General features: G+C 42.9%; 2 protein-coding genes and 1 long non-coding RNA gene across 5 annotated transcripts in view; 2 read left to right on the top strand and 1 right to left on the bottom strand.

Moving 5' to 3' along the window:
• The window catches only part of caln1 (calneuron 1), a 346,229-nt gene extending 300,658 nt beyond the window's left edge, over positions 1-45,571 (top strand). For both annotated transcript variants that reach the window (XM_034168559.1, XM_034168558.1), the window contains exons 5-6: positions 2,258-2,414; positions 44,651-45,571. In XM_034168559.1, the coding sequence (XP_034024450.1) occupies positions 2,258-2,414; positions 44,651-44,778 (285 nt within the window). In that variant the 3' untranslated portion in view covers positions 44,779-45,571. The remainder of the gene's footprint in view (positions 1-2,257; positions 2,415-44,650) is intronic.
• A 30,478-nt stretch (positions 45,572-76,049) lies between these two features.
• galnt17 (polypeptide N-acetylgalactosaminyltransferase 17) lies at positions 76,050-269,512 on the top strand. Of its 2 annotated transcripts, XM_034168557.1 has the most exons (11): positions 76,050-76,889; positions 117,932-118,115; positions 136,616-136,782; positions 193,106-193,280; positions 204,461-204,658; positions 233,737-233,854; positions 235,888-236,073; positions 236,642-236,779; positions 239,283-239,378; positions 261,135-261,296; positions 269,312-269,512. In XM_034168557.1, the coding sequence occupies exons 1-11, from the start codon at positions 76,655-76,657 to the stop codon at positions 269,444-269,446; spliced, it is 1,794 nt and encodes a 597-aa protein (XP_034024448.1). In that variant the 5' UTR covers positions 76,050-76,654; the 3' UTR covers positions 269,447-269,512. The 2 variants fall into 2 exon arrangements, with proteins under 2 accessions (XP_034024448.1, XP_034024447.1); XM_034168556.1 differs by lacking the exons at positions 76,050-76,889; positions 117,932-118,115; positions 136,616-136,782; positions 193,106-193,280; positions 204,461-204,658 and adding an exon at positions 230,974-231,136.
• On the bottom strand, positions 120,619-138,841 carry LOC117508738. The gene is made up of 4 exons (XR_004560182.1): positions 138,830-138,841; positions 130,492-130,495; positions 124,500-124,506; positions 120,619-120,745 (listed from the first exon to the last, which is right to left on the bottom strand). It is a non-coding gene; the product is annotated as an uncharacterized LOC117508738 (long non-coding RNA).
• Positions 269,513-288,358: the final 18,846 nt, after the last annotated feature.

The raw sequence follows: 288,358 nt of genomic DNA, 5'->3' as shown, positions 1-288,358 counted from the left end.
ATGGTTTAAAGAAATGTATCTGAGCAATTGTGAAGAGTGGAAAACAGCATGCAGTAAAGATGAACTGATTATTTGTGATGAACTTTGATGCACCAGATCAAATAAAAAAAAAAGCTTTGTTTAGGCAATGAAATATCCTGTATGTGTCTGACACTGGCTGGATGGACAGTAGAAGCTGGATGCATTATGAAACATTAGAAACAGTTGCCTGTCTTCACATGATCATCAGGTGGCAGTCAACCAACCACATTCACACAAGCATCAGCACAATTTAAGAAAATTTACACATTGTGGTGAGGATTTTGAGACACCATCAAACAGCAGTGTGTAAATTATTATCCCAGAAGGCAGTTTACAAACTGGCATAAACATTTTACCTGGTGGTTCAGGTTTAATCCAAAGTGCATTTACATAACATATTAAATGTTAAAATAACCCAGAAAATTAGCATTTTTGGTCAAGATTTGGGCAGCACGATGGTTTAGTGGTTAGCACTGTTGCCCCACAGCAAGAAGGTCATGAAATCGATTCCCGCCTGTGGCCTTTCTGTGTAAAGTTTGCATGTTCTCCCTTTGTTTGCGTGGGTTCCCCCCAGGTGCTCCGGCTTCCTCCCACATCCAAAGACAGGCAGGTTATTTGAACTGGAAACTAAATTGTCCATAGGTGTGCGGGCGGGTGTGAGTGTTTGTTTGTCTATATGTGGCCCTGTGTCCTGTCCCGGGTGTACCCCGTCTCACGCTCTATGACTGCTGGGAGAGGCTCCAGCCCCCCATGACTCTTAATTGGAGTAAGCGGTTGAAGATGAGTGAGTGAGTGGTCAAGGTTTTATTGACAGAATGTCATCGTTTTCTTCAGCCATATAGTGTGGTGGAGCAGAATAGCTCAGAGAATAAAACCAGATGAGTTCTGCATCATCGGTGCTCTGGTTTGATATTCCCCCACTGGTTTTGAATGATAATCCTTCTTTGTCCTTTGGCCTCCACATTAGAAATATTACTAGGACTGCTTTCTTCCACCTGCGAAATATTGCGAAGATTCGTCCCATCCTGTCTATGGCTGATGCTGAGACCCTGATCCATGCATTTATCTCTTCTAGATTGGACTACTGCAATGTTCTATTTTCTGGTTTACCGCCGTCTAGCATTAGGGCTCTCCAATTGGTTCAAAATGCTGCACCCAAACTTTTGATACGAAGCAGAAAGTACAACCACATTACACCCGTTTTGGCATCCCTTCACTGGCTTCCTGTCCCAGTGAGATCATTTTAAGGTTCTGCTACTAACCTATAAAATTATTCATGGACTGGCACCTCCCTACCTAGCTGATCTAATTAAACCTTACGTACCGGCCCGGGCTTTATGTTCTCAGAGTGCAGGACTACCTTGTGTCCCTAAGGTGAATAAGAAGTCTGCGGGTCACAGAGCTTTCTCTTATCGTGCCCCTGTTCTGTGGAATGATCTCCCTGCGTCAATAAAACAGTCAGATTCTGTAGAGACGTTGTGGAGATTTTCAAGTCCAGACTTAAGATGCACTTATTTTCCCTTTCATATGGCTAGCATACTGGTACAGTTTTGTTTTATGGTTTTTACACTTTTAATTCATTTATTAGTAATTGGAGCGGGCTGCGGCCTCAACTTTACCTAAATTCTGGGTCTTTTAGTTAAGTTTAGGGCTAGTGGCCGGCGATCACCTTAGTATTTCTCTGTTTTCCTTGTTGTTTAATGCTGGCAAATTATACAGTATTTTTTGTCTTTCTGATGCCTGATTCTGTTTTTTCTCTCTGTTTAAGGTGCAGCTCCATCCAGAGATGGGAGTTGTATTCATGATGGCGATCCTTCTGTCCTGTGCGCCAGTAGCATTTCTTGTATATTCGTCCGTGAATTGTTCTGTGAATTGTTCTGTAATTTATGTCTGTAGCATGGCCCAAGCAGAGGGTCACCCCTTTGAGTCTGGTCTGCTTGAGGTTTCTTCCTCAGAGGGAGTTTTTCCTTACCACTGTTGCTCTGGGGGTTGGTAAGGTTAGATCTTACCTGTGTGAAGCGCTTTGAGGCAACTCTATTGTGATTTGGCGCAATATAATTGAAAATAAATTGAAATTGTTTCATTATGTGTGGAAAGCCTACAGTTAGCACAGCAACTGGACATGCACTACAGCACCTGCGTTGCTAGTAATGACAGCGGTACTGAAGAAATACATATTGTTTATTTATATTAGAGCAAATTTTACCATCTTGAAATTTCACTCTCCTTCCTGCAGTTTGACATGCAGAGGATCACCCTGGAGGAACTGAAACACATCCTGTTTTATGCCTTCCGTGAACATCTCACCATGAAGGACATTGAGAACATCATCATCAATGAGGAAGAGAGCCTGAAGGAAAATTCTGGGAACTGTCAGACTGAGTTTGAAGGAGGTGAGCCAACTTTATGCATAAGCAACACTTAGGCTTGTGTGTGTGTGTGTGTGTGTGTGTGTGTGTGTGTGTGTGTGTGTGTGTGTGTGTGTGTGTGTGTGTGTGTGTGTGTGTGTGTGTGTGTGTGTGTGTGTGTGTGTGTGTGTGTGTGTGTGTGTGTGTGTGTAGGGAGGGGAATGAATGCTGTCATGAAGAATTTGAGCTTCCTCATCAAGACCCACAGTCAGCAGAATCACAGCACACCTGCTGATTTATTGATTCAGAGCTTTTTTGTGTCAGGGCATCAGCTGGTCGCCTCTTGACAAGAGGCACGGATGAAATATGCAGAAGTAGTCATCCAAGATTCATGGGTATGGAGCAGCAAATAGTGTTTAGGACTCTGTCACTCTCACTTCAGTGTCCAGAAAAATAGCCAAAATCAGAACATCATTTATGACGTGTGTGTGTGTGTGTGTGTGTGTGTGTGTGTGTGTGTGTGTGTGTGTGTGTGGTGTGTGTGTGTGTGTGTGTGTGTGTGTGTGTGTGTGTGTGTGTGTGTGTGTGTGTGTGTGTGTGTGTGTGTGTGTGTGTGTTGTATATAAACACACAGTACGGTGCAGAGGTTTTAGGTACATTTAATGCATTATACAAGCATTAAAAAGTCAAGCCAATCTTACACCATTGTATGATGGCATCACAAAAAGTAAATGAATCTATTGATTTAGGATACCATCACAATAATAATAATAATAAATTTCATTTATAGGCGCCTTTCAAAAAACTCAAGGACACCGTTACAATGCAGAATTAAGCAGATATAAAAGCATAACAATAAACAGATTAGAATTAAAAACTTAAAAGGACATTTACCAGTTAAAATAAATTAAATAACAATTTAAAGCTCTAAATCCCATGGCGGTCAAGTGGGCAGGAGGAATGGTGAGGCTGAAAGAAGATGGTGTGTGTGTGTGTGTGTGTGTGTGTGTGTGTGTGTGTGTGTGTGTGTGTGTGGTGTGTGTGTGTGTGTGTGTGTGTGTGTGTGTGTGTGTGTGTGTGTGTGTGTGTGTGTGTGTGTGTGTGTGTGTGTGAAGAAGTTCGATGAGGTACGGTGAGGTTGTGGAGGGCCTTGAAGGTTAGAAGGATGATTTTATAGTCAATGCGGTGAGTAATTGCAAGCCAGTTAAATTGTTGAAGAACTGGGGTGATGTCGTGAATAAATGGTGTTCCTGGAATTATCTGAGCTGCTGCATTCTGAACCAGTTGGAGTTTATGAAGAAGCTTTTGGGGGAGACCAAAGAGGAGAGAGTTGCAATAGTCCAGGCGGGAGGTGACCAAAGAGTGAGCCAGAATGGCAGTGCTGACAGAAGTGAGTGACGGACATAGACGATTAATGTTTCCGAGATGGAAATATGCAGACTGGGCGACGTTACTGATGTGGGTTTAAAATGACAAAGTACTGTCGAGGACGACACCCAGACTCTTAATGTGAGGAGATGGAGGAGTTGTCAGTAGTAATAGTAAAGTTGCTAGCTTTTGTGAGAGTGGATTTTGAGCCAATGAGGAGAACCTCAGTTTTGTCACTATTGAGTTTGAGAGAGTTAGAGGAAAACCAGGATTTGATTCTTTGCAAGCATTCACAGAGGAATGTGGGAGGGAGGGTGGAGGTGGGTTTGGTGGAAAGGTAGCGCTGGGAGTCGTCTGCATAGCAATGAAATTGAATATCATGTTTCTGAAATATATTACTGAGGGGGAGAAGATAGATAATGAAAAGGGTGGGACCAAGGACAGAGCCTTGGGGAACACCAGAGGAGAGGGGAGATGGCGGTGATGTGAATGTTTTTAACTGAATATACTGAGTGCGGCCAGAGACATAAGACAAAAACCACTCTAAAGGAGTGCATGATAAACCAATAGCTGCCAGTCTATGAAGGTGGATGGAATGAGAAATGGTGTTAAGAGCTGCACTCAGGTCGAGGAGGATGAGGATGGATAGGAGTCCGGTGTCTGCTGCCATCAGGAGGTCATTGATTATTTTAACTAGAGCCGTTTCTGTGCTGTGGTGGGGACACAGACCAGACTGGAACTGTTCATATAGATTATTATTGGAGAGATGTAGGTGGACTTGAGATGCAACCGTTTTTTCCAAGATTTTTTTAAATGAATGGCAAGTTTGAAATAGGATGAAGGTTGCTGAAATTATTCGTATCTGAGCCAGGTTTTTTGAGAATGGGAATGAGTACAGCAGATTTGAAAGGTGATGGAACAAGATCAGTGGTGAGGGAGGAGTGGATGATGACAGTAATCAGAGGCAACGGAGGGGAGACAGGCTTTGATTGGGGGGGGGGTTGGGGGGGATCTAATTGACAAGTGGATGATTTAGATTTCCTGATAAGTTCACATGTATCAGCAGAGGAAGGAAGGTGGAAACTTGAAAGTGTCTAAGGGGTGAGGACTGAGAAGATAGGATGGGGTGAGCTGTAGGGGGGGCTCGAAGTTAGTTGCTGGTGGATATCATCCATTTTTGTATTGAAAAAGTTCATAAGTGTGTTACAGTGATCAGCGGAGTAGAAGTGCAAGGGAAATGAGTCTGGTGTGCAGTTATTAATTAAAGACAACAAAGTCCGAGGGTTGCCATCATCAGCGCTAATGAGACCTGCATAATACTGTGATTTGGCTGTATTGATTGAGTCCTTATAATGAAGAATGTGGTGATGGTACGTTTCTTTGTGAATAGTTAGACCCGTTTTATTGTAGAGTCTTTCCAGTTGTCAACCTTTAGCTTTGAGGAGGTGACGCTAAGGTGTAAACCATGGTGCAGAGTGGGTGAATAAAACAGTCCGGGTTTTTAAGGGAGCAAGTGAGTCCAGCAGAGTGTGGAGACTGTTATTGTAGTAAACACCAGTTCATCTATAGTAGAGGGAATGCTGGTATTGAGAAGCATTTTGATGCCTAAAGTGAGAGTTCCAAAATCAATGTTTTTGATGTTACAGAATGAGATGGTACGTGAGGGCTTGGTTTTGAAAATAGTTAGATTTAAATTAAAAGATACAAGCATATGATCAGAAATGAGGAGGTCAGTAGAGAAGCAGTTGAAAGGGGAGACACCAGAGCAGCACACCAGGTCAAGGATGTGACCTTTTGAATGAGTAAGGAAATGTATAAATTGCTTAAACCCAAAGCTGTCAAGGCATGATGTGAAATCCATAACAAGTAGATGATTCAGATTGTCCATGTGGATATTGAAATCACTGAGCACAATGAGAGTGTGTGTAGAGGTGGGTGTGAAGGGAAGAGAATTCATTGTTGAAATCCTTATTGTTTTTGGGTGGACGATACACAGTGGCTACTATGATCGGTGTTGGACCAGTTATTTGTAGAGACACTGATTCAACTGATGAGTATTTTGGGATGGAGAAAGGCGAGACCTTCCACGTCTCACAGTAGATTATAGCAAAGAAGCACCACATTTTTGTGACAGGAGCATGAATTCCTTTCATGATGCTATTACGAACTGCAGAGTAATTCAGTGTGTGTGTGTGGGGGGGGGGGGTGGTTTGTGGGGGTTAGGGTTAAGGGAAGGGAGAGGGGTAGGGTTAGAAATAGTAAAATTAAAAAAATGCATCACGAAAATGCAATTCATTTCATGATGGGAGCATGAAAAAATAAGCGCAAGACCGGAATAAATTAAATGTGTGATGGATTTCAAATGTGACGATAACCGACAACTGACAATATGACAATTATTGTAAATTCACAGGGAACTGGAGCAGACTCGATGTGATAAGGCAGTGGTAAAATCAAACACTTTATTTTAATGGTAGTTGATTAGTATTGATTGCAAGGTGACGGAGACCAGGAGGCAAAGACACAGGAGGATGTGGTGCAGGTGAGGTGAGCCAGGCGGGCCAGAGCAGCTGGTGACGGTTGCAGACTGCACAAGAACAAATTAGGTTCTTCCTTCACACAAAACAGAGTCCAGGGCGATGTATCAGTTCTGATAAATTGTAATCCAAGGCTAACATTGCTACTCTAAATGTGGAACAATCTGGCTGCGTCCTCTTGTTAGCTAACGCTTATATAGGACGCTGCTGATAAGATACAGATGTGCTGCAGCCACTGGTGTAAACTTTGATCAGCTCCACTGGCGGGAAGACATAGGAGGTAGGAGAGAAAACCAGGCACAGATGAGACCAAGCCTCCAGGCCACAATACGACTCCCCCTCAAAGAGAGACCCCAGACGATCTACCAGGCTTATCAGGATAATCACGGTAGAAGTCCTGCAGCAGGGATGGGTCCAAGATGAGGGAGTGGGACACCCAGGAGCACTCCTCAGGCTCATAATCCTCCCAGTCCACCAGATACTGTTGACCCCGACCCCGGCGATGAACACCCAACAAAGGCTCCATAGTAAAGGCTGGATAGCGGGAAGAGGGGGGGACTGCCGGATGGCACAATGGACTGTTCCAGACCGGATGCAGGTGGGTGACATGGAAACAGAATGGATGCTGAGGGAATGCAGCAGGTGCAAGTGGACCACCACAGGACTGATAATGCAGTCCACCACAAACCATCCCAGGAACCGCCAGGCCAGTTTGCGTGCCTCTACCTGTAGAGGGTTGTCGGCCGAGGACAACCACAACCTCCCCAGGATGATAGTGTGGGACTGCCAGCATTCTCTGGCAGTAGGGAGCTTGGAGACAAAATGGGCAGCGATGGAAAATCAGTGAGCGATGGTGAGGATGAAGGTGTGTCCAATGGATGGTGGAAGACAGGTGACAAAGTCCAAATAGGTATGCGACCAGGGGTGGCTTGGGAGCGGAAGAAGATGGAGGAGAGCAGAGAGTGTATGCCAGGGTGACAGGTGAGTTTTGAGGAGTGACAGAATTGTAGGATGTGAGAGATGACCAGGGGTAGAACAAATCATGACCAGGTGGGCCCCGACCTAGGTCAAGATGTTGCCTCTGTGCATCTCAGTTGAGTTGTTCAGTGTCCCAGGTGAGGTTCCCAATGATGACAGAGGAGGGGGAAAGTGTTTTCAGGAGTTTCTGAGTCCGTGTCTGAGGTGAAATGTTGCGATACTGCACCTGGTTTTGTATTCTTGGATCCAATTCTGTAAGTGATTGAGAAATTAAATCATCCAAAAAAAAAAAACCCAACAACGCCCACCTTGCTTGATGAGCATCGAGTCTCTTTGCATTATGAATGTAGGCAGAACAGTCTAGACAATAATTGGTATTGTGGACCCCTCCAGCCAGTGTCTCCATTCCGGCAGTGTCTCTTTGATGGCTAGCAGTTCCTGGTTACCTACTTCATAGGCATCATAGGTTACCTCAGCCATGAACAGACGGCAAGAGTAAATTGCACAGGATGTAAGTTATTATCGTGCCCTTTTTGTAAAGGTACAGCCCCGAACTCGCTATCGGAGGCATCAACCTCCACCGTGAACTGATGGCTGGGGTCCAGCTGAATGACAATGGGCACGGATGTAAAAAGGTGTTTAAGACTGATGCCTGATTAGCAGTGGGTGACCCGCTGAACGATTTCTTGGATGAGGTGTGGGCTGTAAGTGGCAAAGCAACCTGACTGTAATTGTGAATGAATTAGCAGTAAAAGTTCATGAAACCTAAAAACCGTTGGAGTTTTTGAGTGTAGTGGTAGTCAACCATTATCTGTCCTTGTTATTATGAAGCCTAGGAATGAGACGGAGGGTAAATGGAAAGTGCATTTTTCAGCTTTAACAAATAACCTGTTTTCCCACAGCCACTGGAGGACCTGATGGACTTGTGTTTGGTGTTCCTTGAGACTTTTACAAAACATGAGAATATCATCTAAATAAATGACCACAACCCCATCAAGGAAGTCGAACAGTACATCATTCAACAGTGCATTTAACATGGCAGGAGCGTTAGACAGACCAAAGCCAGATATTAAAAATGCCACAAGGGAGTCTTAAAGGCAGTCTTCCATTCGTCACCCTACTTCATGTGGACCAAATGATCAGCATTGCGGAGGTCGAGTTTGGTGAAAATAGATGCACCGTGCAGGGGTTCGAAAGCAGAGCTGAGTGGTGGTATAGGGTATTTGTTTTTGATTGTTATTTAGGCACCTGTAATCTACACAGAGGCAGAGGATACCGTCCTTCTTACAGACAAAAGCTCATTGACACGCACGCCATCCTGCACACGGTATTAAAAGAAAACATTCCTTATTGAAATCCTTACAGATAAATATGTTCTCTTTATTAAAATGAGACATTTCAAAAATAAACCTACATTATAATGCTTGGATTTCAGGAGAAACTAAATTTTGTCAGTTTAGCAAAGTTTGGTGACCCTATAGCAGGGGTGGCCAAGTTCGGTCCTCGAGAGCCACATTCCTGACACTTAGTTGTCTCCTTGCTCCAACACACCTGAATCCAATGAAAGGCTCATTAAAAGTCTGCTAAAGAGTCTTTCATTGAATTCAGGTGTGTTGGAGCAGGGAGACAACTAAGAGTGTCAGGAATGTGGCTCTCGAGGACCGAACTTGGCCACCCCTGCCCTATAGCTTTAATATTGGTTTTTATGACAGCTGGTAGCTTTCATAGAGTACACTCATCATGGGCATGAATGTCATTATAATATGGGCCTTTTAATGGTGTCTTTGAGCTGTTCTTTTGCCATAGTGGACTGACTGTACAGCATAGATCATTAAAGACCAAGAACTGGGTGCACAAGTTTGAATTTATTTTAAATCTTCTCTAATCCACACTGTAAAAATTATGCATGCAGGCTCGAATATATACATAAATTCACTTAAATCTTGTAATAAGTGATAATGAAGGGTCTGCAATATCCTTTAATGTGACAAGGTTAAGATCTATTAACTCCTTGTTAGTGATGATGATTCACTACAACTGCTAGTTTCTGTTTGCCAGCATAAAGAAGATGTGTTTGACAAGCACTTATTGGACTGACCAATACTCAGAACAATGGGAAAGTCCAAGGGATGCAGTGAAGAACTGCAGAATCCAAGATCATCAGTTCAAACAATTGTACATAAGTACAGGTTATTTGTCACCACTTTGCCATGGTTTGGAAGAAGACCCAAGCTGTCACCCTAAGGTGAGAGTAAATTGGTTGGGATGTTCAGGAACAAGACTCAGGCCTGAAATGAACTGTAAACTTCTGGAACACCAGCATCACAGTCTACAGTGAAGCAAGTTTTACATCGCCATGGCCTGAGAGGGTGCTAACCAAGAAAGAAGCCCCTGCTCTAAAATCAACACCTTCAAACTTGACTGAAATTTACACCTGCCTACATGGACAAGCCAAATGCCTTCTGAGGAAAAGTATTATGCTCAGATGATACAAAGATTGACCTATTGGGACAAAATGAGGCTTTCATGGTTTTCAAACTGTAGAACACTGTGCTAGCTATCAAGCATGATGGTGGTAGCATCATTCTGTGGGGTTGTTTTGCTGCCAGGGGTGCTGGTGTGTTGCACAAAGTGGATGAAATAATGATGAATCAGAGCTATGTCCAAATTCTTCAAAGCAAATTCAACTCAACAGTTACACCCCGTCACACAGCCGGAATCACGCAGAGTGCCGTCGGAGTTATGAATTGGCGCACACCCAAACGGTGTCGGATTTCAGTTCCAAAACCTTCTGACAGCCATCTGCGGAAGTCGACACAGTTGGTCAAAATTGGCCGGCGGCCTCGAGTGTGACACACATGTTCATAATTCTCTGGGCACCATCAAGATGGGACACCTATCCGACGGCGATCCATATGTAATCTGACAACCATCTGACCGAAATTTACATATTCCGATGGCCGCATAAACAGGATCTGAAACGATCTGATTGGGTTGATTGACCTCTGAGGTTGATCGATCACAGCAAAGCCTGCCACATTTGTCCACCTCCACTGGACCCCAGCCAGGGAGGGCAAAGGAAATATTGTTATGTCATAACATGTATGTGGCAATGTGTCCGCATCAGAGGCTCAGTGCAGCGCTCGGCAATGAAGCTGAACAGGATGTCATTGCTGCAACACGCGTGTTATTATGCATAAACTTCCTAAGTCTGTAGCAGGTATGATGTGGAAATGTTTGCCCAGCACATGACGACATAAATAAACATGTAACTCACCTCCAATACCTCACGTTCCACACGCAGTGCAGACAGCTGGTCAAGGGCCTTTCACCCGCTGTGCTGCGTGCTTGCAACATCGATCAGCTGACAAAAGCAAAATCCACCTCGTATAATTAAATCCCATGTGCCAGCACAGTTCAACAGCAGTTAGGAGTCCAGCCGGACAAATAAAATCTAGCAATGCAAGTATATACTGATCAAACACCTAAAGGGATTTTTCACCAGACTGTACAACAGCAGGTGATCACTGACAGCTGTCGGTGCACTCAGGTGAACATCAGCTCCAGTACTCGCGTGTGATGCGGAGTTGCTGGTACAGCGTTTATGGACACATATACATGCAGCGAACATTTCTGAGCGAACATTTCAGCCACACACTCACACACTGCTTTGATCACCTGTTCTACATGCGTACACACATGCACTCCATCACACTGATGAAAGCTCAGTTTAGCGCTTGGAATGTGAGGACAAGTGCAGATTTCATTGCGTGAGTGAGTGAGTGGGTGAGTGACGGCTCCAATGTCAGTGCCATCTAACAGCAGTCTGTGTCATCTGACTGTTCTCTAAAATATGTTTGGGCTGCATCCTGCAGGTGTGCACGAGGCAATCCAGATGTGTTCAGACCACGGCTGGCCATGCCTCTTTTTTTGGAGACTGCATCGGATAATGGCAATATTTTCAGGAGATAGTGGACTTTCTGTCGAATGTGCCAGAATCATGGGAGAACTTGACCACGGAGCTGTGGTCGGACATTATTCTTGGGCTGGCAATCATGCGTGATCCGTGCATGAGGACTTAGTGGACCTGCACATTGTTCTCTGGATGGCGATCATGTACGATCCATGTGTGAGGACTTATCGTGGACCTGCACATTGTTCTCTGACTGGCAGTTTTGCACGCGATCTGTGCAAGGGACTCTTTGATGGTGTGGACTTTACATATTTAATCTAGGAAGTTATTCTACAAGTGGGTGAGTGCCCTGTTCATATTTTTTCTGCTTTTGTATTTTGTTTTCCTCAGTGGGGCTGGTAGGCTTTATTTTACTTTGAGAGAGTCTGTCGGATTTTGGATCTTGATGTGTGCAGAGCAGCATGCTGCTTTACTGTGCATGCAGACCTCTCCGCTGTTTTTCAGACTTTCTGGTCACACAGATGTATTTTTTTGATTTTACACAGTTATACTGATGCCAACACTTATAAGCAGTGTTGCTAAAGTTACTTTATTAGTTACTTTTTTAGTCACTTTCTACAGTTACTTTATACAATCACTTCATTAGCAGCTTTATGCAATTACTTTATTAGCAGCTGCCAACAACTTGCAACGCATAAGTAATGCAAATAATAAGGTAACTCATAATCTGACTTGGTTACTCTTAAGATTGAGTAATCATCAAAGTAGCTAAACAGCAAAGTACCTAATAGTTCCTTTTTTTGAGTACTCAGTCTTGAAAATAATTAAGTTAGATTGCTAGTTTCTTTATTAGTTGCATTCAGCAGCTGCTGACAAGTTGTCCACAGCTGATTTTGAAGTAACTGTAAAAACTAAATAATAAAGTAACTTTTCAAAGTTACTGTGGCAACGCTGCTTATAAGCATGCAACACTTATAAGCCTGCACAAACCCGAGCGTCTAGCAGAAACTGTTTTAAACAGGCTGCGTTTATGACTAATGGCCATGCGCACACATTAAGTCTTCTAACAGCTGCTCCTTTTACCATGACTGCATCAAAATTAGCAGTTATCACTTAAACTGAGTCATCATAACATGATATCGCACTTGTGTAAAATTTGAAATTAATCTGTGGCTCCGTTCTTAATGTTAGTAGCTGCATTCCATTCTGGAACATCTCTAAAAGCTAAGTCACTACTGTCAGATACACACAAGTACTCAAGAGTACTTTGTTTTTTGCGGTCTCTATAGCGGTTTGTTGCAAATGCTGCATACCTTAATCCCGCTGGTCACTAACAGTCAAAATCTAACGTGATTTCGGTGCAACATGTCCTTTCAAATAAGAAGCAGTTGAAACTTTCATGTTTATATGTAATGTGTCTAGAACATAAAATATTTACACTTTCTGATATATATATATATATATATATATATATATAAAGTGACTCATACGCCGCAATATATGGTACTACTTGAATAGTACAGTCTTCAATCCTAAACATTTGGGTTACCAAAAAAAAAAAAAAAATTAGATCTATTTTCTTACATTACCGATGAATATAAATTAGCAGCGAGCAAAGCCACAAAATACTTCTTCCTCTCTACTGCCTCCATAAAAATCTTATGCATGCAGCACAATATATTAATAAATCCATTATAACATTTTATTTTATTTTTTCTTTGATTCCTGAGAAAGTCCTATATATATATACATATATATATATATATATATATAAAATATTATTTATTATAATAAATAAATAGTCCAAATTATTGTAATTAATAAGGAATGTGCAGTTTTCTTCCTATATATAAATCAAACCAGAGTATAGGTTGCAGGACATCCCAAGCTAGTAAAAAAAGTGACTCATACTCCATAATATATGGTAGTACTTTAGTTTTCAATTCAATCAAGAACATTTGAGTTACAAAACAACAACAAAAAACAAACATCAGTTTTCTTACCTTACAAATGAATATGAATTTTCAGCTAGCAAAGCCACAAATACTTCCAATTTCCTCTTCTCTACTGCCTCCATAAAAATGTTATATGTGCAGCAGAATATATTAATAAATCTCTTATTACATACTTTTGCGTTTGTTCCCTCTGGATGTTTCGGCTGCCTCCCACATCCAAAGACATGCAGGTTATGTTGATTTGAAGCTTTGAATTGACCGTAGTGCATGTGGGTGTGAATGTGTTTGTCTGTTTGTATGTGGACCTGTGATAAACTGGCCTATCCAGGGTGTACCCTACCTCACACCCTATTACTGCTGGGATAGGCTTCAGCCCCCCGTGACCCTTAACTGAAGTAAGCTGGAATAGAAAATGAATGAACCTCATTCATGTTTGTGCTGGAAGACTTCTGCAGTTTTTCTTTGCATATAGTTATTGCTGGAGTATGTGTTCTACTTGGAGCTTCTGCTTTGTCGGTGTCAGTCAAATCCTTGTGGGTACGTATGTGTACAAACCTGATGGGCTCTGCTATACAGGAAAATGTGATGAGCCCGGCAGCACACATGGCCTATGGAAACTCCGACAAGCTATTTTATCAAAACTCCTTCAGGCTCCTTCAAAGCAAGTCACTTGTGTAAGAAAAGTAATTAGCACCAACACCAAAAACTAATATATACATACATATACACACACACACACACGCAGACTCCGGAAAATATCGTGCATTTTTAATTCCCTTTGTGCGAGAGAGGGAGAGAGATATGGTTGCCCGTGCTGGACTTGTAGCTAACAATAATTGCCTCCCAAAGGAAGTAAAGGTCACAACAAGTGAGGCACAGAAACACATAAAGCCAAAGAGTAACCGTAATCAACACCTGACGTCGTGAGGAAAGAATTGAAGGAAAAGTAGACAAAAAGGAATACATATACGAGGTCTGTTAGAAAAGTAATGGACCTTTTTATTTTATGCAAAAAATATATGGATTTGATTCATATGTTTTTACGTCAGCCAAGCTTGAACCTTCGTGCGCATGCGTGAGTTTTTTTCACACCTGTCGGTTGCATCATTCGCCTGTGGGCAGGCTTTGAGTGAGCACTGGTCCACCCTTCTCATCGTTTTTTCATTGCAAGGAAATGGCGGAATGATTTGGGCTTTGCTCCATCTGAATTTTTTCAGAAACTGTTACAGACAGGCAGCTGGAAACCATTCGGAAAATTCATTTGGCTTTCGGTGAAAATTTGTTTGGGCTTCACAGAGATTAAGGAGTGTTACTACCGCTTTAAGGACGGCCCACAATGGCCCGCGCCGCGCTCCGAGCCGCGATCGATGGGCAGAAACGACCATTTCATTTCTAAACGGATGGCTGTATGGCTCCGGGACCATCATGTGCAATTTCTCTGGTTATCACAAGAGCTGGACATCAACCATTTTCCGGCAGATTTCACTTTTAACAAGAGATTTTGTCATGGAAAGCCGCGCAGAGGCTTCTCGCATCACAACGGATTCGCTGATGGAGCGAGACAAAGAACACCTCCATTTTGGAGTGTCAGAGGACAAGTTGGGACACTCCAAAACGGAGGTGTTCTCAGCCATCTGTTTAGAAATGAAATGGTCGTTTCTGCCTGTCGATCGCGGCTCGGATCGCGGCTCGGAGCGCGGCTCGGAGCGCGGCGCGCCGTGCGCCACTGTAGGCCGTCCTTAAAGCGGTAGTAACACTCCTTAATCTCTATGAAGCCCAAAAAATTTTCACCGAAAGCCAAATGAATTTTCCGAATGGTTTCCAGCTGCCTGTCTCAAACAGTTTCTGAAAAAATTCTGATGGAGCAAAGCCCAAATCGTTCCGCCATTTCCTCGCAATGAAAAAATGACGAGAGGGGTTGACCAATGTTCACTCAAAGCCTGCCCACCGGCGAGTGACGCAACTGACAGGTGTGAAAAAACTCACGCATGCGCATGAAGGTTCAAGCTTGGCTGACGTAAAAACATATGAATCAAATCCATATATTTTTTGCATAAAATAAAAAGGTCCGTTACTTTTCTAACAGACCTCGTATTCAGAGTCAGGATCAAATTCATGACCAAGTAAGTTAGCACATACAAAGAATTTGATCTGGTGATACTGCATTAAAACAAACAATAAAAACATTTCTATAGGTTGTAAAATAGTACAGGAATAGGCGCAGGGTGGCCTGCTATAAATTCCTAATGTTACCCTCCCTGTAGAGCTCTATCTATGTTCGCAGACAAGATGGCAGCCCCTTCCCCAGTAGGGTGGAGGCTGTCCAGTATCAGCAAGCCACGGCGGCCCCAGAACGAAGGCCAGTTATCAATAAAGCTAAAGCCTTGTTGTCTACAAAATTGCACCAGCCACCTATTTAACGATGTCAGCCTGCTAAAAGCCTCATCAGTACCCCGGGAGGGGAGGGGACAAGAGACTGTTAATCAATGCCGACACATCTTTCTGGCAAGGTCACAAGTCCTCTCTATGTCCGTTTTTGTGACCTCTGAGTGCTTCATCCTGACATCATTGGTGCCGACGTGAATAACTATGTGACTATATCTCGTGTCATGTTCCTTAGTCTGTCTTCCCTTCTGTAGCATCAGCACCCTAAGATGGGATGCAGTGTCGGGAGCTCTGGTTCCAGGAATACATTTAACATCAGCCAGCATCTGTAACCTGACTTTGCGGGTGATAGAATCCCCTATCACTAAAGGCCTGGAGACAGGAGTGGAAGTCACTTGTGGGCTCAGAGAATTCACATCAGGCAATTCCAAGGGGGAGAACTGATTCACAGTTCGCAGTGACGATGGTAATCGGGGTACCACAACCGGGCACAAAGCCCTACAGGGCTTCCTCCGCCTAGCCACAGTCCGAAAGCCGTCCTCCACAGCTGTCATTTCTAGGCTAATGCTAATGGGCTCGTGAGCCGGCCCAACACTAACCTCATCTGGAGTGCCCGTAACATCTAACTCCACTGAGCTAAGAAGTTGCTCTAACTTACGGACACGGCTCTCTGAGTGCCACCCTATCTTCCAACATCTCACAGGATTTACGGAGGGTGTAAAATAGGTAAGTAGTGTACTTTGTGCACTAAGAAATTCAAGAGTATAGCCAAGCAAGCACGAGCTAACCAATAATGGATAAGCTAACCACTCCTAAGGCTCACACAGGATTCACACAGAGGTAAATAAATGAATTAAAATTTACAGCACTTACACTGAAAATTTTGCAGAAGTATTAGACTTGTAAGAACAGTAAAAAAGAAGCTTCCTACAAGTAAACCACTCCTAAGATTAACACAAGAGTAAAGCACTAAGCTAAAATTCACAACAGTTACACTAAAAAACTAACAGAAGTATTAAAAAAACGGGGGGGGGGGGTGTCGAACTAGTTAACGGAAGCTAACCGCTAGCGAACATGCTAGCCACTCCTAAAATTTACACAGGAGTAAAATAATGACCTAAAATTCACAGCCGTTACACTGAAAAACTAAGAAAACAGGTTTTTAAAAAAAGAAACAGCTATAAAAGTAATGGTGGGGGGAGGGGGGAGTCAACCTAACTAGTGACTGCTAACTGCTAGCAAATGCTAACCGCTAGTGATTGCTATCCGCTAGTGATTCACAACAGGACTGTAGTTAAATAAGGTTCAGAGTAGATACACTTAACAACCAGAAGAGTGCTAAACAGAAATAAAAGAAACTTACGAGGGCTGTCCGTAAAGTATAGGTCCTTTTTATTTTTTTCAAAAAGTATATGGATTTCATTCATATGTTTTTATGTCAGACATGCTTGAACCCTCGTGCGCATGCGTGAGTTTTTCCACGCCTGTCGGTGACGTCATTTGCCTGTGAGCACTCCTTGTGGGAGGAGTCGTCCAGCCCCTCGTCGGAATTCCTTTGTCTGAGAAGTTGCTGAGAGACTGGCGCTTTGTTTGATCAAAATTTTTTCTAAACCTGTGAGACACATCGAAGTGGACATGGTTCGAAAAATTAAGCTGGTTTTCAGTGAAAATTTTAACAGCTGATGAGAGATTTTGAGGTGATTCTGTCGCTTTAAGGACTTTTCACGGTGCGAGACGTCGCGCAGTGCTCTCAGGCGGCGTCATCAGCCTGTTTCAAGCTTAAAACCTCCACATTTCAGGCTCTATTGATCCAGGACGTCGTGAGAGAACAGAGACGTTTCAGAAGAAGTCGGTTTCAGCATTTTATCCGGATATTCCACTGTTAAAGGAGATTTTTTTTAATGAAAGACGTGCGGACGGGTCCGCGCGTCGGGACGCAGCCGACGCGGCACGGTGGCACAGGAAAAACACCTCCGTGTTGATAACCATTTGTTAAAATCCAGTTGGCTTTTGATGGCTTTCAGTGGAGTGAGTATATGAGAAATTGTTTATCAGCTGGAGATGTTCCAACTTGTCCTTAAGGCTTCCAGCAGAGGTGTTTTTCCTGTGGCGGAGCGTCGCGGCGGCTGCGAGCTGACGCTGCAATCCGCCCCGCACGTCTTTCATTAAAAAAATCTCCTTTAACAGTGGAATATCCGGATAAATGCTGAAACCGACTTCTTCTGAAACTTCTCTGTTCTCTCACGACGTCCTGGATCAACAGAGCCTGAAATGTGGAGGACCTATACTTTACGGACAGCCCTCGTATACAACCATTTAAAGTTCAGAAGAGCGTCACAACAGCAAACTAAAGACAATAACTAAAGAGTCCGGGTTAGTCCGCTCCACATACAGTATCTGTTCGGCGAGCGTGCGTTGTGCCTCCTGCACATTGGCCTGCGGTAGAATGTAAACACCACCCAGAATTAATGAGGTGAACTCATGGGGTGGGTAAAATGGTTTCCCAGTTAATGAAAAAAGCTGACAGATCAGGAGAGCAATGCTGTTGGATCACTGTCACATCGTTACACCAGCCACTACTGATGTAAAACCATATTCCAGCAACCTTCATTTTGACTTTGAATAATAAAGTCAAAGCTGTGCAAAAGCAACACACTACAGCAAATTATCCTTACAATAAATGTAAACACAACAATAAGCAGCAAATACAGCAAAAAACCAAACAAACAATAGCTCTGTCACTCCCAGACACACACTGGCATTTGCAAACTAAGCACAAAGTACAAGTGAGTTACAGCAGCACAGTATGAGTTTAACTGGATTGCACCCCAATGGCCAACTGCCAACATAGTCAAGATGTGGCCCAATTGTGAAAATGCACGCTAACAAACCACCCTGCACATCTGAATGAATATTATTGGATGCTGTAAATCTTTTGACATCCTTTCAAATGGGAAGTTTTTCAACTGTACAAACCCCATTAACAGGTGGTTTGAGTGATGAGCTTTTTGGCACTATTCAAAGTCACGTAAAAAAAAAAAAATCTGAGAAATTGCCCAGTCGAGTCTGTGGTTGCAGTCAAAACGTCCTTGTCTGCATTTTCACGCACCAATTTAATGCTGCTAATATTAATGAATAATTAAAAAGATTAAATAAGGATTATGCAAAGTAACCAATAATCTGCAGGTTTACTGGACAAAATTTCTCTTTGTGTACTTTTTCTGGTTCAAATCCCACCCCTGCCACATTTCTCCATGTAATGTGGAGTTGCGTCAGGAAGGGCATCCAGCGTAAAACCTGTGCCAAATCAACATGCAGATCCACCTTGGATTTGCTGTGGTGACCCCGAGTGCAAACAAGGGAGCAGCCGAAGGGTGCTTTTTCTGGTGATATGCTTCAAGAGTAACATGATATGATCAAGTTGTGTGACTTTATGATTTTGTCAGTTGAGTGATTTCACAGCTGATATTTTTCATAAATGTTAGTACACACAATAATAAATTTTCTCAGTAATCTACAAGGGGCAATTGAGAGGTTTTGAGCCTGATCCAGAAAAAAATAGGGTTTGGTTCTCAATCTTTTGCGTTCTGGGAAACTAACCTTTCTCAAGAATGTGTGAAGTTTTGACTCACTGGGTGCAATGTAGAGAAATGTAGTTTTCTCAGAATTCCAAAGAACGAGAACCAAGCCCTACTTTTTCTGTGTCAGCCTGAAAACTTCTCAGTCACCCCTCATGGCTCTGTGTGTATTCATTGACCGTAAGCATGGATATTGGTAGGGACAAACCCTCCATGACATCACCCATAGGTTTTTCAGAAAAACCTGCATTGAAGCTCAAATGGGGTAGTTCCCAATGTCGCCATCTTGGCAGTGCCTAAATCCACCTAACTCCCAGCCAACGCTTCAATGTGTCAAGAGGTTAAACATGGGCAAGACTGGTGGAACCTGGGTGGGACAAATTAAGCTCAAATATGCCTCCATCTCAGTTACAAACTAAAGCTAAGTTGGTTCAGATGTTTTATTCCCACATATTTTTGTGGAGTGGGGAGTTATTTTTAATCCCTGTACACAAAAACAGTGTGTGCAGGGATTAAAAATTATGACCGTCATGTTGCCTCACTAACCATGGACTAACAGTGGAGATATTGGCACCAAGGTCTTGATACCTGCCAAGTAGTGCTAACGGTGCTAACATAGAAACAAATTCCCTAGCATAGACTTCTTAGATGAACCAATTGTGATAAACACTTTATTTTAGATACATTCTTGGAGATTTTAATGTGGGTTTCTATGAGTGACTCACATTTGAGTCCACCCTCATGTGACCATTTACTGCAAAATTTGGCACTTCCATGTTTTCTCCATTTTTCAGTACCAGAGGTCACCACTTGACTAGACTGCTGCTGTTGGCCATCCTGAAAATTTATGGGATCCCAGTAAGTTCATGAACATAATAGCATAATAATACATAATAGCTGGGCTATACACAGGTACTGTGAGTGCTGTGCAAAGTGGGAGCACTTCCAGTGAATTGTCGTGTTCATCAGAGATATGTTGTAGTGAAGGAAGGTTTACTGATTTTGGCTTTGGGAATAATACTGTAATCTTTATGGAGTATTTACAACATTTGAGAAGCTGAGTGTCTGGATTTGTAATTATCCTTGATCAACACAAACATCCAGGCTTTCAGTGACTTCCTGGACTCTTCAACATTATAGTGTTGAACTTGTTAAGAAGTTCATTTGTTTTGACAGTGATATTCCTATCTCTGTGCCCTTGACCTTTCCTATGAAATGACACATGGAAAAGCCTGGAGTCATGAGGTGGTGTGGTGAGGTTGATACCTTTACTGGAGGGTGAAGGTGGAAGTCTTTAGGGTCCTGGTGCTTAATACTCTATGGTTGTGAGGTTTCGATGCTAAACAGTGAACTTAAGTTGTGACTGGATGTCTGTAGTACTAGGTCTCTTCAGAGGAACCTTGAGTAATGCTGGAATAACTTTATGTCAGTTATATTTACTTAGGGAGACAGATGAGATGAGACATAATACATCTTCTGTAAAGGAACATCAGCTATGACATTTTGTGCCTCAGTGCTGAGGATCCCAACAACTACAAAAGTCCAAGGAGACATCGACATACAGTCAGATCCATAAATAGCTGGACAATGGCAATATTTGTAATTTTACCTCTGAACAAGAGCACTACAGATGCAATGTTTGCTCTAAGAGTGCTGATGGAGAAGTATAAAGAAAGCCAGAACGGGTTGCGTTGTGTATTTGTGGATTTAGAGAAAGCTTCTGACAGGGTGCCAAGAGAAGAGTTGCAGTATTGTATGAGAGAGTCTGGAGTAACAGAGAAGTATGTGAGGGTGGTGCAGGATATGTACAAGGAGAGTGTGACAGCAGTGAGACGTGAGATTGAAATGGTTTGGACATGTGCAGAGGAGAAACCTAGGGTATATAGGGAGAAGGATGCTGAGGATGGAGCCACCAGGCAGGAGGAGCAGAGGGAGGCCAAAGTGGAGGTTTATGGATGTGTGATGGAGGACATGCAGGTGGTTGGTGTAACAGAAGACGATGCAGAGAACAAGGTGAGATGGAAACAACTGATCTGCTGTGGTGACCCCTAATGGGAGCAGCCAAAAGAAGAAGACAACACCACAATGGAACAATCAAGCTGTGCTTGTAGTCTAGACTTTCAGCTATAATTCAAGGAGTTTAACAAATCTTTTGCATGAACTATTTTTGAATTGCAGCCATTTTTATACATATTCCCTCCAATTTCATAGGCCTTAAGTACAATTAAATACATTGAGATCGTTCTCCATACCACTGCCTTCAGTCACCTTGTTGTAACAACAGCTTTCCACTAGGAGAAGATGTCATCAGGTGGCATCCAACTTATGGGACATTTTGAGCCTGAACCACAAGTTCTTCAGTTGGTGGGTTGACAGTGGTCCCAAGTCACTGCCTAGCTTCTCCTGGCTTCAACTTCAACTCCTCCAGCTTTTTCCACAGTCAGAAAGAGGTTCTCACTGCTGTCTTCCCCCAACCTATGAGCCACAGACTTACACCTCCTCCCTACTATTTCCAGAAATACGTAATTGGACTCAATAAATATGAATATTATTTTTAATACAAATCATCACATTTAAGGCATTTTCCTTTAAACAGCCAGAAGATAGAAACATAAACATTTCCAAGTCAATAAATTTGATTTGGACTTTGTTTACAGCAGTGATTATGTTATGGTTAACGCCATAAAAAGGAGGAATTGAATGCAAGATGCAAGGCAGACGATGCAAGACGTAAAGTGCAAAAAAGGGTAGGTGTTTACTAATCCAAAACGCAAATGTAGCAGTGATACAAAAAAAAGGCTCAGAGGCCAATGTCAAAGTACCTCAACAACACTGCAAACCTCTTGGTGGGAACAAAAGGTGTGAATAACAAACAACTGTCAAAACATGACAGTGAGGAAGTAAATCGTCCACTGTGAAAATCCACAACAGTTCAGTGAAAACAGTCTATGTGCACAATGGCAGCATTGCCACAGTCAAAAAGGGCAGTGATACAACTCCAATTCCAATGAAGTTGGGACGTTCTGTAAAATGTAAATAAAAACAGAATACAATGATTTGCAAATCCTCTTCAACCTATATTCAATTGACTACACCACAAAGACAAAATATTTAATGTTCAAACTGATAAACTTTATTGTTTTTGTGCAAATATTTGCTCATTTTGAAATGGATGCCTGCAACATGTTTCAAAAAAGCTGGGCCAGTGGTATGTTTACCACTGTGTTACATCACCTTTCCTTCTAACAACACTCAATAAGTGTTTACGAACTGAGGACACTAATTATTGAAGCTTTGTAGGTGGAATTCTTTCCCATTCTTGCTTGATGTTACGACTTCAGTTGTTCAATAGTCCGGGGTCTCCGTTGTTGTATTTTGCACTTCATAATGCGCCACACATTTTCAAAGAGCGACAGCTCTGGACTTCAGGCAGGTCAGTCTAGTACCGCACTCTTTTACTATGAAGCCACGCTGTTGTAACACGTGCAGAATGTGGCTTGGCATTGTCTTGCTGAAATAAGCAGGGACGTCCCTGAAAAAGACGTTGCTTGGACAGCAGAATGTGTTGCTCCAAAACCTGGATGTACCTTTCAGTATTGATGGTGCCATCATAGATGTCTAAGTTGTCCATGCCATGGGCACTAATGCACCCCCATACATCACAGATGCTGGCTTTGTGCTGGTAACAATCTGGATGGTCTTTTTCCTCTTTTGTCCAGAGGACACGACGTCCATGATTTCCAAAAACAATTTGAAATGTGCACTCATCAGACCACAGCACAGTCTGTCCATTTCAAATGAGCTCGGGCCCAGAGACGGCGGTGGCGTTTCTGGATGTTGTTGACGTATGGCTTTCACTTTGCATGGTAGAGTTTTAACTTGTAGCTGTAGCGACGAACTGTGTTAACTGACAGTGATTTTCTGAAGTGTTCCTGAGCCCACGCGGTAAGATCCTTTACACAATTATGTCGGTTTTTAATGCAGTGCCGCCTGAGGGATCAAAGGTTACGGGCATTCAATGTTGGTTTTCGGCCTTGCCACTTACGTGTAGAAAGTTCTCCAGATTCTCTGAATCTTCTGATTATATAATGGACTGTAGATGATGGAATCCCTAAATTCCTTGCAATTGAACATTGAGAAACATTGTTCTTAAACTGTTGGACTATTTTTTTCACGCAGTTATTCACAAAATAGTGATCCTTGCCCCATTTGTGCTTGTGAACGGCTGAGCTTTTTGGGGATGCTCCTTTTATACCCAATCATGGCACTCACCTGTTTCCAATTAGCCTGTTCACCTGTGGAATGTTCCAAGCAGGTGTTCTTTGAGCATTCATCAACTTTCCCTGTCTTTTGTTGCCCCGTCCCAGCTATTTTGAAATGTGTTGCAGGAATCAATTTCAGAATGAGCAGATATTTGCACAAAAACAAAAAAATCCGTCAGCTTAAACATTAAATTAAATATCGTGTCTTGTATTCAATTAAATATAGGTTGAAGAGGATTTGCAAATCATTGTATTCTCTTTTTATTTACATTTCACACAATGTCTCAACTTCATTGGAATTGGGGTTGTAATACTCTCTGCTAAAGACAAAAAATCCAGGTAAGTGGAAACTTAGTACATATGAAAAATAAGAACAAAAACAACTGTCCAAAGGGTCAGCGGGAGGACACTCTTCAAAAGACAAAAACAGCTGTGGAAATTCAGTCTATCAATCAATCAATTTTATTTATATAGCGTCAAATCACAACAAACAGTTGCCCCAAGGCGCTTTATATTGTAAGGAAAGGCCTTACAATAATTACGTAAAAACCCCAACGGTCAAAACGACCCCCTGTAAGCAAGCACTTGGCGACAGTGGGAAGGAAAAACTCCCTTTTAACAGGAAGAAACCTCCAGCAGAACCAGGCTCAGGGAGGGGCAGTCTTCTGCTGGGACTGGTTGGGGCTGAGGGAGAGAACCAGGAAAAAGACATGCTGTGGAGGGGAGCAGAGATCAATCACTAATGATTAAATGCAGAGTGGTGCATACAGAGCAAAAAGAGAAAGAAACACTCAGTGCATCATGGGAAACCCCCAGCGGTCTAAGTCTATAGCAGCATAACTAAGGGATGGTTCAGGGTCACCTGATCCAGCCCTAACTATAAGCTTCAGCAAAAAGGAAAGTTTTAAGCCTAATCTTAAAAGTAGAGAGGGTGTCTGTCTCCCTGATCTGAATTGGGAGCTGGTTCCACAGGAGAGGAGCCTGAAAGCTGAAGGCTCTGCCTCCCATTCTACTCTTACAAACCCTAGGAACTACAAGTAAGCCTGCAGTCTGAGAGCGAAGCGCTCTATTGGGGTGATATGGTACTATGAGGTCCCTAAGATAAGATGGGACCTGATTATTCAAAACCTTATAAGTAAGAAGAAGAATTTTAAATTATATTCTAGAATTAACAGGAAGCCAATGAAGAGAGGCCAATATGGGTGAGATATGCTCTCTCCTTCTAGTCCCTGTCAGTACTCTAGCTGCAGCATTTTGAATTAACTGAAGGCTTTTCAGGGAACTTTTAGGACAACCTGATAATAATGAATACAATAGTCCAGCCTAGAGGAAATAAATGCATGAATTAGTTTTTCAGCATCACTCTGAGACAAGACCTTTCTAATTTTAGAGATATTGCGTAAATGCAAAAAAGCAGTCCTACATATTTGTTTAATATGCGCTTTGAATGACATATCCTGATCAAAAATGACTCCAAGATTTCTCACAGTATTACTAGAGGTCAGGGTAATGCCATCCAGAGTAAGGATCTGGTTAGACACCATGTTTCTAAGATTTGTGGGGCCAAGTACAATAACTTCAGTTTTATGAGTTTAAAAGCAGGAAGTTAGAGGTCATCCATGTCTTTATGTCTGTAAGACAATCCTGCAGTCTGTGACAACAGTAACAAAAGGCAACTGTAAAAGGTGCTTGAGAGTCAGAGTCAGACTCATGCTGGACACAGGAAAGGCTGGTAAGAAACGTGACAGAAAGCACAACGTTACGCCACGTAATCGTCCTGCAACTAGCAAACGCAAAGGTGTGGCTTATAAAGTGGGAAACAAATTACACACAGGTGGAGATAACGACCAGAACAGAAGGAGCACGTGTGTTATGGTTTGATTGCAGAGTTCAATTGCAAACCAAAATGCAGGCAGCATGAACACAAAGATCGTATCAACCACAGTGGATTTATTGTGACATAGTTCCAAAAAAAAGTGCAAAGGTATTTAACAGTTCAAGTGACAAAGTTCCAAATGGTGCACAGGTATTCAACAGTCCCAAAAAGCTGGCAAACACCGCTCGGCTGATAACCGAGTGCGGATCAACCAAGAGCAACAAGTGAAAGATTAACCAAAAGACAACCAACATCACGGATGAACATACAAGAAAATCAGAATTGGGGGGAACATGGCAAGTCCCACGCACGGGTGGCAGGACTCCATGGCAACCGTAAGCAGTGGTAGAAAAGGAGATGGCAGGGTAGAAGTCTCACCACTTTCTCGAACACATGCAGAGACAAAGGAAGGAGGGGGCTCCCAGAGGAGCAGCACAACACACACATTTACTCATACATCCACTACACTGACAGACGGGACTCGTGCTCATCCCTACACCCATGCCTGAGCACGCACAGAGGAGGGGGAATACATGGAGGGACAGCAGACTCATGCACACTTGCACCCCACGTGAGACAGGCACCAGCAAACACACGCACGCTCACACACATCCACATTCCCTCACACGCTCACCCACAGACAACGAGAGAAAAAACATCAGAAAGAAGCCCCAAAAACAACCCACAGGTCTGAACCACAACAAGACCCCTCCTCCAAGAGCTGGCCCCTGACAGCTCAACCCCCCCCCCCCCAAAAGAAAAAAAAAAAAACAACTAACAGGAGGCAAACACAAAGACAACGGATGCAGGACAAAAACAGGGACACAAAATAAGACCAAAAACCTCAAACAGAAAAAAATGACCACGGGTGGAAGGCAGGCGGCAGCCAGGTGGTAACACCCCAAACCAGGTCGCACTAGCCCAGACACCCGGATTGACAGAAGACCTTCAATAAACAGACCCCTCTCGGGGGGTAGCTGGAGTCCCCCCATCGAGTAGGCCTACACACAGCATTGGACCTTGGCCGTGGATGCACTGCCGGTTGGCCCACAGTCTGGCCTGAGAGGGCCTTGTGCACCGACTCCTGAGGGGTCTCTTCGGCTGCTGGTGGCCAGTCGGGTGGCACCATGTTTGGCCCCACAGAGTCCTCTTCACAATCAGATGGCACCATGGGATCCACTTCGGCCTTTGATGACTTACCACTCTGCCCCACTGAGTCCTCTTCGCTACCTGGTGACACCATGGGATCCATTTGAGCCTCTGGCGACTTACCAGTTGGCCCCACTGAGTCCTGTTTGATGCCAAACAGCAATATGGGATCTGCTTCGGCCTTGGATGGCTTACCGATGGGACCCACAGAGTTCTCTTTGCTACCGGGTGGCACCATGGGATCCATTTGGGCCTTGGACGGCTTGCCAGTCGGCCCCATTGAGTCCGCATTGATGCTGGAGAGTACCATGGGATCCGCTTCATCCTTGGGGGAGCGCCACATGGTGCTCTAGGTTCATCTTCGGCCGTGGGAATGGCTTTGTACATGGACAGAGCGCCACACAGTGATCTGGGTTTCTCTTCAGCTGTGGGGGACCCCGGCTCATCACTGGAACTGCAAAACACAACACAGCCATTAATCATCCCCACCCCGCCCAAGAGCTAAGAGGCACCCCCTCTCAAAAGTCAGGGGCTGGGTCCAAGACAGGAATGGAAGGGACTGTGGCCATTGCAGCCCCCGGCTGAAGCTTCCTTCCTACGGCCTTAATGCCTTTTTTCTTCTCCTTTTTTTCTCCCCATCCTCACACAAAGGCTGCTTACAAGCAAATGACGCAATCGACAGATGTGAAAAAATTCACACATATGCACGAAGGTTCAAGGTTGGCTCATGCAAGCACACGTGATTCAAATCCATCAGGTTTTTGCAAAAAATAAAAAGGTCGGATACTTTTATAACAGACCTCCTTTTTCAACCTTTTTTCTTGTAAGTTGACTGAGAACAATTGTGGATTGCATTGGATTACTATTTACGGTTCCTGTTGGACTGTATTAATAAATATTAATATCTTGGGGGCCTTAATCAAGGCCTTAATTAAGGCCCCCAAGATATTTTATTAATTCATAAACAAGAGAAAAGGGACTTGCACTTTGGTGTGTGTCACTCGTACTTTGCGGTCCAGAGGTTCCACACAGTCCAACAGGAACCGTAAATAGTAATCCAATGAAATCCACAATTGTTCTCAGTCAACTTGCAAAAACAGTCAGATAGTTCAAAAACAATCCAATACAAAATTGTTCATTGTAACAGAAAACTCTTTTGTGTAAACACCAAACACTAAATGTTTAGAAGATATTTACATGTTTCTGACTCATGCAGTCTATTTGTTGACATTGTAGAATGTTACGGGGCCATGAAAATGGAAATGCTGCACTGAAGATGATGTTGCATTCTGAATGTTGAAGTTGAATTCCTGTAGAATCAGTTCTTGAGACGATGTCAAGATTGAAACCAGTTTGTTATCCTGATTCCCTAATGCGACAGCCTGTACAGGCTCAGCAGGCTGAGTTGTAGGCCTACTTTCAGTATTAGCGCTAGATGCACTAGTATTAGACGGTATTGGCAAATTTTCTTGCATCATTTTGCAAACAATCTTACTGCTCATTTCCTTCTTCCAGTCAATTCTTGTAGAAGCATAGTGCTTTAGTGAAGATTCTGATCTATGACCAGTAACAGACATGATATCGGGGTTTGCGAAACCAGCACGATCTAGCATGGTGACTGTTGTGGCCCTCAGACTGTGTTTGTGTAGTTCTTTGCGCAACCAGCTGCCTTCGCGATTTCTTTCATTTTGTTTCCAAGAGTGTTCGTACCTAATGGAGAGTTGCAGTACCATGAACGCTCTGCTGGGGCTGTAGGTTTAGCACACTGCCATAAACAGTCCAGTGCAGGCTTTAACCCGGCTTTGTATGCCAGGAATGATGAGACAGGGCACTTGGATGGACCTGGAATCTCATACATGTAGCCAGTACATTCTTCATCCTAGTTTTCTCTTCAGGACTTGATAAGCATGCCTCTGTGCATAATGTAACGACGATTCTGCTCCTCTGTTTGCATTACAAAGTCATCTGCTTTCATATCCCGCAGAGTTTCACATCCTGTGTTTGTGAAACATATAACATCCATGAAGACCTTGTTTTGCAAACCCAATGGTGTTGTGATATCAAGCACATCAGAAGCAAAAATCTTGGCCATATCTTCCTTACTGATTGCACTTTTGTGCGTAACATATCCCTTTCCTGCCTGCTACAATTTACACATCATTGCTTTTTATGCCTCATGACTACGATGAAACTCATCAGCTTTAAGATCAACATCTCTCACGGTCTTAAAATGACAATATAGTCTGTACGTGATGCAGTGCATTGACTTTGTCGTGTAGAGACTGCCATCTCTACACGGAAGATTCAGACGGCTTTCGGTGGCTTTTCAGTCGTGTGACTATCCAAGAAATTGTGGACGAGGTGGGCATGTCACAACATGTCCTGTGAGACTTCAACACGAAGGCGCTTTTGCTGCTCCATCAGCTTCGTGCCGATGAATTTCGCTGCAACTCTTTTCATGGCAAAATCTTCTGTCACAGTGGAATGTGCCGAAAAAGTGCTGATGTTCACCTCTTCCGCAATTTCTCGGATAGTCACACGACGGTCCCACGTCACCACAGCGTTCACTTTGGAAATGATCTGGTCATTTCAGCATGTTGATGGCCGCCCGGAGCGCGGCGTGCTCTCCACCGTTGTGCGGCTGTCTTTAAACCGGTTGTACCGCTCCATAATCTGTGTGATGCCCATAGGATCGTCATCGAAAACCGTCTGAATAATCCGAATGGTTTCCACCTGGCTGTCGCCCAGTTTCTGGCAAAATTTGATGCAGTCACGCTGCTCCAGTCGTTCCGCCATTTCCTTGCAAAGAAAAAACGATGAGAGACTCCACCCATCCTCACACAAAGGCTGCTTACAAGCAAATGACGCAATCGACAGGCGTGAAAAAATTCACGCATGCGCACGAAGGTTCAAGGTTGGCTCATGCAAGCACACGTGATTCAAATCCATCAGGTTTTTACAAAAAATAAAAAGGTCGGATTCTTTTATAACAGACCTCGTAGAGTCAATTACACTCTATCATAGAGTGAATTAGCTCTACAGTTGTTGCAGACTGAACGGTCCACCCCGTAAACATTGATCCGCCCTGCCTCCACTGTGCATGTGTCATGCTGGGGCCCAGCTGCCGTGTGACACAGAGTCTCTCTACCCAAACTGATCAAATGGATTAATAGGATTAACCATCACATGACAAGGTAAAACCTCTTAAATGATTCTAAAGTCAGTTTTAAGCAGAAACAAGGCTTTAAACGGTGGCACATTGAAATGTCCGACATGCATGAACACATCAGCTAACAGCTTGTGCAGCTGCGCCGCTCTGATTGCGTCCTCCATCTGTTATTATGGAATAATGCCGAATTTATGCAGACAAGATTGTTGTACAAAAGCTTCAGATATCTGTCGCTGAGATAGATGAAGACTGGAGTGCACTTTGAAGCAGGAACGATATATGGAATATGCATGCCTTTGTAACACCAGAAGGAAACCAGTGTAAACATGGGGAGACCATGCAAACTCCACATAGACATGACCAGGTTGGAAGAGAATCTTGGATCTTAGAGCAGTTCACCATGCTGCCCTCAGTTGGTCTAGTGTGCTCAGTCATTTGTTGTGTCACAATGGGAATCACCCCCAGTGTAATTCATCATGATAGTCTCGGTCTTACGACTTCAGCATACTGATGTATGAGGTAACAACAACCACATGATTTCCCTTTGGCTTTTCCTCAAACTGGAGTCAATATGTTTGGAGATGAAAAACCAATACGTACAGTCATCATCCACTGATTACTCACTGTTGAGTTTTCACAGTAGCATAAAGTATAGTGTCACATCCCACATGGACAAACAGCTGACCGGGGTGTTTCACATCCCGCCAGTATGCAGTTGCAGTTATGATAATGTTGCTCATCAATGTAATTTGTGTTTTACAACTACTACAAAGTCAGATGAGGTGAAGACCACAATTGTTAGAACAAAACATAAATCCAGATTTTAGGTATTTTGTCTCAGCCTCTTTATTTGGAAGGAAAAACTGAATCTATTTACTCAGTGCATAGAAAAACTGTGGCAGCGGCAGAAGCTAGCTGGCTTGGTCATAATTTTATATTTCATACTGTTTTACCTTTGAAATAAGTAGGTTAAATGTAACCTAATCCTCTGGTGTCCGAGGGCATTTTTTGGACAGTTCACTCGCCTGGCATAAATGTTTTGTTATTGCTGTTAACAGCTCTCCCTCAATCCCACAATCAATTTTTATGTCTTTTTTTTTTCAGGACAACCTGTGCTTTCAGAATATGTTTTTGTTGTGTTTTATAAGTGTAATAAAGGTTTACAATCAACAATAGGCAAGGAAAAAATAAAGCGAAAAATTATTTTCCACACACATTTATTCAAAACACACAGCAAACTATAATAAACAACTGTTTTGACACTTTATAAAGATAATTTGAGGCCTTGTGTGAAGGACTGTACAACAAAAAGGTTCAAACAATAAACACAAATGCACATTTTGAACAACATATACAAAATGGTCTATGGGTTTTGTTGTCCATTGATATGGTAAACAGTGCTTTCGCAGAGAAAGCAACAGAGTTATCCAGTAACATTCACATGCAAACTAGTGGAGCAATCCTGATAGTTACACACTCTTTGTTTGAGCACATGAGATTGTCATCAGAGGCTTTCCGTCTGCTCCTGCTTTCATTGATCGCTGTGGGTAATGGCGCAGGGCGCATTGGAATAGTATGTACTCATTGGAGCACCCAGGGGGCTATTCAAACGGGCCAACTAGTAACACATCACTCCTAAAAACAATCTTTGTTGTGTCATGTGAGGTGAATCTGCCCTACGATTGGATTTTGGAAAACCATGTATCAGTGAACCAATTCCGATTGGACACTCACATTGCGCACGTCATCACACAGCTTCTATGGGGAGTACAAAGATGGCCGATGGCTGCCTCAAAAGTCTGCGGAGTTAACTTTTCAGCAAAAAAAAAAGTAGGTTTCTATCTCATATCATTAAAAAGTTATTCATAATTTAGTAAAGCGTGGTCTTAGCCATCGTATACGACGGCGTCGGCCCCAGAGGGTTAAACTCAAGTAATAAATGCAAAGGGTTAATGCATGTATGTGTGCTTGTGAAGTTTATAATCTTCGATATTTAAGTTGTCACATTGAAACGGTTGTTGTTGCGTGCTTGACTGTGTCCAGAATGTCTCTGAAACATTGCAGCAGGTCTTTTCACTTTGACCTTGCATCTACTCTGGAGGCTGCTGCATATCCGTAAAATGCCTGTTATCACAAAACGGGGCCATGGCACACGAGGAACCTCCTGGGGCAGTGAAGTGCGTTTTCCTCATACTTGCCAATATGTGATTGTTGCTGATCTCTCATCTTCATTTACAGAAGAATTATAGTGGAAAAATGTTCATTAGGAGCCTCAAAGGGGAAAAAAACCATGGCAGTTGGTTGATGGCATCGAACTGCTGACCGGCTTCACCAAAGGAAGCTTTGAAGCTGATTGACTGGCTGTCAAAGTTTAATGATTTGACGTTATAAAATTTGTCAGGCTGCCTGTTTTCATACCTAAAAATGTTTTGGAAACAATATCCATAAGAAAAACATTTTTCAACAAATGCAGGGTGCCGCCCAGTTTCTGTTGTATCAGGCAGGAGAATTTTCATCAGTCACATGAGTTTATGGAAACTCATGTGACTGATGAGGGCCCCCATGTTAGTGGGTGAGCATTGATGGTACGACTCAGGGTCCCACTGCACTGCAAGTTGTATTAGAAGATTATAAACCTGTCTTTGGGCTGACTTGCGGAAAAGTTCCAGTAACTGCAGTTTTTTTAAATGTGCAATAAGTCTGTTTCAGATGATCAGCACAGACCCTATTTCCTCATAAAAGGTTTTATTTTACTCAGTGTGTTGCTTTGTAAAGTTGTAGCATTATACGAAGCCTCGAGGCAAAGAATTTGCATCAAACATTTTTTTGTAATCAAATTACTTGAGTTATTCCATTAATTGTTTCAGCCCTGTTCATGATATATAAAAAGTAAAAAGTTAGTCCCTTTGGCTGCTCCCTTGTTTTTCACTTGGGGTTGCCACAGCAAATCCAAGGTGGATTTGCATGTTGAAATAGCACGTTTTACACCGGATGCCCTACTTGATGCAACTCCACATAACATGGAGAATGGGCGGGGGTCGAGTTTGAACTGAGAACCTTCTGCATTGGAAAAAAGCACACTGACCACTTGGCCACCACCCCTACAAATGATATATGGTGTACCACACTGTTTAATTTCGGAGAGCAGGCATAGTGGTCGACGGGTTAACGCACTTGTTTACAGAGCAGAAGGTTTCCAGGTCAAGACCACCCCTGCCTAATATCTATGGAATCTTCAGCTGTATCAGGAAGGGCATCTGGCGTAAAACCCATGCTAAATCAGCATCCAGATCTTCTGTGATGACCCCACTTGCTGAAACAACTGGCACTTTGTGAAGGAGATTTTCATTTTTACATCAGAACAAGCAGAGGTACCCATCTTTGACTGGGTGAAGAATAAATACTGTAAACCTTCACATTTGTAGGCTTGAACCATCATTAGATTAGATTAGAAAGAACTTTATTGATCTCTTTGGGAAGACTCCCTCAGGGAAATTTAGGTTCCAGCAGCATTGTATAGCAGCACACAGGGTAAGAAGCACACAGAATATAAAAAAAATGAAAGTAAAATAGAAAAACAGTTTGCAAATATAAATACAAACACACAATATAAATACCAGACATACTGATCAATACTGGTTTACTGGCTACTACTGTTCCTCTCCTTCCCATCCCCTGTTTTCCTGTTACTCCCCCTCCCCCTGAGTGAGGAGTTGTACAGTCTGATGACCTGAAGGTCACATCGTACACATCGTTTCTTGATGGAGGCATGCACTCTGTTAGTCCACTAGTAGATTGGATGGCCCTGAGAAGGGAACCCTTGACTCCATACTCCTGCAGCACCTCCCACAGCATCTCCCGGGGTACACGATCATAGATTGAATGGGCATACTCCCAGGCCCCCTCCAAGATCCTTGTGAGAGTGAAGAGCTGGTCGGTTGTTCCACAGTCAGGACAGAATCTGCATTGTTCCTCTTCAATCAGATTTTAAACTATCAGCCGAACCCTCTTTTCCAGCACCCTGGAGTAGACTTTACCAGGGAGGCTGAGTAATGTGATGCCCTGTAATTGGCACACACTCTCTGGTCCCCCTTTTTAAATATGGGGACCACCACCCCAGTTTGCCACTCCTTGGGCACTGTCCCAAACCCCAATGCAATGTTGAAGAGACATATCATCCAAGACTATCCCTCCACACCCAGAGCCTTCAACATTTCTGGACGAATCTCATCATCTCTCGGGGCTTTGCCACTGCGGAGTTGTTTGACTACCTCAGTGACTTCCACCATGGAATTTGATGATGATCCCCCATCAGCTTCTACCTCTGCCCCTACTATAGAGGGCACTCCGGTCTGATGCAGAACTTCCTCAAAGTGTTCCGTTCAGCTTCCTATTACCTCCTCAGTTGAGGTCAACGGAGTCCCATCCTTACTGTAGACAGCTTGGATAGTTCCCTGTTTTCCTCTCCTGAGGTGCCTCACGGCCTATCAGAAACACCTTGGTGCCAGCCAAAAGTCCTTCTCCAAGGTTACCCCGAACTCCTTCTACACCTGCTCCTTTGCTTCCTTCACAGCAGAGGCTGCTGCCCTTCAGGCCTGTCTGTACCTTACAGCTGACTCAGGAGTCCTGTGAGATATATAGCATATCCCGGAAGGACTCCTTCAGTCAGACGGCTTCCCTGACCACCGCTGTCCACCACAGTGTTCAAGGGTTGCCATCCTTTGAGGCACCCAAGACCTTCAGGCCACACCTCCCAACTGCAGCTTCACCAATGGAAGCTTTGAATATTGCCCATTCTGGTTCAGGGCCCACAACCTCTCCAGGGATGCTAGAAAAGCTCGGCCGGAGGTGTGAGTTGAAGATCAGACAGTAGGCTCCTCCAGATGTTCCCAGTTCACCTGCACTATCTGTTTGGGCTTACCAGGTCTGTCCAAAGTCCTCCCCCACCCTCTAAGCCAACTCACCACCAGATGGTGATCAGTTGACAGCTCTGCCCCTCTCTTCACCCAAGTGTCCAGAACATGTGGCCTCAGATCAGATGATACAATCACAAAATCAATCATCGACCTTCGGCCTAGGGTGCTCTGGTTCCATGCACACTTATGGGCATCTTTATATTTGAACATGGTGTTCATTATGGACAGTCCATGACCAGCACAGAAGTCCAACATGACCACTCAGATTTAGATCAGGGAGGCCGTTCCTCCCAATCACACCTCCCCAGTTGTCTCTGTCATTGTCCACGTGTGCAGTGAAGTCCCCCAGCAGAATAATGGAGTCCCCCACTGCAGCCACATACAGGACTCCATTCAGGAACTTCAAGAAGACCAAATACTCTGAAATGCTGTTTGTTAAATATGCACAAACAGTCAGAGTTCCACCACCCGAAGGTGCAGGGAGGCGACCCTCTCATCTACTGGGTAAACTCCAATGTAGCGGCACTCCAGGGACTCGCAAGTATCCCCACACCTGCCCCTGCTCTTCATATCCTGGGCAACTCCAGAGAAGAGCAAGGTCCAACCCCTATCAAGGAGAGTTAATTTGTAAAATGATCTTCCTGAAACTCAAACTGTCCAAGGACAGCGGGTGTTGTTGCATGTTGCAGACAGTGTAACACCTGCAGATTGGGGCTGTGATTTTGTGCAATATTAACATAATCGGATTGAATAAGAAATGGAAACATTTGTGTCATATTTTCATGTGGATGAGGAAAACTGCTCAGCCACTCTCTGGACTGTGAGGCAGGAAAAACTATAAACCTTCTGTTCCTCTTATTTCAGATTATTACTCAGTTTCACTCTGGTCAGCTTGTTGGTTTGGATAAATCAAAAATGAATATATTTTTATGATGGCTGGTGAAAAGGATTTCTCTGAAGTGAAATGGAAACCCTTAAAATTTTGGCCGGAACATGACAAAGATTAGGAGCCAAGTAATTTGAAAGTTATGGCATGCTGTGTCTTGATGGAGGGATACGCGCGTCGGGTCCACGCATCGGGACGCAGCCGGCGAGGTGCGGCGGCACAGGAAAAACACCTCCGTGTTGATAACCATTTGTAAAATCCAGGCGGCTTTTGATGGCTTTCAGTGGAGTGAGTATATGAGAAATTGTTTAACAGCTGGACATGTTCCAACTTGTCCTTAAGGCTTCCAACAGAGGTGTTTTTCCTGTGGCGGAGCGTCGCGGCGGCTGCGAGCCGACGCTGCAATCCGCCCGCACGTCTTTCATTAAAAAAATCTCCTGTAACAGTGGAATATCCGGATAAAATGCTGAAACCGACTTCTTCTGAAACTTCTCTGTTCTCTCACGACGTCCTGGATCAATAGAGCCTGAAATGTGGAGGTTTTCAGCTTGAAACAGGCTGACGACGGCGCCTGGGAGTGCTGCACGACGTCTCACTCCGTGGGAAGTCCTTAAATCGACAGTATCACCTCAAAATCTCTCATCAGCCGTTAAAATTTTCACTGAAAACCAGCTTAATTTTTCGAACCGTGTCCACTTCGATGTGCCTCACAGGTTTAGAAAAAATTTTGATCAAACAAAGCGCCAGTCTCTCAGCAACTTCTCAGACAAAGGAATTCCGACGAGGGGCTGGACGACTCCTCCCACAAGGAGTGCTCACAGGCGAATGACGTCACCGACAGGCGTGGAAAAACTCACGCGTGCGCACGAGGGTTCAAGCATGTCTGACGTAAAAACATATGAATGAAATCCATATAGTTTTTGAAAAAAATAAAAAGGACCTATACTTTATTGACAGACCTTGTATAGTGGAATGGGGCTGTGCAGGCATGCAAGTGTACAGTACTTCGTAGTTTTTGCCATGCCCTACTTTATCTGGGTCGGGCTCAAAAGTGTGTGTGTGTGTGTGTGTGTGTGTGTGTGTGTGTGTGTGTGTGTGTGTGTGTGTGTGTGTGTGTGTGTGTGTGTGTGTGTGTGTGTGTGTGTGTGTGTGTGTGTGTGTGTGTGTGTGTGTGTGTGTGTGTGTGTGTGTGATTCCATCATATCAGTCTTTTCAAAAATGGTAATTGTTTCCAAACAGCGTTTGTGTGAAAGAATACTTTGATACTGTGTAGTGACGGGTGTGCCTGGATGCGCCTGTGTCACCTAAATCTAAAGCTGGCACAGTAAGTGTACACATAAAAAATTTTAGCTGCTGTCATGTTAATGTGCAAAGTGCTGTGCACCGCTCAGAACCTCATTATTATCAATGGCTCACCCTGCACAAAAACTGCTGTGCTGAGTTTGGCCTGCTTGCTGAGAACTGCATGCAGCTTGCAGGGAACATGGACATCTGAAGAGGAAGCAAACAGACTGATATCATGGATTTTTAGGGCAAGTACAGCTTGAAAATGATTTAATCTAAACATCAAATTATCTGAAGTTCTGAATGTTTAGTTATTAGACCGAGAAGGAGCAGTTTTGTTGTGCTTCATTTGAGCATTTCTGAAGTTAGACTTTTCATTTTAGGTATTTTAGACAGTGAAAGAAAAGTTGTGTACATTTCAGATTCACTCAGTCAAGGTTGATGGAATACGAAGTCAGTAAGAACAAAGAGATCTGATGTTTGAAATTCACACTGTGAGACAAAACGGCAAAGAAAGAAAGATTTAAAAAAAGACCCATTACTGCATTTGATTCATTTGGTGAAGCATTATTCAACAGAGCTCTGCATCAATTCTGCCAATATCAGCATCTACCCTTGTATTTTATTTTGGATAACTAAAGAACTTCCCATCTTCTGTCAACCCCCAATTTGCAGCTGTTGAGCTCAAATATGGTGCATTATGAAATTCATATTAGTGATTGAAAACAGGCCAAATTATAATGTGGATAACCACATTAGATTCTCTGTAGACAAAAACAAGCAACTAATGCAATTTCTGGCTACCCACATTTTCTTGCTGCCAAGAGGTTTTATCCATTGATGAATGCGGATCAGCTCGGAATACTGTTTTATAGGAGATATTATAATAAAAGTAAAAATGGTTTTGTTATTTTTGATCATTTGTTTGCTTTTTGTCAAGGCCCCATAAAGTCCCACAGGTGCACCTTAATTATTATTTCTGTGACACTTCTGACTTTTCCACCCACTAAATATGTACAGTTCAAAGTTTTTCTTATGTCACTCTATTTTAGTTTAAAACAAAGAATGTGAGCTCAAAATGTGTAATGTCATTTTGTAATTTGTGGATAAACTTGTTAAAAAAGTAAACTGGCACTCTGCAGTTAAACAGTCAGTTTTTGTTGCTCTCCATGTTTCCTCCTTAAGATAAAACATTCATAATTTTCCAGTTAGCCGCTTACTGAAAACAGTGGATCATCCAGGCTGTCACGCACAGTCAACCCGTGAAGTCAGTTTTCTCCATGTTCACTTCTACAGCCCCAGTTCCAATGAAGTTGGGACGTTGTGTAAAATGTAAATAAAAACAGAATACAATGATTTGCAAATCCTCTTCAACATATATTCAACTGAATACACCACAAAGACAAGATATTTAATGTTCAAACTGATAAACTTTGTTTTTGTGCAAATATTTGCTCATTTTGAAATGGATGCCTGCAACATGTTTCAAAAAAGCTGGGACAGTGGTATGTTTACGACTATGTTACATCACCTTTCCTTCTAACAACACTCAATAAGCGTTTGGGAACTGAGGACACTAATTGTTGAATCTTTGTAGGTGGAATTCTTTCCCATTCTTTCTTGATGTACGACTTCAGTTGTTCAACAGTCCGGGGTCTCTGTTGTCATATTTTGCGCTTCATAATGCGCCACACATTTTCAATGGGCGACAGGTCTGGACTGCAGGCAGGCCAGTCTAGTACCCGCACTTTTTTACTACGAAGCCACGCTGTTGTAACACATGCAGAATGTGGCTTGGCATTGTCTTGCTGAAATAAGCAGAGATGTCCCTGAAAAAGACGTTGCTTGGATGGCAGCATGTGTTGCTCCAAAATCTGGATGTACCTTTCAGCATTGATGGTGCCATCACAGATGTGGAAGTTGCTCATGCCATGGGCACGAACACACCCCCATACCATCACAGATGCTGGCTTTTAAACTTAGCACTGGTAACAGTCTGGATGGTCTTTTTCCTCTTTTGTCCAGAGAACACAATGTCTGTGATTTCCAAAAACAATTTGAAATGTGGACTTATCAGACCACAGCAAACTTTGCATCTGTCCATTTCAAATGAGCTCAGGCCCAGAGAAGGCGGCAGTGTTTCTGGATGTTGTTGATGTATGGCTTTCACTTTGCATGATCGAGTTTTAACTTGCACTTGTATTTGTAGTGACGAACTGTGTTAACTGACAATGGTTTTTTGAAGTATTCCTGAGCCCACGTGGTAAGATCCTTTACACAATGATGTCGGTTTTTAATGCAGTGCTGCCTGAGGGATCGACGGTCATGGGCATTCAGTGTTGGTTTTCAGCCTTGCCGCTTACATGTAGAAAGTTCTCCAAATTCTCTGAATCTTCTGATTAAATTATGGACTGTAGATGATGGAATCACTAAATTCCTTACAACTGAATGTTGAGAAACATTGCTCTTAAACTGTTAAACTATTTTTTCATGCAGTTGTTCACAAAGTAGTGATCCTTGCCTCATCTTTACTTGTGAATGGCTGAGCCTTTTGGGGATGCTCCTTTTATACCCAGTCATGACACTCACAATTAGTGTTCTCAGTTCCCAAATGCTTATTGAGTGTTGTTAGAAGGAAAGGTGATGTAACACAGTGGTAAACATGTCCCAGCTTTTTTGAAAGGTGTTGCAGGCATCCATTTCAAAATGAACAAATATTATCTATCTATCTTTGAACATTAAATATCTTGTCTTTGTGGTGTATTCCATTGAATATAGGTTGAAGAGGATTTGCAAATCATTGTATTCTGTTTTTGAATTTTACACAACGTCCAACTTCACTGGAATTGGGGTTGTAGTAGGTCCAGAAACACTATATAAAAGACAATGGCTGAAATTAAAATCACTACAATTTTCACTCATGGTACCAACATGAGACTAATCTCAGTCTCATGGTAAGAGCAACATAGCGCTTAAGTAAACTGACTAAACCAATTGAACTACAAAAACACAAATCAGTGACACTAACAACACTGTTAAACTAACATGAACCACAATAACAACATTAACAACATTAACATAAACATTATAAGGACTCCTTCACACATAGTGCAAATTTGGTTGAATTGTGCCTTAAGTGTGCATGATGTAGGAATCGTATGCAAACTGTGTCATTTAGTAGCTGCTTCCAATGCCTCGTACACCTGTTGCTACAACTATTTGTGCACACTAGCAGCTGAAAGACAGTGTGTGCTCGGCCAAATTCCAGGTGGCACGCATGAACATCTATCACCGCTTGCATGGTACTTAGAAAATGTGTGGCCATTCGCACTCTTGGCACAACAACAGTTTGCAGACAATCACTGTCGTACTCAGTCAAATTTGTCTAAGTGCCCCACGAGTGTGGCTTTGGTGTGTGCACTGAACCAACAGGAGGTGTGGCTATGACAGAAATGGCCGTGGAGATCTGTCGATCTGGACAGTACTGTGTTTGGACGGACATGGACTAACAACTGACCACTGTGACGTGCATGTGTCTGTTTGCTGTCATCAAGTGGACAAAAATAAAACATACATCACTGTGTCAACGGGCTGCAGCAAGTGAGCATGCGCGCACATGGACAGGCTGCCCCCAGGTTGAAATGGACCGTCAGATCATAACAAGCAGCAGGCGATCGGACTGTTACATCACCCACGTGAGCTCTGTTCCACATGACGCTGTGTCCACAAGACACGCATGTCGGCAGGACATGCGCCAGCAGATGTGGACATGAATGAGACGAGCGAACTGCTTCTCATTCATGTGATTTGATGACGAATACATCAGTGACCATATGTCATCTACAGAGGAACAGACGGATCATATTTGTATTGCCCGCTTGATGAGAGGCATTTAATACAATGCAATGTTTTTATATGGTGCATTGTTTTGTTTTGTTTTTAAATACGTACATGTGCTTCCTGATATGAGGCAGTGTTCAGCACCTTTTACAGGACGGTGATGGTAGCTCACTTGGTAAAGATTCTGGTTGCAATCAGAGCTTTTGGAATGTGTGGCTTTGAATCCCGTGGGTGACATGTATTTTGACATGTCTAACCACATCGCGCGACTGCTGGGGAAAATCTGCTGTGTTTCCACGTGCATGGAACCGTCGCATGTTTTTTTTTTTTCACACCAGCTGCACGATGTGTAACCACATCGTGCAGCTGGTGGCACTGTGTTCACACGTACACGAACTGTCGCAACAGAAACGTGCACGGCTGCCCATCGGCGCAATGTTTCGTGGTGCACACATACCAGCTGCTCCACAGGTTTTAAATAACTAAAGATCTTAAAAACTGAACCCTGTTTCCTCTGGTGTCTCATTTGCTGTCTGTGTTACAAAGTTTTTAGGTAGTTTTTCCTAACACAAACAAACACATTCACACCGCATGCACTCCTACAGACGATTTAAAGTTTCCACTTCACCTAACCTGCATGTCTTTGAATGTGGGAGGAAGCCGGAGCACCCAGAGGGAACCCACGCAAGCACGAGGAGAACACGCAAATTCCACACAGAAAGGCCACAGGTGGGAATCGATCCCATGGCCTTCTTGCTGTGAGGCAACAGTGATAATCACTAACCCACGTAACCACTTGCCCATAAGGAAGAAAGTGTTTCAGAAATATATTAACTCAGATAAATAAGCAGTTGTTTTGATTGTTAAGCAGAATTTACATTCTAAAATTAAAGTTTTTTTATATATATATATATATATATATATATATATATATATATATATAAATTTAGGTGCAAAAGAAAAACATGGCTGGGGGGATGTGAGCAGCGAACAGTGTCCCTGAGAGAGCAAACACTCAAATAACACAGTCAAAAGTTCATACAACCCTACAGAAATTATTTTTTTAAAATAAGTCAAGTTAGCAGACACTTCTTCCTTCCGCTTCTGTCTCTCTCAAATAGGGCTGTCTAATTTTAGACCTATGGGCTACGTTTGTCCAGCACTCTGTTTTTTGGCTCACCATGGCAATTGACAGGTTTTCTGCAAATGAATTGTAAAACAAATTAACCGGGTGTGTATTTATGTTGAAATTTTTATGGTTTTGATTTAGAATGTCAGTTTTTTTTTTCTATGAAAAATAATACATTTAAATGTAATGTAATTGTACATAAGTAACACAAATTAACATTTACTTTTAACCCATGGCACTCCATGCAAACTATTTATGGCCCTTCAGTGCAAAGAATTTGGGCACCTTTGTGTGTTTTTGAAATTACATGGAAATGAGCTTGTTTGTCAGTGTCTTTAGTTTCCCAATCCTACAACCCCTAGCAAAAATTATGGAATCACCGGCCTAGGAGGATGTTCATTCAGTTGTTTAATTTTGTAGAAAATAAAAAAGCAGATCACAGACATGACACAAAACTAAAGTAATTTCAAATGGCAACTTTCTGGCTTTAAGAAACACTATAAGAAACCAGGAAAAAAAAATTGTGGCAGTCAGTAACGGTTACTTTTTTAGACCAAGCAGAGGGAAAAAAATATGGAATCATTCAATTCTGAGGAAAAAAATTATGGAATCATGAAAAACAAAAGAATGCTCCAACACGTCACTAGTATTTTGTTGCACCACCTCTGGCTTTTATAACAGCTTGCAGTCTCTGAGGCATGGACTTAATGAGTGACAAACAGTAGTCTTCATCAATCTGGCTCCAACTTTCTCTGATTGCTGTTGCCAGATCATCTTTGCAGGTTGGAGCCTTGTCATGGACCATTTTCTTCAACTTCCACCAAAGATTTTCAATTGGATTAAGGTCCGGACTATTTGCAGGCCATGACATTGACCTTATGTGTCTTTTTGCAAGGAATGTTTTCACAGTTTTTGCTCTATGGCAAGATGCATTATCATCTTGAGAAATGATTTCATCATCCCCAAACATCCTTTCAATTGATGGGATAAGAAAAGTGTCCAAAATATCAATGTAAACTTGTGCATTTATTGATGATGTAATGACAGCCATCTCCCCAGTGCCTTTACCTGACATGCAGCCCCATATCATCAATGGCTGTGGAAATTTACATGTTCTCTTCAGGCAGTCATCTTTATAAATCTCATTGGAACGGCACCAAACAAAAGTTCCAGCATCATCACCTTGCCCAATGCAGATTTGAGATTCATCACTGAATATGACTTTCATCCAGTCATCCACAGTCCACGATTGCTTTTCCTTAGCCCATTGTAACCTTGTTTTTTTCTGTTTAGGTGCTAATTATGGCTTTCGTTTAGCTTTTCTGTATGTAAATCCCATTTCCTTTAGGCGGTTTCTTACAGTTCGGTCACAGACGTTGACTCCAGTTTCCTCCCATTCGTTCCTCATTTGTTTTGTTGTGCATTTTCGATTTTTGAGACATGTTGCTTTAAGTTTTCTGTCTTGACGCTTTGATGTCTTCCTTGGTCTACCAGTATGTTTGCCTTTAACAACCTTCCCATGTTGTTTGTATTTGGTCCAGAGTTTAGACACAGCTGACTGTGAACAACCAACATCTTTTGCAACATTGTGTGATGATTTACCCTCTTTTAAGAGTTTGATAATCCTCTCCTTTGTTTCAATTGACATCTCTTGTGTTGGAGCCATGATTCATGTCAGTCCACTTGGTGCAACAGCTATCCAAGGTGTGATCACTCCTTTTTAGATGCAGACTAACAAGCAGATCTGATTTGATGCAGGTGTTAGTTTTGGGGATGAAAATTTACAGGGTGATTCCATAATTTATTCCTCAGAATTGAGTGAGTCCATATTTTTTTCCCTCTGCTTGGTCTAAAAAAGTAACCGTTACTGACTGCCACAATTTGTTTTCTTGATTTCTTATAGTGTTTCTTAAAGCCAGAAAGTTGCCATTTGAAATGACTTTAGTTTTGTGTCATGTCTGTGATCTGCTTTTTTTTCTACAAAATTAAACAACTGAATGAACATCCTCCGAGGCCGGTGATTACATAATTATTGCCAGGGGTTGTAGGTCTGGAGGCCACCAAGGCCAACACTGCTTGCACAGAATGAAGAATAAATTTTTGACGTGTCTGTACTGGTGGGGTAATGTGGTGGTGTTTCTGGGGAGCAGCAAATCCTAACGTCATCTTGGGCACTAATGACTTACAATTCCCTTTATGACACAAGTGCACCAACACTTGGCGTATTGCTATTTCGATGGCAATCTCAGAAGTGCGGTGCTTTCCACTGATTAAAGTACTATTTTCTGTACAAAACATCTGATTGGAAGGAAGCATTTCAGCACTTTGTTCCTACAACACCACCTCCATCTCCTGCTGTTCAGCCTCCTCCATCATCTCCATATCCAGTCAGACACAAGTGCTGTTTCACTGATCCTGGGTCATAATGGTTCAGTGTCGATGATGTCATTGGGAACAGTTTCACTGGATGTTTGACACTGAGACATTTTGGGGATTCACTGAAAGCCAACATCCAGAGGCAAACATTTTATGAAAACAAAACCTCCTTTCTTTTTCTGGTTGGACTCCAGAATAATCCATTGAAAAACTCAAAGTGCTCTGAGAACACATACCTCTGCCAAGACTTAAGTGCATATTTTATCAAACAGGTTCCATAAAGAGAAATCTGAGGAGGAAGAAAAATATTGGATTTTCATGTCTGTTGGATGAGTGTAAGATAGTTTTCTAGAAACATACAACTCTGTTTTTTCATGTTTTGTGTAAGAAAATAATATTTCTGATGGAGTGAACACAACAAAATGATTAAACCTTTATGGTTTATAATAAAATAAATCCTTGATCCACCTTTAAACTGGATTGACTCCAAAAATTAATGGTTTCCTTCTCCACTCTTCCACCAACTTTCAATAAAATCGGTTCAGTCCTCTTTGCCTAATCCTACTAGACAAGCAGCACTAAAAACATTCCCACCTTGGTGGAGGTATGAAATGGAGTGATGTCATCTTTGAGATTGGAACTGTTGGTAACTTTTTATTTCCTTCACATTCCTTTTTCAGTTCACCCTTCGAAGAAGAACCGGCAGACGTGTGTGAGGAAGAGCCTCATCTGCGCCTTTGCTATGGCCTTCATCATCAGCGTCATGCTCATCGCAGCCAATCAGATGCTGCGGAATGGCATGGAGTAGCCGCGCCCACTGCGAGCGGGAACAAACCAGCCTTCATGTGCATGCCAGTGGGTGAAATCAGAGCTGACGTGGAATACCCCAAAACAAGCCTCCCCTCAACAAAATGTCTTTCAAAATGATCCCAGTGATGGTGAGTGAGTGACGTTGTGACACCAAACATCCAGTACAGTTGTGAAGCCAGCATGAGGAGTCGTGCAGGGCTCCTCCCTCTTTTCTCTGACAGGGACTTTCAAGGGCTGACATTACGCATAATATTCTGTTGTCTCCGTTTCCCCCCAATGCAATAAAAAAGAGCAGTGCAGGAGCTCAGTGCTGCTCACTCTCCAGCAGGCGAGACGTGGTGAGGTTGCAGATCTGTCAACCACCGGTACTCCGTTATAATGCCGTCTGGAAATGGGAGGAACAGTTGCTGTCTTATTAGGTTTCCTGGAACTACGATGGCTGGGCTCCCTAACACTTGAGCAGAAGGCCCAGATGCGTCAGCGCTTTGAGTCCGTGTGGGGCCACCATACTTTTAACTGCTGCAGCGTCTGTGGGCCGGTACGATGTGTTCACAGTCCTCCAACTCAGCCTGATGGAACAAACAGGCTCCGACACTGAGGTCGAATTTGGATCAAGTCAAGGACACTGATCTCTGTGTGGTGAAATGAAATACGTCTCACTGTGTTATTTATCATAGATCTGTGGTGTGATTTAACGTCATTTGTAGACTCACTTTCCTCAATCTGCTTCATCTTGAATCCATCCCGTGCATTCAGCTGTGGGTTTTGTTTTTTTGCGTGGCAGGAAAAAACACAAAAAGAGCAATAGAAAAGCGTAAGAGAGGGTCAACTCAGGAAAACCTGAAATACCACTCTCATGGTTTAAAACAAAAGGCACGGTCATTCCGCTGCTTCAGACGCATTTCTCAGCAAACATGATGCCAAATCTACACAAAGTACTTTAAATTATTCAACACATGCACTCTTAAGTTAAACATAGTTATATATTATTAATATTTGGCCAGACATTCCCAAAATAGAACAAGAATGTCTCCTTTAACTGCTGCGGTGTTTGACACTGGATCATTTTGCAGTCAAACAACTTCCAACTGTGAAAATGGTTCTTGCAGAAGTTGCTTGACTTCAACACTATTTTACAACTACAATATTTGTGGTGAAATCAGTAACCCTGTGTTCTTGAAGTTGCATTCTTTTACTCGTTTTCATTTTCGAAGTAAGGAAACTTAAACCAAACTCAATTACAATAAACTTGCAAGCCTCCTATTTGGATCGCAACCACCTCGCGAACAGATTACAACTCAGGATGATGAAGTTCGAGTGATGTGGCCTGGACACATACAGCCACATGCGTGACTGCATGATCAGGCCAGGTTTGGCATAAACAGGATTAAATTTAGCAAAGACTACTGGAGTTTTTTTCAGCACATTCACTGAATCAGAGCCATGCACATCATGTATATTGTGGTGTGTTACGCTCCAATGGAGTGGGCACCAAAACACCTGAATGAATGATCGTCATCATGATCCTTAACTGGAGTAAGCGCCTTTAGAAAAATGATAGATGGATGGATTAATCACATCACAATCATTCCATCAGCCTTTGCGAGTATATCCATAATTTGGAAACTTAAATTTTAACAAAACAAATCTTCAGGATTCCACTCTGTGTGCAGCCTGTCATTAAAATACTTTTCCCCCTTTAAAGCATGGGTGCAGAGTTTGCTATATCTGAAACACCACAGATCCATTTTTCAGTTGAGGTGTGCATATACATGTTGCATGCATGCAGAAACCGATTACTGGTCACGTGTGGCGCTATGAAGTTACGAGGTGTATTAACCCCCAAAACGTGAATCAACTGCAAATTGTGAATTATCCGCAAACTGTGAATTGCAAAATGTGAATACTGAAAAAAATATCTCCTGAAACGTGAATGCAAGTCTCGCAAAACATTTGTCACAAAGTGTGAATTTCTTCACAATTCGGTGTATGTGCTTGGCTGAGGGGCCAATGGTGTGAAGCTACCAACTGTGGGATTATGACTGCACCACGGGGCTGCACATCATGTCTTGCCTCGTGCGCACGCAACCTTGACACTTACACAAATTTGATGCCCGCAGTGCTGTGCAATTCATCGTGCCAGTGTTCAACTTTCCCACTTGACGCCACATTATATACAACAATCATTTCGCAGCCAATGACGCATTTGCTCTGAGAACTTGGCTGATGAAACCATTCTCTCATCGCTCCCAGAATCACAGAGAAATTATCTACAGCTGCAGCTTCTCTTGTGCGTGTCATGCAGTGGAGAGCACATTTGAAAGTGTCTTAAAGGTAATTATTTATAATACATATTGAAATGGTTTGGTAAAACAGTTGCATTTTCATTCCTTCTTCTAAGTTAGATAATGTATCTGTAAAATTATGTTTATTATAGATGTAACACCTCATCACTGCGTGCAGTGACAATGCGTGTCACTGCACGCAGTGCATCTGAACTTGAAATTGAGATTATGAAGAGATGGTACATCTGTAATAAACATAACTTTCCAGGTACATTATCTAACTCATAAGAATGACTGAAAATGCACCTGTTTTACCAGTCCATTACACTAAATATTATAAATAATTACCTTTGAGACAAGATTACAAATGCGTTCTCCACCATATGATGGGCACAAGACAACTTGTAGCTGCAGATAATTTCTCTGGGATTCTGGGAGGGATGAGAGAATGGTTTTATCAGCTAAGTTCTGAGAGCAAATGCAACACTGGCTACAAAATGATTATTTTATATAGCTTGGCATCAAGCAGGATAAAGTGCGGTGTCCAGCGGGAAGCATTAGCATGACAAATTGCGCGGCAGTGCAAGGCATCTTTCATGTTTCCTGTTAGTATGTGAACAATCCAACGCTTGGTGAATTCTGCTTCATGATGACTGGAAGAGTAGACATCGAAGGATCAAAAAGTGACATTGCTATGAACACTTGGCTGCCACAAGCCAGTTATCCCTGTGGTAACTTTTCCGACACCTCCTGCTTAAAACCAAAATAGTCAGAAGGATAGTGAGGCTTCCGCTTTCACAGTCCGTATTCATACTGAAAATCAAGCTCAAGTGAGCTTTTGCCCTTCTGCTTCACGGGAGGTTTCTGTCCTCACTGAGCTCGCCTTAAGGGACGCCTGCGTAAACCGAAATCCGTAAGCTACTTAAAGTGAAGGTAAATAATCATGAATGATATTTACATTTTGCGACTTACGTTTTGATTTTCATGAATTTTCATTAATGGTTTGTGGATAATTCAAGATTTGCGTGAATTTTCATTAATGGCTTGTGGATATTCATGTTTTGCAGCAGATTCACATTTTGGAGTCAACAATGTGCATTTGAGATCACCTTCTGCTGACTTGATGGTCTGAAGTGAACTGTCTGTGTCAGCAGGGGTGGGGTATGAAAAAACAGATCTGACATCAGACAGCCTATGCTTCCTGTGGACCAGAACCAGAGCTGGATTAATGCATAAGTGTGCCCAGCATGAGTTCTATGGGGCCCAAAGTGATACGAAGCCCCACCCTATTGATCACACAATTGTCACGATATGTGAAGGAACTACAAGGTTCATACCCACAACAAGTAGGTCATACAGTAGACTGGTGTTCACATTCATGTCTGTCCAACTAAGTGTTTGAGCTGAATGAAATTTAAAAGATTTCAATCTGACTTCAAAGAGAATGTCTTTGTAAAGTTTGGTGGCATTTCATTAAAGATCTGGAGAGAGATGAATTTTAGCATTATTTTTCATACAGTACTTTGAAAAATATAGGGTGATAAACTGCAAACAAGACCATAGGTACTAGTACATCAAAGGTTGTCATAAATTTCAGCTCCATAGCAAGAATGGGTAATTGTTGGTCAATTTTTAAACTTGTGTGGAGATGATTTTTAAGAGTTTCCTTTGTGTAATAAGTGTAATAAGCCTACTAAAATGTAGGCTTAAACTCAGATATTACCCATAATTATACACACTGAATTTTGTGTAAATCTGGGGACAAATCTTTATATACAGTACTGTGCAAATGTTTCAGGCACATTTAAAGCACCATAAAAGCATTACAAATTATGAAAACCAGAAATGACATTTATAAATAAATTAAATGTGTAATGAATTTCAACTTTAATGATAATAGATATGAAAATTGCTTCTATTTACATGTGATTTTCGATATTTAAGTTGGACCAGATATAAGTCACAGGACCTCAAAAACGACTTGAAGAAAAATGTAAGAGTGGTTATGTTTTGCAATCATTTAATGCATGATCATTTGCAACTGTGTTTGTGTGCTATTCTGCTGGCCAGTACACTGACAAAGAAATTATTATTATTATTATTTTGGAATTTAAACACCTGGCTCACATTTTCACTTTTGTTGGAATTGATTTTGTGTTGACATGCCATAAAAGAAAGTTAGGAGCATCAAACCCTACTTTTATTGTAACGCTGGGATACCTAAAACTTTTGCACAGTACTATATATACAGTGAGGAAAATAAGTATTTGAACACCCTGTGATTTTGCAATTTCTCCCACTTAGAAATCATGGAGGGGTCTGAAATGTTCATCTTAGGTGCATGTCCACTGTGAGAGATATAATCTAAAAAAAAAAAAAAATCTGGAAATCACAATGTATGATTTTTTTTTTTTTTTTTTTTTTTTTTTTATAATTTATTTGTATGTTACTGCTGCAAATAAGTATTTGAACACCTACCAACCAGCAAGATTTCTGGCTCACACAGACCTGTTAATTTTTCTTTAAGAAGCCCTCTTATTCTGCACTCTTTACCTGTATTAATTGCACCTGTTTGAACTTGTTACCTGTATAAAAGACACCTTTTCACACGCTCAATCAATCACACTCCAACCTGTCCACCATAGCCAAGACCACAGAGCTGTCTAAGGACACCAGGGACAAAACTGTAGACCTGCACAAGGCTGGGATGGACTACAGGACAACAGGCAAGCAGCTTGGTAGAAGACAACTGTTATGATTGTTTATTAGAAAGTGGAAGACACACAAGATGACTGTCAATCTCCCTCGGTCTGGGATTCCATGCAAGATCTCACTTTGTGGGGTAAGGATGATTCTGAGAAAGCTCAGAACTACACAGGAGGACCTGGTCAAATACCTGAAGAGAGCTGGGACCACAGTCACAAAGATTACATTAGTAACACATGATGCTGTAGTGGTTTAAAATCCTGCAGGGCAGCAAGGTCCCTCTGCTCAAGCCAGCACATGTCCAGACCCGTTTGGACCAAACGTCCTGCTGCAGTATGTGTAAACCTGGTGGAAAAACTACAGGAAACGTTTGACCTCTGTAATTGCAAACAAAAGCTACTGTACCAAATATTAACATGGATTTTCACAGGTGTTCAAATACGTATTTGCAGCAGTAACATGCAAAAAAAAATTATAAAAAAAAATAAATCATACGAGGTCTATTAGAAAAGTATCCGACCTTATTATTTTTTTCAAAAACTGTATGGATTTGAATCACGTGTGATTACATCAGACATGCTTGAACCCTCGTGGGCATGCGAGAATTTTTTCACGCCTGTCGGTTACGTCAATCGCCTGTGGGCAGTCTTTGAGTGAGGAGTGGCCCACCCTGTCGTCGTTTTTTCATTGTTTAGGAATGGCTCAGAGACTGCTGTTTTGTTTGATAACATTTTTTTCCAAAAACTGTAAGGCACAACTGAGTGGACACCATTCGATAAATTCAGCTGGTTTTCGGTAAAAATTTTAACGGCTGATAAATTTTGGTCTGGTAGTGTCGCCGTAAGGACGGCCCACGGTGCCTGACGGCGATCTGCGCTTTGAGGTGGCAGCGTCTCGCCGTTTCAAGTTGAAAACTTCCACATTTCAGGCTCTGTTGACCCAGTAAGTCGTCAGAGAACTTTCAGAAGAAGTCGGCATGAGGAGTTTATTCGGACATTCCATTGTTAACGGACATTTTGTAATGAAAGAACGTGCGGGCAGAGTCGCATGTCGGGCTGGACCCGACCGCGGGGGGTCGCGACAGGAAAAACACCTCCGTTGGAAACCTTAACGGGCAAGTTGGAACATGCCCAAGCTGTTAAACAATTTCTCAGTTACTCACTTGTTGAAAGCCATCAAAAGCCACCTGAATTTTACAAATGGTTTTCAACACGGAGGTGTTTTTCCTGTAGCGGTGCACACAGATTCACCGAGTCGTCACGGAAACAACTGCGAATTTGCGTGCACGTCTTTCATTAAAAAATGTCCTTAAACAGTGGAATGTCGGCATAAAGTCCTCATGCCGGCCTCTTCTGAATCTTCTCTGTTCTCTCACGACGTCCTGGGTGAATTAAGCCTTAAATTAGGATGTTTTCAGGTCAAAACAGGCCGACGACGGCGCCTGGAAACGCTGCACGATGTCCCGCTCCGTGGGAAGTCCTTACACCGACAAACACCCCATAATCTCTCATCAGCCGTTAAACTTTTCACCGAAAACCAGCTTAATTTTTCGAATAGTGTCCACTTGGATATTCCTCACAGGTCCAGAAAAAATGTTGATAAAGCAGTCTCGAGCAGCGTGTGAAACAAAGGAATTCAGCCGAGAGGGCGGGACCACATCTCACTCAAGGTCTGCCCACAGGGAAATGACGTCACCGACACGTGTGAAAAAACTCACGCATGCGCACGAGGGTTCAAGCATGATTGGTGTAATCGCATGTCATTCAAATCCATATAGTTAAAAAAATAAAAATAAAAGTGTCGGTTTATTGTCTAATAGACCTCATATATTGTGATTTCCGGATTTTTTTTTTTTTTTTTTTTTAGATTATGTCTCTCACAGTGGACATGCACCTAAGATGAAAATTTCAGACCCGTCCATGATTTCTAAGTGGGAGAACTTGCAAAATCACAGGGTGTTCAAATACTTATTTTCCTCACTGGACATATATATACAAGTATATACATTACATTCAAAACCTTTCTTTCCATTGAAGCTGGTAGTTTAGGTCACTGCTTTGTCTTTAACTTTATGCAGTGCATCTGGAAAGTATTCACTTTTTCCACGTTTTCTTATGTTACAGCCTCATTCTAGAATGGATTAAATTCATTGTTTTCCTCAAAATTCTACACACTGTAACCTATAATCACAATGTGAAAAAGTTTATATTTTGAGATTATTGTGAATTTATTATTAAAAAAAAAAAAAAGAAATCATGTATACATAAATATTCACAGCCTTTGCCATCCTCAGGTGCATCCTGTTGTGGATGCACCTGAGGATGGCAAATCTGCACCTGAGGATGCATCCTCAGGTGCAGATGTTTCTACAGCTAAGAGTCCACCTTGGGTAAATTCAGTTGATTGGACATGATTTGGAAAGGCACACACCTGTCTACATATAACGTCCCACAGTTAACAGCGCATGTCAGGGCATGTCTCAAGCCATAAATCTGGGGAAGGGTACAGAAACATTTCTCCTCCTATGAAGGTCCCAGATAGCACAGTAGCCTCCATCATCCATAAATGGAAGACGTTTGGATCCACCAGGACTCTTCCTAGAGCTGGCTGCCCATCTAAACTGAGAAATCGGGGAAGTAGGGCCTTAATCAAGGAGGTGACCAAGAACCCGATGATCACTCTGCCAGAGCTCCAGCACTCCTCTGTGGAGAGAGGAAAACCTTCCAGAAGGACAACCATCTGTGCAGCAATCCACCAATCAGTCCTGCATGGTAGAGTGGCCAGACGGAAGCCACTCCTTCATAACAGGCACATGGCAGCCCACCTCAGACCATGAGAAACAAAATTCTCTGGTCTGATGAGACAACGATCAAACTCTTTGGCCTGAATGCCAGGTGTCATGTTTGGAGGAAACCAAGCACCATCCCTACAGTGAAGCATGGTGGTGGCATCCTCGTATTGTAGGGATGCCTTTCAGCAGCAGGAACTGGGAGACTAGTCAGGATTGAGGGAAAGCTGAATGCAGCAATGTACAGAGATATCCTGAATGAAAACCTGCTCAGATCTCATCTATCAGGCTGTAACATAACAAAATGTGGAAAAAGTGAAGCGCTGTGAATACTTTCCAGATGCACTGTAATCAATTTAGATATGTAATTTAAAAACTATTAATTTTGTACCACACATATGACCCTAATAAATTATTGGTTTATGATCTCTTTTGAAACAAAATGCTCTTTTTCGTAAAAGGCGTCACAATAGTATGCACTGTGCTTACGTACGAGTTGCGACAGTCACTTCTTTTTCACAGTGTTTTTAAGGAATAAATAGTGAAAGTCCAACAAGGAAAAGGTAATGTGTAATTTTGTGTAACTTATTATGGCACTAAACATGTTGTAGCTGCTTGTAGGGGTCTCGACCTCACATTAAAAACCCCTGTTGCACAAAAAAACTAACTAAATAAAATAACTGTCTTGTGACCCCTGAAAACAATCTCATATATAGCAAATTTTCAGGTAAAAAAAAAAAAACACATTTTATTGTTGTTTTATGGGACTAATGTTGATTAGCGTTGTGTCTCATCTTAATGTTCAGCCCAGGCATTATGTGTAAACATAAAAATTGATCGCTGTTTATGTCCACTACCAACTTACTAACAAATACAAAATGCTTCTAACACATATTAAAGGACGAGTTTGCTTCTTTGTAGCCTTGGTCAGTGTAAAACTTTTGGGAGGATTTGTACCTTCTGGTACACCTGCCATCTAAAGGGGGTCACTGAGTAGTTAAGGAACTGGGCTACCAAGACCTGAGTTCAAATTCTGTTCGTGTCTTTGGACAAGACTCTTATTCAGCACTTTTTCAGTCCACCCAGCTGCAAATGGGCACCAACCTTGGCTTGAAAAGTAACTGGAGTCAGACTGGTGTCCTGTCTAGGGAGAGTCAGAGACCCTCATCCATTGTACTCTACGGAATGTGAAGATCACAGCAGGCAGCAGCGGACCTATAGGACTTACTTTATCTTGTTTTGCTACAGCTGCCCATTTCGCATTCATGGATTCATATACTAAATACATTTTTCAAAAAAGGACTTCAACCTTCAAAAGTTTGTAAAATATTCAGAAGCGAGACAGAAATTGTGCAGTTTTTTGTCATTAATTATATTTCATTTGTACAGCCAGCATTAAAAACACATCTAAAAGCGTGAACCAGACTGGAAATAACAAATAGGTTCCTTGCAACACGACGGCATCCCGCTGATTTTATTTCTTAAGTGGCACACAGCAGCCACAGAGAATATTGTCCTGCTGTCTGACGCTGCTTCCTGCTTCACAGGGCTTCGTAACCTTACATAGTTCACAGTTCCACATGATCGTTCACAGGACCCTTAATTTATTTACTTTCTAAAACTCTGACAGCTGCCATGTTGATCTCTGAATCCATAAAGTTCCTCTTTTCTGTCTCCTATTCTGGACAGACCCATGCTGTCTCACATACATGGTTTTGTTACTTATGCTAATCCACGATCCTCATGGACACACTTATGAGTGTTTCCTGAGTGTGGCATAGTCCATCAGACAAAATACGTCAAATATGTGCGAGACAGGTTCATGAAAACATTCTTGCACACACTGAAAAAAGAACCAACTTAATAATTTGTTTTAATTGGTAACACCTGAATGAATTAAATTCTTTGAAATTAAGTTAGTAACTCCAACTTGCTAAATTGATTTCAAAGAACTCAATTAATTCAGGTGTTACCACTTAAATTATTAAGTTGGTTTGTCTTTTTTCACAGCATGGCCATTTGTTTTCATATGACCAAGGTTTAAAAAGTGAACTTGTCCTTTAAAAGTGAAAAAAGATGGATTCTTCCTGTCATGTTTTACATCTTAACACATAGAACAGGAAACTGGACTCAGAACAAGCATTTTGCTTTCAAAGAGACTCTGTCTCTCTCTGGTTTCATTCAGTTATTAAGGGCCCCTTTACACATAGTATGAAGAAATACAAATCAGGGTGAATCACGGCGAAACAGCTCGTATGAGCGAACCACGAAAACATTGAGCCAATGTCGGGAGGGGCACGAGGTCAGGCAGGCGTGAACGATCCTGCTACGTGCATGAAACTGTCAAAGCGGGAACACAGTGCGAGCAGCTGGAGCATGTGTAACCACATCGCGCAGCTGCTGTGGAATAAAAAATACATGCCACCCATGGGATTCGAACCTGCAATTTACAAAAGCTCTGATTGCCAGCCAGAAACTTTAACACTGCACGACCATCGTTGTCCCATAAAAGGTGCTGAAAAATGGCTGAAATCAACAAGGAGACAGACGTATTTAAAAAAAATAAAACCACACACTATATAAAAACATTGCAATTTATTGAATCCCTCTTAGGCAACAATACAAGAATAAACTGTCTGTTCCTCTGTAGATGACCTATGATCACAGACGTACAGTCATGAAATGACATGAATGATGCAGTGTGCTTTTATCATGTCCACATCTACTGGCCTGGCGTGTCCAGCCAGCCCCACACACGTGTCCTGTAGATGACGCACCGCAGGACAGACACCTCGTCATGTGAAACAAAGCTCACGTGGGTGATGTGACAATCAGATCGCCTGCTGCGTATTATGATCTGATGGTAGCTACGGCTACAGCCCGTCGCAACAGCGATATGTTTTTATGTATGTCCATGTGAGGAGAGCAAGTAGACATGTGCGTCACAGTGGACAGTTGTTGGATCATGTCCGTCCAAACACAGTATGTGTTCCCTAGCTGGGACGTCCAGAACCAGAGATCTCCACAGCTGCTCCTGGGGGCAGACACACCCCCTGTCATTTCAGCACACACACCATTGTGTCACTCAGTTTCCACAACATACGTGTGATTCACACACACAGCACATGTGTTCCGGGAGGAGCCGACACGTGTACTTGGCAGCTCCACACTTGTGGGGCACTTAGACAAATTTCACATCCAGCTTGACAGTGATCGTCTGCTCACTATTTTTATGCTGACAGTGTAAATGGCCACACATTTTCTAAGTGCCAAGCGAGCGGTGTTAGATGGTCGTGTGTGTCACCTGGAATTTGGCCGACTCCTGCCGCGAGAGGGATCGAATGGGCTCTCACAGGGCACATTCTGTCTTTCAACTGCTGGTGTGCACAAATACGAGGTCTATCAGAAAAGTATCCTACCTTTTTATTTTTTTTAAAAAACTATATGGATTTGAATGACATGCGATTACACCAATCATGCTTGAACCCTCATGCGCATGCATGAGTTTTTTCACGCGTGTCGGTGACGTCATTTCCCTGTGGGCAGGCCTTGAGTGAGATGTGGTCCCGCCCTCTCGACATGCGACTCTGCCCGCACGTTCTTTCATTACAAAATGTCCGTTAATGGAATGTCCGAATAAACTCCTCATGCCGACTTCTTCTGAAAGTTCTCTGTTCTCTGGCGACTTCCTGGGTCAACAGAGCCTGAAATGTGGAACTTTTCAACTTGAAACGGCGAGACGCTGCCGCCTCGAAGCGCAGATCGCCGTCAGGCACCGTGGGCCGTCCTTACGGCGACACTACCAGACCAAAATCTCTCATCAGCCGTTAAAATTTTTACCGAAAACCAGCTGAATTTATCGAATGGTGTCCACTCAGTTGTGCCTTACAGTTTTGAAAAAATTTTATCAAACAAAGCAGCAGTCTCTGAGCCATTCCTAAACAATGAAAAAATCGACGAGAGGGTGGGCCACTCCTCACTCAAAGACTGCCCACAGGCGATTGACGTAACCGACAGGCGTGAAAAAACTCTTGCATGCCCACGAGGGGTCAAGCATGTCTGATGTAATCACATGTGATTCAAATCAAATCCATATAGTTTTTGAAAAAATAATAAGGTCGGATACTTTTCTAATAGACCTCGTAGTTGTAGCAACAGGTGTACGGGGCGTTAGAGGCAGCTATGATTTCACACGTGTTGCATATGATTCCTGCTTCATGCGCAGTTCAGCCACATTCGTACTCTGTGTGAAGGGGCCCTAAGCAACAACAACCTGTTGTGCTGACTGATCATTGCATCTGCTTCTGTTTTTGTTTTCTGTTTGCACTCTGTGTTGTGCGTCTGCGAGAAAGGTGAGTGGCCCAGAGAGACATCATTCCAACACCGAATGACAACACAACACAACTATGTTCCGTCACACCGTCTTTTGTAATATGTGCATTTATTTATGAGTTTGTGCCTCAGAAGATGCAGCGCACAGAGGAGGGGCGCTGGCAAGATCACATCATTTCACAGAATCGGTCCACAGCCTATGTGATCACACAAATTCTACGTGACACAAAAACAAATGTGAATGTCAGATCTGTTTGTCTTCTGTAAATGTAGCCGGCTCCGTCCAGCGATCTAACGAGATCAAGTGACATGAAATCACGAGAAAATGACCTTTTTTTAAAGCCATGTAACTGTTTTTCCTCCTTATAGATATTGATGGTAGTTCTAGCTGCTGTTCCAGATCACAGGTGGACAAACCTCGACGACTTTCCACTTTAAAGCACAACAAACTGAGCGTTCCAGCTGACGTTGCTGCTGAACTCCTGCGCTGCTTCTCCTCCCAGCGTGTAAACCCGCCTGTGGGTGACAAAATCTCATGTTGTCAAGTGCATGCAATCAAGTGTTTGTTTTGTGTAAATAACCTACGTCTGACATGTCTGTCCAGTGTCTGTGTCTGTGCATGTGTGTTGGTGCACTGAGGTGCAGGGAAGGAAACGCACCGCAGCAGACGGGGAAGGCTCGTTCTGCATCCAAAGCCATCCAACCCTGCAAAGGTCAACCAGACCATAACTTGCTTTTTTTTTTCTCAAACACACAGGTGCAAATGATTAAAGGGTATTTGTTGTTGTTGTTGTTTAGGGGGAAGGGGAACAGAATTCTGACTGTCACGTCTGACTGTGGTGTTCTGTTCTTTCCAAAAGAAGCATGAAGGAAAATTGGTTTGTGTCATATTGCCCTCTAGAGGTGATCTGATGTTGGTCTTGCTGTTCTTTCTGTCTTTTTTGTTTTTCACACTGTCTGGCAGATGTTAAAAGATGTGGGTGTTTCTGTGGATTTTAACACAGTGCATTTAGAGCAACAGGTGTCTTTCCTGTTGCAGAACTTCTTTTGAACCTCTTAAAGGTTTCTTTCACGGGTTATTTCATTATGATTCATTTGGAGACTGCAAAGAGCATGTTGTGTAAAAATGTTGGTCACCCTGGTTATGATTTACAGCTCGGCCCATATGAACACTGTGGCAGTGGCTCTGTTTTATGAGATCAAATTTTTTATTTATTTTGTCTAAATTAAAATTTCTAAAATTCTACTCTTTAAGGTCACAGTCGAAACAAATCTCTCCAACATGATATAAATCAAATAAAAATATCAAAGCCAAAATAATGGAAGACATAAGCATTGGCTCTGTTTAATTTAACACACCTACATCATCACTTTTACAGCCACTTATCTATAGAAACGTGAGCGTTTCCAAGTTATTGAATGTAAGCTGGATTTCATTTAAATCTATGTTTAAGAAATGCAACCTATATGGTCATTCTAACTTGAAGTAGGGAGTTCTCAAAAACTGAGTGGAGGAGACTGGTGAGGGAAGCCATCAAGACCCCCGTGACAGCTCTAATGAATTAGGATTCTGTGCCTGGAGAGACGATGCACGGTGCAGTGTCTGTCCTTTTCAATACCAGTTCCGCACTTTTATGGTAGAGTGGAACACAAGGATTTTGATACAAGAAAACAGATCAACTCTAGGCTCGAGTCTCTCATATGCCATCTGATAAACTGTAGCTGAAATTTCACAATTTCTTTATTTGAGATTTCTTCTCTATGCCACTCAAGCATTATTTTTAATATATAGCGTGAATTCTTTATATAGTTTTTCTCATTTGATGTCATAAAAAATTAAAATGTGTCAAAGCCCAGTAGCTGTCAGACTGTTGATTATTAGTGAATCTGAACGATAACTAGAAGCTTAATTGCACATCACAGCAAATTCAAAATAGTGAACAGCAAATAGTGAACATGAGCTTGTAGTGCATACTGTCAACTTTAATTTTAAAGGGCTTTTAGTAATGTTGAAGGTGGTTGTGATCCATCTCGTGGTAAAGAATGATATTGCAGCCTGTCCAAGTGCCTGTTTTTTAATTAGTTAATTCATTATTAATAACAATAATACTGACTACACTGTAAAATTGAAAATGGTTAAACATGTTGTTTCAACTCAAAACTCCACTGAATATTGGAGGTGATCCAGATCCGGATTGGCAGATGTCAGAAATCTCAGATTGCTCTCGATTGTCTGTTTGCAGCATTACATCAAAACTACTGCACAGATTTTGACGAGATTTTCACCACAGATGCATATTAGGCCATGGAAGACTCCATCAAATTTGAGAGGTGATCCACATCCAGATCCGGATTCTGGATCAAGTTTCACTTTGAAGGATTACATCAAAACGACTGCACAGCAGATAGATATTAGGCCAGTTTTCTCCAAACTATTCCAGAAAGGGCCGAGAGGGTGCAGGTTTTCTTTGCAGCCACTGACTCCAGCAGGTGATTTCACTGATGAACTCATCCCACCTGCTCCAAGTGATGTTAATCAGTGAAATCACCTGCTGGAGTCAGTGGCTGCAAAGAAAACCTGCACCCTCTCGGCCCTTTCTGGAATAGTTTGGAGACCACTGTATTAGGCCATGGAAGACTCCATTAAATTTTGGAAGTGATCCGGATCTGGATTTTGGATCAAGATTTCACTTTATATAGGCTTTGAAGGATTACATCAAAACTACTGCACAGATTCTCACCAAATTTGCACCACAGATAGATATTAGGCCATAGAAGAATCCATTGGATTTTAGAGGTGAGGTCTGACCTCTGTAATTCAGACAAAGGTTTTTATACCAAATATTAAGGTCTGTTTTTCTATTGTATCAAATACTTATTTCATGCAATAAAATGCTATTTAATTATCTAAAAATCATACAATGTGATTTTTCTGAATTTTTTTTTTTTTTTAGATTCTGTATCTCACAGTTGAAGTGTACCTACAAAAAAACTTACAGACCTCTCCATTTTTTGTAGGTGGATCAAACACATGGATGATTCTTAGACTACGGGCACTAATTATGTCCTTTGATCATATTGTATGAAAAACAGAAAAAAGGGGAAATTTCACACTTTTATAGTTATCTTTACAATGAAAGTGTGTTAAGAAATTTGTTCTAGTAGTCTATGATGACTTATTCACCTTTTTTCAGCATCATTATATGCAAATATTGCTGTTTTGTGCTTGTCCCACACCCAGACTTTTGATCTTCAATGATAAAAATGAATGGTAAAGAAACGTTTTTTCTAATGTTTTAAAATATCTCTGAATAAAATATCAGTAAAATAATCAAAACATAATTGGGGTATTCAATGTCATACAACTGTTGTGATTTTTTTAAACGAAATGTTGTTGTCCCACACTATTGCTGTAATTTCCACCACAACACTGTAATGTCCCTTTAAACAGTTTGTATGAAAGATTGTTTGGGTAGTTTCTATGGAGATAAACAGTGACATCAGAGCACATGTATATAGCGCCAAATCACAACAAACAGTTGCCCCAAGGCGCTTTATATTATAAGGCAATGGTGTGGTGGAAATTACATTTACAAGGCCAATAGTGCCCGTAGTTAAAGAATCACCCCCATATTTGCTTCACTGCATGTAAACATAGGCCACAGGCTATTAGATGGATTGCGATATGAAACCTTACCACGAGATGTCAATGAAACCACTGCCTACATTATTCAATGCCCCATTTAAAGGAAATTGTATCCAAAATCAAACAGTGCTGAAATAGTGTGTGTGTGTGTGTGTGTGTGTGTGTGTGTGTGTGTGTGTGTGTGTGTGTGTGTGTGTGTGTGTGTGTGTGTGTGTGTGTGTGTGTGTGTGTGTGTGTGTGTGTGTGTGTGTGTGTGTGAGAGAGAGAGCGGCACACACTCGGTTGTACATGACCTTTGCACTATGCTGTGCACTGCTTTACTGCCTCCAGCTTCAGTGTAAAATATCCTTTATTATATAACGGCTAAATGGATCCTTGTCATTTGATTGGTGCTTTGTATGTCACATGACATGGATTATTCATCCCATTTGTGTTGCATTGCATTTAGAGTGTGATTTGGTTCCATTTAGAGTCCAAATTTGGTTCCATACATTTGGTACCATTGCACTCTGCATGCGCATGTATACAAACACGGATACATTTGTGTGTGTACACACACTCAACAAGCACGCGTGTACACACAACGTGCGCACGCGCACACACTCGCAGAACAAATCCACTGCAGTGTAAGCCGGCTGGAGGCTGTTAGCAGGAGGTTAGAATGAAAAGCTGGACTAATTTCTCTGGGGGGTTTTTCCGCTGCACTGAGGAAATCCACAGTCCTTTTTTTGGTGTGAGCACGCACACGCGGGACAACGAAACAAGCGACAACGATTTAATTGAGCTAACTGATGGTGCTAGATCCTCAGTCCAGCCAAAAATCGCGTCAGCTTTTCATCTGAACAGCTCTTCATGCACCCAGATGGCTTATAGCTGAGTGGATTTGTTTTGTGTGCATGCACACGCACGTCATTGTATGTGTGTGCGTGTGTGTTACAAGAAGTCTTTTTTTTGGAAGTACGAAGTCAAAGACTACACGTCACAATTTGGACTCTTATTTAAAGTTTGTGTTGGACTTTAACAGCAGTGGAACACCAAAATGTAAGTCCCTTTTCTGTTTATAAATTAATAAAATATCAAATGACAAGGATCTATTTTAGCTGTTACATAAAACAAATAATTGTTTTTACATTCCTTCAATGGTATGAATATTTAATTTGGTGAAAGCTGGAATGTTCCAGCTTTCACCTCATGAAATATTCGTACCATTGAACTCATAAACATTCTCATTATTTGTATGCCGTTCAGTTAATAATTAATAGGGATGTAGACAAGATGGTGCTAAAATATTTGTCTGGAGCAGGCCTTCCTCATAAACTAAGCAACAGTACACAAAGAAGATGAAAGAGGCAAACAACCAAGATACTGTGACAACTCTGATGGACTTACAAGCTGCATTTGCTGTGACTGGAGAAACTGTGCACTGAAGAACTTTCGTCCTTTGATTCACCAGTCATATATGGGGAAAAGAGGTGGAGCGTGGGTGAGACCATATGACTTGACCAGGTCAAATGAAACCCAAACATGGACAAGCTCAGTGAACAGGCTGTTCCCTCTGTAACTGTGAATGAACTCAATCTAACATCGTCAACCTACCAATAACTGCTACAAATGCTAATACCATTAGCATCTTACTGGCAAGCTCAGCTAACTGGCTAGCCTCACTTTGGGTATTTATTATATTATGGGGAGCTGAGTCATGCTTATCATAATCATTTTTTATTTGGTGTTGGCATTACAATTTATCACCTCATTTCCTTATTAATTGTGGATTCATGACTTAATATCAGGAAGCTAATGATAGCTGCCACACAAATGATAATACGTTTGCATATCAAATTACATCACACGTCACATGAATACAGCACACACACGTCATCAGAGAAGATCCTTCGGAGAATTATCCACACAATACGCCATGTTATTATATGGCTGTGTCGCTACGTGCGCTCTGATTGGCTGATTTCGGGTCTGATATTTTCACATATCAGACCGTTACTGTGACAGTTGTTCCGGGTCACGTATCAGATTCATTACTAACCAGAAAGCGAAAAAAACATGATTAGAAAAACCAAGTCGGACATGAACATACTGTTGGGAAAGTCTAAGACACGGACCCACAACAGGGGGCGTAAATGAACGGACAATAGAGATGCCAATGAATACAATTTAATATTGCAAATGTGCACTACAGGTCAAATACTGCTTTAGTCTGGCAATCAAAAGTTCCACAAGAAGGTGACGTGTGGGCAGGCCCGAGGATAGGAGACGCCTTATCCAGAGAAGAGCCGGGACCCACAAGGTTCCACCGCCAACGGAGACCTGCAACACACCGGAGCCGCCAAATCCCGAGTCCCCAGGTGGCCTCTGCTCCCAGCTGTCAGATCTGGTACTGCTGGCAGGAAAAACAAACAGGTTACGGTGGGTGTGTGTACACCCAACAACAGTCAGCAAAAATCACAGTTCCTTCCTGAGGGAAAAAATCCACCACTCCCAGAAAACAGGAACACTGAGAACGTGCAGTACCAACAGTATACTTAGCGATAAGGAAAGTGAGGAGTGGAAACGCCAACTCCTTCCAACTTCCACAAACCCAGCTCCAAGCTGCGAGTATACCAAAGGTTACGACTGCAAAAATCAGTAGCAATAATTGTGCGAATGGCACAAAGCGGCTGAGTAGGTTACCTGTGTGGTAAGCTGATAACTCGGCAGAGTAGTGGTGTCTCTTCCAGGCTTTTATGGAGAATGATGATGATGGCTGATTTCTGACAGCTGTCAGCTCCGGGCTCCTGTGAGGCGACTACGCCCTCTGGTGCCTGAAACCCGATGACAGGCAGAGCGCCATCTGGTGGTGATCCAGCAGTACCTCCTCTTCGGGCGGCCCACACAACAGGACCCCCCCCTCAACGGGCACCTCCTGGTGCCCGACCAGGCTTGTCGGGATGTCGCTGGTAGAACTCCGCCAGCAGGGCTGGATCCAGGATGAAGCTCCTCTTCACCCAGGAGCATTCTTCGGGTCCATAACCCTCCCAGTCCACCAGATATTGGAGACCCCAACCCCTCCCGCGAACATCCAGGAGCCTGTGGACTGTCCACGCGGCGTGGTGGACCAGGAGGTCTGCAGTCTCCTGGGCCGTCGGGAGCTTCGGGAGGGCCACGAAGTGGGCCGCCTTGGAGAACCGGTCCACTATCGTCAAGATGGTCGTCATACCCTGGGACGCAGGGAGACCCGTGACGAAGTCCAGGCCTATATGGGACCAGAGGCACCGGCAACGGCTGGAGGAGTCCTTTTTCCTGCTGGTGAACAGCCTTGTCCCTGGCGCAGATGGTGCAGGCCCGGACATACTCCCGGACATCGATTTGCAGTGACGCCCACCAGAAACACTGCCGGACCACTGCCACAGTCCTTCGCACCCCTGGATGGCAGGAGAGCTTGGAACCGTGACAGAAGTCCAGGACCGCAGCTCTTGCCTCTGGTGGGACGTACAGTCTGTTAGTTGGTCCATCGCCGAGGTCCGGGTGTCGCGTCAGGGCCTCCCTGACGATGTCTTCCACGTCCCACGTGAAGGTGGCGACGATAGTGGACTCCGGGATGATGGTGTCAGGTGGATCCGACAGCTCTGTTCTGACCTCCTCTTCATGCACCTGGGACAGTGCGTCAGACCGTTGGTTTTTGGTCCCGGGGCGGTATGTAATCCGGAAGTCAAAACGACCAAAGAACAGTGACCAACGGGCTTGCCTGTGGTTCAGACACTTAGCGGTCCGGATGTATTCCAGGTTCCGATGGTCAGTGAAAACCGTGAATGGTACCACAGCTCCCTCCAACAAGTGTCTCCACTCCTCCAGGGCCTCTTTCACCGCCAGGAGCTCCCGATTGCCGACGTCATAGTTCCGTTCTGCTGGGGTTAACCTGCGGGAAAAATAGGCACACGGGTGGAGGACCTTGTCGGACTCCACGCTCTGGGACAGCACGGCTCCTATCCCTGAGTCAGAGGCGTCCACTTCAACAACAAACTGGCGGTTAGGATCGGGCTGCACCAGAACTGGCGCAGTCGAGAACCAGCGTTTCAACTCCCTAAACGCGGCTTCGCACCGATCCGACCAGGTGAAGGGGACTTTTGGGGAGGTCAAGGCTGTCAGGGGACCAACCACCTGACTGTAACCCTTGATGAACCTCCTGTAGAAATTTGCGAAGCCGAGGAACTGTTGCAGCTTCCTACGGCTTGTCGGTTGGGGCCAATCTCTCACCGCCGCTACCTTGGCCGGATCAGGGGCAACGGAGTTGGAGGAGATGATGAACCCCAGGAAGGACAAAGTAGTACGGTGGAACTCGCACTTCTCGCCCTTCACAAACAGCCGGTTCTCCAACAACCGCTGCAGGACCTGATGTACATGCTTCACATGGGTCTCAGGATCCGGGGAGAAGATGAGGATATCGTCCAGGTATACGAAGATGAACCAATGCAGGAAGTCCCGCAAGACGTCATTTACCAAAGCTTGGAAGGTCACGGGGGCGTTAGTGAGGCCGAATGGCATGACCAGGTAATCAAAGTGACCTAACCGGGTGTTGAATGCCGTCTTCCATTCGTCTCCCTTCCGGATCCGAACCAGGTGATATGCATTTCTAAGATCCAACTTGGTGAACATTTTGGCTCCATGCAGGGGCATGAACACTGAATCCAACAGAGGCAACGGGTATCGATTGCGAACCGTAATCTCGTTCAGCCCTCTGTAATCAATGCATGGACGGAGTCCGCCGTCCTTCTTGCCCACAAAAAAGAAACCAGCACCTAACGGGGAGGAAGATTTCCGGATTAACCCGGCAGCTAAAGAGTCCCAGATGTAGGTCTCCATTGATTCGCGCTCAGGACGTGAGAGGTTGTACAGTCTGCTGGACGGAAACTCAGCGCCCGGAATCAAATCAATGGCACAATCATACGGTCGGTGTGGGGGAAGCGTGAGTGCCAGATCTTTGCTGAAAACGTCAGCAAGATCATGGTACTCAGCCGGCACCGCCGTAAGATTGGGGGGAACACGGACCTCCTCTTTAGCAATCGCACCGGGTGGGACCGAGGATCTTAAACACTCCCCGTGGCAGGTTTCGCTTCATTGAGCCACAACCCCAGTCGGCCAATAGAGCTGGGGATTGTGCTTACTAATCCATGGATAACCCAAAATGATTCTGGAGGTAGGTGTTACAAAAAACACAATCTCCTCCATGTGATTCCCAGACACAACCAGTGTTAAGGGCTGTGTCTGGTGTGTGATTAATGGAAGAAGGGTGCCATCTAGTGCCCGTGCCTTCAATGGTGAAGGAAGGGCCACTAGAGGGAGCCCTACCTCCTTAGCCCATCTACTATCCAGCAGATTCCCCTCTGACCCCGTGTCAATTAGTGCTGGGGCATGAAGGGTTAAATCCCCACAGAGGATCTTGACTGGGACTCGTGTGGATTTTCATGCGTTTCCCGCATGTGTGTTATGGCCCACCCTTAGCCCAGTCTCTAAGGGCGAGCGTTGGTGTTTAACCACTTGGGGCAATTCTTCTGCAAATGCTCACTCGAGCCGCAGATAAAACACTCTCCGCGGGCCAGCCTCCTTTGTCGGTTGGCTGATCTTATTTTCGCCCTGCTCGTGTCCATAGCTTCGTCAGCAGGGGGAGCTGTCGTCACGCGGAGCGCTTTGGAGTGTGGGGAAGGTGGCGCTGTTTCGGACCTGGAAAGGAGAGGGACGGCTCGTACCCGGCCACGCCCTTCGTCTCGCTCCCGTCGTCGTTCCTCTAATCGGTTGTCTAACCGTATAACGAGGTCGATAAGCCCGTCTAAATCCTGCGGCTCATCCTTAGCCACCAGGTGCTCCTTAAGGACCGGCGACAGTCCGTTTACAAAGGCGGCGCGGAGCGCTACCGTATTCCAGCTGGCTCTCGCTGCCACAATGCGGAAGTCGACTGCATACTCAGCGGTTCTCCGTCGCCCCTGTCGAATCGACAGCAGCAAGTTGGAAGCAGTTTCGCCTCGGTTCAGGTGATCGAACACCTGTCTGAACTCCCTCACAAACCCAGTGTATGTCGTTAGGAGCCGCGAATTCTGTTCCCAAAGCGCCGTAGCCCAGGTGCGTGCCTCACCTCGAAGCAAATTAACGACATAAGCCACCCGGCTGGAGTCTGACGCGTACATAACGGGACATTGTGCAAAGACGAGCGAGCACTGCATTAAGAAGTCCGCACACGTCTCGACACAACCTCCATACAGTTCCGGGGGGCTAATGTATGCTTCAGGGGATGGGGGGGGTTCGTTGAACGACCACTGGAGGTTCTCTGTTCAGCAACAGGTCCGCAGGAGGAGGAGCTGCAGCCGCGCCCTGTGCGCGTGCTTCCACCTGAATGGTGAGAGCCTCCATCCTATGATTGAGCTGTATATTCTGCTCGGTCACCAAATCCAGCCGAGCAGTGAGGGTGGTCAGTATTCGCTGCAACTCACCCATCATGTCTCCTGCTGGAGCCTGTGCACCTTGCATCTCCATTGATTGTTCAACGGATGGTATGTGCCCCTCAGAATCCATGACGTGTGGCCAAGTTATCCTGTTGGGAAAGTGTAAGACATGGACCCACAACAGGGGGAGTAAATGAACGGACAATAGAGATGCCATTGAATACAATTTAATATTGCAAATGTGCACTACAGGTCAAATACTGCTTTAGTCTGTCAGTCAAAAGTTCCACAAGAAGGTGACGTGTGGGCAGGCCTGAGGATAGGAGACACCTTATCCAGACAAGAGCCGGGACCCACAAGGTTCCACCGCCAACGGAGACCTGTAACACACCGGAGCTGCCAAATCCCGAGTCCCCAGGTGGCCTCTGCTCCCAGCTGTCAGATCTGGTACTGCTGGCAGGAAAAACAAACAGGTTACGGTGGGTGTGTGTACACCCAGCAACAGTCAGCAAAAATCACAGTTCCTTCCTGAGGGAAAAAATCCACCACTCCCAGAAAACAGGAACACTGAGAACGTGCAGTACCAACAGTATACTTAGCGATAAGGAAAGTGAGGAGTGGAAACGCCAACTCCTTCCAACTTCCACAAACCCAGCTCCAAGCTGCGAGTATACCAAAGGTTACGACTGCAAAAATCAGTAGCAATAATTGTGCAAATGGCACAAAGCAGCTGAGTAGGTTACCTGTGTGGTAAGCTGATAACTCGGCAGAGTAGTGGTGTCTCTTCCAGGCTTTTATGGAGAATGATGATGATGGCTGATTTCTGACAGCTGTCAGTTCTGGGCTCCCGGGGCTCCTGTGAGGCGACTACGCCTTCTGGTGCCTGAAACCTGACGACAGGCAGGGCGCCCTCTGGTGGTGAGCCAGCAGTACCTCCTCTTCGGGCGGCCCACACAACACATACTCCATAAATATCTAACAAGCATTGGAAAAACATATAGATTGAAAGCTTACGAGCTAACAACCAGACTATCTGTTAGCAAGTTCTTCATGGGGGTGAAGCGAGCAGGTCGGACTATGAGCCCAAAAGCCTCAGCAGCTTTAATATTCAGGTGATACTGCAAGTTTGTGTGTGTATATATATATATAATAAACAAATTATTAACCTCACTTGCTCGGTTAATAATCCTTTACTATTGAAGATATTTATCATTAAACACTCCAAAAAAAGACCGTCCTTCACAGTCGCTGCAGCCAGCAGCCTGAGCCTCTGGCCAAGTGTCATGTTAACACATGAAAAAAAAAACGAAAAATAAAAACGTGTGCTGTCACTCAAAGTGGCCACACCCTTCATGTTTTGGGATAACTGGGCAGCAGCACTTTCAAAGACGATGATAATAACCGTTGTTTTACCACCAATAAATGACCAAATCGCCAATGGCCAGTATATACAGTATTTTTCAAACAGGTAATTCTCTTAATAATATAATATGTTCACTGCATTTATTTATTTATTTATTTATTTGTCATTTGTATTATTTGTATTATGTCCAATGGGTGTTTCTGCTCATCTGTTTTAATTCAGGTACTTAAGTTGACCTGTGACTTGTGAAGCAACAGGCAAAAGTTGTTGTACGCACGAAAGTCATTCCAATTAGCTTTGTGTTAGGTTTTTAAGGACAACCTGTGTAGATTTACCTCAAATGTAGTGCAATGCTTGGAACTTAGAGAGGAAGGTTTGCAACCAACAGCGATGGCAAATGAGGCCTCATGAATCATTTGCTTGTTTTTCTCAGACCACTACATGGCAGCCCATTGCCAAAAAGGTTTCAAAGCACAATGCACTCCAGTTGGCTTTGAATAAGTTTTTGAAAAGAGACTGCCATCTAGCAGACTCAGAAAACACTGCAAATGCTTCATGAAGCTTCATGGCCATCAATAGTGTCCAAAGGAACCCCACTTTGAGTCACATTCAGACAAATAACTAAGGTCACTTGGGAAAGGTCATTAATCACCAATTTGCTCCTGGTGTGCAGTTGAGTGCCTTTGTGGCATCACTGTGTGAGTTTGCGTAAATGTGAGACATGGAAAGTACTACAGAAATACAGTCCATTTATTCTATAACATTTGACTTGGCAGTGAAACAACACACCAGCTGAATGTCAAATTAATTTGGGTCTTTTAAAAATGGGGATGTGGTCTAATTGATTTTAATATTATTGAGGTTGACAGACTGCACTACAGCTTCACAATCAGTATGTGCTTTCAGCTTTAATTTTCTACAATTCACAGCTGAAATATCTTTGTCAGTGTTCAAACAGATGGAACGAGCTGTTTGAGTACATGAATGTGTTTTTAGTTTATCACAATTTTAAACACAGGTGGGAAATGTTCCTCTAGACTTTCAGCTATTCACTACTGATGAATAAAAGTTAACTGCAAAAATGCTGCAGCTTTAATTTTATTGGTCGCAGTTGCAGGTTCGTACAATTTCACTGTCATCAATCGCTCTTGTTGCATGTCGCTATCACTGTTGAAGAGTTTTAATTTGAAGGTAGATTGCAGTGTTTCAATAGCAAAGTGGCTGGAACTTAAATGTTTCTTTTTTAATAACCTTGAACATAGCTATTAATATAATATAGCAATTAGACAAGCACATACTATGCATATTTGCATGTGCAGCATTCAAACATATAGGCTAGAAAACATTCAATTGTATACGATTTACTAGAGGCATAATATTATGAATCTGTATATACTGAAATATGTTCAAATGTCAAAGATTGATGCAATAAAATGTAATTTTTTTTAAAGCTGCTTTATTGTTTTCAATTGCTTGTGTCATCTGTCAAACTGGAGAAGTGTTTCATGAAGCAATTCACTTGCAACCAATTTTTGCACAAATTGCTTTCCACTGTAGGATAATTCTGCTGTTTGAGGTTTAGGGCTCAAAGGTCACGGGCATTCTTTAAGAGGTCCTCCTATTCTGCACTCTTTACCTGTATTAATTGCACCTGTTTGATCTTGTTACCTAAAAGACACCTGTCCACACAGTCAATCAATCACACTCCCACCTATCAACCATGGCCAAGACCAAAGAGCTGTCTATGGACACCAGGGACAAAACTGTAGACCTGCACAAGGCTGAGATGTACTACAGGACAATAGGCAAGCATCTTGGTGAGAAGGCAACAACTCTTTGTGTAATTATTAGAAAATGGAAGAAACACAAGGTCCCCCTGCTCATGACAGCACATGTCCAGGCCCGTTTGAAGTTCGTCTGGATGATCCAGAGGAGGCACAGGACTCTTACCCTAGTCCCTTAAACAAGGGTTTAAATATCATGATGGCTACGTATAAGAGGGGGTGGTCACTACCTGGCAAACCAAGGTGATGGACTCATAGCCTAGTCCCTTAAAGGAGGGTAGATCTCTGTAGATCTCTTATTTCCAACTTGTCCTGTGATTATGATGTTACATCCCCAAACCCTACCTTGGTAGGAAGGGATGTGATTGATGCTATACAGGACACTAAAGCTAGTAAATGTGGTAATAATAGATGTAAAACTTGCAAATACATAGTAGAAGAGAATAACTTCAGTAGTAACACCACATTTAGACAGTACAAGGTTTGCTCACATGAAACAGAAATGACATGCAACACAAAAAATATAATTTACTTGATTAGCTGCAAAAAATGTGGTATCCAATACGTAGGAGAAACTAGCCAAACCCTTAGGAGTAGAATGAACAACCATAGACAGAGGCTTAATAAAATGTGTGATTTATTTTTATACCAACACCTTTGCTCATGTGGTCATAGTGTAGATGACATAGATGTAATGCCTATAGAGGAAGTATTTTTGGAAGAGGGTGAATGCCTTAGCTTAGTTTCAAAATGATTAAAAGGGAGGAATATTGGTACAATCAACTAGCCACAATTTATCCATATGGGCTTAATGACAATATCAAAAAACGAGGTAATGTTTCTAAAAAAGATATTGAAAATATTGTTACATGGAAATACTTTAACGAAAAACAACGTAAGTTCAAAACGATCAGGTAAGCGTAATAGACAACATGCAACTACAAAGCCAGATTTAGAACTTAGATTAAAAGAACTAGTTAACAATCACAATAGACCTGGGTTAGTACATGAACTTATCACATTCATTTTTTTGGTTTTACAACGAAAACTTGGCATCCTAATAGCTTTAGCAAATACTATACGTCTATAACAAAAATGACCTATTTATATTCCTCTTGTCATAAATGATTTAGCTAGCTTTAGGTTAGGTTTGCAAAAAAAAAAAAAAAAACAGAAAAAGCTACAATAACCAAAGATAGCAATAAATCTTTCTGGAAAATTCATTTTCACAACAAAGGCATTGAAATGATCAAGCTATCACAGATTCTACATAGCAAACCAATTTAAAAAACTATACCAAATTTCATCAGTGATAACCTCGCCCCCGTTATTAGCTATTCATAACTAAATCTATAGCAGGTAAAGTTTTTAATTTCAAACAAAACATAAAAAAATTTAGATTTTGAAGTAGGTACTACAAACCTTAGCTGCGACTGCCGCTTGTCTAATTTCAAATACGAGCCTACAGGACATGTAATAACCGTAATCTTGGAATAATTGAGAACCGAAAGCTTAGAAAATTGCTTAGTAAAGCACCTTCATTTAGAAAACAAAATAATATTAACTGGGACACTAACCTCATAATGGTTAAAAAAGCCGTTATGGATTACAAAAAACATTGGGCTAAAAAAGAAAAAGTAGACACTAGAACATTGGATGAATGGGAAGGTAGAGAATAAGAAACAGTTCAAATTAAGATAGATAAACTTAGGAAAAAAAGAAAAATCGATACAAAAAACATGTACTGTCAGACAAGGTTTGCCTAGAATACCTAAATAACTTTCAAAGACGTTTTGTTTTAGTACCAGTAGATAAAGCCAGCAACAATATCCTAATAGTTTGCAAAAAATATTACCTAGATGTAGTTTTAAAGGAACTTACCACTAGTGAAGGGACTAGCCCACAAAGATATATATATATTATAACAGTCACATAGAAGATATTGTAACAAAACACCAAGAATGTATGACTAAATATAACATTAAAATTATTACCGTTATGAAACAATTACCATCCTTCTACTGGCTTCTAAAAATGCACAAAAATCCGATAGGTACAGTGAGGAAAATAAGTATTTGAACACCCTACGATTTTGCAAGTTCTCCCACTTAGAACTCATGGAGGGGTCTGAAATTTTCATCTTAGGTGCATGTCCACTGTGAGAGACACAATCTAAAATAAAAAATCAGGAAATCACAATGTATGATTTTTTTAATTTATTTGTATGTTACTGCTGCAAATAAGTATTTCAACACCTGTGAAAATCCATGTTAATATTTGGTTCAGTAGCCTTTGTTTGCAATTACAGAGGTCAAACGTTTCCTGTACTTTTTCCACCAGGTTTGCACACACTGCAGCAGGGATTTTGGTCCACTCCTCCATACAGATCTTCTCTAGATCTTTCAGGTATGCAGTTTCAGATTCCTCCAAAGATTTTCTATTGAGTTCAGGTCTGGAGACTGGCCAATGCTTCTTTGCATTGCGAGATTTTGGCAAACAACCTCCTTCCCTCAGTAAGAGCATTGAAGATGGGTCATGGCTGGGTCTTCCAGCATGACAATGACCCCAAACATGCAGCCAAGGCAACTAAGGAGGGGCTCCGTAAGAAGCATTTCAAGGTCCTGGAGTGGCCTGGCCAGTCTCCAGAGCTGAACTCAATAGAAAATCTTTGAAGGGAGCTGAAACTCCAAACCTGAAAGATTTGGAGAAGATCTGTATGGAGGAGTGGACCAAAATCCCTGGTGCAGTGTGTGAAAACTTGGTCAAGAACTACAGGAAACGTCTGACCTTTGTAATGGCAGACAAATGTTTCTGTACCAATTGTTAAGCTCTGTTTTTCTAGGGGGTCAAATACTTATTTCATGCAATAAAATACAAATTAATTGTTTAAAAATCATACAATGTGATTTTCTGGATTTTTTTTTTTTTTTTTAAGATTCTTTCTCTCACAGTTGAAGTGTACCTACAATAAAAATTACAGACCTCTCCATTCTTTGTAGGTGGGAAAACCTGCAAAATTGACAGGGGATCAAATACTTATTTCCCCCATTGTAGTATCAGTGAACTAGTCAAGAAAGCTTTTAGAATTAGAGGCTCTAAATGTGCGCTAAACTTGAAACAGTCCGTTTTCCGAATTGAGGCAATGTGAGTGTGTGGTAGCCACTGCAACTGGAGTCGCGCTGCTGCTAGCTTGGGGGGAACGGGGACCAGCCGCAGCTAAAACCGCAGAGCCCCCGGAGGGGAAAGGGGTGGCGTGAGCGATGGCCGGGATGAGGTGTGTGATGGGGAGCAGGATGCAACCACCCTTGCCGGAGTCCCAAGCAAAATACACACAGCAGGGACAGAATACGACATGTTGGACGGAGAATGTGCTCCCAACAAATGACAATGGACCAACACCATCCAGACGAACACAGCTGATATAATGTTTTGTTTTTATACCTTAGCCGTGACTGTACCTTTACAAAACTGATATGTTAAACAAGATTAGGGATCCATTTTGTGTGGAACTATTGTCCCTCCGTTAACAAAGATGGCCAAAGAAAAGTAGTTCGGCAAAACCTGGATCCGGTACAACGGATACGAAGGTTCTGGATCCACTTGTAAACCTGAGGATCCACATCTGGCCTAGGTACAGTAGTGTTCAGAATAATAGTAGTGCTATGTGACTAAAAAGATTAATCCAGGTTTTGAGTATATTTCTTATTGTTACATGGGAAACACGATACCAGTAGATTCAGTAGATTCTCACAAATCTAGCAAGACCAAGCATTCATGATATGCACACTCTTAAGGCTATATGAAATTGGGCTATTAGTAAAAAAAAAAAAGTAGAAAAGGGGGTGTTCACAATAATAGTAGTGTGGCATTCATTCAGTGAGTTTGTCAATTTTGTGGAACAAACAGGTGTGAATCAGGTGTCTCCTATGTAAGGATGAAGCCAGCACCTGTTAAACATGCTTTTCTCTTTGAAAGTCTGGGGAAAATGGGACGTTCAAGAACGTTCAGAAGAACAGCATAGTTTGATTAAAAAGTTGATTGGAGATGGGAAAACCTATACGCAGGTGCAAAAAATTATAGGCTGTTCATCTACAATGATCTCTAATGCTTTAAAATGGACAAAAAGAAACAGAGATGCATGGAAGAAAATAGAAAACAACCATCAAAATGGATAGAAGAATAACCAGAATGGCAAAGGCTCACCCATTGATCAGCTCCAGGATGATCAAAGACAGTCTGGAGTTACCTGTAAGTGCTGTGACAGAAGATGCCTGTGTGAAGCTAATTTATTTGCAAGAATCCCCCACAAAGTCCCTCTGTTAAATAAGACATGTGCAGAAGAGGTTACAATTTGCCAAAGAACACATCAACTGGCCTAAAGAGAAATGGAGGAATATTTTGTGGACTGATGAGAATAAAATTGTTCTTTTTGGGTCCAAGGGCCACAGACAGTTTGTGAGACGACCCCCAAACTCTGAATTCAAGCCACAGTTCACAGTGAAGACAGTGAAGCATGGTGGTGCAAGCATCATGATATGGGCATGTTTCTCCTACTATGGTGTTGGGCCTATATATCGCATACCAGGTATCATGGATCAGTTTGGATATGTCAAAATACTTGAAGAGGTCATGTTGCCTTATGCTGAAGAGGACATGCCCTTGAAATGGGTGTTTCAACAAGACAATGACCCCAAGCACACTAGTAAACGAGCAAAATCTTGGTTCAAAACCAACAAAATGAATGCCTCGCAGATGTGAAGAAATCATGAAAAACTGTGGTTATACAAATAAATACTAGTTTAGTGATTCACGGGATTGCTAAAAAAGCAGTTTGAACATAATAGTTTTGAGTTTGTAGCATCAACAGCAGATGCTACTATTATTGTGAACACCCCCTTTTCTACTTTTTTTTTTACTAATAGCCCAATTTCATAGCCTTAAGAGTGTGCATATCATGAATGCTTGGTCTTGTTGGATTTGTGAGAATCTACTTAATCTACTGGTACCTTGTTTCCCATGTAACAATAAGAAATATACTCAAAACCTGAATTAATCTTTTTAGTCACATAGCACTACTATTATTCTGAACACTACTGTACAATCTACACCACACGATGTGTGAGAGAGAAGCAGTGGCGGCTCCAGAGGATTTTTTCTGCAGGTGCTGTGGGGGAGCTTGGTATTTTTATGAGGGTGCTATGGGCTCGTGTGTCACCACAGCTCTCTACACCTGTCACATTCACAGGCATGCATACACATAGCACATTCTTATCTGCGACAGTCATTAATGATATACAGAATGACCAAAATCACAAACAAAGCTATGCTACTGTTCAGTACAAATATACACAGACCTCCACTTGTAGTCTATAGCCTCAGGAGAAAAAATGCCAACAGCAAGCAGAGAGAAAATCTTTCACCTACCATTGATGTCTTCATAACAGCACAATGTGTCTGTTGTGGTGGTTAAGAGCAAAAGCATTGCCATTTCCTGCATTTTGGAGCATATTTCACCACAAAATAGAAAAAAAAGTACTTTATAACCTGTTTGTATCCATTTAAACTTGTACCATCTTGAATGTGATGCTATGACAAGTAAAAAAAATTAAAAGGTCTGTGGCTAAAAAAGTGAACACCCTTGCTCCATCATGATCTGGTACACATGTATACAGCTGAGCCACTTGTTTCTGAATAGAGGGTTCAGAAAGCGCATTCAGTGTTTTTATTTTTTGTCCATGAATGGGGGGAGGGGTATCAAAATGTTCTATTTTGGTTTCATCTGACCACATGATATTCTCCCAGTCCTCTTCTGGATCATCCATATGCTCTCTGGCAACTTCAGACGGGCCTGGACACATACTGGCTTAAGCAGGGGGACACACCTGGCACTGCAGGATTTGAGTTTCTCTCTGCATAGTGTGTAGTGGGGGGGGGGGGCGTGCTGGTCCTGCGCGCGGCTCCGCGGAGGGATGCTGCATCCGCACCCGCATCTCACCGCGGTTCTTCGGTGACGGACGGATGGAGGACGATGTGCGAACACGCGGTGTGGGAGCACAGACGTGGCGTGCGCCTTCGCGAGCCTTCCCGTGCGTCCGTTAGGATTTCGTGTGCGCGCGTCACCGCCGACTTCTTCCAGACACGAAGGGATGGAAAAGGGGGAAGATCGTGTGATGACTGTTTATCTATAGGCGTGTTTTCGACACCAGCACATAACAGCATGCTGCCGCCTTTGTGCTCCATGTGCGTTATTTTAACACCAGATTACAGGTCAGTGGTGATCCGGATTAAAACCGAACCTTCACTGTTTTTCTCACGAGGATTCCACCAAAATAAAGAACCCTACTTGGTAAGAGGAGAAATAGTTTTTGGATTTTTTTTTTTTTTTTAATATCTGCTCAAACTTCTTGTGATTCTCTGCCAAAACCTCATTCATCCAACCTGCTAAATTTCCCCGCAGCTGTCAATCCTCAGTCTGTGACGCGCACACACACACGTCCCCGAGAGCGCGCCGGCGTCCCTGAGCCCCCACATCAGACTTTTTCATGGCTGTGGTCTCCAGACGATGGAAGATTTTACTGGTGTTCAACATATTTGCGTTTGGGGGATTCATCACTTTCTGGGCCAAGTGTAACAGTCGCAGCGTCCAAAGCATCGGTCCGGTGGTTCCGGTTGACTGGAAGAGGCCCCGGGCCAACGGGACGCACCCCGGCGCCGGCCAGGAGGAGGTGCTGAAGAGGCTGACCGTGCTGGAGGACGTGGTGTACAGACAGTTAAGCGGTAAGGAGCAATGCAACAGCTAAAGTAAAAAAGAAACAGTGTCAAGAAGTGAAACAGTCTGAGGTCTGCATGTACAGTTTGGTGCTTATAGAATCAGTTAATATCAGTAATATTGTCGGCCAAGATCACCAAACTTTAGAGGTGATTGGTCAAAGGTCAAGGTCATCAAAAATATAGCCACACTCAGCAGGGTTAAAGACATGCGCACTTGTCTAGGCAAGACCTCCCAACAGCAAGCACACACACACACACAAAGACTATTATAGAAATGATGAATGTTTATGAGTTCAATGGTACGAATATTTCATGAGGTGAAAGATGGAATGTTCCATTCAACGAGGCAAATGGTACATTCCATCTTTCACCAAATTAAATAGTCATTCCATTGAAAGAATGTAAAAACATTCATTATTTGTTTTATATAACTGCTAAAGTAGATCCTCGTCATTTGATATTTTATTCATTTATAAACAACGGAAAAGGGACAACAGAAAAGGAACTGATCTAAACTTAAATAAAAAATGTACTGAGAAAATACAATATTGTAAGCGTTTGGAATCTGAAGAAGCTATCACTGCCTTAAAACATGATTTACTTTTACAGAATTGGAATCCCATTTATGCAAAACAGGATGCTAACTTGGCATATTCAGAATTTGAAAACATATTTCTCTATATACAACAAAAATTGTCCAGTTATACAGTATAGTAATAAGAATAAATATAAAGCTCATCCATGGATAACTAAAGGTCTTCAAAAGGCTTGCAAGAAAAAAAAAATGCTATACAGAGAATTCATAAAAACTAAATCAAGAGAGGCAGAGATTAAATATAAGGTCTATAAAAATAAATGAACAACTATCATGTGGAATTGTAAAAAAATCATACTTTGGAAAAATGCTAAATGACAATAAAAACAACATAAAGGAAACATGGAAAATATTGAATATTATAACAAATAAATCCAAATCAAATAACTATCCAACATGTATTACGTATATGAACAAAGATGAATATGATATGAGTCAAGTAGAGGATAGTTTCATTAAGTTCTTTGCTAATGTTGGGCCAGATCTGGCAGCTGAAATTCCACACAGCCCATGGGAAAATCAGCAATTAATTGACAGAAATCTACACGCAATGTTTCTTGGTCCAGTAGATGAAAGGGAAATTATTAAGGTAATTAGTACATGTAAAGCAAAAAGTCATTGGATCATAATGAGGTACATATGTCCTTAGTAAAGCAAATAATTACTGAAATTGCAAAACCATTTGCATATATTTTTAATAAACCATTTCAAACTGGAATTGTTCTAAACAGTATGAAAGTGGCCAAAGTGATACCTTTACTTAAATCTGACAGCAAACACCTTTTTACAAATTACAGGCCTGTGTCTCTATTGTCACAATTTTCTAAGATATTGGAAAAGTTTTACAATAGCAGAGTGGATAAATTTATAGAACGACATAACTTGCTGGATGAAAGTCAATATGGTTTTAGAGCAGGTAGGTCCACTGCACTGGCATTGCTCGATTCAGTTGAAGAGATCAGTAGTCATGTAGACCAAAGGGAAATAGTAGTGGGTTTATTTATTGACCTGAGAAAGGCTTTTGATACAGTTGATCACAACATATTTCAAAAGATGGAACTGTACGGGATCAGAGGAGTAGCTTTGAACTGGATTAATAATTACTTACAAAACCGGAACAGTTTGTTAAACTTGGGGATTGCTGCTCTTCATATCTGGACATCATTCATGGGCTTCCTCAGGGTTCTGTTTTGGGACCAAAATTATTTATTTTGTACATTAATGACTTATGTAAGCTCGGATCTGTTTAAGGCAGTTCTGTTTGCAGATGATACAACCCTGTTTTGTTCAGGAGAAAATCTGCAGAAATTATTGTCCGATTTACATACTGGAATGATAAAGTTGACGTCTCGCACCGTGGGAAGTCCTTAAAGCTACAGTATCACCTCAAAATCTCTCATCAGCCGTTAAAATTTTCACCGAAAACCAGCTTAATTTTTCGAACTGTGTCCACTTCGATGTGTCTAACAGGTTTAGAAAAAATTTTGATCAAACAAAGCGCCAGTCTCTCAGCAACTTCTCAGACAAAGGAATTCCGACGAGGGGCTGGACGACTCCTCCCACAAGGAGTGCTCACAGGCGAATGACGTCACCGACAGGCGTGGAAAAACTCACGCATGCGCACGAGGGTTCAAGCATGTCTGACGTAAAAACATATGAATGAAATCCATATAGTTTTTGAAAAAAATAAAAAGGACCTATACTTTATTGACAGACCTCGTATATAGCTGTTATATATATATATATATATATATATATATATACGAGGTCTCTTAGATAATAAACCGACCCTTTTATTTTTTTTTAACTATATGGATTTGAATGACATGCGATTACACCAATCATGCTTGAACCCTCGTGCGCATGCGTGAGTTTTTTCACGCGTGTCGGTGACGTCATTTCCCTGTGGGCAGGCCTTGAGTGAGATGTGGTCCCGCCCTCTCGGCTGAATTCCTTTGTTTCACACGCTGCTCGAGACGGCGCGCGTTGCTTTATCAAAATTTTTTCTGGACCTGTGAGGAATATCCGAGTGGACACTATTCGAGAAATTAAGCTGGTTTTCTGTGAAAAGTTTAACGGCTGATGAGAGATTATGGGGTGTTTCTGTCGGTGTAAGGACTTCCCACGGAGCGGGACGTCCTGCAGCGCTTCCAGGCGCTGTCGTCGGCCTGTTTCGAGCTTAAAACATCCTAATTTAAGGCTTAATTCACCCAGGACATCGTGAGAGAACAGAGAAGATTCAGAAGAGGCCGGCATGAGGAATTTATGCGGACATTCCACTGTTTAAGGACATTTTTTTAATGAAAGACGTACGCGCAAATTCGCCGAGTCGTTTCCGTGACGACTCGGCAAATCTGTGTGCGCCGCGACAGGAAAAACACCTCTGTGTTGAAAACCATTTGTAGAATTCAGGCGGCTTTTAATGGCTTTCAACAAGTGAGTAACTGAGAAATTGTTTAACAGCTTGGGCATGTTCCAACTTGCCCGTTAAGATTTCCAACGGAGGTGTTTTTCCTGCCGCGACCCCCCGCGGTCGGGTCCAGCCCGACATGCGACTCTGCCCGCACGTTCTTTCATTACAAAATGACCGTTAACAATGGAATGTCCGAATAAACTCCTCATGCCGACTTCTTCTGAAAGTTCTCTGTTCTCTGACGACTTACTGCGTCAACAGAGCCTGAAATGTGGAAGTTTTCAACTTGAAACGGCGAGACGCTGCTGCCTCGAAGCGCAGATCGCCGTCAGGCGCCGTGGACCGTCCTTAAAGCGACACTACCAGACCAAAATCTCTCATCAGCCGTTAAAATTTTTACCGAAAACCAGCTGAATTTATTGAATGGTGTCCACTCAGTTGTGCCGTACAGTTTTGAAAAAATTTTTATCAAACAAAGCAACAGTCTCTGAGCCATTCCTAAACAATGAAAAAAATCGACGAGCGGGTGGACGACTCCTCACTCAAAGACTGCCCACAGGCGAATGACGTAACCGACAGGCGTGAAAAAACTCTCGCATGCCCACGAGGGTTCAAGCATGTCTGATGTAATCACACGTGATTCAAATCCATATGGTTTTTGAAAAAAATAATAAGGTCGGATACTTTTCTAATAGACCTCGTATATATGATTCTGTGAAGAGGAATTTCAGTTTATTGATTATTTTAAGATGCCTGTGTTTTGCTGTTCTGCTCACTTTGTTTTGTTGTGATAAGTAAAAGTTGCTGATGTAAAAGAGGTAGGTGTATATAAGCTTTGCTTCTACCTACACCCTTTCGGTTGCACGGGTTGACTGGCTGAGAAATCAGTTTTATTTATTTTGTTTTATTTTGTGCAAAGTTCTTTTCCTTGAAGTGAATAAACTTGAAACTTGAACTTACATTTTGGTGTGTACCATTGGTGCTTTGATGTCAACAGTCCAACACAAACTTTAAATAGGAGGCTAAAACTGTTCTCAGTCAACTTGGAAAAACAGAAAATTCTAAAATAATTTTGACAATGTAATCTGTGATGTCATGTCCTGATTTTGTTTTGTGTTCTTCCACACACACACAAAAAACTTTTTGTGCTTCCTCAGTCCAGTGAAAAATTGCCTCAGAAATATGTCCAGGTTTTCATCCTAACTTCATCCTCTTCATCCTAACAGCTCTTCATGCCTCTAGACGGTTTATGGTGTAGTGGATATGTGTTTGTTTATTTTGGGTGTGTCTTAGAAGAATTAGCACTGTCAATTAACTTGTTCAAATCATTGACCGTCAGCAAAACAAACTCCTCCATGTTTAGGTAAAGACTGCCCCCACTAATGTGTGTGTGGGCAGGGTTCGCAGCGTGCAATGGTACAAATCGTATGGAACCAAATTTGCCTCGCTAAATGCAACGCAACACAAATGGGACGAATAATCCATGCAACGTGACATACAAAGCACCAATCAAATGACAGCCGTTATGTATAACATTTATTCATGACTTTACATTTAAAGAAAGTGCGCTGTTTGAATCTCAGCACTAACCCATGTCTTTTTGCCATTTTGCCCACTATAAATTTTATAGTTTCTCATTATAGTCTTCTGGATGTACATGTCCTTCAGGTCTGCAAGTATAATTTGATATGAATGATTTATTGTGGGTAAAATTGCAAAAGGATGTTTGGGTTTAGTACTGTGGTTCAAATGGAGCAATTTCTTTAAAATTAAACTCATTAAAAAGTGTTATAGCCTGTGTGTGTGTGTGTGTGTGTGCGTGCCATTTATATGTAAATCTGACATACCAGGGCCCGGTTTCATAAAGCAATCTCATCTTGTTTAGTCAAATAAACTCACTTAGTTGACTACTATTTTGACATTAGTTGTTGTACAAAGTGTGTAGTCACCTCTGTGCTTGCTCTAGGGCAGGGGTGGCCAAGTTCGGTCCTCGAGAGCCACCTTCCTGACACTCTTAGTTGTCTCCCTGCTCAAACACACCTGAATCCAATGAAAGACTCGTTAGCAGACTTTTAATGAGCCTTTCTGACGGATAATGTTGGGTGACTAACCGTGGGCGACTAAATAAATTTAAAAGACTAAAAGTTTAGACTGCTTTAAGAAACTCGGTCCTAGTATTCAAATAAAAAAATTTAGCTGCTTAGTTAGCTGTTGTGATGTTAACTTGCAAAGAGATATGTGCTGCTATGAAACCCATTATTTTCAGTGGGAAGCCTGTCCAGAAGTTGGTGTTATGCCAAGTTCTGCCTGCCTCCTGGGAAATTTATGCACCTCGCGGGAATACTGTTAACCCCCAAAACATGAAGCAGCTGCAAATCGTGAATTATCCGCAAATCATTAATTGCAAATATCTCCCAAAATGTGAACGCAGGTCTCACAAAATGTGAATATCATTCATAATATATATATATATATATATATATACACACACACACACACACACACACAAAACCCCAATTCCAATGAAGTTGGGACGTTGTGTAAAGTGTAAATAAAAACAGAATACAATGATTTTTAAATCCTCTTCAACCTATGTTCAGTTGAACACATCACCAAGACAAGATATTTAATGTTCAAATTGATAAACTTTGTTTTTGTGCAAATATTTGTTCATTTTGAAATGGATGCCTGCAACATGTTTCTAAAAAGCTGGGACAGTGGTATGTTTACCACTGTGTTACATCATCTTTCCTTCTAACAACACTCAATAAGCATTTGGAAACTGAGGACACTAATTGTTGAAGCTTTGTAGGTGGAATTCTTTCCCATTCTTGCTTGATATACGACTTCAGTTGTTCAAAAGTCCAGGGTCTCCGTTGTTGTATTTTGCGTTCATAATGCACCACACATTTCGATGGGTAACAGGTCTGGACTGCAGGCAGGCCAGTCTAGTATCCACACTCTTTTACTATGAAGCCACGCTGTTGTAACACATTCAGAATGTGGCTTGGCATTGTCTTGCTGAAATAAGCAGGGACGTCCCTGAAAAAGACGTTGCTTGGATGGCAACATGTGTTGTTCCAAAACCTGGATGTACCTTTCAGCATTGATGGTGCCATCACAGATTTGTAAGTTGGCCATGTCATGGGCACTAACGCACCCCCATACCATCACAGATGCTGGCTTTTGAAGTTTGCGCTGGTAACAATCTGGATGGTCTTTTTCCTCTTTTGTCCAGAGGACACGACATCCATGATTTCCAAAAACAATTTGAAATGTGGACTCATCAGACCACAGTACACTTTTCCGCTTTGTATCTGTCCATTTCAAATGAGCTCGGGCCCAGAGAAGGTGGTGACGTTTCTGGATGTTGATGTTTGGCTTTGGCTTTGCATGGTAGAGTTTTAACTTGCACTTGTAGATGTAGTGGCGAACTGTGTTAACTGACAAAGGTTTTCTGAAGTGTTCCTGAGCCCACGCGCGAAGATGCTTTACACAATGATGTCAGTTTTTAATGCAGTGCCGCCTGAGGGATCAAAGGTCAAGGGCATTCAATGTTGGTTTTCAGCCTGGCTGCTTACGTGTAGAAAGTTCTCCAGATTCTCTGAATCTTCTGAATATATTATGGACTGTAGATGATGGAATCCCTAAATTCCTTGCAATTGAACATTGAGAAACATTGTTCTTAAACTGTTAACTGTTTTTTCATGGGGTTGTTCACAAAGTGCTGATACTCACCCCATCTTTGCTTGTGAACGGCTGAGCCTTTTGGGGATGCTCCTTTTATACCCAATCATGACACTCACCTGTTTCCAGTTAGGTGTTCTTTGAGCATTCATCAACTTTCCCAGTCTTTTGTTGCCCCGTCCCAACTTTTTGAAATGTGTTGCAGGCATCCATTTTAAAAAGAGCAAATATTTGCACAAAAACAATGAAGTTTATCAGTTTGAACATTAAATATCTTGTCTTTGTGGTGTGTTCAACTGAACATAGGTTTAAGAGGATTTGCAAATCATTGTATTCTGTTTACATTTTACGCAACGTCCCAACTTCATTGGAATTGGGGTTTTATATTATTTTCAGTTTAAGTAGTTTACACATTTCAGTTTACACATCAGTTACTGCAGGAAATCTTGATCACAAACCCTATCACTGCAAAAATAATTTTCTTTGGGGGGGGTCACTCAAGCCGGTGAGGTGAGCCCCGACCAGCTCTCGCTTCTGGTGTGACGCGCATGGCCGCGCCGGGCGTGTCCCACTCCCTGGACATTAGGAGGTGTAAGTTTGACTGGGATGGTCCACCTGTCAAACGGTAATGTAGGTGTCAAACTCAGGGAGGACAGAAACCTCCCCTGGAGACTCAAGTTAGAAAGATGTCCACAAATTCGAAGTTCACGTCTCAACAATCTTAAGAGAAACGTAGAAAAACAAACACTAGTTTCTATCCTCAGGAATGTAGACTATGAGCTACAACTTTATTTTTATCCATATGAGTTGTCCTCTAAGCTGGGAAAATAATATTGATCTGAACAAGCAGGCGGCTGTGAAACGGAAGCATAGGGACCGTCTACAAAGTGCAAAAATAAGACACCAGAAAAATATTCATTAAATTCAGATGTGGTTTCAACAGATTCACTGAACACATCAGTGGGGTCCTGCTGGTTATATTACAGCACTCAGTTTGGAAAAATGTAATTTTGGAAAAACTGTGAAGAATTTTGAATTGTTTAAATCTTCAGTAGTATCAATGTTATACAGTGTAGTGACACAAAATTTACACATCAGTGGTCTCCTTCTGGTTACTATTGCACTCAGTTTGGAAAAATGTGAAAAAATTGAATTGTAGTGATTTTTATCGGGAGGTCTGGGCGGCTTTGCATGAGCTGCTGCCCCCGCGACCCGACTCCAGATAAAGCGTAATAAAATGGATGGATGGATGGATAAGTCATACGAGGTCTGTTAGAAAAGTATCCGACCTTTTTATTTTTTTTTCAAAAACCATATGGATTTGAATCACATATGATTGCATCAGCCAAGCTTGAACCTTAGTGCGCATGCGTGAGTTTGTTCACGCCTGTTGGTTGCATCATTCCTCTGTGAGCAGGCTTTGTGTGAGCAGTGGTCCACCCCTCTCGTCGGATTTTTATTGCGAATAAATGTCTGAACGATTTGGAGCTTTGCTGCATCAATTTTTCCAGAAACTCTGAGAGACCTCTAGGTGGACACCATTCGGAAAATTCAGATGGCTTTCAGGGACAATTTTATGAGGATTACACAGATTAAGGAGTGCTCCAGCCGGTTTAAAGACCGCCCACAGCTGCTGAGAGCGCGCCGCGCTCCGAGCGCCGATCGACAGGCTGAATCAACCAGATCATTTCCAACGTGAAGGCTTTGTTGATCCGGGACGTCGTCTGACTTACACAAAAATGGCAGGAGACGTGGACATCAGTACTTTTTCGGCACATTCCTGGACATGCCAGAACATGTCCTGTGAGGCTTCATCATGGCGTTGCTTTGCGCCATGCGGCACCGCTGCGACGCGCGGAATTCCTCCGCTCCTCTTTCCATGACAAAAACTCCTGTAACAGTGGAATGTGCCATTCATTTCCAAACTGGACGCTGTGTTTTATCCAGGATGTCGTCTGACTAGCACAGGAATTGCAGAAGACGTGGACATCAGCACTTTTTCGGCACATTGAGACAGACGTGCGGAGGAATTCCGCGCATCGCAGCGGTGCCGTATGGCGCAAGGATACACCGTGATGAAGCCTCACAGGACATGTTCTGGCATGTCCAAGCTCATCCACAATTTCTCGGATAGTCACACGACTGAAAAGCCACCGAAAGCCGTCTGAAAGCCATCTCAAAGCCGTCCTGTGAGACCAATACGGAGGTGGTTTTGTGCCGTGCCATGAACGGCTCCGTGGCACGTCCCTCCGCTTTTCTTTCCATGAAAAAAACTCCTGTAACAGTGGAATGTGCTGAAAAAGTGCTGATGTTCACGTCTCCTGCCATTTTTGTGTAAGTCAGACGACGTCCCGGATCAACAAAGCCTTCACGTTGGAAATGATCTGGTTGATTCAGCCTGTCGATCGGCGCTCGGAGCGCAGCGCGCTCTCAGCAGCTGTGGGCGGTCTTTAAACCAGCTGGAGCACTCCTTAATCAAATCAAATCAAATCAATTTTATTTACATACCGCCAAATCACAACAAACAGTTGCCCCAAGGCGCTTTATATTGTAAGGCAAAAGCCATACAAACCCCAATGGTCAAAACGACCCCCTGTGAGCAAGCACTTGGCGACAGTGGGAAGGAAAAACTCCCTTTTAACAGGAAGAAACCTCCAGCAGAACCAGGCTGAGGGAGGGGCACTCTTCTGCTGGGACTGGTTGGGGCTGAGGGAGAGAACCAGGAAAAAGACATGCTGTGGAGGGGAGCAGAGATCAATCACTAATGATTAAATGCAGTGGTGCATACAGAGCAAAAAGAGAAAGAAACACTCAGTGCATCATGGGAAACCCCCAGCAGTCTAAGTCTATAGCAGCATAACTAAGGGATGGTTCAGGGTCACCTGATCCAGCCCTAACTATAAGCTTTAGAAAAAAGGAAAGTATTAAGCCTAATCTTAAAAGTAGAGAGGGTGTCTGTCTCCCTGATCCGAATTGGGAGCTGGTTCCACAGGAGAGGAGCCTGAAAGCTGAAGGCTCTGCCTCCCATTCTACTCTTACAAACCCTAGGAACTACAAGTAAGCCTGCAGTCTGAGAGCGAAGCGCTCTATTGGGGTGATATGGTACTATGAGGTCCCTAAGATAAGATTAGACCTGATTATTCAAAACCTTATAAGTAAGAAGAAGAATTTTAAATTCTATTCTAGAATTAACAGAAAGCCAATGAAGAGAGGCCAATATGGGTGAGATATGCTCTCCCCTTCTAGTCCCTGTCAGTACTCTAGCTGCAGCATTTTGAATTAACTGAAGGCTTTTCAGGGAACTTTTAGGACAACCTGATAATAATGAATTACAATAGTCCAGCCTAGAGGAAATAAATGCATGAATTAGTTTTTCAGCATCACTCTGAGACAAGATCTTTCTAATTTTAGAGATATTGCGCAAATGTAAAAAAGCAGTCCTACATATTTGTTTAATATGCACATTGAATGACATATCCTGATCAAAAATAACTCCAAGATTTCTCACAGTATTACTAGAGGTCAGGGTAATGCCATCCAGAGTAAGGATCTGGTTAGACACCATGTTTCTAAGATTTGTGGGGCCAAGTACAATAACTTCAGTTTTATGAGTTTAAAAGCAGGAAATTAGAGGTCATCCATGTCTTTATGTCTGTAAGACAATCCTGCAGTTTAGCTAATTGGTGTGTGTCCTCTGGCTTCATGGATAGATAAAACTGGGTATCATCTGCGTAACAATGAAAATTTAAGCAATGCATGCCTTGGGGCAACTGTTTGTTGTGATTTGGCGCTATATAAATAAAATTCATTTGATTTGATTTAATAATACTGCCTAAGGGAAGCATGTATAAAGTGAATAAAATTGGTCCTAGCACAGAACCTTGTGGAACTCCATAATTAACCTTAGTCTGTGAAGAAGATTCCCCATTTACATGAACAAATTGTAATCTATTAGATAAATATGATTCAAACCACCGCAGCGCAGTGCCTTTAATACCTATGGCATGCTCTAATCTCTGTAATAAAATTTTATGGTCAACAGTATCAAAAGCAGCACTGAGGTCCAACAGAACAAGCACAGAGATGAGTCCACTGTCTGAAGCTATAAGAAGATCATTTGTAACATTCAGTAATGCTGTTTCTGTACTATGATGAATTCTGAAACCTGACTGAAACTCTTCAAATAGACCATTCCTCTGCAGATGATCAGTTAGCTGTTTTACAACTACCCTTTCAAGAATTTTTGAGAGAAAAGGAAGGTTGGAGATTAATCTGTGTAATCTCCATAAAATTGTTCCTGAAAGCCATCTGAATTTTCCAAATGGTGTCCACCTGGAGGTCTCTCACAGTTTCTGGAAAAAAATTGATGCAGCAAAGCTCCAAATTCTTCAGACATTTTATTCGCAATAAAAATCCGACGAGAGGGGTGGACCACTGCTCACTCAAAGCCTGCTCACAGGCGAATGACGCAACCGACAGGTGTGAAAAAACTCACGCATACGCACGAAGGTTCAAGCTTGGCTGATGCAATCACACGTGATTCAAATCCATATGGTTTTTGAAAAAAATAAAAAGGTCGGATACTTTTCTAACAGACCTCGTAAGTCATAAAATTCACTAATTCACATTGACATTTAAAGACATAAAGGCACCACATGATGAATTTGTTTTTGTCAATAGGAAACATTTTAATTCCATCAATGTTCAAATCATGCCATGCCCCCTTTGGTTTTATGTGTGTGTGTGTGTGTGTGTGTGTGTGTGTGTGTGTGTGTGTGTGTGTGTGTGTGTGTGTGTGTGTGTGTGTGTGTGTGTGTGTGTGTGTGTGTGTGTGTGTGTGTGTGTCCTCCCTTGTCTGTCGTTTGTGCCGTCTATACCTTATGTGTGTGTTGTAATCTGTCCGCTGCCCATGTTTGGTCATTGGTCTCTGTCTTTGTGATCAGGGCTCTACTGGTGGTTGGCTCTCACTGCGGTATCACTTCCTGTTCCGGAGCACAGCGGTGTTTTTCTGTATCTGTTAGCTGTTTAATCTGCGCAGTTAGATTGATCTAGTTATCTAGATTACGATTTGTTTCCCAGTGTGATCTTTACGTGCCTTAACTAAAGCACTCCTTCTGCTGAATCGCCTCTAAATTATTTACACATTATTCACTTTGCGTGTTTTTAGGAATCCGCTAGCTTAGCGCAGCTACTAGCTCTTAGCCGATTTAGCATGGCGGCTTCTCCTGTCTCTCCCGCACTTTTCTGCTCTGGGTGTGAAATGTTTAGTTATTCCTCGGCCTCCTTTAGCAGTAACGGTACTTGTAATAAGTGTATCTTATTCGTAGCTTTGGAGACCAGGCTGGGCGAATTGGAGACTCGGCTCCGCACCGTGGAAAATTCTACAGCTAGCCAGGCCCCTGTAGTCGGTGCGGACCAAGGTAGCTTAGCCGCCGTTAGTTACCCCCTGGCAGATCCCGAGCAGCCGGGAAAGCAGGCTGACTGGGTGACTGTGAGGAGGAAGCGTAGTCCTAAACAGAAGACCCGTGTACACCGCCAACCCGTTCACATCTCTAACCGTTTTTCCCCACTCGACGACACACCCGCCGAGGATCAAACTCTGGTTATTGGCGACTCTGTTTTGCGAAATGTGAAGTTAGCGACACCAGCAACCATAGTCAATTGTCTTCCGGGGGCCAGTGCAGGTGACATTGAAGGAAATTTGAAACTGCTGGCTAAGGCTAAGCGTAAATTTGGTAAGATTGTAATTCACGTCGGCAGTAATGACACCCGGTTACGCCAATCGGAGGTCACTAAAATTAACATTAAATCGGTGTGTAACTTTGCAAAAACAATGTCCGACTCTGTAGTTTTCTCTGGGCCCCTCCCCAATCAGACCGGGAGTGACATGTTTAGCCGCATGTTCTCCTTGAATTGCTGGCTGTCTGAGTGGTGTCCAAAAAATGAGGTGGGCTTCATAGATAATTGGCAAAGCTTCTGGGGAAAACCTGGTCTTGTTAGGAGAGACGGCATCCATCCCACTTTGGATGGAGCAGCTCTCATTTCTAGAAATCTGGCCAATTTTCTTAAATCCTCCAAACCGTGACTATCCAGGGTTGGGACCAGGAAGCAGAGTTGTAGTCTTACACACCTCTCTGCAGCTTCTCTCCCCCTGCCATCCCCTCATTACCCCATCCCCGTAGAGACAGTGCCTGCTCCCAGACTACCAATAACCAGCAAAAATCTATTTAAGCATAAAAATTCAAAAAGAAAAAATAATATAGCACCTTCAACTGCACCACAGACTAAAACAGTTAAATGTGGTCTATTAAACATTAGGTCTCTCTCTTCTAAGTCCCTGTTGGTAAATGATATAATAATTGATCAACATATTGATTTATTCTGCCTTACAGAAACCTGGTTACAGCAGGATGAATATGTTAGTTTAAATGAGTCAACACCCCCGAGTCACACTAACTGTCAGAATGCTCGTAGCACGGGCCGGGGCGGAGGATTAGCAGCAATCTTCCATTCCAGCTTATTAATTAATCAAAAACCCAGACAGAGCTTTAATTCATTTGAAAGCTTACCTCTTAGTCTTGTCCATCCAAATTGGAAGTCCCAAAAACCAGTTTTATTTGTTATTATCTATCATCCACCTGGTCGTTACTGTGAGTTTCTCTGTGAATTTTCAGACCTTTTGTCTAACTTAGTGCTTAGCTCAGATAAGATAATTATAGTGGGAGATTTTAACATCCACACAGATGCTGAGAATGACAGCCTCAACACTGCATTTAATCTATTATTAGACTCTATTGGCTTTGCTCAAAAAGTAAATGAGTCCACCCACCACTTTAATCATATCTTAGATCTTGTTCTGACTTATGGTATGGAAATAGAAGACTTAACAGTATTCCCTGAAAACTCCCTTCTGTCTGATCATTTCTTAATAACATTTACATTTACTCTGATGGACTACCCAGCAGTGGGGAATAAGTTTCATTACACTAGAAGTCTTTCAGAAAGCGCTGTAACTAGGTTTAAGGATATGATTCCTTCTTTATGTTCTCTAATGCCATATACCAACACAGTGCAGAGTAGCTACCTAAACTCTGTAAGTGAGATAGAGTATCTCGTCAATAGTTTTACATCCTCATTGAAGACAACTTTGGATGCTGTAGCTCCTCTAAAAAAGAGAGCTTTAAATCAGAAGTGCCTGACTCCGTGGTATAACTCACAAACTCGCAGCTTAAAGCAGATAACCCGTAAGTTGGAGAGGAAATGGCGTCTCACTAATTTAGAAGATCTTCACTTAGCCTGGAAAAAGAGTCTGTTGCTCTATAAAAAAGCCCTCCGTAAAGCTAGGACATCTTTCTACTCATCACTAATTGAAGAAAATAAGAACAACCCCAGGTTTCCTTTCAGCACTGTAGCCAGGCTGACAAAGAGTCAGAGCTCTATTGAGCTGAGTATTCCATTAACTTTAACTAGTAATGACTTCATGACTTTCTTTGCTAACAAAATTTTAACTATTAGAGAAAAAATTACTCATAACCATCCCAAAGACGTATCGTTATCTTTGGCTGCTTTCAGTGATGCCGGTATTTGGTTAGACTCTTTCTCTCCGATTGTTCTGTCTGAGTTATTTTCATTAGTTACTTCATCCAAACCATCAATATGTTTATTAGACCCCATTCCTACCAGGCTGCTCAAGGAAGCCCTACCGTTATTTAATGCTTCGATCTTAAATATGATCAATCTATCTTTGTTAGTTGGCTATGTACCACAGGCTTTTAAGGTGGCAGTAATTAAACCATTACTTAAAAAGCCATCACTTGACCCAGCTATCTTAGCTAATTATAGGCCAATCTCCAACCTTCCTTTTCTCCCAAAAATTCTTGAAAGGGTAGTTGTAAAACAGCTAACTGATCATCTGCAGAGGAATGGTCTATTTGAAGAGTTTCAGTCAGGTTTTAGAATTCATCATAGTACAGAAACAGCATTAGTGAAGGTTACAAATTATCTTCTTATGGCCTCGGACAGTGGACTCATCTCTGTGCTTGTTCTGTTAGACCTCAGTGCTGCTTTTGATACTGTTGACCATAAAATTTTATTACAGAGATTAGAGCATGCCATAGGTATTAAAGGCACTGCGCTGCGATGGTTTGAATCATATTTGTCTAATAGATTACAATTTGTTCATGTAAATGGGGAATCTTCTTCACAGACTAAAGTTAATTATGGAGTTCCACAAGGTTCTGTGCTAGGACCAATTTTATTCACTTTATACATGCTTCCCTTAGGCAGTATTATTAGACGGTATTGCTTAAATTTTCATTGTTACGCAGATGATACTCAGCTTTATCTATCCATGAAGCCAGAGGACACACACCAATTAGCTAAACTGCAGGATTGTCTTACAGACATAAAGACATGGATGACCTCTAATTTCCTGCTTTTAAACTCAGATAAAACTGAAGTTATTGTACTTGGCCCCACAAATCTTAGAAACATGGTGTCTAACCAGATCCTTACTCTGGATGGCATTACCCTGACCTCTAGTAATACTGTGAGAAATCTTGGAGTCATTTTTGATCAGGATATGTCATTCAAAGCGCGTATTAAACAAATATGTAGGACTGCTTTTTTGCATTTACGCAATATCTCTAAAATCAATCAATCAATCAACTTTTTTCTTATATAGCGCCAAATCACAACAAACAGTTGCCCCAAGGCGCTCCATATTGTAAGGCAAGGCCATACAATAATTATGAAAAACCCCAACGGTCAAAACGACCCCCTATGAGCAAGCACTTGCCAACAGTGGGAAGGAAAAACTCCCTTTTAACAGGAAGAAACCTCCAGCAGAACCAGGCTCAGGGAGGGGCAGTCTTCTGCTGAGACTGGTTGGGGCTGAGGGAAAAAACCAGGAAAAAGACATGCCGTGAAGGGGGGCAGAGATCGATCACTAATGATTAAATGCAGAGTGATGCATACGGAGCAAAAAGAGAAAGAAACAGTGCATCATGGGAACCCCCCACAATCTACGTCTAAAGCAGCATAACCAAGGGATGGTCCAGGGTCACCCGATCCAGCCCTAACTATAAGCCTTAGCGAAAAGGAAAGTTTTAAGCCTAATCTTAAAAGTAGAGAGGGTATCTGTCTCCCTGATCTGAATTGGGAGCTGGTTCCACAGGAGAGGAGCCTGAAAGCTGAAGGCTCTGCCTCCCATTCTACTCTTACAAACCCTAGGAACTACAAGTAAGCCCGCAGTCTGAGAGCAAAGCGCTCTAATGGGGTAATATGGTACTACGAGGTCCCTAAGATAAGATGGGACCTGATTATTCAAAACCTTATAAGTAAGAAGAAGAATTTTAAATTCTATTCTAGAATTAACAGGAAGCCAATGAAGAGAGGCCAACATGGGTGAGATATGCTCTCTCCTGCTAGTCCCCGTCAGTACTCTAGCTGCAGCATTCTGAACCAACTGAAGGCTTTTTAGGGAACTTTTAGGACAACCTGATAATAATGAATTACAATAGTCCAGCCTAGAGGAAATAAATGCATGAATTAGTTTTTCAGCATCACTCTGAGACAAGACCTTTCTGATTTTAGAGATATTACGTAAATGCAAAAAGGCAGTCCTACATATTTGTTTAATATGCGCTTTGAATGACATATCCTGATCAAAAATGACTCCAAGATTTCTCACAGTATTACTAGAGATCAGGGAAATGCCATCCAGAGTAACGATCTGGTTAGACACCATGCTTCTAAGATTTGTGGGGCCAAGTACAATAACTTCAGTTTTATCTGAGTTTAAAAGCAGGAAATTAGAGGTCATCCATGTCTTTATGTCTGTAAGACAATCCTGCAGTTTAGCTAATTGGTGTGTATCCTCTGGCTTCATGGATAGATAAAGCTGGGTATCATCTGCGTAACAATGAAAATTTAAGCAATACCGTCTAATAATACTGCCTAAGGGAAGCATGTATAAAGTGAATAAAATTGGTCCTAGCACAGAACCTTGTGGAACTCCATAATTAACTTTAGTCTGTGAAGAAGATTCCCCATTTACATGAACAAACTGTAATCTATTAGACAAATATGATTCAAACCACCGCAGCGCAGTGCCTTTAATACCTATGACATGCTCTAATCTCTGTAATAAAATTTTATGGTCAACAGTATCAAAAGCAGCACTGAGGTCCAACAGAACAAGCACAGAGATAAGTCCACTGTCCGAAGCCATAAGAAGATCATTTGTAACCTTCACTAATGCTGTTTCTGTACTATGATGAATTCTAAAACCTGACTGAAACTCTTCAAATAGACCATTCCTCTGCAGGTGATCAGTTAACTGTTTTACAACTATCCTCTCAAGAATCTTTGAGAGAAAAGGAAGGTTGGAAATTGGCCTATAATTAGCTAAGATAGCTGGGTCAAGTGATGGCTTTTTAAGTAATGGTTTAATTACTGCCACCTTAAAGGCCTGTGGTACATAACCAACTAACAAAGATAGATTGATCATATTTAAGATTGAAGCATTAAATAATGGTAGGACTTCCTTGAGCAGCCTGGCAGGAATGGGGTCCAATAAACATGCCGATGGTTTGGACGAAGCAACCAATGAAAATAACTCAGACAGAACAACCGGAGAGAAAGAGTCTAACCAAATACCGGCATCACTGAAAGCAGCCAAAGATAACGATACATCTTTGGGATGGTTATGAGTAATTTTTTCTCTAATAGTCAAAATTTTGTTAGCAAAGAAAGTCATGAAGTCATTACTAGTTAAAGTTAATGGAATACTCAGCTCAATAGAGCTCTGACTCTTTGTCAGCCTAGCTACAGTGCTGAAAAGAAACCTGAGGTTATTCTTATTTTCTTCAATTAGTGATGAGTAGAAAGATGTCCTAGCTTTACGGAGGGCTTTTTTATAGAGCAACAAACTCTTTTTCCAGGCTAAGTGAAGATCTTCTAAGTTAGTGCGACCATTTCCTCTCCAACTTACGGGTTATCTGCTTTAAGCTACGAGTTTGTGAGTTATACCACGGAGTCAGACACTTCTGATTTAAAGCTCTCTTTGTCAGAGGAGCTACAGCATCCAAAGTTGTCTTCAAAGAGGATGTAAAACTATTGACGAGATACTCTAACTCCCTTACAGAGTTTAGGTAGCTACTCTGCTCTGTGTTGGTATATGACATTAGAGAACATAACGAAGGAATCATATCCTTAAACCTAGTTACAGCGCTTTCTGAAAGACTTCTAGTGTAATGAAACTTATTCCCCACTGCAGGGTAGTCCATCAGGGTAAATGTAAATGTTATTAAAAAATGATCAGACAGAAGGGAGTTTTCAGGGAATACTGTTAAATCTTCTATTTCCATACCATAAGTCAGAACAAGATCTAAGATATGATTAAAGTGGTGGGTGGACTCATTTACTTTTTGAGCAAAGCCGATAGAGTCTAATAATAGATTAAATGCAGTGTTGAGGCTGTCATTCTCAGCATCTGTGTGGATATTAAAATCGCCCACTATAATTATCTTATCTGAGCTAAGCACTAAGTCAGACAAAAGGTCTGAAAATTCACAGAGAAACTCACAGTAACGACCAGGTGGACGATAGATAATAACAAATAAAACTGTTTTTTGGGACTTCCAATTTGGATGGACAAGACTAAGAGACAAGCTTTCAAATGAATTAAAGCTCTGTCTAGGTTTTTGATTAATTAATAAGCTGGAATGGAAGATTGCTGCTAATCCTCCGCCACGGCCCGTGCTATGAGCATTCTGACAGTTAGTGTTGACTCATTTAAACTAACATATTCATCCTGCTGTAACCAGGTTTCTGTTAGGCAGAATAAATCAATACGTTGATCAATTATTATATCATTTACCAACAGGGACTTAGAAGAGAGAGACCTAATGTTTAATAGACCACATTTAACTGTTTTAGTCTGTGGTGCAATTGAAGGTGCTATATTATTTTTTCTTTTTGAATTTTTATGCTTAAATAGATTTTTGCTGGTTATTGGTGGTCTGGGAGCAGGCACCGTCTCTACGGGGATGGGGTAATGAGGGGATGGCAGGGGGAGAGAAGCTGCAGAGAGGTGTATAAGACCACAGCTCTGCCTCCTGGTCCCAACGCTAGACAGTCACAGTTTGGAGGATCCAAGAAAATTGGCCAGATTTCTAGAAATGAGAACTGCTCCATCTAAAGTGGGATGGATGCCGTCTCTCCTAACAAGACCAGGTTTTCCCCAGAAGCTTTGCCAATTATCAATGAAGCCCACCTCATTTTTTGGACACCACTCAGACAGCCAGCAATTCAAGGAGAACATGCGGCTAAACATGTCACTCCCGGTCTGATTGGGGAGGGGCCCAGAGAAAACAACAGAGTCCGACATTGTTTTTGCAAAGTTACACACCGATTTAATGTTAATTTTAGTGACCTCCGATTGGCGTAACCGAGTGTCATTACTGCCGACGTGAATTACAATCTTACCAAATTTACGCTTAGCCTTAGCCAGCAATTTCAAATGTCCTTCGATGTCGCCTGCTCTGGCCCCCGGAAGACAATTGACTATGGTTGCTGGTGTCGCTAACTTCACATTTCTCAAAACAGAGTCGCCAATAACCATAGTTTGATCCTCGGCGAGTGTATCGTCGAGTGGGGAAAAACGGTTAGAGATGTGAACGGGTTGACGGTGTACACGGGGCTTCTGTTTAGGGCTACGCTTCCTCCTCACAGTCACCCAGTCAGCCTGCTTTCCCGACTGCCTGGGATCTGCCAGGGGGGAACTAGCGGCGGCTAAGCTACCTTGGTCCGCACCGACTACAGGGGCCTGGCTAGCTGTAGAATTTTCCACGGTGCGGAGCCGAGTCTCCAATTCGCCCAGCCTGGCCTCCAAAGCTACGAATAAGCTGCACTTATTACAAGTACCGTTACTGCTAAAGGAGGCCGAGGAATAACTAAACATTTCACACCCAGAGCAGAAAAATGCGGGAGAGACAGGAGAAGCCGCCATGCTAAATCGGCTAAGAGCTAGTAGCTACGCAACCTAGCGGATTCCTAAAAACACACAAAGTGAATAATGTGTAAATAATTTAAAGGTGATTCAGCAGAAGGAGTGCCCCAATCAAGGCACCAAACAGGCCATGAAGCAGCACAGGCAACGCACGACAACAGAGAAAAAAAAAAAAATAAAAAAAATAAATAAATAAAAACGAAAGCGTTAGCAAGCTAGTTAGCTTGCCAACGCTGATGAAAGTTAGCAGATAAAAGTGCTCCGTCGCGATGTTTCGACCGTTAGAGATCTTCCTTAGGCGTTGGAGCACAGTAAAAAAGTTAAAAAAAAGAAAAAAAAAAGTAAAAAGGTAAAAAAGTAAAAAAGTCTTGAAAAAGACTGTTAATTCAAGTCCAAAGCAGCAGGTAGCAGTCTCAGTGTAAACAGTCCCAACAGAGAGCCAAAATTCTGATGTGTAGCAGCAGGAAAGAGGAAGTCATAGCAACACCAGTTGGACCTCAAATTGTCTAGTTTCCCAGCATGCCGTTCGAGCATGCTGGGAAAATCAGAAAGGTCTTGTCTCAGAGTGATGCTGAAAAACTAATTCATGCATTTATTTCCTCTAGGCTGGACTATTGTAATTCATTATTATCAGGTTGTCCTAAAAGTTCCCTAAAAAGCCTTCAGTTATTTCAAAATGCTGCAGCTAGAGTACTGACGGGGACTAGAAGGAGAGAGCATATCTCACCCATATTGGCCTCTCTTCATTGGCTTCCTGTTAGTTCTAGAATAGAATTTAAAATTCTTCTTCTTACTTATAAGGTTTTGAATAATCAGGTCCCATCTTATCTTAGGGACCTCGTAGTACCATATCACCCCAATAGAGCGCTTCGCTCTCAGACTGCAGGCTTACTTGTAGTTCCTAGGGTTTGTAAGAGTAGAATGGGAGGCAGAGCCTTCAGCTTTCAGGCTCCTCTCCTGTGGAACCAGCTCCCAATTCAGATCAGGGAGACAGACACCCTCTCTACTTTTAAGATTAGGCTTAAAACTTTCCTTTTTGCTAAAGCTTATAGTTAGGGCTGGATCAGGTGACCCTGAACCATCCCTTAGTTATGCTGCTATAGACGTAGACTGCTGGGGGGTTCCCATGATGCACTGTTTCTTTCTCTTTTTGCTCTGTATGCACCACTCTGCATTTAATCATTAGTGATCGATCTCTGCTCCCCTCCACAGCATGTCTTTTTCCTGGTTCTCTCCCTCAGCCCCAACCAGTCCCAGCAGAAGACTGCCCCTCCCTGAGCCTGGTTCTGCTGGAGGTTTCTTCCTGTTAAAAGGGAGTTTTTCCTTCCCACTGTAGCCAAGTGCTTGCTCACAGGGGGTCGTTTTGACCGTTGGGGTTTTACATAATTATTGTATGGCCTTGCCTTACAATATAAAGCGCCTTGGGGCAACTGTTTGTTGTGATTTGGCGCTATATAATGAATGAATGAATGAATGAATGAATGAATGAATGAATGAATGAATGAATGAAAACTGTTTATTTCGAACATTTGATACAACAATTACAAGATAGATCAGTAAAGACAACAACAAAAAAGTTCCTACTGTGTACCCAACATGTCCGAAAAGGGGTAGGGTGAAGCATCAGCTTATTTATCCCTACCCCTTCTTCCCCACAACCAGTAATACCCTTTGCCACATATACACATAAATTCCTACACACCTAAACCGATATCAATATATATATATATACATATATATACACACACATACATATACACATCAACATACACATATATACACATATACATATATACACATATATATACACAAACATAAATATACACCTACACATACCTACTTACATACAAAATACTATATATTTACAAGCCGAAGCAAACAACAAAAACACCCTAACCCTCATTACCCTTCCTCCTCCCTATACCCAGAAAAAACCATATTTTTGTACCGCTGTTTGAACTGGTTCATGCTTGGACATTGCTTGAGCCCCACTCCCAATCTGTTCCACATCCTCACCCCACAGACAGAAATACAGAAACCTTTTAATGTTGTTCGTGCCCACTGATGCTTTAAATTAAATTTCCCCCTCAGACTGTAATCCCCTGATCTGTTAAAAAACATATTTTTAATATTTGCTGGAAGTAAATTGTTTATTGCTTTATACACAATTTGTACTGTTTGAAAATGAACCAAGTCTGTGAATTTTAAGAATTTGGATTGTAAAAATAGTGGATTTGTATGATCTCTATAGCCAGTATTATGAATAATTCTTATAGCTCTTTTCTGCATTACTGATAGTGATTGTGTTGTACCTTTATAAGTATTACCCCATACCTCTGCACAGTACTGTAAATATGGTAAAACCAGTGAGCAGTAAAGAATGCGGAGTGAGTTGTGGTCCAGAATATGTTTCGCTTTGTTTAGAACTGAAATGCTTCTTGACAGTTTACTTTGAATATGTTTTATATGAGTCTTCCAGTTTATCTTATCATCTATTATCACCCCCAGAAACTTATTTTCATGTACCCTTTCAATATCTACCCCCTCGACTTGTAACTGAACCTGTATATCTGTATTACAATAGCCAAATAACATGTATTTTGTTTTACTTAAGTTTAATGATAATTTATTTCTGTCAAACCATATTTTCAATTTTCCCATTTCTATACTGATCCTCCTCAGTAACTCCTGCAAATCCCCCCCTGAACAAAAAATGCTTGTGTCATCTGCAAATAATACTAATTTTAATATTTTGGAAACATTGACAATATCATTTATATAAATTAGAAACAGTTTTGGACCCAATACTGACCCCTGTGGGACGCCACAAGCATTGTCCAAGCATGATGATGTATATTCCCCCAACTTCACAAACTGTTTTCTGTTACTTAAGTAGCTTCTCACCCAGTGCAACACCAACCCCCTAATCCCATACTGTTCAAGTTTATTGATTAATATGTCATGATTAATTGTATCAAAAGCCTTTTTAAGATCTATAAATATTCCAACTGAATGTAATTTGTGGTCTATGGCGTTTGTAATCTCCTCAACTGATTCTATTAATGCAAGTGATGTTGAACTATGTGCTCTGAATCCATATTGACTATCAGTAAGTAATTTATGTTTATTTATGAATTTGTCTAATCTATTATTGAATAACTTTTCTAATAATTTGGAAAATTGTGGAAGCAAAGAAACAGGTCTATAATTTGTGAAGTGGTGTCTATCCCCAGTCTTATACAGCGGCACAACCTTAGCTATTTTCATTTGATTGGGAAATTTACCGGTTTGAAATGATAAGTTACAGATGTATGTTAATGGTTCTACAATCCATTCAATGACCTGTTTTACCACCACCATATCAATTTCATTTAAATCGGTAGATGTTTTATATTTACAATTATTCACAATGTCTATAATTTCATTTCCATCCACTGCTGTGAGGAACATTGAACAGGGATTTCTTTCTATGAGATTATTATCCCAATCCTCAGGTTGGGAATCGGGAATTTTTTCTGCCAAGCTTGGTCCAATATTTACAAAAAAATTATTAAAACCGTTGACTACCTCATCCTTATTTTCCTTCTTGACATTATTATCAATGAAATACTGAGGGTAACTCTGTTTTTTATTACCATTTTTGATAATGCTATTTAATATATCCCATATTCCTTTAATATTGTTTTTGTTATTATATAATATGTTACTATAATATTCCTTCCTACATACCCGTATAATATTAGTTAATCTATTTTTGTATTTCTTATATCTATTTTCTGCCTCTTTAGTCTTTAGTTTTATGAATTCTCTATACAATGTATTTTTCTTATTACATGCATTTCGTAACCCTTTCGTCATCCATGGTCGAGCTTGGATTTTTTGTTTTCTGTAGTCTTGTTTAATTGGACAATTTTTATCATATAATGATGTAAATATTTGTAAAAAAGTTTCATATGCACTATCAACATCACTTTCACTGTATACCTTTTCCCAGTTTTGCTCCTGTAAATCCTTCTTTAGTGTGTTCATGTTTTCCTCTGTCCGCACTCGCCTGTATTTTATTTTCTCCTCTGGCTGATTCCGCCGATGGTTTCTATTATAAACGATGAAAACTGGTAGATGATCACTAATGTCATTGATTAATAATCCACTCACAGTGTTATTCTCAATATCATTGCTGAATATATTATCAATTAAGGTAGCACTATGGGATGTAATTCTGCTTGGCCTGGTGATTTTTGGATATAAACTCATACTGTACATTATACTGATAAATTCATCTGTTATTTTATGCTTATTTGGATTGAGCAGATCAATATTTAAGTCACCACAAATGAACACAGTTTTTTGATTAGTTTTTGAGAACATTTTTCCCATACAGTCAGTGAATGTTTCAATACTAGATCCTGGTGCTCTATATATACAGCTGACTAATACATTTTTGCTTTTTTCTTCACATATTTCAATAGTTATACATTCTAATAAGTTATCAATCACAGTTGTCATATTGTCTACTATTTTATAATCCATGTTCTTATCCACATACACAGCCACTCCTCCTCCACTCTTATTTTTTCTGTTTACACAATTAAATTCATATCCATCCAGTTCAAAATCCATTCCTTTATCTTCATTGATCCATGTTTCTGATATAGCAATTATGTTAAATATTTTTTTAAACTGACTTAAATATTCTTTAATGTTGTTAAAGTTTGCATATAGACTTCTGCTGTTGAAATGGATTATTGATAATTTGTTATCCGTTTTAATGATCCGATTAAACTGTTCATCTGTATAATAGCAACAACTGTCATTGATATTTGAGAAGAAATTATTGTCCGGGTCTATATCGTGCTCCAAGTCCAGTACATTGTGGTCTGTGTATTTAAATGTTCTCAGTTCTACTTTTCCATGATCAGCAATCCTTTGAGTTATATCCTTCTTGTCTCCAGATGTAGATGAATAGGTAGTAGATGAATAGGTTCCTCTGGTCTGTGTCATGGTGTTGTGATGTGTTTGTGTCCTCATACCTTATTGGTCATATCTGTCCAGATCCTCGCTTTAAGAAACACTATTGTTCATATTTGTCCAGCTCCTCGATGTTCCTTATTGCCATGACTTTTGCTTGTTCTGGTGATCCGTTCAGTTTGATGAATATTTTACAGTTTGAAGTCCATGTGTGCTGGATTTTTCCCTGTTTCTTCAAGAAGCGTGCTTTCCTGGCGATGTCGGCATTCCGTTTGGTGAGATGTTCATTGATGAATACGTTTGTCCCTTTCAGTTTTCTTCCTTGTTTTAACAGTGCTGTTTTGTGTTTTCTGTTGATGAATCTCATGATGACGGTTCGTTTATCACCGTCATTTCTCCGGGGCAGAGGGTGGCACGCTTCAATGTTATTTAAATCCATTTCTATACCTTTAGATAGGAGGAAATCAGCAACCTGTTTTTCCACAGAGCTGACCTCCTGTTCACTGGGCTCCCCTCCGCTCTCATCTGTTACCGCCCGTGCGTAGGACCGTGGTTTGATATGAAGACCTGTGATGATGACGTCGTTGATTCTGGTGTACTGCTCCAATTCAGCCACTCTATTTTCCAGCTGCACCAGATGCCGGTCTTTCTCGGCATTCTGGAGCCGTAATGCCTTCACCTCCTCCACCAGATCCATGATTGATTTCTGTTGCTGCTTCACAACAGAAATCTCCTCTGATAAAAAGTCCAGAGATTTTTTAATATCGTCACCTTCCTCCGCTGTCAGAACCTTCTTAGGCCCCATGGTCGGCTTATGAGCAGCTTGTCGATCGCCGATGTTAACAGCCTGTGTTGTTTATCACCGGGATGGATCTGCACTGCGCTGGTGCCGCGCGGCCTCGGTGTTTCCGCGCTGATGGATCCGCGGTGGCTGCACGAGGCCTCGGGGAAGCGGCACTCGTGACGCGCGGCTCTAATGACGCAGCGCGCGGCCTCAGTGAATTCACCACGTTGAGCGGGCCTCGGACGTTGTTGCTGTCCAGTCGCGGGGCTAAGTTGCCGGTTGAGGTGGTATTCCCACTGTCCGGGTTGGCAAACACCGGCGTGGCAGATGGCAACTACAAACACCACCTCTGAAAACTCAGGTACAAACTTTTTGCAGCTCACTCTGACGACACGCAGCTCTGACTGACTGTGACTGACGCAGCTCTCCCATGCAAAAAACTTACTAACAACCTAATATATATATCAGTTATATATCAGTTATATATATATATATATATAAAAAAATTGATTGATTGATTGATTGATCAGTCTCTGGTCAGTTTCTCTCTGTTTTGTCATTTGCGTCCTCATTTGTCTTTTTGGTTTCTCGGCTTGTTCCCCGTGTGCGCATTGTTATCTCTTCTGAGTTCCGCCGTTGCCTTTCTTCTTGAGTTCTGGATTTAGGTTTTGGTTATTGTTTAGTTCTGATTGTCCTTTGTGTTTTGAGTGCCTCCTTATTTTGTTCTTAGTTGTCATGTTAGTTTTTACACTGTTGCACTTTGTTCACTTCTGAGTTATACGTTGGTTTTTGCATTATGTGTTTTCTGATCTGCATTGTGGTTTTATGATTTCTCTTCTCCGGTTATGTTTTGTGATTATGTCTTATTGTCTAATCACCCTTAGATGTCCGTTTAGTGTTTTATCACCTTGTGCTTTGTTAATTATTACATGTACGAGGTCTGTCCAAAAAGTAACGGACCTTTTTATTTTTTTCATAAACTATATGGATTTGAACCATGTGCGCTTGCATCAGCCAAGCTTGAACCTTTGTGCGCATGCGTGTTTTTTCACTTCTGTCGGTTGCGTCATTCGCCTGTGGGCAGGCTTTGTGTGAGCACTGGTCCACCCCCCTCATCGGATTTTTATTGTCAGGGAAATGGCTGAGCGACTGCCGCTTTTCTCCATGAAATTTTTTTCAGAAACTGTTAGAGACAGCCAATTGGAAACCATTCGAAATATTCAGATGGCTTTTGGTGAAGATTCTGTCGGCGTCACATGGATTAAGGAGTGTTAAAACCTTTTTAAAGATGGCCCACAGCGGCAGAGGATGCGCGATGCACCGAGCGGCCATCGACAGGCTGGAACGACCAGATCATTTCCAAACTGAACGCTGTGTTGATCCTGGACATCGTGTGACTACCACAGAAATGGCAAGAGAGCTGGACATAGCACTTCTGCAGCACATTCCACTGTTACAGGAGATTTTGTAATGAAAGACGTGTGGAGGATTTCGCGCGTCGGCACGGAGCCGCTCATGGTGCGCAACAAAAAAAAAAACCTCCGTGTTGGAAACCATTCGGAAGATTCAGACGGCTTTCAATGGCTTTTCAGTCGAGTGAGTATCCGAGAAATTGTGTAACAGCTGGACATGCCACAACATGTCCTGTGAGACTTCCAACACGGAGATGTCCCTGTCAGGTTTTAGCCCTGGCCGCTCGGTGCGCCGCACACCCTCCGCCGCTGTGGGCCGTCTTTAAAAAGGTTTTAACACTCCTTAATCCGTGTGACGCTGACAGAATCTTCACCGAAAGCCATCTGAATCTTTCAAATGGTTTCCAACTGGCTGTCTCTAACAGTTTCTGAAAAAAATTTCATGGATCAAAGCGGCAGTTGCTCTGCCATTTCCCTGACAATAAAAATCCAATGAGGGGGTGGACCAGTGCTCACTCAAAGCCTGCCCACACGCGAATGACGCAACCGACAGGCATGAAAAAACTCACGCATGCGCATGAAGGTTCAAGCTTGGCTGATGCAATCACACGTGATTCAAATCCATATAGTTTTTGAAAAAAATAAAAAGGTCTGTTACTTTTTGGACAGACCAGAGCTGCGGCTCACTGTTTATAATAGCTGATTGTACAAAACAGTTACATGGAAAAACTGACTGTAACATTTATTAGTCCAAACAGGGTTTACTTTTGCAAAATAGTCTAGTTTCACTGTACACGAGTTTAAGATAAAAAAAAAAAAATACACTCCGTAACTGTACATATGGCAAAATTTATGGTCTTCTAAAACAATGGGTCTAACCTTTATTTGCATTATCATTTTATGTGTTAACAAAGTTCACTCGTCAGGAGCTTCCTGGAATCCTTTGTAATCAGGAGAGGGAAATTGCCTCCGTATAAGTGCCACAGCACACGAAGGCAGAGGGACACGGATATGTCTGCCCAGGAACCCGTAGCACCACCGAACAAACTGCCTGTACCCTGTATACCTTGTCAGGAAAGATGACTTTAAGCTTGCTTTCAGCTTGTTTTCATCTTGGAATGTAATATGAGCCATGGAATTAATATACATGCTGTTGGATTAAACTGCACAGTGTTTGGTACCTTCCAGGAGTAAGTGAGGTCATACCGGACTTTTCCATTGTAAATGGGGAGGCCCACAGAATGAACTCGGTGGTGAAGACGAGGGAATATATCTAAAAATGATTCTAACATGACAAGTATGATCAAATGAAGTATTAATGTGTTAAAATTAAGAGTTGATTAGAAAAAGTATGTTACGAATAAGTGAAATGAATGATTATATGAGTTGTTTTTCATAAAGAGTGCAGAGTCAGAGAAAAAGAGGAAGTGAAGATGTCGCAAGTAGGGCAAGAAAAGCTGATGTTAAACAACTGATCAAATGATTAAGATGTTGGTAAAAATGAAATGAATAATAAGGAATGAGAATGTTTGTATATGATCATATGAATTGTTTTTATGTGAAAGAGAGTTGTAATGAAATGATTGAATATGATTGATGTGATTCTAAAGAAATGATTTAAAAGAATGAATTCTCAGAAAAGCTGAAGTGTTAACAGAAAAGAGGAACTTGAGAAATAAGTTACTGGTAGGGGCTGCGGGGATTTCCAGTAAAGCAGAAGGAGAAGGGAGGAGGTTTTGAGTCAACAGCGTCCCCATGGTAACCAAGATCATCTGAGGATGACTGGAGTCAAGAAAATATATAACTTGTTGAAACACCAGAAAACGGGGTTATTCTTCCAGGGAGAGGTGCTGTTGGCACTACTCCCCTGCTACGAGGAGATCACAAGACTTGACCATCTTGTGAGCATCAATTGGAATCGTGGAGTGAGAGGATTGGAGCCATAAAAGATCATTTGAGAGAGATTTCAACTCCCACTCAGGCTGTCCAGTCACGGAGTAGCAGAACGATGGAGGATAATCACTGGCCTTAAGTCTGAGTGGGGAATGTTCAATGATTTCTCTCTCAAGGAACATCACCGCATACCAGAATGGATTAGATCAACTTTTGGTTGATTGAAGACGGAATAAATTCTTATGTGGATTAACTTCCTGAAGGATTACAATGTCACACAAGGATCGTGGTCAGCTAACAACTAATAGCTGATGAGGAGGAAATCAAGTTCATCGAGCTGGGGACCTTAACCTCGAAAGCCTTCCTCCCTCACTCCTAGGAAAATTTGTTGAGAAATCAATCTAGTCCCAGTCAAAGTAAGATCAGTCAGAATTATTGAATTAAAAACAAAAATCTCTGCCAATCATTATTCTAATTATACTTGAATTACTGTTGTGAAATTATCACCATATAACCTATTTTGATTATGTTATCGGCACTTGCAAAACCTGCAATAAAATTCCAAGCATGCAATTAAAGTGTTAAGGCTCGGACATTGGATTATTGATGCTTCTTAAGGTGTAAAAGTTAAGTTTATTGGGTGTACAACATCAAAAGGCTCTAAAAGGTTAGTCTGGTTTTTAATGAAAATAACACATCCTGGGGACTCGCTGTACAAGTCACTAAATTTAAAATCTAGCAACATTCCAAGAGCCCTGATCCATAAGAGGAGAGCTGCCGTTAACGGGCATGGCCGGTTTGTATCCTGGTTCCTGAGAAGGCTATTCGACCGGGGTGCGAGATCAGCTTCAGCGGGGTGGACGTCCGGATGGAGGCAGTGAGCAGCTAGACAAATCTCCTCGCCACCAGCTTGAACAGCGTTTGTGCAGCCCTGCCGGGTAATACCCGTGGAGACACGAAGGTCGGACCCCAGAGACGGAGAGCTGGTTTTACACAAACACGCTCATCGGAGGGTGAGCGTGTGCCGTGTATCTAAAAAGTGGGATCTGACAACCTCTTCCAGCTGCAAGGTTACAAAAACAAGTGTTTACAGTGTGATACATTACAGATTTTTCGTGACTTCAAAGTAGTTGTTACACAGTTCTTACCACTCAACAAACAATACAAGTGACCATTATTATGTTACAGTCCAGCAAATTATCACTAACATTTGTTGGTATATTGTTTGCATACTCACTCGTTTCCAAAGTTACCCCTGTAGTGCTCTCGATAGGCGTTGCAGGCCACTTCAAGTACATCTTCGTCCAGGCAGATTGATCGAAAGCTGCAGTGTTGTGTGATGCATGTAATGTCAGGCTGCCGCTCCCTCCACTCGCACACTTTCCTCTACCGTCTCCATGTTCTCGCACTGCTCACAGAAACACCTACTGTTGGGGAAAGTGAATGCACAGACCCACGCCAGGGGGCGTAAATGAACGGTCAATAGATTCCCAAATTAATACAATTTATTTTGCAAAAGTGCACAAATAACCAAATATGCTTTAGACTGTCAATCCAAAAACGGTGACGCGTGGGCAGGCCCGAGGGTAGGAGACGCCTATCCAGAAAAGAGCCGGGACCCACGAAGTTCCACCGCCAACGGAGACCTGCAACACACTGGAGCCGCCAAGTCCCGAATCCGCTCCAGCTGTCAGATCCGGTACTGCTGGCAGGAACAAACACAGGTTAATGGTGGGTGTGTGTACACCCAGCAAACAGTCAGCAAAAACACAGTTCCTTCCTGAGGGTAAATCCTCCACTCCCAGAGAGCAGGAAAACTGAGTACGTGCAGTGCCTAATGTAATACTTAGGAAATTGAGGAGTGGATACGCCAGCTCCTCCAAACTTCCACAAAACCAGCTCCAAGCTGCAAGTATACACAAGGTTACGACTGCAAAGAGTTCAGAAGCAAAAACATGTGCGTACGGCACAATAACGGCTGAGAAGTTTACCTGTAAGGTAAGCTGATAACTCGGCAGAGTTATGGTGTCTCTCCCAGGCTTTTATGGGTGGTGTGATGATGATGAATGACAGCTGACAGCTCCGGTGCACTCTGGTGGTGAGCCAGCAGTACCTCCTCTTCGGCGGCCCACACAACAGGAACCCCCCCCCCCCTCCCCCCCCAACGGGCGCCTGCTGGCGCCCGACCCGGCTTGTCGGGATGTCGCTGGTAGAAGTCCGCCAGGAGGGCGGGATCCAAGATGAAGCTCCTCTTCACCCAGGAGCATTCTTCAGGTCAGTAACCCTCCCAGTCCACCAGATATTGGTACCCCCGACCCCTCCGACGAACATCGAGGAGCTTATGGACTGTCCAAGCTGGCTCGCCGTCGATGATTCAGGCAGGAGGCGGAGCCGGTCCAGGAATGCAGAGGTCCGAGGTGTGGTATGGTTTTACTTTCGACACATGAAACACCCGATGGATCTTCAGTGAAGCGGGGAGTTTGAGCTTCACTGCCGCAGGGCTGATGACCTTCAGGATGGGAAATGGTCCGATGTAACGGTCGGTGAGTTTGGGCGAGTCCGTGTGCAGAGGAATGTTCTTCAATGATAATTATAGTGGGCGATTTTAACATCCACATAGATGCTGAGAATGACAGCCTCAACACTGCATTTAATCTATTATTAGACTCAATTGGCTTTGCTCAAAATGTAAATGAGTCCACCCACCACTTTAATTATACTTTAGATCTTGTTTTGCCTTATGGTATGGAAATTGAAGACTTAACAGTATTCCCTGAAAACCCCCTTCTGTGTGATCATTTCTTAATAACATTTACATTTACTTTAATAGACTACCCAGCAGTGGGGGATAAGTTTCATTACAGTAGAAGTCTTTCGGAAAGCGCTGTAACTAGGTTTAAGGATATGATTCCTTCTTTGTTATGTTCTCCAATGCCATATACCAACACAGTGCAGAGTAGCTACCTAAACTCTGTGAGTGAGATAGATTATCTCGTCAATAGTTTTACATCCTCATTGAGCACAACTTTGGATGCTATAGCTCCTCTGAAAAAGAGAGCCTTAAATCAGAAGTGTCTGACTCCGTGGTATAACTCACAAACTCGCAGCTTAAAGCAGATAACCCATAAGTTGGAGAGGAAATGGCGTCTGACTAATTTAGAAGATCTTAACTTAGCCTGGAAAAAGAGTCTGTTGCTCTATAAAAAAGCCCTCCGTAAAGCTAGGACATCTTACTACTCATCAATAATTGAAGAAAATAAGAACAACCCCAGGTTTCTTTTCAGCACTGTAGCCAGGCTGACAAAGAGTCAGAGCTCTATTGAGCCAAGTATTCCTATAACTTTAACTAGTAATGACTTCATGACTTTCTTTGCTAATAAAATTTTAACTATTAGAGAAAAAATTACTCCTAACCATCCCAAAGACATATCGTTATCTTTGGCTGCTTTCAGTAATGCTGGTATTTGGTTAGACTCTTTCTCTCCGATTGTTCTGTCTGAGTTATTTTCATTAGTCACTTCCTCCAAACCATCAACATGTCTATTAGACCCCATTCCTACCAGGCTGCTCAAGGAAACCCTACTATTAATTAATGCTTCAATCTTAAATATGATCAATCTATCTTTATTAGTTGGCTATGTACCACAGGCTTTTAAGGTGGCAGTAATTAAACCATTACTTAAAAAGCCATCACTTGACCCAGCTATCTTAGCTAATTATAGGCCAATCTCCAACCTTCCTTTTCTCTCAAAAATTCTTGAAAGGGTAGTTGTAAAACAGCTAACTGATCATCTGCAGAGGAATGGTCTATTTGAAGAGTTTCAGTCAGGTTTCAGAATTCATCATAGTACAGAAACAGGATTAGTGAAGGTTACAAATGATCTTCTTATGGCCTCAGACAGTGGACTCATCTCTGTGCTTGTCCTGTTAGACCTCAGTGCTGCTTTTGATACTGTTGACCATAAAATTTTATTACAGAGATTAGAGCATGCCATAGGTATTAAAGGTACTGCGCTGCGGTGGTTTGAATCATATTTATCTAATAGATTACAATTTGTTCATGTAAATGGGGAATCGTCTTCACAGACTAAGGTTAATTATGGAGTTCCACAAGGTTCTGTGCTAGGACCAATTTTATTCACTTTATACATGCTTCCCTTAGGCAGCATTATTAGAAAGCATTGCTTAAATTTTCATTGTTACACAGATGATACCCAGCTTTATCTATCCATGAAGCCAGAGGACACACACCAATTAGTTAAACTGCAGGAATGTCTTACAGACATAAAGACATGGATGACCTCTAATTTCCTGCTTTTAAATTCAGATAAAACTAAAGTTATTGTACTTGGCCCCACAAATCTTAGAAACATGGTGTCTAACCAGATCTTTACTCTGGATGGCATTACCCTGACCTCTAGTAATACTGTGAGAAATCTTGGAGTCATTTTTGATCAGGATATGTCCCTCAATCTGCATATTAAGCAAATATGTAGGACTGCTTTTTTACATTTGCGCAATATCTCTAAAATTAGAAAAGTCTTGTCTCAGAGTGATGCTGAAAAACTAATTCATGCATTTATTTCCTCTAGGCTGGACTATTGTTTGTATTGTATTGATATTTGACAGCTGTTTGAGGTTCGATCAACAGATAAATTCTGTTGTCAAAGCTAGTTTTTTCCAACTTCGCCTTTTGGCTAAAATAAAGCACTTTCTCAGTAGACGTGATCTTGAGACGGCCATTCATGCTTTCATCAGCTCCAGACTTGATTATTGTAATGAACTTTATTCGGGCATTAATCAGTCGTCTCTTGCACGTCTCCAGTTGGTGCAGAATGCTGCTGCTCGTCTTTTGACACTTTTAGACGTGAGCATATTACGCCCATCCTGTACTCACTCCACTGGCTTCCAGTTCGTTTTAGAATTGATTTTAAAATTTTAATGTTTGTTTTTAAAGCTATTTATGGCCTTGCACCTCCCTACTTGTCTGAAATTTTAACTTTGCGCACCTACAGTAGGACATTAAGGGCGTCTGGCCAGCTTTACTTAGATGTTCCAAGGTTGATTGAAATAATGTTGATTGTAATTCATTATTATCAGGTTGTCCTAAAAGTTCCCTGAAACGCTAGAGTACTGACGGGGACTACAACCCCTGGCAATAATTATGGAATCAACCAACCAACCAACCAACATTTATTTATAAAGCGCTTTACAGCACCGACTGGTGTCCAAAGTGCTTAACATTAAAAACACAAATTTACAAAAATAAAACACATATAAAATAAAATTTTAAAACAACACATAAAAAAGAACATAAAAATAACAGAACATGTCACCTCCCCACTAAGTGTTAAAAGCCAGTTTAAATAAATAAGTCTTTAACTTAGATTTAAAAAGTGCTAGGTCAGGAATAGTACGTAACTCAAGAGGTAGCTCATTCCACAGTCTGGGGCCAGCTACCATGAAAGCATGATCACCCCAGCGTTTATATCTTGACCTTGGAACATCTAAGTAAAGCTGGCCAGACGCCCTTAATGTCCTACTGTAGGTGCGCAAAGTTAAAATTTCAGACAAGTAGGGAGGTGCAAGGCCGTAAATAGCTTTAAAAACAAACATTAAAATTTTAAAATCAATTCTAAAACGAACTGGAAGCCAGTGGAGTGAGTACAGGATGGGCGTAATATGCTCACGTCTAAAAGTGTTTGTCAAAAGACGAGCAGCAGCATTCTGCACCAACTAGAGACGTGCAAGAGACGACTGATTAATGCCCGAATAAAGTGCATTACAATAATCAAGTCTGGAGCTGATGAAAGCATGAATGGCCGTCTCAAGATCACGTCTACTGAGAAAGTGCTTTATTTTAGCCAAAAGGCGAAGTTGGAAAAAACTAGCTTTGACAACAGAATTTATCTGTTGATCGAACCTCAAACAGCTGTCAAATATCACTCCCAAATTCTTGACAGCTGGTTTTACATAGTTAGCCAAAGCACCAAAATTTGGTGTTACCACATTTGGTATGCCAGTGCACTCAAACACCATGATCACAGTTTTACCATCATTCAGGTAAAGGAAGTTTTGGGACAGCCACTGCTTTACATCACAAATACAATTAAATAATGATGACAAAGCATCACTCCCATTAGTCCTCACAGGCAGATAGATTTGCAGATCATCTGCATAACAATGAAAGGACAGGTTGTGCTGGGTTATAATTGACCCCAATGGCAGAATGTACAAAGAAAATAGAATCGGCCCAAGGACAGATCCCTGCGGCACTCCACAACACAGAGGAGCAGTTGATGAGGAAAGGTCCCCAATCATGACAGAAAAGCTCCTTTCAGCCAAATATGATCTAAACCACTTAAGTGCAGTACCATGAATGCCAATAAAATATTCCAACCGGGAAACAAGTACTGTGTGATCCACAGTATCAAAGGCTGCTGTGAGGTCCAACAGAACCAGCACAGCAGGATTCCCTGCATCCACCGACAGAGTAATATCATTATGAACTTTTAAAAGTGCTGACTCAGTGCTGTGTCGCGATCTAAACCCAGACTGGAATTTTTCAAGGATGAGATTGTCTTCTAAAAATGATTGTAACTGTAAAAAGACAACCTTTTCTAAAACCTTAGATAGAAATGGCAGATGAGACACAGGTCTAAAATTGGATAAAACTGATGAGTCCAGATGAGGTTTTTTAAGAAGAGGTCGAACCACAGCATGTTTAAAAGCAGCTGGAACAGACCCTGATCTAAGACAAGCATCGATAAAAGTTAGGAGACCCGCCCCAACAGTATTAAAAACCTCCTTCAGCACCTTAGCTGGAACAACATCAAAAGGACAACTTGTAGATTTTATGTGTTTTACAACATCAGCGAGAGATGCAAAAGAAATGGGCTCAAACTGTTCGAGCACAGCAGAATGTGCACGAGGAGCAGACAACTCAACATTACAGCTCTGATCAGCGTTCTGTCTGACTGATGAAACCTTATCAATAAAAAACTGAAGAAACTCCTCACAGGTTGTGGTTGTAGCGTCCAACAAAACAGAGGTGTGTGGATTTTCAACTGAGTTTATAGTCTGAAATAACACACCAGGACGATGACAACTGCTCGAAATAATATGAGACAGATATTGTGCTTTTGCTTCCTTCACAGCCTTCTGATAGTCAGTTAGACTGTCCCTCAGAAAACCCAGAGACACCTGTAGTTTGTCCTTTTTCCAATCACCGGCCTCGGAGGATATTCATTCAGTTGTTTAATTTTGTAGAAAAAAAGCAGATCACAGACATGACACAAAACTAAAGTCGTTTCAAATGGCAACTTTCTGGCTTTAAGAAACACTATAAGAAATCAGGAAAAAAAATTGTGGCAGTCAGTAACGGTTACTTTTTTAGACCAAGCAGAGGGAAAAAAAATATGGACTCACTCAATTCTGAGGAATAAATTATGGAATCACCCTGTAAATTTTCATCCCCAAAACTAACACCTGCATCAAATCAGATCTGCTCGTTAGTCTGCATCTAAAAAGGAGTGATCACAACTTGGAGAGCTGTTGCACCAAGTGGACTGACATGAATCATGGCTCCAACACGAGAGATGTCAGTTGAAACAAAGGAGAGGATTATCAAACTCTTAAAAGAGGGTAAATCATCACGCAATGTTGCGAAAGATGTTGGTTGTTCACAGTCAGCTGTGTCTAAACTCTGGACCAAATACAAACAACATGGGAAGGTTGTTAAAGGCAAACATACTGGTAGACCAAGGAAGACATCAAAGCGTCAAGACAGAAAACTTAAAGCAATATGTCTCAAAAATCGAAAATGCACAACAAAACAAATGAGGAACGAATGGGAGGAAACTGGAGTCAACGTCTGTGACCGAACTGTAAGAAACCGCCTAAAGCAAATGGGATTTACATACAGAAAAGCTAAAAGAAAGCCATCATTAACACCTAAACAGAAAAAACAAGGTTACAATGGGCTAAGGAAAAGCAATCGTGGACTGTGGATGACTGGATGAAAGTCATATTCAGTGATGAATCTGGAATCTGCATTGGGCAAGGTGATGATGCTGGAGCTTTTGTTTGGTGCCGTTCCAATGAGATTTATAAAGATGACTGCCTGAAGAGAACATGTAAATTTCCACAGTCATTGATGATATGGGGCTGCATGTCAGGTAAAGGCACTGGGGAGATGGCTGTCATTACATCATCAATAAATGCACAAGTTTCCGTTGATATTTTGGACACTTTTCTTATCCCATCAATTGAAAGGATGTTTGGGGATGATGAAATCATTTTTCAAGATGATAATGCATCTTGCCATAGAGCAAAAACTGTGAAAATATTCCTTGCAAAAAGACACATAGGGTCAATGTCATGCCCTGCAAATAGTCCGGATCTTAATCCAATTGAAAATCTTTGGTGGAAGTTGAAGAAAATGGTCCATGACAAAGCTCCAACCTGCAAAGCTGATCTGGCAACAGCAATCAGAGAAAGTTGGAGCCAGATTGATGAAGAGTACTGTTTGTCACTCATTAAGTCCATGCCTCAGAGACTGCAAGCTGTTATAAAAGCCAGAGGTGGTGCAACAAAATACTAGTGATGTGTTGGAGCGTTCTTTCGTTTTTCATGATTCCATAATTTTTTCCTCAGAATTGAGTGATTCCATATTTTTTTCCCTCTGCTTGGTCTAAAAAAGTAACCGTTACTGACTGCCACAATTTTTTTTTCTGATTTCTTATAGTGTTTCTTAAAGCCAGAAAGTTGCCATTTGAAATGACTTTAGTTTTGTGTCATGTCTGTGATCTGCTTTATTTTTTTACTAAATTAAACAGCTGAATGAAAATCCTCCGAGGCCAGTGATTCCATAATTATTGCCAGGGGTTGTAGAAGGAGAGAGCATATTTCACCCATATTGGCCTCTCTTCATTGGCTTCCTGTTAATTCTAGAATAGAATTTAAAATTATTCTTCTTACTTATAAGGTTTTGAATAATCAGGTCCCATCTTATCTTAGGGACCTCTTAGTACCATATCACCGCAATAGAGTGCTTCGCTCTCAGACTGCAGGCTTACTTGTAGTTCCTAGGGTTTGTAAGAGTAGAATGGGAGGCAGAGCCTTCAGCTTTCAGGCTCCTCTCCTGTGGAACCAGCTCCCAATTCGGATCAGGGAGACAGACACCTTCTCTACTTTTAAGATTAGGCTTAAAACTTTCCTTTTTGCTAAAGCTTATAGTTAGGGCTGGATCAGGTGATCCTGAACCATCCCTTAGTTATGCTGCTATAGACTTAGACTGCTTCCCATGATGCACTGAGTGTTTCTTTCTCTTTTTGCTCTGTATGCACCACTCTGCATTTAATCATTAGTGATTGATCTCTGCTGTCTTCCACAGCATGTCTTTTTCCTGATTCTCTCCCCTCAGCCCCAACCAGTCCCAGCAGAAGACTGCCCCTCCCTGAGCCTGGTTCTGCTGCAGGTTTCTTCCTGTTAAAAGGGAGTTTTTCCTTCCCACTGTCGCCAAGTGCTTTCTCATAGGGGGTCATTTTGACCATTGGGGTTTTTCTGTAATTATTGTATGGCTTTTGCCTTACAACATAAAGTGCCTTGGGGCAACTGTTGTTGTGATTTGGCGCTATATAAATAAAATTGATTTGATTTGATTGAAAGCCAAATCCCCTGCCCGGGCTGGTAAGCTTGGGCCGGGGCTCGTCGGCTATCTGCATGGTCCTTCGCCCGCGTCCAGGCTCTCAAGAGAGCAGAGCGGGCTGTCTTCCACACACGACGCATCTCCTGAGGTGGTCCTGGACCGAGGGGACCTCGACCTCTCCCTCCACGGCCGGAAACAATGGGGGCTGGTACCCCAAACAGACTTCAAAAGGGGAGAGGCCGGTCGCAGATGAGATTTGGCTGTTATGGGCGTACTCGATCCAGGCCAGATGTTGACTCCAGGCCGTCGGGTGCGCGGAGGTAACACACCTCAAGGCCTGTTCCAGATCTTGATTAGCCCGCTCTGCTTGGCCGTTGGTCTGGGGGTGGTACCTGGACGATAGGCTCGCTGTGGCACCCAGTTCCCTACGGAAACTCTTCCAGACTTGCGAGGAGAACTGAGGACCACGATCTGAGACGATATCCTTTGGAATACCATGCAGACGCATGACATGGTGGACCAGGAGCTCTGCAGTCTCCTGGGCTGTCGGGAGCTTTGGGAGGGCCACGAAGTGGGCCGCCTTGGAAAACCGGTCCACTATCGTCAGGATGGTGGTCATTCCCTGGGACGCAGGGAGGCCCATGACGAAGTCCAGGCCGATGTGGGACCAGGGGCGACGAGGCACTGGTAGCGTCTGGAGGAGTCCTCTTTTGGGTTGGTGGACGGCCTTGCCCCTGGCACAGGTGGTACAGGCCCGGACGTAATCCCGGGTGTCGGCTTCGACTGACGCCCACCAGAATTGCTGCCAGACCACTGCCACGGTTCTTCGCACCCCAGGATGGCAGGAGAGCTTGGAACCATGACATAAGTCCAATACTGCAGTCCGTGCGTCTGGTAGGATGTACAGCCTGTTAGGTGGTCCACCTCCGGGATCCGGATGTCGCATCAGGGCCTCCCTGACTACTTCCTCCATGTCCCACGTGAGGGTGGTGACAATAGTGGACTCCGGCAGGATGGTATTAGGTGGATCCGACAGCTTTGTTTCAACTTCCTCTTCGTGCAACTGGGACAGAGCGTCAGACCTCTGGTTTTTGGTCCCGGGGCGGTAGGTGATCCTGAAGTTAAAACGTCCGAAAAACAATGACCAACGGGCTTGCCTGGGGTTCAGACGCTTAGCGGTCTGGATGTATTCCAGGTTCCGATGGTCAGTGAGAACCACAAATGGGACCATGGCTCCCTCCAACAGATGTCTCCACTCCTCGAGGGCCTCTTTCACCGCCAGGAGTTCCCGATTGCCAACGTCGTAGTTCCGCTCAGCGGGGGTTAACCTGCGGGAAAAGTAGGCACATGGGTGGAGAACATTATCGGACTCCCTGCTCTGGGACAGCACGACTCCTATCCCTGAGTCAGAGGCATCAACTTCAACAACAAACTGGTGGTTAGGATCGGGCTGCACCAGAAGTGGTGCAGTCGAACACGGTGTTTCAATTCCCTAAACGCGGCTTCGCACCGATCCGATCAGGTGAAGGGGACCTTTGTGGAGGTCAGGGCTGTAAGGGGACCAACAACCTGACTATAGCCCTTAATGAACCTCCTGTAAAAATTGGCGAAACCTAGGAACTGTTGCAGCTTCCTACGGTTTACCGGTTGGGGCCAATCTCTTGCCGCCGCTACCTTGGCCGGATCAGGAGCGATGGAGTTAGAGAGAGTTAGGAGATGAGATGAGGATATCGTCTAGATATACAAAGACGAATCGGTGCAGGAAATCCTGCAAGACGTCATTAACCAAAGCCGCAGTGTTGTGTGATGCATGAAATGTCAGGCTGCCGCTCCCTCCACTCGCACAACCGCATTTGCTCCTGACAGCAGACACTTTCCTCTACCGTCTCCATGTTCTCGCACCGCTCACAGGAACACCTACTGTTGGGGAAAGTGAATGCACAGACCCACGCCAGGGGGCGTAAATGAACGGTCAATAGATTCCCAAATAAATACAATTTATTTTGCAAAAGTGCACAAATAACCAAATATGCTTTAGACTGTCAATCCAAAAACGGTGACGCGTGAGCAGGCCCTAGGGTAGGAGACGCCTATCCAGAGAAGAGCCGCGACCCACGAAGTTCCACCGCCAACAGAGACCTGCAACACACCGGAGCTGCCAAGTCCCGAATCCCCAGTGATTCCATAATTTTTTCCTCAGAATTGAGTGATTCCATATTTTTTTCCTCTGCTTGGTCTAAAAAAGTAACCGTTACTGACTGCCACAATCTTTTTTTCTTGATTTCTTATAGTGTTTCTTAAAGCCAGAAAGTTGCCATTTGAAATGACTTTAGTTTTGTGTCATGTCTGTGATCTGCTTTTTTTCTACAAAATTAAACAACTGAATGAACATCCTCCGAGGCCGGTGATTCCATAATTTTTGCCAGGGGTTGTAGTCAACTAAGTAAGCTTAGTAGACTAAAACATTACATAACAGCTTTATGAAACTGGGCCCAGTTTCATAAAGCAGTCTAATCTTTAGAACTCAGTATCAGAGGCAGAAGTTTAACTGTAAGGTTCAGATGGTGCAGATAGAAGAGTGTCATTCAGCCTTGCTGTAAGATGCTAATGTCTAATCTTCTATTTACCTCCGCAGGTCTGTCAAAATCTCTTGGACTCATTGAGGGCTTTTCGGGTCGGGGTAAAGGTGGTCTCGCTGCTACCCTGTCACCTGATGAGGAGAGTGATGCGAAAGTCTTGAGGGAGAAATACGGCTACAATGCCTACCTTAGTGACAAAATCTCTTTGGATCGAAGCATCCCTGACTATCGTCCCAGCAAGTGAGTACACATTAAGTACAAATCACAATCACTTCCCCAAAATCTCTCCAAGTGTCTTCTGAAATGACACACTCAGCCTAGACACAAGTCTTTATAATACTGGCTTCTGATTAACTGAGGATAATTTAAATTCTCTTGTGATGTTTGTTATATTGAAAACATGTCTGTGACACCTAAAATCACATCAACCTCTTCGTCAGAAAAATTGGACAAATCAAACATCTGGTTTAGACTGATCCAACACACACACACACACACACATACACATATATAAAACAAGGTGCAGCCAAGTTGAACAAGTGCCAACGGTGTGAAAAGTCCAATTTGAGTAGAATTTCCACTCTATATGTACTATCTTTAATTAATAGTCATTTTTTAAAATAAAAGAAGACTCAGGTTATGTAGTGAAGCTCTTGGGTTTAAAGACAAAATCACTTTATTCCTATTCTTGTACACAAGTAAAAGAGTCTGTATCAATGTAGTTAAGTCAGAATAGGCTAATGTAAGCAGTAAAGCTCCACAGGGTAGTGTGCTGGGTCCGGTAATATTCACCATTTTTGTGAATGACATGCCAGAAGTAGTTTCAAGCAATCTGAATCTATTCGCAGATTACACAATAGTATATTTTCTGGTTATTCACCAGAGTGAGTGTGAGACACGACAGCAAGATCTTTCCAGTTTACAAGAATGGGCAGCAAAGTGGCATGCTAAGTTTCCACCCTAATAAATGTACAGTAATTTGAATTGGGTCAGGGCACCCCATTTTTACATATACCACTGTGGACAAAACAACAGTGGCACCACTAGCCTTTACAAAACACACACAAAAAAACATTTTTGGGATCCTGGTTGGCAGAGAACTCCGTTTTGAAAACCATTTACAGTAGCAGCTATAGTCTCAAAGGCAAACTAGATTGCAGGACTCATCTGGAGGACATTTGAATATGTAGATAAGGAGGTCTTTGATCTCCTGTACAAGTCACTGATATGTTCACACCTTGAATATGCGGCCCCTGTGTGGTCACCTTACATGTGGAAGCTAGTGGAATGGATTGAGAGTGTCCAAAGACAAACAACCAAATGTCAAGCCAAGCTTCCACTATTTCCCATAACTTCTTGCTGTGGCTGGTATCCGCTTACTCCAATTACAACCCCAATTCCATTGAAGTTGGGACGTTGTGTAAAATGTAAATAAAAACAGAATACAATGATTTGCAAATCCTCTTCAACCTATATTCAGTTGAATACACCACAAAGACAAGATATTTAATGTTCAAACTGATAAACTTTATTGTTTTGTGCAAATATTTGCTCATTTTGAAATGGATGCCTGCAACATGTTTCAAAAAAGCTGGGACAGTGGTATGTTTACCACTGTGTTACATCACCTTTCCTTCTAACAACACTCAATAAGTGTTTGGGAACTGAGGACACTAATTATTGAAGACTTTTGGGGATGCTCCTTTTATAACCAGTCATGAGTGTCCTCACTCACACTAGAGCATAAATGAGCCCGAATGCCATATGAAAGAGGATTCGAGTCACATTTGGGCAAATCTGAGCTGCATTTGAGCTCCTTGTACAGCATTGTTACAGCAGCTGGCACATTCGTGCAGCCAGAGCACATGCACTCTACACTCGTGTTGCACTCGTGTTGGAAAACAAACGATGGTTGAGGTGCAGTCATACCGCAATCTGACTGCAGTCATAATATTTGTACAGCAATCTGTACGCAATTTGAAGCATTCAGAGAGCGTTCGAGGGGCTGTTCAAATTGATTGAGCACATTGACTCCTGGTTGAATGTCCCGACCGTGCCTGCATGCACCTCCCTGTCACACTCGAGCATGAATGAGCCCGAATGCCGCACGAATGGACGTTCAAACTACAGTTAGGCAAATTTGAGCTGCATTCAAAATCCTCGTACAGCAATCTTGAGTGCATGCCACGCAGTCGGGCACGTTGGCCTAGCCAGCTTGAATGTAGAGCATATGCACACCACTGTTGAGCTGCATTTGAAGTGGGAAATACCTCCGGCGATCTCATGGCCTCTGAATATCAGCTGATTGAAGCACTGTGTGTGTGCCAGCCTGGATCATCCACACACTCCGCTGTGCGCGTGTTTGCACACATATGATCTGATCACTTTACTGCTCGTGTGTGAACCCATCTAGTCAGCAGGGTGTCTGCTAAACAGCAGATGCCCATAGAGAGAGAGAGGGCGTGAGTGCAACGGGGGGGCCATCCAACCCTTGAGCTGACATGTAATCAGTTTATGGGTTGGATGTCATTGAACATCCAACAGTTGGACATGGCGGGTCTTTAGAAGATCGGACCACACCACCTGCTCTGCCATGCCCCTCCCCTTGCTTGCCTTTCACCCAGACCTCGGGTGGCACATACGGCATTAGAGGTGCATACTGCATATTCCTGCTGCATTCTGCCGACATTTTGGATTTGGAAAAATCCACAATGCACAATCCACAAAAATCCATCCAAAGCGTCGAAAATCCACGGCGCTTCGGTATCGCTTCGTCTAGGCAGGATTCTGACGTAGAGGTGTTCAGTCATAATCCCACAGATGGTAGCTTTGCACCATTGGCTCCTCAGCCAAGCACATACACCAAATGTCTGAATCTGCGGTTCCTCTCGTACTGAGCAGGATTACTATTGAAACAACACATCATCAGTATGGTAAAACTTACCTGTCTCACGGCGGTCTAATCCCAGCTCACGTTCCCTATTAGTGGGTGAACAATCCAACGCTTGGTGAATTCTGCTTCACAATGATAGGAAGAGCCGACATCGAAGGATCAAAAAGCGACGTCGCTATAAATGCTTGGCCGCCACAAGCCAGTTATCCCTGTGGTACCTTTCTGACACCTCCTGCTTATAACCCAAAAAGTCAGAAGGATCGTGAGGCCCCGCTTTCACGGTCTGTGCCAACATTGTCTTTTTTAGTTTATTTTTTGGTCACACATGTCACTGTGGAATTGTCTTGTGTATCAGTTTTTGTTATTGTTGAGTTTGTGTGCTAAAATGAATAAATTCAATTAAAAAAAATGTTTTAATTTTTTCATGTTTCATGCTGTGTTGTATTCTCATTCAACCTCAACCTGGATTCAGGAGCTGCTACACTCCAAATGTGTACAATCATTCGAGATGGCTTTGAAACACATTCTAGGTATTTGTACGGCATTCGTACACGGCTGTACGAATGTCTGTCTCATATGAATGAGGCTTGAATTCTGGCTGTTTTTTTTTTTCATTCGGGCTGTTTGTACGGGATTTCGGCTCATTTGTGCTCTAGTGTGAAGGGGCCCTTAGGGATATGTATTGACCTTACACTGTTCAATGCTTGCATGGACTGTGTGTTAGGTAGAGTTGTGAGCACAAGTGGTTTAGGTGATTTTGACAGTGAGGAAATGTTTACTCACCTTGATTTTACGAATGATCCTATGATATTTTTGTAATCAATGGATGACCTGATTGCAACACTTGAGAACCTTGATGAGGAAATGATGTGTTTGTGTTTGAAATTGCACGTCTCTCAGTACTCTGCCTGTGAGATCAAGAGACACCTGGGAGGGAGGAACTTACACAGTAAAATCAGCCGTGTTAGTTTTACACTGGTGATTTTACTGCGTATGAAGTCATGAAGTCCCTGGACAAAGGTGTTTAGTATTGCAGGAGGATGAAGGTTAAAGTTTATATGGTCAATGGTGCTTCCTGTTTCATGACTTTGTGACAAATGAATGTTTGCTATGGGAGATTCAGATGATGTGTACACTGTTACCAAGGTGTCACAGTCCAACCCCTCATCTGCGTCATGACACCTGGCAACAAATAGGAGATTTTGGAGGCTTCTGGAGTATATGGTGGGGACCATGCAGGGTCGGACTGGGAACAAATTTCGGCCCTGGCATTTTTCCTCTGGACCAGCCCACTATTGGCCCGACGAATCCACCCCCAAACACGCACACCCACCCGTCCATACCGAACCCCCAATGAACAAATAGCATACACCTAAACACCATGAACACACACCTAAACACACACTTTCACTGTCATTTCACCTTGATCATAGTACAAATGCGGACCCGGCGCCATGAGGGGGCGTCCTGATAACATTAAAGGCAATTACATATTTTGACGAAATTACAAGTTTAAATGACTATATATATATATATATATATATATATATATATATATATAACATCATGAGGTTTATGTCACAGAAATCCTACTTTACAATCACACTGCAGTCACTGTTAAATTATTTCCTTTTGCATTTATAATAAACACTTGTATTTATTTAGTGTTTGTTTTTCTGGTTGAAATAAGATATAAATAATCTACCAGACTTCAAAAAATATACAAGGTTCCATGTTATTTTATTTGTCTAAAAATAAATGTCTGAGGTTCCTTATGTTGAACAAGAAATTATCTAATCTGAAATAATAGGTGGTTTTAATACAGATGAAAGGTTTCTAAAGAACCATTTATTGATTTATTTACCTGTTTAAATACCTGTTTAATTTAAAGTGTTCTAAACTTTTTTTTAACAGTAATCAGAAATTTTGAGGTAACAACAACAAAAAAACATTTCCAATGATTTTTCTTCAGAAAACTGCTCTATAAATGAGCAGTCCTGTCACACGTTAATGTTTTGTACAGATCAGTGGTTTCTGCCACGAGTCTTCCTTGTTTTGGCCCGACGCATCATTCCTATTGGACAATGCCAAGGTATATTACAGCTCAGAGTGTCGAAAGTTGGCGCATCTCATCTCGACAGAACACCGGCTCTGTGGTATGCAAGAGATCACTTGACCGAGCGTCTATATGTTCAAATAATAATAAAAATAAATAAATACTGTCATCACTCTTCACTCTTAGTCAGTCTTTTACAACGGTGTAGCATAAATACACGAGCTTTCCAGGAGCGCACGTCTCCTCCGGTGCGCACTTTTTTTGGGGGGGGGGGGGGACCCCGCCACCTGTGGTAAACTCATCGCCCCCTTAATATTTTTTTTTTTCTGGCGCCGGATCTGACAAAATGGAAGCAAATGCACACAAGCGGAAAAACGTTTTTGTGTCTCCAAAGTGTGTGTGTGAGTGAGAGAGAGAGAGAGAGAGGTAATGTGTAACCACTGCTAGGATTCACACAGCAGCAAATTAAGGAGCTGAAGTCTGTAGCTGTTGCATTTAAAGATTAACAAAAGTAAAGCACAGTTAATTAAGATAAAAGAAATGATTCCAACCTTGCATCAGTAGAAGAGCGGAGAGAAGTCCAGGCGCCGAGGACTCAATCCATTCACAGGGGCGGGAGCGGCCGCCTGCTCTTCCTGCAATCTGATTGGCCACCCTGTATGCTTCTCCATTGTCATTGGCTGTTGGTCATGTCAATCATTGTGCTCGATGTAAGTCTCCGCTGTGTGATCAAATGGAAACAAAACTGAAACCTAGAATAAGACTGCGCCGTGTATGAAACACTACAGAACTTTTATTTTGAGACAAATTCAGGAAGTGGCTCTGCAGCTGCACCGATTAAATGCTGTAGCTTCACCGATCACGGACTTTCCTCGTGTTGACAGCAGCGCGTGGTTCGAGAACACTGTATATTTCCATAATCTCTATAAATATGGAAGGGCCGGCCCACGCACGTCGAAACGTGCAGCGGCCCACCGGGCAAATGCCCAAAATCACAGATTATCAGTCCGAGCCTGGGACCATGTGTGCCCTGTGGCCACTCTAGTAGCTGTGAAGGCAAAATAAAAACCCTGAATACAAGATGACTTGTGGCACTCTGAAACAAGAAGTCCTCAGCACATCAGGTGGAGGAGGTGATGACTTGTGAGCCAAAATCTGTAAAGGCAGATGAAGGCTGCAGCAGGTCATCAGACCCTGATTGTCTGTGATTTCCAAGCTATCAGACCAGGTTGAGGACCTGTCAAGGACCATGTGTTTGTTGATGTGCAGCAACATTCCCACTTTATACAAACTGGGTTTGCGCATGCAGATTTTTTTGAACCGTGCTGCATACCCAGAAGTCTTTCGGAAATTGGCAGAGTGACAAGAGCAAGAGTGTGAATCTCAAAGCTCTTAGCTCTGATCACATAAGGATGTGGTAGATGTGTCATTCAGTCGTCAGACCCTTGGAAGAAGCAGGAGGGTTTTTAGCAGCCCCATATAACATCTGCTCCGCTTGCCCTGAACAGGGAGCGGGGAGAGAGAAACTGCCCTAAACATAGTCTGTTTCAACTTAACCTGTCTGGATTACTGCATCCAGAGGGTCACCAGCTCTGTGGAAGAAAAACAAAAACAGTGATGAAATCTTGTACATGGAACATGCAAACCTTGATGGACAGCAGAAAGTCAGACTGACCTGAAAGCTCTCAACTCTTAACTATAGAAACTTCACCTCAACATTGTCACCCTGAGTGAAACAAGAAGAGCAGGAGAATGCCAGCTACAGGAGGTGCACGGACGCTACACTTTCTTCTGGAAAGAGGGAAAAACAAGAAATCTATGGCATTAGTTTTGCCAAGGCCTAGGTGAAAGAGAACCAGCAGCTCTGGAACAGAACCACTGGGAAGAATGGCATGGGCAAGTGCATCCTCAGCGATACCAGGTCCCCTTTTCCACCTTGCTGGTGTCTGACTTGAAGTGGTGCATTGGGTCCATCAGCAATCCAGCTGCCGGCCGATCCATTTGGTCCATCAAGAGCCTCTCTCATTTTATCTGTACATAAAACCTTTGAAAAATCTGCCTTCGGATACGTCTTGTCCCAGTTTTGACATTTCAACTTGTGAGTCTTGTTCCATGTTGGTCGTGTTTCAGCCTTCCTTACCTTGGCCATGTCTCTGAGGACACCTTGTACTTCTGGACACTCCAGGTAGGTTGCAGTTCTGGATTATAATGGTAGTGGAGGATAATGGGTTCCTTGTAGCATTACATTTAATTCTTCTCCAGTGTTCCTGACAACCCTGCAACAAAATATTTAAATGGAGCGCCTTTCCATCTGCATCAGACGGTCGAAGCATTTTTACAAATAATGCCTCACATTCACCCGATGTGAAGGTGCTGCCATACAAGGTGCTCACTACACACAGGGAGCAAGAGGGGATTGCTGGGATATGAACCGATGATCTTCTGGTCTCAAGCCCAATGCCTTAACCACCTTTAATTATTACTGAATTATTTTGTGATCAGGTGTCAATAGCTTAGCTATTTCAAGAGTGTTGCAGCCCTCTGAAAGGCATTTTCCAATTTTAGACTTTTCAGTATGTGTTAAATTTCTTTTTTTGGCACATTTTGCCTGAGGTAAAGAAGCTGCCTAATAATTACACACACCTTGATGTAGGGTGTTAATGACTTTAGGCCACACACTCACTCATTATTCAAAGGCATGTCAGCTGAGAATGCTTAAATACTATCTTTCAGGTTTATATAAGGTGGAGTTGGAAAATATGCAGAGAAGTGACAATGGAATATTTGGCAAATGTTACTCAAGCCCTGGTCACACGGCACTAATGAAGGACACTGAAGCCAAAAGGAAACAAGAAATCTGGACTTACGTTGACTTTTGGAGACATCGTTTAGCCGTCGTCCAGCTTTGTTCCTGTAGCTGGCGCTTTGTCAGAATTTTCAAACTGCTGAAAAATGTGAATGAATCCTGACAACAGCTTCAATTCGTCCGTATTCTGATTTGCTTTCTGTCTTTTTATTCAAATATTTTTTATTGGGTTTTGAATTGTAAACAATTATACAACAACTAACAAATCCCCAAACATCAACCCCAACACATACAACAATGAAGTGACAATTACAATAACAACAACAACAAAAAAAACATGTTACAGAGTTACAGAGCCTGTGAATCCATTATGTCCAAGTGTCTCCAACATCAAATTGTAAGGTAAAATAATTTAGAAATGGCTGTCAGACCTTATAAAATCTCTGAGTTGATCCCCTGATCGTATGTTTCAACTTTTCCAGTTTCAAGTGTGCCATTACATTCTGAACCCAGTGCCTGTGTGTAGGAGGCATATCTGATTTTCAGTTATGCAAAATAAGACGTCTGGCCAATAAAGATGCAAAAGCAATGGCGTCTGATTGTGCCCCAGATATCGCCATTACAGCAGGAAACACACCAAATATTGCAATTTCAGGAGCAGGGCTTATCTCTCTATTGCACATATAAGAAAAAGTATCAGAAATTAATGACCAGAACTGTATCAACTTTGGGCAAGCCCAGAACATATGACAGAGAGTAGCTGGAGCCTGACAACATCGGGAGCAAGTCGGATCGACATCTGGATAAATCCTGGCAAGCCTACTCTCAGATAGATGGAGCCTGTGGAGCACCTTAAACTGGAGCAGACCATGTCTGATACAAATTGAAGGTGAATGTATTCTCCTGATTGCCCTTTGCCAGGAGAAGTCCGACAAATCAAACCCTAGTTCCTCCTCCCACCCCGCCCTAACATGACTAAGTGATGGGAAAGCGATGATCTGAATATCCTCATATAATCTGCTCACTCCTCCCCTTTGATTTAAAATTAGATCCCCCTCCAACCACTCATCCATCCAGTCATTTGGTGAGAGTAACGGAAAGGAAGGAAAATGTTTCCGAACAAAGACACGCACCTGCTGATACCTGAAATAATGCGAACCAGGGATATTATACTCATTTACTAGCTGCTCAAATGACAAGATCCTTCACCCGTTTCAGACCATTTCTAAACCACAACTTAAATGCTGTATCCATGAGTGAGGGTGGAAAGAGTGCGTTGGCCGAAATTGGGAGAGAGGGCATACGAGCCTGTCTTTTTTTGAAGTGTGTCCTGAACTGGGACCATATTCTAAGTGAGCCACACACAATAGGATTATTCATGAGGTGCTGTTTACTGAGCGGCAAAGGTGCACAAACTAAAGAAGGTAGGGACACCGGAAGAGCGGAATGTTGTTCCATTTCAACCCATACAGGTGCACCCCCTCATAAGAAGCAGAGATCCAGTACACGAGTTTATAAATATTCGCTACCCAGTATTATTGTAAAAAATTTGGCAATGCTAAGCCTCCAGCCTCTTTCTGTTTCTCAAGATGTGCCCTCCTAATTCGTGGGATGGTCTTATTCCAGATAAAGGTGGATATGGATTTATCTAACTCTCTGAAAAAAGATTTTGGGATAAAAACAGGTATTGTATGGAACAAGAATAAGAACCTAGGCATGATTGTCATCTTGACAGAATTAACCCTGCCAGCAAGTGATATAGGCAATGCTGACTAACGGATAAGATCCTGTTTGGCCCTCTCCAGGGCTGGCTTAAAGTTATGTTTAAATAGATCACTGTATTTACGGGTTACTGATACACCAAGATATGTAAAGGTGTCACGTGTCTCTTTTAATGGATATGCCTCAAAAGACATCTGTTGAGCCTGATTGTTAATAGGGAAGAGCAAACTCTTAGTAAGATTGATTCTATAGCCTGAGAGCTCTCCAAAACTAGAGACAATTTCTAATGCTTTAGGAATAGAGGTGCAAGGATCGGACAAGTAAAGTACCAAGTCATCCGCATATAAAGACAGTTTGTGAATTTGGCTCCCCCAACAACACCTCCGAGCTCTTCGGCACTCTTAAGTGCCACCGCTAGTGGTTCAATGGCAAGGTCAAACAGAAGTGGGCTCAATGGACAACACTGTCTTGTCTCCCTACCTACAGGAAAAAAGTTGGAGATTATTCTATTAGTACATACGGAGGCCTGCGGTGTGGCATACAGGATCCTTATCCATGAACAAAAGGCTGGTCCAAAACCGTACCTCTCCAGAGTTTCAAAAGATACTTATACTCAATCCGATCAAATGCTTTGTGAGCATCGAGGGAGAGCAAAACCTCTGCTGTAGGTGGAGTTTCCGGGGAATACAGAATATTGAAAAGTCTTCGTATGTTGCCAGAAAGCTGCCTCCCTGTAATAAAACCAGTTTGATCTGGATGTATCACTGTATGCATAACTGACTCCAATCTACTAGCCAGAACTTTGGCCAAAATTTTGTAGTCACAGCAGAGTAGACTCACAGGCCGAAATGACTCACACTTCAGAGGGTCCTTTCCTTTCTTAAGAAGAACTGAAATAGTGGCCTGGGTCATTGTAGGAGGCAGAGACCCACGATCCAATATACTCAACAAAAATATAAACGCAACACTTTTGGTTTTGCTCCCATTTTGTATGAGATGAACTCAGATCTAAAACTTTTTCCACATACACAATATCACCATTTCCCTCAAATATTGTTCACAAACCAGTCTAAATCTGTGATAGTGAGCACTTCTCTTTTGCTGAGATAATCCATCCCACCTCACAGGAGTGCCATATCAAGATGCTGATTAGACACCATGATTAGTGCACAGGTGTGCCTTAGACTGCCCACAATAAAAGGCCCCTCTGAAAGGTGCAGTTTTATCACACAGCACAATGCCACAGATGTCGCAAGATTTGAGGGAGCTTGCAATTGGCATGCTGACAGCAGGAATGTCAACCAGAGCTGTTGCTCGTTTATTGAATGTTCATTTCTCTACCATAAGCCGTCTCCAAAGGCGTTTCAGAGAATTTGGCAGTACATCCAACCAGCCTCACAACCGCAGACCACGTGTAACCACACCAGCCCAGGACCTCCACATCCAGCATGTTCACCTCCAAGATCGTCTGAGACCAGCCACTCGGACAGCTGCTGAAACAATCGGTTTGCATAACCAAAGAATTTCTGCACAAACTGTCAGAAACCGTCTCAGGGAAGCTCATCTGCATGCTCATCGTCCTCATCGGGGTCTCGACCTGACTCCAGTTCGTCGTCGTAACCGACTTGAGTGGGCAAATGCTCACATTCACTGGCATTTGGCACGTTGGAGAGGTGTTCTCTTCACGGATGATGCGAAGGAGATGTGTTGCACTGCATGAGGCAAATGGTGGTCACACCAGATACTGACTGGTATCCCCCCCCATGAAACAAAACTGCACTTTCAGAGTGGCCTTTTATTGTGGGCAGTCTAAGGCACACCTGTGCACTAATCATGGTGTCTAATCAGCATCTTGATATGGCACACCTGTGAGGTGGGATGGATTATCTCAGCAAAGGAGAAGTGCTCACTATCACAGATTTAGACTGGTTTGTGAACAATATTTGAGGGAAATGGTGATATTGTGTATGTGGAAAAAGTTTTAGATCTTTGAGTTCATCTCATACAAAATGGGAGCAAAACCAAAAGTGTTGCGTTTATATTTTTGTTGAGTGTATATATATATATATATATATATATATATATATATTTTTTTTTTTTTTTTTTTTTTTTAAGAGGGCTTAGTTTAAATGAGAATTTAAAAAAAAAAATTCAATAGGAAAGCCATCCGGCCCCAGACCCTTACCGCTTTTCATCTTTCTAATTGCCCGATCAATTTCGGCTGCCGAAATGTTACTATCAAGGTCTGCCCTGTCCTGTTGACCTACGGTTGGAATCTTAAGACCATCGAATATCTGAGCTAACTTAGCGCTATCACAATTTTCAGTGGTATATAGGTCCTAATAGAATTTTCTGAATTGTTTATTTATGCTTTTCTGATCAGTGGTTATCCCCTCTGGAATGTTAATCTCTGCTATAAATCCAGCCTCTATGGATTGTCTTAGCTGATGGCTTAATAGTTTGCTGGCTCGTTCCCCATGTTCATAGAGGTCTTGGCGAGATTTAAGATGAAGGTCCTCAGCTACTCCAGATGAAAGGGTATCGAATTCTGTTAAGGTGCGTTTACACATAACCAAGACGCGTTATGAATGTCATTTTTCTGTCATTCGTGACACATTCCTGACATTCTTAATGTGACTTAACTCATCTGAATAGGTTTCTTAATAGTGCGTATTGGTGCGTGATATTCTTGATATTCATGGAGCATGTTTTTGCCTGTCAAAAAATCTTCCACGAATGTCACACACCACCCTCATTTCGTCTCACGTTGTGGAGGTCGCAACTGAGTGTGTTGATCCGTCTTGATGAGTCGTGATCCTTAATAGAATGTGACAACATTCATAGTGGTTCCTGTGATGCTTCTTGGAGCCCAAACTGTCACGCGTTATTACGAAGTGACACGGAAACTGTCAAGTTTTGACACGACTTGTAACGCGGGGTCACATTTCACTGCGCACACGACGAATCAGTTTTCTGTCACGTGCGCACAATTAAACTCGGCTCCAAATGTCGGTCCACAGTTCCTGCTGAAGGTCCTCAGGACGCTCCTGCGGGTGTTCTATCTGCTGTTGTAACCAATGAGTGTTAGAACAAGTCTGAGCAACCAGAGGAGTGAGCGGAGACTCAGGTGCAGCCCGACATCGCTGCACCTCCTCCAGTCCGGCGGAGGAAGAAGCGCGCGCACAATTAAACCCTGCTGCACAACATTCAGTTTGCTTGCTGACACCAAGTCGGCTAAAAGTCTCATTTCAGTGCTCTTCAGCGCGCTTCTGCAGGTGTTCCACCTGCTGCATGTGCCTGATGTTTGGAAAAATGCGCGAGATGAGAGCATGAAGCCACACATCTGGCTCTGTCCTCCTCCTCGTCTCTGCACCACTCCATGGCACAGAGCCCAACTACGCATGCAGTCACAAAGTTCTTCTGGAAAAACTGGAGCGATCTGAATTCGGTTGGATGAATATGGGTGTGTGTGTGGAGACAATTCACCTCGTTCACAACGTGACAGAACTTAACAATGCGCTGTTATGCGCAATAGCGCGCAACAAGGCGGAACACTATTCTTGACCGTGCATAATGGTTCCTGATAATTCTCCAGCAACACGTGCCATTAATCGTAACGTGTGGTAACAGGTTGCAGCAGTTCCTGAGGACACCTGACGCCTCTGCCCCGAATCATCACATTCGTGATCAGCGGCCAAGAATGTGTACTTCGTGGCATTCGTGACTTGTCGTCATTATGTGTAAACGCAGCATTAGCAATATTCTCTCTTTACAGACATCTGCAGATGGAGATTCAGAATTGTTATGATCCACACCCTTTATCAAAGAGATCAACTCATTAAGGCGTGCTGATCATCTTCTGTTCATGCAAACATTATAAGATATTATCTGACCACGCAAATACGCTTTCATTGCTTCCCACAGGTTAGAGTGGCTTGTGTCTGGTGACTGATTTGTTTCTAGAAAGAAGTCAATTTGGGCGGATAGAAAATTAACAAAATCTTCATCAGACAAAAGATGTTGTGAAAGTGTACTGACATGGACCCACAAGAGGGGGCGCAAGTGAACGGACAATGAAAGAGTCAAATATGAACACTTTACTGTTGTGAATGAGCACAACACAGAGGAATGTGAAATTTAACAGAGAGTCAATCACAAGGGTGACGTGTGGGCAGGCTCGAGGATAGAAGACGTCTGTCCTGAGATGAACCGGAACCACACGATTTCCTCCGCCACCGAACCCGGAGAATACTGGAGCTGCCAAGTCCCGAGTCCCCAGGTGGCCACCGTCTTCGAAGGTCGGATCTGGTACTGCTGGCAGGGAGCAGAGACAGTAAGATATGGGTGTGTGCACACCCAGTAGCAACAACGGTGGGAATGCCACCTCCACCTCTAACACACACTCGTGCAGCTCCTGTCTACCCACTTATCTGGTAGAGGTGTGCAGCGGAGCCGTTGCTGGACACACCGAATGCCGGTCTCACAGACACGGAACACCACAGGAAAACGGCTGCAAAAAAGAGTTCAGACTGATACACAGTTACCTTTCAAGGCTGAGAATACTACCTGAACGGTTTGACGATATCTCGGCAATGAAGTGGCGATGACGTCCGGGTTTTATGGAGTGAGATGAAGCATGAATGAGTGACAGCTGTCAGGAGATAATGAGTGACAGCTGTCACCCCCGGCTGTGTCCGTGGCGGCAGCGCCCTCTCGTGCCTGAAGCCCGCACTTCAGGCAGGGGGCCCTCTGGTGGTGGGCCAGCAGTACCTCCTCTTCTGGCGGCCCACACAACAAAAGACATGGGTTAAGTCTCCAGGTGCGTTGTGGAGGTTCGTTATCTGGAAAGCAAAGCACCATTGTCACTGGGCTATGATCACAGACGATGCTGTCATATACAGTAGACCTCAGCGTGGGGAAGAATTTCTTGTCCAGCAAAAAATAGTCTATCCTGGAATATGAATTATGCGCTGGAGAAAAAAAAAGAATACTGTCTAGAAACCGGGTTTCTGTATCTCCATGCATCAACCATCCCATAGGTTTGGAGGAAAGTATTAATAGTCTCTGCTGATTTACTAAGTGTTCCCTGTACAGCTGTAGAACGATTCATAATGGGATCCAGAACGCAGTTTAAATCTCCCCCGAGGACCAATTGGTGATTGTTTAATTCTGGAAGGGATGAGAAAAAATTAGTGAAAAATTTAGCATTATCCCAGTTTGGAGCATAAACACAGGCCAATACCACTGGTAGATTCAATAAATGTCCTTGAACAATAATAAACCGAACGTCTTTATCTTGAATCATATTTGTTTGTACAAACGGCACATCCCTGTGGATAAGAATGGCTGCACCACGGCATTTAGCATTAAATTTGGAGTGAAAAATCTGAGAGAATCCCCCACTCTTAAGTCTGGAGTGATCCTTATTAAGCAGGTGCGTTTCAGTTAAGAATGCTATGTCTGTTTGCAGCTTTGATAAATGAGAAAACACCTTACTATGCTTCACTGGATGGTTAAACCCTCTGATGTTCCAGTTTGTAAATTTAATGTTTACCTGCCCTGAACCACTAATACCAGGGGTTACCATATACTAGTGTCTGAAATGACATTAACAGCCGCCTGCCTAAAAACAGCCTGATCATAAAGCCTTTTCCCTGTTTAAACACTGTACAATTAAAAACAATAACAGAATAACAGAAAACCTGAAAACAACAGAAAATACAAAAACACAGACACAGAATCAAACACATCATTCACAAAATCCCGTTGCTGGCCTCTCCCCAAACAAAAGGCTGCATAACTCCCCAGTTGTACACTCTCCCACAACATAACAAAGCTTACCTCATGAGACCGAGTCTCACCAAAGCTATATGAATAGCAGAATAATATGTTGCAGCTGATCTTAACTGTACTCAGATACAGTGCACACTCAATAAATTTCCAATCTAGCACCTTATTCATATCTCATTCTATGTAAATAACCTTAACAGACATAATCAAAATCCCCGACCCAACCCGAGAAGTGTTATCCAGGCCTTAACAGATTAACAGTTAGATATAGAATTAAATGTAACATATTGGATACAATAACACAACATTAAATTTTGGGGGGGTTTCCAAGCCATCCAGTTATGGTAACAACTCTGTGTGGTCAAAAATGAACAGTGAAAAGATGAAAGGTCCTTGTAACACTTAAGTGTACTTTTTTTTTTTTTAACCACTCCCTACTGTGTTATCAGCCCAAAACAAAAGGTTTGGTAAATTTGCGCTTTTGCTGATGTCCTTTATTTACATCAACAAAGTCCTTATCGTGATGGCAGTCCGGATACCGATAATTAAACATACCTCTGTAAATGGGATGTGTGAAACCACGGAAAGCACGCCACTCCCTGTTGACACACCTTCAGGTTGCGCGCTTCAGGTTTTTCATTATGAAATCCTTGGCTTGGTTTGGGTCTTTAAAGCTTGTGCGCTTGCCATCCGGCATCGTTATCCTCAGCTCCGCTGGGTACCACAGACCATAGCGGATTCCCTCACAGCTCCTTAACAGGCTCCGCACTTCGTTGAATTCTGCCCGCTGCTTGGCTATTGCCAGTGTGTACTCTGGTTGGACGCGGATCCTATCGCCGTCCCCCATAGTCAGTTGTTTCATCTGCCCGGCTTTCCTTAGTATTTCCTCCTTCTCCTGATAATAATGGCATCTAACGACGAATGCTCTCGGCGGGTCATTATCACCTGGTCTCACATGCAGCGTACTGTGTGCCCGGTCCAGTAAAGGGGGCTTATCGAGACCAAGCGTCTCCTTCAGTCACTGTGATAAAAAGTCCATCATGCGCTTCCCGTCTTCCCGTCTTTCCTTTATCCCAGTAATGCGCAGGTTATTACGGCACGACCGTGCCTCCAGATCCTCGTTTTGTGCTTTCTGGGTAGCGAGCTCCCACTGCACCATGGCCATATCCCACTCCAGAGCAACAATCAGGTCGGGGTGGCTGTTAGCTGCAGACTCGAGGGCGACCACCCATGTATCTAGCGCTTCACTCTTGACGTTAGTATTCAATCAATCAATCAATTTTTTTTTTATATAGCGCCAAATCACAACAAACAGTTGCCCCAAGGCGCTTTATATTGTAAGGCAAGGCCATACAATAATGATGTAAAACCCCAACGGTCAAAACGACCCCCTGTGAGCAAGCACTTGGCTATTATCGTTAGCTAGTTTAATTTTTGCTCGTAACTGGTCGACCTGGTTCCGAATTTCAGCAGATTGCGCCACCACTTTGGTGAGCAGCTCGGTCCTCAAGTCGGCAATTGCTCGAAGGATGGCCTCAGGTCCGGGACCCGGGTCGGGTGCAGCGTCAAGTATAGCATTAGGTACAATGTTAGCCTCCGGGCTAGCCTTGGAGCTAACCCTTGTGTCGGGCGCTTTTCGGGGGTTTTTAGACATTTTCAGCTAGTGTTGTGTCAAAGCCTGGTACAACGTCATGACTTCGATTATGAGTGTGATTCAAAGTCCTTACATTAAATAGCTGCTTCTATATCTATCAATAGCATTGGCGAGGAGCTCGGTAAAAACGCGTCCTCACTTGGCACCGCTCAAACCGGAAGTCCCTGATTTGCTTTCTGTCTTGACGGTTCCTCATTGTTTGCGTAGTTCCCGTATAGTCAGCGTTCCGTTTCACTGTCGTCCAACTTCATCCAACCTCCCAAGTCCTATGTCTTGCATGAACATTGACGAAATCTGAACAGATCAATAACTAAAGATCCGATGAGCTGAACATGACTTGTCCATGTGTGGCATGAAAAGCAATGTTGTCATACACTAACAATAGCAGCAAGAACGTTTGATCAACTACTTTAACTATTTGTGGCTGGAACGGCTGTGCGCATGTTCGCATGTTTCGTTTTGATTTTGTTTGAAGCGTCAAGGTGTTTGTTTCATTTTTCATAGTTTGTTTCGGTTTTGTTACGTTCCTTTATGCGCTTTTGATTCGCAGGTTTTTTGATGATGGGAGAAGTGCAGGCTCATTCGTCCACCTTTTCTCGATGATTTGTGACTTTTTTTCCTTCATTCAGCTATCATCGTGTGCCATGTGACCAGGCCCTCAGATTATCTACTTCCTTCATCAGGAACCTTTTAAGAAAAGGTCTACGGATGCAAAATATAAATTTTCACAGCATTTGTGGGTATACATACGATGGGGAATTGAGAGGTTTTGAGCCTAACCCAGAGAAATTAGGGTGTGGTTCTCCATCTGTTGCATTCTGAGAAACCAACATTCTCAGAATGCAACAGAACCACACCCTACCTTTTATGGGTCAGGCGCAAAACTTCTCAGTCACCCCTCTTATGTTCAACAGACAGGTGTAGTACATCTAAATTTTGTCCCTATTACTCACTCACTTCATTCTAGTACGCACAACAGTAACTGATGGGTAGGTTCCGAAGCCACATTAGTATATACTAAGTTTTTGGATGCAGAGGGCTTGTGGTAATATGACAACGTCAGATCTGAAGTCCCAATCTCCTCAAAGGGACAGAGTAATTTCTGTTGAATATGCAATTCTGTCTTGAGTATTATTTTTTAGTATTACTAAAAATTACTAAGTTCTATTAACTTGAATACTGTAAATTTAGTCAACAAATGAAAATATATGAATGGTTATAATTAGTATTTTATTTGAGATAGATGCAACACTATCTTCAGTTTGATATTTTTATGTACCGACTGTAAAAGTAAAAGAAAGAAAGAAAGAAAAAAATAGCTCTGTCAGATTGCTTGGGTTTGCAGTGTATGACCCACTGATGAGGTTCCCTTTACTCCAGGGGAAAACAGACACACAGTCCATCGCCACTGTGAACTTTTTTGTGTCCAGTTTCTATAGACTATAACAGTCATTGTGATTAGATTTTGTGTGTGAAATCAGAGTAAAAAAGAAAGATGAAGAACAATGAGGGATTTCCTCTCTCTCTAACAAAACTCTCTGTACCCATTTCCTAATTAGAGCTGTTTAAATGAAACAGCAGTAAAAATAGGCCTCCTATCTGCAGAAGACAATCAAAACCTCCTTGTGATTGAAGTTGAACAGGAAGAGTCACATGTCTTTCAGCCTCAGTGAACGAGATGTCAGCAGGTCTACAGAGGCCACTTGAGCTTCCACTGCAGTGACTGAGGACAAGTGGCACATTGATGTATTTGCAGGTTTACTGTATATGAAAGTTGCCCAGATTGCAAGCTGAGATGAGTTTGTGTGTCTGCGTGCAGATGCAGAAAGCTGAGCTACCCGAGGGATCTCCCTCAGATCTCCATCATCTTTATCTTCGTCAACGAGGCTCTGTCGGTGATCTTGCGCTCAGTCCACTCGGCTGTCAATCATACACCAGCTCATCTGCTCAAAGAGATCATCCTGGTGGACGACTACAGCGATGACGGTCAGTAAAAAGGGACAGTTTATCTTCTAAAAAAAAAAAAAAATATATATATATATATATATATATATATATATATATATACACTCAACAAAAATATAAACGCAACACTTTTGGTTTTGCTCCCATTTTGTATGAGATGAACTCAAAGATCTAAAACTTTTTCCACATACACAATATCACCATTTCCCTCAAATATTGTTCACAAACCAGTCTAAATCTGTGATAGTGAGCACTTCTCTTTTGCTGAGATAATCCATCCCACCTCACAGGAGTGCCATATCAAGATGCTGATTAGACACCATGATTAGTGCACAGGTGTGCCTTAGACTGCCCACAATAAAAGGCCACTCTGAAAGGTGCAGTTTTATCACACAGCACAATGCCACAGATGTCGCAAGATTTGAGGGAGCGTGCAATTGGCATGCTGACAGCAGGAATGTCAACCAGAGCTGTTGCTCGTGTATTGAATGTTCATTTCTCTACCATAAGCCGTCTCCAAAGGCGTTTCAGAGAATTTGGCAGTACATCCAACCAGCCTCACAACCGCAGACCACATGTAACCACACCAGCCCAGGACCTCCACATCCAGCATGTTCACCTCCAAGATCGTCTGAGACCAGCCACTCGGACAGCTGCTGAAACAATCGGTTTGCATAACCAAAGAATTTCTGCACAAGCTGTCAGAAACCGTCTCAGGGAAGCTCATCTGCATGCTCGTCGTCCTCATCGGGGTCTCGACCTGACTCCAGTTCATTGTCGTAACCGACTTGAGTGGGCAAATGCTCACATTCACTGGCGTTTGACACGTTGGAGAGGTGTTCTCTTCACGGATGAATCCCGGTTCACACTGTTCAGGGCAGATGGCAGACAGCGTGTGTGGCGTCGTGTGGGTGAGTGGTTTTCCGATGTCAATGTTGTGGATTGAGTGGCCCATGGTGGCGGTGGGGTTATGGTATGGGCAGGCGTCTGTTATGGACGAAGAATACAGGTGCATTTTATTGATGGCATTTTGAATGCACAGAGATACCGTGACGAGATCCTGAGGCCCATTGTTGTGCCATACATCCAAGAACATCACCTCATGTTGTAGCAGGATAATGCACGGCCCCATGTTGCAAGGATCTGTACACAATTCTTGGAAGCTGAAAATGTCCCAATTCTTGCATGGCCGGCATACTCACCGGACATGTCACCCATTGAGCATGTTTGGGATGCTCTGGACCGGCGTATATGACAGCGTGTACCAGTTCCTGCCAATATCCAGCAACTTCGCACAGCCATTGAAGAGGAGTGGACCAACATTCCACAGGCTATGCGAAGGAGATGTGTTGTACTGCATGAGGCAAATGGTGGTCACACCAGATACTGACTGGTATCCCCCCCAATAAAACAAAATTGCACCTTTCAGAGTGGCCTTTTATTGTGGGCAGTCTAAGGCACACCTGTGCACTAATCATGGTGTCTAATCAGCATCTTGATATGGCACACCTGTGAGGTGGGATGGATTATCTCAGCAAAAGAGAAGTGCTCACTATCACAGATTTAGACTGGTTTGTGAACAATATTTGAGGGAAATGGTGATATTGTGTATGTGGAAAAAGTTTTAGATCTTTGAGTTCATCTCATACAAAATGGGAACAAAACCAAAAGTGTTGCATTTATATTTTTGATGAGTGTGTATATATATATATATATATATATATATATATATATGGTGGTGAACGGTTTAAAACGAGGAGAAAAAAAAGGCTGCAGGCCACTAGGTTTGGATTTACCATTTGTCAAAGGAGTGTGAGGGCTCAATAAACATCTTATTAACTTATACCTAAGAAATCAGTTTATAATTTTTAACAATTTTTCTTTCTGAAATTGTGTACTCTAAAATGGAATCAGAATGTTTAATCTATGAGTGTTTCAGGGCCCCATCAGTGTCCAGTACTTTGGATTACATCCATTTTATTGTGGATCTGTGATGGGAAAATATTTAGCATGAACATTTAGTCAAACTTCCTTAAGGGCCCCTTCACACATAGTGCGAAGTTTGGACGAAGTGCACACGCCTCGTACACCTGTTGCTACAGCTATTTGCGCACACAGGCGCCTGAAAGACAGCGTGTGTCTCACTGTCACGTCACCCATGTGAGCTCTGTTCCACATGACACGGTGTTCTGTGGTGCTTCATCCACAAGACACGGACGCGCAGTCAATTGGAAACGCACCAGCAGATGTGGACATGAATGAGATGAGTGAACTGCTTGTCATGTATGTCTGTGACCATTCAAATTTACAGAGGAACAGGCGGATCATATTTATATTGTTCACTTGATAAATGCGGTGTTTTTATATGGTGTGGGATTTTAATTTGTTTTAGAATATTTCCATGTCCTTCCTGATATGAGGCAGATTCCTGCAGCTTTCAAAAAACAGCTTCGTAGCTCAGTGGGAAAGTCTCTGACTTGTAATCAGAGCTTTTGGACGGCACGGGTTTGCGTCCAGTGGGTCGTATATTTAGTTTTTTCCCCACCCCACATAAGCGGCGCAATATGGTCCCACAGGTACTGGCTGTTTTTTTATATTTCCGCTACATAAATGCCGCGATGTGCCGCAGCTGGCACTGTGTGTTCCTGCCCGAAAGACATCGGCACATGGACGAACTCTTGCATCGGGTTCGTAAATGCCTGCCTGTTGGCGCAGTGCTTCGTAGTGCGCTAATTTTGAACTGTTTTGCGCTGTTTCACCATTTTCGTCCAAACGCTGTTCAAACTTCGCACTATGTGTGAAGGGGCCATAATCAGTGCAAGAAAAAGGAGAAAACATGAAGAAATTATGAAATTTGTGGTCAAAGTGCCAGAGATGCACCATTTTTATTGTGTTGGTGGCTACTGATGATAACATGAATGTTACTGAGGAGCAAACGCAACAGCAAGCTGCTATTTTTATAAGTGCCAGAATTAATGTTACTCATGATATAACAATTGGAAATATTCCAGAATTGGACCTGGAATGCATTGAAATACTGCTGCTGTACAACCTCCAGAAGTGTACAACATATTGGTCCCGAAGTGGCAGTAGTGTTCAGATTTCAAACGTTTTAATGCATTTCAGAAAAAAATTAAACACTAAAGCCTTTTCCTGATTAAAAACTTAAGTTCTTTGAGCTGCTCCCAGTGTGGATCTGCATGTTGATTCCACATGTTTAACACGTGATGCTCTTCCTGTCACAACTTGGAGAATGGGTAGGGGTGGTACTGAACCAGGAACCAGGAATATTCTGCTCTGGAAACAAGAGCACGAACCACCTGGATGCCGCTGTGCCTCCAACCTGTTTACTAATTATAACCCGAAATCTAAACTGTATAAAACAAAGTAATTTGCAAAAGCTGTTTGGCTGCTGAGACATTAGTTTAGATCAGAGTTTGTCTCAGTTTGCACACAACACAGAATGTTATCATCATTGCTAATACTAGCAACTAGTGTTATCTTCTTCTGAGTGACGTTTAATGGTGGTTGACAGACTTTAAAACTGTACATTACCACCATCAACTTTACTGACGTATGTAACAGTAAAGCTAGAACCCAGAAGCATCAAAAAACAGAGCAGTATCCAGCTACACGACCAATCAATCACCCACTGCCTCCAAACTCAGTCCCACAACCTTCAGATACTTACTTTCAGCTTTGACAGTGAACTTAAATTTCTTGCTCCTGCCTGACTGTGACCTGAGTTTATGATCAGAACAATAAGCCGAATGAAGTCTGTCAACAAGGTGTAATTTGTAATCCCACCCTTTGTCCACACCCGTACGGCTATCACTGCAAACAAACGCTTGAGCAAACTGCTACATCCTTCTTTATTATGTCCTCCAAGGGCGAGACAAAATCATCGGCATTTATTTATTTATTTGTCTGTCTGTTACCATGATTACGTCAAAAATACTGCATGGATTTTAATTACATTTTTACCACAGATAGATATTAAACCATGGAAGACTCCATTAAATTTTGGAGATGATCCGGATCCGGATTCTGGATCAAGATTTCACTGTATCTACGCTTTGAAGGTTTATGTCAAAACTACTTCATGGATTGTCACCAAATTTGCACAACAGATAGATATTAGGGCATGGAAGACTCCACTGAATGTTGGAGGTGATCTGGATCCGGATTGGCGGATGTCAGAAATCTCTGATTGCTCTTGTTTGAATTCAGTTGGTGCAAAGTAAATCTGGTGCCAGTCATTGTGTGCCTGATGGTGTGTCTGTGACGGGAGAGAATTCTGTTATTATCAATAAGTTGGAATGCTGATATATTATTTGTCAGTCAAAAATATAATTCAGTCTTGTAACATGTTAATTTTGGATATAAAAAATGGAACTAATAATAATAATAAATGCATATATTTATGAAACACTTTTCAACTAAATACACAACAGTCTTCCCAAAATAAAATGAAGAATTTCTAATATCCCCAAAACATGGAAAGCGCTGAATTGCAAGTTAATGTGCCTCATTAAGGGCCCCATCACACATAGTATGAATGTGGTCGAATTATGCATGAAGCAGGAATTATACACAATACGTGGAAAAATCGTAGCTGCCTCTAACGCCTCGTACACCTGTTGCTACAACTATTTGTGCACAGCAGCGGCTGAAAGACAGAGTGTGCGCTGTGCAACCCAGTCTCACAGCATGTTGTGATTCAGCAGCACGAAATATACATTAATCTATTGGTTTGTGATATTGTCACGAAAAACGCCCCCATTTTCATCACGGCAGCACAAATTCATTCTAATACATTCTGTGATGGCTGCACGAAATTAAAAGTGAAGTGGGGGGGGGGGGGTGCGTCTGGTTATTGTTAGGGTTGGGGGTAGGAGTAGGATTAGTAAGAGTGAGTTTAAAAAAAACCCGTCACGAATATTTGACTCATTTTGTGACGGGAGCATGAAAAAAAACATGAGACCGGGCTGCCCTGTAAGAGCCCATTCAATCCCTCTCACAGTAGATGTTGGCCAAATTCCAGGTGACACGCATGCACATCTAACACTGCTTGCTTGGTACTTCGCTTGGACCGCTTGCTTGAATCTCCCTCAGATCTCCATCATCTTCATCTTCGTCAACGAGGCTCTGTTGGTGATCTTGCGCTCAGTCCACTCGGTTGTCACTCATACCCCAGCTCATCTGCTCAAAGAGATCATCCTGGTGGACGACTACAGTGATGACGGTCAGTAAAAAGGGACAGTTTATCTTCTAAAATATATATATATATATATATATATATATATGGTGGTGAACGGTTTAAAACAACGAGGAGAAAAAAAAGGCTGCAGGCCACTGGGTTTGGATTTACCATTTGTCAAAGGAGTGTGAGTGCTTTTAGACCTCAAAGTACAAGGGCTCAATAAACATCTTATTAACTTATACCTAAGAAATCAGTTTATAATTTTTAACAATTTTTTTCTTTCTGAAATTGTGTACTCTAAAATGGAATCAGAATGTTTAATCTGTGAGTGTTTCAGGGCCCCATCAGTGTCCAGTACTTTGGATTACATCCATTTTATTGTGGATCTCTGATGGGAAAATATTTAGCATGAACATTTAGTCAAACTTCCTTAAGGGCCCCTTCACACATAGTGCGAAGTTTGGACGAAGTGCACACTTAGTGCGCATGACGCAGGAATCGTGTGCAAACCGTGTAATGTCATCCCTGTCGCCAACGCCTCGTACACCTGTTGCTACAACAATTTGCGCACACAAGCGCCTGAAAGACAGCGTGTGCGCTGTACGAACCCACTGCACCCTCTTGTGGTAGGTGTCGGCCAAATTCCAGGTGACACGCATGAACATCTAACACCGCTCACATGGCACTTAGAAAATGTGTGGCCAGTCGCACTCTTCACACGACAACAGACTGCAGACAATCACTTTTGTACTTGCAGAGACATTTGTCTAAGTCACACACAAGTGTGGCTTTGGTATGTGCGCTGAGATGACAGGAGGTGTGTCCTCCCACTGAAGCAGCTGTGAAAATCTGTGGATTTGGACATTCCAGCTGGACATGTACTGTGTTTGGACGGATATGGACAAACAACTGTCCACTGTGATGCACGTGTGTCTGTTTGCTGTTATCAAGTGGACATATATAAAAACATATATCACTGTGGTGACGTGCTGCAGCCAGTGAGCGTGCGCACATGGACAGGCTGCTCCCAGGTTGAAACGGACCGTCAGATCAGAACACGCTGCAGGCGATCTCACTGTCACGTCACCCATGTGAGCTCTGTTCCACATGACACGGTGTTCTGTGGCGCGTCATACACAAGACACGCACGCGCAGTCAGTTGGAAATGCGCCGGCAGATGTGGACATGAATGAGATGAGTGAACTGCTTGTCATTCATGTCATTTCATGACTGTATGTCTGTGACCATTCGAATTTACAGAGGAACAGACAGATCATATTTATATTGTTCACTTGATAAATGCAGTGTTTTTATATGCTGTGGGATTTTAATTTGTTTTATAATATTTCCATGTCCTTCCTGATATGAGGCAGATTCCTGCAGCTTTCAAAAAACAGCTTCGTAGCTCAGTGGGAAAGTCTCTGACTTGTAATCAGAGCTTTTCGATGGCGCGGGTTCGCATCCAGTGGGTCATATGTTTGTTTTTTCCCCACCACCACATAAGCGGCGCAATATGGTCCCACAGGTACTGGCTGTTTTTTTATATTTGCTCTACATAAATGCAGCGATGTGCCGCAGCTGGCACTGTGTGTTCCTGCCTGAAAGACATCGCACATGGACGAACTCTTGCATCGGGTTCGTAAATGCCTGCCTGTTGGTGCAGTGCTTTGTAGTGCGCTAATTTTGAACTGTTTTGCGCTGTTTCACCATTTTCGTCCAAACGCTGTTCAAACTTCGCACTATGTGTGAAGGGGCCATAATCAGTGCAAGAAAAAGGAGAAAACAGGAAGAAATTATGAAATTTGTGGTCAAAGTGCCAGAGATGCACCATTTTTATTGTGTCGGTGGCTACTGACGATAACATGAATGTTACTGAGGAGCAAACGCAACAGCAAGCTGCTATTTTTATAAGTGCCAGAATTAATGTTACTCATGATATAACAATTGGAAATATTCCAGAATTGGACCTGGAATGCATTGAAATACTGCTGCTGCACAACTTCCAGAAGTGTACAACATATTGGTCCTGATGTGGCAGTAGTGTTCAGATTTCAAACGTTTTAATGCATTTCAGAAAAAAATTAAACACTAAAGCCTTTTCCTGATTAAAAACTTAAGTTCTTTGAGCTGCTCCCAGTGTGGATCTGCATGTTGATTCCACACGTTTAAAACGTGATGCTCTTCCTGTCACAACTTGGAGAATGGGTAGGGGTGGTACTGAACCAGGAATATTCTGCTCTGGAAACAAGAGCACGAACCACCTGGATGCCGCTGTGCCTCCAACCTGTTTACTAATTATAACCCGAAATCTAAACTGTATAAAACAAAGTAATTTGCAAAAGCTGTTTGGCTGCTGAGACATTAGTTTAGATCAGAGTTTGTCTCAGTTTGCACACAACACAGAATGTTATCATCATTGCTAATACTAGCAACTAGTGTTATCTTCTTCTGAGTGACGTTTAATGGTGGTTGACAGACTTTAAAACTGTACATTACCACCATCAACTTTACTGACGTATGTAACAGTAAAGCTAGAACCCAGAAGCATCAAAAAACAGAGCAGTATCCAGCTACACGACCAATCAATCACCCACTGCCTCCAAACTCAGTCCCACAACCTTCAGATACTTACTTTCAGCTTTGACAGTGAACTTAAATTTCTTGCTCCTGCCTGACTGTGACCTGAGTTTATGATCAGAACAATAAGCCGAATGAAGTCTGTCAACAAGGTGTAATTTGTAATCCCACCCTTTGTCCACACCCGTACGGCTATCACTGCAAACAAACGCTTGAGCAAACTGCTACATCCTTCTTTATTATGTCCTCCAAGGGCGAGACAAAATCATCGGCATTTATTTATTTATTTGTCTGTCTGTTACCATGATTACGTCAAAAATACTGCATGGATTTTAATTACATTTTTACTACAGATGGATATTAAACCATGGAAGACTCCATTAAATTTTGGAGATGATCCGGATCCGGATTCTGGATCAAGATTTCACTGTATCTACGCTTTGAAGGTTTATGTCAAAACTACTTCATGGATTGTCACCAAATTTGCACAACAGATAGATATTAGGGCATGGAAGACTCCACTGAATGTTGGCGGTGATCTGGATCCGGATTGGCGGATGTCAGAAATCTCTGATTGCTCATGTTTGAATTCAGTTGGTGCAAAGTAAATCTGGTGCCAGTCATTGTGTGCCTGATGGTGTGTCTGTGACAGGAGAGAATTCTGTTATTATCAATAAGTTGGAATGCTGATATATTATTTGTCAGTCAAAAATATAATTCAGTCTTGTAACATGTTAATTTTGGACTAATAATAATAAATGCATATATTTATGACACACTTTTCAACTAAATACACAGATCATCCTGGTGGACGACTACAGCGATGACGGTCAGTAAAAAGGGACAGTTTATCTTCTAAAAAAAAATATATATATATATATATATATAGTGGTGAATGGTTTAAAACAACGAGGATAAAAAAAGGCTGCAGGCCACTGGGTTTGGATTTACCATTTACCGTCTAACACCGCTTGCTTGGTACTTAGAAATTGTGGGTTCATTCATGCTGTTAGCACGAAAACAGTCAGCAGACTATCACTGTCAAGCTGGATGTGAAATATGTCTAAGTACCCCCATGAGTGTGGCTTTGTAAATAGTAACACACATGTCGTCTGCATTTCTATCCCAGGTGTTGATAACGACAGTTTCAAGATGCCTCCTGTATGGAGAAACTAGTCGCATGCTTTGCTCAGGTGTGACTTTGGCCCATTCTTCCACACAAAGTCTTCAAATCTTGAAGGTTCCACAGACCTCTTCTATGAACTCTGATCTTTACTTCTTTCCATAGATTTTCTGTTGGATTCAAGTCAAGTGATTGGCTGGGCCATTCTAACAGCTTTATTTTCATTCTCTGAAACCAACTGAGAATTTCCTTAGCTGTGTGTTTGGGATCATTATGAAGTTTGCCAGCGCAATATGCTGAAAAACAGCACTACACCATGAAGTTCTCATCTCCAAATCAACTGTTGGTATGGTGTTTTTGGCTGATTTTCAGTGTCATTTATGGTGTGTATCAGTGCTTAATTTGTAAAGTGGGAGGTCCCGGAGCGCAGAGGATGGGTGGCTCTGTTGCAGAAAAAAAAAGAAGGGTGGGGGGGGGTACTGCTTGCGAACAACGCTGTGCACCGCACTGAAAATAAACTGGACATGTATTGTAGGCCTAATAACACTAGTAGTCACACCAAATCGGGATAGAGTACAAATTCCTGTTTAATGATGTACAGTGGTCCCTCATTTATTGCGGGAGTTACGTTCTCTGCGTTCACACCGGGCGCGACGCGAGCGACTGCAGCGACAGGTTGCCATGTAATGCCTATGTAAGGACGCGTTTTGGCGCCAAACCGCGCAGCGCGATGCGATGGACGCGAGTGAAGCGATTTTGAGCGTTTTGCGCATTTGTAGTGCGATATTGCGTCACATCACGTCGTGTTGCCCTCCTCCCCAAGTTGAAAAATCTGAACTTTTTGTCTCTTCGCACCGCGATGACCAATCAGGGACTGAATATGTAGTGACGTGGAGATGTCTGGAGTTTGACTGAAGATGTGAACATGTCCTGTCTCTGGTAGCAGCCTGTGACTAGGACTTATGTCTCTTTTGTCCTTTATTTCACAATTATGAGAGCGTTTTTGGAGCGAGCAGCAGCCCCACAGCAACCAGCGGAGTTTCTTTTTATTTTTATTTTACGTGCGCGCGAGAGGGTCCATGGAGATTATTTTACTTATTAACTACACAGATGTATAATGGTGACTGGTTTCTAAAGACAATTATGACAGAGCTTTTTTGTGAAAGAGCGAGGAGCAGCCTCACAGCAAGCAGCGGAGTTTTGTTTTCTTTTTTTTTTTTTACGTGCGTGCGAGTGAATCGTCACTGTGGAGAATATTTGATTTATTAACTACACAGATGTATAATAAAACAAATGGTAACTGGTTTCTAAACACAATTATGACAGAGTTTTTTGGGGGAGGAGGACAGTTGGTCCTCAAACTGGGTCCCGCAGAGGCGGAAGGACCGCTGAAAGCGACCGTCATCCAGACGCAGCTCCTGCAGCAAATAATGATACTCTCTGTATTGGGAGCTTTCCACAACAACTCGCTCCGTGTGATCAAGGTCTGTCATGATGACTTGACGCCGAGCGGAATGGAAGCTCCTCCTATTTGATGACGCATTGGAGCGAACTTTCGCGGCGAAGGTCCACCAAAGCAGAGCGACACACCGGGCGAAGAAGGCGTGTCCGTCGACCCCCGTGAATTTGTAGCGTCTGATCGCGCACGGTGTGAATGCAGCATAATAATAACCCGCGATAAACGAAATCCGCGTAGTCAGCGCTATTTTTTACACTTATTATAGATGTTTTAAGGCTGTAAAACCCCTCACTACACACTTTTCTCAAACAGGCATTAACATTTTCTCACTTTTCTCTCTTGTGTAAACACTCTCTTTTTTCTTCTGTGCGAGAAGATTGTAAACAGACACACGCAGAACACAATGCGCGCACTCTCCCTTCACTCACTGCCTCCAGGGGTACGGATGCGGGACCCGCAAAGAATCCAAGTCCTCTCTCGGTGGCCACGGAGCTCTGCGGCTACGGTCAACATCTGGATCAAAACAGCGAGCATAGTCTCTGGACCTGTTGCCAGATTTGGCACAATTCCGCAAAGCAGGCGGTGATTTATATATATATATATATATATATATATATATATATATATATATATATATATTGTTAGTCAAGAGAGGTGGCGGATCACGGATCCAGTATAAACAGCTGGCGGAGCCAACGTCAGAGGTTCTGGAGCGCACGTCCGAGGTTCCGGAGCGCGCTCCGGCTTGCTCCCCCTCAAATTAAGCCCTGGTGTGTATTATGGCATCCAAACCAGACTAACTAACCAGACTAACATCTAACCAGACTATATTCTCCCAGGATTTTGCAAACTTGTCTAAATATTGTACAACAAACTTTAAACAAATTTCAACATGCTTTTTCTTCAGCAATGGAGTCTTGCGTGGTGTGCATGTAGGCCATGGCGGTTGAGTGTATTACTTATTGTTTTCTTTGAAACAATTGTATGTGCTAATTCCAGTTCTTTCTGAAGCAGTCCTTGGCTCTGGGACAACTCTTCTTATATTGTTTTTCAGTCCTCTGTCAGGAGTTTTGTGAGGAGCATCTGATTGTGGTCAGTTGGTGGTATGGTGAAATGATGATCTTTTCACTTCCAGATAATAGCCCCAACAGTGCTCAATGGAACATTTAGAAGTTTAGAAATCCTTTTAGATCCATTTAGAAATCCAATAGCATCAGTATGTTTTGCAACAATAAGGTTGCAAAACTCTTGAGAGAGCCCTTTGCTTTTGCTTTTCATGAGATGTTTCTTGTGTGACACCTTGGTAATAAGACACCGTTTTACAGAACATCAGTTGGAACTGAACTAGCTAATATTAATTTGCACTGACAAGGGGCAGCATTGTTTTCTAATTACTGATAGATTTCAGCTGGTGTCTTGGCTTTCTATGTACAGTGAGGAAAATAAGTATTTGAACACCCTGGGGTTTTGCAAGTATCTATCAAAAATATCTTATCTGTACATAACCCATCTGTCATTGTGAATCTGCTCATCTGTATACATTCTACAAATGTACAGTGTTCCTTCTGTACATTTTGCCATTTTAACTTTAACTACAGTGAGGAAAATAAGTATTTGAACACCCTGCAATTTTGCAAGTTCTCCCACTTAGAAATCATGGAGGGGTCTGAAATTTCCATCTTAGGTCCATGTCCACTGTGAGAGACATAATAATAATAATAATAATAAAAAACGGAAATCACAATGTATGATTTTTTTAATAATTTATTTGTATGTTACTGCTGCAAATACGTATTTGAACACCTACCAACCAGCATGAATTCTGGCTCACACAGACCTGTTAATTTTTCTTTAAGAAGCCCTCTTATTCTGCACTCTTTACCTGTATTAATTGCACCTGTTTGAACTTGTTACCTGTATAAAAGACACCTGTCCACACATTCAATCAATCACATTCCAACCTGTCCACCATAGCCAAGACCAAAGAGCTGTCTAAGGACACCAGGGACAAAACTGTAGACCTGCACAAGGCTGGGATGGACTACAGGACAACAGGCAAGCAGTTTGGTAGAAGACAACAACTGTTATGATTTTTTATTAGAAAGTGGAAGAAACACAAGATGACTGTCAATTTCCCTCGGTCTGGGATTCCATGCAAGATCTCACTTTGTGGGGTAAGGATGATTCTGAGAAAGCTCAGAACTACATAGGAGGACCTGGTCAATGACCTGAAGAGAGCTGAGACCACAGTCACAAAGATTACATTAGTAACACATGATGCTGTCATGGTTTCAAATCCTGCAGGGCAGCAAGGTCCCCCTGCTCAAGACAGCACATGTCCAGGCCCGTTTGTAGTTCACCAGTGACCATCTGGATGATCCAGAGGAGGCATGGGAGAAGGACATGTGCTCAGATGAGACCAGAATAGAGCTTTTTGGAATCAACTCCACTTACCAAGTTTAGAGTATGAGAACAACCCCAAGAAAACAATCCCAACCATGAAGCATGGGGGTGGAAACATCATACTCTGGGGATGCTCTTTTGCAAATGGGACAGGAGGACTGCACCGTATTGAAGGGAGGATGGATGGGGTCATGTATTGCGAGATTTTGGCAAACAACCTCCTTTCCTCAGTAAGAGCATTGAAGATGGGTCATGGCTGGGTCTTCCAGCATGACAGTGACTCCAAACACACAGCCAGGGCAACTAAGGAGGGGCTCAGTAAGAAGCATTTCAAGGTCCTGGAGTGGCCTGGCCAGTCTCCAGACCTGAACTCAATAGAAAATCTTTGGAGGGAGCTGAAACTCCAAACCTGAAAGATTTGGAGAAGATCTGTATGGAGGAGTGGGCCAAAATCCCTGCTGCAGTGTGTGAAAACTTGGTCAAGAACTACAGGAAATGTTTGACCTCTCTAATTGCAAACAAAGGCTACTGTACCAAATATTAACATTGATCCATATCACCCCAATAGAGTGCTTCGCTCTCAGACTGCAGGCTTACTTGTAGTTCCTAGGGTTTGTAAGAGTAGAATGGGAGGCAGAGCCTTCAGCTTTCAGGCTCCTCTCCTATGGAACCAGCTCCCAATTCGGATCAGGGAGACAGACACCCTCTCTACTTTTAAAATTAGGCTTAAAACTTTCCTTTTTGCTAAAGCTTATAGTTAGGGCTGGATCAGGTGACCCTAAACCATCCCTTAGTTATGCTGCTATAGACTTAGACTGCTGGGGGGTTCCCATAATGCACTGAGTGTTTCTTTCTCTTTTTGCTCTGTATGCACCACTCAGCATTTAATCATTAGTGATTGATCTCTGCTCCCCTCCACAGCATGTCTTTTTCCTGGTTCTCTCCCTCAGCCCCAACCAGTCCCAGCAGAAGACTGCCCCTCCCTGAGCCTGGTTCTGCTGGAGGTTTCTTCCTGTTAAAAGGGAGTTTTTCCTTCCCACTGTCGCCAAGTGCTTGCTCACAGGGGGTCGTTTTGACCATTGGGGTTTTTACGTAATTATTGTATGGCCTTGCCTTACAATATAAAGCGCCTTGGGGCAACTGTTTGTTGTGATTTGGCGGTATATAAATAAAATTGATTGATTGATTGATTTTCACAGGTGTTTAAAAAATCATACAGTGTGATTTCCGGAATTTCTTTTTTAGATTGTCTCTCACAGTGGACATGCACCTAAGATGAAAATTTCAGATCCCTGCATGATTTCTAAGTGGGAGAACTTGCAAAATCGCAGGGTGTTCAAATACTTATTTTCCTCACTGTATTTTTTCACCTCCCTTTCTTCAGATGTTTGACACCCGTTTCCTGTGTCATTTCACATTATTACATGTAACTTCATTTTTGGACATCTAAGATTAGATTTCTTTGTATATGGATTACTTGGGTTGTTATTGACATCTTGTGAAAATTTCATGTCAATAGCACCTTTAGAATTATATTTGGGTGATTCTTAGACTATGGGCACTTATTATGTCCTTTGATCATATTGTATGAAATACAGAAAAAAGGGGAAATTTCACACTTTTATAGTTATCTTTACAATGAAAGTGTGTTATGAAATTTGTTCTAGTAGTCTATGAAGTCTTTTTCACCTTTTTTCAGCATCATTATATGCAAATATTGCCGTTTTGTGCTTGTCCCACACCCAGACTTTTGATCTTCAATGATAAAAATGAATGGTAAAGAAACGTTTTTTCTAATGTTTTAAAATATCTCTGAATAAAATATCAGTAAAATAATCAAAACATAATTGGGGTATTCAGTGTCATACAACTGTTGTGATTTTTTAAACAAAATGTAGTTGTCCCACACTATTGCCGTAATTTCCACCACAACACTGTAATGTCCCTTTAAACAGTTTGTATGAAAGATTGTTTGGGTAGTTTCTATGGAGATAAACAGTGACATCAGAGCACATGTATATAGCACCAAATCACAACAAACAGTTGCCCCAAGGTGCTTTATATTGTAAGGCAATGGTGTGGTGGAAATTACATTTACAAGGCCAATAGTGCCCGTAGTTAAAGAATCACCCATTTACTAAAAAAATGGTTACATGTTCAATACTTAGCTTAACTGCTGCATGTATTCTTTCATTTTGGATACCTTCTTATTACAATCAAGGGTAATTTAGTTCAATGGGAAAGTGTCCAAACTTTTGACTGGTAGTGTATATATATATAGTTTTGTAGAATCATAATATATAAGCTCACAATGCAGCTATCAACAACCCAAAAGGAGTTTTTCCTTACCATTGTCGCTGTGTGCTTGATCAGGGGTGGTTGGAAAGGTTCGACCTTACCCATGTGATGGGCCTTGAGGTAGAGCTAATGTGAATTGGCACTATACAAATAAATCAAAATGAATTGTACAACCCATCTTCCAGCGCACTGCAAGCCAAGTTTGTCAAGCTCCCATCCACTGTCCAGCATAGCTTACAAACAATAGTGAATGAATGGTGGAAAAACAGGGCCATTGTGATTCAGGGCTTTGTTGATGCCAATAACTTATGTGTGCTCACAGCCAGTATTCACAGCCTTTGCCATGAAGCTCAAAATTGAGCTCAGGTGCATCCTGTTTCCACTGATCCTTGAGATGTTTCTACAGCTTCATTGGAGTCCACTTGGGGTAAATTCAGTTGATTTGACATGATTTTGAAAGGCACACACCTGTCTATAAAGGTCCCACAGCTGACAGTGCATGTCAGAGTACAAACCAAGCATGAAGTCAAAGGAATTGTGTGTAGACCCCTGAGACAGGATTGTCTCAAGGCACAAATCTGGGGAAGGGTACAGAAACATTTCTGCTGCTTTGAAGGTCCCAATGAGCACAGTGTCCTCCATCATCCGTAAATGGAAGAAGTTCACATTCACCAGGGCTCTTCCTAGACTGAGCGATTGGGGAGAAGGGCTTTAGTCAGGGAGGTGACCAAGAACCCAATGGTCAGTCTGTCAGAGCTACAGCATTCCTCTGTGGAGAGAGGAGAACCTTCCAGAAGGACAACCATCTCTGCAACAATCCACCAACCAGGCCTGTATGGTAGAGTGGACAGATGGAAGCCACTCCTCAATAAAAGGCACATGGCAGCCCACCTGGAGTTTGCCTAAAGGCACCTGAAGGACTCTCAGACCATGAGAAACAAAATTCTCTGGTCTGATGAGACAAAGATTGAACTCTTTGGTGTGAATGCCAGGCATAATGTTTGCAGGAATCCAAGCACCATTCCTACAGTGAAGCATGGTGGTGGCAGCATCATGCTGTGGGGATGTTTTTCAGCAGCAAGAACTGGGAGACTAGTCAGGATTGAGAGTAAAGATGAATGCAGCAAAGTACAGAGACATCCTGGATGAAAACCTGCTCCAGAGCGCTCTTGACCTTAGACTGGGGCAACGGTTCATCTTTCAGCAGGACAATGACCCTAAACACAGAGCCAAGATATCAAAGGAATGGCTTCAGGACAACTCTGTGAATGTCCTTGAGTGGCCCAGACCTGAATCTGACCGAACATGTTTGGTGAGATCTGAAAATGGCTGTGCACCGACGCTCCCCATCCAACCTCATGGAGCTTCAGAGGTGCTGCAAAGAGGAATAGACAAAACTGCTCAAAGATAGATGCACCATGCATGTGGCATCATATTCAAGAAGACTTGAGGCTGTAATTCTCAAGCTCCTCTGGGAACTGACCTTGTCACTTAACAACTTGCAGCAGGTATTGTCGCTGCTGTTTATCCTTCATTAAGATTTGATTGTAATCCTGGATAAGTGCAACTCCTCGTTCAGCAAAATCACTGACAGCAGCAACATTATCCAGGACCTGCTGTGACGACTGGAACGACGGGTCATTGTCCCACTCTGAGGGCTCCTTGATCAGGAAGTCCATGTTGGAGTTGAATGCCTCAAAAATGTGACCTGAGGCAGATGGAACAAAATCTGCCACTAATGAACTAATATATCCAGTCCATAACTCAAAATGTCACTCACACTTCACAAAAAACAGGGGCTGGGCGGCCGTGGTTAATATTTTTCATATCTCATGAAATTTCACCCAGTTTATTTTTACCCCTAATGGAACCAAAAAATGAAGAAGCACCTTGAAAAAGTTGAAGTTTGTTTTTCGGGACCACCCTACTATATATATACGCACACAAACTGTATGCCTTGTGTATTCCACGTGAAATTCTGCTATATGATGCAAGAGCTTGGCCAGTATTACATTCTTCACAATGCCCATTTAAAAAAATTATGATTTTGTCACAAATTAAAAAATAAATCACAAGTAACTCACCCGTTTGTGTCCATTTGTGCCCTGTACAAATCTTTTTCTCATTTATTAAATGTGTTCCATGTGAGTCCATTGGAAAGTTTTGTGCCTCTGGTTTGTCCTTGTTGCCTCAGCAGCAATGTTGAAAACTTTAATAATCCATCTGTCATTGTTCTTTCCCCCTCCTTGTTAAAGATAAAATAGTATCCATTTGTCCTGTCGCAGTGGGCAGTTGCTGCAGTCACAGTAAGACTGTGGAATTTTTCCATCAGACTCTCACTGAAAATAATGGATCAGCCTGTTTTTATCTCAGATAACTCATTTTAGTGCCAGAAGGTGCCACAGCTGTTCTGCCTTCTGTGCAACTCTTATACTCAAACTTGGCTTCATTCATGCAACTACTACTGATTTGCACAGCAATGTATGAAACTGAAATCTTGGGAGCTCTATGGAAGTAAATCTGTGCCATCAGAGTTTCAATTTGAATTTTTAAGGTTGAATGTTTTTAGCATCAAAATCAGAGTTTGAAGTTAAATTTCTAAGGTTGACTTTGTTTAGCATCAAAATATTTAGCCTCAAAAACTTCAACCTAAAAAAAAACAAAAAACAAAATTCAATCCAAAAAAATTTCAACCTAAAAAATTCAACCTCAAAAAATAGAAAAGCAGGGAGAAGCAATCGATCGCTGTCTCAATCATCCAACCTTCCATAAACGATTGAGACAGGGATCGATTGCTTCTCCCTGCTTTTCTATTTTTTGAGGTTGAATTTTTTTTTTTTTTAGATTGAATTTTTTGAGGTTGAATTTTTTGGAGGCTGAATTTCTTTGGTAAGTTGAAGTTTTTGAGGCTGAATATTTTGATACTAAACAAATTCAACCATAGAAATTCAACTTCAAACTCTAATTTTGATACAAAAAAAATCAACCTTAAAAATCCAAATTCAAACTCTGATGGCACAGATTTACTTCCATAGAGTTCTACTAATAAAATAAACCCATTGTGTGAATGTATAAACTAATTAATTAATTAATCAAAAAATATTTATTCCCCATGCAAAACAAAAGCTGTAATGTTATTTCCTTTTCAGTTTTTTGTTTTGTTTTGTTTTGTCTTTACCTTCTACAACCCCTGGCAAAAATTATGGAATCACCGGCCTCGGAGGATGTTCATTCAGTTGTTTAATTTTGTAGAAAAACAGCAGATCACACACATGACACAAAACTAAAGTCATTTCAAATGGCAACTTTCTGGCTTTAAGAAACACTATAAGAAATCAAGAAAAAAAGATTGTGGCAGTCAGTAACAGTTACTTTTTTAGACCAAGCAGAGGAAAAAAATATGGAATCACTCAATTCTGAGGAAAAAATTATGGAATCACCCTGTAAATTTTCATCCCCAAAACTAACACCTGCTTCATATCAGATCTGCTTGTTAGTCTGCATCAAAAAAGGAGTGATCACACCTTGGAGAGCTGTTGCACCAAGTGGACTGACATGAATCATGGCTCCAACACGAGAGATGTCAATTGAAACAAAGGAGAGGATTATCAAACTCTTAAAAGAGAGTAAATCATCATGCAATCTTGCAAAAGATGTTGGTTGTTCACAGTCAGCTGTGTCTAAACTCTGGACCAAATACAAACAACGTGGGAAGGTTGTTAAAGGCAAACATACTGGTAGACCAAGGAAGACATCAAAGCGTCAAGACAGAAAACCTGAAGCAATATGTCTCAAAAATCGAAAAATGTACAACAAAACAAATGAGGAACGAATGGGAGGAAACTGGAGTCAACGTCTATGACCGAACTGTAAGAAACCGCCTAAAGGAAATGGGATTTACATACAGAAAAGCTAAACGAAAGGCATCATTAACACCTAAACAGAAAAAAACAAGGTTACAATGGGCTAAGGAAAAGCAATCGTGGACTGTGGATGACTGGATGAAAGTCATATTCAGTGGTGAATCTCGAATCTGCATTGGGCAAGGTGATGATGCTGGAACTTTTGTTTGGTGCCTTTCAAATGAGATTTATAAAGATGACTGCCTGAAGAGAACATGTAAATTTCCACAGTCATTGATGATATGGGGCTGCATGTCAGGTAAAGGCACTGGGGAGATGGCTGTCATTGCATCATCATTAAATGAATGTATGTTGATATTTTGGACAATTGAAAGGATGTTTGGGGATGATGAAATCATTTTTCACGATGATAATGCATCTTGCCATAGAGTAAAAACTGCAAAAACATTCCTTGCAAAAAGACACATAGGGTCAATGTCAATGAGCAGATCTGATTTGATGCAGGTGTTAATTTGGGGGATGAAAATTTACAGGGTGATTCCATAATTTTTTCCTCAGAATTGAGTGATTCCATATTTTTTTCCTCTGCTTGGTCTAAAAAGTAACCGTTACTGACTGCCACAATCTTTTTTTTCTTGATTTCTTATAGTGTTTCTTAAAGCCAGAAAGTTGCCATTTGAAATGACTTTAGTTTTGTGTCATGTCTGTGATCTGCTTTTTTTCTACAAAATTAAACAACTGAATGAACATCCTCTGAGGCCGGTGATTCCATAATTTTTGCCAGGGGTTGTAAAAGACCAGAGCACACTGACGTCATCATAAGTGAGACGCAGAATCGCAGAGAAAAATGTCGCGAAAACTCTTTTTGCTTTTTATAATTTTCTGAGGTGTTGGGGTCATGAAATTAATGTATTTAACAAACTTGATTAAAATTTTTTTTAATTTGGTCAATCAATCAATCAATCAATTTTTTTTTATATAGCGCCAAATCACAACAGTTTCTTAGCTATAATTAGCTAAGAAAGCTGGGTCAAGTGATGGCTTTTTAAGTAATGGTTTAATTACTGCCACCTTAAAAGCCTGTGTGGTACATAGCCAACTAACAAAGATAGATTGATCATATTTAAGATCGAAGCATTAAATAATGGTAGGGCTTCCTTGAGCAGCCTGGTAGGAATGGGGTCTAATAAACATGTTGATGGTTTGGATGAAGTAACTAATGAAAATAACTCAGACAGAACAATCGGAGAGAAAGAGTCTAACCAAATACCGGCATCACTGAAAGCAGCCAAAGATAACGATACGTCTTTGGGATGGTTATGAGTAATTTTTTCTCTAATAGTTAAAATGTTGTTAGCAAAGAAAGTCATGAAGTCATTACTAGTTAAAGTTAATGGAATACTCAGCTCAATAGAGCTCTGACTCTTTGTCAGCCTGGCTACAGTGCTGAAAAGAAACCTGGGGTTGTTCTTATTTCTTCAATTAGTGATGAGTAGAAAGATGTCCTAGCTTTACGGAGGGCTTTTTTATAGAGCAACAGACTCTTTTTCCAGGCTAAGTGAAGATCTTCTAAATTAGTGAGACGCCATTCCTCTCCAACTTACGGGTTATCTGCTTTAAGCTACGAGTTTGTGAGTTATACCACGGAGTCAGGCACTTCTGATTTAAAGCTCTCTTTTTTAGAGGAGCTACAGCATCCAAAGTTGTCTTCAATGAGGATGTAAAACTATTGACGAGATACTCTATCTCACTTACAGAGTTTAGGTAGCTACTCTGCACTGTGTTGGTATATGGCATTAGAGAACATAAAGAAGGAATCATATCCTTAAACCTAGTTACAGCGCTTTCTGAAAGACTTCTAGTGTAATGAAACTTATTCCCCACTGCTGGGTAGTCCATCAGAGTAAATGTAAATGTTATTAAGAAATGATCAGACAGAAGGGAGTTTTCAGGGAATACTGTTAAGTCTTCTATTTCCATACCATAAGTCAGAACAAGATCTAAGATATGATTAAAGTGGTGGGTGGACTCATTTACTTTTTGAGCAAAGCCAATATAGTCTAATAATAGATTAAATGCAGTGTTGAGGCTGTCATTCTCAGCATCTGTGTGGATGTTAAAATCGCCCACTATAATTATCTTATCTGAGCTAAGCACTAAGTCAGACAAAAGGTCTGAAAATTCACAGAGAAACTCACAGTAACGACCAGGTGGACGATAGATAATAACAAATAAAACTGGTTTTTGGGACTTCCAATTTGGATGGACAAGACTAAGAGTCAAGCTTTCAAATGAATTAAAGCTCTGTCTGGGTTTTGATTAATTAATAAGCTGGAATGGAAGATTGCTGCTAATCCTCCGCCCCGGCCCGTGCTACGAGCATTCTGACAGTTAGTGTGACTTGGGGGTGTTGACTCATTTAAACTAACATATTCATCCTGCTGTAACCAGGTTTCTGTAAGGCAGAATAAATCAATATGTTGATCAATTATTATATCATTTACCAACAGGGACTTAGAAGAGAGAGACCTAATGTTTAATAGACCACATTTAACTGTTTTAGTCTGTGGTGCAGTTGAAGGTGCTATATTATTTTTTTCTTTTTGAATTTTTATGCTTAAATAGATTTTTGCTGGTTATTGGTAGTCTGGGAGCAGGCACCGTCTCTACGGGGATGGGGTAATGAGGGGATGGCAGGGGGAGAGAAGCTGCAGAGAGGTGTTGTAAGACTACAACTCTGCTTCCTGGTCCCAACCCTGGATAGTCACGGTTTGGAGGATTTAAGAAAATTGGCCAGATTTCTAGAAATGAGAGCTGCTCCATCCAAAGTGGGATGGATGCCGTCTCTCCTAACAAGACCAGGTTTTCCCCAGAAGCTTTGCCAATTATCTATGAAGCCCACCTCATTTTTTGGACACCACTCAGACAGCCAGCAATTCAAGGAGAACATGCGGCTAAACATGTCACTCCCGGTCCGATTGGGGAGGGGCCCAGAGAAAACTACAGAGTCCGACATTGTTTTTGCAAAGTTACACACCGATTTAATGTTAATTTTAGTGACCTCCGATTGGCGTAACCGGGTGTCATTACTGCCGACGTGAATTACAATCTTACCAAATTTACGCTTAGCCTTAGCCAGCAGTTTCAATTTTCCTTCAATGTCGCCTGCTCTGGCCCCCGGAAGACAATTGACTATGGTTGCTGGTGTCGCTAACTTCACATTTCTCAAAACAGAGTCGCCAATAACCAGAGTTTGATCCTCGGCGGGTGTGTCGTCGAGTGGGGAAAAACGGTTAGAGATGTGAACGGGTTGGTGGTGTACACGGGGCTTCTGTTTAGAGCTACGCTTCCTCCTCACAGTCACCCAATCAGCCTGCTTTCCCAGCTGCTCGGGATCTGCCAGGGGGTAACTAACGGCAGCTAAGCTACCTTGGTCCGCACCGACTACAGGGGCCTGGCTAGCTGTAGAATTTTCCACGGTGCGGAGCCGAGTCTCCAATTCGCCCAGCCTGGCCTCCAAAGCTACGAATAAGCTACACTTATTACAAGTACCGTTACTGCTAAAGGAGGCCGAGGAATAACTAAACATTTCACACCCAGAGCAGAAAAGTGCGGGAGAGACAGGAGAAGCCGCCATGCTAAATCGGCTAAGAGCTAGTAGCTACGCTAAGCTAGCGGATTCCTAAAAACACGCAAAGTGAATAATGTGTAAATAATTGAGATGATTCAGCAGAAGGAGTGCTTTAGTTAAGGCACGTAAAGATTACACTGGGAAACAAATCGTAATCTAGATAACTAGATCAATCTAACTGCGCAGATTAAACAGCTAACAGATACAGAAAAACACCGCTGTGCTCCGGAACAGGAAGTGATGCAATACCGCAGTGAGAGCCAAGCACCAGTAGAGGCAAGCAATGAAAAAACCTGTATTCTATATGAATACAGGTTTGGCCAAAAGTTGACATACCCTGGCAGAAGTTTAGTTTTTTTGGCCATTCTTCAGAGAATACGATAACACAAAAACTTTTTTTTCGCTCATGGTTCATGGTTGGGTGAAGCCATTTACCGGCAAACAACAGTGTTTACTCTTTTCAAATCATAATGACAACACAAACTACCCAAATGAACCTTATCAAAAGTTTACATACCCCTCTTCTTAATACCATGTAGTGCCTGTCTTTTGTGGTGGTTGTGGACGAGGCTCTCCGAGGGTAAAGCTGCCACTGAATGTTTTGGACTTTATTTACATCAATGAAGAAATACAAACAATATGGCACTATGGTAAATCTGTATGGACAGTTCAGTTCTGAAAAACTGAGTGACTGTGCAAGAAGAAGAAGAGTGAGGAAAGCCACCAAGACACCCAGACAACCCAGAAGAAGTTATAGGCTTACGTGGCTGTGAGTGGAGAAATTATGCACAGTGCAAGCTTTGCATTTTGTATCACCAGTTATCCATCTTCATGATGAAGTGGTATAGAGGAGGATTTTCTTAAAAAGAAGACCTGAAACCTTAGCTACAAATTGCCAGAAGATACATCTGAGATGCAAGCCTGGATTTGATCTGTTTTGGTGAAAGAAAATCCTTCTGTGCTCTACTCCACTATGAAGCTAAGATTAGTGATGCAAAATGCAAAGCCTGCACTGTGTACAATTTCTCCAATCACAGCCACATAAGCCTATAACTTCTCCTGAGTTGTCTGGGTGTTTTGGTGGCTTTTCCTTGTAAATCACTGCAGAGGTGTTATCAGGTTGTGAAAACAGTGTTTTCAGTTTTCAAAGTGTTTTTCAGTAGCTTTTACATAATATATGATAGGCATGTTAGATTTACACAGAAATTAAGCTGTTTTGGAGCAGATTCTGCCATATTGGATTCGCAGCCAAAGTGAGACCAGACGTCACGGTGCCTCTCTACTGTGACTGGCTGTCAACCCCCCCCCCCCCCCCCCCCCCAAAAAAAAAACAGATTTGCATGATTGTTAGTTTTTCAAACCTGTAATCTGGGTCAGGAAATGTGATGTGATATTTATTGCAGCCGCCATAACAACTCTAAATTTGTGTCACGTCCCTGGCAAGGCTGCCTTTGACAGTTCCTGACTTGTCCTGGCTGCCAAAGATAAACAGGAGCCGTAGCGTTCAAGCAGCCCCTGACAATGATTGTTACTGTATCTTTCCCTTGTTCCATTCCAGGGGTGTATGCAGTTAAGGTATTGATTAGGGTATTCCTCTGGTGCCTGGTTCCCTTGTCCTCACCATCAAGTCTGTCATTAGCACTCTTGAGCTGCAAGTTGAAAATTTCCTTTGTTAGTCATAAGCAATTATATATATATTTTCCTGTTCAGATACTGTATAATTTGAGCTACATGATCATAACTGGTATTCAACTCAACACCTTATTGGACAGGCCCTATATTTTTAACAAGCTGTTTATATTGCTTCCAGAATTTTCTCAATTTAGTTATCAATTAGGTATACCACACAGGTGAAAGCAGATCAGACAAAAATTATTAATCCTCTGTACCCACTGTTATTTGTGTAAAGGGCCTTTCACACCACATGCTTTGGAAGCATCAGAGGCGCCACAAATCGGTCTAAAAAGCATTATTTTCAATGAAACGCGTTGCTTTTTAGAGGCGTCTGAAGCGTCACGTCAAAAGCCGAGCTAAACCAACACTTCTGCCGGGAGTGTGTGCATTCCTGCTTGTCGACAGGCTGACGTGGTCAAAGTTCAACCCAGTCCAACTTTTGCCGCTCTGAACTGTGACAAAGCTTCGCACTGTCCAATAGAAACAACGTGTCGGGTCCAGACATGGAAGACTAGCGGCAGAAACCACTGATCTCTACAAAACAGGAAGGTGTCACAGGACTACTCATTTATACAGAGCAGTTTTCTGAAGAAAAATCCTTGCAAATGTTTTTTTTAAACCTCAAAATTAATTTGATTGCTGTATTAAAGCTTTTTCGTGGTTCATCGACACACATACAACATGGCGATCACTCAGCTTTCCTTTGGAGAAAGAAAGAAAAAAAAACTGAGCGAAAGTCTCCGCCCCCTTGCCGCATGCAACACGTCGGGGGTGTGGGAGGTGTTGACGCGACGCGTTGCCTGATGCATATAAAGCATGCAATGTGAAAGGCCTTTTAGTTACTGTATTTCCATAAATACAGCATGTTTCATAACATACTGTGTAAAAAAGCAAAACTTTATTAAAGTGATGAGGATCTAACAAACAGAAAACACATTAACTCTCTTCTTCGAGTGACTTTACTGGTAGGCCCATTACTTCCAGGCACTGCTTGGAATTGGTTCAAGCACACACTTCTGGTTTAGAGCTGGCCATTCTTCAGATGATCATCTCAGCAGCGTCCACATTGTTCTCTCTCCTGGTATGTCTGGGAACTGACACTTTCAGGGACGGTCCAAGGATGCAGTGCATCAACTTTGTCATTCAACTGTTTGATACTGTGAATGATGTCATTCTGCTTCTCCTGGAACACAAAATGTATATAGATCCACATGTTACAACCTTAATACAGAAGTTCCCACTTTACATTAAATCCTATGCTTCACAAATGATTAAACCAATGCTGTTGACCTTTCATCATGAGCACGGACAAATCTGTGAATGAACTGAGTGATGAAAGTAAGTAGGTAAGTAAGTCCCTTCGGCTGCTCCCTTGTTTGCACTCGGGGTCGCCACAGCAAATCTGAGGTGGATCTGCATGTTGAATTGGCACAGGTTTTATGCCGCCGGTTGCCCTTCCTGTTGCAACTCCACATTACATGGAGAAAGGTGGCAGGGGTGGGATTTGAACCCGGAACCTTCTGCACTGAAACCAAGCGCATTAAGCACCTGGCCACCACTCTGAGTGATGAAAGTGAGCCTATGGAGGAAAAAAAAACAAAAACTTGAAAGATCTTGGCAAGGCCGTGGCGGGGTCTGGTGGTTGTCCCCCAGAAAAATGTGAAATCTCAAATGCATTCTGATTAGGGCTGTAGCTATCAATTATTTTAGTAGTCGGCCATAATAATCGGATAAAAAGTACTTTTGCATTTTAAACAACATCAATAGTCCAGGGCTGTCCATAAGCAATGGCACAATGTCACTGCACCAAAGTGTTGGCATTTTGCTGAAATGGCGATGAGATGTGGCCTTCTATTTTGTTTTCTCCAATTTATAAAAATTAACCATTTTTATTTTTTATTTATTTTTTTTAAATAAAGGTTGATGGACTGGGTCCCTGCGTGATTTTTTTTTTTATCCCTCTTTCTCTTCAGCAGATGCATTTCAGCTGGAGGTTGAACATGCAGCATTGCAGTCAGTTTTTTAATTATTATTATTTTATTTAAGTTACCGTGTTTGTGAAGTGTTGTGTGTTGCCCAAAAACGCAAAAATTAAAAAGTCAAACACTCAGTGTGAGTCTGAGGTAAACACAGAAGAAAGAGTGGACTTCTGCTGTTTGTCAATGTAGCCAGGGACAGAGCTGTGACTCGTCCGGTCTGAGAGCCCCTCACACTGGGTAGAGAGACAGCAGTTGGCCACCGGGTCAATAGTCCCTCCCCACGTAGACCAGAAAAATAGACAAACACACTGCTTCGCTTTAAATGCACAATGTCTATTTCAGATGATCAGTGTGGACCATCTTTCTCTTAACCCTTTACCTACTGAGGCTATAAATGGATGATTGGTTATATTTTTTTATTATAGCAATAAAATTAAGAAATAATGTTCTATGTTTGTGTGCTTTGGTACCCTTTTCCAAGAGTACCTGAATTTCAATTATATTACACCTGATTAACTATTTATACACATTATTTGTAAGTTTTAACATTTAAAATGAGAAAAAACACAAAAACAAACTAGATTTTTTTTCAGTTTTTTAGTGAAAAAATGATTATGTAAAGAAAGTTTGGATTTCACATTTTTAACAGGAAGCTGTAAGTGTTTACAATCAAAATAATACATTTTGTGTGTCTAGAACTCAAACAGTGCAGAAACAAGGCGAAAATATGCAAAAAGTAACCAATTTTAAAGTGCAGAACCAAACAATATGAATAACAACAAAGTGCAAAACTATATATAAATATGTCAATTATTATCTGTATTATTAAAATGTGCAATAAATCACTCATTTGAGCACTCATTTTGTGTAAAATTATACAATATGAATAAAACAATAAAGTGTCAAACGATATACAAATATATAACCAAGAATCAAAATTAGATCTAAACAACATCAGTCCATTGTCAGTGTGGTACTGTTTGTAACAGTTTCTGTCTGGCTGAAGACAGAGGCCAATTTTACAAAGTTTGCACATCCAGCAGGTTGACTTCTTGCAAACCTTGCAAGAACCCTGCCTTTTCCTCAAGAATTACTACATTTATGTTTGCTGTCTGTCTCTGTACTTTTCTGTCACTTTTGCGCTCTTTTTCATACTTTTCCCTCATTTCAAAAGTCACTGAACGCACTTTACCGACATATAGCATACTGTTGGAAAGCACGGGTTCTTGGCTTACTGTCAGTGTTGAAATTTTTCAGACTGAGGGCTTACATGAGAATTTACGGTAATGAGAATCAGCGGCGCACGCGTGTGAAACTTCCGTGTTTTTCCTCTGCGTGATGACATCACAGGCTTACGTTTACCGTAATATACCATATATCATTGGAAAGCCCTTGGTGTTAGCTTAACAATGCACTTTGAATCATTCGGATTGGACAAACTATGGCGGAGTTACGCTAAAAAAAATACGCATATGGAAAATATGGCGTGGGCGCCATTGCCGTAGATAAAGGGTTAAAAGGCTTTATTTTACTCTGTGTCACATTGGAAAGCAGTAGCTATCGTTGCTAATTTGATTAGCTGTTATGCTCGCCTTTTCCTTTTTTTTCTGCAGACGTTGCAGCGCCACACACAGGCCTGGCATATCTACTACAATGTTAAATGAAGCTTTGAGGCACAGAATTTGCCTCGAACATTTTTTGTAATCAAATTATTCGAGTTACTCGACTCATCGTTTCAGCCCTAATTCTGGTGCTTCCTCAGGTCTATTTACCCACCAAAAGAATCTCAAACAAAAAAATTTTTTTGTTGTTTGGACAGATCACTTTTCCCACACCAGATAAGGTGGTAAACCTCAGTAGTATAGCATAGAAGTCCTTCTGTTTCACGTATATGGTACCATAGACAGTATGCACACACACTATGCAAATGAAACATTATGCAAGGGACATAGAAATTGAGTTTTTATAAAAGGAATTCTGTAACTTTATATCAGCAATAAATAAACATGTTAATTAACAGGGCCTGTAAATTATTTCTTTAAATAAGGAAAGTTAGTATATACAACTTCATTACTGGCAGATTTTACTGTATTTTCAAATTATATCCCAAATAGAACAGAATATTTCTTGCCAGAAATTTTGAATATTTTGCTTGCTGAATGTGAATTTTTAGAATCTTCTGGCACAAGACACTGAACAATCTTATTTAACCATTATAATCAGTGGTGGGCACAGATAACCAAAAAATTAACTTCGATAACAGATAATAAGATAACTGAAAAGTTATCTTTGATAAAGATAAACCGATAAACCACCCAAAAATGTATCGGAAGTTACAGATAATCGATAACCGATAAATTCCGGTGTTGTCTATGGGACATTTGCAGTTACTAAAGAGCTGAAATTGATTTTTAACATAACCGCTTTTGATGCTTTCAAAAGCGGTCGTGTTAAAAATGACCTGAAGAATAAGCAATGAATGTTAGACCATGCTGCCTCCTGCAGGAAGCAGCACAGACAAATCCTGAGAGCACCCACGAAATCAACTCTTTACTAATCATAATCATTTTTCTTTCAACATTCTGCCCCTGTTGGAAGCTCTTGTTTACAACAACGCTCCCACCACAGAGGCACACTGAAAGCAGCCATAAGCCCAACTCCTTATCAATTTCAACACTCCGGTCAGGCGGAGGTCTTGAAAAATAAAGTCATACTAACTTATGGTTTTTTGAAAATACTGATAGAATAACTCCATTAATGTCAATTCTGTCATTTGTACAAAGTTAAAATATAACATATATCTTTTAATGTTGAATAAGGCACTAATTCTGAGGTTTTGTAACAAACACAGACCGCAAAGCATTCTGGGTAAAAGTGCTAAACAGTGATTGGTTCAGTAATCCATTATGTAAACCAACACGTTAATGTGACGTGTGTCGTGTGTTGGTTTAAAGATAAATGTGCTTTTGTAAAATATTCCATTTTTATTTGTAAAAACAGGCATTTTTACAGAGCCCTGGAAGTGTCATCGCAATTGCATGTTTTAAAACTTTTATGATGTTGTAAAATGTGCACTCAATATTAGTAAGTAAGTAAATTTATTTATATAGTGCCTTTCACAGACATAAGGCCATGTACACATGTTGTCGGGTATTTGTAAAACCGAATATCTTACCCTTTCAGTTTGGGGAAAAAACTTCATCCACACTATGTCGTTTAAAAAAAAAAATCCATCCACATCGAACCGTATAAATGTGTTGTAATTAGTCTGCTAAACCATTGGGTGGCGGTACTGATTAAAATTCTATCCAATCAGGAGCCTTATTCTCTTGTCATCACTTCCACTAAAACTAAAAACATGGCGCCAACCTCGTTCGTGTGGACCGATAAGGAGTCGGAATTACTTCTAACCGTAGTTTTAGAATACAAAGTTAACAAATATATGCACACAAAAAGCGCCTGGACAATGGACAGTACCAACACTTTGAGAGCAGCCATGTACCCAGACGTTTAATATTGCCATGAACACTCCTGGCCAGTAGATGGCAGTAGCGGCCTTGAAAAAATGTCAAACAAAATTCCAGATAATCCGTGTCTGCTACATTTAAGATGCATGGAATTTAACAAACGCAAATACACTAACGTCTATAAACCCAGAGAATATATTCACATGAGTTGTAGGCAGTAGAGTTTAATGCTGTTATCTGTGGACCCTGAACAGAGTGTCTGAAATGCATTTGTCCTGTCGTGAACGTCTGAGATTACCTTATGCTACCCATAATGCATTGCTGCCTGGCACAGCATGTGCTCACAAAACCTTAAAAATTAGCACATTACTTTAAAACGAAAACATATATCTGATATTTTCACTTTATAAACTTCAGACATGACAATAATTTTAAATAACTTGTCTAAAATGAGTGGTTAAAATTTGAACCATAAGTTAAACATGTATGCCTCTGGATGACTTGGTGACATTGCGATTATATTAGTATGGTGTTAAAGGAAATTCCTTTTTTTTTTTGGTCACCGGTTCTCCTTTACTTACAGACAATAGAGTGGTTTCTGATTGCAGAGGATAGAACAACATGCCTATTAGGAAACTTTTAACAGGTAGGTCTCAACAGCTGTAACAGTTTTAAAAATGTTTTTCACTGTTCAGCTTTAGTATGTTATTGGTCTAAAAGTTATCTGATGGTAATTCATCGGAAGATAATTAGTCTGATGATGGTTTTTAAATTTATCTAAAAAGAAAATCCGATAATGAAAATATTATCTTCGATAATTATCTGTTATCGGATTATCGGAAGTGTGCCCACCACTGATTATAATACAAACCTCAGGATAAGGATCAGGCTGATGTGAATCAACTGCAGGCACACACTCAACCCACTGATCAGATGGAGGATTCAGTGATTTAACAACTCTTAAGGCAGCCGGCATGGTTGCTGTGGGAGGGACAAACAATAATCCGAAAATATTATCAAACTTATCTTTATAAAGTCTCTTTCTGGGCACTGACATTACTTAAACTTTAATTGCATCAACACCTAATAAAAGACAGAGTATATATTTTAGTCATGGTCATAAAAAGTTATGTATATTTTAAATTTAGCATTTATTTAAGCAAATTAGTCCCTTTGAGATCGAGACCTCTTTTATAAGTGACCTGGACAATTATAAAGTTTCCAATTCACCCAACCTGCATGTCCTTGGAAGTGAGACACACCTTATTGACACCTTTAGGCTTCTGTCTTAATATCAGAATAAATTAAAACATGGACAAAATATGAATTAAGCCTGTGCCTCTCTGTGGCTAACGTTAGCTCCGTGCTAGTCAAAAATGTGTTGGTTTGGTTTCCATTAGTCCATGTCTGGCATAATCAAGCTTCAAGCAAGTTTTGTTTTTTCTGTCTAAAATGGGTTTGTGCTCACATCAGATTCCATTACCTCATGATGACGGTAGGAAGGCCTCGCCATTTGAAGCTAGCTGCTAACTCGTGGTTGTGTTGGTTTTCTGTGATCCAGTCGATGATCTTCCAGCGTTAGTCTCCTCTTCTGCTCTCAGTGGTCTCTTAATCGTAGTATAGAGACTGAACAGTAGTGATGTTAAGCTCGAGTCAGTCTGCTCGACACTGCATCAAGCTTTTTGAACCAGAAGTGTCAGTGAGCAGCAAATACGCATTTCCACTGGGAGATAGCCCAGCCCAGATCCCTCCTAGACCAAAGAAGTTGATGCCACTTCTGAACAACGTTGACATAAAGCTTTTATTTTTACACGGTCATGTTTTAAATGGCATTTGTGAATGTAACTCCATATTTTAGTGCTTGACAAAGGTTTCACAAAGTAACCCCTTGCCCATGTGGTTATATCAGCTATTGATGAATGATGGTTGTTGATGCAGTGCTGCCTGAGGGGTCTGACATCACAGGTCTTTAGATTAAGCTTTAACCATTGCCCTTTATGCATTGAAATTCCTCCAAAATCCTTTAATTATTTAATCATATTATTTGAGGAATATTGTTTTAAAACATGTCAATCATTTTCTCATGCATTTGTTGACAAACTACAGATCCTCTGCCCAACTTTGATCCTCAAAGACTTATTCTTTTGTGGATACTGCTTTTGTATCAAATCTTGATTATAATCAACTGTTGACATCACATGTTTGAAATAACATAATTTGTTTATTTATTTATTTATTGCCTCATACCAGTTCTAATTTGCCCAGTTCCAACCTAACTGGAATGTGTTGCAGGCCTTAAATGCAGCAATAGAGGTATGTTAAAAACTAAATGAACAACTGCTGCTGCAACTGCTGTCAGCAAACTACCTCACAGTAGAGGTCAGAGCTGCACTTGGTGTGGTGGACCTTCACCTCATGGCCCACAGCACGGCTCCTATCCCTGAGTCAGAGGCATCTACCTCCACAACAAACTGGCGGCTAGGATCGGGCTGCACCAGAACTGGCGCAGTAGAGAACCGGCGTTTCAACTCCCTAAACGCGGCTTCGCACCAATCCGACCAGGTGAAGGGAACTTTTGGGGAGGTCAGGGCTGTAAGGGGACCAACAACCTGACTATAGCCCTTGATGAACCTCCGATAGAAATTAGCGAAGCCGAGGAACTGTTGCAGCTTCCTACGGCTTGCCGGTTGTGGCCAATCTCTCACCGCCGCTACCTTGGCCGGATCGGGTGCGACGGAGTTGGAGGAGATGATGAACCCCAGGAAAGACAAAGAAGTATGGTGGAACTCGCACTTCTCGCCCTTCACAAACAGCCGGTTCTCCAACAACCGCTGCAGGACCTGATGTACATGCTTCACATGAGTCTCAGGATCCGGGGAGAAGATGAGGATATCGTCTAGGTATACAAAAATGAACCGATGCAGGAAGTCCCACAAGACGTCGTTTACCAATGCTTGGAATGTCGCGGGGCGTTAGTGAGGCCGAACAGCATGACCAGGTACTCAAAGTGACCTAACGGGGTGTTAAATGCCGTCTTCCATTCGTCTCCCTTCCGGATCCGAACCAGGTGATATGCATTCCTAAGATCCAACTTTGTAAAGATTTTGGCTCCATGCAGGGGCGTGAACACTGAATCCAACAGAGGCAATGGGTATCAGTTGCAAACCGTAATCTCATTCAGCCCTCTGTAATCAATGCATGGACGGAGTCCGCCGTCCTTCTTGCCCACAAAAAAGAAACCCGCACATAACGGGGAGGAAGAGTTCCGGATCAATCCGGCAGCCAAAGAGTCCCGGATGTAGGTCTCCATTGATTCGTGCTCGGGGCGTGAGAGGTTCAGCGCCCGGGATCAAATCAATCGCACAATCATACGGTCGATGCGGGGGAAGCGTGAGTGCCAGATCTTGGCTGAAAACGTCAGCAAGATGGTGGTACTCAGCTGGCACCACCGTAAGATTGGGTGGGACTCAAACCTCCTCTTTAGCAGTCACACCGGGTGGAATCGAGGATCTTAAACACTCCCAGTGGCAGGTTTTGCTCCATTGAGCCACAACCCCAGACGGCCAATCGATCCGGGGATTCAAAATCAAATCAAATCAGTTTTATTTATATAGCGCCAAATCACAACAAACAGCTGCCCCAAGGCGCTTTATATTGTAAGGCAAGGTCATACAATAAATAAACCCCAACGGTCAAAACGACCCCCTGTGAGCAAGCACTTGGCAACAGTGGGAAGGAAAAACTCCCTTTTAACAGGAAGAAAACTCCAGCAGAACCAGGCTCAGGGAGGGGCAGTCTTCTGCTGGGACTGGTTGGGGCTGAGGGAGAGAACCAGGAAAAAGACATGCTGTGGAAGGGAGCAGAGATCAATCACTAATGATTAAATGCAGAGTGCTGCATACAGAGCAAAAAGAGAAAGAAACACTCAGTGCATCATGGGAACCCCCAGCAGTCTTAAGTCTATAGCAGCATAACTAAGGGATGGTTCAGGGTCACCTGATCCAGCCCTAACTATAAGCTTTAGCAAAAAGGAAAGTTTTAAGCCTAATCTTAAAAGTAGAGAGGGTGTCTGTCTCCCTGATCTGAATTGGGAGCTGGTTCCACAGGAGAGGAGCCTGAAAGCTGAAGGCTCTGCCTCCCATTCTACTCTTACAAACACCTAGGAACTACAAGTAAGCCTGCAGTCTGAGAGCGAAGCACTCTATTGGGGTGATATGGTACTATGAGGTCCCTAAGATAAGATGGGACCTGATTATTCAAAACCTTATAAGTAAGAAGAAGAATTTTAAATTCTATTCTAGAATTAACAGTAAGCCAATGAAGAGAGGCCAATATGGGTGAGATATGCTCTCTCCTTCTAGTCCCTGTCAGTACTCTAGCTGCAGCATTTTGAATTAACTGAAGGCTTTTCAGGGAACTTTTAGGACAACCTGATAAAAATGAATTACAATAGTCCAGCCTAGAGGAAATAAATGCATGAATTAGTTTTTCAGCATCACTCTGAGACAAGACCTTTCTAATTTTAGAGATATTGCGCAAATGCAAAAAAGCAGTCCTACATATTTGTTTTATATGCGCATTGAATGACATATCCTGATCAAAATGACTCCAAGATTTCTCACAGTATTACTAGAGGTCAGGGTAATGCCATCCAGAGTAAGGATCTGGTTAGACACCATGTTTCTAAGATTTGTGGGGCCAAGTACAATAACTTCAGTTTTATCTGAGTTTAAAAGCAGGAAATTAGAGGTCATCCATGTCCTTATGTCTGTAAGACAATCCTGCAGTTTAGCTAATTGGTGTGTTTCCTCTGGCTTCATGGATAGATAAAGCTGGGTATCATCTGCGTAACAATGAAAATTTAAGCAATGCCGTCTAATAATTCTGCCTAAGGGAAACATGTATAAAGTGAATAAAATTGGTCCTAGCACAGAACCTTGTGGAACTCCATAATTAACCTTAGTCTGTGAAGAAGATTCCCCATTTACATGAACAAATTGTAATCTATTAGATAAATATGATTCAAACCACCGCAGCGCAGTGGTAGAAGGTGTTACATAGAACACGATTCCCTCCCTGTGGTTTCCAGACACAACCAGTGTTAAGGGCTGTGTCTGGTGTGTTATTAGTGGAAGAAGGGTGCCATCTAGTGCCCGTACCTTCACTGGAAAAGGAAGGGCCACTAGAGGGAGCCCCACTTCCTTACCCTATCTGCTATCTAGCAGATTCCCTTCTGACCCCGTGTCGATCAGTGCTGTGGCTTGAAGGGTTAAATCCCCACAGAGGATCACAACTGGGATTCGTGCGGATTTTCATGCTTTGAGCGTCTGATGCAGATGGAATAGCGCTATATAAATGCAGTCCATTACCCGCGTGTGTGTTATGGCCCACCCTTAGCCCAGTCTCTAAGGGCGAGTGTTGGTGTTTAACCGCTTGGGGCATTGTTTCTGCAAATGCTCGTTAGAGCCGCAGAAAAAGCACTCTCCGCGGGCCAGCCTCCTCTGTCTGTTTTCTAATTTCATTTTGGTCCTGCTCGTGTCCATAGCTTCGTCAGCAGGGGGAGCTGTCGTCACAGGGAGCACTCTGGCTCTGGAGCGTGGGGAAGGCGGCGCTGCTTCGGATCGGGAAGGGATAGGGGCGGCGTGTGCCCGGCCACGTCCTTCGTCTCGCTCCCGTCGACGTTCTTCCAACTGGTTGTCTAAACGTATAACCAAGTCAATAAGCCCGTCTAAATCCCGCGGCTCGTCCCTACCCACCAGGTGCTCCTTCAGGACCGGAGACAGTCTGTTTAAGAAGGCAGCGTGGAGCACTACCGCATTCCAGCCGGCCCTCGCGGCCGCGACGCAGAAGTCGACTGCATACTCCGCAGCGCTCCGATGACCCTGTCGAATGGACAGCAGCATAGTGGAAGCAGATTCGCCTCGATTTCGGTGATCAAACACCTGTCTGAACTCCCTTACGAACCCAGTGTATGACGTTAGGAGCCGTGAATTCTGCTCCCAAAGCGCCATAGCCCAGGCGCGTGCCTCACCTTGAAGCAAATTGACGACATAAGCCACCTTGCTGGAGTCTGACGCGTACATTACTGGGTGCTGGGCGAAGATGAGCGAGCACTGCATTAGGAAGTCCGCGCACGTCTCTACACAGCCCCCGTACGGCTCCGGGGGACTTATGTATGCCTCAGGGGATTGGGGGGGGGGGTCCGTTGAACGACCACTAGAGGGTCCCTGTTCAGCAACAGGTCGGCAGGAGGAGGAGCAGCAGCCACGCCCTGTGCACGCGCTTCCACCTGTGCGGTGAGAGCCTCCATCCTACGATTAAGTAGTATATTCTGCTCGGTTACCAAATCCAACCGAGCAGTGAAGGCGGCCAAGATTTGCAGCAACTCACCCATTATTCCTCCTGCGAAAGCCTGTGCACCTTGCGTCTCCATTAACTGTTCAACGGGTGGGTTGTGCCCCTCGGGATCCATGACGTTGGCCGAAATATCCTGTTGGTGAAAGTGTAATGCACGGACCCACAACAGGGGGCGTAAATGAACGATCAATAGATAAACCAATAAATACAATTTATTGCGGCAAATGTGCACAACAGGTCGAATACTGCTTTTAGACAATCAATCACAAAATACAACAGGTGATGTGTGGGCAGGCCCGAGGGAAGGAGACGCCTACCCAGAGAAGAGCCGGGGCCCACAAGGTTCCACCGCCAACGGAGACCTGCAGTATGCCGAAGCCACCAAGTCCTGAGTCCCCAGGTGGCCTCTGCTTCCAGCTGTCAGATCCGGCACTGCTGGCAGGAACAAAAACAGGTTAATGGTGGGTGTGTGGACACCCAGTAAACAGTCAGCAAACAGTCACGGTTTCTTCCTGAGGGAAAGATCCACCACTCCCAGAAACAGGAACGCTGAGAACGTGCAGTACCAATAGTACACTTAAGGTTCAGGAAAGCGAGGAGCAGGAAACGCCAAATCCCTCCAACCTCCACAAAACCCAGCTCCAAGCTGCGAGCATACAAAGGTTACAACTGCAAACTCAGTAGTAAATAATGTGCAAACGGCACAGAAACGGCTGAGAGGTTACTTGAGAGGTAAGCTGATATCTCAGCAGAGATGTGGTGTCTCCTCCAGGCTTTTATGGTGCTGCAGATAATAATTGCTGACAGCTGTCAGTCCTGGCTCCTGGATGGCCACTGCGCCCTCTGGTGCCTGAAACCCGACAACAGGCAGGGCGCCCTCTGGCATTGGCCAGCAGTACCTCCTCTTCGGGCGGCCCACACAACAGATCCTTACCCCATCTTTGCTTGTGAATGGCTGAGCCTTTTGGGGATGCTCCTTTTATACGCAATCACGACACTCACCTGTTTCCAATTAACCTGTTCACCTGTGGAATGTTCCAAACAGGTGTTCTTTGAGCATTCATTAACTTTCCCAGTTTTTTTGTTGCCACTGTCCCAGCTTTTTTGAAACATGTTGTAGGCATCCATTTCAAAATGAGCAAATATTTGCACAAAAACAAAAAAGTGTATCAGTTTGAACATTAAATATCTTGTCTTTGTTGTGTATTCAATTGAATATAGGTTGAAGAGGATTTGCAAATCATTGTATTCTGTTTTTATTTACATTTTACCCAACGTCCCAACTTCATTGGAATTGGGGTTGTACTTTCTGCATGAATGTGTTGAAAAATGTCGAATTAAATTATGGGACTTGGCATCAGTGGCAGGGAATGCTGACGAGTGTCACCTTGAAGAAAATTATGTTTTTCTTTCTTTCCTGAAGTGAGTAATGGCAGCGGATATTACAGGGCGGAAGGCAGATAGAGGACGAACGCCACAAGAGAGATGATCGGGCAGGACTGTTAGCACAGAACCCGGCTCTGTGGGTGGAGGAGAGGCAGAGAGAGGTGAAAGGAGGTAAATCAGTAATAAAAAAGAAGGGAGGAATCATTAAGAAAGCTTTGTGATAGACAGTGGAAGGAGAAATGAATTAGGAAAGGACTGATGAAGGAATTGTGAGGTTAGACATGGCTCAAGAACGGGTAAAGTGAAGAGAACAGAGGAGGAAAAGCACTGAAAGACGTGTCCAAGAAGGAAAATGGTGTGAGAGAGCAAGCTGGTCTATTAAAGGAATAAATGCGAGGGGGGGCAAGGATGAGAGACAGAGGGGCTCTAAGATAAATGTGAGGAGGAGAGAGAAAGAACAAGGTGGTGGGTGTACAGAAAAGAGAATGAAGGAACAGTTTAACAGACTGGAAACTAAAGATACATCGGGAAGTGGGAAAAGAGACAAGATAACATTAAAAAGAGGTTTGGGAAAACAAAGTGAGAATTAAAGAGGACAGAAAGGAATCCCCCCCTCCAAACACACACACACTCAATCCCATCTCTCACTTGGCACTGAGGACTGGTTTCAAGTCAGCTGTCGTCACTGAGGGGAAGCAACTGCAGCCACACACAAAACAAAGAATGCAAACAAACATGAACCCCTTCCTCTGTCTGTCTGTCTGTCTGCCCGGCTCTCTTTGGACCCTAGGTGGCAAATCACATTTTCACAAGCACAAGTTTACATGTGTGATGTGATGTATACGTAGATGTGAGACAGAGAAACCAATGTTTAAGAAATGAGTTAACTGTGTTTCACAGAGTATAATTCCCTTTTCTTTCATGCTTTCTTTTTACTGATTTACAATAAAAAGTCCAATGATAGAATAATAAACACCATTATAGACCGGGAGCTGAGATAGCCTATCATGCACCCCCCCCCCCCCAAAAAAACAACAAAATGCCCCTTGATTTTTTTTTTTTTTCAACCTCTATAATGTCCTTAGTTGAAATTTGAGTGGTAAAAGGAAAATAACTCATTCCCGATCTACGTTTTTGGCGCAATATTCGCCTAAAGGTTAAAAGCTACTCGTGAGTGCTGTACGTGGGCTGAATTTTTGCAGCTTTTTCACCTTCTTTAAATACGTATACATATAATATCAACCATATCCATCTATATATTTCTAAAAAGCCCATTTTCTCTACTGTAATATGATATCCATCTCATTTCAACATAAAATGGCACTTCTCTATATGACTTACAGTACAACCATATACACAACCCTTACCTGGACCAAAAAATGTCCAAAAATTTTATGAATACTTTTTTGTAATAAAAACTGACGTATCAGGGCCTAGATTAAGCACTAATATTACAACTACAAATCATTACCTTTCATTTGAGACCAAAACTATGGTGAAAGGTGAAGTATTGACTGAATGACGACCTACTGACTTGGATGCTATTTGACTTGTGTTGAACACGTTCATGGCACATATCATATACAGTGAAATTTACTAAGAAAAATGCATTTACCTTCTCTGTGATATGTCCAAAGCGATAAGGTTTTGCAATGTTTTACTCATAGACAATTCTAGAATGATGATTCATATGTCACATTGACCACTGGTGGCCAGCTTGAATATTTTACATTTTCAACATTTTCAAGTCAAATGTTATTGCGTCATATTTCATTGTGTCTGAGAATGAAATCTTCTGTTATACATATTCCTTTCAACATATAAAACTACGAGATACAATGTTCAAATTGCTTCAGGCAACTTGAGCAGTTAAATCTAGTTGAAAGAAATATCCAAATCTTATCATATCAGAGTCTTATGGGCTTGACATGTTCATTCAGAGTCAGTGTCACTGTCTGTGACATCAGCATCATCAGAATCATCACTTTCACTTTCTGTATCACTGTCATTGTGAGATGCCTCGTTGTCTTCTTGCTGGCTACATATGTCCTGTAGGTTTTCTGGTTGACTTTCTCCTTCGTACCACAGTGGATGGAGACCGTCATCTGCCATCACCCATCCATGACTCTGAGCTGGATTTGCAATGTCTGCACTCTTCCACACAGCCACCTGATAGTTAGCTTTTCGTATGTGCTGCGTTAGGGTCTCACGACAAGGAGACAGAGCAGACATGTCTATATTGCCAGGGACTGACTTTCCCTGCTTGATGCACAACTTGTTGATGCAGTTAAGCCTGAGGTCATTGACTTTTTCAGCTATTGTGTCACCATACATAACACAAGTGAATGCTTCCAAGTCTTTCATGAGGTCTTCTGAGACATTCCAGCTATCACCAAGTTCAGCAACCATGGTTACAAACTGTGGCATTTTCAGCATTTTCTGCAGTGGTACAAGTTTGCCTTTTCCAAGGAAGCACTTGTCGTGTCACTTCAGTTATTTTCCTGTTACCACTCAAATTTCCACTAAGGACATTATAGAGGTTGCATGGGGTGCATGGTAGGCTCTCTCAGCTCCCGGTCTATTAATAAAAGTACACAACAACAATGCAATGCACAAAAACCCCAAATTAAAGAACTGATAATATGAGCGAAGCGGTGCTCAGCGGCGCAAAGCTCACTCATGGTACAGGGTGTCCTAAACAGGAAGTGCCAATTTTCAAATCCACAGTAAAACAGGAAATGTTCAAATGATAAGCACTTCCTGGATTGACAGACGAGATCCCATGGAATCTCACAGGAACTCAGTGGCAAGCTCACGCTCAAACAGGAAGTGCCAAATTCTCAGTTACAGTGAAACAGGAAATGTTGAATACTTCCTGGCATGGGTGGAGCTAGAGCGGAGGCCAGGGTTTCACTGGACTCACCTGAAATCTGATTGGACACAGATGACTGACATGTCACAGTACCACACGCCTGGTTGAAAGAGCTGCATTTTTAAATCAGTGAGTCACATTGTCTGCTAGGTTCCTCCTGTCCAGTGATTGGTGCTGTGTACCACAAAAAGTTCTAATCCACCTTAGTAGAAGAAAAATGTTTGCTCCAGATTTGAACTGAACACGCCATTTGAACTATGGACTTCTAATCACACCAAACTTATATTGGTGAGTAAACGGCCGTATTTTATGCCAGAAATGAGGTCCAGGTTGTTAAGAGCAGAATTTCTCTTTTAATTTGGGTCGTCTTATATACACATGTTTAAGCTAACAGCCAACAGCTGGTTCATGCTCTCTGGGCTTATTAGTGCAGCAGATAACTGAAACAATCCTTCAAATGATGATACAAGCATCAAATTCAGCACAGATACAGCTGGAGCAAAATTAATGGAGCAACTTTAACTTTTGACCACTGTACAAACTGAAACTCACCTTTGTCACCATTCTTGCTGCATTTACCTCATAATTCCAGAACATTCAGTCACAGATTGTCCAAACTATACCTTTTGGAATCAGGTAAATAATGTGGTGTAGTTTTCAATATGATTGGAGCATCTTTTAATTTTGACCTCTGTGTAATTCTTAAGAAACTGAAAGATTTTTTGCCATGCTAATGCTCCCCTGAAGCATTTACTCAAAATAAAGTCTGAAGAACCTAAATGACATGGAGACATGCTGACAAGCTTCGCTTGTTCATGTCTGCGACATATGCATATTACACAAAAACAGATTATACATCGGAAAAACTCTGTATGAATGAAAAAAGAAAATACTCACAGTCTGAATGACTAATAACTGTGGACCAAAATTTTATCAACACAATTATTTAATAATAATAACAAGACGACAAGGAGGTGATGGTCTAGCTTTTAAGTGTTAATCGCAAAGCTTTTAATTTGATCATTTTTTAAACACCTAACAGCACTACCTGAAATATAAAATCTGAAATTTGAATCCTATTTAACTTTATTTTTATTTGCTCAAATTATTGCTCTTACAAAAGATTAAAAAACTATTACAAATCTTGAATTATTCATTTTATTTTAATCTACTTTTAATCTACTTAAAATCTACTTAATCTACAATTTGCCCATTTCTGTCTGATAAGGGGCCATCATATGGAGAAAATGGCCCATTAGTTCATGCACAGATGGACTATTAGCCCATACCACCCTTTTGAAATATGAATCACTTATCATCATCATCATCATTATTATTATTATTATTATTATTATTATAGGGCAGGTAATGGTCTAGTGGTTAAGCGTTGGGCTTGAGACCAGAGGATCCTTGGTTCAAATCCCAGCCTGACCAGAAAATCACTAAGGGCCCTTGGGCAAGGTCCATAATCCCCTAGTTGCTCCCAGTGTGTAGAGAGTACCTTGTATGGCAGCACACTCACATCGGTGGGGAATGCGAGGCATTATTGTAAAGCATTTTGAGTGTCTCATGCAGATGGAAAAGTGCTATATAAATGTAGTCCATTTACCATTATTATTTTTTTTTGCCACCTTTCATTTCCAATATTGAATATTCTTGAGAATTAAAAGGTCATTGCTCTTTGAAAGGATGTACTTGCCTAGACAGTTGCCTTGAGACAAGTCAAGGGATGGATACATGAACATTTTCAAGTCACTGAATATGTCGTGGACTTCATTTACACAATCGTTAAGAAATACAAACAGTAGGGATGTGAATCGTTCAACAACTCATGATTCAATTCGATTCCGATTCTTGGGGTGACGATTTGATCCAGAATCGATTTTCAATTTAAAGAGCTCTGAGAAATAGTTATATTACTTAAAATGTTGTGTGGGCCGCTGAAGAGGAGGTACTGCTGGCCCACCACCACCAGAGGGCGCCCTGCCTGGAGTGCGGGCTCCAGGCACCAGAGGGCGCCGCCGCCTTACGAGAGCAGTCAGGGTGACAGCTGTCACCCATTACTGGACACAGCTGACTCCACTCATCACGGGGGTATATCATCAGGACGGCGTCTCCACCTCAGTGCCGAGATATCGCCTAAGACTGAGGTAACGTTCTCTGCATTCATATTCTGAACAACCAGCTAAAACTTGTTAAACCTTTTCAGGACTGTTGACTACTGATAGCTACATTGCTTGGATAAGTACTCACCTTCCTGCTATATATTGACAAGAGGTGGAGGCGGCTTCTCCCCTCTCCGTTACTGGGTGCTGTCGCATCCACACCTGTGTGTTGTTGCTCTCTCCCGCCAGCAGTACCGGATCCGACGAGCGGAGGCAGTGGCCACCTGGGAATTCGGGACTTGGCGGTTCCAGTATTTCCAGGGTTCGGTGGCAGAGGAGATCTGGGTGGTTCCGGTTCGACTGAGACGGACGTCTCCTACCTTCGAGCCTGCCCACACGACACCAGCGGATTCGACCCCAAATCATTAATTGTTGTATTCGTTGTGCTCGTTTCACAACAGTAAAACTTGTTATTCACCTTTCTCCATTGTCCGTTCATTACGCCCCCTGTTGTGGGTCCGTGTACCTACACTTTCACAACAGGATATCTCGGCCAGCGTCATGGACCCCGAGGGGCGTCAACCGGCTGTTGAACGGCCAATGGAAGACCAAGGCGCGTCGGCGGCTTCGGGAGGGGTAATCGGTGAGTTGCAGCGGATCCTCACCGCTTTCACCTCTCGGATCGATTTAATGACCGAGCAGCACGTTCTCCTAAACCGCAGGGTGAAGGCTCTCGCCGCACAAGTGGAGGCGCACCCTCCGGGCGCCGCTGCGGCTCTCCCTCCTGAGGACCCTGCGCGTGAAAGTGACGTTCCACTGGTCGTTCAACGGTCCCTTCCTCCGTCCCCAGAAGCATACATAAGCCCTCCAGAGCCGTACGGAGGCTGTGTGGAGACGTGCGCGGATTTTCTGATGCAGTGTTCGCTCGTCTTCGCACAGCGTCCCGTGATGTACGCGACTGACGCTAGCAAAGTTGCTTATGTAATAAATCTGCTTCGCGGGGAGGCACGCGCTTGGGCTACAGCGCTCTGGGAGCAGAACTCACGGCTCCTTCATACGTACGATGGGTTTGTACGGGAGCTCAGAACGGTGTTCGACCATCCCAACAGAGGAGAGTCCGCTTCAACCGCACTACTGTCAATAAGACAGGGGCGTCGGAGCGCAGCTGCCTATGCAGTCGCCTTCCGCATCGCGGCGGCGAGATCCGGCTGGAATAGCACTGCCCTCCGCGCTGCCTTTGTAAACGGACTGTCACTGGTCCTAAAAGAGCACCTGGTGGCTAAGGACGAACCGCGGGATTTAGATGGGCTCATCGATCTAGTCATACGACTCGACAACCGGTTAGAAGAACGCCGTCGGGAACGAGGCGAAGGGCGTGGCCAGGCACGCGTCGTCCCTCTCCCTTCCGGGTCCGATCGAGCTCCGCCCTCCCCACGCTCCTCTGTTCCTGCGCTCCGTGCGCCTATGGCTCCCCCTGCTGACGAAGCTATGGACACGAGCAGGGCAACATTTAGGGCACCTGGAGCACAAAGGAGGCGGGCCCACGGAGCTTGTTTTGTTTGTGGCTCGAGTGAGCATCTCGCAAACGACTGCCCCGAGCGGTTAAACTCCAACGCCCGCCCCTAGAGACTGGGCCAGGGGTGGGCCAAAACATTCACGTGGGACACACCCACATTGCTACACGACTCCCAGTCACGATCCTGTTTGAGGATTCAACCCTGAAGGCCCCAGCACTGGTGGACACGGGCTCTGAGGGGAATCTGCTAGACAGCAGATGGGCGAGGGAGATAGGGCTCCCTCTGGTGGCTCTTACCTCGCCTGTGCAGGTTCGGGCACTAGATGGCTCCCTACTCCCACCAATCACGCATAAGACACCTCCAGTAACTCTGGTGGTGTCAGGTAACCACCGGGAGGTGATCGAGTTCTTTGTGACTCAGGCCACCTCCCGTGTGGTTTTGGGTTTTCCCTGGATGCTAAAACACAATCCCCGGATCGATTGGCCGTCCGGGGTAGTGGTTCAGTGGAGCGAAACCTGCCATCGGGAGTGTCTAGGTTCCTCGGTTCCTCCCGGCTCCCAAGCTAAGGAGGAGGTCCGAGTCCCGCCCAATCTGAAGGCGGTGCCGGCGGAGTACCATGACCTCGCTGATGTGTTCAGCAAGGATCTGGCTCTCACGCTTCCTTCCCACCGTCCGTATGATTGTGCCATTGATTTGGTTCCAGGCAGTGAGTTCCCGTCCAGTAGGCTGTACAACCTCTCACGGCCGGAGCGTGAATCAATGGAGACCTACATCCGGGACTCATTAGCTGCCGGGTTGATCCGGAATTCCACCTCTCCGATGGGTGCTGGTTTCTTTTTTGTGGGTAAAAAGGATGGCGGGCTTCGTCCATGCATTGATTATAGGGGGTTGAACGAAATCACGGTTCGCAATCGATACCCGTTGCCCTTGTTGGATTCGGTGTTCACCCCCTTGCATGGAGCCAAAATTTTCACCAAGCTTGATCTTAGGAATGCGTATCATTTGGTTCGGATCCGGAAGGGAGACGAATGGAAGACGGCATTTAACACCCCGTTGGGCCATTTTGAGTACCTGGTCATGCCGTTCGGTCTCACTAATGCTCCCACGACCTTCCAAGCGTTGGTAAACGATGTCTTGTGGGACTTCCTGCACCGGTTCGTCTTCGTGTATCTGGACGATATACTCATCTTTTCCCCGGATCCTGAGACTCATGTCCGGCATGTCCGGCAGGTTCTGCAGCGGTTGTTGGAGAACCGCCTGTTTGTGAAGGGCGAGAAGTGTGAATTCCACCGCACTTCTTTGTCCTTCCTGGGGTTTATCATCTCCTCCAACTCCGTCGCCCCAGATCCGGCCAAGGTTGCGGCGGTGAGAGACTGGCCCCAACCCACAAGCCGTAGGAAGCTGCAACAGTTCCTCGGCTTTGCTAATTTCTATAGGAGGTTCATTAAGGGCTACAGTCAGGTAGTTAGCCCCCTGACAGCCCTGACCTCTCCAAAAGTCCCCTTCACCTGGTCGGATCGGTGCGAAGCCGCGTTCAAGGAGTTGAAACGGCGCTTTTCGTCTGCACCAGTTCTGGTGCAGCCCGATCCTAGCCGCCAGTTAGTGGTTGAAGTGGATGCCTCGGACTCAGGGATAGGAGCGGTGCTCTCCCAGAGCGGGAAGACCGATAAGGTCCTTCACCCGTGTGCCTATCTTTCCCGCAGGTTGGCCCCCGCTGAACGGAACTATGACGTCGGCAATCGGGAACTCCTAGCTGTGAAAGAGGCCCTCGAAGAGTGGAGACATCTGTTGGAGGGAACAGCCGTGCCATTCACAGTTTTCACTGACCATCGGAACCTGGAGTACATCAGGACCGCCAAGCGGCTGAACCCCAGGCAAGCCCGCTGGTCACTGTTTTTTGGCCGTTTTGACTTCCGAATTACCTACCGTCCCGGGACCAAGAATCAACGATCGGATGCATTGTCACGGGTGCACGAAGACGAAGTCAAAACGGAACCGTCGGATCCCCCGGATCCCATCATCCCGGAGTCCGCTATCGTGGCCGCCCTCACCTGGGACGTGGAGAAGACCGTCCGGGAGGCCCTGACCCGTGACCCGGACCCTGGAAACGGACCAAAGAACAGACTATACGTCCCACCAGAGGCTAGGGCTGCAGTCCTGGACTTCTGTCACGGTTCCAAACTCTCCTGTCACCCTGGGGTGCAAAGAACCGTGACAGTCGTCCGGCAACGCTTCTGGTGGGCATCCCTGGAGGCCAACGTCCGGGACTACGTCCAGGCCTGTACCACCTGCGCCAGGGGCAAGGCCGACCATAGAAAAACCTCAGGGCAGCTACAGCCACTGCCCGTGCCTCATCGCCCCTGGTCCCACATCGGCCTGGACTTTGTCACGGGTCTCCCGCCGTCCCAGGGAAACACCGTCGTCTTCACGATAGTGGACCGTTTCTCCAAGGCGGCCCACTTCGTGGCCCTCCCGAAGCTCCCAACGGCCCAGGAGACAGCGGACCTCCTGGTCCACCACGTCGTCCGTCTGCATGGAATACCATCAGACATCGTCTCCGATCGCGGTCCCCAGTTCACCTCGCACGTCTGGAGGAGCTTCTGCCGGGAACTGGGGGCCACGGTCAGCCTTTCGTCCGGGTATCACCCCCAGACCAACGGGCAAGCAGAGCGGGCCAACCAAGAACTGGAGCAGACTCTACGCTGTGTGACAGCCGCGCACCCGACGGCCTGGAGTACCCACCTGGCCTGGATCGAGTACGCCCACAACAGCCAAGTGTCATCAGCCACCGGCCTCTCCCCGTTTGAGGTGTGCTTGGGGTATCAGCCCCCCTTGTTTCCGGTGGTCGAGGGAGAGGTTGGTGTGCCCTCGGTCCAGGCCCACCTACGGAAGTGCCGTCGGGTGTGGCGTGCCGCCCGCTCGGCTTTGTTGAAGGCCCGGACGAGGGCGAAGAACCATGCAGACCGGCGGCGGGCCCCGGCCCCCAAGTATCGTCCTGGGCAGGAGGTGTGGTTGTCCACCAAGGACATTCCCCTTCAAGTGGACTCCCCCAAACTTCAAGAACGATACATTGGTCCCTTCACAATCCTCAAAGTCATCAATCCCGCCGCAGTAAGGCTCCAGCTTCCAGCCTCGCTGCGGATTCATCCAGTTTTCCATGTCTCCCGGATAAAACCCCATCACACCTCACCCCTCTGCACCCCGGGTCCGGCACCACCTCCTGCCCGGCTCATCGACGGGGAACCGGCTTGGACCGTGCGCCGGCTCCTCGATGTCCGTCGAATGGGCCGGGGTTTTCAGTACCTGGTGGACTGGGAGGGGTACGGCCCCGAGGAACGCTCCTGGGTGAAGAAGGGCTTCATCCTGGACCCGGCCCTCCTGGCAGACTTCTACCGTCGCCATCCGGACAAGCCCGGTCGTGCGCCAGGAGGCGCCCGTTGAGGGGGGGGTCCTGTTGTGTGGGCCGCTGAAGAGGAGGTACTGCTGGCCCACCACCACCAGAGGGCGCCCTGCCTGGAGTGCGGGCTCCAGGCACCAGAGGGCTCCGCCGCCTTACGAGAGCAGTCAGGGTGACAGCTGTCACCCATTACTGGACACAGCTGACTCCACTCATCACGGGGGTATATCATCAGGACGGCGTCTCCACCTCAGTGCCGAGATATCGCCTAAGACTGAGGTAACGTTCTCTGCATTCATATTCTAAACAACCAGCTAAAACTTGTTAAACCTTTTCAGGACTGTTGACTACTGATAGCTACATTGCTTGGATAAGTACTCACCTTCCTGCTATATATTGACAAGAGGTGGAGGCGGCTTCTCCCCTCTCCGTTACTGGGTGCTGTCGCATCCACACCTGTGTGTTGTTGCTCTCTCCCGCCAGCAGTACCGGATCCGACGAGCGGAGGCAGTGGCCACCTGGGAATTCGGGACTTGGCGGTTCCAGTATTTCCAGGGTTCGGTGGCAGAGGAGATCTGGGTGGTTCCGGTTCGACTGAGACGGACGTCTCCTACCTTCGAGCCTGCCCACACGACACCAGCGGATTCGACCCCAAATCGTTAATTGTTGTATTCGTTGTGCTCGTTTCACAACAGTAAAACTTGTTATTCACCTTTCTCCATTGTCCGTTCATTACGCCCCCTGTTGTGGGTCCGTGTACCTACACTTTCACAACATAAAAAATGTTTATGTTTAAGAAAATGCAGCTTTACAAGGTTAATCAAGTGATTCTAAAGATGTAAATTTACTTATCTGCTTTGCTCGTTCAGAGTTGGCTGGCAGTTTAGCGAAGCGCTGGTCAGTAGTCGGCAGATACCGCTGCTCCCGTCTTTTAGCTCCGGGTGATAGCGTAGCATGTGGGCTTGCGGATTTGAAGTGTTTCCGAAGTACTTGACTTTCATTTTGCAGATTTTGCACACTGCATAAGTCATGTCAAGCTCCTTCTTACGCAGCAAATAATAAAATCCAAAATGCGCCCAAACATTTGCCTTCAGCAAAGATGGTGCTGGCTGAATTAGCTCTTCGTCTGCCATGCTAAGCTACAGCCACTGAACTCTGCAGCTCACAAGTGTTTGAAGCACCCCGGCCCACCCCCCCTCCCCTCACGGGGACGCTGTAGTACGGAAGCCGTTGCCTGACAAACAGTACACGCAGCGACTAAGCAAGAAAATGTTTAAAAAAAATGCTTTTTAAAAATCGAATCTTGGACATTTTGGATCGATTCAGAATCATAATAAATAAGAATCGCGATTCGGACGTGAATCGATTTTTTCCAACACCCCTAACAAACAGTGTGGTATTGTATGGTAAATCTGTGTTAAGTAGGCAGTTCTCTCTAATTGACTGACCATGCTGGAAGTAGACTAGTGAGGGAAGCCACCAAGACACCCAGGCAACTCTGAAGGAGTTATAGGGTTCTGTGGGTGTGATTGTAGAAACTGTGCAAAGTGCAACCTTTGTCTGTTGCAACACCACTTACACAGGCACATGTTGCACTATTCACAGTACCAACTACTATCAGCTCTAATGTTTAAGACATAACAGCTGGAGCAGTGTGAGGTCAAATGAAATCAATATTCCAATCACGGGATCCTGACATCTGGACAAATCAATCCTGAAAAAAGTTGTGTGTGGCAGAATGGGCCATATATTTCCTGTTTTTTCCTGTTGTTGGCAGTTTTACATCTTGTCAGTTGCCATGGTGAGGATGAGGGGTTGAATTTTCAGAGACAAAACATCCATTTGTAGCTAAAGATAGGAGTGGAAAGTAGACTCATGCACTTGCATACAATTTCATGATGAAGTCATAGTCATAAAAGAGGAATATGTGTGTGTACAGCTTTGTAACTCTCATGAAAAAAATGTATATGCACTCCTGATCCTACAGCATGTGACACATTAAGAGAGAGTTTGGCACCCAGAGAAGACCTCCACCATAATCCGAATGTTAATACGAACATCTCGCACTGCAAAACCACTTTTGGCACGTAATCTCCCATTCATCTATGAGAGGGAGACTTAGGCTAGTATCTTACTGGGCTGTGACTGGTGGAGAAAACAGGAGAAAAGGTAACAACTTTTTCATGTGGAATCTCACTGAATTGGTTCCTGACATGTGCACGCATTGTAGCCAACAGTCCACTGAAGGCCGTCTGGAGTGAAAATATGGGCACAAATCTCGAGCAGTCCATACACATACTGTGCGAGAGCCACTGACATACCACAAAGCACACAGTCGAGCGGCACTGGTGCGTCCTTTGCACAAGGATTTGTGCGTGAATGCCACACAGCACTCTCATGGATGTTGAGCGTTACTGGTGCGGCTGAAATGATGACACATTTGTACACACAGTGCTCAGGGTGGATGTGGACTATTACATTGTTATTATGTGAAAGAGGATGTGAAAATTCCCCCGACTTCAGACAGAAATATAATATTTAAACAAAAACAAGAAGAAATGTGTGAACAACCACTCACGGACTTACAGAATGATGTCCAGGGGCTGCATGTCCCAAATTCCATTGACGTCCTCACAGACAAACAAAATATAAACAAATCCAGCTCGCCTTGTCCACATCCTCCACACAGGTGTAGCCCGCTGTCCCTGTGTGCATGAGGGACACCGCCGGCCAGCAGCATTAGGCTTATTTCCACTGTGTTCCTCAGAAAAATAAATAAATAAAAAGAGAAAAATACAGTAAATCTGGTTGGTGTGGTATCGCTGGTTGGACAGGATACCTCCAGTTTGCGTGCACAGTCAGACTGTGCCTTCACAGGCACATAAAACTGAGTTCCATTAGATGGCGCAGCTCCTTCATGGCCAGACAGGACATGTCCAGTGCCTGATGCTTGTGCACAGCCACACCATGCATAAAACTTAGTTCCATTAGATGGACCGTCCTCCAGGATGCACGGGCACTGTGATCCTTGAAGGTGCTCTGATAAAAATAAAATTAAGCCAGAGGCTGCCGTTGTCCTAACCCCCGCACAGGTGATGTCCAGCACGCTGTCCATGCATGTACGGCGGATGGCCAACGGCCAGCAGCATTAAACTTCATTTCCACTGCTGTCATCAGAAAAATAAATAATTAAATAAAAAGAGGTAAACACAGTAAATCCAGTTTGTGCAGCTCGTCTGTGGCTGGACAGGATGTGTCCAACGCAATCACGAACATGCATGGCAGGTATGCGCTGACCAGGGGCATAAACTTAATTTCCACTTCTGTCCTCAGAAAAATAAATAATAAGAAGTAAACACAGTAAATCCAGTTCATGCAGTTCATCCGTGACGGGGCAGGATGCATTCAGCCCGCTCATGCACGTGCACAGTGGATGGGTGCTGGGCTGGCTGCAGAGCCAGGTGGATGGAGGCTGGTGTACTAATTCAGGAACTTTGAGAAGAGCTGTTCCTCTCCAATCATATTTTAGGAAAGGTGTGTGTCACCCCTCACAAGTTGTCCCACATGCTGTGGAAATTTTTTGGTCTGTTCAAAAATGAAGTAAGGCGCAGGTGTCGCCCTGTGACTGGGGTGAAGGGACAGTAAACGGCTGTGATCCTCACGCCAAACTGCAAGACTTTCCACGCGAATGCATTTCACAGTCTGTCAAAGTCCAGTGAGATACTGGCCTCACCTTTGACCTTCTCCAGTGGCCGACATCAAGTTTTAAATTCATTTTCATGTGGAACCTTGATGTCGTCTGTTCCTCGGTTCTTCTGTATTGTTCTGTAAGGGGGCATAAATTCTTATCAAACTTAGATCCTGTTTAAAAAACATAAAATACAGTCACCGTCATCAATACCAGTATTCTAATTAGTTGGATGGGTGGAGCATGTAGCCTTATTTGGATTATTGGGGTGTTATTTACAGTGTTTCACTCTTCTGTAAGCGTGTGCTAAATTTAACACTCTTAGGAAAGTTAGCAGGTTTACATGTAATTTACATGTAACTCATGTTACATGTTGCATGTTTACACAGTTATCTGATTTTAAGAGGGTTTATGAACTAAATCAAATCAAATCAATTTCATTTATATAGCGCCAAATCACAACAAACAGTTGCCCCAAGGTGCTTTATATTGTAAGGCAAAGCCATACAATAATTACGGAAAAACCCCAACGGTCAAAAAGACCCCCTGTGAGCAAGCACTTGGAAACAGTGGGAAGGAAAAACTCCCTTTTAACAGGAAGAAACCTCCAGCAGAACCAGGCTCAGGGAGGGGCAGTCTTCTGCTGGGACTGGTTGGGGCTGAGGGAGAGAACCGGGAAAAAGACATGCTGTGGAGGGGAGCAGAGATCAATCACTAATGATTAAATGCAGAGTGGTGCATACAGAGCAAAAAGAGAAAGAAACACTCAATGCATTATGGGAACCCCCCAGCAGTCTACGTCTATAGCAGCATAACTAAGGGATGGTTCAGGGTCACCCGATCCAGCCCTAACTATAAGCTTTAGCAAAAAGGAAAGTTTTAAGCCTAATCTTAAAAGTAGAGAGGGTGTCTGTCTCCCTGATCCGAATTGGGAGCTGGTTCCACAGGAGAGGAGCCTGAAAGCTGAAGGCTCTGCCTCCCATTCTACTCTTACAAACCCTAGGAACTACAAGTAAGCCTGCAGTCTGAGAGCGAAGCGCCCTATTGGGGTGATATGGTACTACGAGGTCCCTAAGATAAGATGGGACCTGACTATTCAAAACCTTATAAATAAGAAGAAGAATTTTAAATTATATTCTAGAATTAACAGGAAGCCAATGAAGAGAGGCCAATATGGGTGAGATATGCTCTCTCCTTCTAGTCCCCGTCAGTACTCTAGCTGCAGCATTTTGAATTAACTGAAGGCTTTTCAGGGAACTTTTAGGACAACCTGATAATAATGAATTACAATAGTCCAGCCTAGAGGAAATAAATGCATGAATTAGTTTTTCAGCATCACTCTGAGACAAGACCTTTCTAATTTTAGAGATATTGCGTAAATGCAAAAAAGCGGTCTTACATATTTGTTTAATATGTGCTTTGAATGACATATCCTGATCAAAAATGACTCCAAGATTTCTCACAGTATTACTAGAGGTCAGGGTAATGCCATCCAGAGTAAGGATCTGGTTAGATGTTTCTAAGATTTGTGGGGCCAAGTACAATAACTTCAGTTTTATCTGAGTTTAAAAGCAGGAAATTAGAGGTCATCCATGTCCTTATGTCTATAAGACAATCCTGCAGTTTAGCTAATTGGTGTGTGTCCTCTGGCTTCATGGATAGATAAAGCTGGGTATCATCTGCGTAACAATGAAAATTTAAGCAATGCCATCTAATAATACTGCCTAAGGGAAGCATGTATAAAGTGAATAAAATTGGTCCTAGCACAGAATCTTGTGGAACTCCATAATTAACCTTAGTCTGTGAAGAAGATTCCCCATTTACATGAACAAATTGTAATCTATTAGATAAATATGATTCAAACCACCACAGCGCAGTGCCTTTAATACCTATGGCATGCTCTAATCTCTGTAATAAAATTTTATGGTCAACAGTATCAAAAGCAGCACTGAGGTCTAACAGAACAAGCACAGAGATGAGTCCACTGTCTGAGGCCATAAGAAGATCATTTGTAACCTTCACTAATGCTGTTTCTGTACTATATTGAATTCTAAAACCTGACTGAAACTCTTCAAATAGACCATTCCTCTGCAGATGATCAGTTAACTGTTTAACAACTACCCTTTCAAGAATTTTTGAGAGAAAAGGAAGGTTGGAGATTGGCCTATAATTAGCTAAGATAGCTGGGTCAAGTGATGGCTTTTTAAGTAATGGTTTAATTACTGCCACCTTAAAAGCCTGTGGTACATAGCCAACTAATAAAGATAGATTGATCATATTTAAGATCGAAGCATTAAATAATGGTAGGGCTTCCTTGAGCATCCTGGTAGGAATGGGGTCTAATAGACATGTTGATGGTTTGGATGAAGTAACTAATGAAAATAACTCAGACTGAACAATCTGAGAGAAAGAGTCTAACCAAATACCGGCATCACTGAAAGCAGCCAAAGATAACGATACGTCTTTGGGATGGTTATGAGTAATTTTTTCTCTAATAGTTAAAATTTTATTAGCAAAGAAAGTCATGAAGTCATTACTAGTTAAAGTTAAAGGAATACTCGGCTCAATAGAGCTCTGACTCTTTGTCAGCCTGGCTACAGTGCTGAAAAGAAACCTGGGGTTGTTCTTATTTTCTTCAATTAGTGATGAGTAGTAAGATGTCCTAGCTTTACGGAGGGCTTTTTATAGAGCAACAGACTCTTTTTCCAGGCTAAGTGAAGATCTTCTAAATTAGTGAGACGCCATTTCCTCTCCAACTTACGGGTTATCTGCTTTAAGCTGCGAGTTTGTGAGTTATACCACGGAGTCAGGCACTTCTGATTTAAAGCTCTCTTTTTCAGAGGAGCTACAGCATCCAAAGTTGTCTTCAATGAGGATGTAAAACTATTGAGGAGATACTCTATCTCACTTACAGAGTTTAGGTAGCTACTCTGCACTGTGTTGGTATATGGCATTAGGGAACATAAAGAAGGAAACATATCCTTAAACCTAGTTACAGCGCTTTCTGAAAGACTTCTAGTGTAATGAAACTTATTCCCCACTGCTGGGTAGTCCAGGGAATACTGTTAAGTCTTCAATTTCCATACCATAAGTCAGAACAAGATCTAAGGTATGATTAAAGTGGTGGGTGGACTCATTTACATTTTGAGCAAAGCCAGTTGAGTCTAATAATAGATTAAATGCAGTGTTGAGGCTGTCATTCTCAGCATCTGTGTGGATGTTAAAATCGCCCACTATAATTATCTTATCTGAGCTAAGCACTAAGTCAGACAAAAGTTCTGAAAATTCACAGAGAAACTCACAGTAACGACCAGGAGGACGATAGATAACAACAAATAAAACTGGTTTTTGGGACTTCCAATTTGGATGGACAAGACTAAGAGTCAAGCTTTCAAATGAATTAAAGCTCTGTCTGGGTTTTTGATTAATTAATAAGCTGGAATGGAAGATTGCTGCTAATCCTCCGCCTCGGCCCGTGCTACGAGCGTTCTGACAGTTAGTGTGACTCGGGGGTGTTGACTCATTTAAACTAACATAATCATCCTGCTGTAACCAGGTTTCTGTAAGGCAGAATAAATCAATATGTTGATCAATTATTATATCATTTACTAACAGGGACTTAGAAGAGAGAGACCTAATGTTTAATAGACCACATTTAACTGTTTTAGTCTGTGGTGCAGTTGAAGGTGCTATATTATTTTTTCTTTTTGAATTTTTATGCTTAAATAGATTTTTGCTGGTTATTGGTAGTCTGGGAGCAGGCACCGTCTCTACGGGGATGGGGTAATGAGGGGATGGCAGGGGGAGAGAAGCTGCAGAGAGGTGTGTAAGACTACAACTCTGCTTCCTGGTCCCAACCCTGGATAGTCACGGTTTGGAGGATTTAAGAAAATTGGCCAGATTTCTAGAAATGAGAGCTGCTCCATCCAAAGTGGGATGGATGCCGTCTCTCCTAACAAGACCAGGTTTTCCCCAGAAGCTTTGCCAATTATCTATGAAGCCCACCTCATTTTTTGGACACCACTCAGACAGCCAGCAATTCAAGGAGAACATGCGGCTAAACATGTCACTCCCGGTCCGATTGGGGAGGGGCCCAGAGAAAACTACAGAGTCCGACATTGTTTTTGCAAAGTTACACACCGATTCAATGTTAATTTTAGTGACCTCCGATTGGCGTAACCGGGTGTCATTACTGCCGACGTGAATTACAATCTTACCAAATTTATGCTTAGCCTTAGCCAGCAGTTTCAAATTTCCTTCAATGTCGCCTGCTCTGGCCCCCGGAAGACAATTGACTATGGTTGCTGGTGTTGCTAACTTCACATTTCTCAAAACAGAGTCGCCAATAACCAGAGTTTGTTCCTCGGCGGGTGTGTCGCCGAGTGGGGAAAAACGGTTAGAAATGTGAACGGGTTGGCGGTGTACACGGGGCTTCTGTTTAGGGCTACGCTTCCTCCTCACAGTCACCCAGTCGGCCTGCTTTCCCGGCTGCTCGGGATCTGCCAGAGGGAAACTAACGGCGGCTAAGCTACCTTGGTCCGCACTGACTACAGGGGCCTGGCTAGCTGTAGACTATTCCACGGTGCGGAGCCAAGTCTCCAATTCGCCCAGCCTGGCCTCCAAAGCTACGAATAAGCTACACTTATTACAAGTACCATTACTGCTAAAGGAGGCCGAGGAATAATTAAACATTTCACACCCAGAGCAGAAAAGTGCGGGAGAGACAGGAGAAGCCGCCATGCTAAACCGGCTAAGAGCTAGTAGCTGCGCTAAGCTAGCGGATTCCTAAAAACACACAAAGTGAATAACGTGTAAATAATTTAGAGGTGATTCAGCAGAGGGAGTGCTTTAGTTAAGGCACGTGAAGATAACACTGTGAAACAAATCGTTATCTAGGTAACTAGATCAATCTAACTGCGCAGATTAAACAGCCAACAGATACAGCAAAACACAGCTGTGCTCCGGAACAGGAAGTGATACAATACCGCAGTGAGAGCCAACCACCAGTAGAGGCAAGCCTCTACTGGTGGTATGAACTAGTATGCTAAGTTCATAAAACCCTCATAAAATCAGATAAGGACTTATTAAAACATCTTGAGTGTAAAGTCCATCATGTGAGAAATTTTAATATATGTTTTTTTTTGTTTGTTTGTTTTTTGTTTTTTTAAACAACATTAAAAAATTCAAATGTGTTAAAGCTCAAGGGTGCAAAATTGTTTTCATAGAAAACATGTATGGCAGAAAAACTGGAGCTGGTCATCGCATGGTGCCGTATTCTCAACTGAAACAAATTCATTCTGTTGCACTTATCCATGGGTGTTGTGCACATTGTCTTTTGGATGCAGAGGAGCTGAAAAGACCCCTAGAAGAGTATGTGAACAGACGCTATCCTGGTCTAGTAAAGATCGTGAGGAACCACAAGAGAGAAGGACTCATCCGAGCTAGAATGGAGGGCTGGAAGGTGGCCAGTGGTGACGTAACGGGCTTTTTTGATGCCCACATGGAGTTCACTCCGTTCTGGTGAGTAAGGTTGGCAATATAGATAGATTACCCAAGAACTGGATCTCAGATACTAAAAGATTATACAGACTGAGGTATAAGTACAAAAAACACAGAGGTCTGATATTCCCGTACAGACTGAGCAATCGTTTATTCATATATATATATATATATATGTGTGTATATATATATATATATATATATATAAATACATGAACTTACAGTATTGCCCAAATATAAGTCAGAGACCTGTTTGCTTCACCTCCAAGGTAAATGGATTACATTTATAAAGCGCTTTTCCATCTGCATCAGATGCTCAAAGCCCTTTACAATTATGCCTCACATTCACACAAACACACACACACACCGATGTCAGGGTACGAGTCTCCATGAAGAACTTGCCAACAGATGGTCTGGTCGTTACCTTATAAGCTTTTGATCTGTGTGTTTTTTCAGATGCTGTTTAGATATTTATGGAGTACGTTCATATCCGACTTGGTTTTTCTATTCGTGTTTTTAGCTTTCTGGTTTGTAACTAATGGGATACGCATTTCGGACCGATTGTCATGGTATAAAATATTGGACCGGAAATCAGAGCGCGCATAGCGTCGCAGCCATATAATAAATTAGTTTAATTTTTGTTTTTCCTGAAAATAACATGAAGACTTTCAACATAGGAAAGTCTTTTTTAGCTATTTTTAAATTAGACTATGTACATTTTTGTTCCCCGCCATGAAATAAGGGGGACTACTGAAATGGACTTCGTCTCTCTGTCCGTCCGTCCATCCATCCATCTGTCACGTTTTGAGGGCTCTAGATTTCCCCTCTCACCCCTTCAATCAATCAATCAATCAATCAATCAATTTTTTTATATAGCGCCAAATCACAACAAACAGTTGCCCCAAGGCCCTTTATATTGTAAGGCAAGGCCATACAATAATCATGTAAAACCCCAACGGTCAAAACGACCCCCTGTGAGCAAGCACTTGGCTACAGTGGGAAGGAAAAACTCCCTTTTAACAGGAAGAAACCTCCAGCAGAACCAGGCTCAGGGAGGGGCAGTCTTCTGCTGGGACTGGTTGGGGCTGAGGGAGAGAACCAGGAAAAAGACATGTTGTGGAGGGGAGCAGAGATCGATCACTAATGATTAAATGCAGAGTGGTGCATACAGAGCAAAAAGAGAAAGAAACAGTGCATCATGGGAACCCCCCAGCAGTCTACGTCTACAGCAGCATAACTAAGGGATGGTTCAGGGTCACCTGATCCAGCCCTAACTATAAGCTTTAGCAAAAAGGAAAGTTTTAAGCCTAATCTTAAAAGTAGAGAGGGTGTCTGTCTCCCTGATCTGAATTGGGAGCTGGTTCCACAGGAGAGGAGCCTGAAGCTGAAGGCTCTGCCTCCCATTCTACTCTTACAAACCCTAGGAACTACAAGTAAGCCTGCAGTCTGAGAGCGAAGCGCTCTATTGGGGTGATATGGTACTACGAGGTCCCTAAGATAAGATGGGACCTGATTATTCAAAACCTTATAAGTAAGAAGAAGAATTTTAAATTCTATTCTAGAATTAACAGGAAGCCAATGAAGAGAGGCCCCTTGCACCCCCTTGCATACACAATATGCGTGTCTAGGCGTATGACCTTGGCCCAGATTTTCGAAGTCACCCAAGACAATGGCCGACAAAGACACCCAGCGCTTGACCACAGATCGTCACTTTATTTCTTCAAAAATCACTTCTGCAGCTTCCATTTGTATTGAACACCTATAGGAAATCATGCATTCTGACTCCTTTGTGTTATGTTTCGGACGTGGTCGGAGCACCGACCCAGCGTTTGAAAGGACCCAGCATAAAATAAGCAGAGCACGGTTCAAAAGGTAACAGAATTTAATCAACATAACAGTGGGTGAAGTGCTAAACAACTAAAAAGTCCGCGGTCTGGTGAGGTGGAAACACGGCGCGCTCTCAACAGCGCAAACGGTCCGGAGCCACAGCAGTTCGGACCCAGGGACCCCGCCGACACCCCCCAGGTGGCCGCGACAAACCAAGTCTGTGAAGAAAGAAAACATGGAGGTGAGTCCAACTCCACACAGAGAGACACAGCTCAAAGGTGCACGCAATCAGCAAACACTTCCTGGCTTAAATATATATATCAGCTTCTCACCCTGCAGGCACGGAACAACTCAGTTCAAATCTCCACTGCAGCAGAAGCTGATTAGACAATTAGCATAACGTGACAGCTCACTAACACAAGGTGTGAGGGACACCAAATCCACTGTCATTACTTCATAAAAGTCACCAAAACCAAATTACCTCAGGAAGTGTGCTGAAGAGCGTGAGACATCACCCAATCCTCCTTCACAGACTGTGGCGTCAAACCTGGAGTGGTCTCTGCATCCGTGATGGTGAGATTGTTCTCCTGACGTTGATCTCACACGTCTGCTCACAAGGTCGAGTCTCTGGCACTCACACACTGTGCATTCAAGGTTTAAATGCAGCAATCTCTGATCAAGACAAAATACACCACAGCTGTGAGTCCTGATGACCTGCACATGAAAACAAGCCTCAGGTGTTCAGGGTGAGGTCCTAATGCTCAGCCACTCAGTCCTGAATGCATACCACCTGGTGGGAGAAACAGAAAACAAAAACCAAGCCAGCCAAACACCCCAGCCCACAACAGTACCCCACCCTCACGGGAAGCCTCCCGGCGACCACACGGACCTGGGCCAGAAAAAACAAAGCCCCCCTCCAGGGACCATGGCTGGAATGTTGGCTGGGAACAAAAAACACCTCCTGCAGATTCAGTTTCGGCTCCTTGTGCTGACGATCCAGCTGGGAAAGGCCCATCTCCAGGAGCTGTGCGTTACTGTGCTCTGACGACAGCTCCATCATCAGCTGCTCCACCTGCAATGTTCATTTCTTCATGCAGTCATTGATCATCTCAATGTTGAGCCTCTCCAGCTCTTCCCTCAGCTGCATAACGCACGCTTCCAGCCGCCTCTTCTCTGTCAACAGGGAACTCCGTGCCAAGACCATCACTCTCATCCTGGAGCTCATCCTTTCCCACCCTGAGCCTGTCTGCAGCAGACTGCTCCGCAGCTGACACTCCAGTGCAGAGACATCCTTTGTTGACTTTAATGGTCTTGCCCTCTGTTTCATTTATCAAACCTGTTAGAGTCTCCACCTTTGCGTTCATTCCTGTCGACTCTTGCTTTAGTTGTTCACTTTGCATAATTTTGGCCAGGGGTTCTTGAACCTGTGCACTCAGCCTTCTTCCGACTAAGTGTTAAAGTCTGCTTAGTCATAAAACAAAAAAAAAGACAAACACAAACAACCATACCAACCCCCCCTCCGCAGAGGAACCGTCCCATCAACCCCGGGAAGAGGAGAAAAGAAAAACACAACCCAAACTTAAGCTTGCAAACAAAAAAAAACACTAACACCCCCCCAGACGACATGTAGGGACCAACACCCCCCAGAGGACATCCCGCCAGCTCCAGGAGTAATAACCACAGCCGAGGTCCCTCTGGGATCCAAAGTCACCCACGGGGACTCCCAGCGCCTCCCAGAGGACCGTTCCATCAAACCCCAGGAGACGCCCCCCCCCTCATGACTAACAGACCCAGCCCCGGCCGTCTACGGCTAGATGGACCCACCGCCCTTTCCCCCCCAGAGGTCACCACAGTCACACCCTGAGGGCGGAAACTGGGGGGGAAAAAAAAACAACATACAAACAAAACAACCCCAACCCCACCCCCTCAGCGCAATGGAAACTGGAAGTACGTCCAGTGTCACCAACCACGACTATACCCCAAAAGTCACCGGGAGGAGTGGAACAGCGGTATGGCGTACGGCACAAGACGGCGCCACCCCTCCGACTTTTAAACCAGCCACCAGCTGCGGGTATATTCCACTGCCCCTAACCTCAGCTACGCTGATGGCATACGGCGCAAAGGCGCGCTGAAGCCGGAGGTGGAACAGGGAATCAACAAAAAAACAACACCACCCCGAACCCCCCCCTCCCGGATGCAGAGGTCACCTGGGAAACGCCCAGCACAACCAAACTGCACCACCCAAGCAACGCCGACAACCTACGGCTCACACGGCTGGGGCCAGGGGAGAAGACAGGGAAGTAAAAACCCCCCCAAAAAATACCCCAAACCCCCCCCCCCTCCCGGGTGCAGAGGTTACCTGGGAAACGCCCAGCATAACCAAACTGCACCACTCCAGCAACACCGACAACGTACGGCTCACACGGCTGGAGCCAGAGGAGAAGAGAGGGAACAACAAAAACAAAAAAAAGAAAAAACAACCCAGTTACCCCCCCCCCCATCACCCCCCAGAGGACCGTCCCATCAAACCCTGGGAGGTGAAACCAAAAGAAATAAAAAGACCAACAGACAACATAAAGTCACCCTGGGTCAAACTATGCTCCAGACAGCCTGCATTTTCAACTCCACCAGACCACAGACAGTGCTTTAAAACCCACAAAAACAACAAATTAACCCCTGATAAAACACCTCATACTAAAACAAGAAACAGATAATAGACCAATAAAAAAAAACTAACACTGGCCTACGTCGTCAAGTGCAAAGAATGGAAAAACATTGTGTTTCCATCCTTTGAACCTGAACGGTAATGTGACTCTGTCACCAACAGAGGGAGCCAAAGTGCCAAATAAGAAAATCCCCGTGGTAACAGAGTAAAAACCCATTCACACCGCTGTAAATAACAGCAGGTTATAACAAACAGCTTAAAGTGCAAACTAAATACCACCGGGGCTGCTACAACAGGCGTCGGAGCCAGCTGCACGGGAGGAGACGGGGCTACAGCCGTAACAGCGGGGTGCGACACGACCCAAGCTGTAAACTCCACCATGCGCGCACCAACGCGCACAACCCGGGCGGAGAGCACCCGTAACTGATCCCGGATCAACTCCAACATCTGCTGCAGCCTTCCCGGCAAAAATACCGTCTCTGTTTCCGCTGGTCCATTGTTAAATGGCCAGAGACTACTGTTATGTTTCGGACGCGGTCGGAGCACTGACCCAGCGTTTGAAAGGACCCAGCATAAAATAAGCAGAGCACGGTTCAAAAGGTAACAGAATTTAATCAACATAACAGTGGGTGAAGTGCTAAACAACTAAAACGTCCGCGGTCTGGTGAGGTGGAAACACGACGCGCTCTCAACAGCGCAAATGGTCCGGAGCCACAGCAGTTCGGACCCAGGGACCCCGCCGACACCCCCCAGGTGGCCGCGACAAACCAAGTCTGTGAAGAAAGAAAACATGGAGGTGAGTCCAACTCCACACAGAGAGACACAGCTCAAAGGTGCACGCAATCAGCAAACACTTCCTGGCTTAAATATATATATATCAATCAGCTTCTCACCCTGCAGGCACGGAACAACTCAGTTCAAATCTCCACTGCAGCAGAAGCTGATTAGACAATTAGCATAACGTGACAGCTCACTAACACAAGGTGTGAGGGACACCAAATCCACTGTCATTACTTCATAAAAGTCACCAAAACCAAATTACCTCAGGAAGTGTGCTGAAGAGCGTGAGACCTCACCCAATCCTCCTTCACAGACTGTGGCGTCAAACCTGGAGCAGTCTCTGCGTCCGTGATGGTGAGATTGTTCTCCTGACGTCGATCTCACACGTCTGCTCACAAGGTCGAGTCTCTGGCAATCACACACTGTGCATTCAAGGTTTAAATGCAGCAATCTCTGATTAAGACAAAATACACCACAGCTGTGAGTCCTGATGACCTGCACGTGATAACAAGCCTCAGGTGTTCAGGGTGAGGTCCTAATGCTCAGCCACTCAGTCCTGAATGCATACCACCTGGTGGGAGAAACAAGAAAACAAAACCAAGCCAGCCAAACACCCCAGCACACAACACCTTTGACCTGACTGCATTTGACCTTGGAACTCGAGGTCAAACATGACAGTTAGTGAAAAAAGGCAGCATCTGACCTCAGAAATGGTTAGTTTCTGTTAACACCTACACATACATACCACCATAATACATGGGGGACCTCAGCCGAGTACTTGCTTTTTAATATCATCATTGACAAGTTACTGCTATTTAAACTGCGTACTAGGGATGTAACAGTGCATCGCTAACTGATTAAATAAAACTCATTGCAAAAATACCCCAGCTGTATGAGCATAAAGTAGGAAAGAGAATGTGACCTTTTGACCTCTTAAAATAGGTCAAGGTTAGCCATCTTTGAAGTTGTCCAAGATCTGTGTCCCCAAGAATGTTCCCTGTGAATTTGAAGACCCTGCAGTAATAGGACTGGACTTATGCTGAGTACAGACAGTACCAAATGGACGGACGGACGCAAAGCATTCGCAATACATGAAGATCAATATAGACGCATAATGATTTAAAGTGATTCAGATGAAATTGAACCATGATGCTCTTCACACACACACACCACACACCAGAGACCCAGATGAAGTTACTTTCAGGCTGGTTATTCGACAGACTTCAGTGACCATCTGTCCCATCTGTCTAGCGTTGGGACCAGGAGGCAGAGCTGTGTCTATACATCTCTCTGCAGCTTCTCTCCCCCTCCCATCCCCTATTACCCCATCCCCGTAGAGACGGTGCCTGCTCCCAGACCACCAATAACTAGCAAAAATCTATTTAAGCATAAAAATTCAAAAGAAAAAATAATATAGCACCTTCAATTGCACCACAGACTAAAACAGTTAAATGTGGTCTATTAAACATTAGGTTCTCTTTCTTCTAAGTCCCTGTTGGTAAATGATATAATAATTGATCAACGTATTGATTTATTCTGCCTAACAGAAACTTGGTTACAGCAGGATGAATATGTTAGGTTTAAATGAGTCAAACACCCCCGAGTCACACTAACTGTCAGAAATGCTCGTAGCACGGGCCGGGGCGGAGGATTAGCAGCAATCTTCCATTCCAGCTTATTAATTAATCAAAAACCTAGACAGAGCTTTAATTCATTTGAAAGCTTGTCTCTTAGTCTTGTCCATCCAAATTGGAAGTCCCAAAAACCAGTTTTATTTGTTATTATCTATCGTCCACCTGGTCGTTACTGTGAGTTTCTCTGTGAATTTTCAGACCTTTTGTCTGACTTAGTGCTTAGCTCAGATAAGATAATTATAGTGGGCGATTTTAACATCCACACAGATGCTGAGAATGACAGCCTCAACACTGCATTTAATCTATTATTAGACTCTATCGGCTTTGCTCAAAAAGTAAATGAGTCCACCCACCACTTTAATCATATTTTAGATCTTGTTCTGACTTATGGTATGGAAATAGAAGACTTAACAGTATTCCCTGAAAACTCCCTTTTGTCTGATCATTTTTTAATAACATTTACATTTACCCTGATGGACTACCCTGCAGTGGGGAATAAGTTTCATTACACTAGAAGTCTTTCAGAAAGCGCTGTAACTAGGTTTAAGGATATGATTCCTTCTTTATGTTCTCTAATGTCATATACCAACACAGAGCAGAGTAGCTACCTAAACTCTGTAAGGGAGTTAGAGTATGCTTGTCAATAGTTTTACATCCTCATTGAAGACAACTTTGGATGCTGTAGCTCCTCTGAAAAAGAGAGCTTTAATCAGAAGTGTCTGACTCCGTGGTATACTCACAAACTCGTAGCTTAAAGCAGATAACCCGTAAGTTGGAGAGGAAATGGCGTCTCACTAATTTAGAAGATCTTCACTTAGCCTGGAAAAAGAGTTTGTTGCTCTATAAGAAAGCCCTTCGTGAAGCTAGGACATCTTTCTACTCATCATTAATTGAAGAAAATAAGAACAACCCCAGGTTTCTTTTCAGCACTGTAGCCAGGCTGACAAAGAGTCAGAGCTCTATTGAGCTGAGTATTCCATTAACTTTAACTAGTAATGACTTCATGACTTTCTTTGCTAACAAAATTTGACTATTAGAGAAAAAATTACTCATAACCATCCCAAAGATGTATCGTTATCTTTGGCTGCTTTCAGTGGATGCCGGTAATTTGGTTAGACTCTTTCTCTCCGATTGTTCTGTCTGAGTTATTTTCATTAGTTACTTCATCCAAACCATCAACATGCTTATTAGACCCCATTCCTGCCAGGCTGCTCAAGGAAGTCCCTACCATTATTTAATGCTTCAATCTTAAATATGATCAATCTATCTTTGTTAGTTGGTTATGTACCACAGGCCTTTAAGGTGGCAGTAATTAAACCATTACTTAAAAAGCCATCACTTGACCCAGCTATCTTAGCTAATTATAGGCCAATCTCCAACCTTCCTTTTCTCTCAAAGATTCTTGAGAGGGTAGTTGTAAAAACAGCTAACTGATCACCTGCAGAGGAATGGTCTATTTGAAGAGTTTCAGTCAGGTTTTAGAATTCATCATAGTACAGAAACAGCATTAGTGAAGGTTACAAATGATCTTCTTATGGCTATCGGACAGTGACTTATCTCTGTGCTTGTTCTGTTGGAGACCTCAGTGCTGCTTTTGTACTGTTGACCATAAATTTTATTACAGAGATTAGAGCATGTCATAGGTTGAATCATATTTGTCTAATAGATTACAGTTTGTTCATGTAAATGGGGAATCTTCTCACAGACTAAAGTTAATTATGGAGTTCCACAAGGTTCTGTGCTAGGACCAATTTTATTCACTTTATACATGCTTCCCTTGGGCAGATTATTAGACGGTATTGCTTAAATTTTCATTGTACGCAGATGATACCCAGCTTTATCTGTCCATGAAGCCAGAGGATACGCACCAATTAGCTAAACTGCAGGATTGTCTTACAGACATAAAGACATGGATGACCTCTAATTTCCTGGCTTTTAAACTCAGATAAAACTGAAGTTATTGTACTTGCCCACAAATCTTAGAAGCATGGTTGGTCTAACCAGATCGTTACTCTCTGGATGGCATTTCCCTGATCTCTAGTAATACTGTGAGAAATCTTGGAGTTATTTTTGATCAGGATATGTCATTCAAAGCGCATATTAAACAAATATGTAGGACTGCCTTTTTGCATTTACGCAATATCTCTAAAATCAGAAAGGTCTTGTCTCAGAGTGATGCTGAAAAACTAATTCATGCATTGTTTCCTCTAGCTGGACTATTGTAATTCATTATTATCAGGGTTGTCCTAAAAGTTCCCTAAAAAGCCTTCAGTTGGTTCAGAATGCTGCAGCTAGAGTACTGACGGGGACTAGCAGGAGAGAGCATATCTCACCCGTGTTGGCCTCCCTTCATTGGCTTCCTGTTAATGCTAGAATAGAATTTAAAATTCTTCTTCTTACTTATAGGTTTTGAATAATCAGGTCCCATCTTATCTTAGGGACCTCGTAGTACCATATTACCCCATTAGAGCGCTTCGCTCTCAGACTGCGGGCTTACTTGTAGTTCCTAGGGTTTGTAAGAGTAGAATGGGAGGCAGAGCCTTCAGCTTTCAGGCTCCTCTCCTGTGGAACCAGCTCCCAATTCAGATCAGGGAGACAGATACCCATCTCTACTTTTAAAGATTAGGCTTAAAACTTTCCTTTTCGCTAAGGCTTATAGTTAGGGCTGGATCGGGTTGACCCTGGACCATCCCTTGGTTAGTTGCTTTAGACGTAGACTGTGTTTCATAATTATTGTATGGCTTTGCCTTGCAATGTGGAGTGCCTTGGGGCAACTGTTTGTTGTGATTTGGCGCTATACAAGAAAAAGTTGATTGATTGATTGATCTGTCGAAACACCAGCATGAAACCAACTTCACAGCGGGACGTCGTAGCTCTTTGTGGTCTTTGTGGTGACCAGCTTTAACACTGGTTTCAGGAAAAGCCACATTGAATTCCAACGCTGTCCAACTGGGTGATACAGATGATATTTTCGAGCATCATTGATGTGAAATGTGAAGATGTAAACCAAACATGTTAAGTGATAAACGCTGCATTATTTGTTTGACTGAAGCTGGGCCAAGCCAGCCTCCAATCAGAATGCATCTTTTTAATCATCTGGTGGTTTTGAACCAATGTACAATGAGAAAAAAACAGCATTTGTATTGATATTATATTTTATAGGGAAAAAATGATTTGTTTTTAATTTCTCAAGTCAGAGGTGTGGCAGCATACGAGGTCTGTCAAAGTATAGGTCCTTTTATTTTTTCAAAAACTATATGGATTTCATTCATATGTTTTTACGTCAGACATGCTTGAACCCTCGTGCGCATGCGTAAGTTTTTCCACGTCTGTCTGTGACGTCATTCGCCTGTGAGCACTCCTTGTGGGAGGAGTCGTCCAGCCCCTCGTCGGAATTCCTTTGTCTGAGAAGTTGCTGAGAGACTGGCGCTTTGTTTATCAAAATTTTTTCTAAACCTGTGAGACACATCGAAGTGGACACGGTTCGAAAAATTAAGCTGGTTTCGGTGAAAATTTTAACGGCTGATGAGAGATTTGAGGTGATACTGTCGCTTTAAGGACTTCAAGAAGTCACAAAAGCTGGAGTTTTAAACCTAACCAGACCCCTCCTACTGAGAGGCAGACGGCTATAGGCTAGTGACTAAACAATAGTTAACTAAATGCTCTAGTTAGCACACTCCTAATGACAGGGCAGCTGTCCCCCCTAATGATGGGATGGACGCCTCTCCTGATGGCTCCCTTGATGACTCTGCTGATGACGTGAATGACTCATTACCATGAACAAAAGACTGAAACTGCTTTGACCTGAGTACCCCATTGTAAACAGGGGATAAAGCGTGTCTCAGACCCCCTCCCCGGTTAAGGCTGGGTTTCAAACCGGGGAGGGGGTCTGAGACACGCTTTATCCCCTGTTTACAATGGGGTACTCAGGTCAAAGCAGTTTCAGTCTTTTGTTCATGGTAATGAGGTATTGTTTAGTCACTAGCCTATAGCTGTCTGCCTTTCGGTAGGAGGGGTCTGGTTAGGTTTAAAACTCCAGCTTTTGTGACTTCTTGATTAATCTTCTCTACAAGAGTCAAGACAGAAGTCAGACCACCAGAGCAAGAATTTTAGCTGAGGAAGCTTCTGCGATTTGAAGCGAAACATCCTCGCATCAAGCAACCCAGTCCAGTCGAAGATTCAAGCTTCTCTACTATGGAAACCACCTGGACAACTGAGAGCCTACACAGAAACATCTGAAAGTATCCTTTGTTCTTGAGTTTGTGTATGTAATATGTGGGTTTATATTTTGTCAGGGCTGAGCCAGTTCTGGCCAGAATCAAAGAAGACCACACGAGGATCATTTTGCCATCCATCGACAATATCAAGCATGAAACTTTTGAGCTTGAGTCCTACGGTAACTCAGCTCATGGCTACAACTGGGAGCTGTGGTGCATGTACATTAGTCCACCCAAACAGTGGCTGGATGAAGGGGACATGTCTGCCCCAATCAGGTAGGTTGATTGACAAGCACACAGTTAGATGAAGTCATTCATCAACACACACTTGGGCAATGACAGAGACACCTGCAGAGGCGTGATTGGGAGAAACAGCCTCCCCAATCTAGACTCAAGTGGACATTTGTTATTGGACGTCTGTGCTAGTCACAGACTGTCCGTCGCGAACACCGTGTTCGAACATAAGGATGCTCATAAATGTACATGGTACCAGAATACCCTATGCTGAAAGTCAATGATCAATTTGTGATCGTATCATCTGATCTGATGCTGCATGTTCTGGATACTCGGTGAAGAGAGGGTCAGAGCTGTGAACTGATCACCATCTGGTAGTGAGTTGGATCAGAGGGTGGGGGAGGAATTTGGACAGACATGGTAAGCCCAAAAGGTGAACTCTTAATGTCTGCAGGAGCCCACTATCGATAGATCTTCAAATTCACACCTCTAGTGGACCTTTTCTGGCATTGCTGTGGAGGTTGGTGGCATTGAATGGGCGATGTTCAGAGCTTCCATTGCTGAAGCTGCAGTGGAGGTCTTGGGTATCTCAAGGGGCAGCAACCCTTGAACACCATGGTGGACACCGGTGGTCAGGGAAGTTGTCAGGTACCAACAGGCCTGATGGGTGGCAGCCTCTGCTGTGATGGAGGCAAAGCAGTGGGTGTGGGAGGAGTTTGGAGCAAACATGGAGAAGGACTTTCGGTCGGCACCAGGTTGCTTCTGGCTGACCTTGAGGGACCTCAGGAGAGGAAAAATGTGGAACCATCCAAGCTATTACAGTAAGGATGGGACTCTGTTGATCTCAAATGAGGAGGTAATCGGGCGCTTGGAAGGAACACTTTGAGGATATCCTGCAACGATTGGAGCCCACCTCTATCGTAGGGCAGAGCTGGAATCATCGTCAAATTCCCTGCTGGAAGTCACTGAGGCAGTCAAACAACTCTGCAGTGGCAAGGCCCCGGGGGTTAGTGAGATCCGTCCAGAAATGCAGAAGGCTCTGAGTGTGAAGGGATTGCCTTGGATGAGACGTCTCTTCACATTGTGTGGCGGTCTGGGACAGTGCCTAAGGCAGAGGTCTCAACCAGTTCCAGAAAGGGCCGAGAGGGTACAGGCTTTCTGTGCAACAACCCACTCCAGCAGGTGATTTCATGATTAACTGATTTCAACCTGTTCAAAGGATGTTAATCAGTGAAATCACCTGCTGGAGTGGGTGGTTGCACAGAAAAACCTGCACCCTCTCAGCCCTTTCTGGAACCAGTTTGAGACCTCTGGCCTAAGGAGTGGCAAACTGAGTTGGTGGTCCCCATATTTAAAAAAGGGGACCAAAGAGTGTGTGCCAATGACAAGGGCCTTACACTACTCAGCCTCCCTGGTAAAGTCTACTCCAGGGTGTTGGAAAGGAGGGTTTGGCCGATGTCGAACCTCTGATTGAAGAGGAACATTGTGGGTCCGTCTTGGTCGTGGAACAAGCAAACCAACTCTTCACTCTCACAAGGACCCTGGAGGGTGCCTGGGAGTATGCCCATGCAGTCTACATGTGTTTTGTGGACTTGGAGAAGGCATATGATCAGTAACCCGGGAGATACTGTGGGAGGTGCTGTGGGAGTATGGAGTGAGGGGGTTCACGAGTGAGGGGACAATGGAGACTTACACTTCATTGCTGGAGAATCGGTGCAGCAGGTACAGTGTTGCATTCGCTCTACTGGACACTTGTGATGAAAAGGGACCTAAGCCAAAAGTTGAAGCCCTCCCTAGGGTGGTGTTCCAGGTATGTCCATCTGGTTGGAGACCCCAGGGAAGACCCAGGACTAGGTGGAGAGATTATATCTCCACACTGGTCTGAAACCCCTCGGTATCTGCCAATCAGAGGTGGTTAGTGGGCCCAGGACATGGAGGTTTGCGGTCCCTCTGCCGGAGCTGTTGCTAGATGTAGATGGTCAGCTCACATCTAGGAGCGTACACTGGTGCCCACGTCATCACAAACACTGTGGGGTCTTGGATGTCAACCACCTAGGCGGACAAAACCGATTTATCCTCATCTGTCTGCTGCAGCCACATGAAGGTGGGTCTCCCCGTTGGACTTTCCATCCGCTAGGGCCTTCAATACTGAAGCATCTTGTGCTAAATCATGCCCAGAGGAAGGCACCACATGTCCAAAATTAGGTATCCCCTCATAATGCAAGTGACACTCTTCATCTTAGTCTTTATAAGGTAACCAAGTATTGAAGAGTTAATTAAATTTTATAGGAGTTCTGTGTTAAAAATGTTCACATTCAGATGAAGTGACTTCACTTGCAACAACAAACCTCAATAATAATACATAGGAAGCACAATATTTAGAATAGATTTGATTAAATGTACCTAATGGTTTGGCACGTGGCTGCACATTGTGTGACTATATATGTGTTACTTAATATGTGGGTAATTCTACAATAACAGAATTACAGTCAATTTTAATGGTAACTAAAATATAGCCAGAATTTTGCTTATCATTGTAATTCAGATACGGCAGAATTGCTAATGTATTGTCAGGTCATTAGTGCATCTATCTGTTATTTTATTCTTATTATTTATTTTTTTGCCTTGCCACAGGGGACACCTGCCAATGAGCGGCTGTTCTTTGTGGTCCCACCGTAACTTTTTCGGGGCACCTCGTGCCTGTTTGACCAGGCATGGATGTCTATGGAGGGGAGAACATCGAACTGGGCATGAGGGTTCGTGTGTCATTGTTCAGTCTTGTTATTTGTATATTTTCTGGAGTATAACTCATGGTTTTTGAGAGGTCCTAAGACTTATAATCTAGTGCAATTTACATACTTACGTAATAGAACACCTATTTACAGTATATAAGACTTTACCAGGAAGCAGAGCACTAAACAAAATAAAATCAAATAATAAAAACTACACAACAACAATGCACAAAAATTCCAAATTAAAGATCTGATAACAAAGAAACAAGTTGCAACTTATACTCCAGTGTGAGTTATATATGTTTTTTTTTCATTAACAAGAGGAGAGACAACCTGAACAAGAGTCTCAGGTTGTCCTTCCTCTTCCACAGCGACGCCTTTGTATTGTGTGCAGAATGTGATTTTGCATTTTCTTGTTGAAATGTGTGTGAATGTCCCTGAAAAATATGTCCTCTTAAAGGCAGTATATATTGCTCTAAAATCTTAATGCACTTTGCTGCATTAAAGCTGCCATCACAGAAGTGTAAAGTACATTTTCCAAGGATGTTGACACAGCCCCATATCATGACAGACCCTGACTTCTGAACTTGTTGCTAATAACAGTCTACATGGTCCTTTTTGTCCTTGGTCTAGAGCATACAGCATCTATTTATTCCAAAAAAGATCTAGAATATTGGTCTGTCTGACAACAATACCTGTCCATTGCACTGGCAGCACCCCTACTCTACATTTGATGGCCAGGTCTGCACCCAATACAACTTCCCTCACCACATTCCTACCAGCATGTTGAAGCCATTGTCTCTTGTTTAGTGACTGACACATCTCCATAGATCAGTGGTGTCCAAACTATTCCAAAAGGGCCAAGAGGCTGCAGGTTTTCTTTGCAGCCACTGACGCTAGCAGGTGATTTCACTGAAGAACAACCCTTTGAGCAGATGGGATGAGTTCAACAGGTTATGATCTCATGAAGTTGATGAACTCATGAACTATCCCACCAATCACTGATTTTCGTTCTCCTACAAAGTTATTGGCATCACCAAACATCTCTATCCATCAAAGCCAGGCCAAGAACCCACAGACGTAAATGTCCCTGCTCAGATTAGTGAATGCATTGACAAGTTCAACATTTTCATTGCATACAGATACTTCTGATGACCAAGTCCAGGAAGTCAGTGAATGTCTGGATCTTGGTTTTGAAGTAACACAATCACAAACCCACACACTGTGATTCCTCACTCAGCTTGTCTAGTGCTGCAGTCAGGGTATCCCTTGATTCTGCAAAGATCACAGCATAATCTATGAAGTTAAGGTCAGTAAACCTTTCCTCGCCACCAAAAGCACATAACCTGCTGGTGTCCTCAACCATACCCAACACTGAGTCCATGCAAACATTGAACAGCAATAGGAGCCAAAATACATCCTTGAGAATGAGACTCTGCCCTGCTCTGTACACCACTCACAGTATCTTGTGTATCGGCTGGCTATGATGTCCAACAACTTCTTGGGATGCCATGAATTCTTATGGTGTCCCAGAGAGCAGTCAAATCAACTGAGTGAACCACTTTGCAAAAGTAAACATAGAGGTAAAATGCAGTCGATGGTTGACTTCTTGGTTGTGAAATCAGATTGTTGTGGTCACAGAGTGGCAAATAACTGGAATTGAATCATGTTAAGAATAATCCTTGCAAGCACCTTTCCCTGTGTAGAGAGCAATGTAATACCCTATAGTTTTTGCAATCCAGGCAATCACCCTTTCCTTTCCAGAAAGACAGTAAGTAATTTCTTAATAATCTCACCAACATTTGGTGCGTCACAGTTGACTGGAGAATCAACCACAAGAACCCTGAAACTGGAGATGTCTAATGTCCCAGCAAGAGGATAAGCCTTAAACAATTCCCAGGATTACTTCATACAAAACAGAATTATGCAATTGTTTAAAGTGCATATATATAGATACCATATCTCCTGAGCTTCCCTTTTACTCTACCAGTCTTTGCCTTTCTCATAGACTGTGACTTTTGGGTAATTGTCAGTTTTGTGATGCCATCTTCTTGCAGGTGTGGTTGTGTGGAGGCAGTATGGAGGTGCTGCCATGCTCCAGAGTCGCTCATGTTGCACGAACAAAGAAGCCCTACCACAATGACATTGGTATCCACACACGACGTAATGCCCTGCGTGTGGCCGAAGTCTGGATGGATGAGTACAAATCCCATGTCTATCTTGCATGGGGCATCCCTATGGAGGTGACTGACTTGTTCTGGCATGTGCCTAATGTTTCACCATGTTCTAAAGATTTGTTCAGTGCTAAAATACCAAAATATGCATTTGCATGATAAACATTTAATGACATAAAACTAGAGTTGGTGGGTACATGGCTTAGTGGATAGTTCTGTTGCTCCACAGCAAGAAGGTCCTGTGGTCACTTCCTGTTGAGTCTTTTCTATGTGACGTTTTGTGGTTCCCTCTGAGTGCTCCGGTTTCCTCCCACTTCCATTGACATGTGGAGTAAGTGAATTAGTGACCAGGTGTGCTGATAGTTTGAATGTGTAGGCTGTGATATGTGGGTTTGTGTGGATGTTTTTTTATATTATTAATGAATACCCAAAATATGGGACAAGAGGGTGCCCACTTTCACCTGGCTGCTAACAAATGGTTACTTTCAAGAAGTGAAGATGATCCAGTTGTCTGCCTGGGTGGTTGCTATCCAGGACCCGATGTGATGGTGCCACGAGCATGCACTGGTGCCTGAAGAGAAAATATCATATTTGGGCAATGAGTACTTCCTGACGAGTCTCTTGTGCTCTCACAGAACCATGGTATCGATTACGGAGATGTCTCTGAGAGGATTGCACTGAGGAAGCGATTGCAGTGTAAGAACTTTGGGTGGTACCTCAACCATGTTTACCCAGAGATGAGGAAGTACAATAACACCCTGTTCTATGGAGAGGTGAGTCAGCAGGCATATTGACATGATGAAATATGAAGCTTGGAAATATACTGCAATTACGCTGATAGCAACGCAACACAGATCTATCAGATGTAGGCAGTTCTCAGAAACTGAGAGGCTGTGCAAGAAGGAGACCAGTGAGATCAAACCATCAAGACCTAAACAAATCTGAAGGCGCAAAAGGGTTCTCTGGCTGTGATTTCATTTAAAAATTACTTACATAAAAGTGAACATTTCTATTTGAGAAACATAATCAAGTAAAAGTTTAAAAAGGACTTACCGGTAGTTAATATGAGCGACAGGTTAATGTGATACAGTCAGTTGCCCAGTTCTGGATCACTTTTTTGAAAGTTCTGCTATACGGAGCCATAATGCAACTGAATATCCTTTATTGTGTATTGTTGTATTGGGTATTTGGATGTTATCTAGCTGAAAAAGTCCGGATGGGGTAGCCCTTCTACTTAAAGTGTGAAGCCACATTATGTGTGGTGCAAATATTTGCCGGAAATGGATCACTTTGCCCGGTTCTGGATCACGACACTCTGTGTCACTTTGGGGTCTCATATTCTAAACAACCAGCTAAAACTTGTTAAACCTTTTCAGGACTGTTGACTACTGATAGCTACATTGCTTGGATAAGTACTCACCTTCCTGCTATATATTGACAAGAGGTGGAGGCGGCTTCTCCCCTCTCCGTTACTGGGTGCTGTCGCATCCACACCTGTGTGTTGTTGCTCTCTCCCGCCAGCAGTACCGGATCCGACGAGGGAGCAGTGGCCACCTGGGAATTCGGGACTTGGCGGTTCCAGTATTTCCAGGGTTCGGTGGCAGAGGAGATCTGGGTGGTTCCGGTTCGACTGAGACGGACGTCTCCTACCTTCGAGCTGCCCCCCACGACACCAGCGGATTCGACCCCAAATCGTTAATTGTTGTATTCGTTGTGCTCGTTTCACAACAGTAAAACTTGTTATTCACCTTTCTCCATTGTCCGTTCATTACGCCCCCTGTTGTGGGTCCGTGTACCTACACTTTCACAACATAAAAAATGTTTATGTTTAAGAAAATGCAGCTTTACAAGGTTAATCAAGTGATTCTAAAGATGTAAATTTACTTATCTGCTTTGCTCGTTCAGAGTTGGCTGGCAGTTTAGCGAAGCGCTGGTCAGTAGTCGGCAGATACCGCTGCTCCCGTCTTTTAGCTCCGGGTGATAGCGTAGCATGTGGGCTTGCGGATTTGAAGTGTTTCCGAAGTACTTGACTTTCATTTTGCAGATTTTGCACACTGCATAAGTCATGTCAAGCTCCTTCTTACGCAGCAAATAATAAAATCCAAAATGCGCCCAAACATTTGCCCTCAGCAAAGATGGTGCTGGCTGAATTAGCTCTCGTCTGCCATGCTAAGCTACAGCCACTGAACTCTGCAGCTCACAAGTGTTTGAAGCACCCCGGCCCACCCCCCCTCCCCTCACGGGACGCTGTAGTACGGAAGCCGTTGCCTGACAAACAGTACACGCAGCGACTAAGCAAGAAAATGTTTAAAAAAAATGCTTTTTAAAAATCGAATCTTGGACATTTTGGATCGATTCAGAATCATAATAATAAGAATCGCGATTCGGACGTGAATCGATTTTTTCCAACACCCCTAACAAACCGTGTGGTATTGTATGGTAAATCTGTGTTAAGTAGCAGTTCTCTCTCTAATTGACTGACCATGCTGGAAGTAGACTAGTGAGGGAAGCCACCAAGACACCCAGGCAACTCTGAAGGAGTTATAGGGTTCTGTGGGTGTGATTGTAGAAACTGTGCAAAGTGCAACCTTTGTCTGTTGCAACACCACTTACACAGGCACATGTTGCACTATTCACAGTACCAACTACTATCAGCTCTAATGTTTAAGACATAACAGCTGGAGCAGTGTGAGGTCAAATGAAATCAATATTCCAATCACGGGATCCTGACATCTGGACAAATCAATCCTGAAAAAAGTTGTGTGTGGCAGAATGGGCCATATATTTCCTGTTTTTTTCTGTTGTTGGCAGTTTTATCATCTTGTCAGTTGCCATGGTGAGGATGAGGGGTTGAATTTTCAGAGACAAAACATCCATTTGTAGCTAAAGATAGGAGTGGAACGTAGACTCATGCACTTGCATACAATTCATGATGAAGTCATAGTCATAAAAGAGGAAATATGTGTGTGTACAGCTTTGTAACTCTCATGAAAAAATGTATATGCACTCCTGATCCTACAGCATGTGACACATTAAGAGAGAGTTTGGCACCCAGAGAAGACCTCCACCATAATCCGATGTTATACGAAACACTCTCGCACTGCAAAACCACTTTTGGCACGTAATCTCCCATCATCTATGAGAGGGCAGACTATAGGCTAGGTATCGTTACCTGGGCTGTGACTGGTGGAGAAACAGGAGAAAAGGTAACAACTTTTTCATGTGGAATCTCACTGAATTGGTTCCTGACATGTGCACGCATTGTAGCCAACAGTCCACTGAAGGCAGTCTGGAGTGAAAAATATGGGCACAAATCTCGAGCAGTCCATACACATACTGTGCGAGAGCCACTGACATACCACAAAGCACACAGTCGAGCGGCACTGGTGCTTCCTTGCACAAGGATTTGTGGCGTGAATGCCACACAGCACCTCTCATGGATGGTTGAGCGTTACTGGTGCGGCTGAAATGATGACACATTTGTACACACAGTGCTCAGGGTGGATGTGGACTATTACATGTTATATGTGAAAGAGGATGTGAAAATTACCACCGACTTCAGACAGAAATATAATATTTAACAAAAACAAGAAGAATGTGTGAACAACCACTCACGGAACTACAGAATGATGTCCAGGGGCTGCATGTCCCAAATTCCATTGACGTCCTCACAGACAAACAAAATATAAACAAATCCAGCTCGCCTTGTCCACATCCTCCCACACAGGTGTAGCCCGCTGTCCCTGTGTGCATGAGGGACACCGCCGGCCAGCAGCATTAGGCTTATTTCCACTGTGTTCCTCAGAAAATAAATAATAACAAGAGAAAAATACAGTAAATCTGGTTGGTGTGGTATCGATGGTTGGACAGGATACCTCCAGTTTGCGTGCACAGTCAGACTGTGCCTTCACAGGCACATAAAACTGAGTTCCATTAGATGGCGCAGCTCCTTCATGGCCAGACAGGACATGTCCAGTGCCTGATGCTTGTGCCAGCCACACATGCATAAACTTAGTTCCATTAGATGGACCGTCCTCCAGGATGCACGGGCACTGTGATCCTGAAGGTGCTCTGATAAAAATAAAATTAAGCCAGAGGCTGCCGTTGTCCTAACCCCCGCACAGGTGATGTCCAGCACGCTGTCCATGCATGTACGGCGGATGGCCAACGGCCAGCAGCATTAAACTTCATTTCCACTGCTGTCATCAGAAAAATAAATAATTAAAATAAAGAGGTAAACCACAGTAAATCCAGTTTGTGCAGCTCGTCTGTGGCTGGACAGGATGTGTCCAACGCAATCACGAACATGCATGGCAGGTATGCGCTGACCAGGGGCATAAACTAATTTCCACTTCTGTCCTCAGAAAAATAAATAATAAGAAGTAAACACAGTAAATCCGTCATGCAGTTCATCCGTGACGGGGCAGGATGCATTCAGCCCGCCATGCACGTGCACAGTGGATGGGTGCTGGGCTGGCTGCAGAGCCAGGTGGATGGAGGCTGGTGTACTAATTCAGGAACTTTGAGAAGAGCTGTTCCTCTCCAATCATATTTTAGGAAAGGTGTGTGTCACCCCTCACAAGTTGTCCCACATGCTGTGGAAATTTTTTGGTCTGTTCAAAAATGAAGTAAGGCGCAGGTGTCGCCCTGTGACTGGGGTGAAGGGACAGTAAACGGCTGTGATCCTCACGCCAAACTGCAAGACTTTCCACGCGAATGCATTTCACAGTCTGTCAAAGTCCAGTGAGATACTGGCCTCACCTTTGACCTTCTCCAGTGGCCGACATCAAGTTTTAAATTCATTTTCATGTGGAACCTTGATGTCGTCTGTTCCTCGGTTCTTCTGTATTGTTCTGTAAGGGGGCATAAATTCTTATCAAACTTAGATCCTGTTTAAAAAACATAAAATACAGTCACCGTCATCAATACCAGTATTCTAATTAGTTGGATGGGTGGAGCATGTAGCCTTATTTGGATTATTGGGGTGTTATTACAGTGTTTCACTCTTCTGTAAGCGTGTGCTAAATTTAACACTCTTAGGAAAGTTAGCAGGTTTACATGTAATTTACATGTAACTCATGTTACATGTTGCATGTTTACACAGTTATCTGATTTTAAGAGGGTTTATGAACTAAATCAAATCAAATCAATTTCATTATATAGCGCCAAATCACAACAAACAGTTGCCCCAAGGTGCTTTATATTGTAAGGCAAAGCCATACAATAATTACGGAAAAACCCCAACGGTCAAAAAGACCCCCTGTGAGCAAGCACTTGGAAACAGTGGGAAGGAAAAACTCCCTTTAACAGGAAGAAACCTCCAGCAGAACCAGGCTCAGGGAGGGGCAGTCTTCTGCTGGGACTGGTTGGGGCTGAGGGAGAGAACCGGGAAAAAGACATGCTGTGGAGGGGAGCAGAGAGATCAATCACTAATGATTAAATGCAGAGTGGTGCATACAGAGCAAAAAGAGAAAGAAACACTCAATGCATGATGGGAACCCCCCAGCAGTCTACGTCTATAGCAGCATAACTAAGGGATGGTCAGGGTCACCCGATCCAGCCCTAACTATAAGCTTTAGCAAAAAGGAAAGTTTTAAGCCTAATCTTAAAAGTAGAGAGGGTGTCTGTCTCCCTGATCCGAATTGGGAGCTGGTTCCACAGGAGAGGAGCCTGAAAGCTGAAGGCTCTGCCTCCCATTCTACTCTTACAAACCCTAGGAACTACAAGTAAGCCTGCAGTCTGAGAGCGAAGCGCCCTATTGGGGTGATATGGTACTACGAGGTCCCTAAGATTAAGATGGGACCTGACTATTCAAAACCTTATAAATAAGAAGAAGAATTTAAATTATATTCTAGAATTAACAGGAAGCCAATGAAGAGAGGCCAATATGGGTGAGATATGCTCTCTCCTTCTAGTCCCCGTCAGTACTCTAGCTGCAGCATTTTGAATTAACTGAAGGCTTTTCAGGGAACTTTTAGGACAACCTGATAATAATGAATTACAATAGTCCAGCCTAGAGGAAATAAATGCATGAATTAGTTTTTCAGCATCACTCTGAGACAAGACCTTTCTAATTTTAGAGATATTGCGTAAATGCAAAAAGCGGTCTTACATATTTGTTTAATATGTGCTTTGAATGACATATCCTGATCAAAAATGACTCCAAGATTTCTCACAGTATTACTAGAGGTCAGGGTAATGCCATCCAGAGTAAGGATCTGGTTAGATGTTTCTAAGATTTGTGGGGCCAAGTACAATAACTTCAGTTTTATCTGAGTTTAAAAGCAGGAAATTAGAGGTCATCCATGTCCTTATGTCTATAAGACAATCCTGCAGTTTAGCTAATTGGTGTGTGTCCTCTGGCTTCATGGATAGATAAAGCTGGGTATCATCTGCGTAACAATGAAAATTTAAGCAATGCCATCTAATAATACTGCCTAAGGGAAGCATGTATAAAGTGAATAAAATTGGTCCTAGCACAGAATCTTGTGGAACTCCATAATTAACCTTAGTCTGTGAAGAAGATTCCCCATTTACATGAACAAATTGTAATCTATTAGATAAATATGATTCAAACCACCACAGCGCAGTGCCTTTAATACCTATGGCATGCTCTAATCTCTGTAATAAAATTTTATGGTCAACAGTATCAAAAGCAGCACTGAGGTCTAACAGAACAAGCACAGAGATGAGTCCACTGTCTGAGGCCATAAGAAGATCATTTGTAACCTTCACTAATGCTGTTTCTGTACTATATTGAATTCTAAAACCTGACTGAAACTCTTCAAATAGACCAGTCCTCTGCAGATGATCAGTTAACTGTTTAACAACTACCCTTTCAAGAATTTTTGAGAGAAAAGGAAGGTTGGAGATTGGCCTATAATTAGCTAAGATAGCTGGGTCAAGTGATGGCTTTTTAAGTAATGGTTTAATTACTGCCACCTTAAAAGCCTGTGGTACATAGCCAACTAATAAAGATAGATTGATCATATTTAAGATCGAAGCATTAAATAATGGTAGGGCTTCCTTGAGCATCCTGGTAGGAATGGGGTCTAATAGACATGTTGATGGTTTGGATGAAGTAACTAATGAAAATACTCAGACTGAACAATCTGAGAGAAAGAGGTCTAACCAAATACCGGCATCACTGAAAGCAGCCAAAGATAACGATACGTCTTTGGGATGGTTATGAGTAATTTTTTCTCTAATAGTTAAAATTTTATTAGCAAAGAAAGTCATGAAGTCATTACTAGTTAAAGTTAAAGGAATACTCGGCTCAATAGAGCTCTGACTCTTTGTCAGCCTGGCTACAGTGCTGAAAAGAAACCTGGGGTTGTTCTTATTTTCTTCAATTAGTGATGAGTAGTAAGATGTCCTAGCTTTACGGAGGGCTTTTTTATAGAGCAACAGACTCTTTTTCCAGGCTAAGTGAAGATCTTCTAAATTAGTGAGACGCCATTTCCTCTCCAACTTACGGGTTATCTGCTTTAAGCTGCGAGTTTGTGAGTTATACCACGGAGTCAGGCACTTCTGATTTAAAGCTCTCTTTTTCAGAGGAGCTACAGCATCCAAAGTTGTCTTCAATGAGGATGTAAAACTATTGAGGAGATACTCTATCTCACTTACAGAGTTTAGGTAGCTACTCTGCACTGTGTTGGTATATGGCATTAGGGAACATAAAGAAGGAAACATATCCTTAAACCTAGTTACAGCGCTTTCTGAAAGACTTCTAGTGTAATGAAACTTATTCCCCACTGCTGGGTAGTCCAGGGAATACTGTTAAGTCTTCAATTTCCATACCATAAGTCAGAACAAGATCTAAGGTATGATTAAAGTGGTGGGTGGACTCATTTACATTTTGAGCAAAGCCAGTTGAGTCTAATAATAGATTAAATGCAGTGTTGAGGCTGTCATTCTCAGCATCTGTGTGGATGTTAAAATCGCCCACTATAATTATCTTATCTGAGCTAAGCACTAAGTCAGACAAAAGTTCTGAAAATTCACAGAGAAACTCACAGTAACGACCAGGAGGACGATAGATAACAACCAAATAAAACTGGTTTTTGGGACTTCCAATTTGGATGGACAAGACTAAGAGTCAAGCTTTCAAATGAATTAAAGCTCTGTCTGGGTTTTGATTAATTAATAAGCTGGAATGGAAGATTGCTGCTACTCCTCCGCCTCGGCCCGGTGCTACGAGCGTTCTGACAGTTAGTGTGACTCGGGGGGTGTTGACTCATTTAAACTAACATAATCATCCTGCTGTAACCAGGTTTCTGTAAGGCAGAATAAATCAATATGTTGATCAATTATTATATCATTTACTAACAGGGACTTAGAAGAGAGAGACCTAATGTTTAATAGACCACATTTAACTGTTTTAGTCTGTGGTGCAGTTGAAGGTGCTATATTATTTTTTCTTTTTGAATTTTTATGCTTAATAGATTTTTGCTGGTTATTGGTAGTCTGGGAGCAGGCACCGTCTCTACGGGGATGGGGTAATGAGGGGATGGCAGGGGGAGAGAAGCTGCAGAGAGGTGTGTAAAGACTACAACTCTGCTTCCTGGTCCCAACCCTGGATAGTCACGGTTTGGAGGATTTAAGAAAATTGGCCAGATTTCTAGAAATGAGAGCTGCTCCATCCAAAGTGGGATGGATGCCGTCTCTCCTAACAAGACCAGGTTTTCCCCAGAAGCTTTGCCAATTATCTATGAAGCCCACCTCATTTTTTGGACACCACTCAGACAGCCAGCAATTCAAGGAGAACATGCGGCTAAACATGTCACTCCCGGTCCGATTGGGGAGGGGCCCAGAGAAACTACAGAGTCCGACATTGTTTTTGCAAAGTTACACACCGATTCAATGTTAATTTTAGTGACCTCCGATTGGCGTAACCGGGTGTCATTACTGCCGACTGTGAATTACAATCTTACCAAATTTATGCTTAGCCTTAGCCAGCAGTTTCAAATTTCCTTCAATGTCGCCTGCTCTGGCCCCCGGAAGACAATTGACTATGGTTGCTGGTGTTGCTAACTTTCACATTTCTCAAAACAGAGTCGCCAATAACCAGAGTTTGTTCCTCGGGGGTGTGTCGCCGAGTGGGGAAAAACGGTTAGAAATGTGAACGGGTTGGCGGTGTACACGGGGCTTCTGTTTAGGGCTACGCTTCCTCCTCACAGTCACCCAGTCGGCTGCTTTCCCGGCCTGCTCGGGATCTGCCAGAGGGAAACTAACGGCGGCTAAGCTACCTTGGTCCGCACTGACTACAGGGGCCTGGCTAGCTGTAGACTATTCCACGGTGCGGAGCCAAGTCTCCAATTCGCCCAGCCTGGCCTCCAAAGCTACGAATAAGCTAACTTATTACAAGTACCATTACTGCTAAAGGAGGCCGAGGAATAATTAAACATTTCACACCCAGAGCAGAAAAGTGCGGTGGAGAGACAGGAGAAGCCGCCATGCTAAAACCGGCTAAGAGCTAGTAGCTGCGCTAAGCTAGCGGATTCCTAAAAACACACAAAGTGAATAACGTGTAAATAATTTAGAGGTGATTCAGCAGAGGGAGTGCTTTAGTTAAGGCACGTGAAGATAACACTGTGAACCAAATCGTTATCTAGGTAACTAGATCATCTAACTGCGCAGATTAAAACAGCCAACAGATACAGCAAAACACAGCTGTGCTCCGGAACAGGAAGTGATACAATACCGCAGTGAGAGCCAACCACCAGTAGAGGCAAGCCTCTACTGGTGGTATGAACTAGTATGCTAAGTTCATAAAACCCTCATAAAATCAGATAAGGACTTATTAAAACATCTTGAGTGTAAAGTCCATCATGTGAGAAATTTTAATATATGTTTTTTTTTGTTTGTTTGTTTTTTGTTTTTTTAAACAACATTAAAAAATTCAAATGTGTTAAAGCTCAAGGGTGCAAAATTGTTTTCATAGAAAACATGTATGGCAGAAAAACTGGAGCTGGTCATCGCATGGTGCCGTATTCTCAAACTGAAACAAATTCATTCTGTTGCACTTATCCATGGGTGTTGTGCACATTGTCTTTTGGATGCAGAGGAGCTGAAAAGACCCCTAGAAGAGTATGTGAACAGACGCTATCCTGGTCTAGTAAAGATCGTGAGGAACCACAAGAGAGAAGGACTCATCCGAGCTAGAATGGAGGGCTGGAAGGTGGCCAGTGGTGACGTAACGGGCTTTTTGATGCCCACATGGAGTTCACTCCGTTCTGGTGAGTAAGGTTGGCAATATAGATAGATTACCCAAGAACTGGAATCTCAGATACTAAAAGATTATACAGACTGAGGGTATAAGTACAAAAAAACACAGAGGTCTGATATTCCCGTACAGACTGAGCAATCGTTTATTCATATATATATATATAGATATATGTGTGTATATATATATATATATATATATATATAAATACATGAACTTACAGTATTGCCCAAATATAAGTCAGAGACCGTTTGCTTCACCTCCAAGGTAAATGGATTACATTTATAAAGCGGCTTTTCCATCTGCATCAGATGCTCAAAGCCCTTTACAATTATGCCTCACATTCACACACACACACACACACCCGATGTCAGGGTACGAGTCTCCATGAAGAACTTGCCAACAGATGGTCTGGTCGTTACCTATAAGCTTTTGATCTGTGTGTTTTTTCAGATGCTGTTTAGATATTTATGGAGTACGTTCATATCCGACTTGGTTTTTCTATTCGTGTTTTTAGCTTTCTGGTTTGTAACTAATGGGATACGCATTTCGGACCGATTGTCATGGTATAAAATATTGGACCGGAAATCAGAGCGCGCATAGCGTCGAAGCCATATAATAAATTAGTTAATTTTGTTTTCCTGAAAATAACATGAAGGACTTTCAACATAGGAAAGTCTTTTTAGCTATTTTAAATTAGACTATGTACATTTTTGTTCCCCGCCATGAAATAGGGGGACTACTGAAATGGACTTCGTCTCTCTGTCCGTCCGTCCATCCATCCATCTGTCACGTTTTGAGGGCTCTAGATTTCCCCTCTCACCCCTTCAATCAATCAATCAATCCAATCAATCAATTTTTTATATAGCGCCAAATCACAACAAACAGTTGCCCCAAGGCCTTTATATTGTAAGGCAAGGCCATACAATAATTCATGTAAAACCCAACGGTCAAAACGACCCCCTGTGAGCAAAGCACTTGGCTACAGTGGGAAGGAAAAACTCCCTTTTAACAGGAAGAAACCTCCAGCAGAACCAGGCTCAGGGAGGGGCAGTCTTCTGCTGGGACTGGTTGGGGCTGAGGGAGAGAACCAGGAAAAAAGACATGTTGTGGAGGGGAGCAGAGATCGATCACTAATGATTAAATGCAGAGTGGTGCATACAGAGCAAAAAAGAGAAAGAAACAGTGCATCATGGGAACCCCCCAGCAGTCTACGTCTACAGCAGCATAACTAAGGGATGGTTCAGGGTCACCTGATCCAGCCCTAACTATAAGCTTTAGCAAAAAGGAAAGTTTTAAGCCTAATCTTAAAAGTAGAGAGGGTGTCTGTCTCCCTGATCTGAATTGGGAGCTGGTTCCACAGGAGAGGAGCCTGAAAGCTGAAGGCTCTGCCTCCCATTCTACTCTTACAAACCCTAGGAAATACAAGTAAGCCTGCAGTCTGAGAGCGAAGCGCTCTATTGGGGTGATATGTACTACGAGGTCCCTAAGATAAGATGGGACCTGATTATTCAAAACCTTATAAGTAAGAAGAAGAATTTTTAAATTCTATTCTAGGAATTAACAGGAAGCCAATGAAGAGAGGCCCTTGCACCCCCTTGCATACACAATATGGTGTCTAGGCGTATGACCTTGGCCCAGATTTTCGAAGTCACCCAAGACAATGGCCGACAAAGACACCCAGCGCTTGACCACAGATCGTCACTTTATTTCTTCAAAAATCATTCTGCAGCTTCCATTTGTATTGAACACCTATAGGAAATCATGCATTCTGACTCCTTTGTGTTATGTTCGGACGTGGTCGGAGCACCGACCCAGCGTTTGAAAGGACCCAGCATAAAATAAGCAGAGCACGGTTCAAAAGGTAACAGAATTTAATCAACATAACAGTGGGTGAAGTGCTAAACAACTAAAAAGTCCGCGGTCTGGTGAGGTGGAACCACGGCGCGCTCTCAACAGCGCAAACGGTCCCGGAGCCACAGCAGTTCGGACCCAGGGACCCCGCCGACACCCCCCAGGTGGCCGCGACAAACCAAGTCTGTGAAGAAAGAAAACATGGAGGTGAGTCCAACTCCAACACAGAGAGACACAGCTCAAAGGTGCACGCAATTCAGCAAACACTTCCTGGCTTAAATATATATATCAGCTTCTCACCCTGCAGGCACGGAACAACTCAGTTCAAATCTCCACTGCAGCAGAAGCTGATTAGACAATTAGCATAACGTGACAGCTCACTAACACAAGGTGTGAGGGACACCAAAATCCACTGTCATTACTTCATAAAAGTCACCAAAACCAAATTACCTCAGGAAGTGTGCTGAAGAGCGTGAGGACATCACCCAATCCTCCTTCACAGACTGTGGCGTCAAACCTGGAGTGGTCTCTGCATCCGTGATGGTGAGATTGTTCTCCTGACGTTGATCTCACACGTCTGCTCACAAGGTCGAGTCTCTGGCACTCACACACTGTGCATTCAAGGTTTAAATGCAGCAATCTCTGATCAAGACAAAATACACCACAGCTGTGAGTTCCTGATGACCTGCACATGAAAACAAGCCTCAGGTGTTCAGGGTGAGGTCCTAAGCTCAGCCACTCAGTCCTGAATGCATACCACCTGGTGGGAGAAACAGAAAAAAAAAAAACCAAGCCAGCCAAACACCCCAGCCCACAACAGTACCCCACCCTCACGGGAAAGCCTCCCGGCGACCACACGGACCTGGGCCAGAAAAAACAAAGCCCCCCTCCAGGGACCATGGCTGGAATGTTGGCTGGAACAAAAACACCTCCTGCAGATTCAGTTTCGGCTCCTTGTGCTGACGATCCAGCTGGGAAAGGCCCATCTCCAGGAGCTGTGCGTTTACTGTGCTCGTGACGACAGCTCCATCATCAGCTGCTCCACCTGCAATGTTCATTTCTTCATGCAGTCATTGATCATCTCAATGTTGAGCCTCTCCAGCTCTTCCCTCAGCTGCATAACGCACGCTTCCAGCCGCCTCTTCTCTGTCAACAGGGAACTCCGTGCCAAGACCATCACTCTCATCCTGGAGCTCATCCTTTCCCACCCTGAGCCTGTCTGCAGCAGACTGCTCCGCAGCTGACACTCCAGTGCAGAGACATCCTTTGTTGACTTTAATGGTCTTGCCCTCTGTTTCATTTATCAAACCTGTTAGAGTCTCACCTTTGCGTTCATTTCCCTGTCGACTCTTGCTTTAGTTGTTCACTTTGCATAATTTGGCCAGGGTTCTTGAACCTGTGCACTCAGCCTTCTTCCGACTAAGTGTTAAAGTCTGCTTAGTCATAAAACAAAAAAAAGACAAACACAAACAACCATACCAACCCCCCCTCCGCAGAGGACCGTCCCATCAAACCCCGGGAAGAGGAGAAAAGAAAAAACACAACCCAAACTTAAGCTTGCAAACAAAAAAAAACACTAACACCCCCCCCAGACGACATGTAGGGACCAACACCCCCCAGAGGACATCCCGCCAGCTCCAGGAGTAATAACCACAGCCGAGGTCCCTCTGGGATCCAAAGTCACCCACGGGGACTCCCAGCGCCTCCCAGAGGACCGTTCCATCAAACCCCAGGAGACGCCCCCCCTCATGACTAACAGACCCAGCCCCGGCCGTCTACGGCTAGATGGACCCACCGCCCTTTCCCCCCCAGAGGTCACCACAGTCACACCCTGAGGGCGGAAACTGGGGGGGAAAAAAAAACAACATACAAACAAAACAACCCCAACCCCACCCCCTCAGCGCAATGGAAACTGGAAGTACGTCCAGTGTCACCAACCACGACTATACCCCAAAAGTCAACCGGGAGGAGTGGAACAGCGGTAATGGCGTACGGCACAAGACGGCGCCACCCCTCCGACTTTTAAACCAGCCACCAGCTGCGGGTATATTCCACTGCCCCTAACCTCAGCTACGCTGATGGCATACGGCGCAAAGGCGCGCTGAAGCCGGAGGTGGAACAGGGAATCAACAAAAAAACAACACCACCCCGAACCCCCCCTCCCGGATGCAGAGGTCACCTGGGAAACGCCCAGCACAACCAAACTGCACCACCCAAGCAACGCCGACAACCTACGGCTCACACGGCTGGGGCCAGGGGAGAAGACAGGGAAGTAAAAACCCCCCCAAAAAATACCCCAAACCCCCCCCCCCTCCCGGGTGCAGAGGTTACCTGGGAAACGCCCAGCATAACCAAACTGCACCACTCCAGCAACACCGACAACGTACGGCTCACACGGCTGGAGCCAGAGGAGAAGAGAGGGAACAACAAAAACAAAAAAAAGAAAAAAACAACCCAGTTACCCCCCCCCCCCATCACCCCCCAGAGGACCGTCCCATCAAACCCTGGGAGGTGAAACCAAAGAAATAAAAAAGACCAACAGACAAACATAAAGTCACCTGGGTCAAACTATGCTCCAGACAGCCTGCATTTTCAACTCCACCAGACCACAGACAGTGCTTTAAAACCCACAAAAACAACAAATTAACCCCTGATAAAACACCTCATACTAAAACAAGAAACAGATAATAGACCAATAAAAAAAAACTAACACTGGCCTACGTCGTCAAGTGCAAAGAATGGAAAAACATTGTGTTTTCCATCCTTTGAACCTGAACGGTAATGTGACTCTGTCACCAACAGAGGGAGCCAAAGTGCCAAATAAGAAAATCCCCGTGGTAACAGAGTAAAAACCCATTCACACCGCTGTAAATAACAGCAGGTTATAACAAACAGCTTAAAGTGCAAACTAAATACCACCGGGGCTGCTACAACAGGCGTCGGAGCCAGCTGCACGGGAGGAGACGGGGCTACAGCCGTAACAGCGGGGTGCGACACGACCCAAGCTGTAAACTCCACCATGCGCGCACCAACGCGCACAACCCGGGCGGAGAGCACCCGTAACTGATCCCGGATCAACTCCAACATCTGCTGCAGCCTTCCCGGCAAAAATACCGTCTCTGTTTCCGCTGGTCCATTGTTAAATGGCCAGAGACTACTGTTATGTTTCGGACGCGGTCGGAGCACTGACCAGCGTTTGAAAGGACCCAGCATAAAATAAGCAGAGCACGGTTCAAAAGGTAACAGAATTTAATCAACATAACAGTGGGTGAAGTGCTAAACAACTAAAACGTCCGCGGTCTGGTGAGGTGGAAACACGACGCGCTCTCAACAGCGCAAATGGTCCGGAGCCACAGCAGTTCGGACCCAGGGACCCCGCCGACACCCCCCAGGTGGCCGCGACAAACCAAGTCTGTGAAGAAAGAAAACATGGAGGTGAGTCCAACTCCACACAGAGAGACACAGCTCAAAGGTGCACGCAATCAGCAAACACTTCCTGGCTTAAATATATATATATCAATCAGCTTCTCACCCTGCAGGCACGGAACAACTCAGTTCAAATCTCCACTGCAGCAGAAGCTGATTAGACAATTAGCATAACGTGACAGCTCACTAACACAAGGTGTGAGGGACACCAATCCACTGTCATTACTTCATAAAAGTCACCAAAACCAAATTACCTCAGGAAAGTGTGCTGAAGAGCGTGAGACCTCACCCAATCCTCCTTCACAGACTGTGGCGTCAAACCTGGAGCAGTCTCTGCGTCCGTGATGGTGAGATTGTTCTCCTGACGTCGATCTCACACGTCTGCTCACAAGGTCGAGTCTCTGGCAATCACACACTGTGCATTCAAGGTTTAAATGCAGCAATCTCTGATTAAGACAAAATACACCACAGCTGTGAGTCCTGATGACCTGCACGTGATAACAAGCCTCAGGTGTTCAGGGTGAGGTCCTAATGCTCAGCCACTCAGTCCTGAATGCATACCACCTGGTGGGAGAAACAAGAAAACAAAAACCAAGCCAGCCAAACACCCCAGCACACAACACCTTTGACCTGACTGCATTTGACCTTGGAACTCGAGGTCAAACATGACAGTTAGTGAAAAAAGGCAGCATCTGACCTCAGAAATGGTTAGTTTCTGTTAACACCTACACATACATACCACCATAATACATGGGGGACCTCAGCCGAGTACTTGCTTTTTAATATCATCATTGACAAGTTACTGCTATTTAAACTGCGTACTAGGGATGTAACAGTGCATCGCTAACTGATTAAATAAAACTCATTGCAAAAATACCCCCAGCTGTATGAGCATAAAAGTAGGAAAGAGAATGTGACCTTTTGACCTCTTAAAATAGGTCAAGGTTAGCCATCTTTGAAGTTGTCCAAGATCTGTGTCCCAAGAATGTTCCCTGTGAATTTGAAGACCCTGGCAGTAATAGGACTGGACTTATGCTGAGTACAGACAGACAAATGGACGGACGGACGCAAAGCATTCGCAATACATGAAGATCAATATAGACGCATAATGATTTAAAGTGATTCAGATGAAAATTGAACCATGATGCTCTTCACACACACACACACACACACCAGAGACCCAGATGAAGTTACTTTCAGGTGGTTATTCGACAGACATTCAGTGACCATCTGTCCCATCTGTCTAGCGTTGGGACCAGGAGGCAGAGCTGTGGTCTTATACATCTCTCGCAGCTTCTCTCCCCCCTGCCATCCCCCTATTAACCCCATCCCCGTAGAGCCGGTGCCTGCTCCCAGACCACCAATAACTAGCAAAAATCTATTTAAGCATAAAATTCAAAAAGAAAAAATAATATAGCACCTTCAATTGCACCACAGACTAAAACAGTTAAATGTGGTCTATTAAACATTAGGTCTCTTTCTTCTAAGTCCCTGTTGGTAAATGATATAATAATTGATCAACGTATGATTATTCTGCCTAACAGAAACTTGGTTACAGCAGGAATGAATATGTTAGTTTAAATGAGTCAACACCCCCGAGTCACACTAACTGTCAGAATGCTCGTAGCACGGGCCGGGGCGGAGGATTAGCAGCAATCTTCATTCCAGCTTATTAATTAATCAAAAACCTAGACAGAGCTTCTAATTCATTTGAAAGCTTGTCTCTTAGTCTTGTCCATCCAAATTGGAAGTCCCAAAAACCAGTTTTATTTGTTATTATCTATCGTCCACCTGGTCGTTACTGTGAGTTTCTCTGTGAATTTTCAGACCTTTTGTCGACTTAGTGCTTAGCTCAGATAAGATAATTATAGTGGGCGATTTTAACATCCACACAGATGCTGAGAATGACAGCCTCAACACTGCATTTAATCTATTATTAGACTCTATCGGCTTTGCTCAAAAAGTAAATGAGTCCACCCACCACTTTAATCATATTTTAGATCTTGTTCTGACTTATGGTATGGAAATAGAAGACTTAACAGTATCCCTGAAAACTCCCTTTTGTCCTGATCATTTTTTAATAACATTTACATTTACCTGATGGACTACCCTGCAGTGGGGAATAAGTTCATTACACTAGAAGTCTTTCAGAAAGCGCTGTAACTAGGTTTAAGGATATGATTCCTTCTTTATGTTCTCTAATGTCATATACCAACACAGAGCAGAGTAGCTACCTAAACTCTGTAAGGGAGTTAGAGTATCTTGTCAATAGTTTTACATCCTCATTGAAGACAAACTTTGGATGCTGTAGCTCCTCTGAAAAGAGAGCTTTAAATCAGAAGTGTCTGACTCCGTGGTATAACTCACAAACTCGTAGCTTAAAGCAGATAACCCGTAGTTGGAGAGAAATGGCGTCTCACTAATTTAGAAGATCTTCACTTAGCCTGGAAAAAGAGTTTGTTGCTCTATAAGAAAGCCCTTCGTGAAGCTAGGACATCTTTCTACTCATCATTAATTGAAGAAAATAAGAACAACCCCAGGTTTCTTTTCAGCACTGTAGCCAGGCTGACAAAGAGTCAGAGCTCTATTGAGCTGAGTATTCCATTAACTTTAACTAGTAATGACTTCTGACTTTCTTTGCTAACAAAATTTTGACTATTAGAGAAAAAATTACTCATAACCATCCCAAGATGTATCGTTATCTTTGGCTGCTTTCAGTGATGCCGGTATTTGGTTAGACTCTTCTCTCCGATTGTTCTGTCTGAGTTATTTTCATTAGTTACTTCATCCAAACCATCAACATGCTTATTAGACCCCATTCCTGCCAGGCTGCTCAAGGAAGTCCTACCATTATTAATGCTTCAATCTTAAATATGATCAATCTATCTTTGTTAGTTGGTTATGTACCACAGGCCTTTAGGTGGCAGTAATTAACCATTACTTAAAAAGCCATCACTTGACCCAGCTATCTTAGCTAATTATAGGCCAATCTCCAACCTTCCTTTTCTCTCAAAGATTCTTGAGAGGGTAGTTGTAAAACAGCTAACTGATCACCTGCAGAGGAATGGTCCTATTTGAAGAGTTTCAGTCAGTTTTAGAATTCATCATAGTACAGAAACAGCATTAGTGAAGGTTACAAATGATCTTCTTATGGCTTCGGACAGTGGACTTATCTCTGTGCTTGTTCTGTGGACCTCAGTGCTGCTTTTGATACTGTTGACCATAAAATTTTATTACAGAGATTAGAGCATGTCATAGGTTTGAATCATATTTGTCTAATAGATTACAGTTTGTTCATGTAAATGGGGAATCTTCTTCACAGACTAAAGTTAATTATGGAGTTCCACAAGGTTCTGTGCTAGGACCAATTTTATTCACTTTATACATGCTTCCCTTGGGCAGTATTATTAGACGGTATTGCTTAAATTTTCATTGTTACGCAGATGATACCCAGCTTTATCTGTCCATGAAGCCAGAGGATACGCACCAATTAGCTAAACTGCAGGATTGTCTTACAGACATAAAGACATGGATGACCTCTAATTTCCTGCTTTTAAACTCAGATAAAACTGAAGTTATTGTACTTGGCCCCACAAATCTTAGAAGCATGGTGTCTAACCAGATCGTTACTCTGGATGGCATTTCCCTGATCTCTAGTAATACTGTGAGAAATCTTGGAGTTATTTTTGATCAGGATATGTCATTCAAAGCGCATATTAAACAAATATGTAGGACTGCCTTTTTGCATTTACGCAATATCTCTAAAATCAGAAAGGTCTTGTCTCAGAGTGATGCTGAAAAACTAATTCATGCATTTGTTTCCTCTAGGCTGGACTATTGTAATTCATTATTATCAGGTTGTCCTAAAGTTCCCTAAAAAGCCTTCAGTTGGTTCAGAATGCTGCAGCTAGAGTACTGACGGGGACTAGCAGGAGAGAGCATATCTCACCCGTGTTGGCCTCCCTTCATTGGCTTCCTGTTAATGCTAGAATAGAATTTAAAATTCTTCTTCTTACTTATAAGGTTTTGAATAATCAGGTCCCATCTTATCTTAGGGACTTCGTAGTACCATATTACCCCATTAGAGCGCTTCGCTCTCAGACTGCGGGCTTACTTGTAGTTCCTAGGGTTTGTAAGAGTAGAATGGGAGGCAGAGCCTTCAGCTTTCAGGCTCCTCTCCTGTGGAACCAGCTCCCAATTCAGATCAGGGAGACAGATACCCTCTCTACTTTTAAGATTAGGCTTAAAACTTTCCTTTTCGCTAAGGCTTATAGTTAGGGCTGGATCGGGTGACCCTGGACCATCCCTTGGTTATGTTGCTTTAGACGTAGACTGTGTTTCATAATTATTGTATGGCTTTGCCTTGCAATGTGGAGTGCCTTGGGGCAACTGTTTGTTGTGATTTGGCGCTATACAAGAAAAAAGTTGATTGATTGATTGATCTGTCGAAACACCAGCATGAAACCAACTTCACAGCGGGACGTCGTAGCTCTTTGTGGTCTTTGTGGTGACCAGCTTTAACACTGGTTTCAGGAAAAGCCACATTGAATTCCAACGCTGTCCAACTGGGTGATACAGATGATATTTTCGAGCATCATTGATGTGAAATGTGAAGATGTAAACCAAACATGTTAAGTGATAAACGCTGCATTATTTGTTTGACTGAAGCTGGGCCAAGCCAGCCTCCAATCAGAATGCATCTTTTTAATCATCTGGTGGTTTTGAACCAATGTACAATGAGAAAAAAACAGCATTTGTATTGATATTATATTTTATAGGGAAAAAATGATTTGTTTTTATTTCTCAAGTCAGAGGTGTGGCAGCATACGAGGTCTGTCAAAGTATAGGTCCTTTTTATTTTTTTCAAAAACTATATGGATTTCATTCATATGTTTTTACGTCAGACATGCTTGAACCCTCGTGCGCATGCGTAAGTTTTTCCACGTCTGTCTGTGACGTCATTCGCCTGTGAGCACTCCTTGTGGGAGGAGTCGTCCAGCCCCTCGTCGGAATTCCTTTGTCTGAGAAGTTGCTGAGAGACTGGCGCTTTGTTTATCAAAATTTTTTCTAAACCTGTGAGACACATCGAAGTGGACACGGTTCGAAAAATTAAGCTGGTTTTCGGTGAAAATTTTAACGGCTGATGAGAGATTTTGAGGTGATACTGTCGCTTTAAGGACTTCAAGAAGTCACAAAAGCTGGAGTTTTAAACCTAACCAGACCCCTCCTACTGAGAGGCAGACGGCTATAGGCTAGTGACTAAACAATAGTTAACTAAATGCTCTAGTTAGCACACTCCTAATGACAGGGCAGCTGTCCCCCCTAATGATGGGATGGACGCCTCTCCTGATGGCTCCCTTGATGACTCTGCTGATGACGTGAATGACTCATTACCATGAACAAAAGACTGAAACTGCTTGACCTGAGTACCCCATTGTAAACAGGGGATAAAGCGTGTCTCAGACCCCCTCCCCGGTTAAGGCTGGGTTTCAAACCGGGGAGGGGGTCTGAGACACGCTTTATCCCCTGTTTACAATGGGGTACTCAGGTCAAAGCAGTTTCAGTCTTTTGTTCATGGTAATGAGGTATTGTTTAGTCACTAGCCTATAGCTGTCTGCCTTTCGGTAGGAGGGGTCTGGTTAGGTTTAAAACTCCAGCTTTTGTGACTTCTTGATTATCTTCTCTACAAGAGTCAAGACAGAAGTCAGACCACCAGAGCAAGAATTTTAGCTGAGGAAGCTTCTGCGATTTGAAGCGAAACATCCTCGCATCAAGCAACCCAGTCCAGTCGAAGATTCAAGCTTCTCTACTATGGAAACCACCTGGACAACTGAGAGCCTACACAGAAACATCTGAAAGTATCCTTTGTTCTTGAGTTTGTGTATGTAATATGTGGGTTTATATTTTGTCAGGGCTGAGCCAGTTCTGGCCAGAATCAAAGAAGACCACACGAGGATCATTTGCCATCCATCGACAATATCAAGCATGAAACTTTTGAGCTTGAGTCCTACGGTAACTCAGCTCATGGCTACAACTGGGAGCTGTGGTGCATGTACATTAGTCCACCCAAACAGTGGCTGGATGAAGGGGACATGTCTGCCCCAATCAGGTAGGTTGATTGACAAGCACACAGTTAGATGAAGTCATTCATCAACACACACTTGGGCAATGACAGAGACACCTGCAGAGGCGTGATTGGGAGAAACAGCCTCCCCAATCTAGACTCAAGTGGACATTTGTTATTGGACGTCTGTGCTAGTCACAGACTGTCCGTCGCGAACACCGTGTTCGAACATAAGGATGCTCATAAATGTACATGGTACCAGAATACCCTATGCTGAAAGTCAATGATCAATTTTGTGATCGTATCATCTGATCTGATGCTGCATGTTCTGGATACTCGGGTGAAGAGAGGGTCAGAGCTGTGAACTGATCACCATCTGGTAGTGAGTTGGATCAGAGGGTGGGGGAGGAATTTGGACAGACCTGGTAAGCCCAAAAGGTGAACTCTTAATGTCTGCAGGAGCCCACTATCGATAGATCTTCAATTCACACCTCTAGTGGACCTTTTCTGGCATTGCTGTGGAGGTTGGTGGCATTGAATGGGCGATGTTCAGAGCTTCCATTGCTGAAGCTGCAGTGGAGGTCTTGGGTATCTCAAGGGGCAGCAACCCTTGAACACCATGGTGGACACCGGTGGTCAGGGAAGTTGTCAGGTACCAACAGGCCTGATGGGTGGCAGCCTCTGCTGTGATGGAGGCAAAGCAGTGGGTGTGGGAGGAGTTTGGAGCAACCATGGAGAAGGACTTTCGGTCGGCACCAGGGTGCTTCTGGCTGACCTTGAGGGACCTCAGGAGAGGAAAATGTGGAACCATCCAAGCTATTTACAGTAAGGATGGGACTCTGTTGATCTCAAATGAGGAGGTAATCGGGCGCTTGGAAGGAACACTTTGAGGATATCCTGCAACAGATTGGAGCCCCCTCTATAGTAGGGGCAGAGCTGGAATCATCGTCAAATTCCCTGCTGGAAGTCACTGAGGCAGTCAAACAACTCTGCAGTGGCAAGGCCCCGGGGGTTAGTGAGATCCGTCCAGAAATGCAGAAGGCTCTGAGTGTGAAGGGATTGCCTTGGATGAGACGTCTCTTCAACATTGTGTGGCGGTCTGGGACAGTGCCTAAGGCAGAGGTCTCAAACCAGTTCCAGAAAGGGCCGAGAGGGTACAGGCTTTCTGTGCAACAACCCACTCCAGCAGGTGATTTCACTGATTAACTGATTTCACCTGTTCAAAGTGATGTTAATCAGTGAAATCACCTGCTGGAGTGGGTGGTTGCACAGAAAACCTGCACCCTCTCAGCCCTTTCTGGAACCAGTTTGAGACCTCTGGCCTAAGGAGTGGCAAACTGAGTTGGTGGTCCCCATATTTAAAAAAGGGGACCAAAGAGTGTGTGCCAATTACAAGGGCCTTACACTACTCAGCCTCCCTGGTAAAGTCTACTCCAGGGTGTTGGAAAGGAGGGTTTGGCCGATGGTCGAACCTCTGATTGAAGAGGAACATTGTGGGTTCCGTCTTGGTCGTGGAACAAGCAACCAACTCTTCACTCTCACAAGGACCCTGGAGGGTGCCTGGGAGTATGCCCATGCAGTCTACATGTGTTTTGTGGACTTGGAGAAGGCATATGATCAGTAACCCGGGAGATACTGTGGGAGGTGCTGTGGGAGTATGGAGTGAGGGGGTTCACGAGTGAGGGGACAATGGAGACTTACACTTCATTGCTGGAGAATCGGTGCAGCAGGTACAGTGTTGCATTCGCTCTACTGTACACTTGTGATGAAAAGGGACCTAAGCCAAAAGTTGAAGCCCTCCCTAGGGTGGTGTTCCAGGTATGTCCATCTGGTTGGAGACCCCAGGGAAGACCCAGGACTAGGTGGAGAGATTATATCTCCACACTGGTCTGGAAACCCCTCGGTATCTGCCAATCAGAGGTGGTTAGTGTGGCCCAGGACAGGGAGGTTTGCGGTCCCCTGCCGGAGCTGTTGCTAGATGTAGATGGTCAGCTCACATCTAGGAGCGTACACTGGTGCCACACGTCATCACAAACACTGTGGGTCTTGGATGTCAACCACCTAGGCGGACAACCGATTTATCCTCATCTGTCTGCTGCAGCCACATGGAAGGTGGGTCTCCCCTTGGACTTTTCCATCCGCTAGGGCCTTCAATACTGAAGCATCTGTGTGCTAAATCATGCCCAGAGGAAGGCACCACATGTCCAAAATTAGGTATCCCCTCATAATGCAAGTGACACTCTTCATCTTAGTCTTTATAAGGTAACCAAGTATTGAAGAGTTAATTAAATTTTATAGGAGTTCTGTGTTAAAAATGTTCACATTCAGGATGAAGTGACTTCACTTGCAACAACAAACCTCAATAATAATACATAGGAAGCACAATATTTAGAATAGATTTGATTAAATGTACCTAATGGTTTTGCACGTGGCTGCACATTGTGTGACTATATATGTGTTACTTAATATGTGGGTAATTCTACAATAACAGAATTACAGTCAATTTTTAATGGTAAGCTAAAATATAGCCAGATTTTGCTATCATTGTAATTCAGATACTGCAGAATTGCTAATGTATTGTCAGGTCATTAGTGCATCTATCTGTTATTTTTATTCTTATTATTTATTTTTTTGCCTTGCCACAGGACACCTGCCATGATCGGCTGTTCTTTTGTGGTCCACCGTAACTTTTTCGGGCACCTCGGCCTGTTTGACCCAGGCATGGATGTCTATGGAGGGGAGAACATCGAACTGGGCATGAGGGTTCGTGTGTCATTGTTCAGTCTTGTTATTTGTATATTTTCTGGAGTATAACTCATGGTTTTTGAGAGGTCCTAAGACTTATAATCTAGTGCAATTTACATACTTACGTAATAGAACACCTATTTACAGTATATAAGACTTTACCAGGAAGCAGAGCACTAAACAAAATAAAATCAAATAATAAAAACTACACAACAACAATGCACAAAAATTCCAAATTAAAGATCTGATAACAAAGAAACAAGTTGCAACTTATACTCCAGTGTGAGTTATATATGTTTTTTTTTTCATTAACAAGAGGAGAGACAACCTGAACAAGAGTCTCAGGTTGTCCTTCCTCTTCCACAGCGACGCCTTTGTATTGTGTGCAGAATGTGATTTTGCATTTTCTTGTTGAAATGTGTGTGAATGTCCCTGAAAAATATGTCCTCTTAAAGGCAGTATATATTGCTCTAAAATCTTAATGCACTTTGCTGCATTAAAGCTGCCATCACAGAAGTGTAAAGTACATTTTCCAAGGATGTTGACACAGCCCCATATCATGACAGACCCTGACTTCTGAACTTGTTGCTAATAACAGTCTACATGGTCCTTTTTGTCCTTGGTCTAGAGCATACAGCATCTATTTATTCCAAAAAAGATCTAGAATATTGGTCTGTCTGACAACAATACCTGTCCATTGCACTGGCAGCACCCCTACTCTACATTTGATGGCCAGGTCTGCACCCAATACAACTTCCCTCACCACATTCCTACCAGCATGTTGAAGCCATTGTCTCTTGTTTAGTGACTGACACATCTCCATAGATCAGTGGTGTCCAAACTATTCCAAAAGGGCCAAGAGGCTGCAGGTTTTCTTTGCAGCCACTGACGCTAGCAGGTGATTTCACTGAAGAACAACCCTTTGAGCAGATGGGATGAGTTCAACAGGTTATGATCTCATGAAGTTGATGAACTCATGAACTATCCCACCAATCACTGATTTTCGTTCTCCTACAAAGTTATTGGCATCACCAAACATCTCTATCCATCAAAGCCAGGCCAAGAACCCACAGACGTAATGTCCCTGCTCAGATTAGTGAATGCATTGACAAGTTCAACATTTTCATTGCATACAGATACTTCTGATGACCAAGTCCAGGAAGTCAGTGAATGTCTGGATCTTGGTTTTGAAGTAACACAATCACAAACCCACACACTGTGATTCCTCACTCAGCTTGTCTAGTGCTGCAGTCAGGGTATCCCTTGATTCTGCAAAGATCACAGCATAATCTATGAAGTTAAGGTCAGTAAACCTTTCCTCGCCACCAAAAGCACATAACCTGCTGGTGTCCTCAACCATACCCAACACTGAGTCCATGCAAACATTGAACAGCAATAGGAGCCAAAATACATCCTTGAGAATGAGACTCTGCCCTGCTCTGTACACCACTCACAGTATCTTGTGTATCGGCTGGCTATGATGTCCAACAACTTCTTGGGATGCCATGAATTCTTATGGTGTCCCAGAGAGCAGTCAAATCAACTGAGTGAACCACTTTGCAAAAGTAAACATAGAGGTAAAATGCAGTCGATGGTTGACTTCTTGGTTGTGAAATCAGATTGTTGTGGTCACAGAGTGGCAAATAACTGGAATTGAATCATGTTAAGAATAATCCTTGCAAGCACCTTTCCCTGTGTAGAGAGCAGTGTAATACCCTATAGTTTTTGCAATCCAGGCAATCACCCTTTCCTTTCCAGAAAGACAGTAAGTAATTTCTTAATAATCTCACCAACATTTGGTGCGTCACAGTTGACTGGAGAATCAACCACAAGAACCCTGAAACTGGAGATGTCTAATGTCCCAGCAAGAGGATAAGCCTTAAACAATTCCCAGGATTACTTCATACAAAACAGAATTATGCAATTGTTTAAAGTGCATATATATAGATACCATATCTCCTGAGCTTCCCTTTTACTCTACCAGTCTTTGCCTTTCTCATAGACTGTGACTTTTGGGTAATTGTCAGTTTTGTGATGCCATCTTCTTGCAGGTGTGGTTGTGTGGAGGCAGTATGGAGGTGCTGCCATGCTCCAGAGTCGCTCATGTTGCACGAACAAAGAAGCCCTACCACAATGACATTGGTATCCACACACGACGTAATGCCCTGCGTGTGGCCGAAGTCTGGATGGATGAGTACAAATCCCATGTCTATCTTGCATGGGGCATCCCTATGGAGGTGACTGACTTGTTCTGGCATGTGCCTAATGTTTCACCATGTTCTAAAGATTTGTTCAGTGCTAAAATACCAAAATATGCATTTGCATGATAAACATTTAATGACATAAAACTAGAGTTGGTGGGTACATGGCTTAGTGGATAGTTCTGTTGCTCCACAGCAAGAAGGTCCTGTGGTCACTTCCTGTTGAGTCTTTTCTATGTGACGTTTTGTGGGTTCCCTCTGAGTGCTCCGGTTTCCTCCCACTTCCATTGACATGTGGAGTAAGTGAATTAGTGACCAGGTGTGCTGATAGTTTGAATGTGTAGGCTGTGATATGTGGGTTTGTGTGGATGTTTTTTTATTATTATTAATGAATACCCAAAATATGGGACAAGAGGGTGCCCACTTTCACCTGGCTGCTAACAAATGGTTACTTTCAAGAAGTGAAGATGATCCAGTTGTCTGCCTGGGTGGTTGCTATCCAGGACCCGATGTGATGGTGCCACGAGCATGCACTGGTGCCTGAAGAGAAAATATCATATTTGGGCAATGAGTACTTCCTGACGAGTCTCTTGTGCTCTCACAGAACCATGGTATCGATTACGGAGATGTCTCTGAGAGGATTGCACTGAGGAAGCGATTGCAGTGTAAGAACTTTGGGTGGTACCTCAACCATGTTTACCCAGAGATGAGGAAGTACAATAACACCCTGTTCTATGGAGAGGTGAGTCAGCAGGCATATTGACATGATGAAATATGAAGCTTGGAAATATACTGCAATTACGCTGATAGCAACGCAACACAGATCTATCAGATGTAGGCAGTTCTCAGAAACTGAGAGGCTGTGCAAGAAGGAGACCAGTGAGATCAAACCATCAAGACCTAAACAAATCTGAAGGCGCAAAAGGGTTCTCTGGCTGTGATTTCATTTAAAAATTACTTACATAAAAGTGAACATTTCTATTTGAGAAACATAATCAAGTAAAAGTTTAAAAAGGACTTACCGGTAGTTAATATGAGCGACAGGTTAATGTGATACAGTCAGTTGCCCAGTTCTGGATCACTTTTTTGAAAGTTCTGCTATACGGAGCCATAATGCAACTGAATATCCTTTATTGTGTATTGTTGTATTGGGTATTTGGATGTTATCTAGCTGAAAAAGTCCGGATGGGGTAGCCCTTCTACTTAAAGTGTGAAGCCACATTATGTGTGGTGCAAATATTTGCCGGAAATGGATCACTTTGCCCGGTTCTGGATCACGACACTCTGTGTCACTTTGGGGTCATTCCTGGCATCTGGCTGGAGCCCTTCTAATGCAGAATGATACAGACTGTGCCCGAGAATGTGTTTTGAACACAAAATGATATAAATTATACTTACTAAATGAGAATTTACTTGGTTTCGAAAGGCACTGTTATACGTTTTTACGAGCAAAAAATGAAGTATGGAAGTGAGATTTCTCCCGAATTTTATTTATATATATATATATATATATATATATATATATATATATATATATATATATATATATATATATATATATAAGACAACAACTGTTATGATTATTTATTAGAAAGTGGAAGAAACACAAGATGACTGTCAATCTCCCTCAGTCTGGGATTCCATGCAAAATCTCACTTTGTGGGATAAAGATGATTCTGAGAAAGCGCAGAACTACACAGGAGGACCTGGTCAATGACCTGAAGAGAGCTGGGACCACAGTCACAAAGATTACATTAGTAACACATGATGCTGTCATGGTTTAAAATCCTGCAGACCAGCAAGGTCCCCCTGCTCAAGCCAGCACATGTCCAGGCCCGTTTGAAGTTCACCAGTGACCATCTGGATGATCCAGAGGAGGCATGGGAGAAGGTCATGTGATCAGATGAGACCAGAATAGAGTTTTTTGGAATCAACTCCACCGACCATGTTTAGAGGATGAGAACAACCCCAAGAAAACCATCCCAACCGTGAAGCATGGGGGTGGAAACATCATACTCTGGGGGTGCTCTTCTGCAAAGGGGACAGGACGACTGCACCGTATTGAAGGGAGGATGGATGGGGTCATGTATTGCAAGATTTTGACAAAGAACCTCCTTCCCTCAGTAAGAGCATTGAAGATGGGTCATGGCTGAGTCTTCCAGCATGACAATGACCCCAAACACGCAGCCAGGGCAACTAAGGAGGGGCTCCGTAAGAAGCATTTCAAGGTCCTGGAGTGGCCTGGCCAGTCTCCAGACCTGAACTCAACAGAAAATCTTTGGAGGGACCTGAAACTCCAAACCTGAAAGATTTGGAGAAGATCTGTGTGGAGGAATGGACCAAAATCCCTGCTGTAGTGTGCAAACCTGGTGAAAAACTACAGGAAACGTTTGACCTCTGTAATTGCAAACAAAGGCTACTGTACCAAATATTAACATTGATTTTCACAGGTGTTGAAATACTTATTTGCAGCAGTAACATACAAATAAATTATTAAAAAATCATACATTGTGATTTCCGGATTTTTTTATTTTATTTTTTTTTTAGATTATGTCTCTCACAGTGGACATGCACCTAAGATGAAAATTTCAGAACCCTCGATGATTTCTAAGTGGGAGAACTTGCAAAATCGCAGGGTGTTCAAATACTTATTTTCCTCACTGTATGCTACAGTATCCTGAAATAAACACCAGCACCAACAGTCTTCAGGATCAATATACTTTATTACTTCCTTCTTTTTTCTGTTCATTTCTAACCTGGTCTCATGGCAAGTCGTGCTTCAGCAGCACGAAATATACATTAATCTATTGGTTTGTGATGTTGTGAGGAAAAGCGCCTCATTTTTGTCAAGGCAGCACAAATTCATGCTAATTCATTCCGTGATGATAGGGTTGGGGGTGGGAGTAGGGTTAGGAATAGTGAGTTAAAAAAAGCTCTGTCACGAAAATTTGACTCATTTCGTCACAGGAGCACGAAAAAAAAAAGTGAGACTGGGCTGTCATTTCAGTCTAATTTTTGCTTAGCATCCCACAGTCCATCTCCTCTGTCCACTTAAGCAGAATCTTGGGGCAGTAAACCCCTCAAGCAGATGCCCATTTTCTGCTTTTGAGTTTATTTTTGTTCCATGTTGTAAATGTGTCAAAGTAAAAAACACATAAATATTAAATTTAATCATTGTTTAAAAATGAGTAAATTCGTTTTTTTTTTTTTCTTGAATTGTTTTCTTTGCCACATTTTGATTTCAGACCCGTAACTCCAAAGCGAGCCACCTGTGTCTGGATCAGGGGCCTAAGGAGAACAACACAGCCATCCTACACCCCTGCCATGGATGGAGTCCTCAGGTAGACCACACATATTCAAAAACTGGTGTGCATATGGGACAACATTTCCAGCTGTGTTTCTCACAGAGACTCAGCTGGCTTTCACCATTAATGATAAAACAAACAATGTACTGTAGCCTGTATACTGTATACTGAACGTCATCATGGCCATCCCTTGATGGCAATGAAGATTGTCTCTTGATTGATTCCTAGAAGGGATGGTGGATGTGGAGATGAATGAACAGGCCCAGTCCTGATGCACACTCTTTCTGACAGATGCTGCACGTGGTTGCTGTGGGAAGCTTCTGTCGGTCAGGAACTTTCCTTCTTTCTCCTCTTCTCCGGTCTGCATTTCTTTTGAAGACTTCCACCCCCATGTGGAACTTTGCTTGCCAGTTGGCTCGACCCCTAGCTTGTTCTTTCTGTGTCTTCCAGTCAATGGAGCGGCTCTTGAACATTTGGTCCTTGTAACATTTCTTCTCCCCTCCTCTGGACCGTTTTCCTTTGCTCAGCTGAGAGTAGAAGATCAGTTTGGGAAGTCAGCTGTCATCCATCCTAACAACATGACCCACCCACTGAAGCTGGTTCTGGATGATGACACACTCGATGCTCTGGAGTTTGGCTTCAGCCACGACGCTGATGTTGGTACAGTACTCTTCCAACTTGATGCAGAGGATACTCCTCAGGCAGTGTTGGTAGAATTGCTTGAGGGTCTTCAGGTGGCAGCGGTAAGTGCCCCAGGTTTCAAAGTTGTACAGTAGGATTGGCATGACAACTGCTTTGTAGATGAGGATTTTTGTTTCATCTCAAGAGTCTCTGCTGTTGAAAACATGGGTGTGAAACCCTTTGAAGGCAGTTCCTGCACACTTGAGTCAGTGTTGGATCTCGTCATCGATGTCAGCGTTTGATCACACATGGCTTCCCAGGTATGGAAAATGGGTCACTTTCTCCATAACCTGTCCATGCAGTTTCACAGCAGGAACCATTTGATTGACCATATTGGACGGAAGCTGACAAAGGATCTTTGCCTTCTTCAGGTTGATGGGAAGGCCAAGCTTGATGTAGGGTCATCAAAGGTTTCAAGGATTTTCTGAAGACCTTCTTCCATAAAGGATGGCATGCTGTTGTCATTGGCATACTGGGCATCCAGGAGAAATGTGGTGGTGATTTTCTTCTGGGCTCTGTTGGCTCAGGTTGAAGATATTTCCATCCATTCTCTTCAGTGTCAGTTAATGGTGGCACCTTGTCCTTGATCAGGTGAAGGATTGTTGCCACGAAGATGATGAAGAGTATAGGGGTAATGGTGCAGCCCTGCTTTACTTCTGAATGAACATTGTGCCATTTACCAGAACTTTGGCAAACATGTCGTCATCAAGAAGCCCCAGGATCTTGATGAATTTCTCCAGATATCCCATTTTGCTCAGGATCTTCCACAGAAGTGGGCGTAATATGCCGTTGAACACTTTTTTCAAATCAGTGAAGGTGAGATACAGTGGTTGGTGTTGCTCTTGGCACTTTTCGTGCAATTAGCGGACAATGAAGATCGTGTCTGTTGTCCCTCTTGATGGTTGCAAGCCACTCTGGGTTTCAGGGAGGGTGTTTTCTGTTAGTGGTGTCAGACAGTTGTTGGCAATCCATGCAAGAACCTTTCCTGTGGCAGACAGTGAGGAGATTCTGCAATGGTTTCCACAGTCACATTTGTGTCCTTTACGCTTATAGATGTTGACAATCAATGAGTCTTTCAAATCTTCTGGTATTTCTTCTTGAGTCCAGATTTTGATGATGAGTTGATGCACTTCGCACTGGATGAAGGGACCTACTTCTTTAGAGACCTCAAGAGGAATATTGTCTTCCCTGGGTGCTTTGTTCTTCCGCGAATTCCTCCGCACGTCTGTCTCAATGTGCCAAAAAAGTGCTGATGTCCACGTCTTTTCACAATTCCTGTGCTAGTCAGACGACGTCCCGGATAAAACACAGCGTCCAGTTTGGAAATGAACGGCACATTCCACTGTTACAGGAGTTTTTGTCATGGAAAGAGGAGCGGAGTCTTCGCGCATCGCGGCGGTGCCGCATGGCGCACAGCAACACCGTGATGAAGCCTTACGGGACATGTTCTGGCATGTCCGGGCACTTCCACAATTTCTCGGATAATCACTCGATGGAAAAACCACCGACAGCTGTCTGAACGCCATCTCAAAGCCGTCCTGTGAGACCAAAACGGAGGTGTTCCTTTGTCTCGCTCCATCAGCAAATCGGTTGTGACGCACAAAGCCTCCGCTCGGCTTTCCATGACAAAATCTCTTGTTAAAAGTGAAATCTGCCGGAAAATGGTTGATGTCCAGCTCTTGTGATAACCAGAGAAAGTGCACATGACGGTCCCGGCTCCACAGAGCCATCCGTTTAGAAATGATCCGGTGGTTTGTGGCTCTCGATGGCGGCACAGAGCGCGGCACGCCGAGCATCCTTAAAGCCGTCCTTAAAGCTGTAGTAACAGTCCTTATGCTCTGTGAAGCCCGTAAAATTTTCACCGAAAGCCAGATAAATTTTTCGAATGGTTTCCAGCTGCCAGTCTCTAACAGTTTCTGAAAAAATTCTGATGGAAAAAAAGCCAAAATCATTCCGCCATTTCCTGACAATGAAAATCCGCCGAGGGGGCTGGACCACTCCTCACTGAAAGCCTGCTCACAGGCGAATGACGCAACCGACAGACAGAGGTGTCAAGTAACGAAGTACAAATACTTCGTTACTGTACTTAAGTACAGTTTTTAGGTATCTATACTTTACTCCATTACTTATTTTTCTGCCTACTTCTGACTTCTACTTATTACATTTCTACGCAAGTATCTGTACTTTCTATTTCTTACATTTTTAAAACAAACAGCCTCGTTACTCTTGGCCTTCAGCGCCGGTGGATGTGCGCTGCGCTGCCACCGGCGCGGCTCCACCTGAAGCCCAAGGCGTCAGCGCAGTTCCACCGGCACGGCTCCACCTGAAGCCCGAGGCGCCAGCGCAGTTCCACCGGCGTGGCTTTACCGAGGTGCCAGCGCGGATTTATCTGACCATGGGTCCGAAGAAGGCACTGACGGCGGAGGAGGGAGATGATATCAAGAAGTCCCTGGACTTTTTGTCTGAGGAAATCTCTGTTGTTAAAATGCAGCAGAAATCCATTATGGAGCTGGTGGAAGAAGTGAAGGCTCTCCGGATCCAGAATGCCAAGAAAGACCGGCGTCTGGTGCACCTGGAGAACCGTGTTGCGGAGTTGGAACAGTACACAAGGATGAACGACGTTATTATTACAGGAATTCATATTAAACCTCGATCCTACGCACAGGCGGTGTCAGAAGACAGCGGAGGGGAGGCCAGTGAGCAGGAGGCCAGCTCAGTGGAACAACAGGTGTCTGACTTCCTGCAATCTAAAGGTATTCAAATGGACTGTAATAACATTGAAGCGTGCCACCCCCTGCCCAGGAGAGAGGATGGAGACAAGCGAGCAGTTATAATGAGGTTTGTCAACAGAAAACATAAAATGGCATTTTTAAAACAGGGACAGAAACTCAAAGGAACAAACGTATTCATCAATGAACATCTGACCAAAAGAAACGCAGACATCACCAGGAAAGCTCGTTTCTTAAAAAAGCAGGGAAAAATTCAACAGACATGGACATCCAGCTGCAAAACATTTATCAAATTGAATGGAACACCAGAACAAGCGAAGGTTATGGTAATCAGGAACATCAAGGAACTGGACAAATACGACCAATAAGGTATGAGGACACAAACACATCACAACACCATGACACAGACCAGAGGAACCTATTCATCTACTACATCATCTACATCTGGAGACAAGAAGGATATAACTCACAGGATTGCTGATCATGGAAAACTAGAGCTGAGAACATTTAAATACACAGACCACAATGTACTGGACTCGGAGCACGATATAGACCCGGACAATAATTTCTTCTCAAATATTAATGACAGTTGTTGCTATTATACAGATGAACAGTTTAATCGGATCATTAAAACGCATAACAAATTATCAATAATACATTTCAACAGCAGAAGTCTGTATGCAAACTTTAACAACATTAAAGAATATTTAAGTCAATTTAAAAAAAAATATTTAACATAATTGCTATATCAGAAACATGGATCAATGAAGATAAAGGAATGGATTTTGAACCAATCAAAGCAGTGGTTCGCAGAATGCTTCGACCTATTGTTTCGTTTATTCTTTCTTTCTTTCGCTTAATTTTCCCCCGCTAAAACCCTAAAGAGCATACTTCTGTGAGTATTATTTACCTTTTCTATGTTAAACTGACCTGTTATGGTCTTCTGAAACAGTTGATAGATGTATTTTATAACTTAAAAACGGGAGCGATGCTAACGCGTTAGCATGTCTATGGCATTTTCAATGTTAAAAGTTAGCATGAAGCAGTTCCAGCTGTCTTCACGTTCGGGTGCATTTGTTTTCAAATTGGAATATTTCTTAAATTTATTTTTGTTTATATATTAATAATCAAATGATTATTATATACAATTTCAGAGAAAGAGACAAAAAGAACCTGAACAACAGAAAATAAAATATAAAAGCAACTAACAATGAACATACATAAATAAATACAGAAATAAATGTTTCCTGTTAACACCTAGTGACTCTTCCACCTCCATTTCATCCCTGTCTTATTTAAGTTTAATGACAGTTTGTTTCGGTCAAACCATATTTTCAATGTGTTAATTTCTTCAGTGATTTCCTCCAGAACTATCTGCCAAACTAGAAAACTGCTGCATCCTTGTAAGAGCAGAATACTACTGGAATGAATCTGAATAAGGAAAGTTGTTTTTTTTTCTCACTAAATGGATGCTGCACTCACTCCAGTTTATTGTCTGGAATAGTCCCAGATTGCATTTCAGAGCTTCTAGAATTGAAACATTTTCATGCAGGTGGTGTTGGGGAGTAATTTTGGGTTTGGGGTCTTGGGCTACATGTAGAACGAATCAGTTTTTAAATTAAGCTTTCAATTCATATAGTGGCATCTACCTTTTTTTTTTTTAAAGGTTACTTTATACTTTTATACTTTAAGTAGGTTTTGGAGCACATACTTTTTCACTTTTACTTGAGTAAAGAGGTCAAGTTGATACTTCAACTTTTACCAGAGTGTTTTTAAACTGCAGTATCTATACTTCTACTTAAGTAACAAATGTGTGTACTTTTGACACCACTGCAGACAGACGTGGAAAAACTCACGCATGCACACGAGGGTTCAAGCTTGTCTGACGCAATCACACGTGATTCAAATCCATATGGTTTTTGAAAAAAATAATAACGTCGGATACTTTTCTAATACAACCCCTGGCAAAAAATTATGGAATCACCGGCCTCGGAGGATGTTCATTCAGTTGTTTAATTTAGTATAAAAAAAGCAGATCACAGACATGACACAAAACTAAAGTCATTTCAAATGGCAACTTTCTGGCTTTAAGAAACACTATAAGAAATCAGGAAAAAAATTGTGGCAGTCAGTAACGGTTACTTTTTTAGACCAAGCAGAGGGGAAAAAAAAATGGAATCACTCAATTCTGAGGAAAAAATTATGGAATCATGAAAACAAAAGAACGCTCCAACACATCACTAGTATTTTGTTGCACCACCTCTGGCTTTTATAACAGCTTGCAGTCTCTGAGGCATGGACTTAATGAGTGACAAACAGTACTCTTCATCAATCTGGCTCCAACTTTCTCTGATTGCTGTTGCCAGATCATCGTTGCAGGTTGGAGCCTTGTCATGGACCATTTTCTTCAACTTCCACCAAAGATTTTCAATTGGATTAAGATCCGGACTATTTGCAGGCCATGACATTGACCCTATGTGTCTTTTTGCAAGGAATGTTTTCACAGTTTTTGCTCTATGGCAAGATGCATTATCATCTTGAAAAATGATTTCATCATCGCCAAACATCCTTTCAATTGATGGGATAAGAAAAGTGTCCAAAATATCAACGTAAACTTGTGCATTTATTGATGATGTAATGACAGCCATCTCCCCCGTGCCTTTACCTGACATGCAGCCCCATATCATCAATGACTGTGGAAATTTACATGTTCTCTTCAGGCAGTCATCTTTATAAATCTCATTGGAACGGCACCAAACAAAAGTTCCAGCATCATCACCTTGCCCAATGCAGATTCGAGATTCATCACTGAATATGACTTTCATCCAGTCATCCACAGTCCACAATTGCTTTTCCTTAGCCCATTGTAACCTTGTTTTTTTCTGTTTAGGTGTTAATGATAGCTTTTGTTTAGCTTTTCTGTATGTAAATCCCATTTCCTTTAGGCGGTTTCTTGCAGTTCAGTCACAGACGTTGACTCCAGTTTCCTCCCATTCGTTCCTCATTTGTTTTGTTGTGTGTTTTCGATTTTTGAGACATTCTGTCTTGACGCTTTGATGTCTTCCTTGGTCTACCAGTATGTTTGCCTTTAACAACCTTCCCATGTTGTTTGTATTTGGTCCAGAGTTTAGACACAGCTGACTGTGAACAACCAACATCCTTTGCAACATTGCGTGATGATTTACACTCTTTTAAGAGTTTGATAATCCTCTCCTATGTTTCAATTGACATCTCTCGTGTTGGAGCCATGATTCATGTCAGTCCACTTGGTGCAACAGCTCTCCAAGGTGTGATCACTCCTTTTTAGATGCAGACTAACGAGCAGATCTGATTTGATGCAGGTGTTAGTTTTGGGGATGAAAATTTACAGGGTGATTCCATAATTTATTCCTCAGAATTGACTGAGTCCATATTTTTTTCCCTCTGTTTGGTCTAAAAAAGTAACCGTTACTGACTGCCACAATTATTTTTCCTGATTTCTTATAGTGTTTCTTAAAGCCAGAAAGTTGCCATTTGAAATGACTTTAGTTTTGTGTCATGTCTGTGATCTGCTTTTTTTCTACAAAATTAAACAACTGAATGAACATCCTCCGAGGCTGGTGATTCCATAATTATTGCCAGGGGTTGTAGACCTCGTATAAACAGGATGCTCACAGAGAAGCAATTTTAGTCTGTTCGTATAAGGTACATATTTTTTTTCTTATTTCCCTTATTCCCTCAACAGTGGAATGTAACGTTTTTCAATGTTGGCAAAAATAAATAAATAATCAAATGCAAAATTCAAAGCTACCTCTGCACAGCTCAAAACTGGCATCAGGCCATGTGCTGGGATTAACTGGGATGATGTTGTAACACATTCCCAACTTGTCACATTTTTACACTTGGTTAATGCCCCTTTCTATCACAGTGTGACTAGTTAGGGACCCCTGTTAACTCATTTTGTGACAGGTGGGAGACGAGCTTTTTGACAGCTGCTTCATTTCTCTCTGACAGTCATCTGGGAACATTCATCTACGATTTTGTTATTTTAGCATATTAAGTCAAAATATTGGATAAATTGTGTACTTTTGGAACAAATCACCAAAATTTGATTCCTTGTTTTATGGATGTTCTTTTTCATAAGATGAAACACTTAATGTGAGCATCCCAACCCTGTCAAAAAATTATATTTTTCAAAATGGCCACCTAAAAATTCATTTCATTTAAAATTCTTAGACCATATTATGTTCTTTAAACTAGATATTTGTGGATTGTAAATACATTATCACATAATATGTCTATAATAAATCATTACTGACTTAAAAGTTCAGACAAAATGACATTTTAAAGATGTATCAGTTTTGGTGGACAGAGACGTCTGGACACAAATGCTGGACTTGACAACACAGCTCTGTTACTGAACAGAGAAAAGAACAGAAACTGTTACTGAATAATTCAGTGGGGTCCGGTACACAGAAAGGCAGTCCAAAATCAGCAAACAAAGCAAAATCATCCTGGCGTTGGGCATGGTCAAAAAAACAGGCAGGTGGTCAAAACAGAACATGGAAGCAGGACTAGTAACCACAGAAAACAGAGCTGGAAGCGAAGGCACAAGGAGCAATGATCTGGCAAGGAACTAGTGCAAACAGTGAAGCTTATATACACCCTGGCGATGAGCTACAGATTAGAAACAGATGTGTGGAAAGCTCCAGAATATGGTGTGGCCCAAACAGTGTGCACCGCCTACCACCAAGCACAAAGAAAGACAGACAAGAGAAATAGGGAAAGACAAAGCCCAAGCAGGTAAAACCCAGCAAGAGAAAACACACACTGAAAAACCAATCAAAACTAAACAGAACAAAGCAAGATACAAATGTCCAGATCATGACAGTACCCCCCTTGTAACGGCTGACTCCAGGTGGCCCAGGGGAGTCAGAATGCTCAGCATGAAAGTCTTGTATTAGGTCCAGTTCCAGGATGAAGCTGGAAGGGATCCATGACTGTTCCTCTGGACCATATCCGTCCCAGGCACGGGTATGTTCAGCGGATAATGGTTCTTAACTGTTACATCATTGAGGCCCTGCGGGCAAGGACGAGGGCCGAATCAAACCTGCCTCTAAAGATTCTTGTATATAGTCATTCAAAGCGATCAGGTGCAGAGAGAGAAAATAGTTTCCCCCGAGGGGGACTAGTTCCAGGAAGTAACTCAATTGCACAATCGTAAGACCAATGTGGAGGTAGAGATTTAGCTTTGGCTTTACTAAAAGCCTCCGCAAGGTCATGATAGCAAGACAGGACTCCGGAGAGGACTGGATTAGAACCAAACAGCGGAATCCACCAAACAACGTCCCGCACAAGCAGGTCCGCAAGTATTAATTTGTTCTTTATACCAGTCAAAATTTAGGCTGTATTTCTTCAGCCAGGAATGCCCCAAAATAGCCAAATGAGTCATTTTATCAAATATATGAAGCTAATTCTCAGCGATAAAAAGCGGGACTGACTGTGAATGATGGGTAATTTGACTGAGCTTGTGACCATCTACTACATGCACCACCAGATGGCGCGAGAGACGATACAACTTGGGCTCTTCCAATCCATACAAGGTCGTATTCATTTCTTTTATTTTTGTTTAACATTTCTTTTGGTTTTTAAGTGTAACTACTCTGGATCCTATTTAATTCAAAATCTTTTTATTGATTTTCATTTTTCAAAAAACAAAAAACAAAACAAGATCAAAAATCAACAATATTGAGAATGACAATGACACATTGGCATGGAAACATTAGTGAGGGCATTAGCAAATTAAGTCAGTGTAAAGCATAACACAGTAAGAACACTAACAAAAAAAAGCAAGAGAAAATAATCCCTCCCCATCCCTGCCACAAAAAGAGGGGGTTGTTAATAATAAAAATCACCAAGAAACTACAGTAAAGTGTTGTCAAGGAGACTGGAATAGTTTCAAGAATGGTCCCCAAACCTTCTCAAACTTACCCTCTTTCTGTTGAAGTGAGAATCTGATTTTCTCCAGTTTTAAACAGGACATGATGTCAGCCAGCCACTGAGCATGAGTCAGTGGAGAAGCTTCTGTCCACCTGAGGAGGATAGCTCTTCTGGCCAGAAGAGAGATGAAGGATAGGATGTGTTTGTTCTTATTTAGATTAACTCTTCCCTCTGCGATGCCGAACAGTGCAATCAGAAGGTCAGGGCTCAGATGTGTATCCAGAACACAAGAAAAAGTCTTTCCCTCCAGTATTTGATCAGAAATGAGCAGGACCAGAACATGTGTATGAGGGATGCTTCAGCATGTTTACATCTCACACAGTACGGGCTGACATCAGGATACATAGAGGATGGTTTCAGTTTAGAGATATGAGCTCTGTGCACCACTTTGAGCTGGATCAGACAATGTCGAGCACACAGAGAGCTGGAGCTCGCCAGTCTGAGTATGGAGGTCCAGGACTCCTCTGAAATAGAGGAGCCCAGATCCTCCTCCCAGGCAGTTTTGAGTTTGTCTGAGGAGGCATGCTTCAAGTCCAAAAATTCACTGTAAATGGATGAAATGACATGTTTTTTGTTCGGGTTTAAAGAGAGAACATTGTCAATAACATTTATGTCTGTTGGGATGGATAAGCTAGAAAAATGAGAAGTGATAAAATGCAGTATTTGAAGATACCTAAAGAAATTTGACTGGGGAAGACTAAATGTTTCACTTAGTTGTTGAAATGATGTAAGTGTATTATTAAAAAAACATATCCTTGAAGTGTACTATGTCATTTGTCTACTGTTCTTTAAAAACAGAGTCCTGAGATGAGGGTTTGAAAAGGTACTTAGACATGAGACAGGGCTGTAAAGAGAAAAAATAGGAAGATCAGAACATTTTTGAAATTGCGAGGATCCCAAAAAGGCCAGGGTGGACCATTCCCCGCAGCATAACTCCATCGCTACCCAGTCAGGGCAGTCAGGCTTGTTGTAACAAAATGACCAAAATGCAAGACATCATAAATTTGCTGCCCAATAATAAAGATGAAAATTTGGGAGAGCAAGGCCGCCAGCAGCCTTAGTTTTTTGAAGGTGTGTCTTACTTACTTACATTTCCCCTGCCATAGATAAGATGAAATGATGGACTCCAGCTGGAAAAAAAAAACGATCCAGGAATAAAAACAGGAATGGTTTGAAAAAGGTACAGAAATTTAGGCAAAATGACCATCTTGACCGAATGAATGCGACCTATAAGTGAAATGGAGAGCGGTGACCACTGGGATAAGGCTTGCTTAGTATGGCTTAGCAGAGAGACAAAACTTTCTTGATATAAATCTTTCTACCGCCTTGTAACTATAACTCCCAGGTAGGAAAATTTAGAGTTCTCAACTTTAAAAGGCCAGTTGCTGAAGTCCACGTCGAAAGGAGTCAGTTGAGGTGGCTCGGGCATCTTTTCCGGATGCCCCCTGGACGCCTCACTGGAGAGGTGTTCCGGGCACGACCCATTGGGAGGAGGCCCCGGGGAAGACCCAGGACACGCTGGAGGGACTACATCTCTCGGCTGGCTTGGGAACGCCTTGGGGTTCCCCCGGAGGAGCTGGGGGAGGTGTGTGTGGATCGGGAGGTCTGGGCGGCTTTGCTTGAGCTGCTGCCCCCGCGACCCGACTCCGGATAGCTTAAGAAAATGGATGGATGGAATTGCTGAAGTCCAGATTCTTTGCCAGAGTGTTAATAAGGAAAATTACTCTTTTATTTAAGTTTAATTTGTAGCCAGAATGTTTTACAAAAGTTAAATCCTAATGTTTACTTGCGCTGTGAAGACGGAGGTAAAGTGTTGATGTAATTCTGAGCTTCGTCTGCAGAGCCGAACCACTTTCTATTTCCCCCAGGTAGAGTCACACGGAGTCGGGCAGGGAAAAGCAAAGCGGGCTTAAGATCCAATGAGTAAAGTGAAGCCATCACACCCTTATATCCTGCACGTTGGGCAAGAACCTCAGGGTAGTAATCCTCCACAATCCGCACCGGTTTCCTCTGGTATTCAAGCTTTCCTCTGTGTCGAGCCTCACTGATGAGAGGCTCCTTTACCTGGACCTGGTGTAAGAGGAGAATAACTGGGCTTGGCCGCTGGTCTGGAGCGGGTTTCGGGGCGAGGGATTGGTCAGCCTGGTGCAGCTCAGGCAGGGACGGGAGAGTGTCATGACAGTAGATGTCGCACAATAAGTTGGAGAAGAAGTCTGTGAGGCGTCCACTCTCTGTAGACTCTGGTAGACCCAGAATGCGAATGTTCTGCCATCTGCTCTTACTCTCCAAATCGGCTAGCCTCCCTCGCTAGCTAAGGTTGTCAGTGGCAAGTTCCAATGATGAGACCCGCTAGCCAAGTTCCTCTACTGTGAGCCAGGTCTGATCCAGTTTGGCATCAAGCTGGCTGAAAGTGGCTTTAAACTGTGCAGATAGTGCTATGTGGTGCTCCACAAGTAACGAAGTAATACCCTCGAGAGTTACACTCTCATTAGCCTCCTCCTTCTTGCTCGACTTTTGAGACATTTTGAGACATTTTTTTTTAAATAAACTGTTGTAAAATAAATGTACGATGGAGTTAAGGTGTGCAATACACTGCATAAAAGTAGATGTGGAGGGCTTGGTAGCACTAAAAGGTAAAGTTTTAGCCGGAGCACTGGCAAAGCATGTCTACGCCATCACACCATCAGACCAGAGGTCCAAATCTTATTTAACTGTAGTCCTACTGTTGTGAATCCCTAGTGGTTAGCTTTCGCTAGAGGTTAGTTATTTTACTCTTGTGTAAATCTACAGGCCCGGTCACACGGCATACAATGATTCCTGAACGAAGGGAAAAAAGTAAAAAAAAAAAAAGCCACAAATCATTGAGAAAAGGTGGATGAACAAGCTTTATCACCAACTAGCCTGTGAATCAAGAGTGCAAAAGGAACAAAATAGGAACAAAACAAAACCGAAGCTAACGCTGATCTCCACTCTATAAACAAAACACGTCTGGAGCTACTGCTGGAGCAATGTCTGTCTGCATCTCTGCGTTCCAGGACTCAGTGCTGAGACAGAGCTCATAGCACCTGATTCCTGGAGAAGCTGCAAACAGAAGTACGTGATCCGACCCACTCTGGAGATCTGTGCGCACTTCGGTGGACCCACCTGCTCTGGTTCCTCATCCAGAACAAAAGAGGAATCATCTCCTTCATCAGCAGAATCCTCACTATCTGGTTCAAATTCTGATGACATGCTGCGTTCTCCATCTTGCTCAACATTCATAAGGCGCCACATTTTTACAAAAAAACAAAAAACACCACCACACTAACCACACACGCTGAATACTCCACCAAAATTATACACACTGCAAACACACCAAATATTTCTCAAATGTCTCCCGAAATGCACACATACTCAGGTTTTTCGCTTGTGGTTGCTTCATAAATTTGCTTGCAGCTACGTATGTTTGTTTTTAATGTATGCGTTCTGTCATGTGTAACCCTTGCCGCACTCCTGCCTTCAGTTTTTTTTTTTTGTTTGTTTTGTTTTTTGCATTGTAGAAATGTGCTCCATTCTCAAAACGGTAAAGCAAACGGCACTCAGGTTTGAAGATGTACAGCGGGACACACTGCTTCTTTGTCAGGGCTGGGAACATCAGATTGCAAAGTACAGAATCCTTCTGTGTCCCAAAAAAAGGAGAAAATATTGCCATTTAAACTCACAAGCAAACTTAAAACTGTCCGTCTCTTGTTTCAGCAGAGAGAGAGAGAGGAGAGAGAGAGAGAGAGAGAGAGAGAGAGAGAGAGAGATAGAGAGAAAGAGGGAGACTGTCTGTCTCTCTGCCTTTTTTAAAAAACCCTGGCATTTCTGATCACCACGCGCTGCGGTTGTGTGATGAAGCAGTCAGACACACGCGCAGGTTCAATTACCAGTTTTGATCACGCACACACAGGCGCTGTGTACATGGATCAGACACACATACATATGCACACGCTTCACCTTCTCTCCAGATGCCTTGTATGTGATTTAGCAAGTCAAACATTCAAAAAAGAATGAAGCCATTTGCAATCACACTGGGTTTTCTGTTTTTATATGTCACACCTTTATGGATAAAAGCTCCTTTCGTGTGCGCAGCACTGGAACAACACCACGATCACGGACTGCCGTGCATTGGCGGAGGAGGCCGAGAAATTCTTCCTGGCCGGCCAGCACTACTACATGACCATGGCAGCACTGGCCACATCACACACAGTGGCAGAAGCCCCACACCGCACATACCAGCTCTGCTGCGGAGGAGGTGCATCTCTCCTCCACAAAAGAGCTCACAAACTGGCTTCTGTACTGTGTGAATACATTCAGCTGGTTGAACGAAGTCAAACTAAATGCTAATATTACAAAAACTAAGCAAACAATAAGAAACCTTCAAGAACTACAGCAAAACGAAATACGGACAAATTGAGGTGGCATTCACTCAATTTTTTCAGCAGTTTAAGAATCCTGACGAAGTGCCAGCTGCAGGAATGAAACTGCACAAAGGTTAAACGATGCCAATAAAAGTCCAGATTTCTTGTTTGACTTGGGCTTCATTGCCCTTCGTCAAGTGCCGTGTGACCTGGCCTTTAAGAGTGGCTAGCGTTTTCACTAGCGGTTAGCTTGCATTAGCAACCCCCCCCCCCCCATTTCTTTAATACTTCCGTTGGTTTTTCAGTGTAACTGCTGTGAATATTGGCTCATTACTTTACTGTTGTTAATCTTAGGAGTGGTTTACTCTTAGTTTTGTTTTCCTTCTCCCTCCTTCCTTATATTCCTCCCGTGGGAACCTAATTCCGCGTTCAGACCGGGCGCAACCAGATGCCACAAATTCACATCGGTCGCGTGGCAACGGACACGCCACCATCGCCCGGTGTGTTGCTTGGCTTTCAGCTTTGCAGCGAAAATTCACCCCAGTGCGTCATCAAATAGGAGGAGCTTCCATTCCGCTGTTGTCGGTCAAGTTAACATGATGGACCTTGATCACACGGAGCGAGTTGTTGTGGAAAGCTGACAAACGTCATGAGACGTTCCCAATTTGGGGAGTATCATTATTTGCTGCAGGATCTGCGTCTGGATGACGGCCACTTTCAGCGGACACAGTTTGAGGACCCCCTGTCCTGTTCACGCGCACACATATAAACAATTAAAAAAAACCTCAGCTCCCCCTGCTGCGGGGCTTCTGCTCGCTCCAAAAACTCTGTCATAATTGTGTTTAGAAACCAGTCATCTTTTGTTTTATTATACATCTGTGTAGTGAATTAATAAAATAATCTTCAGGGATGATTCGCGTGCACGAAAAATAAAAAATAAACCTCCGCTGCTTGCTGTGGGGCTGCTCCTCTCTGTTCCACAAAAAATTCTGTCATAATTGTGTTTAGAAACCAGTCACCATTTGCTTTATTATACATCTGTGTAGTTAATTTAGTACTGTGTAGTTAGGCCTCTTCTTAAAAAGCCCAACCTAGATCCCTCAGTTTTATCTAATTTTGCACCTTAATGAAGCCAAAACAGAGTGTATTCTGTTTGGAGCTAAAACTAACTCTGATCCAGATCTTGGCTCCCTGGCTCCTTATCGTAGGGCTGTTGTAAGGAACCTTGGTGTGCGGTTTGACGACCGTTTAAAATTTGAGAAACAAATTGACAGTGTGGTAAGAGCCAGTTTTTTCCAGCTGAGACTCCTGGCAAAAGTCAAACCCTTTCTAAGCCAAAAGGACCTTGAAAAGGCTATGCATGCTTTTATCAGCTCCCGGATTGACTATTGCAATGCACTTTATGTTGGTATCACTCAAGGCTCTCTAAACCAACTCCAACTGGTCCACAATGCAGCTGCCCGCCTGTTGACCAATACCAGGAAGCACAGCCACATCACTCCTGTACTTTACTCCCTGCACTGGCTTCCAGTCCATTTTAGAGTTTATTTTAAACTGTTAATGTTTGTTTTTAAAGTTGTAAATGGCATTGCGCCTTCTTATTTATGTGACCTGTTAAAAACACACAACCCTGTCAGAGCACTTCGGTCTGCTGACCAAAACTTTCTTGAGGTTCCCAGGTCCAGGTCCAAACAATGGGGTGACTGTTCTTTTGCAGTAGCAGGTCCTAAGTTGTGGAATGCATTACCTCCTGAACTGAGGTCCATTAATACTAGCTTGCCTCTGTTTAAAGCTAAGTTAAAAACATACTTGTTCAGGGCAGCTTTTTGCACATAATTGCTTTGACACTTTTTTGTCTATTTTTATTCTATTTTGGATGCTCTTATTGTGTTTTATTGTGTTTTTCGTACTTTTTATTTTATCTCTAGCTGGTGCTATTGGAAATCACTTTGGTTCAGTGAAAACTGTTGTAAAGTGCTATAGAAATAAAACTTGATTGATTGATTGAATTAATAAAATAATCTTCACGGACGATTCGCTCGCGTGCGCACATAGGTAAAAAAAAAACCTCCGCTCTCCCTGCCGCAGGGCTGCTGCTTGCGCCAAAAACTCTGTCATAATTGTGAAATAAAGGACAAAAGGGACATAATTCCTGCTCACAGGCTGGCTACCACAGACAGGACATGTTCACATCCCACTCAGTCAAACTCCAGACATCTCCACATCACTACATATTCAGTCCCTGATTGGTCATCGCGGCGCAACAAGATGAAAATGTTCAGATTTTTCAACTTGGGGAGGAGGGCGACGTGATGCAACGCAATATCCTGCCACAAACGCGCCAATCGCTCAAAATTGCTTCACTCGCGTCGCTTCATTCACGTCCATCGTGTCACGCTGCTCGGCTTGGCACCAAAACGCGTCCTTCCATAGGGATTACATGGCAACCTGTTGCCGTTGGCGCTCGTGCCGCGCCCGGTGTGAACGCGGCATTAGGAGTGGTTAGCATATTCGTTAGTGGTTGTTTGCGCTTGCTTGGCTATACTCTTGAATTTTCTGGTGCACAAAGTACACTACTTTACACTTCACATAAATCCTACTTTTAAGATTAGGCTTAAAACTTTCCTTTTTGCTAAAGCTTATAGTTAGGGCTGGATCAGGTGACCCTGAACCATCCCTTAGTTATGCTGCTATAGACTTAGACTGCTGGGGGGTTCCCATGATGCACTGAGTGTTTCTTTCTCTTTTTGCTCTGTATGCACCACTCTGCATTTAATCATTAGTGATTGATCTCTGCTCCCCTCCACAGCATGTCTTTTTCTTGGTTCTCTCCCTCAGCCCCAACCAGTCCCAGCAGAAGACTGCCCCTCCCTGAGCCTGGTTCTGCTGGAGGTTTCTTCCTGTTAAAAGGGAGTTTTTCCTTCCCACTGTCGCCAAGTGCTTGCTCACAGGGGGTCGTTTTGACCGTTGGGGTTTTTACGTAATTATTGTATGGCCTTGCCTTACAATATAAAGCGCCTAGTGGCAACTGTTTGTTGTGATTTGGTGCTATATAAATAAAATTGATGATTGATGATGCAATTGATGCGTGATGCTGTAAACTGCCAACTGGTTTGCCTTCACCCTACTGGGGAAGGCGTTGCCATCTTGTCTGCGAACATAAATAGAGCTCTACAGGGAGGGTAACATTAGGAATTTACAGCAGGCCACAGAGCAGGTGATTAGAGACCCTGCAAGGCTTATGACAAATGTGGATGTGGAATCCATTAGTTTAGCGGGGAAATTAGTGCAGAAAATCCACTATGGTGATAGTGCAGTTTATCTGCCAGGAAGAGAAATTCATCAAGTTGAGACTGTGGCCTGTTTCCGTAGACGTGTCCATAAAAATCATAGAGGGATATGCTTTGCAAACTTAATACCCATTACTACATTGGATGACACTGAAATTGAGGATGGCCCGTTGGCTGTTCCAACAATATCAAAGATTTCATGTCTGCTACCTACAACCCGCATGGAATGTCTCAAACCTAAACCTACTTCCAAGCATCTCATATATGCTACTCTGGAACCACCCCTAAATCCATCTTATATATGCTACTCTGGAACCACCCCTAAATCCAAACAGTCCAACCGTCAGCCCCACTGAGGTCCTTAATCTGGGTCTCATTAACATAAAATCACAGTCCTCAAAATTGTTGATTAGTGATCTAATTATAGATCATAACTTAGATATGATTGGGTTATGTGAAACCTGTCTTAAACCTACAGCTGTCCTCCCTTTAAATGAGGCCTGTCCACCGGCATACATTAGAGCAACGGCGGGGGTGTTGCTCTTATTTATAAATCTAGACTTAGCTTATTAGCTGTTGGAGGTCACAAATATAACTCGTTTGCACATCTGATTCTCCGCTCTGCCCACGTTGCTATGTATTGCCAAGGTCAGAAGAATAAAAATCAGCCATATTATTTTTGTCACTGTATATAGGCCCCCCTGGCCCATATTCTGAATTCTTTGATGAATTTGGTGCTTTCATCTCTAACTTGTCAACAAGTGCAGATAACATGCTGATTATTCGTAACTTTAATGTTCATATAAATAAGCCTTCTGATCACCTCTGCAAATCATTTATGGAAATTGTAGATGCATTAGGATTTCAGCAATGCATTCAGGACTCGACGCACATTAGTGGAAATACCCTGGATTTGGTTCTCGCACGTGGTATTGCTGTCACGAACATTGACATCATGCCTCTTATGCAGGGGCGGTCCTGGAGGCAGGCCGACCAGGCAGCCGCCTGGGGCGGCATGGCGGGGGGGGGGGGCGGCACGACCATGCGGGAAAAAAAAAAACGGTAAAAAAAAAACAAAAAACGGGGTGGGGGGGTTGTCCTGACGGGGGGGGGGGGGGGGGGGGGGGGTTCGTGGTTACTTTACGGCAGAGCGGCGCTCCCCCGTCCCATGGTGGCTTTCCTCTCTCACTCATTCCCGCAGCTTCACAGTGCTCTAAACAGTGTGGACGGTGAGCGTCCACAGAGTTCAATAGCAAAGCAAAGACTGCAGTGAAACGAGACGAGTCATTGGATAAATGCTGGGCTTTGTCCCGCCCATCGGACGCTCAGTGTGTCTGGGGGTCTATGGGGCAGTGGGCTGGCCTTGGCTGGCCCGGACGCTCAGCTTCTGCATGATGATTGGATGATCTGTCTGAGGCTGAATCCCTTTTTGATTGACAGCGAATCAGCGATCTTTTGGTGTAAACATCCGTGGGAGCATTTTCATTCTGTCCTGAGTTGAACCGGAGACTTTCCTAATCCTCTTAGCGGCATTTTCTTTGTTAAAAATGACTAGCGACAAATCAAGCTTCTATTTCTGGTGTTTTTTTGTTTGTTTGTTTTTTTGTAGTTGCTTGTGTTTGGAGACTGACTTCTATCACTCTTTCTGACTTCTATCGCAGTTTCTGTCCCTACCGAGCAGCGGGTGCTGCTGAGCTCCTCCACCATCACAAAGCACTCACAGGCTCACACACTTCACACTAGCCTCACGCCAGTCACAAGCTGCACATAATGGCAGACAATTTGAATGTTGTAGACCGGATTTTGGCGAAGCCATTTGATAGTCTTCCTTACGAAGAAGCCATGGCTGCTGTCATGGCTTTAGCTCTCAGTGGTTTGCAGGCCAAAGTTAAAGCAATAGCCCCCAGTGCAATGTTTGTGCATTGCTATGCACACAGACTGAATCTGGTTCTGTCTCAGGGGGCTAAATGCTTATCTGAGTGCAGAATATTTTTTGCATCACTCTCTGGGTTTGCCACATTTTTGTCAAAATCCACAAAGAGGATGTCTTTTCTTGAGTCTGCAGGCTGCTCAAGGTTGCCCAGAAATGCTCCTACTCAATGGAATTTCACATCACGGATAGTGAGCACTGTGACAAACAATTATGATGCCTCCTGCAAACGTTTGAGATGATCATTGCAGATAAGTCCATGGATGATGACACATTAGACTGTGCCAATTTCTTTGTGTTTGTTATTGCAGTAGTCATTAAAACCGGAAATTTGTTCTTGAAAATAGCTGTTGTGAGTTAATTTGTGGGATTGTGGGTGTTCTGGACGAAGTTAGTCTTTTCATGGGTGGTGGGGCAGAGGTGGTGGCCACGTTAGTGTGCGCGGGGTGAGGGGGGTGGGGGGGGCACGCACGGGGTTTCACCTGGGGAGTAAATCACTCTAGGACCGTCCACTGCTCTTATGGTACATCAGTGGTGTCTGATCACTCACTTATTAGGTTTCCAGTTTTACTGCCGTGTTTAGTGGAACAACAACCTTATTTATCACTGCGGCGATGCATCAACTCCTCAAATATGACTGAATTCAAAGCTAGACTGCTTAATTTCTTAGTTTCACATTTGGAAAATGCCCAATCAGTAGACAGTCTTGTGGATAGTTTAAACTCGGTGCTCAAAACTACACTCGACATGATTGCGACACCTTTATTAAAACCACGCACCTCCAAAACACAGTCACCTTGGTTCAAAGATTACCCGCATGACCTCAGGCACAAGGCTAGAGGTCTAGAACAAAAAGGGCGTAGTACAAAATTAGAAGTATTCCGCCTTGCATGGCGTGATGCTATCTTAGACTATAAGCATGCACTACTGGCTACAAAGCGGACCTATTACTCTGATTTGATCAACTGATTTGATCAGCTTGGGACTCCGGCAAGGATGGTCACATTCCTCCCCTCTCCTCTCCTCCTTTCTTTTCTCTATCTCTGGTCCGACCTTCAAAGTCACACCTTCACCAAACTGAATTCTTCAAATTAAGATTTGGATTAAACACGGAATTGATCAGCTGGTCTCTCAACACTATTGACACCATTTTTTCAAGAAGGAAATCAGGGCTGGGGGACCCTGTGTGCCCTGATGGAACCTACCCAGCAGGCTATTCCCCCGACGCCTGACAGAAATGGAGGGTGGCATGCTTGGCTCCACTCTCTGTGGAAGACGTTGAGGATTCATTTCTGTTCGCTTTTATGGTGGGAGGTTTGGCGCTGATTGGTTTGTGCGATGCCCTGACCTACAGGAATATTAGCAAGACGGCTGCTAACAGATTCTCGTCCCCTCATCTGTCCATCATGATTAATGAGTTGGGCAATGCTGTGCAATCTCAGACTGCGTGAACTCTTTCAAATCTACAGTGATGAAACCATTACTTAAGAAATCTAATCTTGACCCTAGTGTATTGAAAAACTATAGGCCGATATCAAATCTATCATTTATCATACATCACATTGACAAAGTGAGGAACCTTGGGTTAATTTTTGATCTTACGTTGTCCTTTGATCTCCACATTAGAGGAGGTCAAAGGACTGCTTTTGTCTTATTCTGTCTATGGCTGATGCTGAGACCCTGATTCATGCATTTGTCTCTTCTAGATTGGACTACTGCAATGTTCTATTTTCTGGTTTACTGCAGTCCAACATTAGGGGTCTCCACTTGGTTCAAAATGCTGCTGCCAAATTTTTGACACGAAGCAGAAAGTTTGACCACATTGCACCCATTTTGGCATCTCTTCACTGGCTTCCTGTCCCTGTGAGATCAAATTTTAAGGTTCTGCTACTAGCCCATAAAATTGTTCACAGACTGGCACCTCCCTACTTAGCTGACCTAATTAAACCCTACGTACCGGTCTGGGCTCTGCGTTCTCAGGGCGCAGGACTATTTTGTGTCCCTAGGGTAAATAAGTCTGCAGGTCACAGAGCTTTCTCTTATTGTGCCCTTGTTCTGTGGAATGATCTCCCTGCATCAATAAAACAGTCAGATTCTCACCCGTATTACCAGTTTTGACCGCACGGGGGCACCCCTGACCAGACAATCAGCATGTTCTGCCTGCCCACATTAAAAACACAGATCCTCGATCCTCCTGCCATTTTTGCTGGCTGATCTGCGAACGCAGCAGGACAGCGCCTGTCCCCGGGTTCCTGCCGCACACAGACAGTATTCGGCTGCGCTCAACTTGGGATGCAGCCGAATCCTCTCTGTGTGTGGCAGGACATTTCACACAATTCAGAAAAACGTGCAGGAATTATAGACCTTTATTTACAATATTATGAATGAGATGTGCGTTATTTGGAAGAAAGTTGAGGTGTACCTGTCTTTAGCCCACAAAGCACCCCTACCTTTTCCCTTCCATTACAAAGAGGTGAACTGTCCACCATTTTGCAGTGGAGATTTTTTTTTTCAATACTCGTGCCCACGGTGCAGCCCCGCCAAAAATGGCGTCCCCAGCGGCAGCCCACATGGCCCATACTAAAAACCCCCACTGGAGATCAGTGGTGGGGACACATTAATCGACAAACCCGCACATCTCGACAGAACACCGGATTGGCAGATGTCAGAAATCTCTGATTGCTCTTGTTGTCACATCTTTTTATGACTTGGGCTGCAGAGAAGAAATGCATCACTTGTTATAATTTTTATTATTATTACAATATATTAATATGTGTGAATGTATGTGTGTTTTCTCACAGTTTGGACGTTATACCACAGATGGCATGTTATTCTTAGGCCCGCTGGGCAGTACCGGAGAGGACACTCGTTGTCTGGTAGACAATCAGAAAAGCAGATTTCCGCAACTTGTTGATTGTGAAAAATTGACCAACATTAAACAGAAGACATGGGATTTCTCACAGGTGAGTTGAAAATAAAATATTTTCTTGAATTGTATTTATTGTGAATGTTAGAGAGAAAAGCACAGTGCTGAATGAATGACTGGTCATATATTGTGGAATTGTTAAGTGCCCCTTCACACATGACACGAAGTTGGGACCGGCCGAAAAAGAGCGAGAAAAAAAAATGAATTGGCGATCCGTGAAAACTTCCACCTCTTGTCGGGAGGGACACATGGTCATACAGGCATGAATGAGCCGGTGTTGCAGACCGAATGGTCCCCCCTAAAAATCGCCCGCCCTGCCTTCACTGTGCATGCGTCATTTCAGACCACAGCAGCGTCATTTCTGGGCGTCAGTAACAACTCACCAATTATCACATTGTTTCTGCTTAAACAGCCTCATTTCTGCTTAAAACTGACTTTAGAAAGATTTAACACGTTTTACCTTGTCATCTGATGGTTAATAATCCCATTAATCTATTTGATCGCTTTGGGTGTAGAAAGTCCGTCTCAGACAAGCTGCTGTGGTCCGAAATGACGCATGCGCAGTGAAGGCAGGGCAGACCAATTTTTAAGGGGGACCGTTCAGTTGGCGACACCGGCAACGGTTTTGTGCACGCACACACGAGCGTGCATGAACACAGTGCATGCATGTGGAAAGTCGCGCCCACACAGCACCGGAGCAGTGAGATGCTGCACATATGTACAGTGAGGAAAATAAGTATTTGAACACCCTGCGATTTTGCAAGTTCTCCCACTTAGAAATCATGGAGGGGTCTGAAATTTTCATCTTAGGTGCATGTTCACTGTGAGAGACATAATCTAAAAAAAAAAAATCCGAAAATCACAATGTATGATTTTTTTAATAATTTATTTGCATGTTACTGCTGTAAATAAGTATTTCAACACCTGTGAAAATCAATGTTAATATTTGATACAGTAGCCTTTGTTTGTAATTACAGAGGTCAAACGTTTCCTGTAGTTTTTCACCAGGTTTGCACACTGCAGCAGGGATTTTGGTCCACTCCTCCATACAGATCTTATCCAAATCTTTCAGGTTTGGAGTTTCAGCTCCCTCCAAAGATTTTCTATTGAGTTCAGGTCTGGAGACTGGCCAGGCCACTCCAGGACCTTGAAATGCTTCTTATGGAGCCCCTCCTTAGTTGCCCTGGCTGTGTGTTTGGGGTCATTGTCATGCTGGAAGACCCAGCCATGACCCATCTTCAGTGCTCTTACTGAGGGAAGGAGGTTGTTTGCCAAAATCTGGCAATACATGACCCCATCATCCTCCCTTCAATACGGTGCAGTCGTCCTGTCCCCTTTGCACCAGAGTATGATGTTTCCAACATGCTAAGTGGAGTTGATTCCAAAAAGCTCTATTCTGGTCTCATTTAACCACATGACCTTCTCCCATGCCTCCTCTGGATCATCCAGATGGTCACTGGTGAACTTCAAATGGGCCTGGACATGTGCTGGCTTGAGCAGGGGGACCTTGCTGCCCTGCAGGATTTTAAACCATGAGAGCATCATGTGTTACTAATGGAATCTTTGTGACTGTGGTCCCAGCTCTCTTCAGGTCATTGACTAGGTTCTCCTGTGTAATTTTGAGCTTTCTCAGAATCATCCTTACCCCACAAAGTGAGATCTTGCATGGAATCCCAGACCGAGGGAGATTGACAGTCATTTTGTGTTTCTTCCACTTTTTAATAAATAATCATAACAGGAACGTACACCAGGAAGTGATGAACTGACATGATGATTTTTTTCCTCCTTTTATTTTTTACATAAATGACCTGATGTGCTCGTATCATGAGCACATGAGCCAGGTCCGTGTGTCCAGCACACACTAAAGTGCTGGTGACCGCGGTCCAAAGATGATATGTGTTTTTATTGATTACAATGTGAGGAGAGTCCGCCAATGCACGCACCTTGTGGTAGTGTATTGTGACGTGAGATCCTGCATCACATGATATGTGTTCTCCAGCTTTGAGTAGCGGCGACACAGTGGTCAAGTGCAGCTTTGCCTGCACGGTCATCGCTGTGCTTGCTGAGACGTGGTTGCAGTGATCCAGTGTGTTTTTATTTCTCCCCATGTCGTCATCGTTTGCAGAGACATGTGCAGTACCGGTGCCTGCACATGGATGAGTGGAGCACATGTGACAATATGTGTCCCCAGCTTTGGATTGCACTGACGGTCAGCTGCGATGTGGAGCAACACACACACACAGCAAGACCACAGCACTCGCCGTGGGTGGTGGTCAGCCCCCTTTCTGTATGATTTCGTATGTCATCCATCCAATGACGTGATACATGTCAACCACAGTCCCCTGACATACGCATAACTGTGGTGCATGTACGTGTGAACATGTCAATCAATACATGATCGATACGGCCACCTGTCCTCACATGAATGGGCTCACTGTCACTGTACACTGGCACGCGTGTACACAGAGATCAGCTAAAACCTAAAATCTGCTAAAGTCAGGAACCATTAGGCACGGTCAAGAATAATGTTCCACGCTGTTGCTGTCACATTGTGAATGAGGCAAATTGTCTCCACACACACACACACACACACACACACACACACACACACACACACACACACACACACACACACACACACACACACACATCCATATTCATCCATCAGCTGCTGAACAATTCAGATTGCTCCAGTTTGCTCCTCAAAATCTACAACCCTAATTCCAATGAAGTTGGGACGTTGTGTGAAATGTAAATAAAAACAGAATACAATAATTTGCAAATCCTCTTCAACCTATATTCAATTGAATACACCACAAAGACAAGATATTTAATGTTCAAACTGATAAACTTTATTGTTTTTTTGCAAATATTTGCTCCATCTCCATCTCATTTTGCATCACTACTCTTAGCTTTATAGTGGAGTAGAGCAGAGAAGGATTTTCTTTCACCAAAACAGATCAAATCCAGGCTTGCATCTCAGATGTACCTTCTGGCAATTTGTAGCTAAACTTTCACGTCTTCTTTTTAAGAAAATCCTCCTCTATACCACTTCATCATGAAGAAGGATAACTGGTGATGCAAAATGCAAAGCTTTCACTGTGCATAATTTCTCCGGTCACAGCCACGTAAGCCTATAACTTCTTCTGGGTTGTCTGGGTGTCTTGGTGGCTTTCCTCACTCTTCTACTTCTTGCATAGTCACTCAGTTTTTGAGAAATGTCTACTCCATGCGGATTTACCATAGAGTGCCATATTGTTTGTATTTCTTTGTAATTGATGTAAATAAAGTCCAAAACATATTCAGTGGCAGCTTTACCATCAGAAAGCCTCGTCCACAACTACCACAAAAGACTCCAAGCTGTCTTTGATGTTAAAGGGGGCAATACAGTATTAAAAACAGGGGTGTGTAAACTTTTGATCAGGTTCATTTGGGTAGTTCTCTTGTCATTTTGATTAAAAAAGAGGAAACACAGTTGTTTGACAATAAATGGCTTCACCCAACCACTAACCATGAGTGAAAAAAAGTTTTTGTATTGTCATTCATATTCTATTAAAAATGGCCAAAAAAGCAAAAATTCTGCCAGGGTATGTAAACCTTTGAGCACAACTGTAAATATAGCCATACTAAGACATAAGAAATTTTCTGCATACATCTCAAGTAAAATACACCTTTACATTAGCTCTAATGACACAGGTGAAGTTGACAATTCCACGGTTTGGGATGCCATCAAGGCTGCAGAGAAAAGAAAACCTTAAGAAACGTTAACTGAAATAGATGATCAGCTGGTGGTTCTAGAAGCAGTACATAGAAAAGGTAACAAACCTGAAATATTAAAAACGATCTCAGCCAGTGGCGGTTTTTAGGCCATACGGGTCGCCGCCCAGGGTGCCATTTTTGGCAGGGCAGCACCGTGGTCACGAGCACTGAACAAAAAAATAAATCTCCACTGCAAAATGGTTTTCTTGTCACTGTGTGTGGAATTGGCAGATTGCTGATCCATTTTAAGACAAAAGAAGTGATTTCCTCTCTTCCCAACAATACAATCAGCAGGGCCAAATGACTTTACGGTGCACCGGAAACTATTCACAGCACTTCACTTTGTCCACTTTTTGTTATGTTACAGCCTTATTCCAAAATGGAGTAAATTCATAACACCCATAATGGCAACATGAAAAAAGATTTTTGTATTTTTTTGCAAATTTATTAAAAACAAGAGCAATCACAGATTTCTGATGTCCGCCAGTCTGGATCTGGATCACCTCCCAAATGCAGTGGAGTCTTCCGCTCTAATATCTATCTGATATCTACTATGTGAAGTACTTTTGAAGTAATCCTTCAAACTCTATAAAAAGGGAAATCTTGATTCAGAATCCAGATTCGGTGGTGCAGACCGAACAACCCCCCCAAAAAAAAAAAATTGGTCTGCTCTGCCTCCACTGCGCATGCGTCATTTGTGACCACAGCAGTTCTTCACCCAAAGCGATCAAAGGGAATAATGGGATTATTAACCACCAGATGACCAGCAGCAGCAGCTTGTCTGGACTGCAGCATTCTGATCTCTTCCTCCGTCTTTTATTATGAAATAATGCTGAATTTATGTGGAAATGATTGTTGTACAAAAGCTTCAAATATCTGTGGCTGGGATAGATGATGACTGGAATGCAGTTTTAAGCAGAAATGAGGTGTTAATCCATGAACCGTGGCTGATGATGCATGCGCAGTGAAGGCAGGGTGGACTGATTTTTAGGGGGGACCGTAGGGTCTGTGACACCGGATCACCACCAAAATTCAGTGGAGTCTTCCATGGCCTATTATCTATCTGTGGTGCAAATGTGGTGAGAATCCATGAAGTAATTTTGATGTATTCCTTCAAAGCGTATACAAGGTTTGTTCGAAAAGTATCCGACCTTTTTATTTTTTGCAAAAACCTGATGGATTTGAATCACGTGTGCTTGCATGAGCAAACCTTGAACCTTCGTGCGCATGTGTGAATTTTTTCACACCTGTCGATTCCCAGACAGCAAATAGATCCGGGCCGGATGTAGTCCAACATCTGGTACCAATCCTGAAAACAGATCCGGTCCAGACAGTTTTTGCACCCTGGCCCAGATCTGGCACGGCTCCGCTTTACAGTTCTGGAACAGATCCAGACCAGATCTGAACTGGATCCACAAAAGACCAACCGTTTACAGACCATATCTGGCACGGATCTGGGGCAGATGTGGACCGCATCACAGCACCGTGGCAGGAACAAGTTTTACAGGGGTAAGTTCCGTGGATCCGAGGAAACTGATTTGTATCTATAACACACAGATCAGTGTCCCTGGACTTATAAAACTTGATTGTCGTAAAGAAACAAACCGCTTTGCAATAAGCATTTAAAAAAGCCTCAGTGACGATCACGATTACAGAGTACAGAGTTTACAACCACTAATGGATAGTTTCTACCGAGTGCAGATAAAATTGCTTATCGTTATGCCCCATGTTCCTGCCACGGTGCTGTGATGCGGACCACATCTGTCCCAGATCCGTGCCAGATATGGTCTGTAAACGGTTGGTGTTTTGCGGATCCAGTTCAGATCTGGTCTGGATCTGTTCCAGAACTGTAAAGCGGAGCCAAGCCGGATCTGGGCCAGGGTGCAAAAACTGTCTGGACCGGATCTGTTTTCAGGATTGGTACCAGATGTTGGACTACATCCGGCCCAGATCTATTTGCTGTCTGGGAATCGACAGGCGTGAAAAAATTCACACATGCGCACACATGCGCAGGTGTATGAACTGGCAGAATTTTGTGACTTTGGAGCTGCAAAAGATGAACAGATAAGAGATCGGACTGTCATTGGAATTGCAGACACTGAAATATCTCAGAAACTGCATTTAGAACCAGAACTAACTTTGGAAAAAGCCATTAACATCACTCGCCAGTCAGAGCTCATCAAGACACAAAATGCCACCTCCAGATCCACTGAGACTGACATAAGTGCGATCACACGTAAGCTCAAACAGTCCAAGCCGTTTGAGAAGAAGTACGCCAAGGATAGGAGTGCCACACAAGTTAAAGGAACATCAAAAGCAGCACAAGGAATTAATTGCTGGAGGTATGGGAGGATGCATGAGTTTGGAGCATGTCCAGCAACAGGAAAACGCCACCGGAAGTGCAACAAAAAGGCCAAAACATGGAAGACTAGTGGCACAAACCGCTGATCTCTACAAAACAGAAAGGTGTCACTGGACTGCTCATTTTGTAGTGCAGTTTTCTGAAGAAAAATCCTTGCAAACGTTTTTTTACCTCACAATTTCTGATTACTGTTTAAAAAAAGTTTAGAACACTTGCAATTAAAATAGCTAAATAAAGGAATAAATAACAGGCTCTTTAGAAACCTTTCTTCATCTGTAATTTAAAACCACCTGTGATTTCAGATTCGATCGTTTCTTCTTTAACATAAGGAACCTTGGACATTTATTTTTTAGACAAATAAAATAACATGGAAAATTCATTTTTTTAAGTCTGGTAGATTATTCATGTCTCATTTCAACCAGAAAAACAGACACTGCAAATAAAGACAAATGTTTATTATAAATGCAACAGAAGATAATTTAAGAATGACTGCAGTGTGATTGTAAAGCAGGATCTCTGTGACATAAACCTCATGATTAATTTTTTTTAATTGAGTCATTTCAACTTGTAATTACATCAAAATATGTGATTGCCTTTAATGTTGTGATCAGGACAGAGTCATTTCTAAAATATGAATTTGACTAGTGACTGTGAATGTTCTAAAATTGTGCACAATAAAAAAGCAAATGTTCCTGATTGGGACAAGTAATAAAAAATATTACTTAAAATATAAAGAAACACGACAGTATACGCACACGCGCGTGCGCGCGCACACACACACACACACACACGCACATATATATATATATATATATATATATATATATATATATATATATATATATATATATTGGTGGTGGGCCGTTATCGGCGTTAACGTGCTGCGATAATGTGAGACTCTTATCGGGCGATATAAAAAATATCGCCGTTAATCTATTCTCAAAGTTGGGCTGGGAGCTGGGTCTGTGCCTCGAAGCTTCGTTTAACATTGTAGTACATATGCCAGGCCTGTGTGTGGCGCTGTAATGTCCCCAGAAAAACAAACAGACGAAGAAGTAGAGCAAGCCCTAATCAAATTAGCACAAAAGCTACAGCTTTCCAACGCAACAAACAGGGAAATAAAGCCTTTTAGGAAAAAGGCGGTCCACACTGATCATCTAAAATAGCTTACTGTCCATTTAAAGCAAAGCAGTGTGTTTGTTTTTTTGTTTTTTTTTTAAACAGTTTCGTCCGCTGACCGCTCTACGCGGGCGGCTGGCTGCTGCCTCTCTCTGCCCGGTGTGAGCGGCTCAGCACTGTCAGCTCTGTCCCGGCCACAGTTTCTGGAAGAAGTCCACTCTTTCTTCTGGGTGACAGTCATTACTTAGGTAGCACGCATATTCTGAATGAGCCATTTTAATCTAGATTAATCTAGATTAATTTCAAGATTTCAGTGAGGTTAATCTAGATTTAAAAAATAATCTATGCCCACCCCTAATATATATATATATATATATATATATATATATATAATTGGAATTGGGGTTGTATGTAGACAGGTGTGTGCTTTTCCAAATCATGTCCAATCAACTCAGTTTACCGCAGGTGGACTTCAGTTAAACTGTAGAAACATCTCAAGGATGATCAGTGGAAACAGGATGCAACTGTACATGTGATTTCCAAGTTTGTTTGTTTTTTAATAAATTTGCAAAAATCTATATAAAAAAATCACATTGTCATTATGGGGTATTGTGTGTAGAATTTTGAGGAAAAAATGAATTTCATCCATTTTGGAATAAGGCTGTAACATAAAATGTGGAAAAAGTGAAGTGCTGTGAATACTTTCTGGATGCACCGTAAGGACTGTATACAGGTACACACTAATCACTTTCCATGTTATAGCTACATTCATAAATCCTGCTGACACCAGGACGTTGTCTCCTTTCTTGCAGAACAACTCCTTCATAAATCAAGCCTCAGGGCGCTGTCTGGAGGTGGTGCCATCAAAACTACATTTTGGCCATCTGGTGGTCCTGCAGACTTGCTCTGGGCAAAAGTGGACCATGAAGTACAAAGCTAAGTTGTAGAACTTCATTTGGACCAGTGACAGCAGAGGCTATTCTCCTGAGAGCTCCTGTGACTCCTCATCTCACACGTTTCCTTAGAAATGTGACAGAGTTGGTTTAAATCAGATGTGCTTTGAACATCTCTATAATACAAGTGATATATATAAAAAAAATCACAACAAACAATAAACTGACACAAGTTTGACATGTGAAGAGGTTTTCCTCATTTTGAATTCAGTAACTTTTCAAATGATATGAGACCCTCTCCTCAATGTTAGTCTATGTATGAAAGGAGGTTTGTTCAGACAAAAGGATGTGTTCTCTTGTGCGAAACAAAAATCTCTTTGCCAATACTGAACATTAACTGTCATTCATTCTTAATCTTTATCATGGGAATATCATTCAGGAATGAAAATATCCCAAATAAAAACCCATTGTTCAGAAAACAAGGAATATATTAATGGAGAATGGGAGGGCAAGTTATTTGTTCATTTTTACGAAAAGTGGGAACAATATTTAACCCCTTAACGTCCGAATTTATATAGCTGTATATAAAAAAATGTTTTGTGTGTGTTTTTGCCTTTAAGTAGATGGTAAATAATGTTGAGATTATTAATTTCACTTCTGCACAAAAACTAGATAGTAATATTGGGTATTCTGGTAATGACTTTATGTTATATAATGTTATATAACATATAATATATATGTTATAATAATAATAATGATGGTATGTTGCAAATTTGCAACAACGGGCATACAGGTCAGTTTGGTAAGTTGCATATTTGAGTCAGAGATTGTAGCATATATGCGACGATGGGCATTAAGGGGTTAACATGAAATTACAAAAAATATATATAAAATTTAACCACAAAAAATATTTAATGTACACTCAACAAAAATATAAACGCAACACTTTTGGTTTTGCACTCTGAAAGGTGCAATTTTGTTTTATTGGGGGGGGATACCAGTCAGTATCTGGTGTGACCACCATTTGCCTCATGCAGTGCAACACATCTCCTTCGCATAGAGTTGATCAGGTTGTCAATTGTGGCCTGTGGAATGTTGGTCCACTCCTCTTCAATGGCTGTGCGAAGTTGCTGGATATTGGCAGGAACTGGTACACGCTGTCGTATACGCCGGTCCAGAGCATCCCAAACATGCTCAATGGGTGACATGTCCGGTGAGTATGCCGGCCATGCAAGAACTGGGACGTTTTCAGCTTCCAAGAATTGTGTACAGATCCTTGCAACATGGGGTCGTGCATTATCCTGCTGCAACATGAGGTGATGTTCTTGGATGTATGGCACAACAATAGGCCTCAGGATCTCGTCACGATATCTCTGTGCATTCAAAATGCCATCAATAAAATGCACCTGTGTTCTTCGTCCATAACAGACGCCTGCCCATACCATAACCCCACCACCACCATGGGTCACTCGATCCACAACACTGACATCAGAAAACCGCTCACCCACACGACGCCACACACGCTGTCTGCCATCTGCCCTGAACAGTGTGAACCGGGATTCATCCGTGAAGAGAACACCTCTCCAACGTGCCAAACTCCAGCGAATGTGAGCATTTGCCCACTCAAGTCGGTTACGACGCCGAACTGGAGTCAGGTCGAGACCCCGATGAGGACGACGAGCATGCAGATGAGCTTCCCTGAGACGGTTTCTGACAGTTTGTACAGAAATTCTTTGGTTATGCAAACCGATTGTTTCAGCAGCTGTCCGAGTGGCTGGTCTCAGACAATCTTGGAGGTGAACATGCTGGATGTGGAGGTCCTGGGCTGGTGTGGTTACACGTGGTCTGCGGTTGTGAGGCTGGTTGGATGTACTGCCAAATTCTCTGAAACGCCTTTGGAGACGGCTTATGGTAGAGAAATGAACATTCAATACACGAGCAACAGCTCTGGTTGACATTCCTGCTGTCAGCATGCTAATTGCACGCTCCCTCAAATCTTGCGACATCTGTGGCATTGTGCTGTGTGATAAAACTGCACCTTTCAGAGTGGCCTTTTATTGTGGGCAGTCTAAGGCACACCTGTGCACTAATCATGGTGTCTAATCAGCATCTTGATATGGCACACCTGTGAGGTGGGAAGGATTATCTCAGCAAAGGAGAAGTGCTCACTATCACAGATTTAGACTGGTTTGTGAACAATATTTGAGCGAAATGGTGATATTGTGTATGTGGAAAAAGTTTTAGATCTTTGAGTTCATCTCATACAAAATGGGAGCAAAACCAAAAGTGTTGCGTTTATATTTTTGTTGAGTGTATTTGGGACTGTTTTATACTCGTGAATAATCTCAGAAACAGCTGTACTGAGGGCTACTGGGCTAAATCATGGTTTCATATGGAGTCATCTAATTTGTCTTTTCTTTTAAGTTGCTGAGTTTGTTGGCAGTGTTCTAGAACACCCTCGATCTTGTAGCATCATGATTCTGGGTACTGTAAGCACAAAAGGATCAATGTGACGGATAATGACCGTGTGTGTGTGTGCGTGCATGTGTGTGCCATAATTGGTGTAGGTGCCAACAGTAATGTGCTGTACCCCACAGCTCGTTTTTTTTGGGGGAATGCAGGTGCCAGTCTCACTGAGATGAATATGATGTCATAATTCAATCTTATCTAATAGATTTTTGCTCCTAAGACTGTCTTCCAATAAACAGCTGAATTCCTGGTTTTACATGTGTGTTGTTTACGTTATTTTTATTTATTTATTTATTTATTTTTGTAGAATTGTATTAGTGTTAAGAAGAGCCCTCTGTTTGTTGACTTGTTGCAAAAATTAACTAATTTTCACAAAGGTTGGGTGTCACACATTTCAATATTGGAGTGCACCCGGATAAAGAAACAGACGCAGAATATTCTTAGTGAAATAGGATATTATAAACTAATTTTCATGCAGTTTACCTTGGTAATAGTCACAGATACCACTACATTCCTGTGCAAATCTGGAAAAAGGGTTGGTAGCATGAAGTCATTTTAAAGATTGGAGGCGATGAACGGTCCAATCTTTAATATGCACCACCTTAGTTTAACAAGGACTTACAAAATCTAAAGTGTAAATGTAGGTGTGTGGAGCATAAATCATATAACTCTAAACTGGAAGTGTTTCACCTGACCTGGCACAATGGCATATTAATATCCCTGTGAGACGTTGTGGCTAAATGTACTCAATTTTATTATTTTTGTTGTGAAAGTGTAGTGACACGGACCCACAACAGGGGGCGTAAATGAATGGACAATGAAAGAGTCGAATATGAACACTTTACTGTTGTGAATGTGTACAACCACAACACAGAGGAATGTGAAATTTTGCAAACAGTCAATCACAAGGGTGACGTGTGGGCAGGCTCGAGGATAGAAGACGTCCGTCCTGAGATGAACCGGAACCACACAATTTCCTCCGCCACCGAAGAATACTGGAGCCGCCAAGTCCCGGGTCCCCAGGTGGCCACCGTCTTCGAAGGTCGGATCTGGTACTGCTGGCAAGAAGCAGAGACAATAAGATGTGGGTGTGTGCACACCCAGTAACAACAACGATGGAGAGTCCACCTCCACTTCTAACACACACTCGTGCAGCTCCTGTCTCAACACTTATCTGGTGGGGTAGTAAGGCGAAGCTGTCGCCGGTCACACCAATCTCCAGATAACACTCCGCAGGAAAACAGCTGCAAAAATGAGTTCACTAAACAAAGTCAATATGACACAGATCAAGGCTGAGAACGTTACCTTAACGGGTCGACGATATCTCGGCAATGAGGTGGAGATGACGTCCGGGTTTTATGGAGTGTGATAATGAAGTGTAGATGGGTGACAGCTGTCCAGAGATAATGAGTGACAGCTGTCCCCCCAGCTGTGTCCGTGGCGGCAGCGCCCTCTCGTGCCTGAAGCCCGCACTTCAGGCAGGGCGCCCTCTGGTGGTGGGCCAGCAGTACCTCCTCTTCTGGCGGCCCACACAACAATTTTGACAAGAACATAGAGGCTATTAGAAAAAAAATACCTCAGCAAACTTCAGACAGATTGGGTGATCCTAAAATTAAGCCCTAAAATTAAATTTTGCATATGCAGCAGTGGCGGCGCCAAGGGGGAGCTTAAGCCCCCCAATAATGAGCCAAGCCCCCCCTCAGCTCCCCCAATAATTCTGCCAATAATGCGAATAGTCACTGACATATTTTTGGATCTCAACTGCAGTTTTGCGCTGAGAATGTCTCAATATTGCGTAACTGAGCAAAGTGATGAATGTGTGTGTTCGGTGATCCACCAATGCTGAATCACCCTTCACAAACAGAATTTTCAGTTTTGCAAATAAACGTTTATTTGTAAAAACCCTCACACAAGTTACAAATCAGAAATTTGTGTTTGTGGATCACAAAGCACGCGATTCTAAGTGATGTGTGTGTACATTTATACCACATTTTAGAGGAGCATGGGTGACTAAAACATATACCTTGGTATTTATAAAGCAATTTACTATATATTGTTCATTTTGACGACATTTTGTGGAGCCCCTCCAACTTTTACCCCAGCTCCCCAACAAAAATTTCCTGGCGCCGCCACTCATATGCAGTGATGAAACCTCACCTTACGAAACTCATCATTGATCATGGTTTACTGTCAACTAGTATTGAATTGACCTTTCTTTTAAAAAATTCTTTAAAATGTAGTTTCTCAGTAACTTGTGTCTCATCTGGTCAATAGTAATCTCTTAGAACCATTGCAGTCAGCATTTAGGACTTATCACCATGGAGACCCCACCTACTAAACTGATGAATGATGATCTGCTGGCCACAGATTCAGACACCATCACTGTTCTGCTTTTGACACGACTGATCAATGCATACATTTAAAAAGTCTTGAAAATTATTTTTGGAATGCCTGTTCAGATTTCTCCCATGATTCCGAGAACATCCACGCCATGTCTTTGGAGGATACCAGTAAGAGTTGTAAAATAAGTGTGCAGCATTACATCCTTCCCCTCACTACAGTGTTTTAAGTACCAGCGGTTTTGGTCTTGTAAGGGGCAAAGATGCAGACAGTATTAACAGACAGCATGAGTATGGACAGCGTGTGGAAAGAGACAAGTCCAACTGCACTGGTGACACTGAGGATCCGCTAGGCGTGGATGTGTGTAAGAACAGATTGCAGCTTATGTACTCAGAATAAAACACAGAAGGGTGTAACTTTTGTAGAGGCTGTAAATTTGGATGTTTGACATGTGGTGACCGCTGCAAGACATGCCAAAGGTTGTGGAGAGACAAAGACCTGTATGAACTATGGTGTGATTACAGAAGGCACGGTGACAAAGAAGGCTGACTTTGTTTGATTTATGGTGGTGATTGTAAATTGTGCACCTCAGGCCACACGTAGGACTGCAGAAGCCAATAACGTAATAATGGCTGATAACGTAATAAATTTGCCATTTTTAAAATGTAATAGGCCAATAATGCAATAACTGTCCAATAATGTAATAAAAGTCCTAAACCGATAACGTAATAACTTTTGGCCAATAACGTAATAACTTATTACGTTATTGGCTGGTTATTACGTTACTGGCCTGGTAAAATATATATATATATATATATTTGCAAATGTAATAACTGAGCCAATAACGTAATAATATACTAATATCACTTTGTTTAGCTTTTTGTTATTGGATATAACTGTGAAAATGCATACTCTCTCTAAGTCTCTTTGTACATCTCTCTCTCTCTTTTTTTGTGTCTGTGTCTCTTTCCTCTTTCCGTATTCTCAAATGAAATGACCACACATGTTGGCCATGAAAAATTTAATCTTTATTTAACCTTTGGAACAATTGTTCAGGACAAACTTCTTTCAAGACCCTGAACTGTAAAATAGAACATAAACCATGAGATACAATATTATACAAAATAACTTTGTATAATGTCCCTTTTTTTAAAAAAAAGAACTAAAGATTCATCATTAAAAACAAAAACAAATTTAAATTATTTGCTAACCAAAAAACAAAAACAAAACAAAACAACACCAACTACAAATGGTCCATACTTCTTCCAGTAGATATCCTTAATTTTGTACTGACCAAAGGCCACGTGACTTAACATGATCCAGGCTTTCATCCATCTACTGTCCTTGCTACGTCCTGCAGCCTTGTAGAGTTTCATAACACTAATGGAGCAGTTGTTATTTTTGTCAAGTTCCAAATTCTCTGCAAGTCGATCTCTGATGTAAATATGTGGATGAAATGGTGCAGGTAGGTCACGAAACAAGACTGAAATGCGACTGAACGTTTCCAGCATGGACATGTCTTGATTGAGAGAACAGGCAGTTATCATTGATAGGACTTTAGTGGGTAGGTATGGACGCTCACTGACTGACATGCTGAGAGATGCTGGCAAAATGTTGGCCATAGAAATTCAACTATCAAACATAGGGCCGGGTTCGGTGTCAGATAGAGTGCCGGGTTCAGTGTCCGACATACATGTAGGGCCGGGTTCAGTGTCAGACAGAGTGCCGGGTTCAGTGTCTGACATACATGTAGGGCCGGGTTCGGTGTCAGACAGGGGGCAGGGTTCAGTGTCCGACATACATGTAGGGCCGGGTTCGCTTTCAGACAGAGGGCAGGGTTCAGTGTCCGACATACATGTGGGGCCGGGTTCGCCTTCAGACAGAGGGCAGGGTTCAGTGTCCGACATACATGTAGGGCCGGGTTTGGTTTCAGACCGAGGGCAGGGTTCAGTGTCCGACATACATGTAGGACCAGGTTTGGTGTCAGACAGAGGGTCATCTTCAGTGTCAGATAGAGGGCCAGGTTGGGAGTTAATTCCATGAGACACTCGATGCATCTCTGCCTCCAGAACGACCTGAATATAAGGACAAATGGGTCCATCTAAACTAACATAATTTTCCCTGTGTCCCTCAGCAAAATGGCCAAGAATCAAGAGAGGCAAGCTTTCACAAAAACAACCAGATGTTGAGATGACAGAGGTTGCACCTGAACCAATGTGTCTTGAACACTAGCTCAACTGATACCAGAGTATTCTTCTCTGAGGTGTACGAGGTCTGTCAGAGAAGTATCGGATCTTTTTATTTTTTCAAAAACCATATGGATTTGAATCACATGTGATTGCATCAGCCAAGCTTGAACCTTCGTGCGCATGCGTGAGTTTTTTCACACCTGTCGGTTGCGTCATTCGCCTGTGAGCAGGCTTTGTGTGAGCAGTGGTCCACCCCTCTCATTGGATTTTTATTGCGAATAAATGTCTGAACGATTTGGACCTTTGCTGCATCAATTTTTTCCAGAAACTGTGAGAGACCTCCAGGTGGACACCATTCGGAAAATTCTGTTGGCTTTCAGGGACGATTTTATGGGGATTACACAGATTAAGGAGTGCTCCAGCCGGTTTAAAGACCGCCCACAGCTGCTGAGAGCACGCTGCGCTCCGAGCGCCGATCGACAGGCTGAATCTACCAGGTCATTTCCAACGTGAAGGCTTTGTTGATCCGGGATGTCGTCTGACTTCCACAAAAAAAGGCAGAAGGTGTGGACATCAGCACTTTTTCAGCACATTCCACTGTTAAAGGAGTTTTTTCATGGAAAGAAAAGCGGACGGATGCGCCACCGTGCCGCTCATGGCGCGGCACACAACCACCTCCGTGTTGGTCTCACAGGACGGCTTTCAGATGGCTTTCAGACGGCTTTCAGATGGCTGTCTGTGGGTTTTCAGTTGTGTGACTAACTGAGAAATTGTGGATGAGCTGGACATGCCAGAACATGTCCTGTGAGGCTTCATCATGGCGTTGCTTTGCGCCATGCGGCTCCACCGCGCCGCGCGGAATTCCTCCGCTCCTCTTTCCATGACAGAAACTCCTGTAACAGTGGAATGTGCCATTCATTTCCAAACTGGACACTGTGTTTTATCCGGGATGTCCTCTGACTAGCACAGGAATTGCAGAAGACGTGGACATCAGCACTTTTTCGGCACATTGAGACGTGCGGAGGAATTCTGCACATCGCGGTGGAGCCGCATGGCGCAAAGCAACGCCGTGATGAAGCCTCACAGGACATGTTCTGGCATGTCCAGGCTCATCCACAATTTCTCGGTTAGTCACACGACTGAAAACCCACCGACAGCCGTCTGAAAGCCATCTCAAAGCCGTCCTGTGAGACCAACACGGAGGTGGTTTTGTGCCACGCCATGAGTGGCACGGTGGCGCATCCGTCCGCTTTTCTTTCCATGAAAAAAACTCCTTTAACAGTGGAATGTGCCGAAAAAGTGCTGATGTCCACGCCTTCTGTCTTTTTTTGTGGAAGTCAGACGACCTCCCGGATCAACAAAGCCTTCACGTTGGAAATGATCTGGTTGATTCAGCCTGTCGATCGGCGCTCGGAGTGCCGCGCGCTCTCAGCAGCTGTAGGCGGTCTTTAAACTGGCTGGAGCACTCCTTAATCTGTGTAATGCCCATAAAATCATCCCTGAAAGCCAACAGAATTTTCCGAATGGTGTCCACCTGGAGGTCTCTCACAGTTTCCGGAAAAAATTGATGCAGCAAAGCTCCAAATCGTTCAGACATTTATTCGCAATAAAAAAACCACGAGAGGGTGGACCAGTGCTCACACAAAGCCTGCTCACAGGCAAATGACGCAACCGACAGGCGTGAAAAAACTCACGCATGCGCACGAAGGTTCAAGTTTGGCTGATGCAATCACACGTGATTCAAATCTATATGGTTTTTGAAAAAAATAAAAAGGTCCAATACTTTTCTGACAGACCTCGTATGTTCAGTTTACTTGCACCAGAACCTTTACTTTCATCAAGAGCCTTGTTCGCAACTGCAGCGATAGTTGACTTCCTAGCTACCAGTTTTCCATTGAATGTAACTGCCTGGCCATCCTCACTGAGGGTATAATGTTGCCTATTCCGCCACAGTCGAACAAGTGCAGCATGCTGGACCCTTGATCTCTCTGCTACAGGAACATTAAATTCCCCCTTGAGTGCACTGAGTATCACATCATGAGTGTCATCTGACATTTGCTTCTGTCCATGTCCTGTACATTCCCAGATGATACAGAGGACAAAGATTGTTTGTAGTATTCTCATCTTTTCAGATCTGTGAAATACATGCAATTGTGTTAAAGATTAATGGCCCAGTCACATGGCACTTAGGTATATTATGCTCTTCTTTAAACCGGACCCGGCGCCACGAGGGAGCGTTTGGGGGCGACACCCCCTAACGTCATCAACCTCGCCCCCTCGGATGTGAGAGTTATCAAAAATAAAAATAAAGAAAGAAAAAGAAATACTGGAAAATATAGCGCCTTGCAGTTTCGTTGATTTTTTTAGTCCAATTTTGCATGCTTTTTTTTTTTTGTTTTTTTGTTTTTTTTTTCACAGCGCATTGTGCTCTGCGTCCTCATCAAGCAGGCCGGTGTTCTGTCGAGAGTCTATACGAGGGTCTATACGTTCAAATAATAATTAAAAAAAAATACTGTCATCACTCTTTACTCTTAGTCAGTCTCTTACAACGGTGTAGCCTAAATACACAAGCTTTCTAGGAGCGCACCCAATTCATTACACACACTCAGAGGCAGGTACCCTCCGGTGCACACTTTTTTTTTGGGGGGGGGGCGACCCCGCCCCCTGTGATAAACTCATCGCTCCCTTAATATTTTTTTTCTGACGCCGGGCCTGCTTTAAACTGTAAACTCAGAATATTAAATGAGCTAACATATAACATAAGTACAACATATGTACAAAACCTGACAAAATACATGGATATTCTTTCTCAACATATCAGTCTCTTTCCATGTAGCAGTGCTATCCAGTGACAGTCCTTCAGTGCAGTGGCAGACACTTTTAATCTATTGAGGGTTTGTCCCATATTTTTTCTATTAATTTATCCATTCCTTTCCACAAAATTCACCAGAAGTCATCAGCTAAAACACACACACACACACACTTTTCTTTAAAAAGGTTCACCCCCCCCCCCCCCATATTATCAAACTGTAATAGCTAATAATGCTAATATCTAGCCAACAGTTAGCTAGCTAACTGTTATACTGCTATTGCTACTGCTACTGCCAACTGCTATAGCTACTAGCTATACTAGATATACTAGCTAGCTAACTGTTGGCTAGTGCTGGGGGAAAAACACATTCCTACAAAAATAACCTTTACTCAAAACATAGAAAATCTCAGGTTTCCCCTCGTGAGTCCTTGGGCAGTGCAAATAGAATACACAGACAACAATAATTTAAATTCAAGTTAATCCTACCAGGTTTATTAAAACAGCAGAGCAGATCAGTCGTCAAAAATCATTCATCTTTGCGCAAAAATGGGTTCAGAATGCATACACATCTTTAATAATGCCACAAAACCGATACCCACAGCATGTGCAGCAAAAAGAACACACTTCTTTTCAAAAACAGAGTTCTTTCACAGTCAAAGTATGAAATCACTCACATTTTACAGAATGCAGAAGCAGCAATTAATTTTGAACAATACAGTCATTCAGCTGTTCATTATTGATCAGCATAGTTCAAACATAAATGTACAAACCATTTGATTACAAACAGAGGCAACAACAATAGTCAACACACCTGTCAGCAGTTCAACATGTTCAATACAATTCATCATAAGCACATATTTCAATCATTAATCAAACAGTATAATATGGTATCATTTCAAACCATCATAAATCAGTTGAACACCTATTAAAGCATAGGCATACACATTTTCATTCATTTGAAATCATGATAAAACCCTTAAACACATTATGGCACAAGTATACACTCTATTCAACTTCATTCATTCAATACAATATCTAGTTCATTTAAACCTGCATGGTGTACATACTTCTAAACATTTGTTACTTTTTGTAAATAATGAACACAAAACCTTTTATTTAGTTTGGTAACTTTTAGCATTGTTAGCATGCAAAACTAATTATAAGTAAAATAGCATATATTTTCATTTATTCTTAACACTAGATGCCAACAGTCAGTTAACTTTGAATATGCTCGCAATAATTGTATATTCTCTTGCACTAAATATGCAAGATTGTATGTGGTATATGCAAGAATTTCAACAAAATGAACTGTTCACAAAAGAAAATTGATCACTGATTACCTTTCACCATGTGTCCTAGAAAGGAAGGAAGGGAGTTTGGACAACTGAAGAAAGTAAATGTCACACCACTGCCATCTCGTGGTCAATTATGGGATATCACAAAATTGTTAGTGAAGAAAAAAATCTTCAATATCTTCAAGAGTGAGATACATGTCATATATATTTCATATCATACCATTGTCTATGTTTGCAAATGTGCTTCCACTTCATTTGGAGATTAATATTAGTATATTATTACATTATTGGCTCAGTTATTACATTTGCAAAGAATTTTTTTTTACCAGGCCAAAAACTTAATAACCAGCCAATAACGTAATAACTTATTATGTAATTGGCCAAAAGTTATTACGCTATCGGTTCAGGACTTTTATTACATTACTGGCCAGTTATTACGTTACCAGCCTATTACAAATTTTAAAAAATGGCAATTTATTGCGTTATCGACCGTTATTACGTTATCAGCCATTATTACGTTATTGGCTTCTACAAGGAAGAAGAAAAATTCAGATCATTAGCAAAGCTGATAAGTACCTGGTGACTGTGAGATTTAGTTGGAAGGTAGTGAAAGAGGCGATGATCTCTCACCTAATTCAATTTTTTCTAAAGAAAGCATCACAGTAATTGTATTTTGAACAAGAGCAATCTTAGTGCAAAATCAGTGAAATCCGGATCACCTCCAAAACTTAATGGAGTCTTCCGTGGCCTAATATCTATCTGTGGTGCAAATTTGGTGAGAATCCCTGAAGCAGTTTTGATGTAATCCTTCAAAGCCTATATAAATTTGAAATCTTGACCGATAATCCGGGATCCAGATCACGGCCAAAATTTAATGGAGTCTTCCATGGCTTAATACCTATCTGTGGTGAAGCGTTTGTCAAAATCCATGCAGTAGTTTTGACGTAAGACTGCTAACGGATAGACAAATAAATAAACACCAATGTGACGTCCTTGGCAGATGTCATAAAATCATCTACCACCAATAATTATGTACTACATTAAAATGAACAAAAATATCACATTTGTAGCACTGGGAGGAGCTGAAGACCGCCATAACAACAGCCTGCCACAAGCACATCAGAAGAGGAAGCACTGGTTTAATGAAAATTACCAGGGGCCTCAACTACAAACACTTAGTGCAGCAGATAAGTGAATATTTACTGACGGATCCACGTCAGTGCTTAGACATTACTCTTTTAAAAATGCCGAGTGGCCACATGAACTTTCAATAGGCGGCCCAGTAGGGGTCAATTGAAGAATTGCACAGGATATTGAAAGATATTCCATATTATTTGTCTAATCATAAAGATTCCAAAAAGGTATAGTTTGGACTATCTGTGAATGAATGTTATGGAGTTATGGGGTAAAAACAGCAAGAATGGTGACAACAGGTCAACAGGTGCTGGCTTCATCTTTAAATAGGGGACAGCTGATTCACACCTGTTTGTTCCACAAAATTGAGGAACTCACTGACTGAATGCCACACTACTATTACTGTGAACACCCCCTTTTCTGCCTTTTTTGTTTTTTTTTACTAATAGCCCAATTTCATAGCCTTAAGAGTGTGCATATCATGAATGCTTGGTCTTGTTGGATTTGTGAGAATCCACTGAATCTACTGGTACCTTGTTTCCCATGTAACAATAAGAAATATACTCAAAACCTGGATTAATCTTTTTAGTCACATAGCACTACTATTATTCTGAACACTACTGTATTTAGACAGGCCTATCACAGGTCTCAATCATTTGAACCTGTTGCATCTTACTCTTTTTATTCTATTTTATTATTTTATTTTGGTTTTATTCTATTCTGCTGACTGGTTTTATCTTAAGATATTCTGTTTTAATTCTCTCATTTATCCTTGTTTTTTTTTACTGTAGCACTTTGAGATTTTTATTAATGAAAGGTGGATTATAAATGAAATTTATTATTAATATTATTATAATGACATTGTTGAACGTTATGTCATTGAACATCACGTTACCCTCATTTTGTGTAAAACAATCAGTTCTGTTGATGAATGTTTATTTTCTTTTATGAGTGGAATATTTATCTAATCACATAAATCTGATAACACCAGAAGTGTCTTACTGTGGAAAACTGAAAGGATGATGTCATCACCCTGCTCTGTAACATGTTGTTAACATTGTAATTTAATATTCTAATTTAGCATATTATTTTTTTCATCTTCTTCTTGGTGGTGGGACAAAGTGCCGGCGTCCTCCAGCTCAGGGTAAGAAACTCACCCAGAGCAGAGAGACACTGGGGGACCTCTTTAAAAACTCTTTTTTAAAAACCCTTTTTTTAAAAAAAGCCTTTACAACTAACTTCCATCATAATAAATTCACACATTTCCAGGTGTAATTTTCCAAAACAAGGGTGTCATGTGCCGAACAGTTTTTATCTGTGATGATGAATCTTGGCAGCAGGTCAGATTAAAAAACTTTAATCTGTATACTGCCTTGTAAAGTTTTAGGATCCATTATTATATTGATTATCCCCATGTCTTCGTCTGCATTTTTGTAGAAGTGTTACAGCACTATGTGTACTACAGCATTTTCACACGCTTTCACTGGATCTGTGAGAACGGAGATATTTCTTGAACACTTTTTGAAAATGACAAAGAAAAAGACTATAGCAGAAGTTCAGTTTCAGTGTAGACAAGGGCTGAAAAACATGGGATGGAATTAAATTAAAATAATAAATGAGGAATTATTTTCTATGACAAATCCAGGGTTAGCTCCAGCACCCCTGGTGCCGCCCATGATTTTTCTGGAGTTGGGATTTTTGCTGTCAGTCTTCTTATGTTCAGTTAGGTCCAGGTGTGTGCTTCCCTCCTCTTTTCCTGAGTTGTTGCACCTGCCACTCAGAGAGTTTGTGTATTTCAGCCTTTACTTGTCCAAGGTTCTTTGCCATTTGATTCCTTCCTGCTTAGTCTCTCATTCCCTGTGGTCTCTGGCTCACTTATCTCCATGTTTGGGAGTATTTGGTGCAATCATTTCAATTCCAGCCCCTTGCCTGCAGACTTCTTATTCACCGTATGGACACAAAGTAATCCTGCACCCTGAGAACACAGAGCCCGGGCCGGTACATAGGGTTTGATTAGGTCAGCTAAGTAGGGAGGTGCTTGTCCGAAAATAATTTCATAAGTTAATCGTAGAACCTTAAAACCGACCTCACAGAGACAGAAAGTCAGAGAAAAGATGCCAAAATGGGTGTAATGTGGTCAAATTTTCTTGTTCCAGTCAAGAGTCTGGCAGCAGCATATTGAACCAATTGGAAACCCCTAATGCTGGACTGCCGTAAACCAAAAAATAGAGCATTGCAGTAGTCCAATCTAGAAGAAAGAATTGCATGGACCAGGGTCTCTGCATCAGCCATAGACAGGATGGGACGAATCTTCACTATATTTTGCAGGTGGAAGAAAGCAGTCATCATAATATCTCTAATGTGTAGGTCAAAGGACAATGCAGGATCAAAAATCACCCCAAGGTCCCTCACTTTCTCAGTGTGATGTATGGCACACAAGCCGAGGTTAGCATTAGCTGATTAAACTGATGCCGATGTCTCACTGGACCAAGAACCAACCATTATTTCAGTCTTGTCAGAGTTTAAAAGTAGGAAATTGCTAGACATCCAGTTTTGAAAGTAAGAAATTGCTGGATATCCAGCTTTTCGTTGAAGTAAGACAATCTTCTAGGGCAGTGGTGCGCAAACTGTGGTACGAGCGCTCTCTGGTGGTACGCGGGGAATGTCATGATTTTCCACATTTTTTTCCACATTTTCACTTAAAAAAAAAAATCGGAAAAATACAATGCATTATAAATACAACGTTTCAAACGAAATGTGTAGCTTGAGATAATTAAAATTGTGTCTTTTAAAAAATATTTGTTGCAAACGTACTCTGCTTACGTAGGCACGTACAGGCTGCATGGAATCATGGGATCACACACTTCAAATTGTTGGTGCGAGCAGGATCAGAAACATAAATGCGACGGGTAAATAAATGTAATGTTCTAACGTTGAAATGAGTTTAAAAGCGTGGCTAAGTGGAGAGAAAAAGACAAAGAAAAGAAAAGTTGCAGATCAGGATGGAGAGGAACCGAGTAGCACTACTTCAAGTGCTAACGAAAGATGCAACACTGACCCTGAAATGCCCGCAGCTTGTTCGACCAGAAAGCGCCGCAAAGCTGCACGAAAATATGACCCAACATATCTCGAGCTCAGGTTCTTCTGGAGCGGGACCGAGGAAGAACCAAAGCCACAATGTGTTGTGTGTTCTGAAGTACTGTGCAACGACTCAATGAAACCAGCCAATCTCAGACGGCACCTACACACTAAACACCCGACTTTAAAAGACAAGCCGGTGGACTTTTTTTCGAAGAAAACGTGATGAGCTGAAGCAGTCAAAGTCCGCCATTCGTTCCTGTACTGCACCCTCAGCCGACGCACAGGAGGCTTCCTACGAAGCTAGCCTGCTCGTAGCTAGGTCAGGTGAGCCACATACCATCTGCTCGAAGCTATGTCTACCGCTTGCTAAAAAAATAACACACATCATGTGTGGGGAGAAGGCAGCAAAAAAGTTGGACTTGGTGCCACATTCCAAAGACACTGTTTCCTGGAGAATACGGTCAATGTCAGACGACGTTCTGAAAACACTAATTGAACAAATTAAAAATAGTCGATTTTATTCCCTGCAACTGGACGAGACGACAGATGTTGCAGATATGGCAAATTTGCTGGTGTATGTGAGATATGAATACAAAGGTGCAGCTCATGAGGATTTCCTGTGCTGTCAGCCCCTGGAGACCAGAACTACAGCTGAGCACATATTTCAGCTACTGAACATGTTTATCCAAGAACATGGGATTGATTGGGAAAAGTGTATCAGTGTCTGTACAGACGGCGCCAGGGCAATGTGTGGACGCCACAGTGGAGTAGCAGCCTGGATTCGCGAGGTGGCACCTGAGATGCGATGGACGCACCTGAGATGCAATGGACGCACTGCAGCATCCATCGCAAGGCGCTTGCTGTAAAGAAGATGCCTGATGAGTTGAAGTCTGTTCTTGATGCCGCGGTAAAAACTGTGAACTTTATTAAAGCCCGACCGATGCACACCCGTCTGTTTCAGGTACTGTGTGATGAAATGGGCAGCGAGCATGTCCAGCTCCTTCTTCATACTGAAGTAAGGTGGTTATCACGAGGCAAAGTGCTCTCAAGACTGTTCGAGTTGCACAGAGAGGTCCTGATGTTTTTACAGGACAAGAACTTTCCTTTGTCACACCTTTTTGAAGACACTGTATGGCTCAGTGAGCTTGTGTATTTGTCCAATATATTCTCGTGTTTGAACGACTTAAATTTGGGATTGCAGGGACTCTGTCAACGTTTTTGACGTGCAGGATAAAATCAGCACAGCGCTGAAAAAGATGGAACTGTTCGAAATCAGAGCCAAAGCAGGTGATGTTTCAGCTTTTCCTTCTTTTGAGAGTTTTTTGTCTGACAACGACTTGCAACTTGATGACAGCGTCAGAGATAACATCATTATGCACCTCGTCTCCCTCAGGCAGCAACTCAGGGAATATTTCCCTGTGACACCCAAAGAAAAGAACTGGATGAGAAACCCTTTCAACATCGAAACCTCAGACATGCCCACAGACTTAACTGTCGCTGAGCAGGAGAGTTTCATTGAACTGTCTTGTGATGAAACTCTGAAATGTAATTTCAAGAAACAGTCGCTGCTGGACCTTTGGATACAGCAACACGGGGAATACCCCGTGCTGTCGGACAAGGCTGTACGCGTTCTCCTGCCTTTCGCAACGACCTATCTATGTGAGAAAGGTTTCTCTTCACTGGCTGCCATAAAAACAAAATACAGGTCAAGGTTGGATGCTGAGCCAGACCTAAGACTGAAACTGTGCTCTATAGAGCCAGACATCAAAGGACTGTGCGCAGAGAGACAGGCACACCCCTCTCATTAGGTATGCAAGTTATTCATATTCAGCAACATGCTGGTACCTCTGTGGTTCATTTTTATGTCATTCTGATATCTATGTTAAATAACCACAATAAGGAATAAACATATCTCGTGTGTTTAAAGCTAATTGAGAATAACTTTGAAAATCATTATCTGACCAATTATCTTCCGATAAGTTTTGGTCCAATAATTTTTAGACCGCTGACCATGGTAAAGCTTAATGCCGCGTTCACACCAGGCGCGATCAGACGCTACAAATTCGCGGGGGTCGCGTGGCGACGGACGCGCCACCATCGCCCGGTGTATCGCTCTGCTTTTGCTGCGAAAATTCGCCCCGGTGCGTCATAAAATAGGAGGAGCTTCCATTCCGCTTGCCGGCTCCGGTTGTCATTCAAGTTAACATGATGGACCTTGATCACACGGAGCGAGTTGTTGTGGAAAGCTGACAAACGTCATGAGACGTTCCCAATTCGGGGAGTATCACTATTTGCTGCAGGAGCTGTCTGGATGACGGCTGCTTTCAGCGGTCCTTCCGCCTCTGCGGGACCAAGTTTGAGGACCTCCTGTCCCGTTCACGCGCGCACATGTAAACAATTAAAAAAAAAAAAGAAACTCTGCTGCCTGCTGTGGGGCTGCTCCTCGCTCTTTCCCAAAAAACTCTGTCATAATTGTGTTTAGAAACCAGTCACCATTTGTTTTATTATACATCTGTGTAGTTAATAAGTAAGATAATGTCCATGGACGATTCGCTCGCGCGCGCACGTAAAATAAAAAGAAAAAGAAACTCCGCTCCCACTGCGGGGCTGCTGCTTGCTCCAAAAACTCTGTCATAATTGTGAAATAAAGGACAAAAGAGACATAGGTCCTGCTCACAGGCTGCTTCCAGATACAGGACATGTTCACATCTTCAGTCAAACTCCAGACATCTCTGTGTCACTACATATTCAGTCCCTAATTGGTCATTGCGGCACGACGAGATGAAAAAGTTCAGATTTTTCAACTTGGGGAGGAGGGCAACGCGACGTGATGTGACGCAATATTGCGCCACAAACGCGCCAATCGCTCAAAATTGCTTCACTCGCGTCACTACATTCGCGTCCATCGCGTCGCGCTGCGTGACTTGGCGTCAAAACGCGTTGTTCCATAGGGATTACATGGCAACCTGTCACTCACGTCGCGCCCGGTGTGAAGGCAGCATAACCGTTACAAACATTTATGAAGTCTAAAATCAGTTGAGTACCTACCTGCTAAATGTTTTGTAGTAGATACACAGTTCTATCCTCTGCACACAGAGAACAGCTGGTTCAAGAAAAAACTGCTCTATCCTCTACAAGCAAAGGATGACTGGTCACAGAAAACAAAAAAGCTTATTTGTTTTGACTCCATACTGATACAATGGCAATATCACCCAAGTCATCCAGAGGCATACAGTTTTAACTTATGGTTTAAGTTTTAACTAAACTAATTTCAGACAAGTTATTTAAATTAACGTCACATCTGAAGTTTTATAAAGTGAAAATATCACATATATGTTTTAGTTTTAAAGTAATGCACTAATTTTGAAGGTTTTAGTGTGGACATGCTGTGCCCAGTGCATTATGGGTAATCTCAGTATATTCATGACAGAAGAAAAGCATTTGAGAGACTCTAATCAGGCTCCATATGGACAACAGCATTAAACTCTTTGTGTATTGTGCCTAAAATTCTCGTGAATATATTATCTGGGTTTATAGACGTTGTTATTGTGTTTGTTTTATGTAAAAATGCCAGAAGAAGCCCAGGTTGCTTCTCCATTATTTTCAATTAGAATCATTACAATTGATTCCTGTTTGGTATTTAGAG

The sequence above is a fragment of the Thalassophryne amazonica genome, chromosome 4, assembly GCF_902500255.1.
Source record: "Thalassophryne amazonica chromosome 4, fThaAma1.1, whole genome shotgun sequence".
Classification (NCBI taxonomy): Eukaryota; Metazoa; Chordata; class Actinopteri; order Batrachoidiformes; family Batrachoididae; genus Thalassophryne; species Thalassophryne amazonica.
This window is presented reverse-complemented; position numbering and strand designations above follow the sequence as displayed.

What these genes read in the sequence shown, in the direction of transcription:
- galnt17 (XM_034168557.1), top strand. Translation starts at nt 76,655, where the DNA reads ATGGCTGTGGTCTCCAGACGATGGAAGATTTTACTGGTGTTCAACATA. An exon ending in GGACGACTACAGCGATGACG is followed by an intron (nt 136,783 to 193,105) that starts GTCAGTAAAAAG and finishes TTTTGGATGCAG; the next exon opens with AGGAGCTGAAAAGACCCCTA. An exon ending in CATGGGGCATCCCTATGGAG is followed by an intron (nt 236,074 to 236,641) that starts GTGACTGACTTG and finishes GTGCTCTCACAG; the next exon opens with AACCATGGTATCGATTACGG.